Source organism: Sarcophilus harrisii, chromosome 5 (genome assembly GCF_902635505.1).
Source record: "Sarcophilus harrisii chromosome 5, mSarHar1.11, whole genome shotgun sequence".
Classification (NCBI taxonomy): domain Eukaryota; kingdom Metazoa; phylum Chordata; class Mammalia; order Dasyuromorphia; family Dasyuridae; genus Sarcophilus; species Sarcophilus harrisii.
The window spans coordinates 103,211,556-103,432,182 of record NC_045430.1 but is presented as its reverse complement, the minus strand read 5'-3'; the positions used below and the strand labels follow the sequence as shown (position 1 = coordinate 103,432,182).

Below are 220,627 nucleotides of genomic sequence, written 5' to 3'. Positions count from 1 at the left end.
CCGGGCGTGCAAAAGAAGCAACCGGAGAAGCTCGGGCTGGGAATCGTGTCGTGCACCTCGTCTGTGCGACGCGCTTGATTGCCGAGGTCCGGTCTTGCTGGAAAGCCGGTGGTGAGGCGGGGCTAGCCAAGTCCCCGGGCGGCCCCTTCCTTTTTGCCTCTGTTTGCCTTTTCCCACCTTCCACACGATCTAGCAAAAATGTCCCTCCAGGACGACGTCCGTAGAAGGCAGGATATGAATTATTCATGGGCAGGCCGAGCCAGAATAGTAAGAATGACAATGATGCCTAAAATTAATTTACCTATTCGGGGCCATGCCGATTAAAGTGCCGAAAAAACTATCTCAGAGTAAGGAAAAAATAACTAAATTCGTTCGGAATCGTAAAAGGTCAAAGATATCAAAGGAATTAATAAAAAAAATACAATTTAGGAAAGTAGCCTAGCCGGATCTCTATATTATAAAGCTGTGAACTTCAAAACTAGAAATAGAGTGGTGGATCAGTGAGAAATGATACGCAGTAGTTAACGATCATAGTAGCCTGATATTTGATATATGATTGGAGTCTGGTATATGTTATATTATATATATATATATATATATATATATATATATATAGAATATATACATTATAATATATGTAATATGTAATTATATATAGGATATATAATAATATAATATATTATATTATATATAATAATATATAATTATAAATTATATATATAATATAATTATATTTTATATATATATATAATATATATATATACCAGACTCTAACCTTTAGAATAAGACTCATACTATTTGACAAAGACTGCTGAGAAAATTGGAAAACAATAGGACACAAGATCAACTTTTCACACCTGATACCAGGATAAGGTGTGCATAATTTAGACATAAAGGGTGACGTCATAAGCAAATTAGAAGAGTAAAGAATAATAATCTGTGGGAAAGGGGAAATTCCTGACCAAAGAAGAGATAAAAATGCAAAATAAAAAATTCTGATTATACTAAATTAAAAGCTTTAGGCACAAATAAAACTAATGCAACCAAGATGAGAAGGAAAGTAGAAAGATGAGAAAGAATTGTTAACAGCATGTGTCTCTGATAAAAGCTTCATTTCTCAAATGTATAGAGAAGCAAGTCAAATTTATGTGATAGGTGGAAGGATATGATCAAGCAGTTTTCAAATGAAGAAATACAAGATATTTGTTTAGTCATTTGTGATTAGAGAAATACAAACTAAAACAACTCTGACATACCATCTCATACCTTTCAGATTGGCTAAGAAGATAGGAAAAGAAAATGATAAATGCTTAAGAGGATGTGGGGAAAATGGAACACTAATGTTCTGTTGATGGTATTGTGAACTAACCCAACCACTCTGGAGAACAATTTGGAACTATGTCGAAAGGAAAACCAAACTCTGTATAACCTTTGATTCAGCATATACCACTGCTAGGTCTGTATCCCCAAAAGATCATTATAAAAGGAAAAGGGCCTACATGTGTAAAAAAATATTTATAGCAGCCCTTTCTATGGTAAAATACTGGAAATTGAGGGGATGCCCATCAGTTGGGGAATGACTGAACAAGCTATGATACATCAATTTAATGGAATACTATTATGCAATAAGAAGTGAAAAACATGAAGATTTCAGAAAAACCTGGAAAGGCTTATACATACTGATGAAAAGTCAAATGGTCACTGTGTGATGATCAACTATGAATGACTGCTCTTCTCAGCAACTCAGTGAAGGAAAATGCTATCAATGACCAGATAAAGAATTGATGGACTTGGAATACAGATTGAAACATTTTTTCACTTAACTTTGTTCTTTCTTGTGGTTTTTTTTTTCCTTTTCCTTTTGATCTATTTCTTCTTTCACAATTGATTAATATGCAAATATAGTTTACATGATAGCAGATGTATAAACTGTATCAAATACCTACCCTCTGGTAGAGAGGAGAGGAGAAGAAAGAAAATTTTGGAATTCAAAAATGAATTAAACGTAAAAATGTATGAATGTAAAATGAATGCTTAAAATTGTCTTGTCCTGTTAACTGGAGAAAAAAGTAAAATAATTTTTTTAAGTCATCAAAAAATTGATGTCATGGGGGCAGCTAGGTGACATAGTGGATAAAGTACTAATCCTGAAGTCAGGAGGATCTGAGTTCAAATCTGGTCTCAGACACTTAATACTTCCTTAGCTGTGTGACCCTGGGCAAGTCACTTAACTCCAATTGTCTCAGCAAAAAAAAAAAGAAAGAAAGAAAAAATTGATGTCGTGTTTCACATGTTATTGGTCTGGCTGTTGAAAGGGACTGTAGTGTGCACAAAAAGATTAAATCTAACTTATCAAAGGTATAAAGTATTGCCCCTTTATTGTATGACCTGGTTGGCAAAGAAAGGGGTAGGGAGAAAAGGATTTTTGTGCACAGAAAAACATAAAAATCCATGTGTTTTAAAGATACACTTTTCCCCTTAATGTGTGTGGGGGAGAAAATGTTGTTTAGTAGTATTATATAAGGAGCTGTCCCTCAGATGAATGGATCTAAATAAGATAGTTTGAGAAAGACTGAGGCTTAGGGTTAAAGGCTTAGGGTCATTGTGGTTCATCAGCTCACATACATGTAACATTTTAGAACTTGAAAGGTTAAAATTCACAGTATTAATTCACACTCCAGATTTTGTTGTTTGGTTGTTTTCAGTTTTGTCAGATCTCTTTTGTGTTCTCTTTTAATGTTTTCTTGAAAGAGATACTGGAGTGGTTTCCCATTTCCTTCTCCAGTTCATTCTATAAATGAGGAAGTGAGGCAAACATGGTTAAATGACTTGCCCAGGGTCACAGAGCTAGTGAATTTCTGACACCAGATTTGAAGTCACAAAGCACTCTATCCATTCTGCCACTTACCTGCCTATTCAGAGTAGAAGAAAAATAAAGTTTCAAAACTGACCAAAATTTTATGAGAGAGAACCTCCGAAGGAAAAGATAAGTCAGAAATTTATATTAACTGATGCAAAATAAAATCAACAAAATAAAAAAAAGTTCATATCAACAATAATGTAAATGAAAAAGGCAATAAAAGGAAATTAAATGCTATGTAAATATTGTTGTTGTTGTTATCCTTCTATCTCAAAGAAGACCAAAATGATATCACTATGTTAGAGTCAAGTTCCAGTGTGTCTGACTGTGGTTGATTAGATCAGTATGAGCTCAGAATGCTCTGCCACAGGTGGGACAAGAATAGTCCCTTTGAACATTTGAGGGTTTCTTTAATTTTGCTTGAGTTTCTTCTGGCCTAATTCAATTCTGCTTTGCTCATAGAACAAAGCCCCTTCTCTGATGAGTGCACACCATGCTGGGCGATTCTGTGCCAGTATCTCCAATGTCATGCAAACAAATCTAAAGTTCTTAAGAGAGACCTTCAGGATGTCCTTGTATCACTTTTTCTGACCATTTTGTGAGCACTTGCCTGTGTGAGTTCTCCATAAAATATTATTTTTTAGCAAGTATACATTTGGCATTTGAATAATGTGACCAGCCCAATAAAGTAAAGGTGGAATGCTTAGCAGTCTAGTTCCAGAAAGGGTCTCAATGTCTTGTATCTTGTCCTGCCAGGTGATCTTCATAATCTTCCTAAAACAATTCAAATGGAAGCAGTTCAGTTTCCTGGTATGGCACTGGTATACTGTCCAGATTTCACAAGCATACAACAATGATCTGTAGACTTTCAGTTTGGTAATCAAATACCTCTCCTCTCCCACACTTTCCTTTAGAGCCTCTTAAACTCTGAGCTAGCTCTGGCAATGTATGTGCCAATCTCATTATCATTATGGACATCCCTAGAAAGTATGCTGTCAAGGTAAGAGAATTTATCCACAGCATTCAAAACTTCACCATTTACTGTAACTGATGGTTCCACATATGGATGGTGTAGTGCTGGCTGATGGAGGACCTGTATTTCCTTGGTATTAATTGTTAGGCCAAATTGAGCACAAACAGCAGAGTATTGATGCATACTTTGGTGCATCTCAGCTTTAGGAGCTGCATTGAGCACACAATCATGCAAAAAAAAAAAATGTGTACCAACACTCCCTCCACCTTAGTTTTGGCTTGCAGCCTTTTCAAGTTGAAGAATTTACCTTTAGTGTGGTAGCATACTTTGATTCCATGCTTGTCCTCCTTGAAGGCATTTAACAACATGACTGAAAACATGCTAAAAAGCATGAGAGCAAACACACAGCCTAGTGACCAAAACTTGGCCCTAGAATTGAGAAAACATAACTTTTCCTTTCATTTCATTGAGAGACAGGAGAAAGAAACATATGAGTGTAGAGTACTGCATTTTCTTTTGGATTTACAGTGGATAAATTGGTGCGTTTTGCTGAATTTTTCTTTTTTCAATCTTTGTTACATGAGAAGGCTGAAAGAATCATGAATCTTGAAATGCATCCATGAAGTCCAATCTTCTCATTTTTACAAAGGAAAAAACCAAAAGGCCTATAGAGATTAACTAGCTTGCCCAAATTCATATATGTAATAGATAACAAGGTTGTGATTCAAATTTAAGTCATATAACTTCAAGGAATGTTTTATTTTCTAAACTTTCCATTATACCATGCTGGTTCTATGAACAAGGTAAAGTGAAAGTGAAAAAGAATAAATTTGAGTGAATAAATTATTTTGATTATTGTAAATATTCCAATTAACTACAAAGGACCTAGAAAGGAAGATGCTATCTGCATGCAGAGAAAGGACTGATAAACAGAAGTATATATAAAATAATTATATATGTGTGTGTGTGTACATATATGTATATGTATGTATATGCACACACATATATACACAGCCCTAATTGTGTCTAATGGTAGGTATTTAAAGTTGGGGGATGGGAAGAAATAAATTTGTATGATAATTTTATTGTATATTTGAAAAGAATAACAAATTGTACATAGACTTGCAGTTTCGTGTGCAATCATCTTTTTTATTGAACTATTTTATGGAAATGTTTGTTTTATTTTATATATTAAAAATAAAATCTTAAAATAAAGAAAACATAAAATGAATATAATAGAAAAACAAAAGATACCAATTTTTAAAAAGCAATACTTAGAACTAAACACATATTCCATATATGGTCTGATCAGAGCAGAGTAAAAAGAATTGTTAACAGTTGTGTTCTGGACTCTGGCTTCTCTAAGTTTTGTTTGACTCATCAGCTTGAGGTTATGAGTTTTTTTCATATCATTAAATCACCAAAGGAAGTTCCTAGAGTACCATTTGGGAATTTGATAAGACCACATGGAGCAAGGAGAAGTTTAGTCCATCATTGATGAGGTCTTTAATGTTTGATGTGATGTGATTAGCAAAGGAATTGATTTTTTAAAAAATTAATCCCTGTGGCAAGTAGGGAAAGGAGAAAGCACTGATAGAAATCAATTTAGCTCCATAGTCCCATCCCCTGAGGAGGTAGTCCAGTCTGAAAACCAAGTTATCTCAAACTCCTGAGACCCACCCTCTGTAGAGGTCTCCTGCAGTCTCACCTTGCAGTTCCCTGTCAGAAGTCCCAGTCATGTCCCTGAGGTTAAATTTTCCCTATAAAATCTACTTATGGGCCATCTTATGGCTGCTGTTTCCTTTGGGTCAGTTCACCACAACATTCTGCCTTGGGGTATTTTCTTCTTATCTCTCCCCCAATACCACTTGGTATCTCCCCCAACTCCACTATGCTTCCCAACCCCACTTCTCCTTAGCTAACTCTTTTGGGATGCTAAGACCTTTTCAGGATTTTGCCAGCTAAGGGCTTGCCCCAACCTCATGAGGTGCTCCCTTTCTACTGGGTAATTGTGAATTCCATTATGGAACTTGCCTTTTATATATTTTCCCACTCTAGTTCATATTTCCTTGCATTTTTGTCTGTAATCTATTCCCTTAAATATATCTTTTACCAAAGAAAATGACCATTGTGAATTCCTCACATGGCAGAACCCCAACTTTTGGTACCTACCATCATCTAGTATCTATATCAACTGCATTATGTTAGTGCCACATCATCTTGATCCAGAGCAACATAGATACCATTATGATGAATATGTCTCTAAGAAATCTGACAGCTCATTAGTGTGAGGAATGAAAAGAGTCCTGGATTTAGAACCAGAGGATCCAGTTCTGCTGGGTCCTCTATATGTGACCTTGGGTAAGATGTTTCACATTTTTAAGCCTCAGTTTCCTCATCTGTAATGTAGTTTAGCTCCAGCTCACTCTTCCAGCTGTGTCTTACTGTCAGGTCAAAGCTGGCTATATCTCTTTTTCAGAATTATAGAAGCAATCCTGAAGCATTGAGGAATTGTCTAATATTATTTTGGTACATTCCCCCAAATGTCAATCACCTGGTAATATATCCAGTACCACACAAAGCATATTACATATTCTCTATGGAGCTTCTTAAACTTTTTCTACACATAACCCCTTTTACCCAAGAAATTTTTATTCAATCCCAGGTATATAGGTATATATAAAACAGGTATTCAAATAAAACATTTGCTGGTAATAAATCATAATTTCCTGAACCTACATTCAGTTATATGACCCCTTATGGGTTTGTGACCCATAATTTAAGACACTTTGCTTTAAGGCATATGTAATTCTCAATACTCTCCTTCCCCCACTAGAGTAAAGAACCTAATGTTCAGAGTCCATTATAGCTCACAATCATATGACCCACATACTTCATTTATTGATAAGGAAATTGAGACCCAAGGAGATTATAGAGATTGGTTCAGAGTCACACATGTCAAAATAGAATGATAGTGTTCTTACTTCCTGTTCTTAAGATTTTCTATTAAATTAAATTACCTTTGTCTTAATGGACTTTAAAAATATAAATGTTTCATTTTTAGGCTTTTAAGGTCTTTGAATGTCTTATAATTTAACATTGAATCATATATTGTAACATGCAACAAATTTTCATTTGTTATTTTTTAATGCCATACATTAACATTTATTTAAAGAACATTGCATGAGAATTTCAAATAACAAAGCATTACAGAGTACAGAGTTAAAAATTATTAGATTATCTTATCACCTGAAGGCAATTTGGTTGATACCAAGGGTTGGTAAATTAATACTGGTGAGCCAAATTCAACCCACTGCCTAGACCAAGAGATTTTATATTTAAAAAATTTAAATATATTTTATTTTCCCTCAATTATGTTTTAAAACAATTTTAAACTTTTTTCTAAGCTTTGAGTTCCAAATTTCTTTTGTTATTTTTAAAAAAGACAATATAGGAGGTAAAAATATAGATTCAGTGAAGTAGATTATAGTATGGGGGAGAGAAGTGGAAACAAGAAAGAAAGAGCTCAGAATTCATCTATATGTGATTTACATCTGCCAGTTATTTAATTCACATAGGATCTTCAGTCACAATCAATTATGGTATTATATTTCTATTCACATCCCTCACATATTTTTCCACAACTACCCTGTCATATACTATTAGCCAGGGCCTCCATAATTTAAAAAAAAAAAAGCAAACATAGCTAGAAAAAGATAATAAAATCAACTTGTATTCATAAAATACTTTATAATTTCTGAAGCATTTTTATACATCCCTAAATATTACTTCATGATTGATAAATACAGGATATACACTTGTTTTTTGTGAATGTATTTATACCCTATCGTATAGCCTTAATCAGTTGCAGTCTAGGCAAAGTTAAATAGGCAAAATTTTATTTGGGCACCATATTATCCCTAACTGACTTCATCTCCTTTGTTTGAGCAAGAGCCTTCCAATTTACTCTCATTCTTCAGATTCACAGAATTTTAGAGCTGCGAACTTCCTCTAGAGCAGGAACATGCTGGAGCCAGCTTGAATAGGCTTGAGAGAGCAGATTGTTAAAAATTTTAGGGTGAGCATTTATACCTCAGAAATTGGCAAATACTATAAATCAGGGTTGGGTTTATTGTTTTTATTTTCTCACCTTATGAAAGTGATGGAAGAAATATCAATATTGCAGATTAAACTTAAAGGTATGTCCTATGTAAATTTTTCCCCCCAGAGAACTAATGTTAAACAATTACCAGCCCACTTCTGCATTAGAGTTCACTCAGTCCAAATCCCTCATTTTTACAGAAGAGGACACTAAAGTACAGAAAAGTGACTTTCCCAAATTCACACAGCAATGAAATCAGCTTGCTTATATTTTTTATCCAGAATCACAGTACTGCATGAAAGAGTTTGATACAAGAGAGTTGGTCCAATATAATGGAAAGAATATTGGATCTTGGTTGTAAAGACTATTTGACACCCAGCTCTGTAATTCAATTCATATGTGGTTTTGGATGGATCACAAACACTCTTTTCTTTCTATGTAAAATGAAGAAATTGACTTAGATGATCTATCAGGTCCCTTCCACCTCTTAAGTCTATCCACCACTCTAGAAGTCTTTGAGTCTGGCAACACCCTACATATTTAAAGAAATAAAAATGTTTCCTTTCACCTTACTCTTTATTTAAAGAAACAAGAACTAAATATACAGGTTGTATCAAAAATCTAATGTATCAAGGCTTAAAACGACTGTAAAATTTTTGGGATTCATTGGATATGAATTATTGATTGGCTCAGTAATTTTCTTTTGGAATAATCATTATAAGTGCTTTTCTTGGAGGCAGCTAGTTGGGGCAGTGAATAGAGTACCAGCTCGGAAGTCAGGAGGACTTCAAATCCTGAGTTCAAAATTGGCCTCAGACACTTAATACTTTCTAGTTGTATGACCCTGGACAAGTCACTTAACCCCAACTGCTTTAGCAAAAACAAAAAAAAAAAAAAAAAACTTTCCTTACAACTATACAGTAAGAATATTTTTATTCCCATAGATGAAAAAACAGGCTCAGAGAGGTTAAATGTGTATAGCCTAACTATTAAGTGTTATAGCTGGCATCCAAACCCAGTTACTCTAACTCTTAAGTCCAAGATTTTTGTATTACATCACAATATAATGCATGATAATCAAAGCTAACATTTATATAATACTATATGCAAAACACTATGCTAAATGTTTTGCAATTATTAACTCATCTGATCCTCACAACAATCCTGAAAGGTAAATGCTAATGTTATCTTTATTTGACAAATGAGGAAACTAAGGCAAACAGAGGTTAAATGATATGCCCAGGATCACACAATTAGTAAATATTTGGGGCTGGATTTGAATTCGCATCTTCCTGATTCTAGATCAAGATCTTTATATACTGTACCCCCAATTTGCTCCATGATAAATACATGAGATATCCAAACAATTTGTTTTATTTGTTAAAAAAAAAAATTCCAATTCTGCCATGGACTCAAGAATACCTAGCCAGAGCTCCCACTATTACATTATCATTATCAATATTATGCATTGGCATAGTGATAATACATAGAGACAATTCATGAAAAAGACTATAGTTTGTAGAATATTATTGGTCAACAATACTATTTATCCTGAAGTCTCAAAATATAGCAAGTAGGAGCAAAAAAAAGGAACCAAAAGAATTTTTCAGCAGAATAAATAGTCAGTTCCAAACCTGGGACCAGTGTAGCCACAATCTATATCAGAGTAGCAACATCCACAGACTTTTAGACAGATTGCTCAGTTTTTCTCAATTGTTATCATAAATCTTTTTAATTGACTGAGTCAGAATCATTCTGGAAAAGAGATGGATTGGGAATTATTGTGGTGATGCTGTTAACATGCTACAGAAAATGTACAGTCACTCTTTCCCAACTGCTGGGATACTGACCCCTTCTTTGGTCATTATTGTTCTGAATGTGACATTTTGGCTCAATGCCATTTCCTTTATCCTTCCAAGGAGTTTAAATTTAGATTGGAGTGCAATATCTGAGTTAGCCACCAGGAGGCAAGCTGCATGAACTTTTCTTTCAGTCTAGTCACGCATGTGCCCTTAGGGTAGACATGCATTGTACCCTGACTCGAGTTCTGGGATTCTGAACAAAGCTGGTCCCTGCCCCCAACTTGTCAAACACTGTTTCCTCAGGTTTCGCTTGGGAACAGCTCTTGCTGTCCAGGTTCTAGTTTAATTAAGATGAAATAAAAAAATACTGATGAAATACTTAAATATGAAATCTATTTCTCAGAGTCCCAATCCTTAGGAATAGCCCACTTTCTCAGGGAACTTCCAATGACGCTCAAATATTAATACATTGTCATCAAATTGTTTTTAACAATAAAATAAAATGCAAAAGAAAGATGTAAGATTTCTTCTGTATTGCTGCACGCTCCCAGATCTTCAATATGAATGAGAAAGCTCCTAATTAAATTCACTCCAAACTCATGATAAACAATGGTGGATGAGAGAATGTCCACTCACCATCTCATGGTTTAAAAGCAAAGCAGAGAAGATAATGTTTCCTGAATTTATCACTGGATCTCCTCAGTTGCTTCTGGTGGATGTTGACCATAACTAGAACCTCAATGCTCATTTCAGTCCTGCTGTCTCCCTCTCTCCCTCCTTCTCTCTCCCTCCTCTCTCCGAATCATTTCCTAGGATCTAAAGAAAAGTGGTAATTAAATGAGATAAAAAGACAAAGCAAATTCTCCTGGGTTACATGCATAAATATTGTAGGTTGAAATGTTGAATGGAAGCCTTGGTTGCTTAGAGGTGAGTTGGCATGAATACCCTAGAAATGAGCCAGATCTAGATACTGCCATATTTATCTGGGAAAACATGAGCAATTTGGAGATAATGTTATTAATGTCTCTGGGATTAAACTCAGTCTATCTGTCTTCAGTCAATACAGAAGTCGCAATTATTTACTCCCAAAAGTAAATCCCAGAGAACTCCCAACTTCTTATTGGAGCTTTGCTAAACTAGCCAATGTTTAACTCATAAACATTCAGACTGTTTTGTTTTTACTCAGTAGGATATTTACAATTACTTTAGTACAGCACAGATCGCAAACCTATGCCTTACTCTTATGAGTCTCTCGTCCATGTTTTCCCATAAATCCCATATAGCAAGTCTGTCTGGTGTGCTAGAGGCCCTCCCCTTTTTTTTTCAGGGTATCAAGGATAGTAATGCATCACTCTTAACTATTCACCTTTTGTCTCTCATTTTTACTATATTGCCAGCCCTTCTCTCTTTCCAGTCATACATGTCCTTAATGCTGTCTTTTAGACAAATATTATTGGTAACATATAGCCACATATTTAGACTTGATAGCATATTTTTTTCTATTGTCTTTGGGATTTATTCTCCTGAGATTGTAGTGATATATGGTACAGAGGCATATAGCAGCTCTGGGAGAAAATTTGTGTTAAAAGATCAGTCTGCTTAAGCAGAGAAACCAATTGTCTCAATTAGTATTTTTCTGATTCTCTAAAATATTCCAAGTAAATCATTATATCATCAGCAAATGGGGAGAGAGTTTTATCTCCATTTACCTATGTTTATGTCTCTAAATACTCTCTTATCCTATTGTAATTTGCATTATTTCTGGAATTATATCAAATTATAAGAAGAAGAATGAATATCTTTGTTTTGCTCCTAGATTTATTGGGAAAGCTTCTAATGTTGGGCTTCTTAACTTAAGGTTCATAGATTTCAGGAAGATTCTGCCAACTTGAATGGGAAAATAAAATTGCATCTTTATTATTGCTAATCTCTAATTCAATTACAGTATTTCCTTCAAGTATGACTATAGGCAATAAATATTATTCTGAGAAGTCCAGAGGCTTCTACAGACTTCCAAAGAGATCCATGGCACACAAAACATTAGAATCCCTGTTCTAATATATATTTTTAAAATTTTTTTCATAATTATAACTTTTTTATTGACAGAACCCATGCCTGGGTAATTTTTTACAACATTATCCCTTACACTCCCGTTCCGACTTTTCCCCTCTCTCCCTCTACCCCCTCCCCCAGATGGCAAGCAGTCCTATACATGTTAAATATGTCACAGTATATCCCAGATACAATATATATGTGCAGAACCGAACAGTTCTCTTGTTGCACAGGAAGAATTAGATTCAGAAGGTAAAAAATAACCCGGGAAGAAAAACAAAAATGCAAACAGTTTACATTCATTTCCCAGTGTTCTTTCTTTGGGTGTAGCTGCTTCTGTCCATTATTGATCAATTGAAACTGAGTTTGATCTTCTCTTTGTCAAAAAAGTCCACTTCCATCAGAATACATCCTCATACAGTATTATATAGAGAGGTATATAATGATCTCCTGGTTCTGCTTGTTTCACTTAGCACCAGTTCATGTAGGTTTCTCCAAGCCTCTTTGTGTTCATCCTGCTGGTCATTTCTTACAGAACAATAATATTCCATAACATTCATATACCACAATTTACTTAACCATTCTCCAATTGATGGGCATCCCTAATATATTCTTATTGCATGTGATATTTTCTTTGATTTAAGATAGATTTTTTCAATCATGCAAAAAAAAATCTAGACTGTCAAGGAAAATAATGGGAGTGAAAAGGAATAAAGCAGGAATGGTATTTCCAAATTGTCAAAATTATCTTATACTATTTTAAAAATAGAAAAATAAATCAAGGTAAAAGACTAGAGAAGAGAAAATTAAAAAAAAAAAAAAGATCCCTTGATCTGTCATCAAATACTGGATAAACCCCAAAATATAAGTTACTTATGAAAGAACTCCCCATTTGATAAGAATTACATATAATAATAGTTTTGATCATGATAACTAACACTTATGTAGGCTTTACAATGGGTCAGGCATTGTACTAAACACTTTATTATTATCTTATTTGATAGGGAAAACTGGAAAGCAGTCTGGATGAAATTAAATTAGACCAACATCTTGTGCCATATTTCACAATAAATTCAAAATGGATATGTGATATGAATATTACAAATCATACTAGAAGAAAAACAGATCATATACCTTTTAGGACTATGGGTAAGATATGGATTTTTAACCAAACAAGTGATAGAGGCAATTACAAAATAAACATTTTGGATTGCCTAAAATTTAAAGGTATTATGTGAATAATATTAATGCATCTAGCAGAATAAGAAGGAAAAAAGTCAAGTGAGGGAAACAAGACCCTTTGTATCAAATATCTCTGACTAGGATTTAATAGCCAATATATCTATATAGACAACTAACAGAAATGACTAAATGCCATTTACTAGTAGATAGATGGTCAAAGGAAAGGGGAAAAAAAAGCAGTTCTCAAAATAAGAATCATAAAGAATGCTCTAAGTCACTAAAAATAAGAAAAACACAAATATTTTTAAAATCTGAAGTTTTACCCACCCAGGAAATTCACAGATGAAATAAGATGAGAATAGAGGGATCATGGGAAAATTGGCACACTATCTGCATTATTGGTAGAAATATAAAATAATACAACCATTCTGGAAAGCAAAGTGGAATTATGTAAACAGGGTGGTTAGAATGTCCATATTTTTCGACCAAGAGATTCCATTGCTAGGTAAAAATATTCTAATAAGGCCACTGTTGAAAAGAAAGACTCAGTATACACCCAAATATTTATGACAGCACTTTCTGTGGTAGCAAAGAACAGGCTAGATAATTATTGAGTAAGCTTTATGTGTGATAGAGAGCAGATAGATGGAACAGTGGATAGAATGCTGAGAATGGTGCCAACAAGACGAGTTCAAATCCTGACTCACTTACTAGTTATGTGACTCTGGGCAATTAACTTACCTCCTGTTTGCCTCAGTTTCTTCATCTGAAAAAACAAGGGTAACAATACATATTTCCCAGGGTTATTGGAAGAATCAAATGATATAATAATAATCAAATGTTTAGTACAATGCCAGACCCATAGTAAAGCTTAAATAGGTATTATTTATCAATTAATAATATTATTATATGTAAATAGAATATTGCTATGATGTAAGAAACAACAAACTTGGTAAATACAGTAAAACTTTATATTAACTGAGACAAAGTAGAGAAGGACCAGCAAGAAATACAACAAGATTATAACAATGTAAATGGAAAAGACAACAATGCCCAAACGATTGTTAACAATTATTTTAAAGTGACAAAAACAGAAGATATTCCTTCTCTTTTCTGCAAGCAGAATTATGTGGAAAGTAGAACATTTTATGTGACATTTTTAGTATATTACAATTTTTCCTGAATCTTTTTTGTCCTCTTTCTTTCTTTCTTTCTTTCTTTTTTTTTTTTTTTTTTTTGTGTGAAGAGTTACAGGTTAAAATGTTGAGATATGTAAGCAAAACACATCAATAAAATTTTAAAAATAGAAAGCAAATGAAAACAAGATGAAAACAAGATCATTTCTTGAAAGAATTTCCCAAAAGAAAAATCTCACCATGTTATAATTAAAACCCAGATCTTCCAGGTCAAAGAAAAAGTATACTGCAATTAGGCAGACAAGAGTTCAAGTATTAAGGAATCTCAATCAGAATTACATAAGATCTAGCAGCTTTAACTATAAACAAGAGGAAGTCATGGGATATAAAATTCTCAAAGGTACAAGACATAGGCCAATAAGTGAAAAATAACTTACCCTGAAAAGGTAAGAATAATCCTAAAGAGATACCAAATGATATATGATAAAGCATATTACCTACTTCCTGATACACTAGTAATAGACTCAAACTCCAAAAAGAGACATACATTTAAAAACATACCTGTTATGTGGATTTATTTTGCTTCTCAGTGCTTATTTTTGTGAGGTTTTTTTCTACTTTTAATTGGGCATGGAGAACTTGGAGAAGAAATCTAGCAATAGTAATACCAAAGAGAAAAAGAAAAAGAGAACCATTGAAACATTAAAAAAAAAAAAACAGAAAAGAACAGAAGAAATTTCAGGGGAAAACATAAATAAGTAGTGTGGTTTCAAAAACAACATGACATTACATATAATTGGAAAAAATAAATTACCACTAAAATAAAACATTTTAAAAGGAAAATGACATTAAATTTAAAAAGCAAGCTATGTGAATAGAAATTTATGATTTCATATATAATCCTCTTTATATTCTATTTTGCACATGAAAATACTTTTTTGGCGCTTTTTAAATTTAGAATTACATAAATGTGTGTGATATCTATGCATACATGTGTTTTTAAGAGAAAAAGAAAAGAAAAAAAATGGGCATGTATAGCAACAAATAGTTTGGGAACATCAGTCTCTTTCCTGAACCCTTCTCTCAGTATTCTCATTTGCTTCCAAACATTCCCTTATAATCCCTATATAGATAATACCCTAGGATACATATCTATACCTGATTTTTCACTTTTGAATTCCAATACTACTTTTCTAACTGCCTGCTTTCCATCTTCACATGGATATTTCATTATCATATAAAATTTAATATATCAAAACCAGAATTTATTATCTTTATCTCTGAACCTGTCTCTTCTCTAAATATACTTATTTCTTTTGATGATTCCACTATAATTTTTCTTTCTCACCCATATTTCATTCAGTTGTCGAGTCCTTTCAATTCTATCTGCACAACTCTTAACTTCTGTCTCCTTTCCAATCATACTGAAAAATATAAAGAAAATAAATATACATGAATATGAGTTTAGCCTCTCTCCACTCTCACCTGGATAGTCTAGCAACTTCCTCATCTCTCTTCCATTCCATACTCCACATACCTGCCAAAATAGTCTTCTTTAGGAACAGGTTTAATCAAGTCATTTCCTGCTCAAAAGTCTTTAGGAACTCTCTATTGACTAGGATAAAAACAAACTCCTCAGCCTGGATTTTTAAAGCTTTTACAAATTACTTGCATCTATCATTCCAGCCTCTTAAATATTTCTCCCTGTCTGACATTATTCATTCTGTGCAGGCCTTCAGCCCCAAGGGTCTGATTAAACTGTATGGAATTAATGATTTAAAATACAAGTATATATCTTAGTCTTAGATACCTGAAATGATGTAGATTAAATGCACTAATGCCCATTTTGGGTAGGAGTAGGGGTAAGAATTTTATATTAAAAGGTATAGAGGAGGGAGTGTAGTACTTTTGAATATGACAAAATATTTCCACAAAATTTATTGTCGTTATTGATTCAGGTTTATCTAGCTAGATGGGAAATCTGAAAAATCTGATCCTATATTGTTGATTTTGTTTTTAAAAATTTTTAAATTTCTGAATGGTATTTAATATTTCAATTACATGTAAAGATAGTTTTCAATATTCATTTTTTAATGAATTCCAAAATTTTTCTCCTTCCCTCTCCTTCCCTAAAACAGCAAGTAATCTGATAGATCCTATGTGTCTGCTAAATGTGTTTATATGTCTTTTTTGGGTGTTTATTTATGTATTTAGTTAAAGGTTATTGTGTTTTGTTTTGTTCTTTTACCTCATTGATTCAAATACCCCAGACTGGGATTTTTGCATTTGAGTTCAGTATGTACCTGTCCAGAGATACTCTCTTTCATACAAGTACATGACCTTATACTGTTAGCATGCTTTCATTAGCATGTGCTTGGTTCATATGAATTTTTAAAATATCATCGACTTGGCATATTTTAGTTTTGCCAGTAGTGCATCTTGGCAAATTTTATTCAACAACTCACTATCACAGTTCTCATTTATTAAATGCCTACTATGTGTCAGGCACTATGTGAAGGTTGGAGAAAACAAATATAAAGACTGAAATAATTTCTATTTGCAAGAAACTTACATTCTAACAGGAAAGATAAATACATATACTATTGGTTGTTGCCCTTCATTCTCAAAGAGGACCAAAATGACATCATTATATTAGAGTCAAGTTAGTGTGTCTTACTGTGGCTGATCAGACTGATATTAACTCAGAATGCTCTGCGATTGGTTAAATAGATATAGTCTCTATGAACATTTGAGGTGGATCCTCTAACTTTGTGAATCTCACATTTCTTCTGAGCTAATTCAATTCTGCTTTGCTCATAGACACAGAACCTTCTTTGAGGAGGGCACACTATGCTGGGCAGTCCTGTGCCAGTATTACCCATGTCATACAGTCGGTTCTGAAGTTGTTAAGAGAAACTTTGAGAGTGTCCTCTCTCACTTTTTCTGACCATCTTGTGAATTCGTCCTGTGAGTTCTCCATAAAATAGTCCTTTTGGACTTCAACACTGGCATCTAAACAATATGCACAGCCCAATGGAGTTGTGCTCTCTGTAGTAGAGTTTGAATGCTTGAGAGTTTAGTTCTAGAAAGAACCTCAGAGTCTGGTACCTTGTCCTGACAGGTGATCTTCAGAACTTTCCTAAGACAATTCAAATGGAAGCTATTAGGTTTCCTGGCATGGTGCTGATATACTGTCCAGGCTTCACAGACGTACAGCAATGAGGTCACAAAGGGTACAAATTCATGTATATCCTTTGACCTAACAACACCACTACTAGGCATAAATATCAAAAGAGGATTTTTTTTAAAGGAAAATGATTTATATGAACGAAAATATTCATAGCAGCTCTCTTCTCAGGGCAAAGAAAAATGGAAATTGAAGGGATGCTTATCAATTGAGGAATGGTTGAATAAACTGTGGTATGTTTATAATGGAATAGTTATTCTATGGGAAATGATGAGCAGAATGCTCTCAGGAAAAAAAAAATCACAAACAAACCCAAAGTCTTTCATGAACTCAAAGTTAAATGTACTGTTCACAAAGTAATAGCAATGTTCTGACATGACCAGTGGTAAATCACTTTGCCATTCTCAGTAGTACAACCATCCATCACTATTGAAGGACTTATGATGAAAAGTCCTATCCATACCCAGAGAAAGAATTGATTGTGTCTGAATACAGACTGAAGCATTTTTCTCTCCCTATCTCCCTCTTTTTAAAAATCATTTTTTTTTTCTTGAGGGTTTTTATTTTCACTAAGGTGGGAGATCTATGTTTTCTTTCACAACTTGATTTTTGTGGAAATGTTTTGTATAACTTCACATATGTTTTCTTATTTGTGGGTGGGGATAAGGGAGAGAACCTAGAACACAAAAAAATTTAAAACAAATATAAAAAATTATTTTGAATGCAACTAGGGGAAATAGTAAATAAATAAATCAAATAAAAATGAGGTTAGCATAATATATACAATTATTTATAGAATAAACATGAAGAAAAACATAGATACAACATAATTTGGAAAGGAGAATATTACAGTTGGGGGCATTAAGAAAGAAGTTGGTACTGAACTGCATATTGAAAAAAGAGGAACTTGGTGTACGGCGTTAAGTATGGATCAGTGCCTAGTTTCTGCCATATTAGTTTCCAATTTTCCCAGCAATTTTATCAAACAGTAAGTTCTTATCCCCAAAGCTGGATCTTTGGGTTTGTCAAAGACTAGGTTGCTATATTTGTTGACTGTTTTATCCCTTGAACCTAATCTATTCCACTGATCAACTAATCTATTCCTTAGCCAATACCAAATAGTTCACCAAGATAAGGTCAAAATGGGTTCATGACCTAGGCATAAAGAATGAAATCATTAATAAATTAGAGGAACATAGGATAGTTTACCTCTCAGACCTGTGGAAGGGGAAGGTCTTTATGACCAAAGCAGAACTAGAGATCATTACTGATCACAAAATAGAAAATTTTGATTATACCAAACTGAAAAGTTTTTGTACAAACAAAACTAATGCAGACAACATTAGAAGGGAAGCAATAAACTGGGAAAATATTTTTACAGTCAAAGGTTCTGATAAAGGCCTCATTTCCAAAATATATAGAGAATTAACTCTAATTTATAAAAATCAAGCCATTCTCCAATTGAAAATGGTCAAAGGATATGAACAGACAATTCTCAGATGAAGAAATTGAAACTATTTCTAGTCATATGAAAAGATGCTCCAAGTCATTATTAATCAGAGAAATGCAAATTAAGACAACTCTAAGATACCACTACACACCTGTCAGATTGGCTAAGATGACAGGAAAAAATAATGATGATTGTTGGAGGGGATGTGGGAAAACTGGGACATTGATTCATTGTTGGTGGAGTTGTGAACGAATCCAACCATTTTGGAGAGTAGTTTGGAACTATGCTCAAAAAGTTATCAAACTGTGCATACCCTTTGATCCAGCAGTGTTACTAATTGGATTATATCCCAAAGAGATTATAAAGAAGGGAAAGGGACCTGTATGTGCACGAATGTTTGTGGCAGCCCTTTTTGTAGTGGCTAGAAACTGGAAACTGAATGGATGTCCATCAGTTGGAGAATGGCTGAATAAATTGTGGTATATGAAAATTATGGAATATTACTGTTCTGTAAGAAATGACCAACAGGATGATTTCAGAAAGGCCTGGAGAGACTTACACGAACTGATGCTGAGTGAAATGAGCAGGACCAGGAGATCATTATATACTTCAACAACAATACTAGATGATGACCAGTTCTGATGGATCAGGCCATCCTCAGCAACAAGATCAACCAAATCATTTCTAATGGAGCAGTAATGAACTGAACTAGCTATACCCAGAAAAAGAACTCTGGGAGATGACTAAAACCATTACATTGAATTCTAATCCCTATATTTATGCACACCTGCATTTTTGATTTCCTTCACAAGCTAATTGTACAATAATTCAGAGTCTGATTCTTTTTGTACAGCAAAATAATGTTTTGGTCATGTATACTTATTGTGTATCTAAGTTATATTTTAATATATTTAACATCTACTGGTCATCCTGCCATTTAGGGAGGGTGGGGGTAAGAGGTGAAAATTGGAACAAGAGGTTTGGCAATTGTTAATGCTGTAAAGTTACCCATGTATATATCCTGTAAATAAAAGGCTATTAAATAAAAAAAATAAAAATAAAAAAAAAAAAAAGAAAAGAAAAAAGAGGAACTTACACGAACTGATGCTGAGTGAAATGAGCAGGACCAGGAGATCATCATATACTTCAACAACAATACTAGATGATGACCAGTTCTGATGGATCAGGCCATCCTCAGCAACGAGATCAACCAAATCATTTCTAATGGAGCAGTAATGAACTGAACTAGCTATGCCCAGAAAAGAACTCTGGGAGATGACTAAAACCATTACATTAAATTCTAATCCCTATATTTATGCATACATGCATTTTTTATTTCCTTCACAAGCTAATTGTACAATAATTCAGAGTCTGATTCTTTTTGTACAGCAAAATAATGTTTTGGTCATGTATACTTATTGTGTATCTAAGTTATATTTTAATATATTTAACATCTACTGGTCATCCTGCCATCTAGGGAGGGGTGGGGGGTAAGAGGTGAAAAATTGGAACAAGAGGTTTGGCAATTGTTAATGCTGTAAAGTTACCCATGTATATATCCTGTAAACAAAAGGCTATTAAATAAAAAAAAAGAGGAATTCAGAAAGATTATAAGGGAACATAAGGTCTGGAGACAGAAGATGGAGTGTTACTATCTTCATTAACAAGCATTTATTAAGTGCTTACTCTGTTAGTCATTTCCAGTTTATCCTGTTTGTACACAGCTGTTTGCATTTTATATCTCCTCTGCACCCCAGACTATGAGCTTCTTGAAATCAAGGACTTTTACTTTTTTTTTTTTTTCATATACTCAGTGCTTTCCATAGTGCTTAGCACATAAAAGATGCTTATAAAATGCTTATTGACTAATTAGAGACTGAAGATTTATTCACTAAACATTTCTCAAGCACCAACTACGTGCCAGGCATTGTGCTCAATACTGGGGACAAAAAGCATTCTACCCTCAAAGAATTCACACTCTAATAGAAGAGAAAACATTGTATTTTTCATACGATAATAAATATACAGGGTAATGGGATGTAAAATTCAGAGGAAAGGGTCCTAGCAGTGAAGGGTTTGAGCAGTCTTAAAGGCAGCTAAGGAAGGCAGGATATGAAGGGGAGGAGGAAGAGAACTCTAGGCAACCAATGAAAAGAAAGGCAGAATTGGAAGATGGAATACTGCCTATGGGGAACTAAGAAGACCAATATATTTTAGTGGGAATTAAAATGTAAGAAGCCTAGAAAGGGAAAAAGTGATTTCTAAAATAGGAGAGCTTGCTAAGCAGTGGTGGTAAAAGGAAAGTCTGGAGTTGACTGTAGGAAATAGTATTTCAACTTCTTCAGATTCAATATGTTAGGGTGTATGAGTGTTGAAGAGAGCGCCTAGGGATACAGTTAAATCGAGTATTAGTCTTACTGAGGGCTAATAGATGAAAGGAGTGTCAGACCAAGAGATCTGGGACTTTGTTTATATTGTTTATATTTTATCATATCTCCAAAACTTTTCACTGCCCCTCCACAGTCATTCTGACCAATCCTAATATTTATTTGTGTCACTCAGAATCTTAATTAGGGATTTAGGATTTTTTTTCCCCAAGCTTTTGGAGAAGTATCTCTTCTAAAAACATTTCAGGCAAATTCTCCTTGAACCCAGCGATCAAGCTTCCATCTCTGATTTTCACAGACGTGGATTTACTCTATGGTTCCACCATTCAGAATCTCTATTTTAGCTCCAGTTGCCATCTCCTGCCTGTGAAGAAGAGATGAGAAAAATGCAGGTCCTACTAGAGCAAATGTGTGTGCAACACTATATATATAGATACTGTCAGTGGTTTGATATGTCTACTGTTTTGCTAAAGTGCTTCTCTTCCCTCTTTTAGTCTTGTTACCAAGGATAGGTTGGCCGAGTAGATTTGGGTGGGGGTGGGGGGAGAAAAAGGAGGGGAGGAACAGGGAGAGGGAGAGAGAGGGAGAGATAAAGAGGGAGGAAAGGGGAAGAAGAGGAGGGAGATGGGAAGAGACAGACAGACATAGAGACAGAGAGATAGAAACAGATACAGAGAAACAGACAGAGACAGAAAAGGAAAGACAGAGATAGAAACAGAGACAGAGAGATACACACACACACACAAAGACAGAGACAGAGACACAGAAACAGAGACAAAGAGGGACAGAAACAACGACATTAAGACAGAGAGAAACAGACAAAATGAGACAGAGACAAGGAGGAAAGGAGGGAAGAAGGGAGAGGCAGACAGGGACAGAAACACAATGGCAGAGACACAGACAGAAAGAGACAAAGGCAGAGAGACACCCAGAGACAGAGAAAAATTCAGAAATGATGGAAAAACAAATTTAAGTCAATAAAAGTAAAAAATTTTAAACGAAATGATTGGGTTAAATTTCTAAAATCTCTTTCATCTCTAAATCCTATGATTCCATGATTGGGAAAAGGCATCAGAAGGGTAGAATTGTAGAATCACAATAAAAAAATTTAAAGAAAAAAATCTCTTTTCATTGATTCCAGATTGGCTGGGAATCGCTGGTACCCAAACCCTCAGCAGGATCTGTGGGGTGGAAGGGACAGAGGAGCGGCCACACTTGCGTTCGCGGAAGCCCGAGGCAGAACAAAAGGGAAATCCGGCGGTCGGCTCATTTTCAGAATCCCACCTTTCCTTTTCCCCCCGGATTTGCGGGCGGTGATTAGCGGCCCGCAGCCTCCAGCCGCGGAACGTAAGCCTCAGCCTTGACTCTAGCCCAGCATCTCCCTCAGTCTCCTGACCCCCGAGGGACTGAAGTGAGGCAAGTGTCCCAAGGTTCTCCAAGAGCCGGGTTCCAGGATGCAACCCCAAGTCCCAGGCTCGGCTTTGGCAAGATTTCGCTCGCAGCGAAGCAGCTCCGGGTTGCAGGGCTAATCTTGCAGCTTTCGCCCTTCCCCCCCCTGCAAACTTTGGGCTCTTGTGACGGAAGCAGGAACTTACTAACCGCAGAATCCTTCCCGAGCAATTGCGTAGGATACAGATCCCTCTTTTCCACCCCCACCCCCTCTGCCTCTGCAGGCAGTCTTCCGCGGGGAACGGTCTTTGGGACTTAGCCACCCTTCTCAGTGATCCTGGGTATTCCTGCAACTAAGTTCTTCCTGCTTCAGGCTGCGGGTAGCATCAGGCTTTCCCCGGAATCCTTGGGCAAAGGTAACTGCGCCTCCATTCCTGGCTTTATAAAACCACGGTGCCCTCCCATCCCCAATGATACCCACTGGGTTCTGAAAACGAAGCAACCCCCTCTCTTTCCCTTTTACCTCTTAACAGATCAGGCACCTGTCATTTCCAGACCTACCCCCATACTCCACTAATTATTTATATTCTTAAGAGTTTTCACCGGGGCCAAGGAGGATTTGCTACATTGAGTATGTGAGGGGAGGGGAGGAGGGGGATGATGGTGCAGGATATTTGTTTGGTTTACCCCCCAAGAAGGCACAATTAGGAACTAAGAGTAGAAGCTGTTAAAAGGTTAATTTCTGCTCCATATATTGAAGAACTTTTTTTTAAATTAAATTTTAATTAGATTTAATTAAATCTGTCCAAAAGAGACCTGGAAGATAGTAAGTTCCTCATCGTTGGAAGTGTGCTAGCAGAATTTGGGTGATAACTTATTGGGGATTCATAGGGAGGGCTCCTGCTCTAATGTGATTTGTACTAGAAAGTCTCTGAGGTCCCTTCCTACGAGACACTGAGGTTCTGCAAACTACTCCTGCAAGCAATAGCAAGAATAACAGAAGAATAGAAACCAGAGGATTGAAAATTATGAACTGAAAGAGACCTCTGATCCAAAATCCAGATTAGGAACTGAGGTCTAGAATGGCTGTGACCTTCATAAGGTCATGCTGGTAGCAGCCCGGTCAATGGGCACTTATTAAGCCCCTGCAAGGTGCCAGGCCCAGGGCTGAGCACTGGGTGTACAAAGAATGGTAAAAGACAGCTCCTGCTTTCAAAGAGCTCACTGTCTAATGGAGGAAGCAACAAGCAAATAACTATATTCAAATAAGACATTTACAGGACCAATTAGAAATAATCAGTGGAAGGAGGATGTGAGAATTAAGGGGGATTCTTGTAGAAGGCGGAATTTTAGGTAGGATTTCAAGGTAATGAGGAGGAAAAAAATTCCAGATGCAGGGGACAGCCAGTGAAAGTTGGATGATGTCTAGAGATGGGGTATTTTGTTTGAGGTACAGTAAGAAGGCCAGAGTCATTGGATTGACGTGTGTGTGTGTGTGTGTGTGTGTGTGTGTGTGTGTCAGGAAAGCAAAATGGTCAGGTTGTAAAGGGCTTGGAATGCAAATTTTATTTTTGATCCTGAAGAGGATAGGGAACCACTAGAATTTATTGAATGGGGAAAGGGTGACATGGTCAGACCTATGTTTTAGGAAGATTTGTTTGACAGTGCAGGAGAGAAAAATTGAAGCAGGGAGATCAACCACCAGACTATTGCAATAGTCCAAGTGTGATACATTTAACCTATATTAGATTGCTATCTCGGAGAAGGGGGAAAAATCCAGAATATGAGGTTTTGCAAAGGTAGATGTTGAAAACTATCTTTGCATGTATTTTGAAAAATTAAAATATTTTTTAAAAAGAAAAAATATATAGAGAACTGACTCTAATTTATAAGAAACCAAGCCATTCTCCAATTGATAAATGGTCAAAGGATATGAACAGACAATTTTCAGATGATGAAATTGAAATTATTACCACTCATATGAAAGAGTGTTCCAAATCATTATTAATCAGAGAAATGCAAATTAAGACAACTCTGAGATACCACCACACACCTGTCAGATTGGCTAAGATGACAGGAAAAAATAATGATTGTTGGAGGGGATGCGGGAAAACTGGGATACTGATACATTGTTGGTGGAGCTGTGAACGAATCCAACCATTCTGGAGAGCAATCTGGAATTATGCCCAAAAAGTTATCAAACTGTGAGTACCCTTTGATCCAGCAGTGTTTCTACTGGGCTTATACCCCACAGAGATACTAAAGAAGGGAAAGGAACCAGTACGTGCCAAAATGTTTGTGGCAGCCCTGTTTGTAGTGGCTAGAAGCTGGAAACTGAGTGGATGCCCATCAACTGGAGAATGGTTGGGTAAATTGTGGTATATGAATGTTATGGAATATTATTGTTCTGTAAGAAATGACCAGCAGGATGAATACAGAGAGGCTTGGAGAGAATTACATGAACTGATGCTAAGTGAAATGAGCAGAACCAAGAGATCATTATATACGTCAACAACAATACTGTATGAAGATGTAATCTGAAGGAAGTGGATTTCTTTGACAAAGAGACCTAATTCAGTTTCAATTGATCAATGATGGACAGAAGCAGCTACACCCAAAGAAAAAACACTGGGAAATGAATGTAAATTGTTTGCATTTTTGTTTTTCTTCCCGGGTTATTTTTACCTTCTGAATCCACTTCTCCCTGTGCAACAAGAAAACTGTTTGGATCTGCACACATACATTGTATCTAGGATATACTAGGACATATTCAACATATATAGGACTGCTTGCCATCTAGGGGAGGGAATGGAGGGTGGGAGGGAAAAATCGGAACAGAAGTGAGTGCAAGGGATAATGTTGTAAAAAAAAAAAAATTACCCTGGCATGGATTCTGTCAATAAAAAGTTACTGTAATAATAAAATAAATTTTAAAAAGTAGTCCAAGTGTGCGAAATGAGGGTCTGCCCCAGTCTGATGGTTGTTGTGTCAGAGGACAGAAAGGGAATATATATGGCAAAGAAAATGGATCCCACAAATATAAGAGTAAGACTTATAGTGGGGCTAAAAGAGAGATATAGTAGACATCTCTGCCTCTCCTCCCACTACTTTTTCATAGAAGACTTCCATTCTTGCCAGGATGGAAAACAGGAGATTGGGGACCAAACTCTTCAGAGAGAGGGGGATAACAGACTAGAATTATATCCATTTGCTCCATTAAATATTGTTCACCTAGGGAATATTCTCAGTTTCCATCAAACTTCTGATCACTTGTCATTTGGGGAAAAGGATACTTCAAGCTCTACATCCAAAGATTGATCCCTTTCCTACCTAATAGTATTTCTTTAATGAATGCACATGAATGAATTGCAAAGAACCCCAATTTTCCAAATTGTAGACTGGATCCACAGTATAAAAAACAGGTTATTAAATTTTTACTGTTAACTCAGACCCACATAAATTCAATTAGATTTGACCAAAGATTGTATATGGGAGGTAGAATGTAAGAGAGGACAAGGAATTCAGAATGAAACCTAGACTTAGCCAATGTTTAAATCCAGTATCTCTATATCCCATTCCAGTTTAATTTTCACTTTCTTCCTCCAAGGATTTTTCTTAAAGCTCACAATGTTGTAATTATGGTATCTGCCTTTTTCCTCAGTGAACTTTAAAAGGAGATATATTAGTGCATTGTCATTAAAAAAAAAAAAAGACTAAATGAGGGTCTGAGGTTAACAGGAAAATTTTAATAACCTTTGTTTTTTTTTTCTTATCTAGTTTTTAACCTACTCCATTTATATAGAAGCTAATAACTTATTGTCTGTGAAATGCTTATTAAAAAGATTTTTATATACCATGGGGTTTATACTGTGAGTCCCATCTTTGGGAGCTTTGTTCAGGTCAGTTTCTACTTCAGACTTAAATTTGTTAATCCACTGGCAAAAGAGAAGTGGAGACAAAATAAAAGATTCAGACCCCTACAGATCCCAACAAGTCCTATGTTGGGAGATCATGTTCTAGGAGCTCTTAGTGGAGAGGTATAGACTTTTCTCTCTGGACTTCCACCTGAACCTCTTGAAAACAACATATGTGTTCTCATTTTCTTTTCTCTAGAGTTATTCCTTCAGGTACTTTAACTGACACAAATGTGAACACACTTGAAATATAATTATCCTTTCTGTATCCCTCCAAGAAGCCAGAAAGATTGGCTCTGAGAGGTGTCTCTAGACCAGGCATCTTGGAATTCTCTTTCCCTTCCATTGTCGGTGTTTAAAATCTCTTAGTGACCATGATTGGCGCATGAGTCCAGGGATGCTCTGTCTCCCTTTTTGGGCTGGAGCTCCAGCTTAATGTAAATTGTGTATATTGTAGAGAACTTTTTGTTTGTATGTCTTTGTATCTGAAATTTGTACCTAAGTTTTTATAGTTTATTATTAAAAGTTCTACTGAACAACAACAACAAAAAAGGCAGCAATGCTTAGGCTAGCATGAGAAATTTATATGAGAAAAAAATGTCAAAATTAAATTCTTTTTTCCTCATCTCCAGAGTGCCATCATCATCATCATCATCATCATCATCTATCTAGCATTTATTATGTGCTTGCGTTGTGTTAAATGTTTGAATGAAGACCAATATTCAATTCTTCTTCCTTCCCTTCCAGCTAGTGGAAGGAGAAACCAAAAAAAGGGTTTCCAATAGAGTAAATAACATATTTTTCCAGTGCCTTTCTGCAGTATTTTTGTTTAAGTATAAATAAGTTGTAACAATATGTACTACGAGAGGCAGTATAGCAGAATAAACAGAAAGCCAGCCCTGGCAGAAAAAATGTGAGTTGAAGCTCCCCAAATATATATTAAGATACTTAACTCACTCTTTTTATTTTTGGCAGTTGGGGTTACTTGTCCAGGATCACACAGCTAGTTAGTGTTAAGTATCTGAGGCCTTTATTTGAACTTACTTTTCTGACTCCAGGGCTGGTGCTCCATTCACTGAGCCACCTCTCCTTCCCTAATACTTAACCTCTCATTGCCCCAAGGCAATACAAATATAGAAATCATACACAAATTGTCTATATACAAGGGTGAAAGAAGTTTTCCTTCTAGGAGTTCTTATAATTAAAATGTTAAAATACTCAAATATGAGATTTCATTGATTTGGACTTTTTTCTTCTAATGACATAAATTCAAACTCATTCATACTCATTTATTTCCTTTCCTTATTTTGGTAAACAATTTATTTAATATTGGAATTAATTGCTCTTGGTTATTTGATAGAAGTTTTTTTTTTTAATCCATCTAATTCTGTTTTCCCCCTCTTTGGAAATTTGATTATGGCTTGTCCAATTTCTTTTCCTGAAGTTGACTTATTTTAATCTTATTATATGATTACAAAATAGTTTCTAATGATTTCTATTGTTTTCTTTTCATCTGTTGTGATTTTTTTTATTTTTAAGCATGGTAACTTGCTTTTCTTTTTCAAAACAAATTAGCAAGCAGTTTATAAAGCTAAGTAGTTTCTTCAAAAAATTTAGCTTTTAATTTTTCACCATTTTTATTTTCTCAATTATATTTCTTTTTGGATTGGAAATTATAGTTTTGTATTTAATTGAGCTTCTTCATTTGTTGCTTTTCTAGTTTTTAAAGTCATATACTTTAAATATAATTTTTAAAAATATAATTTAAATATAAATTTTAATATATAAATATAATTTAAATATAATATAATTTAATAATATATTATATAACATATAATAATATATATAACATAATAATATAATATATAATAGAATAGAATATAATAATATAGAATAGAATAGAATAGAATTTAAATATAATTTTTTTGATGAAATTACCAATTGTTGCTATGATTTATTTTTTGACCTATCATGTAAGTTTGAACCTTTTCATGTGCTTTTTATTCATTGAACTTTTTTATTGTATTTTGCTAAGTATTCAATATGTATTCAATATTTTTGTTTTTCTTCATCTGAGGTTTTTATATCTGAACATAATTTTTATTTTAATGTGGCATGTAAAAATATCTGCATGTATATATGCACGCATGCACACACACATATACACATAATATTTTGTTTCCTATTCAGCAAGCACCCAGAGAATTATTTATCAAATCTAACTTTTCTGAAATTCTATTCAGTTCCTTAATTTCTTTCATGTTTATCTTTTTGTTAAATTTGCCTAGATTTAAAGGAGACATATTGTGATTCCAAAGTATTTTAGTCTTGCTTTCTATTTTTTAGATTTGATTATATTTTGATTATTTTTTATGTTTAAGCATTAATTTGATTACTTTTTTCCTTTAAGTACTTGAATTCTCTGCCATTCAGTGTGGATATATGCATGTGCTTATATTATTTTGTAATCCATGATGTCTTTATCATAATGTAGTTTTCCTGCTTGTCTTTTTTTATTTTTTTAAACCATGGCAGTTTTTATTGCTCCCTTGTCTTAGATCCTGATTATCACATCTGCTTTTTAAATTTTGCCTAAGGCATAATAAATTCTATCCTAGTCCCTCATTTTAACTCTGTGTGAATCTTTGCCTCAAGTGTGTGTCTTACTAATAACATCTTGGTGGAGTCTGTTTTCTAATTCATTCTGCTTCCCTCAGTTTTATGGATATATTCATCCTATTCAAGTTCACAGTTATGACTGTTAATTGTGTATTTCCTGCCATAATATTTTTTTTTACTTTGTTCTTTCTTTGTCTCCCACTCCATTTCTTACAAAGAAATATCAAAAGAAAGAGGAATGTGATCAACACTAGTAATCTTTAATTGAAGTGGTGGCTCCTACTTCTCTGACCCTCCTTTCTTCCCCTAGTCAAAACCATTATGATTAGTTCTTACACTTTTTCTCATTTTAATCCTCCTTTTGAAGTTGAAGTCTGTTTTCCTGCGACTCTTCCCTCCCCTGCGCCATACTCTTGCATGGTATGAACAGGCCCTGTCTGGTCCTGTCCCCTCAATAATCTGGCTGTCATTGTTGCTGTCTTACTAAGGTTCTGGATGAGGTGGCTGGGACCAGGTCTGGCCCGCTCTTGGAATCTTTTACTTTTTTTTCTGTCAGCTCAATGCAGATATTTGGCCTAAGCCTTTCTCTGTATCCTTCTTCTTGCATATGCAACTTGTTTTCATCTCCATTTAGATCCTTCTATTTCTATTTGGATGTTTATCTCAAGCTTTCTGTAAGGTCCTGACAGAATGCCCAGTAATTGAGCTGACATTTTCTCCTAATGCATTTCTGCCACCCTGACTCCCTGGGCAATGACCTGTAGAAGCTGGCTATGTCTCACCCTGATTCTCCATCTTGCTAGGGCTGAGATGCTGTGGATTTCAGGCCCCAAATACTAGAGCTCACACTGACTTCCTTCTCTCCTGGAGTAGCCTCAGTATCAGCATGTTTTCACTCAGAGTACCTGAAGCTCTCTTCTGTCTCTCTCAGCCAACCCCATGTCACCTTCTGGTGAAGTCCTGGATTGGATACAGAAGCTTACTTATTTTTCTCTTTAGTTTTCATGATCATCAATACTTTTTAGTGCTCTTTTACTGGAGCTCATGTGGGAGAGCTTGGCTCCTCTATGACCCTAAATATCATCAGGTTTAACAAAACTCCCCTCAATATATGTTAGATGTTGCAGCCTGTGTCATAGCCACTATTAGTCCTTCCATTGCTCTCTAAGTGATATTAATTTTCAATCCTTAGGACAGTATTGCATTCAGTATTTCATAGCTTTATAGAAAAATTGGTAGAATGTTGATATGAGCCTTAATTTCTTTCTTTTTTTACTTAATAGTATTTTTTTCCAATTACATGTAAAGATGATTTTCAGCATTCACTTTTGTAAGATATGAGTTCCAATTTTGTCTCCCTCTCTTCCATCCCTCTTTCCTCGATATGGATATGACATCATTTATCCATTCACAATCATTTTAAACATATTTCACTATTAGTCATGCTGTAAAAGAAAAGTCAGAAAAAAAGGGAAAAACTATGAGAAAAAAAGCAAATTAAAGAAAAAAGATATGAAAATAATATGCTTCATTCTGCATTCAGTCTCCATAGTTCTCTCTCTGGATGCCATTTTCTATCCCAAGGCTATTGTAATTGTTTTAGATCACCGTATTGCTGAGAAGCTTTAGTCTATTATAGTTGATCATCATACAATCTTGCTGTTACTATGTACAGTGTTTTCCTGGTTTTGCTCACTTAACTCAGTATCAGTTCATGTAAGTCTAACTGGGCTTTTCTGAAATCAGCCTGCGGTTCATTTCTTATAAACAATGGTATTCCATTACATTCATATACCCTAACTTATTCCGACCTTTTCCAACTGATGGACGTCCTCTCAATTTCCAATTCTTTGCTACCACAAAAAGAACTGCACGTGTGGTCCTTTCCCACTTTTATGATCTCTTTGGAATACAGTCCCTGTAAGTGGCACTGCTGGATTAAAGAGTATATTAAACTCCAATTTCCTGAAGGCAATCCAGCCTCTTCTTCTTTCTCTGGACCCATTTTATGTATTTGTACAACCTGTTCCAAATAGACACGAAACCAGAAAGAGAAGGGTTTTCCGCATCAATAATGTCAAACTCAAATAAAAATGGATTTCTTTCAGTCACATACTAAGACTGAATTAATTTGTGGCATTACAAGTTAACATTATCTTTATTGAATTGTATTTTTAAATTTAATCTGTTGAAATTTTCGAATTACATTTTAATCTGGTTAAGGGAAGTACTTGGGAGTTTTATAGAGACCTACAGTGTAAGCTGACAGTTTGACCCCTCTGCACTGCAGCGATAAAATCATAGACCCAAACCAAACATAGCATTATGTATTGGTGCCAAACAGCTGCTAGATTTTTATGACTAGTTTGTTTCAAATCCCTTCCTTACCATCTAATAATCAAAACAGATAAACTTGCTACTTTCTGTCAGGACCACCAATAAATAGGAAATTTTCTCAAGTCTGAATTAAATGGAATTCTTCTTAGCTACATTTGCAAAAGAAAGCCCTTTCTGATTAATTGTTTTTGACATTTGTTCCAGAGCTACAGAGTTTGAGAGAATTCCATTGTCTGAACATTGCTTCTGAGGCAATAAGAAAAACAGAGAACTCATCATTTTTGAATTCTAAAAGCTGAACCTTATTTAAAATTATAAATGTCCTTCAGAGTAAAATTGGGCCTGACTTATGCTTTTGTAATGATTTGTGCTTTGATGCCAGTACAATCGATAAGTCTAAGTTGCCCTACCGAGAGCCTAGAAGACGTCATGATTGACATCCAGTCATCTCTTGCTAATGGAATCAGAGGCATTGAGCCCATACATACAGAAACTCGAGAAGATTGCATTAATTTTGGCTGTTTGACCAAAAATATAACAGGTAAAAAAGTTTTTCTTGTTTCTTTTTTTTCCTTTGGTTTTGTTTCTACCATATATTTGACACAAGTAATTATGGGGGAATAAACAAATAACAGATGGTACACCAAAGGTTAGGCAGCTAGTTGGAACTAGAACTGGCCCTACAGTCAGGAAGACTCATTTTCCTGGGATCAAATCTGGCCTCAGATACTTATAGTAGCTATGTAACCCTGCACAAGTCACTTAATTCTTTTTGCCTTAGTTTCTTCTTCTGTAGAATGAACAAGAGAAGGAAAAGGCAAACCATTCCAATATTTTTGTCAAGAAAACCCAAATGGAGTCACAAAAAGACAGACATGATTGAAAAATTAATTCAGCAATAGCAACAAGGTTGAAAATGAAATTCCTTTACTACCTTAACTAATCATTTTAATAAACAGTTTTTCGAATACTCCATTTTGTTATAAAGAAAAAAGCCTGGTAATACAAATGACAAAATTGTGAACAGTATCCTCTACTAGAAAAAATATCTTTGAACCTTAAATAAAAATGAACTGTGCTTTAAAGAGGTATTTGTTGAAATGCAAAACAAAATCAATAACACTTTTACTATAGCTATATAAAAACAAAGTAAAGTCAAAGATTATGCAACTTCAGAGAGACCTGGAAGGACACACACACACACACACACACACACACACACACACACACAATTAAAAAAAAAAAACATTATTCTGTCCCAAACTGTATAATGTATTCATTGTAGACTAGTAATCCTGACACTTTGGGATCTAGAGAAATCCCAAGTTACTTAATTACTAAAGACAGAACAGATTTGAATAACTCTCAGTCTGTTGAAAAGTAGGAAACTAGAATATTAGTTTGGTTTTGTTTGACTGAGGAATGAAGAGATGTAGAATTATGTGGTAATGTGAGATGAGATGATAAACCTTATGGGCAGGTATTAAATGTATTTAATATCTTGTTTGTGGAGTGACTAAGAGGGAGGGTGGAGTAATTAGCAGTGACTACCTAAGTGGAAACCTGACTGCCTATAGTACCACCCCAAATATTCATTCTGTAAACATTTATTCCATTCAATATATATTTGTTAAATGTCTATTATATGGCATTATGCTAGGTAAAAAGCTAAAAAAAAATGCAACAATCCCTACTCTCAATGAGTTTATATTTTACTGGTGGGAATACAACTTTTTTTTTTTTTTTTTTTTTTTTTTTTTTTACAAATAGATACAAGGTAGTTTGAAGAGAAAGGTAAATCTGCATTAAGATTACAGTTAGTTGTTGACCTTCATTCTCAAAGAAAACCGAAATGACGTCACTACATTGGAGTAACGTATAATGTATACAGCTGTGATTGATCAGACCAATATGAACTTGGAAGGCTGGACCAGAAGTCGAGCACAAATAGTCTACATAACATAAGAGAAGGCTTGCAAAGAGGAGGTGGCCTCTGAACTGAGCCTTGAAAGAATCTAGGGATTATAAATGATAGAGAAGAGGTGAAAGAGCATTAAAGACATGGGCGGATTGCTTATACAAAGGCATGGAGAATAGAGATAGAAAATTGAGTTTGGTGTACAATTTTGGTAGATTGGTTTGGCCAATGTAAGAAGGATATAAGAAGGAAAGTAGTGTAAAGATAAAAAATCAGATTGTAGAAGGCCAGCCAGAAGAGTTTGTTTTTTATCATAGTGGCAATGGGAACCTTTGTAATAGAGAACTGACATGGTCAGGGCAAGAGCCGCTGCACAAAGTCTTGTTCTCTCCATCTGTTGCTCCATGCTTGTTGGGAGACATTACAACTCAGCCCCACAACCAGAAGAAGCTGGTTTTGGTTGATTTCACCTGTTCCTCCAGTTTTTGTGGATGGGGGCAGAGTGAGTAATATATTTAAGTCCCCAACCAGCACAGTATGCTTTATTGAATAGGAAACTGAGGAAGAGAAATGAGTTAAGAATGACTTGAAATTATAAGCTTCAGTGAGATAAGACCAGCACTGCTTTTATTTTAACTGAACTGGTTTCTCCTTAAAAGGAAAAGAAAGTTGCCTTTGGTTTTTGGTTGATACCGAAGAGTTTTAATTACTGTTTTGACTTCTTTGTCCCCTGAACTATAAAAACTTTAGCCCATGGATGATCAGATAGAATTCTCATTGATTACCATATGAGGATGCCTTCTTGAATAAGTCTTGCTATGGTGAACATGGAGGTGAAGTAGAGTAGTGTTTTAACTAAATTTAATTAGAAATCATGTCCAAATTATAATATGAATTCCTTAAGAGTAAGGATTTTCTGGTTTTCCTATTCCCCAACACTAAATATTGTGATTAACACATGGTGAATGATTAATAAATGCTTTTTTCATTCATTCAGTAATCACTCAAAGGCAACAAGAAGCATTATTTTATGAGAAAATTGGCCATTTTGCTTTTCAGTTCTCATGATAAACCTAAGTAAAAGTATTATCATGGAGTTAATTGCTGTATATCCCTCAAAAGCTGTTGCAAAGGACATGGAGGTAGAGAAATAATTGTAAATTACATTAAAGTTAGTTTCTGGGGAAAAAAAAGCACATCTATCTTACTTTAGTATTCTGGTGATTCTATATGGTTGCAAATCATGGGGTATTATAACTCTGAAATGTGTAGACATGGAAGGACATATGGTGGGTGTTAAGTATGCTTATTATTATTCTATTAAATTATTTTTATTAAATACAATATTGCCACATATCTTGCAAGGAAGAAGTGATATAATATAATTATATAATTCCATTCAAGGTATATATGATTGGAAAAAGAGTTTGACCAATTATTTAGTGATTATGGAAGCTATCAAATGTACAGTGTGAAGGTTGCAGTAAGGTACTTTTAAAGAAGGTTTCTAATACTTTTTGTGGATCTTCTGTAAAACATTTATAGGATGCCATGAACAGGACTGAAGGTTTAAATGCAATGCAAACTTTAGGAAGTGCCAATATCTATGAGATTCCAGATTTCTGCCCTGAGAAATGAAATGGGTTTTTATTGTCTGTTCTTCAGAATCATCACTGGTTTGGTTCTTAATCATTCAGTCTGGTTTCCATTTATAGACAAATTCATTTTTACATTTTTGTAGTCATTATGTATATATTTTTTTGATTCTACATATTTCAATTTGTATCAGTTCTTGCCAATCTTCTCATCTTACTGCCATATACGAGACTGTTTGTTCAGGCACATGCCACAAAACACTGTTTCTAGTTTTTTGCTACTGCAGGTGAATAAAATATATTAGCCTAATGGTATATCATAAATCAATTAAGATGGATCAGTGTGAGAAACATAAACAAATATAGGAATACCATTAAGAATTAATCCAGAGGGAAAATATGCCATAAAAACAGAGTACACATGAATTACAGCCATATAAAAGGACTAAGTGGTTGAGAGTGAATAGATAAGCAAAGCTGATCTAGACTTAGAAGAAATCACTGATGCTTTTATGGGCGATTTTGTGAGTTGAAATTAATTATTCAAATCTAAGTAGCTGCAAATTTATTTAGTTTTACTGGGACTTAGTTCTAAATTGATAATCAATAATAAATGATTATTAAAATAATTAAATAAATAAAATAGCATTTATTTTAAAAAAAAAAGGAAATGATTTAACTATTTTGGTTGTGGAAAAAAAACAATAATTTGAGAATATAAAATATATGTGCTTCTTCCTGCTCAGTCTGCCATAGTAACATATAAGAAATTGCATGTGTTTACTGACTTAAGTAAAATATTTAATTTGAAATATTTCATTGTAGGGAACAAAGAGTGTAACTTGATCATCTTTGATGGCCGAAAGACAACTAAACAACCAAATTGCTACTTGTTTTATTGCCCCAGTAAAGAAGCTTGTCCATTGAAATCATCAAAGGGAATTATGACTTATAGGATACTGAAAGGTAATATAACTTTAAACAAAATAAATAAGCTGTTCATGCCTGTTATTTATTTACTATTTATTTTTTATTTTATTTCCATATTTTGATAATGTGGTATTTCAATCCCCAACTATATGAATTTAACTATCATATTGCTTGATTCTTATGAAATGAAAATTGGTACATATTTATTGTTTATTTTTTCCATTTTCTTTTAATGGCATAGCTCAGAATATTCACATGTATTGCTATAAGCAATAATTCTCATTTGTCTTCTTATATTATCTTATTGTTCTTGATGTTTTCTGGGTATACTGAAATCTATTTTAATCTCTTATGTCTGTTTTGAATATTATAACTAGTCAATAAAATATATTAATTTATTTAATCTTTAAAGAAAATTATTCTAATTCCATGAAACTTAACCTCATTTTTAATCATACATAAGAGTTTTGGCTTTGGGATTTTCTACTTTCTCTTTCTCATTTGGGTTAAATTCTTTTTAAATATATTTCAGTATGCTTTATATTTTGTATCAATCAAAATACTTAATTGGAACCCAAATTTGAATTTGTTTATTTCTATTACAATTAGAAAAAATATTTCACTTATTATATATAACATATATATGTAATGGTACACATATAAAATATTAACTATATATTTTAAAATCTCAGAGCATTTTATTATTTTATTAGGAACTTATTTGGAACTCTTCATTTACAAATTTGAAAAATCTCTCTAAGCTGTAGATTTTTGTTGGTAAATTCTTCTAAGTCCTGTTTTTCTATAAAATATATTCTTTTATTTTCAAACATGATGCTTGCAGGCTATGTGTTTTAGGAATTAAGTTTTATTTTCTAATCTGATTTATATATTTTTGTTTGAAGAGTCATGGGTTTTTGTGAGTTTGGGAAAGTCCATTATTATCCTGATTTTTAAAATACAATTTTTTTCTTTTCTCAAGTAATTCCCCATTTTTTCCCCCATTTCTTTGTAATTCTGAAATTTAGCAATTATATATCTTAGTTAAGATTATTCCTTGGCAGGGGACACATATTCTAATTGCAGTCTTGTTTGATCTTCTCTATCTGGGAAACTTTCTCTAATTAATAATAATAGTCAGTATTTCTATAGCTCCCTATTTTCAATTACTTTTAAAATTTTCATTTCCAGATTCTCTCCTGTCCTCTTCTCCTTCTTTCACCCAATGAGAAGGCAAGAAGTACAATATTAATTGTGCATATAAAATCATGTGAAACATTTTTCTATTAGTCATGTTCAAGGAGAAGAAAAAAGAAAAAGAAAAAATGTGGTTCAATGTTTACTGAATTCATTAGTTCTCTATCTGGAAATGGATAATATCATGAGTCCTTTGGAATTATGATGGATCATTGTGTTGGTCAGAGTTACTAAGGTTTTTGCAATTGATTAACTTTACAATATGTCTTCCTTTGAAAACAGATAATTGACCAATTATCTGTTAGGGAATGTATAGCTTTTAAAAATGTGTAATGCACTTTACATACATTATCTCATTTGATCCTTACAATAACCCTGAGAAGTAGGTGCTATTATTGTTCCTATTTTATAAAAGAGGAAAATGAAGCAGACAGGTTAAGTGACTTGCCCAAGGTTACTACAGCTAGTAAATGTCTAAGACTACATTTGAACTCAGATCTTCTTGACTCTAGGTTCACTATGCTATTTACTGTGCCACCCAACTGCCCATTATTTAATTAATATAATGTCTAGTTACTTTTTCTTTGTTATTATATTTTGAGAGTCCAACTAATCTGATATTTGTATTTCCTCTATTTCCAAATCGATTACTCTATCCTCCATATCCATAATTGATTTTTCAGTATTATTTCATCTAAGCTTGTTCAATTTTTGATAACTATTACTTTTTGCTTGATTTCCTTTATTCTGTTATTTTTCACTTACATTGAGGTTTTTAGTTCTCTTTCTCTTTTAGTCACTTTACAATTCCCTTTATTGTTTTTGTAGTAAATTTCTTTTATTGAATTAGAGTCCTCTTTTTATTTATTCTATACATTTGTGAAACAATTTACTGAATCATTTAGTATTTCTTCCATCCCTCCATTGAAGGTTCAATTTGCATTACTCAAGAAACTTTATCTCTAGGATCTTTTATTTTATAGAATTTATTTGTTGTGTAAGTTTTAAAATATATTATTAAATCTTTCTGTTCATAGAGGAGAGTGGTAGAAGGGGTAGAAGAAGGGTAAAGCCCTTGTTAAATATGGTGGGGAACAGGAAATCCTTTCATCATTAATTGAGAGGAGTGATTTCTTATGCTTTACAGTAGCATGAGAAAACCAGAGCAGGAAATCTATCTTCTCCTTATTTCCAGCCAGACAGGGAATCCTTTTAGTATTAGGAAAGGAAAGGAATTCTTTTCTTTTTATGGAGTGGCAAAAGAATAGGAATAGGAATTCTTCAAACTGGAGTATAAATGAGGAGGTAGCAGAAGATAGTGAAGATAGGGACCTCAGTGTTAAGAGCTTAAAGTTAAATTTGGAAGGGAGTAGAGTCATAAATTTAGAATTAGAATTAGGGACATTATTTTAAGAGGTATTTAGGTTAAGGTTAGGGGTAGGAATTGGGGATAATGTTAGAGTTAGCTTTATTCTTTGGGGAATTAGAGCTAGGTTAGAATTCGATTTATTGAAAGACTTAAAGAAAAGTGTTAATGGAAATAAAGATTAAGGGGCTAATTCTCTCTTCAGGATCTGTGGCCGAATTTACATGACAACTTCTGGCATATTGGCTTTGCATTTGTTGAGCTAGTGTTATGGATAGAATGAGAAATATAGCTCATGATCTTTTCCAAACAGGTAGAGAGATGGGAGGCAATGAATCAGTCTGCTTTGGTTCAGGAAAAGTGGTAGCATACTTGAACTTTGCAGCACAGTATAAATCTAAGAAATTATCATCAGGAGACTAAGAGGCACAGTCTATGGGATTTGCAGTCAGAAAGACCTGAATTCAAATCCAAATCCAGTTACTTAATAACTGTGTAAACCTGGACAAGTCAATTGCTCTCTTTCTCAGTTTTCCCAAGTATAAAATGGATATAAAAATAACATCTTCTTCTCAGAATTGTTTTGACTACAAAATTTGATAACATTTTAAAGTATTTTATAAGCCTTATAAATCTTAACAGCATTATATAAATCCCAGATATTATTATATTTCTCTTTCTCTACATAATTTTTACCTTTCTCCCCATATTTTTCTCTCTCTTTCCTTCTCTATTTTTGCCTCTATTCATCCTTTCCTTTTTCTTCTCCCGACTATAGAATGGGGATGTAGTTAATTGTTTTTTCTGTTCCACTTATAGGATTTTGGTATAGCTGACTCCCTTATCTTCTTACTAGTCAAATATGTTGCAGGGATTTTTGTCAGGTTACTCTTTTTTGTGTTTCTTTAAAATATGTATTCAAGATATTAAATTATGTAAAGATTTCTACAAACAACCAGGAGGTCATTATACACAGCCACAAGACTATACGATGATCAATTCTGATGGACATGACTCTCTTCAACAATAAATTAATTCCTATAAGTTCCACTAATCTTGTGATGAAGAGAGCCATTTACATCCAGAGAGGAGACTGTGGGAACTGAGTATGGTTCACAACATAGCATTGTCACTCTTTCTGTTGTTATTTGCTTGCACTTTGTTTTCTTTCTCAGGGTTTTTTTTTTTCTTCTTGATCTGATTTTTCTTGTGCAGCAAGATAACTATAAATATATATACATATATTGGATTTAACATATATTTTAACATATTTGGCATATATTGGACTGCCATCTGGGGGAAAGAGTGGGGGGGAAGGAGGGAAAAATTTGGAGCAGGACCTTTTTCAAGAGTCAATGTTGAAAAATTACCCAAGCTTATGCTTTGTCAATAAAAAGCTTTAATAAAAAAAGAAAACAAATAGAGAAATAATAAGGAAAAAAGGATTCCCACAAAGTCCAGAAAAATGGACAACAAAAAATCCTATTAGTTTAACTCAAATAAATTAGAAATCATGGAAGAGAATTTTCTCACATAAGGTTTTTGAATGATATTTCATTTTCACTTTCCAAGAATATGTACATATACACATATGCCTCTTCCTTGATTGGAAACTCCTTAATGAAAACATTTTTGGAATTCTGTATTTTGAATAATAGAATAATTAGAATTATTTCATATCCTTCACACACATTTAGATACATTTGATGTTTAATTTAAATAAAATCAATCACAGTACTACATAGGCATACTTTGAGTTATCTAATATCAAATTAAAAAAAAAAACCCAGAAACTTCTATTTATGGTGAATATTTATTAGATAATGTCTTTCTTTTGGGGGGAGAGGGTAGGAAAAAGTCATTTGGGGTTAAGTGACTTGTCCAGGGTCATACAATGAGTGTTAAGTGTCTCAGGCCACATTTGAATTCTCTTGATTCTAGGGCCAGTACTTTATTCACTATGACATCTAGCTATCTCAATTACTGTCTTAAATAGGACATTTTTGTAGCCTGCAATTTTACCATCTCCAGATTAATCTCTGCATTTCTTCTTTTCTCCCCCCAAAAATTGGTAGAAAATTGCCCTTTTTTGCTTTTTTTTTTACACAGTAAAAGAAAATAAATGAAGTCAGGGTTGTACTATATAACTTTTGAGGTCCTTTCTAATTCTTTGATTTAACAGGAACTGTTTTGCTTTCTTTTTGCATTTCTAGTACTTAGTACAGTGCCTGGCCTATAGTAATCATATAACAAATGTTTGTTGATTGATTGACTTGGTGAAGGCAATGTGCAACCAGTTATTTGTATGTATAAGCTCTTTGCAAATCAGCTATAAAAAATTGGGGAAATCCTATCCTTGATTCAACGAAAGGGAATCATGCTATTTCACTATTCATATCTTATTTAGGATTGATTACTCCTCTTCACTTTATAGCCCATCCATAACTACCAAACAAATATTCAATGGCTTTTTGTAAACTTCATTTTGATGGAAAAAATCCCTCAAGAAGTTGAGTCAGAACTAAAGTGCCAGTGTTTGGGGCAATTGCACCTACCCAAACTGACTACTCAGGAGTCACTCCAAATGATGTACAGAAAGAATTTATTAGAATCTCAAGAAGCAGACCGTCCCGGCCTGTGGGCCCGAAAGGACAGCAAGGATACCCACAGGAGGAGAGTCATTCACTTGAAGATGCTTACAACTTTTATACATTTCAGACAAAGAACCCCCCAAATCCCACCCTCTATAGATTGTGATTGGTTACATAAACCTTTATCTCCCTATTTGGTCAGTGGAATGCAGTGAAAAAGGTGATATCCAGCTTCGGCCACTTAATTCCTTCTTTGGACAATGGAATGCAGTCCAGGTCTCATCTAAAATCACGTGACTGGGGCCTATAGGCCTGAGCTACTTTTGTTAACAGTCTCTGATCAATATGTGCTTACTCTGTAAGTTCTTCACTTTTCCACACACCAATAAACTTTAAAGATTTCTGTCATTTGTTAGTGGATTTTAATTATGCACTGTGTCAATAATTCTTCCTGCTGACATTAATGAAAAATTTCCCCCACTCTTTCTTCTAGGATCTTGACTACTCAGGTTAGCTCTATACTGGAAGGCACGACCACACTATTCCTCATTTCCATGAAATCTCATTTTCATTTCCCTTCTGTGAATACTTCTATTTCATAGATTGATATATGATAACTTGTGATATCTCTTTAGCAAAACAATTCAAAATATTCTTTTATTTTCTGTATACTTTCAGATTTTTCTCCTTTGCACAAAGCTGATTTACCACATCCAGATACAACCCCAAACAGTTATTACTTGACTGAAAAATCTTCACAAGTAGTCATGGACCCTGTACAGCTAACAGATCAATTGAACTATACTAATATTTCGTCAAAAGATACAGTTTCTCAGAAGCTCGAATTGCAAGATAACTTGTCGAAAGCAGTAAATAAGAGTGATGAACTGAATTCACAACTTTCTGTATACAAAAATAAAGACCATCTTCAAAACTCAGAGCTTTCCTCTAAACAAAAAGTAGCTAATGTATTGTCTGAAAATGTAATTGCATTTCTGCCTAAGGAAACTACATCATCTCAATCCATTGTCCCCACTACTCCAGTACCTGCTGCTTTGCAATCTACTGTCTCTCCTCCGGTGCTTTCTACAATTTCCAATTATTTAGTTGTTCCTTTAAAAGTAACCACTGAGCCTGATCCGACAGTATTCACTACTCCTAAACCTGTTTCTATTACTACTGCTACTATTCCACAGCCCTCCACTCCCACATTTTCTACAGTTATTACAACAGCTACAAACCAGCTTCCCATAATAAGAAAAATGGCTTCAACCACAATGCCCAGTATAACTACAAGCATGAAAGTCACCCTAGAAACAAAACAATTTAAAGAAATCATCAATTACTCAATTTCTAACAATGATAATGTTATGTACTCTTCAACCTTTCCATCATCAAATATTAATTCCTTTGCTGAAAATAAAATTAATTCCCATGAAAATAGGAGGCTTGAATTAAACAACCCCCGGCTTGATAATGTTCCAAGAAATAGATTCCCTCTTCAGTTTGAAAAGTGGACACTCATAGGCATATTGTTCTGTGGACTGTTGTTTTTAGTAATAGGTCTCATACTATTGGGCAAAAAACTTTCAGAATCTCTTCAGAGAAAAAAGTATTCTAGACTAGATTATTTGATCAATGGAATTTATGTTGATATTTAAGAAGAAAGGGAAGTGCCTTTGATTCTTAGTTAAGCAACTAGAAAATACAAATTATTACTTTTCTGTTAGCTTTCAGAAGATTATATTTTAGAGACTAACCCTTGCAAGTACCATTAAAAGGAAAGGGACAGATACTGGACCACTAATTGACTCCCAAAATTTGACTAAATTAATGAATATACAAAAGAACTACTAAAATATCATAGAACAATTAGTAAATTGAAAAAAACCTAAATTATAGTAGAAAAACTGTTGTGACTTTGGGATCCTAATTAAATGATATTTCTGATTTCTGATAAGATCAACTTTGTCATGAAAATTCTTTGAATATAATTATATTTTTTTGTATTAGTTTTTAAACATCATGTAAAAATTTGAACATTATACCACTTACATTTGTTTTTATTTAGGAATTGAATAAGTATGTTGACCCTGATAAGTATATCATCATAGTTTTATAATTATTCCTATTAGGCAAGTTATTGATTGATTAAAATTTGTATTATGTTTTAATTACAAATATACCTAATTGTACTTTGTGATATATTCTTAAGTGGTTAGTTTGTAGGTTAGCTCAGCTTCATTCCTTGCCCAAAGAGCTTTTGGGGCCATTTTAACTTTTGGTAGCCAATGGGCTACATAAATTACTTCTAACTTATTTAAATGTATTGTTTCATTGGGGAAATAAAAGGTTTTCCATATTTGTATATGATCTGAAATAACACTCATTCACTTTGATGTTTATGAATTTTTAATGTAAACTTCACTAGTTGTCATAAAATAATAGATTTAAATCTGAAAGTGACTTTATAAAATTAATCCAAACCCCTAAATTTATAAGTGAGAACATAGTAGGCCTAGAAAAGTTAACTGAATTGTCCAAAGTAATATATCCAATCAGTGGTAGAGTTGGAATTCAAACAGAGATCTGACTCCAACTCCATTTCTCTTTCAGCTAGACAATGGGGTCTCTCAATTTAAACTTGTGGAAAACTGTCTGTCAACAGTTAATTGTGTGACGTTGGAGATGTGACTTCATTTGTCTGGGTCTCATTTGTAGGCTAAAGCAGTTGGCCTATACTAGAGATTTCCAATCCAAGATGGGTGATCTTAAATTCACATCATTTAGCTCTGTATTCAAAGAAAATTTGATCAACAAATCCTTGCTTAGAAAAGATGGAAAGACTTAAAATCCATTATTGAAATAAACTTGAAGCAAATATGCAATTTAAATTTGAGACTGTCAGAGTAGACAAACTTTCAAATTCCTTTCTAGCTCTTCTACATTAGAAATAATATTCAGGGCTTAAAAACTGATTCTAATTTTGTTGTCTGGTTTTGATTCTTAAGGATACAATAGTGTGTATATTGTGATTTATATAAAATGCTTTATCAAGAAAATTTTGCCATGTATTTTAGCTAATTGTCTTGCTTATTTTTAAAAAATCTGTAAATACATTTTTAAACTTTCAACTATGAACACTAGAGGACAGTAGTATAATAAGTATAATTAAGAGCACAAGAAGGAAATCACTCAAATTAAATCTTTTCTTTTTTTTTTCTCTATATAAAGCTCACAGAGCCTATTAGAAGGGAAAGCTTGTTTATACAGCTAGGACCCAATTAGTGTGAATAATGAATCCCATGAAGTGGTCACATTATTTACCTTCATGCTGTATTTCAAACAAAGTTTTCAGATTATTTTTCAACTTAATGGATTGATACAAATATTTGCTGTTTTTTTGTAAACTTAAAGCAATTTCATGAAATAAAAAGTTGAATAAGAACCAAGATGTTATTGAATTTTGGTCTCTTCTGTGATTTGTTTGTGGATTTGAAAAGTTATTAAGTGCAAATAAATCCTGCTGCTGACATGAATGAAAAATTTCTTCACTGTTTCTTGAAATATCCTGGCTACCCTATCAGTTCTGTGCCATTGAAAGAAAGGGCAACTGAGTAGTTGTTATGATTTTTCTCTGCTTGGAATCATCACTGTGGAGGTGGAGGTAACAGTCCTTGCTACTACTCCTTAGGGCAGGAGTTCTATGGATAGATTCCAGAGGGTTTGTGAACTGGATGTGGGGAAAATACTTCTTTATTCAATATGATTGTTTTTCATTGTAATTCTATGTGGTTAAAGTGCAGGCTGTAGAATTGGAAAGACGAGAGTTCAAATTCTACTTCAGACATTTATTAGCTATAGTATGTTTGATCAAGTAATTTAGCCTCTATTTTCCTCAGTTTCCTCAATTGTAAAATAAAGATACGAATAGCTTCTGCTTCTTAGGGTTGTTGTAAGACCAAATGTTTATAAAGCACCTCGCTTTATTTATAGCACTTTATTTATAAAGCCTGACACAGTAAGTACTATGATATTATGATTATTAAAAATTATTTTGAGGAGTCTGTAGATTTCACCAAACTGTTTAAGGGATTTAGAATACGCTCAAAAAAATGTTAAGAGTCCCTGACTTGGACACTGGTGAAATAGGGAGTTGTTTTTTTTCTCTAAAGGCAATGTGACTATATTCCATTTGATTTTAAGTAGTATCATGGAAACAACAAAGATGAACTTGAGAAACAGTGGGGTCACAAAGGATCAAACATGACTGAATGATGACAACAACAATAAAAATTTTAGAGAATTGTAACTCTTACATAAATTAAAAAAAACTTCTTTCCAGTTCTTGTCTGTGCCAGAGAACATTTTGCAACACACACAGTGGAAAGGATATTGGCTTTGAAATCAGAAGACCTTGGGTTCAATTCCTTATTTTGTTGTTTATCAGCTATGGAGACTATTGTTCAATTGTTTCATTTTTTTGTGTTAATTTTCTTATATGTAAAATGAGAGACTTCTGGGACTTTATCTTCCTAACATTCTCTCCAAAACAGAACAGAAAAACTAAAAATAAAATACTAACAGATCTTTCTAAAACAGAAAGCCAAATAGGATTCTGTTATTGTCTCTTGGGGGAAGTTTAGGTAAGTCAAATCTAAGAGTTTTTTCCAAAATAACTCCAGGTGGGCTCAAAAAATGAGTCAGTGAGAATCAATCCTCCCTCCTCTTTATGGAGAAGGAGTAGGAGATGGGAATGTCACTCTCCTCTGGGACCAAGCCTGGCCCACTTGAGGTAAAAGCTGAATGCCTTTGGGGGAAAGATAACAAAAAGATAGAAAACCAAAAGCAGCAGCAATGTAATTTACAAATTATGGGGAGAATCAGAATATTGGAAAAGTTGGTACAAATAAAAGTATTCATGTTGTCATGAACCAACAAAGGAATGCTTCTAAATCCCGGCAACTGAAATTTAATTATAGTTGTCGGGAGTCGCTCCATCTTCCAACTCTAGGCATTTTCAATGACTGTCCCACATGTCCATTATTCTGTCCCTCTTTGTTTCTGAGTCATGGCTTTCTTCAAGTTTTAGCTTAAAAACCCTCTTTCTACAGGGAGCATTTCCTGATCCCCTTAATGTTTGTACCTTTCTTCTGTGGATTATCTCTAATTTATATTGTATACATCTCACATATACATAGCTTTTTGTATATTGTCTTCTCCATTTGACTGTGATCTCCCTGAGAAAAAAATGCTTTTTGCTTTTCTTTGTATTTCTAATTCTTAGCCCAATGTCTAGCATGTAGTATATGCTTACCAAATATTTAATAGTTAACTGGTAACTAGCTGACGTGATTGACAAATACTCTAGAGTTCCATAAAAGGAATATGAAATCTTATTTTGATTAGCAACTAGAGGAAATAAACATGTGGGGGAAGGGTAAAGGGTAATGAGAAGAACAACTTGATTGTGAAATAGAGTGTGTCTAACAAGAACTAATAAAAATGTATTTTCTTAACCAAAATAGGTATAAACTGAGAAGGGAGAGGAAAAAAACTGCCTGTGTATATCTATTGAAGCTAGATTTCACAGAGAATAGCTGTAGTGTCAGAACAATAGCAATAGAGCTGCCGCAAAATTGACAAGAGTTATATGCTAAGAAAAGAACTAGCAAAAAAAAATCCATAATTTTAGGTTTCTATGCACAGATGCACAAAATATAGGTAAAAAGAAAGATAAACTTAAAAGCTCAATGCTAAGAGGTAAATTTTGACCTCACAAGTGCTAGTAAGACTTGAAGGGGTGGGAAGGATGAGTGGAATAGGGTTTTAGAAACGAGGTATGTGGAAAAACACTGAACATTAGAAAGATCTACTTGGTAAGGAAACCCAAAAAGGGATGGGGCTGATGTGAAGCATAGTGGAAATATTTGGAAGAACAATGGAAGTCTTTTTGATAATAACTCTTATAAGCATCTCAAATAGCAGAGATAACTGAACCACATGGCTTAGAACCCAAGCTACTAAGTCATGAATTATCAAAATTCAGGTGTCATAGAATGGTTCATACTTCCGAAGAAACTTTCAGCTTCTGGAATGAAGAGCAGTATTAGTTATGTTCCAAGGAAAGGTCATGCTCCTTGGGGCACTTGGTGGGAGAAGAAAGTCTGCTCTTGGGAGGAATGATCAAACCCAAATTCCAAAAATCGGGGCTACTCTCTCACTTATACAGCCAATAGACAGTAAAATCTGGTGTTTATAGGAAATGATGAAAAAACTGAACTTGTTAAAATAAAATCTAAATTGGAGTTTCCTCTATTAGTTGTATATGGACACAAGTCTTTGAGAAGCTATTACTGACCCACTGCTCTCCACCTTTCAGTCTGTGGTAACAGTGGTCATGTATTTCTTTATTGTTTACAAATACAGGTATTATTATTTCCATTTTATAGATAAGGAAAGAGACTTAATAGTGACATGAATTTGCCTGAGGTCATATTGTACATAAGTGTTGGAGGGAAGATTTAAATTGAGATTCATGTGAAGCTTTTTTTTTTTTTCACTATACTATGCTGCTTATCACTATAGAGAATTATTTGGTTATTTTCACTCTTGTTAATAATTCCAGCCTTACAAAGGAAACCACTTCCTTTTGGGTCTTCAGTTTTGTAGGTCTCTGTAATCTCTTTCCTGACTTCAAATGATTTACTAAAGTAGTAAGGAAGGAAATATATGGGACTGGACTCCTCTACTTTAGTTGCCTAGTACCTCAATTAATTTTTATCCTTGCCTAATACAATGGTCTCTCTCCTAATTTCATTGAAGAATATGCTAGTGAACATATTTCCTTAATTAAAAGAAAAAAAATACACTTACTAAATTTCATTTATCACATTACACCCCCCCCATATAATGACTACTACAGTCAGAAGACCTGCCTATTCTCTACTTAGCTTTGCCTCTGCATGAGATGTTTTTCTTCTAGCAATTACATCATTTGATTAGTATACTCTTAAATTACTTAACTATTGTCACTTCATCACTTTGACATGTGTCTTATTAAAATAACCCTACCACTGTTATTATTTAGTAAAGGTGTTGAATTTAAATGGTTACTTAACTGGCATGTTAATATGTAAATCATAAATGGGATTTTCATTCAATCGCTGGTCTAACCCCTCAAGCAAGACAAACTCCCCTTTTCCATTCAGGATGGCACCTGGGTCCCTGATCCCAATCTCCATCACCCACCCTGAGGTTAGATTCAGCAATATCTTTTCAGATATATTTCATTTTCTTATAAAACTGAAAGTGGAAATCTACAAAGAGACAGAGAAACTTCAAGATATTTTTCATGATTGTATCTGCAAGGGCTTATAGACCATTAAAATTGAGGATCTTTGGGTTCAGACACGACCACTTCCAGACACCTGAAACTTGCTGGATTGTAGCCTATTTCTAAAAACTCTCAGCTCACCATCTCAGGTCTCCCAAGGCTCTACTTGAATGAGCATCTGAAATGTCATAAATGTGGTGTCCATAACAGTAGGGGCACTAGTGCAGTCCTGCAAGAGTTTTCTCTTTCACATTTTCAAATTGTTCTATTCTTTATCTGGCATCACCTTACACAGGTACACTTTTTAGGAAGACAGAGCAAGTTAATATAAGTCAGAGTATTATCAATAAAGATATCAAACTGCAATACCAGTACTAGGGCTGTTTCTTAAGATGACTAGAGAAAATTCCTAGAATATTTATAGCAGGTCTCTTTGCAATGGCAAAGAATTGGAAATTATAGGGGATACCCATCAATGGGGAAAATAGCTAAACAAAGTTTGGTATGTGATTATGATGGAATACTACTGTGCTTTAAGAATGATAGGCTCTGTTTTTTTAATCTAATTTCTTCCTTTTTGATCTGATTTTTCTTGTGCAGCATGATAAATATGGAGATATATTTAGAAGAATTGCATATGTTTAACCTATATTGGATTACTAGCTGTCTAAGAGAGGGGGGAAGAGGAAGAATGAGGGAGAAAAATATGGAGCACAAGGTTTTGCAAGGATAGATGTTGAAAACTATCTTTGCATGTATTTTGAAAAATAAAAAGCATTTTTCCTCCTGAAGTAATTGGGGTCAAGTGACTTGCCCGAGGTCGCACAGCCAGGAAGTGTTAAGTATCTGAGGCCACATTTGAAATCAGGTCCTCCTGACTTCAGAGCTGGTACATAAAAAACTATTTTTTAAAAAATCAATCAATAACGGACAACTAGTTGGCACAACATACAGAGCACTGCTCCTGACATCAGGAACACCTGACACTTGACACTTACTAGATGTGGCTTACTACTTTGGGAGTCACTTAGTCCCAAATGCCTCAGAAAAAATAAGGGAAAACAATCAATCAATAAACATTTATAAAAATGGTCAAAGAGTATGAACTGACACTTTTCAGATAAATTAAAAACATTACTAGTCATATGAAAAAATGCTCTAAATCACTATTGATCAGAGAAATGCAAATTGACAACTCTGAGATAACACCACACACCTCTCAGATTGGCTAAGATGATGAGAAAAGACAACGATAAATGTTGGAGGGGATGTGGGAAACCTGGGACACTGATACATTGTTGGTGGAGTTGTGAACTGATCCAACCATTCTGGAGAGCAATTTGGAACTATGCTAAGGGCTATCAATTGTGCATACCCTTTGATCCAGCAATGTTTCTACTGGGCTTATACCCCAAAGAAATCTTAAAGGAGGGAAAGGATCCCACATGTATAAAAATGTTTGTGGCAGCCCTTTTTGTAGTGGCAAGAGACTGGAAGCTGAGTGGATGCCCATAAAATGGAGAATGGTTGGGAAAATATGAATGTTATGTAATATTATTGTTCTGTAAGAAATGACCAGCAGGATGATTTCAGAGAAGCCTGGCGAGACTTACATGAACTGATGCTGAGTGAAGCAGAACCAAGAGAACATTGTACACAGTAACAAGAAGATTATGCAATGATCAATTCTGACAGACTTGGCTTTTTTCAGCAGCGAGGTGATTCAGAGCAATTCCAATGGTCTTGTGATGGAGAGAGCCATTTGCACTGAGGGAGAGGACTGTGGGAACTGAATGTGGATCACAGCATTGTATTTGCATCCTTTTTGTTGTTGTTTGCTGGCTTTTTGTTTTCTTTCTCATTTTTTTTTCTTTTTGATCTGATATTTCTTGTGTGGGGTGATACTTATGGAAATAGGTATAGAAGAATTGCCCATATTTAGCATATATTGGATTACTTGCTGCCTAGGGAAAGGGGTTGGGAGAAGGGAGGGAGAAAAAATTTGGAACACAAGGTTTTACAAGGGTGAATATTGAAAATTATCTTTGCATATATTTAAAAATAAAAAGCAATTAATAAAAAATAAACATTTATCAGATGCCAAAAAAGATAAGCTCTTTAATTTTAGAAAAACATAGACTTGCATGAAATAACGAAGAAGAAAATGAACAGAAACAAGAGAATATTACATATAGTAATATCAATATTATTTTAAGAACAACTTTGAATGACTAAGTCATTTTGACAATTATAAATAGCCAAATAAGCACAAAGAATCTATGAAAGAAGACACCATCTATATCCAGAGAAAAAACTGGTAAATAGAAGTTAGTTATAGAATGATTTTACATATATATATATGTATGTGTGTGTATGTATATATATATATATACATACACACACATATGTATGTATGTATTTGTGTCTAATGGTAGACATCCCTAGGGCTGGGCAAAGGGAGAGAATTTTTTTAAAAAGGAAAAAAAAAGTTACATAACTTTATATTAAAAAAAATAGCAAATTTTACATAATAGATTTGCAGTTTTACATACAATCATCTTTTTTTTATTCTACTCTGTTATGGAAATGTTTGTTTTATTTCATAAATTAATAAAAATAAAATAAAAGATAAATATGTAGGACTCCTACTTTCCCCCAAAGAAACAGTATGAAAGTAAAGAATAAAAAATTGACCTTGCCTCTAAGAAGATCTGTCTTCAAGTTTTGCCTCTTGCTGTGTAGTCCTGGGCAAGCCACTTGACATTTGAATGTCCCAAACAACTCTCTAACACTATCTGTTACAGAAAAAGGTACAGATCTACATTAGTAGAGGGAATTTCCTCACCAGGAATTCCCTGTACCAATTAAATCACAGAACTGGTAAAAACACACACATACATTCTTCATCATGGTGCAAACATGAGAGTAGGCTCTCAAAGATAATGCCAGCAATCAAGCTCCAACTGATTCCCACAAAACAGAAAAGATTTCTAAAAAGAGCATTTATCCTGTGGTTTTTATCCAAAGGTCAGACAAGTAGACTAGATTCACTAAAATATTTTTTTGACCATGGCAGCTCTCAAAGAAAATTAACCCAATGCCGGAGGGGCTGTGATCTGCACTAATAAGAGAAGCCCTCAAAGCAATAAAATTATAAGCCATAGAAGCTTTGAAATGCATTTCAATATAATGTTGATATAAAGAGCTAAGTGGTGCCATAGTGCACAAAATACTAGATCTAGAGTATACTAGTGTATATTAGAGTATAGTAGATATAACCTCAGCTACATGATAATTGTATAATCCTGAGCACGTCACTTTACTTGTCTGCCTCAGTTTCCTCAACTATTAAATGAGGATAATAATAACACTGACCTTATAGAATTGTTGCTGTATCAAATGAGATATTTGTAAAGCACTTGGCATAATCCTTGGCACACAACAAGCATTTAATAAATGCTTATTCCCTTCTCTTTCCCCCATATGAAAAAATAAGAAAAGAAAATATGACAATAGTTTTTTTAATAGCTTTAAAAATAGAAAAAGAAAACATGAAAGCAATATACCAGTTGATGGCAATATTATGGAGTGAAAGCTTGAAAGGTCCTTAGAGATCTACTCCAATTGTCCTTCTCTCTCTCTCTCTCTCTGTCTCTCTCTCTCTCTCTCTCCACACACACACACACACACACACACACACACATTTTACAGATAACTGAGGCCCATGGAGAGTTAAAGGACATGGTCACAAAGACAGAAAGTGGAAAAAGTGGAATTCAAACTTAAGAACTCTTATTCCAAATATTGCTCTCTATCTGCATTGTAGCAGCCATCTTATCTGCTCTTTTCTTATTCTGGATAGTCGAATCCACCAGGTCAAGTCAAGTTATCAAGCATTTGTTAGTGGTCTACTATATGTCAGGCATTTAGTAGTGAGAATGCAAGTATAAAGAAAAAGGACAGTCTTGAACTCTGGCGTCAAGTAGCTAACATTCTAATTGGGAAGAAAACACATGAAAGGAAGTTGAAAAAGGGAAAGGGGGGGAGTCCCATTTTTTAAACAATATTTTATTTTTATATATAGAGAGAAGGTACTAGAGTAACCCTGGTGGAAAAGGTCTGAACAGTCAGAAGTGGAACCTGGAGAGAATGCCAGCAGTTGCCTCAAAGTGTACAGATTGCTTTCTATTTTTATAATTAATCATTCTAATGCCTTTCCCATCTACCAATTTAATTTTAATAAATCTTTCCCTCTCTGGTATCCTGACAGACTACTGAATCTTCCCCCTTTTTCATTTGATAAACTGCCCTATGTCTGCTCTTTCATCATAGCAATCTTTTTGACTTAGATATGAGCATTATCTTCTTTCCCACATAAATTAATAACAGCCCATTAAAAGTCTATTCATTTTGCTTTTTCCCTTCTCCCAACTAGGGTGATAGTGGTCTTTGAAATATCTCTTTCTAATTTGGAATGAGTTAACACAAAATAATTCACTTATATTTTAAAATGTTCTACTTTACTCTAAGTAGGTATTAATTTTCTACATTTTCTTCCTTCTGTTCAGCATAAGAACATGTTAACATTCTTACCTTGTCATGAAAGTTTTCTCTTCAATTTAGATATTAGAAATTAATCCTGTGAACTTATTTAAAAAAGATCTGACTTTCCCCTTTACCTATCACTCTTTCTTTCTTAGTCCATATCATCTTTGCCAAAGTATTTGCAATCTAGTCCATCTTTCCCTTCCTCCCACTTTTTATATATGTTTATTACTCTATAATATTAAATGAATATTGACTATTCCTGGTGATATTTAAATTCTCTCCCACTCTTAGCTATACAGTCCTCCTATATCTTATCTACATTCTTGAAACTTCCAAAACATTTAGTCTCACTTCCTTAGTTTTTAACATTCTACCATTCTTTACAGTGAGTAGGGCACATTTCTTTCTCATTTTTTCCTTTTTGATTTGATTTTTCTTGTGCACCAAGATGCATATATTGGATTTAGCATATATTTTTACCATGTTTAACAAATATTTGCCATCTAGGAGGGGGGGTAGGAGGGAAGGGGGAAATTGGAACACAAGATTTTGCAAGGGTTAATGTTGAAAAATTATCCATGCATATCTTTTGAAAATTAAAAAAACTTTAATAAAAAAATGCGTAAAGCACTCCACAAATATTCCTTCATTTGATTCTCAAAACAATCCTAGGAATTATAGTTATTATTACCCCCATTTTACAGATGAGGAAACTAAGGTAGAGAGAGGCAGAATGACTTTCTCAGACATCACTTATTTATCCCTTAGCACTTTGTGAGAGTTAGCTGATCATGTAACCTATGCAGAATTATGTGTATAGATATTTGTTTTTGTTTTATAATTGTGTTTAACTCTTTGTGATCCCATGGGCCGTGCTGTCCATGAGGTTTCCTTGACAAAGATATTGGAATGGTTTGCTATTTTTCTTTTCCAGTGGACTTAGTGTGTAAGTCTCAGTTTGAACTCAGATTTTTCTGATTCCAGATCCAGCCCTCTATTTGTCCACCACCTAATTGTCTTATAAAGAGGAGATATCTAAGAGTACAAAATACATGACCTTTCTTCAATCCTGTTTTACCTCAGTCTCAACCCCAGTAACAATCCTATGGTCTGCTTAAGAAAAACAAGCTCCGAGGATTGGTATTATTCACTTTAAAATGTTAAAATGCATTTTTAATTGGAAAAGAAAATACCATCAAAATATTACTACATTGTAAAGTTAATGGGACCCACATGTTGTCTACTAAAACTTGCAAAACAGTCAAAACAATGCATTAGTGCCTGCCAGTCTGAAATGTGATCTACTCCTTAATATTCCCTCAGGCAATGAAAAGAAATGCTTGAAAAATGGTAACGTTTCTAAAATGCAGCTGGCTCACTGGATGAACCACAGATCCCCAACCCAGAGGGACTTAATGATCTAATCCTAACTCTGTTCAAGTCACTTAACCTCTTAGTACTTTCTCAGATTTTCTCAGCTCTATACAAAGTAGTTCTGAGAAATAACCCGAATGATTGCATCCCTTTTGTGTCCTCCCTCCCCAAAGTGGAGCATGTGGTACATCTGGGTGCACTGTGGGAGACCCGGTGTGAGGGACTTGAGGCTGGCTCCCGCCAGGTACCTCCTGTAATTACATCTGTAACACGGAATGGGCAAAAGGGTCCTCAGTGGGATGGGACTGGGTGTGGGTAATACGGGAGCCAGCTCATCCAACTCTGTCACCCCACAGACAAGGATTCAAGGCTGAAAATCCTTCCTAAAGCGAGGGTCTGCCTCAACAGCTGCAGCACTAGTTCCCCAGCCCTCTCCCTGCATGAGGCTTATTTTCTCCTCAGTAATTTGCTAGGACAGTGATTGATTGTGATTTGAATGCTGTCTTTGTTTCCTTTAAAAAAAAAAAAAGGCAGAAACTCTGACTCTAAACTCTCCTGCTCAGTTCTTGCCAAGGGCAGACAAAGGTTTCTGTTTCTTAAAGCGCAAAGAGAGCGCCTTATCCCAAATCTTACTTGGCTGCCATCATTAATCATACCAGACAAGGATTGGGTGGCCGTTTGATTTTTCCATTTGTATTAAAGGGGAATGGGTCTATAAGGAACAACAATAATGCTAAGTAACTGAACAAATCATTCGTAGGGAAACAGGGAAATAGCTATGTAAACCGCCTTGAGGAGGAATAGAATTGGCTCCTTCCCCTGAGCTCTGTCCCCCTCCAGGAGGCGAGGATAGGAATTGGATAGTTTTGACAGTTAATGGAGGACTTCTTTCCTGCCAGGAATGGAGGAGGGGAAAACGAAGTTGTCAGGGGCTGTGTCATTCTCACCAGCCCATATGGTGAGCTCTTTGCAGGGTCTTTGGCTCCCAGTTGCCACCAACCTTCAACAGCAGCCAGCGAGACCCCCAAGATGAGAACCCCAAAAGTGCAACTGAAAAATGGTTCATTTTCTCCTCTAACTGCATGGGTCTGCAAGATAGAAAAATTTCTTTCCTCCTTCCCAGAAATCTCCTCTATAACAAATTCCTTGTCACCAAACTATCGAATATATTTGAAAATGCTTAAAAATAGATTCTATTTTTATCATATTGACTTTATGGTTATTTTTTTTTTCCATTCAGGGGAAACTGTGACCTTTGCGTCAGTGAAATGTGCAAAGGGTCAGGCTTTGCCAGGAAGCAATAAAATATCTACCTACTGGTCTATGAGGTAATTCAAACTTTTTTTTTTCGTTGGGGCTCCTACTGGAGTCACAGATGGAGACAGGCATGGTAGGTGACCAAGCAGGAAGGGAGACAGGGAAAGCAATCTTTCTTGGGGTTCCTTCGGGAGTCCTGAAACTAGTTTGATCTCCAGTGTCTGGTCTGGGCTTGTCGGGATGAGAGCAGAGAATGGGGTGAATTCACAGCTGCTGATTGTACAAGGGAGAAGAGATTGGGTTAAGGTCAGCCCCTCGGTTGGGCCACCAGAAATCAGAAGCAAAAATCTGAGAATAAGGCAAAGGGAGGGTCCCAGTCTCAACTTCCACCCCCATTCAGAACTGCAGCAGGGCAGCCAAAGTATCATCCAAATAGGAGCAGAGGATAACAGGCAGGACCAGGCTGGGTCTGCAAAACACATTCAAAAGTGTGGGAGGGATTAAAGTCTGGTCCAAGCACAAATTCCAGTGCAGGAAGGAAATTTAGAAATCTGAACAAACAGATTAAAGTTCTGAATACAATGGAGAAATATTATACATATGTAAAATATGGTCTGTTAATTATTAATGTAGTAGATAACAAAATATATTATATATTAACTTATAAAATATTATCATATGTAATCCATTATACTATGTTTAGTAGACAAGTATTTATTGACACATTTTGAAGCAGTTTTAATAAAACATAAGAAAAACGTAAAGGCCTTTGCGGTAAGATAATTTTTTACCAATCCTAATGTTCAGTAAAATATCCAAAACTCAAGTGAGTTTGAGGGATTCTACACAAGTAGAACTTCAGGAAAAAAAAAAAAAGAATGGCTTGATCATTAGGATTCCAAGAGTGAATGGGAGAATTGAAACAAGAGATAAAAAGCAAAATGAGAGCTCTTGAGTAAATGATCAGAAAGAAAACAAATAGTTTAAAACAGAAGTTGGACTGCATATAACTTTAAACTTTTTGATATGCAAATTGATGTGGAAATTTTTTCTTTCTTCTTCCTTGTTTTTGCTCTTTATTATTAGTGATGTCATTAAGAAAGGGGCTCAGGGAGAAAGACAATAGGAAACAAGGATGTAAAAATAAAAGATCTCAATAATGTTTTATGTAAAAAATGAATATGATAAAATAAGAAAAAAACAATAAGTTGGAAAGCCTTACTCAAGTAGAAGATTCCCTGAAAAATAGAGGGCTGCAAACAGAACCCAATAATTCTGTGAAAGAATAAGAAATATTAGCATAAAGTCAAAAGACTGAAAAAATTTAAAATATTTGAGTTATCTTTAATCAAAAACAACTGACTTGGTAAACAAGTTGAAGACAGATCATTTAAAATACAGGAGGCCAAAATATCCAGGAACCATAGTTAAAAACAGAATAATTATGACACAACTATAAATGAAAGGAAATCTCAGTATATATATTTCAAAAGATAGACACAAAAGGCTTAAAAGTAAGAGTAACTTATCTTGCAATTCTGAGTATAATTTTAAAAAGTAGTCTTTAGTAAAATTTTGGAGGGAAGCATCAAGGAAATAAGCATATAGTGTCTCCTATGTTCTAGACACTATGCTAAGTACTTTACAAATATTTCCTCATTTGATCCTCACAGCAATCTTGTTAGGTAGGTGCTGTTATTATCCCCATTTTATAATTCAGGAAACTGAGGTAAATGGGGTAGCTTCCCCAGGGCCTTGTGAATAGTAAGTATCAGAGATCATATTTGAATTTTTGAAAGGAAAATGTAGGAGACAAGAGAAACCTAGACTAGTAAATACATTTGAGCAATTAGAAAGGGCTTGTATTTTAATAGAGAAATCTTCTGGCCAGGATAACTTAATTAATCATAGTTTGAAGGTCTTTCATAATTAAAAAAAATCTGATATTGATATTAAAGAATAAATTTTTCTTTTGAGTCTACTCACTTCACTCATCAGTTTATACAAGTCTTTCCATACTTCTAAAGCTGTTTTTTCCCTCATTTCTAACAGCATAATAGTAATTCATTACATTCATATGCTACAATTTGTCCCATCATTCCTCAAATTGCACTCTTGCAAGAAATCACTGCCCAGATCTATTAGAAATATCTGGAAAAGTAAAGATAGAAGAAATCCAGTCATCTGAAGGGCACCTCAAAAGTAAAAGTTCCAGGAATGTCAATTAAAAAACAGCCCTCCAGCATCAAATTAAAAATGCTTCAAAAATCCAGAAAAAGGCAGTTCAAGTATCAAGGAATCACAATCAGCATCACCAAAGAATTGGTAGCTTTTACTAAGAACAAGAGGAGACCTTAAAACAAAATATTCCAACAGGCAGAAGAGAAAGGTTTTATAACCAAAAGCAAAACAAAACAAAACCCAAATCTAAACCTACCTTGAATTCTGAGCATGATCCTATAAAGAGGAAGAATTGATTTTAAATGAAACAAGAGATTCTCAAAGTTTTTGATGAAAAGACCAGAGTTGTATTTAAATACAAATGAGTGTGTGCAAAAAAAGCAGAAAGTTGTATAAAGGTTAATTTATTTGAGCAACTGAAAGAAGCTGTATGATGATATATTGCTAACATTCTAAGAGGGAGAGAATAAGTATTCCTTCATGGTCTTAATGTCTTAAAAAGATGTTGAGGAGATTAAATAAGAAAAACAGAAGACAGGAATATATTGGTTCTCTTCAGAGAATTTTAAGAGGAAAGAAAGGAAAGGAAATCCTTTTATTTTTAACAACTAAAAAAAAAATCAGAATTGGCCATTGTAATTTTAGACAAAACAACAGCAAAAAAAGAAATAATTAAAGAATAAAAAGAGAAACTACATTATCCAGAAAAACCCAGAAAATGAAACATTAGTATTCAATATGTATTCACTGAATGGCATGGCATATAAATATGTAAAAGAAAAAGCTAATGGAATTTCAGAGATAAATAGACCACAAATATAGGGGCTTTGATACATCGCCTTAAGAAATACAGAATTCTAACTAAAAAAGAAAAAAGAAAAAAAGCAAGAACCTGAATAGAATTTCAAAAAAGTTAGATATTCATGCAGACAATTTCCAGATAACCAGTCCTAGTTTTTCTCCTAAGTAGAAATGAGACATTCCATCTTTGACCATCCTCCTGGTGGGTCTCCTGCCTCCTGCACTCCTCCACTTAGACCAAGACTGGGTCAGACTGTAACAGACACAGACTATGAAGGAGACAGACTGTGAGAATAAAGACTTTAGACTCTATTCTTGTCCATCCTCGTGGTGATTATCCTGCTGAAACCAAGGCTCGTTTGAAGGACCTCCAGAAAGCTAACCTGGACATTACAGAAAGGGACTTAGAATTGCCAAATCTCAAACTACACTAGAAAGCAGCAATCATCAAAACTGTTAGTGATTTAAAAATAGAAAAGTTAATAAATGAAACTAATTATGTAAGACCTAAGTAAGCAATTTAAAACTGTAGCCTAGTAGTATTCAATGTACGGAAACATGCTCTCACCTCACTCTTTTAAAGTTGAGCCTGTTATATCCCCCGGGCTCTTGGGAGACATTGAAACCTCACATCAGTTAACACAAAAGGCTCCAAATGTGGTATATATATATATATATATATATATATATATATATATATATATATATACCTCTACATCTACATATATATACATTATATACATAGATACACACATATATTATATATACACATATATGTGTGTGAACATACACATATATCCCTTTTCTGAGTTGTTTCCATAGAAGATGGCTGCCAATCTCAGATTCTAGGATACCTTGTGTACCCTATTAATCTAGGTCTCTTATTTTCTTCCTATTAACAGATATAATTAACTCTAAAGTGCATAGTTAAAATAGTAGCTTCCAAAAATGTCCACCTTTTCCCATAAGTATGGTGTATATTCTCCCACAAATATAGAGAACATCTGTGTAAAGAATAAGGGGCAAAAATTTAAAATACAAAGATAATGAGATGCATATGTAGGGAATACATATAATCAAGGCAATTCACAGAACCAGAAATTCAGGATCTTGATGTACTTTCTCTTTTTTTAGAATCTTTAAGAAGATAGTCCCTTGGGTACAGCATCTCAGCCAGGTGGGCCAGTCATCTTGAGATTCTTTTTTCGGAACATTCTCTTCCCTCTTGCACTTTCTGGTAGTACGGAATAGTCATATTATTCACTTTTCCTTTTATTTGGGTGAGGCTTCCTAAAATCAGCTTCCATGTATAGTTCCATTTTATACAGCTCTTCCATGTATAGTTCCACTTTATACAGCTAGGGACAATTTCTCCTAGAGCAGGGGGCTTTAATGTCTTATTTTGCTGTGAAAGACCACACTACTAGTTTTAAGGGTCTGCTTCACTTTGCTCATGTCTTTCTAGAGAACACTCGTTTTTGATCCTTCAGCTGTGTCTCAAATTCTTGCAGGAGGACTTGCCACCTTCTGCATGGGGTTTCTCTTTTGTGGCAAGGTGGTGGAAGTGGGAGAGAGGATGACATCAATCCTCTCTTCCCTCCTTTAGGCACAATGCTTTATGGAGTGTCCTGGGTCTGGAGTGATTCAATTTGCCTGGCTGCCAGCTGGCAGGTTTGGTTATTTAAAACTTCCTGGAGAGTGGCCAATTTTCATCTCATGCCTTCTTCTAAACAGTTTCTATTATTGTCTTGTAGATCTCACCTCAAGTCCCTTTTGTCTGTTTTACCTGCCTCTTAAAAATATCAATTCCAACAGATGGTATGGAAAACATTATCCCATGGTAGGAATTTTCCCACGTCCCTGATTGTAAAGTTCATTGTTGACCTTTGTCCTTCTCATGGTCATTTTTTCCTATTTTCCTTGAAATCTCCCTGGGTCCATGCCCTCCTACTTTTTTGGAGTGTCAGTTGCCTTCAGGCACTCTGATTGCCTTTCCCCTGAGATATGATAGCTATAATGATAACTATAAGCAATAAATTCTGGCAGATTACATCCACTTATGATCTCCATCTCACTTTATAGATTTCTCTTCTTCCATTATAGAATGTCCATCACTTAATCAGTAGTCCTTACTTCCACCACTGAACAAGATTTTCCTTTTTATTTCTTCCCTTTTCAATTATTTCCTTTGCCTTCTCATCCTTCCCCAGTAGGTTCTCTTCTTTCTAAAGGACTACAGGAGTTATTTTTCCTTCATTTTTAGTTTACTTTGATTATGGTACTTCACGTATTTCATTCATTCTTCTTCCTTTCCTTACCCTTTTATTCATCCTTCCATTCTATAATGTAATATCACAAGAAATGGCAATTTACCTGTAGGAGTCTTGTAAGGTTTAGTCCATGATGTTTCGGTCCTGTTTTTTCCACTATCACTTCTATTTGATTTCTGCCTTCACCTTTATATCCTTTAGAAAAAATCTTCTATTTGTCTTTCCTTTGTTATTTTGTTGTTGTCTTACTTGGTTGCAATATCGTTACCCTTACATTCCCATTGTTTGAGGTGTTGGAGAAGTAAATAATTTCTCTAGGTCTGGCTTTCTTTCTTAGAATGTTTCATATGCCTCTTTTTTTACCTGGACATCCTTTTTTTCATTAATGTTTAGATTCAGATACTCCAAGTAGGTTGCCTTGGCAGTATCTTGAGTTTGTTTTCTCTTTGGAACATTCTCTTCCTTTTTGCAATTTTTGGTGGGTGCAGAATAATGCTATGCATTCAAATTTCCTTTTATTTATATTAAAAGACCTTCCTCTGGTCACTTGAAGAATTTGTTGTTTGTCATTGATATCATTAAATTTAACTACCATATATCTTGGAATTTGCATCATAGGGTGTATTTTGTTCCTTAAGATGATTTGTTGATTCTTTTGATTGACACTGTTTTCTGTGCTTAAAAATTCTGGGCAGTTTTGTTGTATTATTAGGGTGTTCATGTTTTTGTTTTTGTTATTATTGTTTTTCTTCTGAGAAGTAAGGGAATAAGCATTTATATAGCACCTACTATGTGCAAGGCACTATACTAAATGTTTATTATTCTAAAACTGCCTCACAAATCCTTTATTCAAGATTAGTATGTTTAGCTTAAATGGAAATCATAGTATTTTGCTTCTCTTCTTTCAGATTGTTTTATTTCTGTGTTTTTGCATTTAAAATAATTTCCTCTTTTTTTGTATGAGATGCTATTATGGATTCAAGTTTTTCTATTCAGTCAATTATTTTGTTTTTAAATTAATTCAAGAGGGGCAACTAGGTAGCCCAGTGGATAAAGTACCAGCCCTGAAGTCAGGAGGACCTGAGTTCAAATCTCACCTCAGACACTTAACACTACCTGTGTCACCCTGGACAAGTCACTTAACCCCAATTTCCTTCAGAAAAAAGAAAAATGTTGCGAAAATTAATTCAAGAAAATCCTTCTGTGGCTCTGTTCTCTTCTGATTGTCATTTGTCAATCAATATATCTTATAAAACCTTTTTGGGTAGCAATCTTTTATCGAAAGCAATAGAATGAAGGCTTCTTATTAATATCTATATGATCATAATAAAGTCACAACACTCCTGTGCTTCAGTTTCCTTATCTATAAAATAGGGGTTTGAACTAGATGGCCTTAAAATTCTTTTCAGCTCTATGATTTAGCATTGGTGGTTTTTCTTGATCAATCTTCCCTGTTCCCATCCAAGGTTTAGCCCATCTGTATCCCCACCACTGATTATTAAATCTTCTTTAATGGGAATGTAAAGACTTTCATTACACAAGTATAAAATGTAAATAATTTTAGAAGAAGAAAAAAGAAAGTACAGAAAGGTGGCTTAGGTCCATTTACAATACTGCCTAGAACTATTCTCTTAGGAGCATGGAAAAAATATCTAGGAATTCAACTAAATTATCTATCTGGGAATTCCAAGAAATGCACTAAAATGGGAGCCAGATATTGGCTCAATGTAAGGAAAAGCTTCCTAAAAATAGATCTATCTATAATTGGAATAATTTGCCTCTGGGAACATTAAATTTTCCATCACAGGAAGCCTTCACTCAGAGGCTAAATAACCGTTTATTTGATGTGATATTATAGATGTGATTCAGAATCTGGCTATGACTAGACCATTTGACTTGTGAGATCCCTTATAATTTTAAATCTAATATTCAGTGATATGATATAGCTAACATCTATAAACAAAGCTCTAGTAAAGAATCAAGTGTTTTCCTGAGCAAACTCTTCTCACTTATGATGTTTCTAAGCTCAATAGAAAAAAAAATCAGGTTTGTTGTGATCTTCTAGTGATTATTCCTCAATAGTTTAGGTTGATCTTTTTTCTCCTCTTGAATTTATCATATTTACTTGAATCTGAATAAATAGTTTGGTTATTAAAGTGGATTTGGGAGGCTAATTACAAAGGTTGAAAAGATGTTGAGTTTCTTCCACTCATTCACCAATATTTAGTTTTTCTTTTAAATAAATCAAATTTATCCCATTGATAAAATCTTTCTCCTTTATCTCTTACCTCTATTAAAAAATAAAAGAAAATCAGAATCCCTGTAGTATGTAGTTTATCAAAACCAAAGCCATGTCTAAAATGTATGGGGGGTAGGAGGTGGGGAACAGAACCAAGGTTGTGAATTAAAGACAAGAATTTGCCCATCCTCTCCCCTAAACTGCTCCAAATTCATTTAAATAATGACTAAACAAATTTTAAAGCATCAGAATACCCGAAAAGATAGAGTAGCAAATTTATCAGCTGAAGGCAATTTAGGAGCTCATCAGAAAAAGTGAGAATCTAGCATGCAACCCAAACCCAGACCCAATCCTGTCCCTGACTGGAGCTCAGAATCAAAGAAAAATAAGAATTGGACTCAGGCCAGGGAAAAGCTCAACTGAAAATCAAGTTAAAGAAAGAAAAAATTAGGGAACGAATTGAGAGAGGTATGAAAAGAAATACAAAAAGCTAATGAGGAGAAGAATGACTTAAATAAAAAAATTGGCCAATTGGGAAAGGAAGTACAAAAGCCTACTGAGGAAAATAATTCCTTAAAAAATAGGATTGAGAGGGAAAGGGACCCACATGTGCAAAAACTGTTTTTGTAGTAGCAAGAAACTGGAAACTGAATGGATGCCCATCAGCTGGAGAATAGCTGAATAAGTTATAGCATATGAATGTTATGAAATATTATTGTTCTATAAGAAATGATCAGGAGGATGATTTTAGGGAGGCCTGGAGAGACTTACATGAATTGACGCTAAGAGAAATGAGCAGAACCAGGAGATCGCTGTACATGGCAACAGCAAGATTATACAATGATCAATTCTGATGAACATGACTCTTTATAACAATGAGATGATTGATGCCAGTTTCAATGATCTCGTGATGAAGAAAGTCATCAACACCCAGAGAGAGGGCTGTAGGAATCTGAGATTATAACATAACATTCCCACTCTTTTTGTTGTTGTTTGTTTGCATTTTGTTTTCTTATTCATTTTCTTTCCTTTTTGATCTGATCTTTTTTGTGCAGCAAGATAATTGTACAAATATGTTTACATATATTGGATTTAACATATATTTTAACATGTGTATAGCATATATTTGATTACTTGTCTTGGGAAAGGGGTGGAAGGAAGGAGTGGAAAATTTGGAACACAAGGCTATGCAATGATCACTGTTAAAAAATTATCCATGCATATGTTTTGAAAATAAAAAGCCTTATTAAAAATAGAACTGAATAAATGGAAGCTGATGACTTTATGAGAAATCAAGATAAAATAAAGCACAACAAAAAAATGAAAAAATAGGAAAAAATGTAAAATATCTCATTGAAAAAATAACTGATCTGGAAAATAGATACAGGAGAGATAATTTTAAAATTATTGATCTACATGAAAGTCATGATCAAAAAAAGAGTCTGGACATCATCTTTCAAGAAATTATTAAGAAAGACTGTCCTGATATTCTAGAACCAGAAGATAAAATAGAAATTGAAAGAATCCACCAATTACCTCCTGAAAGAGATCCCAAAATAAAAACTCCCAGGACTAAAAACGTACTTCTCATTTTATATTTTGAGTCCATCACCTCTATTAGGAATTGGGTTGTATGTTTTGTTATCTATCAGTCCTCTGAAATATAAAAAAAAAAAAACCAGTGACAAATAATGGTTTGTTATGATATGGATCAGAGTTCCTAAGTTTTTCATAGTTGTTTGTCTCTAAAATGTGTTGCTAGTGTATAAGTTGTTCTAGTTCAGCTCCCTTCCCTCTGCATCAGTTCATACAAATCTTCCCAGGTTTCTGTGGTCATTTCTTATTGCATAGTATGATTCCATTACATTCATATAACATAATTTGTTCATCCATTAATGGGCGTCCCCTTAGTTTCCAGCTCTTTGCCACTTCAAAAAGAGCTGCTACAAATATTTTTGTACATATGGGTTCTTTTCTTCTTCTTTTGATCTTTTTGGGGTCAGTACATGTATCATTGGGAAAAAAAAATATGCTAAGTTTAGTGATTTCTTGGGTAAATTACTTTCCAGAATGGATGTACCAATTCAGAATTCCACCAATAGTGCATGAATGTCTGTTTTCTCAATGTTCCTCCAACAATTATCATTTTCCTTTTTTTTTCTTTTTTGCCAATTTTGCCAAATGGTTGGGTTTGAATTAGAGCCTCAAAGTTGTTTTCACTTGCGTTTCTCTAAATATTTGTGATTTCAAGCATATTTTTGGAACCCAAGTTTCCAGTTCATTTTAGAGTGCTTTATTCACCTAATCAGCAGAGAAAATGATAATTTAATGCTAAGTACCTATATGATGATTAGAGTGAATATAAAAATTTGAAGAAGATAGATATGCTTCATTTCTGTTTTGAGAGAGGACACTTGCAATTCCAAACCATTCTAGCCTGACTTCAGAAAGGAGAGACTTTGGAAGGCAGACACATAGAAGACAGAACTTCAATATGTTTCTGATTTCAGTCAATAAATATTTACTAAGCTCCTACTATGTGCCAGGCAATATTCTAAGTATATAATAAAAAACAAAATATAGTCCCTGCTCACAAGGCACTCACAGTCTAATGATAACATGAAAGCAACTATGTATGAATAAGACAGAATAAATTGGAGATAACCTCAGAGGGAAAGTCCTAGCAAGAATCAAGAAAGGTTTTCTTCTGATTGGAAAATTGTGGTTGGGACTTGAAGGAAGCCAAGGAAGCCAGGAGGCAAAGATGTATTCTAGTAGATAGAGAGAGTATTCTAGGCATGGGAAAAAAACTTGTGAAAATGTCTTAGATGGAGTGCCTTATTTCAGGAACAGCAAGGAGGTCCTAGTGTCTCTGAATCAGAGAGTAAGTTGAGGGAAATGTAGGGAAATTTATCTTTTGTTTTGCTGCCTTTCTTGGTTGAGAGATTTCAGCTTGTTGCTTTCTACCACATTTGCTATTGTGTATTTTCTGGCATATTCTAATCTGAAAAACTCTAATATCTTCTTGCTTTTTGATTGGACAAATAGATTTATTTGATATTCATTATTTTGATGATTTTTGTAATTAGCATTTTGTGGAAAGGAGTCAAATCTGTAGGGATAAGCTTGGGTTACCCTTCTTCTTTAAGAGATAAAAGTCAGAAAGGAAACAAACTTAAAAATTGTGTTTCTAGACCAAAAGCATGTAGATATAATTGTAATCCACAACTTTTCTCTCTCAAAGGAAGCAGTCAGCTTTGTGGCCCATTATCCTGTTTTTCTCAAGTTTGGAAACTTCATCAGAGAAAAATGGACCAACTTTCAGAAACAATTTTCCATGCTTTGCTTTGAGCTGTCTATTTAGAAATCCTGGACAAATGTTTGAATAAATTTCTTATATCTCTCTAAAATAGGACTTTTCTCAGTGAAACTTGCTGCAAAGATTCCCCTCCCCCTTGGTTAACTCTATCCCTTTTAATTTTTTCTCTTTTTTTTTTTTCCCCCTGAGATAATTGACCACAGTCACACAGCTGGTGTTTAGTATCTTAGGTCAAATTTGAATTCAGGTCCTCCTGATTTCAGAAGCCAGTGTTCTATCCACATTGTCAGCTTAAGCCTTCTAATTTTAGCTAATTTAGTAATTTTAGCATTAGTCTGCAAAACCTTTTTAATTTTATATAAACAAAACTGTCCATTTTGTCTACTGGGATCCTCTCCATCTTTTTCTTGGTGATGAACTCTTTTCCTACTTATAAATCCAAAAGGAAATTTCTTTTACCTATAATTTGTTTGTGATGTGATCTTTTTATATCTATCATGTACTATTTGGAATTTATTATTATATATGCTGTAATGAGTTTGTCTAAATCTAATTTCTACCAGACTGCTTTTAAGAATTCACAACTATTTTTCTCAAATATTGAATCTTTATTCCAATACTTAGAATCTTTGAGTTTATCAAATACAAGACTATTAGATTTGCTTCATATGTTGTGTACCTAATCTATTTCACTGATAAATCTTTCTGGTTTTTAACCAGTACCACATAGTTTTAAAGAGTACTGTTTGTAGTGTGGTTTCTGTTATGGTACTATTCGTTCCCCTTCCTTCTTACTATTTTTCATTATTTTCTTTGGGATTCTTGACTTTTTATTTTTCCAATTGAATTTCATTTTTAAAATTTCTATAGTTATCCTTTGGTAGTTTGATTAATATAATACTGAATAACTGAATTAAATTGGATAGTATTGTCACTTTATCACATTGGCGTAGCCTACCTATAAATACTTATTATTCTCCAATTATTTAGATCTGTTTTTATTTCTCTAAAATAAATATTTTGCTGTTGTTTTCATTTGGTTTGTATATGTGTCGTGGTCATCCTCCCAACGTTTAGTCCTCCCTCTCTTAAATCCAATTCACCTTCCTGATACAAGGGTCCTCTTTGAGAATGAAGGAAAAACAACAGCAACAAAAATACTCTAAATGGAGAATTATGTGGAAGGTATTATTCATTGTACCAATAAAAGGTAAATGAATAACTCATATCACAATTTACATATATTACAGTAGGATTTATTGAATATTATGCTATAGCATCATGGTTTAGTCATCTGTGCTCATGGAGAGCAAAACAAAGCAGAAGACGCTGTTAAGGTTTGTAAAGACAATCATAGGCTCATAAAGATGAATAAACAGGGTTTTTGTTATGTGTGATTAGTTGCCGTTGATGCTGGAGAAAGAGAAGATAAATCATCCTTTCACAGTTCCAAGATACATGTTTAGAAAAGAGTGAGGGCAGAAATTGTCTTTCCTTTTAAAATCTACTGAATTGGGAACTCTTGTTGCTCAGTAGCCTACCTGCTTTGATGTAGCATACCATCATGGTATAGCATTCCGGCTAGGACAATGGTAGTATCTTTATGTGAGTCAAAGGGACGCAGAATAAATTGGGGCCAAAGACCACTCTACTGTTTGCTGAGAGGAAGGAGGGTACCAAGTACCAAAAATAAGATTATATATTTCTGTTCCCTTAAATATTATTAGTCTAGGAAAGGGGCGGGGAACCATATAAAGCCCACAAATCATTTGGTCTGGCCCTGCTAAGGCAGCCACAGCTGAAAGCTAGTTACAACCTCCTTCTGCTTGAGTTTTTAAGTTGATTGTTTTATATGACCCAAAAATGAGGTTATAAATATCCCAATAGTCCTGACCAGAAAAAAGATTCCCCACTCCTGGTCTAGTGAATATGATCAGATTTAAGCTAGCTTCTAATCTCTCTATCATTATCAGAGGGAAGGGGAAACTCTATATTGGATTCTTGACCCATTTCCTTTTCCACCAAACTACCAGTTCTATAATGAACAGACATAATGAAGAACTCTATTTTCCCCAAATCACATCAAAACAGAAATCAGAGAAGGCATACAAGGAATTGTACAAGACAATAGAGAGTGAAGAAGCTCTCTCATTGGGAGTGAGTTCTAGATCTTACCTTAGGGGAAAGTTCTTCGAAGTCTCTAGAACAGCAAGCCAGTGACAGGAACATGATGAAGATTTCCAGCTCCTTTCTTATCTTTCCAGAGTTTTTTCCTTCAGAAATGGAGTGGGATTGGTCTCTTCCATATTCCTTTTCATGTCAGAAGTACCAAAGTGACATAAAGCTTGAAGAATCTGGAAGAAAATTGATTTGAAGCAGGAAAAGTCTACAAGAGAACTTCTATTCACTAACTCCATTCTCCCCACCCACCCCCACTGCCCCACAGAGCAGAGCAAAGCAATCATCTCTATCAATAACAAAAAAGCCATCCTAATAGGCATTGGAACAAAGGTTATAGACTTAGTGTAAAAAAAGGCATCATTAAAACTTGAAAATAGAAACAAATTAAAAAGAATGCAGAGAAACATGAGAACACTTGTACTTACATACAAAGCAAGGAAAGTGGAATCAAAAAATCAATATATACAATGAATAAAATAATGTAAATTAAAAAACACTACATGACATCAAAATTCAGATTAAATGCAATGGCCAAACACACTATTTTGGGAGTGGTAAGGAAGTGGTAGATTATAAGTGCAGAATGGTCTCATATAACATCAGATAGTGTGATTATGGTAATTTTCTTTGTTCAACTCTTTGAGATAACTGAGGATTCTAATGTAGGGCAGTATTGAGTAGTGATGGTATGAAAAGCAATAAACATAAAATACTTTTCAAAAAGTTAATGGATTTGTATTTAATGTATACTTTAACATATTTAATATGTATTGGTCATCCTGCAATCTAGGGGAGGGGGTGGGGGAAGGAGGGGAAAAATTGGAACAAAAGGTTTGGCAATTGTTAATGCTGTAAAATTACCCGTGCATATGACTTATAAATAAAAAGCTATTAAAAATTAAAAATAAAATAAAATTCCTGTAGACAAAAAGTTAATGGAAGCATCATCTGGACCCATAGGTTTAGACATAGGAGATGATAAGATATCAGTCATAAATACTAATAAACATTTATTAAATGCCTACTATGTGTCAGACACTGTGCTAATTCTGGGGATACAAAAAAATAGGTAAAGGATAATTCCTGCCTTTGAGAAACTCACCATATAATGGAAGAGACAAGAAGCACATATGTACAAATAAGTTTTATATAGGATAATTAGGAAATAATTTTAAAACTGAAGGCACTGGAATGAGAAAGATTGGGAAAGGCTTCTTCTAAAAGATGGGATTTTGTTTGGGACTTGAAGAAAGCCAGAGAAGTCAGTTATAGGTAGAGATGAAAAGGGAGGATATTCCAGGCCTGGGAGACAGACAGAAAAAAATCCCCAGAGCCAAGAGATGAGTGTCTTGTTTGTGGAATAGCAAGATCATTGTTCCTGGATTGAAGAGTATATAATGAGAATAAGTTGTAAGAAGACTGGAAACGTAAGAGCAAGGAGTGCCAGATTATGAAGGGCTTTGAATGCCAAGGAGAGAATTTTGTGTTGACCCTGAAGGTAAGAAAGAACCACAGGAATTTACTGAGTAGAGGGGTGACATGGTCAGACTTGTCTTTGGGAAAATTACTTTGTCAGCTGAATGGAAGATGGACTGGAATGGGGAAAAACTTGAGGCAGGCAGGCCCACTACCAAGCTATTACAATAGTTCAAGTGTGAGGCAATGAGAACTTGTACCAAGGTGGTGGGAGTATCCTATAGAGACGTTGCAAAAGTTAAATTGATAGACATTGGCAATAGATTAGATAGAGTGTGTGTGAGAGAGTGAAGAGCTGAAGATGATTCCCTAGTCAAGGAAGTCATCTATGGTGTTGCCCTCCACAGTAAGAGTGAATTAGAATTCAATGGGGGTGGGAAGGGAGAAGATTTTAGAGGGAAAGATAATAAGTTCAATTTGGAACATATTGAATTTAGTTGCGCTCTTCAATTCAAGATATTTTAAAAGTAGTTGGAGATGTGAGATTGGAGATCAGTAGAGAGATTAGGGCTGAAGAGGTACACATGAGAGTCTTCAATATTATGCTCATTAAATCTATGAGAGCTGATGAGATAATCAAATATTATGTTGTCCTCTCCTCTAACTCTGTTTGTTTCCCTGTTGAATTTCACATATTTCTGAACAAAACTCTGTATTGTATATGTTCAGTCCTTCCTTATGCATGCCAGGTAAGTATGAGAAAACAAGGGAAGTGTTGTTTCCAAAATCTGGAGAGAAAAGAGAATGCCAAAAAAAAAAAAAAAAAAAAGAGAGAATGATGAAGCATTAAAAACTATAAAGAAGTCAAGAAGAATGAGTATTGAGAAAAGGCTATTGACCACCCCAGATCTACATTTTTACTAAGCCAAGATGGGGGATAAAGTTACATCTACTTTCCAGAAAGGATGAAAAAGTCAGCTATTCTATGGCTACCAAACTCACTTTTCCTTCTTTTTCAGAATTCCAGATAACAGACTATCCATTGTTCATTTCCTGGATTACAATTTGCCATTGCTCTTTCTGGCTCAAGTCTTGCCCCATTTTAATCTATTATCCACATAGAGCTAAAGAAGTTTAGTCCTAGCAATTGTCATGAGTCTGAGAGAAACCTTGGGAAGTATGACAGAAATGCCCTCTTATACATAAGCAGTAAAAACCAAAAAATAAAAAATAAAAATAAACAACAAAAACAAAACAAAGCACACAATAAAAACAAACAAACAATACCACTATACTTGGTGTGGTGTGGTGCTCCTGAATGGGATCAAGCTTTATCCACAATAACTCCCTTCCTCATCCATCCTTTATAAATGTTTGTTGAATTTAATTTCTGTCTCTTCCCAAGATAAGATTCAGCTCTAGTGCCTCTTTTTTTGTCTGTCCTTGCTTTTTCAAGAAAGCATTCTTAAGCTCTTAGAATTACCTATTAAATACTATCTATGATCTATCGCAGCTCAAAGTACTTTTTCTACTAATATTTTCATTATAGCCATCTTTGTAATAACTTCTTTTAAGCATATACAATACTCAATTGTGCATATCTTTATTTGAGATCCCCATCTCCTTATATTGCCTGAAGAAGTCCCCAGTGACTCCCATACACATTAATGATACTTATACCTATTGACAAAGCAATTTCAGATGTTAATTTGTGTCCAATCTTTCATTTAAGATAAAATATTCTTTATGTGTCATGATCAAGATTCAGGAAGAAACAGTCCAAAAAACATGTCACCTCAAGATCAGCCTGAGGCACAAGCACACGGAGAAGGTGTTGGGGAATTTTTCTTTTTTTTTTTTTTTTTAATTTAATAGCCTTTAATTTACAGGATATATACATGGGTAACTTTACAGCATTAACAATTGCCAAACCTCTTGTTCCAATTTTTCACCTCTTACCCCCCCCCACCCCCTCCCCTAAATGGCAGGATGACCAGTAGATGTTAAATATATTAAAATATAACTTAGATACACAATAAGTATACATGACCAAAACATTATTTTGCTGTACAAAAAGAATCAGACTCTGAATTATTGTACAATTAGCTTGTGAAGGAAATCAAAGATGCAGGTGTGCATAAATATAGGGATTGGGAATTCAATGTAATGGTTTTTTGTCATCTCCCAGAGTTCTTTTTCTGGGTATAGCTAGTTCAGTTCATTACTGCTCCATTAGAAATGATTTGGTTGATCTCGTTGCTGAGGATGGCCTGATCCATCAGAACTGGTCATCATCTAGTATTGTTGTTGAAGTATATAATGATCTCCTGGTCCTGCTCATTTCACTCAGCATCAGTTCGTGTAAGTCTCTCCAGGCCTTTCTGAAATCATCCTGTTGGTCATTTCTTACAGAACAGTAATATTCCCATAATTTTCATATACCACAATTTATTCAGCCATTCTCCAACTGATGGACATCCATTCAGTTTCCAGTTTCTAGCCACTACAAAAAGGGCTGCCACAAACATTCGTGCACATACAGGTCCCTTTCCCTTCTTTATAATCTCTTTGGGATATAATCCCAGTAGTAACACTGCTGGATCAAAGGGTATGCACAGTTTGATAACTTTTTGAGCATAGTTCCAAACTACTCTCCAAAATGGTTGGATTCGTTCACAACTCCACCAACAATGAATCAATGTCCCAGTTTTCCCACATCCCCTCCTGTTGGGGAATTTTTCAATCCAGGGGTTGAGGAATTATTCTCACAAAGAGTAATTCTTCCACAAAAGGAATAATTCCCACTTTGATCTGTTTGACTGGAATTCAATATAACAGGAGGCAAAGCTAGAAGATAATAGAGGATTTTAATAACCTCCAGCTGGTAGGCTGTTTCCAGATGAATAGCAATGGTCTTAACAGAGAAAGAATAGTTTTCACATATATGTGGGGGCATGTATGTGTGTATATATACATGCATGCATACACACACGCATACATATCTACTTTATAGCCGAGGTACAGATGGAGATATATGTGACAAAAGTGATAAAGAGGGGAAAGTTCAAACTAATCTATCGGGTGACTTAAGTTCTGGTATTTTCCTTAGTTGAAAGATATCATGTGATTTTTGGAGGGGAACTATCTTATCCTCGGGACAACTTATTTACCCTATAATCTCATGACTAAAAGGTCTAGGAGTTTCATTACAACCCTATATCAAGCTTTTTTTTTCCTGGTAGAAATGGTCTTTTTGTGTTAATCATATCTTACTATTTTAGTGGGACAAAAACTACGGTAGGTAGGGCTAGCTGTCGAGATAATAGAGGCTATTCTTTGAGATAGAATCAGCACACCTCTGTGGGTTCTATATCTTTGACTTACAAGGTTATTGTTAAATATTAAAAGGGCAGAGAAGATGATTTCCACAAACTCAGGTTCTATTTTTTTCAACAAGTACTATAAAAGCAAAATCAAAACTAAAGTCCAAGTCTGGAATATCAATTCAAGATGGAGTATGGCAGGTGCCCTTTGGTCGTTCAAAGTGCAATAGTTGTTGGGTATCAATAGAAGGAAATTGATGTTAGAGAAATTGGACAGCCTATGAATAAATGCCAAATACAGTGAGCCAGTGTTCAAAGGCAGAACTTCAGTCACTGGGAAATTTGTTATGGGTAATCACCAAAGTTATAACAATCAGTAATACAACTGACTCATTCCTGAGGCAAAGAATAAAACCAAATAAAAACTACCTCTAGCCCCTGCCTAAGATTAGGATTGATTCAAATATGGAGTAGGTCTTGAGTTTGCAGGTGTCGAGAAGAAAGGAAAACAGGAGTAGGGAGCAAAGCAGTGCATAGTTAGTTGTGACTGTATGTGGGGAGTAGGATATGGCTGAGAATGTCTGTGAGGTGAAAAAAAGATAAAAGAGAAGAGATGTAATTCTTGCTGATAACAGTATAAGATTAAGAAAAGTGGGAGAGAATTTGTAGTAACTGAGGCATTCCAATGCTATATATATATATATATATATAAAACCAATGCCTATTTATTAGTTCCATTAAAGGGATGCCAATTTGGATTAATGCTGTTTTTCTGAATTCTGAAAATTTTTATTAAAATTAAAAGACCTGATCAAGTTCTCCCATCTATTTTAATTTTTTCACTTGACAGAAAATACCTTTCGATATTATTAATACTGTGGTAAAACTGTGTCCACATCATTTATAAACTATATGTATCTGAATGAAATTTTTTGACATATATGCTATATAGACAGTGGAGACCTTAAGAGAGCAGGAGTGGGTATGTGTATAAATGTGGGGGAGGTGATGCTGTAAATTTCCAAGTCTTTTGTCATATACAGAATGATGAATAGGATCATGGGATGGCTGCCCAGGACCCTAATCAATCTTTGGAATATGTGAGGCTTTGACCAGAGCAATACACACTTTAAGGAAAGGATCAGGCCCTGTGAAACTGTTAGAATTTCAAGGCAGGAATCCCTAAGCCATGGAACAGATAGAATTCACAAGGGAACTAGGTAATACTGGTAAAGAATAGGCCTTGCCCACAGGCAGGTAGGGAACAAATGTTTCTTTGTCTTAAGCATAGCTTTGTATTGGTTACATAGCACCTGGTAGTTTCACAGACATTTTAAAGTACCCATCTTGATGGAGGTGGGGAACTCTTAACCTCCTCAAAATTGATGGTTTCCTGAGTTCACAAGGGCTGCAATAATCATTGGTAAGGGTTAGTCTCCACAGGAAATTAAGAGAAAATGGGAAATTGTTAATCACCAAGGTTATCAGCATATATCCTAGATCTATATGTAACAATTTTATTATTGCAAAATAAGTGAATTTACTTTTATACTCTTTGCCATATTAGTTCAGTCATTTATTTCCACTTTTGATATGTACAGTTAGGATGTTTGGCAATGACTTCTCATGACATTTTCATCACAACAAATACCTTCATGAAAATGACCTCCTAATTTAAGCAAGGAATAAAAAAAGGTAAGGACTTGACTTTCAGAGATGCCCTGATACTAGCCTATGGCTTCTGCTGGCACAGGAGCTGTGGAAAGTTTTGTAGGTGCTATTATTATCCCCATCTTCTAGATGGAAACTGAAGTAGACTTAGAATGACTGAGTTGCACAGGATCAGAAGAGATGAGAAACAGAAGAGTTATTTTTTTCCATCCACAGAAATATATGACAACACAAGTGAAAAATAATTTATGATTATGACTCAAGATAAGTCAAGTAGCATCTTTGTGGATGTGGATTACCAAATTATGATGGTATAGTTAACTTAGAGATTTTGTGGAATTGATCAAAAAGGTCCTCAGATGCATAAGAATATATAAACATGAAGGAAGAAGTGGAAAGCGCTGCTTTCAGATGAATCTCATACTTACCTGGCATGCATAAGGAAGGACTGAACATATACAATACAGAGTTTTGTTCAGAAATATGTGAAATTCAACAGGGAAACAAACAGAGTTAGAGGAGAGGACAACATAAGAAAAGGGATAGTTACACACAAAACAAAATTTCCAATCTTGAATTGGGAAAAAAGAAAAAAAAAATCCCAAAACTAGAAATAGAGCTTAACTAGGTACTCATCAATTGGGGAATGGTTTAATAATTTGTGGTACATGAATGTTATGGGATATGTTTCATAATAACAAAAATATGAGAGATAATTTTAGAGTTTGCTACATAGTATAAATTGGTAGAGATGAAACAAAACAGAACAATTTACAAAGGACAATAACATCTATATGGATGACATGAAAAGATGCTCCAAATCATTATTGATCAGAGAAATGCAAATTAAGACAACTTTGAGATACACTATACACTTCTCAGATTGACTAAAATGACTAAAATGATGAATGTTGGAAGGCATATGGGAAAACTGGGACACTGATACGTAGTTGGTGGAACTGTGAATGAATCCAACCATTCTGGAGAGCAATTTGGAACTATGGCCAAAGGGGTGTCAAACTGTGTATACCTTTTGACCCAGCAGTGTTTCTATTCAGCTTGTATCCCAAAGGGATCTTAAAGAAGGGAAAGGGACCCACATGTGCAAAAGTATTTGTGGCAGCCCTGTTTGTAGTGGCAAGAAACTGGATGCCCATCAGTTGGAGAATGGCTGAATAAATTGTGGTATATGAATGTTATGGAATATTATTGTTCAGTAAGAAATGACCAGCAGGATGATTTCAGAAAGGCCTGGAGAGACTTACATGAACTGATGAAAAGTTCAGAACCAGGAGATCATTGTACATGGCAACAACAATACTATATAATGACCAATTCTGATGGACATGGCCCTCTTCAACAATGAGATGAAACAAATCAGTTCCAGTTGTTCAGTAATGAAGAGAATCAGCTACACCCAGAGAGAGAACTATGGGAAATGAGTATGGATCACAATATAGCATTTTCACTCTTTCTGCATTTTTTTCCTTCTCAGGTTTTTTTTTTTCTTTCTAGATCTGATTTTTCTTGTGCAGCAAGATAACTGTATAAATATGTATACATATATTGTATTTAACATATATTTTAACATATTTAATGTATTGGACTACCTACCATCTAGGGGAGGGATTGGGGTAAGGAGGGGAAAAGTTGGAACAGAAGGTTTTACAAGGGTCAATGTTGAAAAATTACCCATGCATATGTTTTGTAAATTAAAAAATTAATAAATAAAAAGATGACTTTGAAATTCTTAAGAATTCTGATTAATGCAATGATCAACAATGCCTCCAAAGGATCCATGATAAAGTATTTTTATCATCTCTCAACAGAAATGTGATGTATAAAAGGTCCAGAAGAAAATGGGTATCACTGATTCTTTTGGGATATTTTGGAAATGGACATTTTGTGGATTCATTTTGTGTGGCTCTGCCTATTTATGTTAGAAGTGTTTTTCTTTTATTTCTCTCAATTTTTTAATAGGTAAAACCAAGGAAAGAGAAGTCAATAATAGTAAAGGACAAAAGGAGAGACTAAAGTTTAGAAAGAAGTATAGATAAACACGAAAGGTTTAAAGGTAATATGTAGAATTTATTACATACTTTAACAAAAATAAAGTGTAAAATGGAAATACAATTTCATGCAGAACTATTTTTCTATTCAGCTATATGTATCAAAATGTTCTTTTAAAATATTTATTCCGGGGAAAGGAAGGCACACAGACTTTTCTCTTTACTACCAAGAATGATGAGTATTGTATTGTGTTCAGAATGTGGGATATTATTGAGTGTCTTCTTTAAGCCTGAGGCAGATCCCCAATACCCTCCCTGTAATAACTCCCTCAATCCCAGACCTCTACTATTCTAATGCTCATAAATATTGTCATCTGTATACCCCATTATTTTAGAGTTAACATGATTTTGTATAGAAGAAAAAAGACCTTGAGCATCTGTGAAAAGAGTTTTTAAGAACATAAAACTTTATCAGTGAAAAGTAAATATTGAGATCTTTGGGGAACAAGAAAAACCTTTGTGAATTTTAAACTGAGAAACTTAAGCCCATAGTAATTAAGATGTTAGCTTTTGAATTTTTAAAGGTTCAATCAGGTTGATATGTCATGTTGTGAAAGACTAGACTATTACTCTAATTCCCCCACCTTCAACCATCTTAAAAAGCAACAAAATCAAACCAAGCCACATTTAGACTCCTATTTATCTGTTAAACTCCCTCTGTGACCCTCAAAGCCATTAAGATTTTTAGGTAATATTGGTCTCTTCTCCCTTTATTAGAATGTAATCATTTCATCGTTATTTAATCCCTTCTAATTATTCAGATGTGTTTACTTTGCTAGGTTTCTTTTGAGTCATGTTTCATTTAAAAATTTCTTAGCTCTGGTTTTTCATCCAAAATGCTTGGAGTCCTCTATTCCTTTAAAAATATTTTTTCCATTGTAAAATTTTTTTAGGGTGTTATTTTTAGTTTTAAATCTTTGCCTTTTTCTTCTTGTAATAGTGTGTTTCAAGATTTTTCTCTTCTTAGTAAGTGCTATCAAGTCTTGAACATAATTTTTTTTTTTTTTTTTTTGAGGCCAGGAGAGTGAGGTGTGCTGCTTACAGAATTTTTCCTTTGCTTTGAAAATTTGGCATTTTTGGATTTGTTATTCCTAGGTGTTTTAAATTTGGGATTTCTTTCAATAGATCACCAGTAGATTTTTTTTCTGTTTTTATTTTGCTCTGTAATGTTAATAGATTTTGTACAATTTAATTTTATAATTTCTTAAAACATGGCATCCATTTTTTGGGGGAGGGGGGGATTGGAGAGTTGTTGTTTTTTTGGCCTAGTTTCCAGAAAGCCTGATGATTCTTAAGTTATTTTTCCTCAACCTTTTTCAAAGCTGGCTATTTTTGATAGTTGTAGACATATTACATTTTCTTATATTTTTATTTTATTTTATTTTATTTTTATTTTTTATTTTTTAATTTAATAGCCTTTTATTTACAGGATATATACATGGGTAACTTTACAGCATTAACAATTGCCAAACCTCTTGTTCCAATTTTTCACCTCTTACCCCCCCACCCCCTCCCCTAGATGGCAGGATGACCAGTAGATGTTAAATATATTAAAATATAACTTAGATACACAATATTTTTCTTATATTTTTAAAAAATATTTTTATTTTGTTATATTTCTTGACTATTGGAGTTCTTGAATTGTTTGTTCCACTTTATTTTTCAAGGAACCCTTAATTTGGGTAAGGTTTTTTTACTTTTGGTTCAAGGCTATTTGTCATCTTTTTAATTTTTTTCTACCAAACCTATTTCATATATCATTTTGTTCTTTATTTATTGCTTTATTTCTTCCATATACATAGTATGTCTTCACTATGTTCAGTAATTTCTCCTATTTATTCATATTTTTTAGCCTCAGGAACTCTTGGATGGGTTGGGTAGAACTGGTTTGATCTTCTATAGACTGGATGTAGCTTCTTTTGCCAGCCAAATGGAATGGCTTATATGAGGCCCCAAATCTACCTCAATCTCTGGTTTCTGTTTGCCTCTGTCTTCTTTTCTTTGAAAGCTCCCCATCTGGGAGTTGGTTTCATACTCTGTTGTGCCCCGACAGGTTCCAGCATGATGGAAGAGATCATGATGTTCTGAGATCTCCTCCACCGTTTTCTTAGAGCCAGGACCTACAAACTTGGTTGACTCTAATTCTGTGGTTCCCAATGCAATGAGGAGTATACTGCTAAGTCCTAATTCCTTGTATATTGTCTTAACATGATTTTCTTCCCTATTTGTGTTTTGACAAGGCAGAGCTAGCATCTGGTTTGAGATATTCCATTATTGAAGCTTGTGCTACTTTGGAATTCTAGAGGATTGTTCTGAGAAATGGTTAGCTTTAGGTGCTTTTATGGAAGTTCATATGCCTTCCCTTCCTCTCCTTACCTCCAAAAGTTATTAGCCAGTTGCCAGAGTTTGAGTTAATTTTCCAGGAGAGACTCCTCTATTAGCTTTGACTTGCTTCTGGCCATCCAGTTCTGATTGAATGGAAGAGATTACTTCTATTTCTGATTCTTTTCTCTAGGGCAAAATTAAACAAGTATAATCTCTCCTGCATATGATAGACCTTCAGATACTTAAACACAACTATTATGTCTCTCCTGAGTCCTCTCATCCTCAAGAAAAAAAAAGTTGCCCAGTTCATTAAAATAATCATCATATAACATGGACATTAATGATGTCATGAAGATGAATAAGCCCTCAGTTTAGACTATAATGGTTGCAGAGAAGTCTCATCAGATCTGTTCTGATAATCTTATTGATGCTTCCATTGTGTTTAAAATTTTTTTTTTTTGCTTCTTTCTATTCTAGAGAGGTTCTTTCAGGGCTCTCAGGATCTAGGTTAAGGAAGAAAGTATAACCTCAAATGAATCTTTCTGTTCTGTTCAAAGAACAGTAAAATTCACAGTAATCTTTGGCCATTTCCAGTCACCAGGCTCAATGATGTCATTCGGAAACAAACCCAGAAGAACAATCTTAGAAGCTAGAGTAGATATGACATCATTTTTATCTGCATGTATCTCAGCATAATTTAAGGTTAAACTTGAGTGATAACAAAGATGGGGGCACCATGTGGACACCAAAGGTGGCTATTGGTGTTAGATGAAGCTGAATTTGGGATGACCAAAGGAAGTGCACATTTACCATCCATGATTTGGAAGCTTTTCTTGAATTTTCAAACAGAGAAAACTTACTCTTTGCATCCCTATCTGAATTATTATAAATTAGTGCCATAGCCTTTTCAAACATCCAAGAAAATGTGCATTTTGGTAGTAAAGAAATTAATCCCTGTGTGCTTTTTATGAGCCCCTATAGGGAGAAAACTGCTATTAAAACATGAAAATATTCAGGTAAAATAATATTTGAGAAAAATTGTTATTAGTAGTTATGATGCCCAACTAAGCAGATTAATGGAGCAAGTTCAGTACTACCTCTTCTCCACCTACTCCTGTTCCAAAAGGGGAACTTCCTCTTTTGGCTTTGAAGTGCCTGTTAACATTTGCATCATATCAAGGGAAATTGGCAAAAAATAAAAAAATAAAAATAAGTAAAATATTGCTATTTTTGGAACACTGACTTGATTGTTAGATTTGGAGTCACAGAGGTATGAGTTCAATTCTCATTCCAGACACTTATTAGCTGTGTGACACTAAGCTAATTGTTTCCTTATCTATAAAGTGGGTTATCTCACATAGTTGTTGTGGAGATGGATAATTAATATATGTAAAGTACTTTGCAAACTTAAAGTGCTATATAAATGCTAGCTATTTTGATTCTTTTTCACTACACCAAAAGACTGGGTATAAGTTAAGTAGAGAGAATCTAGGAAGCCCTCCAAAATGTAAAAAAAAGAAAGAAAGAAAGAAAGAAAGAAAGAAAGAAAGAAAGAAAGAAAGAAAGAAAGAAAGAAAGAAAGAAAGAAAGGAAAAGAAAAGAAAAGAAAAGAAACTTTTTCAAAATAGTTTTACATGTCCAAGGTAAATGAAATTTGGTATTGAGTCTAAAAATAAATCATTAAGCTCTTTATTTCCTTTTAAAGATTTTGAGACATTTTCAACAATTAGACTTCCATAGAAATGTTTGCAAGTGCCATAGTTAAAGCATTTGCAAATGGATATTTGGAAGAGAATGAAAATGCTTGTGGTTAAGTTTTTCTGAGAATAAATTGTCAAGGCTAACTAAAATTTGTTGTTCAGGTAGGGATGATTTGAAGCTTGAAGATTCATTCAGCAAGTATATATTCAGTGACAACTATCTCCATATATGGGAGAAATGGTGTTTGTTTTATATAAGCTAGGGTGGTTTCCCTTTAAGGAGGCAAGGAGGCAATTCTCTCTACTTGGTTAATTCAGAGAGCTAAGGATATAAAAAGCTCAGTCTATGTGGAATTGGCACTCCAAATATGAATTGTGTAACATCTTTCTGACCCAATTTGCTGTCCTGGAGGTGGTGAACACAGAATGGAACAGTGTGTGTTTTTAGAAAAAACTGTCCTTAAAAAAAAAAAAAAAGACTTGCACATTCTTTATTTAAAATATCTTTTTATTTTTCAATATTTACTTTTATAAGATTTTGACTTCCATTTTTTCCTCCCTTTCTCCTTCCCTTTCCTCCTCCCCAAGAAAACAAGCAATCTGATATAGGTTCTACATGTACAATCATATTAACCATATTTCTGAATTTTTTTTTGTGGAAAAAGAATTAGAACAAAAGGGAAAAAACCACAAGAAAAAACAACAACAAAAAAGTAACAATATCATGCTTTGATCTGTTTACAAACTCCATGCTTCTTTCTCTGGATATATATAGTATTTTCTATCATGAATCTTTTGGAATTGTCTTTGATCATTGTATTGCTAAGAAGAATTAAGTTTATTGAAATTCCTGTGTACAATGTTCTCCTGTTTCTGTTCACTTCACTCAACATCAGTTCATGTAAGTCTTTCCAGGTTTTTCTGAAATCTGTCTACTCATCATTTCTTATTGAACAACAGTGTTCCATTACATTAACATACTATAATTTGTTCAGCCATTTCCCAATTGATGGGCATCCCCTTAATTTCCAGTTCTTTGCCCATTGTGACCTTTTTATTGTAAATAAAATTATTTTCCATTGCATTTTATGTTACATAAGTGTTTCATTGAGTAAAAAATAATAGCTAACAATTATATACCATTTACTATGTGCCAAACACTGGACTAAGTGTTTTACAAATATTACATTATTTGATCCTCATAATTGTAGGGATTATAATAGCTCAGTATTCAAGAAAATAAAACAAAATTCTGGAGGTAGAGCTCTGAGCCAATGGTACTTTATGAAAGGTCTATAGTCCCTTCTAATTAAGTGGATCTCACATCTTCCTCATGATCTGAGATGCCTCCTTCTTTCAGGGTCAGATTTCATACTTTTACACTCTAGAGGGGCTACACAAAATGTAGAATCACAGTAGTTGATAGACCTTGCTTCAAGGGCCAAAAAATGATGCATCAGCTAGAAATGGTATGTCAGTGGGGGTCTCAGTTGATTGAAGCATGGGGCATCTCCACTAACTAAACAATCATGAGATGGCCACTTGCTTGTGTTGGTCGAGAGAAACTGGTCCAGAGGTACAAAAATAAGAAGTTGGAGGATTTTTCATGTAATTGAGTCACCTGCACCATGCTAGGCTTGGTCACCATAGCAAGGAAAAATGAGGCTAGAGGCCTCTAGTTAGCTTATGATTTAGCAAGTTAATTTATAATCTGAACTTCATAGCTCTGAAATCTAATATATAGAACCGATAATCACCTCTCCTATGAATCATATCAAATGGATTAATACTAATACGGAAATAGAGGCCCAAATGTCACACAACAAACATGGGGAGTAGATGCAATTATAATCCACATTTTACCAATTGAAAATTGAGGCAACTAGAGGTCAAGTGACCTGCCTAAAATATCTGAGGCTGGATTTGAACTTAGGTTTTTCTGACTCTAGACTAGGCATGCTATCCATTGTAATCAGTTGCCCCTTGAGTACTAGTCCCAAGCTGGAATTGTTGGGATAGACAGTCAGGCCTGGCCTAGAATATTTAGTATTAATCAGCAGATTCAAATTGCAATCATTTCCTGAATTTGAAGGCTAAAATGGGGAAAGAATATAGTATTGTGGAGTAAGAACATGTTGTATTAGGATTGATTAAAGACATTTTACTTATTGAAAAAGTGGAGAGGAAGGACATGATAGCTGACTTCAAGTATCTAAGGGGTTATGTAATGGAGGAGGGATCATATTTGATTACTTTGGCTTCAGGAACAAGTGGAGGAGGGTGCAGGGGAACTCAGGAGAGATGGATTCTACTTATTCATTATGGATTTGGGGCATGCAAACAATAGTGTATGTTTAAATTTTGGTCTTCCTCATAAAAACTTTCCAAAGGCTCTCATAAATCCTTTTATTGATTACGTAAGAAAAAGCTTTCCAGTACTAAAGACTTCATTTCCTTTATTAAGTCTCCTGTAAGATGAAAAGGAGTACTTAGTATTTATAATTATGTCTGCACAGTCTTGGCCAATTTTTGTATACCTGTGGAGCCACTGACTATTTGCCAAATAGCAGGAAGGAGAAGATAATAGGCATACCAAATTCCACATGGAGGAGAAAGAATTCCAGTGTGTACTAACTTATATTTGGTCTGTTTGGAGTGTGATTAAAGTTGTTCAAGTCCACAGCATGGAAAATACAGATTTGCTCTAATAGTATGTTCCCATCCAAAGACATTTTTTGAAAGATCTGAGATTTTAATTTTCCTACCTTCTATCTTGTAGGGGGGCGGAGGGGATCATTGTATTTGGGTTCGAGTCAATATATACTATTTTTATAGTAAAGGTCTCCAGAAAGCACTGGAAAGATAGAGGAAGTTTGGATGTCAAAGTTAAGTGAACAGTCAGGAAGAGATGTCAAGCAGTGGGTTGAAGGGCGATGAGTGGAGAAGCCAAATTGAAGACAGATTAAGCCAGTAGTCAGAAAAATTAAGAGTCAATCAGAAGTACACAAAGTTCAGGGAATGATCATAAAGATTCACAGATCTAAAGTTCGAAGGCATTTCAGAAGCTCTAATCTAGTCACAAATACAAACTCTTAATTGGAAGTATCTGAGGACCAATCAGTAGCCATGTTTTTGTATCCTATCATGAAACTAAGAGTAAGCCATTATACCCTAAATATATTATCCCAAAAATTTGACTCCAGGTACAGATCTTTCCAGGCTCAAAAAATAAGCTTTTCAGACCCAGAACAAAGAAAAGAAGACTATATTCTTCCATCAAAAAAAAAGAAAAGAAAAGAAACAAAGAAATAGGAATATGAATATTAAATGTACAGTAGATTATTTGATCCAAAGTCAGAGGAAGACACAGGTTTAAAATTTGGCTCTGCCATTTTCTGTATTTATGACTTTGATCAAGTACTTTAATTCATTTTCCTCATTTTTAAAATATTTGTGATTGGATTAAAGAGCTTCTGAAATGCCTTCAAATTTTAGATCTGTGAACCTTCATGAACAAACAAACCAAAAAAGGTGAAAATGGTATATTTTGATTCACATGTTCTCTCTCTCTGGATGTGGATGTTACTTTCCATCCCAACTCTATTGCAATTGTCTTGAATTACTACATTGCAGAAAGGAACCAGTTCCATCACAGTTGATCATCCCATGATCTTGTTGTGTACTGTGGTTTTGCCACCACAGTGTTTGGCCAACTTTTGTATACCTATGGAGCCACTGTGTTCTTTATACAATGTTCTCTTGGTTCTGCTCACGTCACTCAGCATCAATTCATATAAATCTTTCCAGGCTTTTCTGAAATCATCTTGTTCATTATTTATTATAGAACAATAGTATTCTTTTACATTCACATTCTATTACCCAGTTATTTACCCAATGGATGTATATCCCCTCAATCTCCAAGTTCTTGCCATCACAAAAAGAGCTGCTACACTTTTGCATGTGTGGGCCCCGTCCCCTTTTTAATGATTTCTTTGGGTAACAGACCCAGTAGTGGCACTGCTGGAACAAAGAATACGTATACTTTGATAGTCCTTTGGGCAGAGTTCCAAATTGTTCTCCAGAATGGTGGGATCAGTTTACAAATCTACCAACAATGCATTAGTGTCCCAGTTTTCCCACATCTCCTCCAACAATTATCTTTTCCTGTCATTTTAACCAATCTAATAAGTATGAAGTGGTACCTCAGAGTTGTTTTAATTTACATTTCTCTAATCAATAGTGATTTAGAGCTTTTTTTTTTAATGTGACTATAGATAGCTTTAATTTCTTTATCTGAAAATTGCCCATTCATATCCTTTTTGACCATTTAGCAATTATGAAATGACTTGTATTCTTATAAATTTGACTCTATATATAATTTTCTATTTGGTCTTTATCAGAAACAGACTGTATTTTATAATGTGCTTTATTTCTTGTTTGGTCATAAATTCCTCTCTTTTCCATACACCTGAAAGTAAAAGATCCCTAATCAGCTTATAGTATTACCCATTAATGTTTAAATTATGAGTATCACACTTTATGTCTTGATATAGGGTGTGAGGTATTGGTCTATGCATAATTTCTTCTATATTATTTTTCAATTTTTTATCAAATAGTAAATTATCTAAGAAGCTGGAGTCTTTAGGTTTATCATATATGGACTCTGAAATTTCTAATAGAGTCTCCATATTTTTATCTAACTATAGCTTTTCCACCATTTAAATTGGAAGAGAGACAAGACATTATCTCTTGTTTCTTATCTTAAAACCTTGTTTTAGGATATTTGTGCATTACAATTGATTGAAGGAACAAAGGAGAGAAATGAGAGAGAGAGGTTGGAAATTTAATTCACAGTCATTAGTATAGGAAATTTAATATTTAGCATATAGAGATGGGAGCCTGTTTTCATGATTTTGGCATGAGATTTGTGAGATATTTTTAGCTATATATTCCTTCAGGCAAAGGTAATATATAAGGAAAAAAAAAGAAAAGTCAATAATTTTGTTCATGGCCTGAATTCTTAACTCTGCTAAGATAGTTTCCAATTTTTAAAGCATGTTTTATTGGTGCAGTAAATAGGTTAATGTTTTCTCAGAGTCTTCATATTCTAGGATGTCTAGCGTCTATTAAATTGAAAAGCAGGGAAATATAAAGTACTAGAAAACTCTTCCATTCCATTTGCTTAAAGAGAATTGGGGTTTAGGATTTGGGGACTGCACAAAGCCTAGCTTTTTTGGTATACAAGAATCTCTATCTGATCAGGGTGGAATATATATTGAGGAAATGAGAGATGTTGAGAGGTAGCAGGTTGTCCCTTTGTCCCTTTTTTCTTGAATCCTTTCATATTCTATCTTTTGAATAAACAACCATCGCACCATACCAAGTCTTCTCCAGGCTAAACATGTCCAGTTCTTTCAAACCATCTTCACAAAACATGGTCTTGAAGATTTTCATTATGGTAGTTACTTTGGATGTTTTCTAGCTTAACAATGTCCTTACACAGTAATGCTCATAACTGAACATGATATTTCAGATGAGAACATAGCGTATTGGGTTTATGACCTCCTTTTTCTTGGAGGCTTTGTCCAAGATTATTCTGCCTTTTTTTGGCTACCACACTCCTGCCTCAAATTAAACTTGCTGTCCAATAAAACCCTCAGATCTTTTCCAGAACAATGGCTGTATTACGATACTTCCTCCATTTTATACTTATAAAGGTACACTTATTTTTACTACCCATCTATTGCAACTGAATTTCATTTTATTAGATTCAGCTGGATGTTTTGCCTTGTCAAGATCATTCCTGTTCCTAATACTGTCTTACAGTATTATTATTCCCCACATGCTTTTTGCCATTAGCAATTTCCACGAACAGGCAATCTATAGCTTTATCAGTCATAAGAATGTAGAAACAAGTATAGTTTCAATTGCCTTCAGCCATTGGCAAATGCTCTATAATCCTATCCGGTTGATTGAGGAGCTTCTTCAATTTGATACATGACTAGCAATAGTTCATACTCCATTACCTTATCAGGTAATTTAGAAAAACTTTCCAGTTTGTTCAGGATCTCTCTCTCTATATTTACACTTTAATTCTATAGGGAATTTCTCACCAGATAAACTCTGATCATCTAAATAGTTGCCTCTCTCTTGGCCATTGAGGACCTTCAGGATAGTAAAATATAAATTGAAGAATATGAGGGAAGTAATATCTGAAATTCAACAAGGGATTTATTCTTTAAGCCTAAAATTGGTATTTATCATATTCCAAACATTAATCAAAGTATTGAAAATTCTAAGGTAAACTTGAATTTTAGCTGAGATCCATGAACTTTCTCCCCCTAAAATATTTTAAATAGCTATTTTAATAGCATGTGTTTTCTTTTATAACACTATGTATTTTATGTATTTAAAGACTTAGACTTCACTAGATTAAAGTCTTAGGAACTCTCCTTCCCCAAAATGTCCATGATCATATTTTATAAAATTATAACTTTGAAGAGTGTAAATTCCAATAGGAATATGTATACATATGTATACATATTTGTATACATATATATGTATACATATGTATATATGTATACAAATATATATTCCAATAGGACTATGTATACATATGCATACATATTTGTATACATATATATGTATATATGTATACAAATGTATACATATATGCATATATATTCCTATTGGAATTTACACTCTATTACCTTATCAAAACATACATTATATATATAATTATATATACATGTAAAATATACATGTATTATATATATGTAATATACATGTATATAATGTATATGTAAATATACATTATATATACATGTAATGTATGTTAATATACATTATATATGTGTTTTATATATACATGCAATATATATGTATATATAATATATATAATGTATATATGAATATACATTATATATGTGTATATGTCTCTCCTTCCTTAGGCGCGCGTGTGAAAAGACAGCCCGGTGAAAACCGCCAGTGCCTTGTGTGAGGTACAACAGTGGAAGGAAGAGTAGGCGGGAGGTAGAGTGTAAGATTTAAAAAGAATCGTAAATAGGCGGCCAAATTATGAGCTGACTCTGAATGCCAAGTCGAAGATAAAGCAAACGAGGGTCCCCGACACACAAAAAGGTCAAGGACCCCTAAGTTACAGGAACTGGAAAGAAATCTTGCTCTGCAGTTTACGCTCCGTATGGCCTCTGGCCAGTCATTTGTCGTGTTAGCACCTAAATATCCTTCTCTGCAAATCGAGAACCAGATGGCTTTCCAAGTCCCCTTCCATTTTCGGGTCCAAGATCCTTTTCCACGCCTTAGGAGCTTTCATCTTGAGAACCTTCTCAGGCAGTTCTTGCTTGTGTGTTCACGTGAGTTTCTGGGAGCCGGGGACAACACAATCCAGCGGAATTTGCAGGCACGACTGGAAAGCACCTCGGACGCGGCCAGCCTTTCCCAGTCCTGCTCTCTCAGAAAATGCCGAATCCGGTTTCCAGCTGGCCAGCCCTCGGGAGGGGCTGGGAAAGCTTTTTCCCGCGAGTGGTGCTAAGACCCAGATTGGGGGAATCGGTGGAAGGGGCTGACCATAAATATCTGTTAAGCGCCTACTATGTGCCGGGCGCAGTGTGAACGGGGGCGAACGCCGGCTCCTGCTCGCCAGGAGCGCGCAGTCTAACGCGGTAAGGGGGCAGAGCGTGCAACCCAATTATGTACCTACAAGGAGCGGGGTGGATAACGAGTACGTAATCCCAGAAGGCAGGCATTAGCTCGCGTCACCCGCGGAGCTCCGTTCCCCCGCCGCGTCCAGGCTCCGCGCCCCCGGCTGGCGCCCCGGCCCCTGGGATCGGGAGCCTTCACCTGCAAGGAGCGGCGGCAGCAGCACAAAGGATCGCCGAGCTCACCCTCCGCCGGGCTCGGAGCCCGAAGAAAGTAGTCCCGACCACGCCAGCGCCAAGGTTGTTCCGAGGGTCGCTTCACAGCCTCTTCCCCAAGAGCGCCGAGCCCGAGAGGGAGCAAGAAAAAGAATCCCATCGGAATGCGACAATGGCTTCTCCTCGTTCTTCCCCCTTCCCACCCGCGCCTTCCCCTCACCTCTCAGGCAGCGGAATTAAAAAGCAGCCGCCGCAACAAACATCTCTTCTCTTTTTTCCAACAAGGTGGGCTTTCTGCCTGGCTGGAGGCTCCAAGGAATCTCTAGTGGTCCCGAACCTCGCCAGCTGATCCCTCCCGCCCCCTCGTTTGCATAGCAGAATGGGAATCGATGTCAGCCGAGGGGAGGCTCCCTGGGAGCGCGGGGGAGGGGGAGGCGGAGGAGGCGGACTGGGAGCGCGGGGGGAGGGGGAGGGGGAGGAGGCGGACTGGGAGCGCGGGGGGAGGGGGAGGAGGCGGACTGGGAGCGCGGAGAAAGGAGGAGGAGAGAAGCAGAGTGGGCTGACTGGAGCGCTGGGAAGTGGAGAGGAGGGAGGAGAGCGGAGGGGGCGGGGCGGGGGGAGAAAGAGCGAGGCCGAGGAGGGGGAGCGAAGGGGGAGGGGCTGGGAGCTCGAGGAGCGCAGGAGAGAGCGCGGCCGGACCGGGCGCGAGGCTCCTTCTGCCTCTGTATCCTTGCGCCGCCGCCGCCGCCGCCGCCGCGCTGGGAGGAGGCGGAGGCTGAATGAGGAGCTGCGTGGAGCCCGCGGAGGAGCCGCCGCTGCCGCCGCAGGGGGAGCGGGCTGGAGAATGGAAGGAGACGCTGGTCGCCGCCGTGGCCGCCGGGGCAGCCCGGAGGGAAAAGTAGCGCTGTAGAGGGGACGGCAAAGGCGGCGCCGTGGGCTCGGAGTGGGAGACAGAGACTGAGAGAGCGAGGGAGGGCTGGCGATTCTTTCTTCTCTTTCTGCGAAGCTCGGGCAGCATGACCGTGCGGGGCGGCCGCGGCGGCCCCGGCTCCTCTCCGCCGCCTCCCCCTCCCCGGACCGCCTCGAGCCGGTGAGAGGAGAGAGAGAGAGAGAAGAGGAGGAGGGGAAGATGGGGGCCGTCCTGAGGAGCCTCTTGGCCTGCAGCTTTTGCGTCCTCCTGAGAGGTGAGCAAACAGTGCTGGGAGAGCAGACCAGGGTTTGGGGGAGGGGGGCCGGATCGAGACGCCCAAGTAATGAGATTGATCGTTTTTTGTTTGTGTGTCTCTGGTGGGCTGGGGGCTGGAGGGGGGAGGGGAAAGGGAGGCGAGAAAGGGGGAGAGGAGGCGAGAGGCCGGGCCTGGCTGCGGGAGAAGGAGAGACGGAGAAAGGGGCCCAGGAGAAGGGGCTGCTGCGTTTGGTGCAGGAGTGACACAATGCAGGCCGGCCCTTTGGGGGCATTCTCCACCTGGCCTCCTCGGGTCGGGGTTCCTGTTTGGGGGAATCCCTGAAATCCTTGTCACCCCTTCCCAGTTCCGACCTTTTATTGCAGTGTGTCCATCCGTGTTTGTGAGCGTGCGTGCGTGTGTGTTGGGGCAGGGAGGTTGAAGAGGGAAATAATCATAGAGAAAAGATTCCTTTGTGCTCCTTTTTACTTTCTGAAAGTTTACATTGAAGGTGTAAAAGCTTCCCCCTCTCGCCACCACACTCCTGTTTGAATGAAGTTGTACAGTCCTCCTAACTATTTTATTTTATTGCCACCTTTCTTATAGTCGATGATTGATTCTTGTTTGGAATATAGCTGGATGAGGACACACTTGGAAAGTGGTCGTGGCTTTCAGGCCCAGGAAGTTTTCTAATCTTTGGTTAGGAATCCATTGGATAGGTTTCCTATTTAGCTCTTGCATGCAAGTATACTAGTTGACATAAAGTGGGAAAGTCATTTTTATGAACAGGGACTTGAGCTAACATTTCGTAGGCTCATTTGTTGAGCACCCACTGAGTGCTTGACTTATTGTTGGATGTCAGGAGCTGTCTTAAGTTCTTTGCCCTTTACATAACTAATATTCCATGATTCTTGGGTATTTTTAACTGCTCTGTGAAGCTGACACATGCTGTATGGTTTTTATCAGCTCCTAGACATCTTTTGCATAATATTCACTATCTTTTTTTAAACAGCAATGAAATAGTGATGACATTTCTGATGTCAAGTGAAGAACTTAAGTTTTGATAATTTATATCTTCAGTTTTTATTACTATTTTTGTTTGCACATGACCCAATTTTTTTCAGACTTGAGACTTCTAGTCCAATGCAAATTTGTATTGCATAAAGTCTAAATATAATTAAAATATATTTACACCAAACTTAGTGAAGTTTCATGGAACATAAAGATAGATGATGTGTTATGAATTTAACTGGGAATTTCCACTTGTAAAAATTTATTTTGGGGTAATAGTGAAAATATCTTGGATAGATAAGCATCCTTTGTCATTGTTTAACTTAATAATTATGGCTGAGACACATTTGCCTCTTCAAATAAAAGTTGTAGGAGGATGGGCATAGAACTCGATGATGCACTGAGTATGAGTTGTTTACTTAGATTGATGTTACATTTTTTGGTTGTTGCTTATTGAAAGAGAAGAATTTTGTTGCACCCAGGAGTACCTTTTTTTTTTTTTTTTAAACTTAAATTTCTATTGTTTGAACAGAGGTTTATAGTTAATTTGAAGTTCCATTTTTTTTTTAAATTTCATTGGGTTTAGGAAACTTTGAGCTCACCTGAAACCTTTGTAATTTACAAGTATTGCTCTAGTGTAAGTAACTTGTCCATGGTCACCAGCTGTTATGTGTCAGTACTTTTGTGAAGACCATCACAACTTCCTGACCCTCTGTCCACTAGGCCTGGATATATCTTTTATGGGGTCACTTTAGGCTTAGTTTCGCAAGTGTATTATAAAACTGATTTTTAAAAATGTACCAATTTTGTATTTTGATATATCTATATCTAACCATCCATATTCTAGTGTTCATTCCAAGATACCTTGATCTCAGTCACTTAGACTCCAACCTTGGACTCAAATTAAAAAAAAAAGTATGATTAATCTCTGTTTACCAATTTATAATTAAGGAACTATCATCCTGATGATCCTGATTCCCAACCAGGTTTTATTTGTATCCCTATTTGGGGAGAGAGAAATGATTAGAAAATGATCTTTGTTGTCCCATAGCCATGATAGTTTATATCTTCAGTTTTTATTACTATTTTTGTTTACACATGACCCATTTTTTTCAGGCTTGAGACCTCTAGTCCAATGCAAATTTATATTGCAGTAATATGACAACCTCTGTGTTGGGGTATCTTTTGATGTGACAGCATTTTTGATTTTTTGCATTAATGCCTTTCCTTCATGTATGGGAAGAATTAGAGATGGAAGATATTATTTTTTTCTTGTAGCATCAGTTTGCAAGTTAGGAGACAGTCTAGAGAGATTTGGTGACTCTTAAAAACCAATAGCTAGAAACTGGAGTCTTAAATAATACATCATCCCCCCTCCCAAAGCATAGACTATAGTTGGAAAATTTCTTTTAGTTCTGTATTGGTGTATATTTGTTTTATTTCATGAAGAGTAAATGTGACCTTAATGCAGAAACAATTCTGGTCAGAGTATTGAAATACTATCTATTTTGGTTAATGTATAAATGGCAGCTAACTAAAACAATTTTTTTTTAACTCATGCTGAATGGATAGTCTATGCTTAAATTAAAAAAAAAAAAGATTTGTAGATAGAAGGGGAGTGATGGCCAAACTGTTCATTTTAAAAGAAGAGACTGTTAGGTTGGTTCATGAATTACAGAAGTGACTTTCTGTAACACATTTGTTCCTTAAAATTTAAGTATTAATTTGAATTGAAAATAAAATTACTGGCCAAGTTTTTCCTTTCATATTAATATCCAGATGAGGGCTTGTAAAATTTTATGTTTCTGAACTTTGTTTTGTTTTTTGGAGGGCAGAGGGAAAGAAAAAAAGTTTATTCATGCCTTTTTTTTTTTTTTTTTTTTTTTTAAATCAAGGCTGAATAGTTTTGTTCTTCAGATTCCCCTCTTCCTTTTATCCTCAATTGAGTCCTCTCTTGTAACCAAGAAAAAACAGTTAAGCAAAAACTAGGGGATGGGGCGGGGTGTGTTTCATTTGTTCTTTGGAACCAAGCTTACTTATTAAAATTATTCTAGTTATCTTGTTAGCAAGAATATAACTACAGACTTCTAATGGGCAAATTTTCAAAGTTATTTTTTTTTTCATAGTTTAGACTAAAGAACTATGCTTTATTGCTTAATTTTTTAAATTAACAAGCATTTATTTTGTTTGATATCCCCTTCCAGTTAAAGAACAAGACAATCTCTTCTTGTGATAAATAGGCATAGTCAAACAAAACCAATTCCCACAAATTTTCATTAGTGTTTGTATAAATTTGTTTTTGTAGGGGCCTGACCTGTTTTGCAAATTGTAGACTATGGGTTTCATGGGTAAATGCAATAAGAATATCAGTTATTTTCATTGCTATAACCTATCTATCTCATCAGCAATGAAAGTTTTAAAGAAGCAGATTTTGGAATAAACCTCCCTGAAGGCAAGACCAAGAGAGTAAAATGAAAAGGCTTTTAAATTGGAAATTACTTTAGAAGATCATTATTGGAATTGATAAGCAAATAAGTAGATGAAAAAGGTGATATAAGTAGGTCCTTGAGTTTGAACAGTGATTTTAAATTTTTTTCTTAGTTTTATTATATACATACCAACCCAACTTCTATATGTAGAAAAGTGTTGAACTGACAGAATTACTCTTGCCTAATGGTTGGTTTCTCTCTCTCTCTCTCTCTCTCTCTCTCTCTCTCTCTCTCTTTCTTTCTCACACACACACACACTGTTAATATGCTTCTATTTGTCTCTGTTTTTTCATTAATGTAGGGAGCTTCCAATGGGGAAACTTTCTTTACTTTAGGGATATAATTATTCAGTAATTTATAATCTTAGTGAGTTAGCTGGGGCATTGAAAAATTAAGTTTGAATACATCAGACATGGGACTGGTACCCTTACTAATATCCTGAAATTATTTCTACTCTTTCACCTTGGCTCTTATGTTCTAGATCTATCTATATGTATGTCACTGTTTTTTATCCTATGTAAATAGGATAGCGTAAATAGTAAAATAGTGTAAATAGAACAAAGATATATAAATAACTTTGAAAAACTGTTATATCGGCTTTGAAAGCATAAGGTATTTTCTTCTTTGCAAAATTAATACACTTAGAAAATCATCTACTTCATATGTTCTTTTGGAAGTACTTCCAAAATTAAAACTTGTCATTCTTTTGTTTTTTGCTCAATTTTCTTTTGGGGGGAGGGGGAACCTTCTTAAACATCACACACACACACATACCCCTCTTGTAATCTATATTTCCCTGGTACTTCAGTGTTTTCATGCCAATAAAAGGCATCAGGAACCAGCAATAAGAATAGCATGTGTTATTTTTGGTCAACAGTAATGGTACTAGTTAATATGATTCAACTAGCTATTATGTGATATACTTTTTGAGAAGGATTAGCATATCTTGTTGATAAGGGTCATGACTGGTCATAGGATCATGGGTCTATCAATCAGTGGCTGGAAAGAACATGTTGTCTTTTTATAGATGAGAAGACTGAATCCCAGAGAAAGGAAATGCTTTATCCAGTTAGTAAGTTTGTACAGCTAGGATTTGAATTGTAATCACAAGCTTAATACTATTTGGAACTGGAAGTGAAATAGATTGAGTGGGGAAACTGAGAATCAAAAGTTAGATAAGTTATCCTATAAATTGAAGTTCAGGACATGTCAACAGGAAATAGACAGCTTTGGGTTTTTTTCATTCTACCAATTACTGGTAATATTTGAATATTATGAATTTGTAAATGTTGAACATTTTCTTTATACCACAAATTAAGTTAAAAAATAGACATTTCAATGGATCTTTGATCCAGTTGATATATTCTTTCTCCCACCCACCCCTTTTTTGTGTATAAGGCAATTGGGGTTAAGTGACTTGCCCAGGATCATACATCTTTTTTTTTTTTTTTTTTAATTTAATAGCCTTTTATTTACAGGTTATATGCATGGGTAACTTTACAGCATTAACAATTGCCAAACCTCTTGTTCCAATTTTTCACCTCTTACTCCCCACCCCCTCCCCTAGATGGCAGGATGACCAGTAGATGTTAAATACATTAAAATAGATACACAATAAGTATACATGACCAAAACGTTATTTTGCTGTACAAAAAGAATCAGACTCTGAAATATTGTACAATTAGCTTGTGAAGGAAATCAAAAATGCAGGTGGGCATAAATCTAGGGATTGGGAATTCAATGTAATGGTTTTAGTCATCTCCCAGAGTTCTTTCTCTGGGCGTAGCTGGATCAGTTCATTACTGCTCTGTTGGAAATGATTTGGTTGATCTCATTGCTGAGGATGGCCAGGTCCATCAGAACTGGTCATCATATAGTATTGTTGTTGAAGTATATAATGATCTCCTGGTCCTGCTCATTTCCTCAGCATCAGTTCGTGTAAGTCTCTCCAGGCCTTTCTGAAATCATCCTGTTGGTCATTTCTTACAGAACAGTAATATTCCATAATATTCATATACCACAATTTATTCAGCCATTCTCCAACTGATGGACATCCATTCAGTTTCCAGTTTGTAGCCACTACAAAAAGGGCTGCAGGGTCATACATCTAGTAAGTGTTAAGTGTCTAGGGTTGGATTTGAACTCCTGAGTCCAAAGCTGGTGCTCTACCCACTATGCCATTTAGCTCCCTCGACATAGGTATTCTTTCAAATTATATATAGTATCCTTTCTTGTGCCATTTATATCCATGAATTCCCATAAATCCTTCACAGGGGATCCATCTAATGTTCTAGGAACTTATGCTAGGCTCTTGACATTGGGTGGATACTAGGGGGAGCATTTAGGCATTTTCTGGGCTTCCTATGTGACTTTTCTCTGGGCATGTATCTTTTTTTGGTGATACCTTTTATATTGCTGCTTCTGTGCAGTTTTTCCTCAGTGATACATTGTTACTTACTCATATTTCCCATTCCTTTGCCCTTTGGGTTATTTGTCACTTTAATTCTTGCAAGATTAGTATTCCATGACCAACAGAATGTTGATGTTAAAAAGATGAGCCTTTGTTTCAGGGAAAATCTTAGATTTTAAAGCACTGTATGGTTTCCAAAATAACTATAGCGACTGTTCTTTTAGAGCCTGTTCATTTCCTTCTATTTAATTCTGGATGCACTTCATTAACCATCTGCAATGTCTAGCCAAGATATATATATATATATATATATATATATATATATATATATATATATATGCATGCACTGGTAGATTAACTTTATGGACTATCTGATTCACTGTCTCTGGACAATAGACATTCTTCATCCAATTAATATTTTCTTTACAGATGGACAAAACTCCCATATGTAAATATTAGACATCATTTAGGAAGAGTTAGTCTTCCTCAGGTTGAGGCATTCTAATTCACAAACAGCAGTATTTGGAGAATCTTACTATATAGAGAGAATAATTCTTTAATTTGGATTTTGTGCTTGATGTTCTTCAGAACCAAGACAAACACTTTCAGTAATACTGTTTTATTATCAGTTGATAGTAATAATAGAAGATTGAAAACCAAAGTACATTTTGTCATCATTTAAGGACTCTTAAATCATAGATTAACATATTCATAGGAAGAGAGCCTTTAATGTGATATATTGCTTTACTGAATCAAATGTTTTTTCATAATCAACAAATGATACATATAGTGGAAACTTGTATTCTTTGCACCATTTAATCATTTATGATTGCAAAGATCTGGTTTGTTACAGAATATCATTTTTTAAAGTATGCTTTTTTGTATCTTATTCAATGAGTTGATAAGTATTTATTAAACTCTTACCATGTACCAGACACTATGCTAATTGCTGGATGTAAGATACTTTGATGCAAGTATATATTATTCTCCGAAACATTTTATTTTTTGTGTCTCTGGCACTTCATTTAGTGCCTGGCACATTAATACATGCATAGTTTATTGTTAAGAAAATAGGCATATAGGCCAATAGTTATATTTCTTATCAGTTGACTTTTTCCCCTTTTTTTGGTAATGAGATCTGATTTTTTTTTCCCTCAGCATCTTCATCTTCCCTTTTTTCAAGATTTTATTTTTACATTTTTATTTTAATTTAATCTCTCCATAGCATAGATAGCAGAGCCCAAAAGATGATTCTATATTAAGCTGTCAATCTCTTTTTTCATACCACTTGCTTTTTTAAAAAGCGTATAATAAATTCCGCATATTACTTTTTTGGATGTATTTATTTTAAAACCTCTCAGCTTCTCTACATGTTTCTGAACTTTTGTTTTTGTTTGTATTTTAGGGTTGTTGTTCTTTTGCATTGTTGCTTTTCTCTCCATCTTCTCCTTCCCCTCTCTCCCAAAAGAGAAAGAAAGAAAATTCTTTTTAACAAGCATAGTCAGGCAAAACAAACAAACCAAACAAATCAACCAAAAACAACCCCCAGATTCCAAATACGCATTCACGTAGTAGCCATGTATGTTTTTGTATATAGGTTTGTTTTTTTTTTCCTGAGATGTGGTTATTCATTGCATTGAGCATAGTTTTTCACAGTTTTTAAGTCTTCAGAGATTTTTCCTTTTTTGTTGTCATTGCCCTTGTGTAAATTATTCTGGTTCTTCTTAATTTGTTCTTCATCAGTTCTAGTTTCTTTCAGATGATCTTTTGTCATTTTTTTTATAATGAAATAAGAAAACATTTACATACAGTTTGTTTAGCCATACCCCAATTTGTCTAAGAAGAAATCTAAGACACTCTTTTAGATTTTTTTTCCCTTTCTCCATTCCTTCCTTTTTTTTTTTTTTTAATAACTTTTTCAGTGAACAAAGATTTATTTTCTTTTCTTCCTTGTTTTACCTTGTAAGGTGGGGGAACAAAGCCTTCATAAGAAATATGAATACACAAAAATTATGTCTTTGTGTCTGAAAAATGTGTCTCAGTGTGAACCCTACCCGTTACCTCTCTTTTAGAAGGTGGGTGGGGAGTATGCTTCATTAACCAGAATTACAGTTGGTTATTGCAATTGTCAAAATTCTTAAGCTTTTATAATAATGTGAATAATACATAATGTTTATATGTCACTTTAAGTTTTGCAAAGAGCTTTATAAGTTTTGCAAAGGGCTTTACATATGTTATCTAATTTTATTAACATATTAAATTACCCAGGTAGGTGCTCTTATTACTTTATTTTTACATATGGGAAACAAGGCCAAAAGCCCAGAATCATATAGCTACTAAATGTAAGTGTGGAATAAACTTAAGTATTCTTGACTCTTCAAATCCTCTGCTTTAGGCACAGTATCATCTAGTTGTTTCGTAGTTTGTCTTTGCAGTGTTGTTATTTAATAAACTATTCTCCTGATTCTTCCTATAGCTCTGTGTCAGTTCATAAAATCTTTCTAGGTTTATCTGGAACAGTCCCTTATTAAATTTCTTATGGCATAATAGTATTTCATTGAATTATATACTATAATTTGTTGAGCCATCTCCAATTTTTGGTACCCTATTAGGTTCTAATTCTTTGCCTTCCTCTCCCTGCCTCCCTCCTCCCCTCCCACACAATGTGAATATTTTGTATAGGATTTCTTCTTTCTCTAATCTAGGTACCCCTCTCTTCCCAATCCCTGCTGAGGAAATTAGATTTGCTTTTGATTTTTTTCTTCCTATTGTTATTATCCTCCTTAATATCCCCACCCACTCATCTCCCAACCTGTTTGTTGAGTTTGATATATTTCTGTATACTAAATTCTGTGTGTATAACCTTTCTTCGTCCATTTCAGTTAATAATAGGGTTCATCTGATCCCTGCTCTCCCTATTGTTTTCTCCATCTTTGTATACTTCTCTTTTAAAATACTTATTATGCGAAATAACATGTTCACTCTCTTCTCCCTGCTAAATCTATTCCTTTTTATTAGTCCTTCTCTTTCCTCTTTGAAAACCCTCACAACAGAAACAATATACCACTAATTCACCAACTTTTCTTATTTAATTTCTTTAGTACCTTTTGAAGACATTAAGAGTTTGAAGGGATACATGTTTCTTTTCTCCTATTAGAATGTTAGCACATCATCATAGAGCCTCTTCCAACTGCTCAAATCATTTTACCTTTCAGAGTCCCTTTTTACTTTTTTGTTTCCATTTCAAATAAAGCTCAGCTCAGCTCTAGTCTTTTCATCAGAGGTATTTGAAAGACTTCTATACTATTAAAGGTCTTTTTTCCCCCCTGTAGGATCATGAATGCTAAACTTTACAAGGGTAAGTTCTTAGTTGTATTCCATATCTCCTCTCATTTTTAATAGAGGAGCTTGTGATGCTGACTATGGTTCCATGGAGTTTGAACTGTTACTTTCTAGATGCTTGAAGAATTTTTTTCTTTGAACCAGTAAGTCTGGATTTTGATTATGACATTCCTATGATTTTCCTTTTGAGGTTCCTTTCAGAAAGTGGTCATTATATTTTTTCTAGCTTTATTTTTACCTCTGTTTCTAATAGATCTGAACAGTTTTCATTTGTGATTTCTTGAAACATAAAGTCCAGTTTTTTAAAAAAAACCTTGGTTTTTAAGGAGGCTGGTAATTCTTAAATTATTTCTTTTTAACCTGTTTTCCAGGTTATTTTAAAAAAAATATGTTTTGTATTTCCTTTCCTTTTTTTCTTCCTTGATTTTTATTCTAGGGTATCTTTATGTTTCATAGAGTTATTCATTTCTGTTTGGTTTATTCTGTTTTTCACAGTCAGTTACTTGGGTAAATTGGCCACTTTTTTAAAGCTACATATTCCTTTTTCCCCAATTCTTTCCTGTAGTTTTTACTGAAATTTTAAATTTCTTGCTCCTTGTAGGTATTCAAATAATTATTGTGGAAAATCTGTTTTCCTTGAGTCACTGCTTAGAATCAGTTGTTATGGAGTTGCTCTTTTCTTTTCTTGGGGAGAGCTTTAGATTTGCAATATTATTAGATATTGGTTAATGTTGTCAAGCCCTGGGTAATACTGGGCCCTTATCCTGCTCTGACTGGCAGTTTCTAAGTGCTCCTGGTCCCAAGCAGAGACAATCACAAGGACATTTCTTCAGTCTCTTTTTGTAAATCCTCAGCACCATCATTCTCTTCCTGTATTGTGGTTGTTCTTATGACTGAATAGTGCCTGTAAAAATCCCCTTCAACTCTTTCTCCCCTGCATTTCTGTCTGAATAAGAAAGCATATTATTCTGAATTGCAGTTCTGTGATTGTGAATAAATGTTTCATTTTATTTACTGATTACTTAGTTGATCTGAGTTTTTCCAGGTTGACTAGTGTTGACTTATTCCTCAGCCATTAGTTACTAAATTGTTTTTTGTTTGTTTGTTTTGCCAGGGCCAGGCCTCTATACTCTTTATTTTTTTTAAATAGCTTTTTATATACAAAACACATGAATGGGTAATTTTTCAACATTGACCCTTGCAAAAACTTTTGTTTCACCTTTTCCCCTCCTTCTCTCTATCCCCTCCCCTAGATGGCAGGTAGTCCCATACATGTTAAATATGCTAAAGTATATGTTAAATATAATTTATGAATATATATGTATACAGTTATCTTGCTGCACCAGGCCTCCATACTCTTGCTGAATTTTAGGTAGGCCCTCCTAATCTTGCTTTGGGTTCCTTAGATTCTTGTACCAACTTCCTCCTGGAGTTAAGATTCCCTTGGATCTTTGAGGTTCAGAGTGAGGTTATCTTCAGGATCTTCTGTGGCATCTAAGAATGGAGTGTTAGAGACCTCAGAGCCCCTGTGCCTGGAATGTCCCTATTTGAACATTGAACTGGTCATTTTACTAGGGCTTCTACTCTCCCTATTGCTTTCTCATTCCCTTAGTCTTTCTCTAAGGAGTCCTCTGCTTTTGCTGATTCTAAATACAGACTAGTGGTCTTTCTGTGGGATGGCTACTCTGTGGTTGCTTTGCTTGAAGGTCCTTTTCATTTTGTATTCTCATTTCTGGCTGACCTGTGCAGTTAGGGATCTGTGAATTCACTTTAGTTTCCCATTGCATTTTTTGATCATTATTCAGTTTGAGAAATTCAGGTTTTTGTTAGAGTAGGTATATGGGATCTGGGCAGTCTGACGATTCTTCCAAAAGTGCCCTCAAAATTATATTGTCTACTTTTATACTTTCTTCCTGTGTACTAGGTCAGCTGCAATAAAATTCCCTATGGAGCCTAGCAAGGCTTTGGTGCTGGAGTTCATCAGTAGAGAAAATATTTTACAGTAGAGATCCTGATGGGTCTTTTCCATTTTCCCTTCCTATTATTGGGCTTTGTTGGTTAATCTTTAAATACCTTAAATGAGATGTTTTGACCTAATTAAGTTTCTTTCTAATAAGCTTTTTGTCAACTTGTTTTTTTCCCTTTGCTGCTTCTTGTTTTTATGAGATAATATAGTGCTTATTATCTTTGGAACATTTTACAGATATGTTTATATTCTAAACTGATATTTCCTTTGCAGTATTTCTCTACTTGCAAAAAGATTGAATATTTGTTACTTGTGGTGGTTTTTGAGGATTTTTTACTCTTTTTCAATAATTGATTTAACTTCATTAAATTTGCTTAAGGAAATGGTGATACTGTTTTAGTCTGTTTTGTACCTTCTTTTAGCATCTTATTTAAATAGTTAATCACTTTTATTTTTTTAATTTGATATTTTGATACTTTTTCTTAACAAATTGAGAGTTGGATTATACATAATTTAGAAATGGCTTCCCACATCTTAAAATAAAAATGAATTTTGTTTTCAGTGGTGATAATTGCTACTTTTTAGTGTCTCCTGACTCTTTCTGAAAGGAAATATTCATAATGAGGCATCAATTTTGAACCTTTGAACTCTTTTATTTCTTGCTTCTGTCAATTCTGCCTCTACTATGTCTTATTATGTTTGTTCTAGTCTCTATTTCTGTTATCCTCACAATAGTGTTAGGCCTCAGTAGTGTCTTCTTGAACAATTTTGAGAGCCGCCTCCTTAACAGATCTTTTTCAGTTCAACTTAACTTTCTTCCCAGCCATCTTTCACATTTTATCAGCCATAGAGTGGGCATGTCATACCTCCAGTTAAAAGTTTATAATTCTTTCCTATTGCCTCCTGAGTAAACTTAAGGTTCTTTTCATCATAGAATAATAAATGGACCTAGTACTGAAAAGGATGTTAGGTGCCATCTAGTCTAGCCCCCTTATTTTATGGATGAAGAAACTGAGGCCTAGGAAGGCTTTAGTAACTTCCTATTTGTTCAGGTTAAGTATCCAATTTCAGAGTCCTTGCTTTCTCCACTTTACTACCATACTGCTTTTCTTTTAGATTTGCTTGACATTATTCCACAGTCTAATATTATGTTCTTTCCAACCTTATCTCATACTTTCCAGCCTTTCAAATACCCTTTTCTTTAGCAAACTTGACCACTCAGTATCTTCCCTTATTGTACTCTGTGCTTTCCCTCCTTATGTTTGAAATCTCCTCCCTAAGTTTAAAGAAATCCTTTAAAGGTGGAATTCTTTTCCACCTTTGAATCCCCCCTTTCCTCTAACTTGTTTTCTGTAATCTTCCTGCTTGGTAATGGGCTTTTCCTCTTCATATCTCATTCAGCACTTTCCTTCTTGTCTTTTATGCATTTCACATGTATTGTTCTGCATCATAATTGTATGCATGTGGCATTTATAGATTCTGCAAGCTCTGTGAGTGTAGAGAATATGTAGCTAAGTCTGTGTCCTTACTAGTATTAACATAGAGCTTTGTCTTCAAAAGGATCTTCTTGTTTTGAACTTAATGTGGAGTGAGAAGTTAGCCAATTAGTAACATTATTTCTAATCTTTACCAGTCAATAGTTTAATATTTAATTTAGAAGAATAGTTTTATTAATTTTCAATTGATTGTGAGAAATAAAACACAGCAATTTGTTCTGTTATATTTGATAGTATTTTAGAATTGAATCATCAACACATTTTTTTGACTACAATTTAGTTGCAGGGTATCATACTAGGTATTGCAGATACAAAACAGGATAACACATGTTCTGGTTTTTAAGTGGCTTAGTTAGGGAGAGAAGATATATAAATTAAAAAGATAATGTGAAGTCTCAGGGAATAATAGATATATAATAATTGTTTTAAGAATTTAGAGGAGTAAGAGATCACTGAGAGATGGGGCATGGCTCTAACATTTGGAAAAAGCTCTAACATGAGCTGGACTTGGAAGGAACATTAAAAGAAGTATAAGACTTGAATAAACAAATATATTCTAGGAAGGATTATTTATTTGGAGAAAGGGTTCTCATCACTTATTTTAATATTATTTTACAGTTTACAAGGCATTTTGTATAAACAACCCTATGAAGTGAGTGGTGCAAATATTATGTTTGTTATATTTATAATATATCATATTTGTAATAAAGTAATTTATACAATATTTAATTTACAGAAAAGAAATTCACATTCAGGTAGTTTTGAGTGATTTGCCCTTATAGCTAATTCTTGGCAGAGCCCAAACTTGAGTCTATTTCTTTTTCTTTTTTTTTTTTTTTTTTTACCGGGGCCATACTAGACTGGAAAATGTAAATTAAGACTTGATTATAGAGCTATATAATACATTATATATGTGTTATTCCTAACTCTTGTCCTCTGAATCTAAGCAGAGCAATTATAATTCCTTTTCTACATAACAGCTCTTGAAATATTTGAAGGCATTACAAGTTCTTTCTAAATCTTTTCATTTTAGGATGAGCATCCTTAGTTGCTTCAGTTGACTCATATAGAATGATCTTTGATGGATTTTATTGTCATACTTTCCTTTCATCTTAAAATATAGCCACTAAAACTGAATATAATCCTCTAGATGTCTTCTGAAGAGTATTGTATAGGTACTGTCATAACCCTCCTGGATGCTTTACTTCTCTTGATGAGTGTAGTCTGTTACAGAATTGTTCTTGCATTTAGGAAGTTCTAGATTCAAGTTCCACTTCTGAAACATACTGGCTTATAACTCTAGGTAAACAATTTTCTAAAAATATAAGTTGCAGAGGAGTTGCTAGACTCCATTGGTAGAACAAGTTTCATCTTGAAGTTCCCTGTATTAGTATAACCACAGCTTTTGTTTCTGTCTCATAACTGTATAGAAAAATAATCTAAGAATACTTTTGAAAATGTGAGCAATAGGAGGGACTAATTTTACATTATAAGAGATTATAAGGCCTGAAAAAGTTCAATAGCTCTTTGTTTTGAATCTTTTCAAATACCAATGTTTATTTATTTTTTCTTTTTTGTTATGAACTTAACATCAACAACCCTAAACATTTCATTATTCAAAGGTTGAAAAAAGGATTGTATATGAAACTGTGAACTTTAATTATATATAGTTTGGATTTTTTAAATGTATATTAAATTTAGCACGAGAGTAACAAAACTATCTTGCCATTTCTTGGCTTCTTGAAAACTTCTTTCTGCTCTCATCTTAGCATTTAATGTTTTATAATTCGTTTCTTTCTTATGGATAATCAATCATATTCATATACTATATAGTTTTTAATCACTCCAGCTGTTGAGAAGCCTCTTTGTTTTCACTTATTTTCCATAATAATGTTGCTAAAACTATTTTTGTTCTTATGAGTTTCTTTATTCTTTCTTTAAAGTCTTTGGAGAGGAAAGATTTTGTTAGGTCCAAGGGCACAGTTTCTTTTTATTGCTTTTGTTTTCCAGAATGATTAGATCAGTTTGATAACTCTTCTCTAATAATCCTTCCAGCAATTCCCATTTCCCTTTTTGTCATCTGGTCTGATTGCTGTGAAGTGTAACTAGAGTTGTTTTAATTTGCATTTCCTAATAGCTATTTAATGCATTTTTAATATAGATATTGATAGCTTGAATTTCTTCCTGTGAGAATTTACTGTTCACATCCTTTGATCATTTATTTATTGGAAAATGTTCTTGTTTTTGTTTATTTATAACAATCCCCTATGTAACTTGGATATCAGATTTTTATTAGAGAAATTTGGGGGCAGAGACGTTTCCCCCCAATTCCCTTGTAATTCTTACTGCTTTATTTTGCTTGTACAAATGCATTTTTCATTATTAAACAGTTGTGCCATTTAATTTCTAATTTATTTTTTTGTTTGGTTAAGTATTTTCCCTATCCATATTTGTAAGGTCTTTTATTTCTCCCTCAGATTTGTTAGATATTTAATTTGAAGAATTAGATTTGGTCTGTGGTTCACCTTTGCTAGTAATAGGACAAGGGGAATAGCTGCAGAAATGAATTTTTTTAACCCTTCTGGCTATTAATATCAAGTGAAGTCTAAAGTAGAGATGTATGCTAACCAAGTTAAAATTGAAGAGGGATTTCCTGTAGAAGGTGAGGCTAGAATGATTGTGGGACAGAATTTTTGAAGATTTTGTCAAGTTCCAGAACCTCTTTAAATGAGATTCATAATTATTCAAGAGAGTTTTTCCTAACCAAAAGTAAAAACAAGCTAGAGAAAAAAAATGTCTATTTTTTTAGTTGTTTGGATCAATCAATACACATCTTGGAGATATACTAGAAATGGAGAATTGTCTGGGTTTCAAATTGTAAAACAAGAGGAAAGAAGATAGGATTGCTTTTAGTTCTTTTACTATCCCAATTTTCTCTTTAAAACTTTAGCTCATATTATTATACTTAAGGTGATTTTATATGGTTCTGAACCATAGAATGTTAATCTGAAAGGAATTTGAAGGTCATCCAAAGGGCAATGAAGAGGTGCATAATGGATGTGAGCAGGCTACAACATGCTATAAAGAAGAAATAATGTAGGAAAATGGTATAAAAGATGTCATCATATAAATAAATGGTCATGTAATTGAGAATGAGAGAACTGATGGACGGCCTTTTGCTCCTTCAATATCCATACACTGTCATGAAAATGAGAGGAGTGCAAGATGCATGCACATGGACAGATTGTTATTGGCATTAATTTGTAGTTTTAAGAAAAGGAAAAAGAAGGGAATAAGTATTTATTAAATGTTTTTGATGTGCCTGGACACTGTACTAAATGATTTTCTTAACAACGCCATGAGGTAGGTAGTATTATTATCCTCATTTTATATTTGAAGAAACTGAGGCAGACAAAGGTTGTTATTTCAGGTCACACAACTAATGTCTGAGAATCCACGTGCACAGATAATTACTACTAGGCTTCAAACATAAAGGCTGTTGTTGAAAAATAAGGTTGTATGACACTGTAGTCAGCTGAAGAACTAGTGTAGTTTTTATTAAAATATACATGTATTTGAATTTCTGAGCATCCTTCGTCTTTGGTGAAGTCAAGATAATAAACTAGTTTCTACTTTAGTGGTTGGTCACAATATTTAATACTGGTTTGGGTTAATATAAGACTTTTGTTTTAATCTTGAAGGAGTTGGGTCTCCCTTTCGAAGATAAAAGTTTGTGGTTTGGCTTTGTTTCTTATTATTTAAATCTTTTCAGTAGTAGGGATGAGAGTTTAAGATTATTACAGCATAGTTTTGGTCTTATCTATGGTGTTGATTCCCCATAATTATAGACTCTACTCTAACCTTTAGGTCCTTCCTAACCACACTTTAAGATGGGTAAATGTCAGTGGTCTGGTAAGTAAGTGTTTTAAAAAAACAATGGCCCAAAGAATTATTTAATGTATGTGACTTCAGTCCAGTAAAGCATTTAAGAGCATTTAACAACTTAATATTTCCCTGAAATATTTTTATTTGTTTTTATTTTGTTTCCTTTTAGTAGACCCTATTTAAGGACTAATAATAATATACAATGAAGTATATAGAAATAGAAAAAAAAAAAAGGTACCTTGTAGAATAAATTTAACAGCATAAGAGAGTCCAGATGTATTCTCCTTCACTTTTCTGTCTTTCCCCTTTTTCCACAAATCCCCTCACATACATTAGAACTGCCCCAAAATCAGTGGACTTTCTTGATAGTGAGTTTTCTATGACTGAAGGTTTTATATAAATAACCATTTTTTAGTAGTTTAGTTGTAGCAGACGGGAATTGTTACAGACATGATTCTCTACAGTAAACTTTTATATTGGCGTTTCAGTTTTTATCAGTGGGTTTTTATTAATATTAAATTGTTATGGTTAATAAAACATAAAATTGTTTGAACTCTACATTAATATCTTTCTAATTTGTATATATTTTTTTCTTTTATAGGGGCTCCCTTGTTGCTTTATGCAAATAGACGGGATTTACGACTGGTGGATGCTACCAATGGTAAAGAGAATGCTACAATTGTGGTTGGAGGTTTGGAGGATGCAGCTGCAGTGGACTTCGTTTTTGACCATGGCTTGATATACTGGAGTGATGTAAGTGAAGAAGCCATTAAACGAACAGAATTTAACAAAACCGAGAGTGTACAAAATGTGGTTGTTTCCGGATTATTATCCCCCGATGGGCTGGCCTGTGATTGGTTGGGAGAAAAATTATACTGGACAGATTCTGAAACTAATCGGATTGAAGTTTCCAATTTAGATGGAACTTTAAGAAAAGTTTTGTTTTGGCAAGAGTTGGATCAGCCAAGAGCTATTGCATTAGATCCTGCAAATGGGTAAGTTATTCTTTTATTTACAAACTCATTTTATCCCTTTAAAAATATTAATTTTAATAATTTAGGATTATTCTAATAACTTAATAGTTGGAGTGTTATCTTAGTGTTGCATAATGGACTTTATGATTAGGATTGTTTGGGTTTTGCTAGTTCTTTGTATATGTATATATTACATAAAGTACTTTATGTACCTTGATGTGCTACATGGTATTGTTCAGTTGTGTTCAACTCTTTGTGACCCCCACTTGGGATTTTCTTGGCAGTGATACTGCCATTTCCTTCTCCTAATCATTTTACAGATGAAACTAAGGCAAACAGAGTTAAGTGACTTGCTCAGGGTTACACAGTTAGTAAGTGCTTGAGTAAGTGCTACATTTGAACTCAGGTCTTCCTACCTCAGGTCTAGTGTTTTATTTACTGTGCCACTTACCTGATCTGATGTGTTACATAAGTGTAATTTATTATAATTGTTTTATTTTTCTACCTTTCTATTTTTTGAGAAAGCAATTGATGGAGAAGAGGAAAGAATTAATAATAGGGAATAATATTTGATTATTGGAGGGCAGAGAATGTTAAAATACTCTTTGTATACTAATGCTTCTATTACAGAACACAGTCAGTCTTTGTAGGACTTGTATTTCTCTGTATAAGAAGCCATTAATGGCTCTTTGATTATGATAGGGTTAATACAATAAACCAAAGGAATAAAAGCCATAATTTTTTTTCAGTTAGTTGCTAATAAACTTAGAAATAAATTGCCATTTTGAAGTTTATATCCAGTGCATCTAGGATGTAGGATGCCATTAGTAATTTACTTGTTTTTTTTCCCTTTTGAGGTCTAATTGTCACAAATGAAGGAATTTTATGTAGCCTTGGCTATAATGCATCATGAAATTTGAAAGACATTTTCTTATGTAGGAATCTTTCTTAAGGTACCTCAGCCAGGCCCTCAAATTACCTCCTGGTAAAGTTTTTTAAATTGAGCTATATAGTTGCCAGTCATGCTGAATCTTCTGAGGATAGAAAAAGGGAAACAAGATTGGCTATTCCTGGGTTTAAATCTAGAGGTGATTATCTGAATTCTGATTATTTATTTTATTTATTGGTTTTAATGTACTGGAGAATTTTATGGTAGTCAAGGTTTACAAATATATAGACAAGAAAAAGCCAAACTTAAGATTTGTGAAGTTGGCTAAATTTCCTCATTTATATTATTGAGTTGGAGCAGTAGACCATCTTCAGAGTCATTTTCAGATAAATTGAATATCTATTAGCATATTTAAATAATAATGAGGGGGGAAATGGGGTAAATCATAATGTATGCATTTTTTTCTGTTGCATTGGGAATTTTTTTTGGGGGGGAAATGTTTTAAGAGGCCAAGAACAATTGATGAACAGTGCTGTTGGTTTGGTTGATAATATTGAAGTTGGAAGAAGTTTTATAGTGAAGTTTGGAACTACTGAAGGATTATGAAAAATTATTTTCAGCCAATTAGTGAATTAATAATTACTTATAAAACATCTACTTTGTGCAAGGGACTGTGCTAGAACATGTCAGTTACAAAGTTAAACTGGAAACAATAAAGGAACTTAGTCTATCCATGGAGAAAACATGAACATATACAAGTATGTACAAAGAAGTCCCAATTAATATGGATAATGAATTCTTTTAAGTGGCAATTTGAATTTGTACTATTTGAGATTATAAAATATTTAAGGTTTGATAATTATTTCCTGCCCAATGGAAAATCTGCAGTAGTATGATACAGCCACTTCAGGGAGTTCATTATTTTCACTGATTGGAACCTAGCTATACATATAGTATTATTTTGAGAGAGAGATAATGGAGAGTATTAGTATGAAAGGAGCTGGTGCTTCAGTAGCGTTGTGTGATGAATATAACATTGTCATTAATTTGATTAGACTGTTGATTGCATGCAGGGGAGTAATATGGTTGATAAGAATGGAGACTAGTTGTAAAGAGCTTTACATGTCAAATAGAGGAGGAGTTTATTCATCCCTAGTTTCTCTTCTAATGTGTAGTCTTACATTGCCAACTGCCTTTTGGACATCTTGAACTGGGCATAGACATCTCAAGTTCATTATGTCTAAAACAAGACTACATTGTCTTTTAAACCAAACCTTCCCTTAAATTTTAGCCTCTTACTATTAAGGATACAATTCTTTCAACCACCCAAGCTTTCCTTCCCCATCCAGTACGTTGCCAAATCCTGTCATTTTCACCTTGCCAACATCTCTAATATACACTCCCTTCTCTACTGAGCCATTCTGGTTCCCGGACCTCATCATCTCACATTTGGACTAATGAAGCATCCTTCTGGTTAGTCTTCCTTCCTCAATTTTTTCCTCACTCCTTCCCATCCTCCACTCAGTTGCCAAAGGGATTTTTTCCTTAATAAATTGTGTATACTGATAGAAGTTTGCCATTTTCTTGCTTTCTTCCTGCTCATTTTACAGATGAAGAAATTAAAGTAAATGGTTAAGTGACTGCCCAAGGTTACACAGCTAGCAAGTGCTTGAGTACTTACAAGATCAACCTGAAACTCTTTCTACCTTTCAAGTCTTCTTCAGTGCAAGCCAAGGTCTTACTGAGAGAAGTCTCTGTTTGATCTACTCACTTGGGAGTAGGCAGGGAACAGAATTGAGAATCAAAGGAGCTTTTCTTGAATTGTAGTGCAATGATAGCTCACCTTAGCATGAAAGAGAGGAGAGGGATGGCAAAAATACCTTTTTTTTTTTTTTTTTTTTTTTTTTTTTTTTTTTTTTTTTTTTTTTTCTTATTGTTGTATGATAGGCTGTACCTCATTCTGAAATGCTCTGCCTTTTGGCTTCCTTTAAGACTGGTATCAAATTCTACCTTTGGCAGAACCCCTTTCTCCTCAGGCTAGATAGAGTGTGTCATTAGTTTGAGACAAGGAGCTAGGTCTCTGTCTTTTTAATTTTTAAGGCTCCTCCTCTCTCTCTCTCTGCTGTGATACAACTTCTGTGGTTAGAGTTTGTTTAGTTTATAATTAATACCTCCCTCAACTTACTCTTCCTCTTAACCTTACTTCCTTGTTTTCTTCTTTTTCTCTGGTAAGTGAAATTTATTTCTATACCCAACTCTGTTGTTTTACTCAATTCTGTTGTTTTTATGTATTCTACCTCCTATCTTGCCTCTGACCATTTCATTATGAAAGTGAAGTTTAAATATTTTCCCCATTACTACTTCCCTGTTTGTGGACTCCAATTATATGATATAATTCTTTACCTTCCCCCCCAAAAAAATAATTCCCCACACTCCCATTTCTTTTAAGATGAATGGGGAATGAACCTTATTTGGCCCTTTTTCTGCCTCTGAAATTATTTACTAGGACAACTAAGGCTACCCCAGACCATGATAAGCTGAAATCTAGGTACAGTAACCTCCCACTGCTTGAGCTCTATAAGTTACTAATTTTATATGGCCCAGAATGATGTTATAAATATCAAAATGACCCTTGGAAGAAAAAAGGTTCCCTACTCTTTCTCTAAGAAAATAAAAACATTGTAGAAACTCTCTTAAGTGCCCTGCCTTATTTAATTCCACTTGTGACCCCTGATATTAGTATTCTAAGGGTTTGTATCCTCTCTCTTGTTTAGTTTCTTCTGATTGCTTGCCTCTATTTATATTTCTATGTTTCTCTTGACTCCTGTATTTAAATTAGGAAATTAAATTAGGAAAGTTTGGAAGTGCTTCATTTCATTAAATATCCATTTCCCCCACTCCTCCCTACTCCTAAGATTATTCCTAGGTAAGTTATTCTTGGTTGTAAGCCTTTATCTTTTTGCATGTGCAATTCTTCTAACATTTTCATATTCATCAACTTTGCATGATTTCTTGAAATATGATAGTTTTTTTTAGCATGAATTTCAAGCAATCTAATGATTCTTATGCTCCTCTCCTTCCTCTGTTTTCAAGATCATGTTTGATATGAAATACCTTTTATCTTTTTCTTGTTTTTCAGTCTTTTGTTTTCCTATTGCTTGTTTCAGCTTGAGCTGTGATGGGCTCAAGTGATAGAAACACCTGAAGCCAAGAGAATAGCTGTATTTAATAATGGTACTTCTAGTGGATTAAGGGGGTAGATTCCTACAGGGGGTCAGCAGCCTCCTAATTCTAAGGCTGGAGATAGGCTTGAATGGTAGAAAGCTCAGAAAAAGCCTAAAGTCATTAACTTGTGCTTGGTCCATTTTGATTTTCAAAGAGTCTGTTGCTAGGTTAAGATTTTGTACCTTCTGCTAAGTTCTTATTTCTCCTTCTTAGGCTTTCTTCCACAGCTCTCCTTTCTTTTCCAATTTTTTAATCCCATTTCATTTGGAATTCAATTCCAATCCTTTAATACTTTTATTAATAAAATAATTAAAAAAACCCAAACTCTTGCTTCATTTCTTGCAGAAATTCTTGGTTATAACTTCTGATTGTTATATATATATATATATATATTTTTTTTTTTTTTTGAAGTTTTCCTTGTTAATGTTTTGGAGCTCTTTTCTTATGAGTTTGTGTCTTGAGTATCCTTTGAACAATAATATCTCTTTTATTGTAAGAGATTCCTCCTCCTCCCCCCCTTTCCATTTAACCTTGCTTTTCAACCTAGTAGTTTGTATTAAGGATAGGATCTGCACTTTTGGAGGGAATGTCTGGTCTTTGATTGGTTCTGTTTTGTTTTGTTTTCCTTAGGTCCTGCTGCTTTTTTCTGGATATTGAATGCATTATGACTTAAGGATTACATGAACTATTCAGACTGGGTATTGATAACTTTTAGTGTGCCCAAAATAGTCTGATCCAGAAAGAAGTCCGATTGCTTCCTTCTTGGTCTGAATGTTGCAAGTACCTGATCCCAGTTAAGGGATTTAAGAGCAAATCCTATGCCCTTGCCTCTGTTTTAACTCTAGTATAATGCTACTAGCTCCATCTACCTGAAGAAAGTTCTTCAGGTTCAGAGTGACAGAATCGTAGGTCTTCTTTGTTAATTAGCTGCAGACTAAGCTATGCTTTGAATATAATAATCTGCTTCAGGGTCAAAGCCACTTGGCTACTACTTATTCTGTTTGGAATTGTCTTGCAGTTAGAGCTTTGAGCTCTGCTGTTGCCTTAATGAACCCCAACTGAATATCAGAGATCACAGTCTTTAGACCTTTTGGAGAGCTCTGGCACATCTTGGTCTGGTCCCTATATTCTCAATTTCCTGGTATGGACCCTGAATATTAAAGATCTTGCTGATTTTTAAGTCCTGGATGACCCTCCTGTGGGCTGCATTTGTACTCTGTCATCACTGGTTGGGTTCATGGCTGGGAGCTAACTTTGTTAGCTGTGACTCAGAGAGGATATCGGTGATTGCACTGGTGTCAGCTCTTATGGATACACAGATTGCTTTGCTACCTTCCCTTCTCCTCTTCCCTCCTTTGCCCCCCACTCTTTTCTTTTATAGTCCTAAAACTATGAAGGAGTTTTCTGATGTTTTTCTTTAGTTTTAGTGATCATTGATTCATCTGGTATCCTTCTTCTTTTGGGGGGAATTTCTTAATCTTTCATGTTTCTTTCCTTATTGGAAGTCCAGAAACTTCTCTTCCTATAACAATTTTTCTCTCAATGTCAAACTCCAGTCTTAATAGAATTGAGCAACCCTCAGTGTACTAATTATGTAACTTAATAACAGCAGACAATGCAAATGTATATTATATGTGTGTATATTTATGGATATGTATATATATAATGAATGTACATGTATATTAACAGTGAGCAAGCAGTTGTATTGAAAAAAGTAATGAACAATTTGGAGGAACAAAAGGTTCTCAAAAGGAAAATGATGAAAAAGGAAAATAGGAATGAAGAGGGAAACAACATTATTTCAATTCATATTCTTAAACTTCAGTCTCAAAAGTTCTTCTCACAAAGACTTCAAATACTTTTATCATAATTTCATGAGAGGGAATTGAATTCTAAAGGACAATGAATTGTCATGACTGAGAAAGTATGAAGGACTGAGAAAGAAATAAAAATTTTTTTCCTAAGGAGATGTGCATAGCTAATCACCTTTGAAGAACTAGTTTGTAAGAGACTATCAGCATTAGGTATTGCCTTTGTGAGAATCTGGAGAAATATTTAAGAGATTTTGCTCTTATTTTGTGAAAAAAGGAGCCTGAGAAATGAGTTTAACTGGTAGAACTGTTGCTAGGCTATGCTTTCCATCTTTTGTAAAAGTAAGCAAAACAATTACTTACACATATAAACACACACACCTCTATTCAATACAACCATCATTTTGTCAAAAAATTTGTTTAGTTTTTAGTCTTCAAAAATCTGTACCATGGACTTAAATGATAGCTAGTTATGTCTTATTATGATTTAATGGGAACATATTGTATATAGATTTTGACCTTGGTGAAATTCTCATTTAAAACAAAGGCAGATCAGTATACCGAAAGACAATTTACAATATTGCCAGTGTAACATCGCAATATACAAAAGGCAATATATTTGGGATTTTAGTCTTTATCACTGAATGTTAGTATAACAAGTCACTTCATACATTTAGTCTCTGATTTTTTTCATCTGTAGAATCAGTGGATTGAATTAAGTTATTTAGGTTCTTTTCAGTTCTTAAAATAAATTTCTATTTTTGACAAAAACGTTCTCCCACACATTTTAACAATCAATATTCTTTAATATCCTTTTTCATTCTTTTTTTTTAATCTACTCTGGCAGAAGTGAATGAAGCTTTATTTTGTAAACTAAAAATCTCTGCTGCTCCTCACCAATTTTTTTTAAAAACCTTTTTATTTTCAAAACACATACCTGGATAATTTTGACAACATTGACCCTTGTATAGCCTTGTGTTTCAGATTTTCTCCTCCTTCCCTCCACCCCCCCTCCCCTAGATGGCAATCCAATATATGTTAAACATGTTAAAATATGTTAAATCCAATATGTATAAACATATTTATACAATTCTCTTCCTGCACAAGAAAAATCATATCAAAATAAGAAAGTAAATGAGTAAGAAAACAAAATGGAAGTGAACAACAAAAAGAGTGAGAATGTTATCTTGTGATTCACATTCAGTTCCTACAGTCCTCTCTCTGGATGTAGATGGCTCTCTTTGTCACAAGGTCATTGGAACTGGCATCAGTCATCTCATTGTTGGAAAGAGGCATGTCCATCAGAATTGATGGTTGTATAATATTGTTGCCATGTACAATGATCTCCTGTTTCTGCTCATTTCACTTAGCATCAATTCATGTAAGCCTTTCTAGGCCTCTCTGAAATCATCCTGCTGATCATTTCTTATAGAACAATAATATTCTATAACATTCATGTACCTTAACTTATTCAGCCATTCTCCATCTGATGGGCATCCACTCAGTTTCCAGTTTCTTGCCATTATATAAAGGGTTGCCACAAACATTTTTGCACATAAAGGTTCCTTTTCTTCCATTAAGATCTCTTTGGGATATAGGTCCAATAGAAACACTGCTAGATTAAAGGATATGCAGAGTTTGATAACTCTTTGGGCATAGTTCCAAATCGCTCTCTGGAATGGATCCATTCACAATTCCACCAACAATGTATTAGTGTCCCAGTTTTCCTACATCTCCTCTAATATTCCTCATTATCTTTTTCTATCATCTTAATCAATCTGCGATTCACCATTTTTTTAAAACAAATACTATTATTACAAGTATTTCCAAATTACAAGATCATAGAATCATAGATTTAGAATGGAAGAGGATATAAACCCTAGTCTCTAACTGCCTTATTTTACTGATAAGAAAACTGAGGTTGACAGAGGTTAAGAGATTTGCTGGATGTCAGACATCTTTTTAATCATACAGGAAGATGAGAGCCCAGACCTTCCTAATTCCAAGCTACAACCCTCTATCCCCTGTTCCAACTAGCTCTGCCAGTTAATAGCTCACAAATTTCAAATAACTTTTAATATACATAGGTTGCTGGACAGCAAAAATAATTCAGCCATTTTTTTTTTTTTAAATTTGTGTTATCCTGTGTTATACAACCTTGACTCCCTTCTTTCCTAATCCTCTTTCATTGGTACATCTAGTTTACTTTTTAGTATGTTACTGAAAAGTCACGTTGTCACTTGAAGTTCAGATAGGGTTTAATTGTTTCTGTGTTCAATAGAATTTTAAGATAACTTTTAGTATTATATATAGGAAGAAAAATTTAACTTATAGAATTTACCTTGTCCTTTATTCCACATGGTTTTCTTTCTTCTTTTCTTTTTTCTTTTTTCTTTTCTTCTTTCTTTCTTTTCTTCTTTCTTTCTTTCTTTCTTTCTTTCTTTCTTTCTTTCTTTCTTTCTTTCTTTCTTTCTTTCTTTCTTTCTCTCTCTCTCTCTCTCTCTCTTTCTCTCTCTCTCTCTCTCTCTCTCTCTCTCTCTCTCTCTCTCTCTCTCTCTCTCTCTCTCTCTCTCTCTCTCTCTCTCTCTCTCTCCCCCTCCTCCCCCAAAGAATTAAGTGACTTCCCTAGAGTTACATGGTTACTAAATGTTCTGTCAGATTGGGTTTGAACTCAGGGCCAGTACTCTTCCATGTGCCATCAAACTGTCCCAGTAATACTAATTTTGAAGTTGACACTCAATGTATATACTTTTGCTAAGGTTATAGAGTTTATTTTGAAACTTTTCCTTGGCTGTCATTCTTATAGAATTATACTATTTAGAGCTAGAAAATACCTTCATGCTCATCTAGTATAACCAGCCCCCCCTTTGTTTTACATTAGGAAATTAAGGATATGGGAATTTGTGTTCCAAAGTAGGGAACAGTTTGTTGCTAGTTTGGAGGGTAAATTGAACCAACAGAGTTAACAAGAGTGGAGCAGAAAAGTAGTGGGCAGCTTTCAGAGACATAGTATACAGTACTGCATTTGCTCATCTGGGTCAGAACACTTGCAGACATCAAGATTGGTTTCATAAAAATGATGGAAAAATTCAGAAGCTGCCAAATGAAAAATGAGAACTCCACAAGGTTTATACTAGCAGGATAGTTTATCCATCTCTAAAAAGGTAGCATTCAATTCCATCAAAAGTAAAGTACATTTGAGACTTTGAGAGATGCAAGATTCCTGACTCCCTAAGAAGATGAAACTCAGTTTTATGCTGATAGTAACAATCCAAAGCACTTTTATGATGAACTGAAGGTTATTTATGGGCAAAGACTTATGGTGCATCTCAATTACTAAGTTCTGATGAAGCCACATTGCTCAGTGATAAGGACATGATTATAAAGTGATGAACTAAACAGACTATCATCAATCAGTGCATTGACTGTTTACCTCATGTTGAAATTAATCACTCTGTAGCTGAAATCCCAACTGAAAAAAGAAGTTTTGAATGCCATTAGACTGTTATCATGTAACAAAGCACCTGGTACTGGTTCTATTCCAGCTGAGATTTACGAGTTGTGGGGTCCATATAAAAGCTGATTGAAATTTTCCAAATTATAAGGCAAGAGGAAATTATGCCCCAGGAGTTCAAAGATGCTTCCATTATCCATCTTTATAAAGATAAAGGAAATAGATTGTCCTGTGTGTGACAATTACAAGGGATGCTCTCAGTCCCTGCTGGCAAGATTCATGCTAGCAACTTTCTTAATAGGTTGATCTTACACCTGAAAGATCATCATCTACTTGAGAGCCAATGTAGCTTCAGAAGGGGCTGAGGAACAGTCAATGTGTTGTTTGCTACCCAACAACTCCAGGAGAAATGCCAGGAGCAGAACAGAGGTCTGTATACAACATTTTTAGATCTGATCAATGCTTTTGATACTGTCAGTCATGAGGGCTTGTGGAAAATTATGTCAAAATTTGATTGCCCTGAAAAGTTCAATTTAGTAAGCCAATTTCATGATGGCATGCTTGCTTGGGTTTTGGAAAGTTGAATAATGCTCTTGAGATTTCCCAGTCACCATGGAGCGAAAGAAGGCTGTGTGCTTTTTTCCATGCTTAATGATTTCAGCAATGTTGTCAAAAGTCTTCAATGAGGATAAACAAGGCATCAAAATCAGCTAGCACACTGATAGTAAATTCTTCAACTTGAAAAGGCTACAGAACAAATTAAAATGGAGGGAATGTTGGTACATGATTTTTTTTTGTTTGCAAATGATTGAGTGTTCAATGCAACCTCTCAAATTGAGATGCAACAAAATATAGGTCAGTTCTCTGCTGCTTTTGCTAATTTTGGTATTACACAGGTCCTCCATCAACTAGCACCACATCATCCATATGTGGAACCTCACTTACAGTAAATGAAGAAGTTTTGAATACTGTAGCTAAGTTTTCTTATTTTGGCAGCATATTTTCTACATTGACAATGAGATAGACACACGCATTGCCAAAGCAGCTCAGTGTTTGGGAGGCTTTGAAGGAAAGTGTGGGAGAGGAGAGGTATTAGATTGATTACCAAACTGAAGGACTATAGAACCATTGTGCTGACCTTATTGTCATATGCCTGTGAAACAGTATATCAGCTCCATTCTAAGAAATTGAATTATTTCCATTTGAATTGTCTTAGGAAGATTCTGAAAAAATCACCTGGCAGGAATAGATACCACACACTGAAAACCATTCTCAAATTAAACTGCCAGGCATTCAAACTCAATTGCAGAGACTGCAACTCCATTTGGGTTGCCATATTATTCGAATGCCAAATGTAAGCTTGCCAAAAAAAAGCTATTTTATGGAAAACAGGGCAAGCACTCATAAAGTGATTAGAAAAAGTAATAGATACAAGGACACTTTCAAGATCCCTCTTAAGAACTTTAGAATTGATTATATGACGTGGGTAACATTGGCATGGGACTGTCCAGGTTGGCGTGGAGGATGCAGAGCAAAGTAGAATTGAATTAGCCCAGAAGAAATGCAAGATGTGTGAAGTTAGAAAAGCCATCCCAAATGTTCTTAGGGATTATTTAAGCTCAATCTGAGGCAGAGCATTCTCAACTCGGATTGATCTGATTGCCCACAGTTGGATACATTAATTGACTTTAACATAGTGATGTCATTTTGGCCTTCTTTGAGAATGAAGGACAGCAGCCAACTAGAATAAAAAATATTTTCTGGGATTCAAATTTAGATACTTTGCTTCCAAGACCTTTTTCCTTTCTATTATACATATTGTTCCTTTTTAACTAGTTGACTATTTCTCTGTCTTCCTAAATATACTATCCAAAGGTTTTTTCCTTGTCTCTTTGTTTTTCTCCCTATATATTTTCCTTCTCATAAATCTTATTTTGAAATCTGAAACTTTGGAGAAAAACATTAAATGTGATGCATAAAATTCGTTTTCTTCCCTTTGCTCCCTCGGTTCATAGTATTTAGAGCTGAAAGAGATTGTAGACATCATCTAAGTCTGCTTCCTCTTTTTAGAGATGGGGAAACCAAACCAAAGAGGAGGAAGTGAAATCCAAGATGAAAAAGATAATGATGAGTCAATAGAAATAACTAGGTGCTCTAGTGGAAAAGATGTTTCATATAGAATTAGGAAGGAAGACCTGAATTCCAGTCTGATTTCAGAGGCTAGCTGTGTGACGCAGGGTAAATCACCCACTGCCTGCCCCACTTTTCTCATTTTAAAAAATTGGGATAATAGTAGCATCTATTTCCCAGAATTGCTGTAACAATCAAATGAAGTAATGTTTTTAAAGTGCTTTAAAAACCTTAAGAGTGATATATAAATGCTAGCTTTTATTTGACTTCAAGTTTTAGAGGTCTAAATTCATTCTTTCCAGTAGCCGGCTCTATTATCCAAGCCCATGATCAGAGTAATCTAGGTATAGATAGATTGATATATATATGTAATTTTATTTTTAAATTTTATGGTACTTTTTATTTATTTTTAATGCATTTTTCTATAATATTTTATTTTCTCAGTTACAAATCAAGAAAATTTTGTGTATTTGTTTTTTTTTTTTTTAAATAATAGCTTTATATTTTCAAAATACATGCAAAAACAGTTTTTTTCTTTTTTTTTTTCCTGGAAGCTATAGGTGAATGTACATCTCCTTTTTATTATTTTATATCATGATTATATATGTTATATCATGATATATCATGACAAAAATATTTCCTGAAGAAGGAGAGATCTCTCCTTCTGGACACAGGGAGTAATCAAAGCAGCAGTGACTTTCTCTTCCAAAGGTGTTAACTCTAGGATTACAACTGTTACTGCATATTCCAGAAGGAACCTAAAACAATTTAGGCAATTTAGACCGGCTAAGACAATAAGAGTGCAATATACCTCTTCAGCCAGTTAACCTCAGAGCTACTGAGGTTTTAGGGAGAAAAAGGAGGATTTTTTTCTATGAAATCCCTGCTTCACAGTATTCTCACTACAAGTCATATAGTAGATAGCATTCTTAGCTTTGAGTCAGGAAGACCAGATTTCAAATCCAGAGTTATCTGTTTTCTGTTTGGTCCTTGGCAAATCACCTAATTTTCATCTGATTCCATTTAAAATAAACTTTAAAATGGGAATAATAGTAGGTCTTATCTGAAAAAGTTGTTAGGATGGTAAAATGAGATATTTATAAGCTACCTGGCATACATTATTTGCTTAATGCATTCCTCTTCCCTTGTGTTTTCCTTTTACGTATTTTTAAGAAGTAGATTTCTGTTAAAAATGACAATTTTACCTTTATCATCATGCCTTTTTCAAAAGTAGTTTTCAACATTTACTCTTTTAAAAGATTTTTTTTTTATTATAGCTTTTTATTTACAAGTTATATGCATGGGTAATTTTACAACATTGACAATTGCCAAAACTTTTGTTCCAATTTTTTCCCTCCTTCCTCCTATCTATTTTACTCTGCCCCCCCCCCCCCCCCCCCCCCCCCCCCCCCCCCCCCCCCCCCATGGCAGGTTGACCAATACATGTTAAGTACAACATTCACTCTTGAAAAACCTTGTGTTGCAGATTTTTCTTTCTCCCTCCCTTCTTGCCCCCTCCCCTTAACACTAAGTAATCCAATATAGGTTAAACAAGTTTATGGATTCATTTTTTACAAGATTTTGAGTTACAAATTTTTATTGCTTCTTCCCTCCCCTTCCTTCTTCCATAAATGATAGGTAGTTTTTTGTAATTTATACATGTGCTAATATGTAAAACATTTCATATTTCACAGTTGTGAAAGAAAAAAAAAACCCACAAGAAAAAAATAAAGTAAGTTAAAAAAAAATGTTCTTCAGTATATATATTTAGAGTCTATCAGTTTTTTATCTCTATATAGATAGTATTTTGTAATGGGCTGAGGCTTGAGTTGATGCACTGAGGTCCCAAGCACGTGAGGCTAAATAGTAATTGGACTATACTCTATTAATATACATGCTTGGATAAAGAATGGCCCCCACCCACTCTCTGTGCAAGTCCTGATGTGTTGTATAGGAAATGACGATTTTGGCGGGTGGAGGCAGAGAGACAGGAAGAGAGGCTTGGAGATTGCTGCCTGGGTTCTATGCTAGTGGCTGCTGGTCTCGCAGCTTCTGGCCTGGCTAGCTTCTTGCCTCAGCTGCACACATAACTATTGCCGATCCTCTTCCACCTCCGATCTTTCTTCACTGAGAAAAAAGATTGACGATTTTCCCCTAACCTGAATTACTGACTCTGGCTGATTTTAAAATACTCGGTCATCACAGTATTTTCCTTTGTGAGTGTTGTTCAGAAGAGTAGAATCATTTATAGATAACTGTATACAATGTTTTCCTGGTTCTGCTTATTTTACTTTGTATCAGTTTGTACAAGTCTTTCCAGGTTTTTCTGAAATTTGCCTATTCATCATTTCTTATTATACAATAATATTCCATTTCATTCATATACCTAAGTTTGTTTAACCATTCTTGAATTGATGGACATCCCTCAGTTTCTAATATTTTGTCACTATGAAAAGAGCTACTATAAATATTTTTGCATATGTAGGTCTTTTCCCCTTTATTATGATCTCTTTGGAATACAGACCTAATAGTAATATTAGTAAATCAAAGGGTATATACAGTTTGGTTTCCCTTTAGGGATAGTTCCAAATTGTTCTCCAGCATGGTTGGATTAGTTCACAATACCACCAACAAGGAATCTTGTTCCATTTTCCCCAGAAAAATCCTCTTTGGCATTTATCATTTTCTTTTTCTGTCAGCTTAGCTAGGCTTACAGGTGTGAGGTGATGTGTTGGAGTTATTTTGATTTTCAAAGTAAAAATTTACAGCACTTATTTATATGCATATATATGTGTGTGTATGTATATATGTTTTGATTTTTTCATTTGAAAATCGACCGTACATATATTTTGGCCATTTATCAATTGTAAAATGGCTTGTATAGCTTTATAATTTTGATTCAGTTATTTATATTTGAGAATTAAGGCCTTTATCAGAAACAATTGCTTAAGATTGTTTCCCAGCTTTTTGCTTTCCTTCTAATATTGGTTGCATTGGTTTTGTTTGTACAAAACCTTTTAATTTAATAGAAATAAAGTTATCTGTTTTTTTGCATTTCAGAATCCCCTTGAGTTTTCTTCGATGGACTATTCCTTACTCTTCTAATTTGCAAATTCACAGTTATGATTGTTACTTGTGCATTTCCTTTCATTCTATTCTTCCTCCTGTTTGTTCTCTCTTTCCTTTTACTCCTTACCAGTGTTTTGCTTTTGTCTACCTCCACCCCTGATCTGGCTTCCTTCTGTCTGTCCTCTCCTGCCACTTTTTATCCCCTACTCTCCTTTATTTAATCTCCTCCCTTCTTATTTCCCTGTTAGATAAGATAGATTTCTATATTCAACTGATTGTCTATGTATATTATTTAGTCTTTAAGCCAATACTGATACTAAGTTCAAATGATTCTCATTGCCCAATCTCCCATCTTCCCATTCTGCAGTAATAGGTCTTTCACACTTCATGTGAAATCATTTACAACACTTTCTTTCTTGCTTCCTTTTGCACTCAGTGTACTCTTCTTTCTCATCCCTTGATTTTTTAAAAACCTTCCCTAAAATTCACCCTATATCTGTACCCTCTGTCTATATATATTGCTTCTAGCTGTATTATTAGTGATATACTTTTTGAAAATTACAATTATCATCTCCCTGTGTAGGGATGTAAATAGTTTAGCTCTATTGAATCCCTTATGTTTTCTTTCCCCCTTTTATCCTTCTCTTCAGTCTTTATATTAGAGGTCAGATTTTTTGTTTTGTTATAGCCTTCTTATGAAAGTTTGAATTTTTTTTATTTTATTCAATAACATCACTTGATATGTGAAGCTTAATGTTGCTTTAATTTTAAGTGATTTTTGGTTATAGTTCTAGCTCCTTTGCCTTCTGGATATTCCTTTAATGTTGTAGATGTCAAGTTCTTATAATCCTGATCATGACTCCATGAGATTTGAGTTTTTTCTTTCTGGTTACTTGTAGTATTTTTTTCCTTAACCTGATAATTCTGAAATTTAGTATAATGTTCTTTGAAGCTTTTTTTGATTTCTTTTTCCCGAGGTAATCGTTGGATTCTTTTAATGTCTATTTTGCTCTCTGGTTCCAGGACAATCAGGGCAGTTTTCCTTGATAATTTCTTGAAAGATGCTGTCTGGTACTCTTTTTGATTATGTCTTTTAGGTAGTCCAGTGGGTCTCATACTGTCTTTCCTAGGCATATTTTCTAGGTTATTTGTTTTTCCCATGAGATATTTTACATTTGTTCTGTTTTTTCAATCTTTTGAATTAGTATGGTTTATTTTTGATGTGTCATAGAGTCTTTAGCTTCCACCTGCCCAAGTCTAACTTTTAAGGTGTTGTTTTCCTCAATTAGCTTTTGCACTTTCTTTTTCCTTTGGACAATTATACTCTTTAAGGAGTTTTTTTTAGTGGATTTTTTAAAAAGCAGTTTGTTTTTCCTCAAGTTGTTGACTCTTTTTTAATAATTCTCTTGCAGCTCATTTCTTTTTTTTTCTCAGTATTTTATTTTTCTAACTACAAGTAAAGTTAGTTTTCAACATTTATTTTTGTAAGATTTTTAGTTCCAAACTTTTTTTTCTCCTTCCTTCCCTTACCTCCTTTTTCCTCTAGACATCAAGCAGTCTGCTATAGGTTAAACACATAAAGTCATTTTAAACATAATTCCATTTTCATTATGTTTTGAAAGAAAAACCAAAAAAACCGAAAAAGGGGGAAAAAAACCATGAAAAAGAAAAAAAACAAAAAGAGGTGAAGACGACTTACTTTTATCCTCATTCAGTCTTCATAATTCTCTCTCTGGATGTAGATAACATTTTCCTTCCTACGTCTATTGGAATTATCTTGGATTACTGTATTGCTGAGAGTCTCATAGTCACATCACATAATCTTGCTTTACTGTGCAAATATTCTCCTGGTTCTGCTCACTTCATTCAGCATTAGTTCATGTTAGTTCAAGATTTTCTGATATCAGCCTGCTCATTTTTTGATAGAAGCCATATTCCATTACATTCACAACTTGTTTAGTTATTCTTCAACTAATGGGCATCCACTCAATTTCAGTTCCTTGTCACTACAAAAAGAGCTTCTACTAACATTTTTACTCATGTGGGTCCTTTTCCCTCTTTTATGATGTTTTTGGGATACAAACTCAGTAGTGACACTGCTGGATCAACGTTTATAGCCCTAGGCATAGTCTAAAATTGTTCAATGGCTGAATCACTTCATAACAACACATTAGCATTCCTGTTTTTTCACATCATCTCCAACATTTTGTTTCCTGTCATCTTAGCCAATCTGATAAGTGAGAGGTAGTACTGCAGAGTTGCTTTAATTTGTATTTTTCTAATCAATAATCACTTTTTTTTCTTTTCCTAATTTTTCTTCTACCTTTCTTATTTGATATTTAAGCTCCTTTTTTATCTTTTCCATGAGTTCTCTCTGGCCTTGAGATCAGTTCATATTTTCTATGGTCACATGCTTCTTCTTCCCTCTCCCCCCCCCCCCCCCCCCAGATTCTTTGTTGTTGTTGTTGCTGCTTTTTGCTCATTGTTTTTTTTTTTCCCCCTTTCTTTTAAATTTGAGTTCTTCTAGGGTTAGAATTAGTGTCTCAGACTTCTCTTACCAATTGTTGGAGGGAGGTCCTGTCTATTTATCTGGTGTTGCACTGATGTGTCCTGCCTGAGTCCTACAAGGGACCTTTGTGTCTAATGCTTCACTAAAGAGGTGTGAAGCACAGGATGAGTGGGGTAGTGACTAATATTGAAGTACTCTTACCTGGTATGTAGCTTAGGGTCCTAGTGGTATTGTCTGTCTTAGACTGATGGCAGGTGGGGCATTTCCTTAAGAGCTGTGCTAAAGCATGTGGTAGTCTGCCCTCTAGAGGCTACCTGTTTGTGTGGGGTAACACTGAAGCCTTTGGGGTTCTTATTGGCTGTTGCCTGTTTGCTTAGGCACCTGTAGGTTTGATGTCTATTTGCCTAGAATTGTGCTGAAGGACATGGAGGTCTTGCCTTTGGAGGGTACCTGTTTGCCCAGAACTGAAGCAAATAGAGGTCTGGCTGCTGGAGGATGACTGTTTGTTGAGGCTATACTAAAGCATGGAATGTTTCCCAGAGTTGAAGGTTTCTGGCTGTCCTGCATATGCTAAGATACGTAACAGATTTGGGTATTGGTTTTAGCCATCTTTACCACACTGGGGCTCAGGATCTTTTGCTGATTTGCTGAGGTGGAGCTTGCTCCTGACTTGATGGGACGCTTCTTGTCCTGGATTGTCTTTTTCCCTTCCCCCCCTTAACTAAATGAGATGGATACGTCCTGCTGATCTTCTAAGTTTTCTGAGCGAAAAGATTTCACCCCGTCTCCTTACTGGTTTTGCTATTCTAGGACCTATATTAGGGTATTATTTTATGGTTATTTGGAGGTGAACTTGGGAGAGTTACAGTGATTCACTATTTACTCCACCATTTTGGCTCCCAGAAGTAGGATCATTTTACTGATGATAAGCCAGGCAATGTGCTTTACTTGCTGAGGGAAGGAAGGGGGGGGGGGGGAAGCAAGCACGGAAGGAAAACTAATAGGGGAAGGCAAAATATAAAGGGGAGAAGGAAATCCAGGGGAAAGGGAGGATGAAAGAATTCAGGGCAGCTGGGTTGGAGAAGGTGGTTCTGACTAGAGAGGAGCTAGAGGCTCTCTATGGATACAGCAATCTTGTGCACAGCAATTACCAATCATTGAGCAAAACTCTGGGAAGAGTGCAAATCCTATCAATTTTTCTCTTTTCACTTCTTGCCAAGATATACTTTTGTTTTCATTGCTATTGCTACCATCCTAGTCAATATCACTTCATGCTTGGGCTTCTTTAGTTGAAGTCTAACTAATCTCATTGTCTTCAGTCTTTTTTGCCTTTGTCTAAGATATCTTGCATAAAATAAGTCATTTTAACTTTACTAAAGCATTGCTTTCACTATCACTATCTTGTTTAAAAAGTTTAAAGTAGTTAGAGGATAAAATCCAAAGTATCATTTTCACGGCCTCAACTAATTTTATACTTGTTTCTCATCAGTCCTCTACCTGAACATTCCTATAAGTGAAATTGTTGACTCTTTCCTGAGTGTATATTCCTGTTTTCTTGAATTTATTTATATTTCTTCTTTGCAATTCTCTTTACATATTTTTATTGGAGAGAGGCAGCGTGTTCTACAGCAAATTTTTTGTGTAAAAAGCCAAATAGTAAATATTTTAGTATTTTTGGGCCAAGAGAAAAATCAAGGATAAATATAGGTATTTATATAACGAGAGAAAATTTCCACATTTTTTTAATTGACAAGATTCAAAATATAATAATACTAATTGAGTACAGTTTTACTAATGAAAATAATTTTTGTGGTGATGACATTTTAATTTAATTATTGTTCATAATTAATGTTCCCTGTAATCAGAATTAATTATAGACATTCATTTGTTTGCTGACACTCCAATGAAATTTTGCATATTTCATTTTTGAAAATATTGTTTCTCATAAGTACTACCAAATCCTAATATCAGTTATTAGTTGTAAGGATGTTTAAATATCTTATATTATTGATTGTTGTGCTATGCTCATTTGGCTTTTATTTTTTTGTAACTATATTCTGTTCTCTTAATTACTTTAGTGTTATGTGAGTTCCTCTTTAAATTAGTCCCTAATTTTGGTCATTCTTATTATGGCTTATGTTGTGTTTGATTAATGGTCCAACTTTGTTATTGGGGCTATCCCAAATAGTATTTACAGTACTGTTATACCTAGTGTGCCTATTTGTCATCAGTGTACCTAATGTTTGCATTTGTGTGGGATGGGGTGCTAAACACCCCCTCTTACCCAAATTGACTACGCAGAGGCTTTTCCAGATACAAACAGAAAGTCTTTTATCTGGTTCTTGTAAGAAATGGGCCAGCACATTCCCTCAGCAGTCTAATAGGATATGGCCTGAAGCTGGGCTATGTAGCTGAAAAGCTGCAGGTTCCCCCTTATCTGTGGATTTTGAAATTCATTGGTTGGACTGAATTCTTCAGGAACACGCGAGGGACTATTAACCAATGTACAGCAATATGTCCTGATATGATGGAGCAGATTCTAATAGTGTGATCACGTACCTTCTAGGAACCTGAAACTTAGGGCCTGATTTGCCCTACAGTCTCTGAAAAATCTTTACTTGTCTCAATCTCTCCTCTTAATTCCATACATTTGAAGATTTCTCATACCAATCCTGATGCATTTCTTCTACTAGGACATTCTCGTTATCTTGAACTACTCTAGTGATTAAAAGCATCATGCAAGGCAAGCAAGTGGGTAATAGGCTAATGCCGCTTAAACCAATGAGCGGGAACCAGAGATCCTGCTTCCACCAACTCCCACCAAATCAGGACCACCAAGATGTATTAAAGGGGTAGGACCAAATCTGTGCAGGGACTTGAGCTAATTTCCTAATATTTTTGGTGTTTTCTTCCACTGCTGTCCCATTATTATCTATTTTTAGACAACAATTGGACAGATTCAGTTTTCCACAGACCCCACTTTCCTTGACTGGGAGATTATCTAGCGCTAGTCTGTGCCATAATACAGCTTCCCTAGTTTGAGTGGTTTGGTCTACTAGTATTTGCAAGGCTTTGGCAGTTTGGTTAGTGATAATCCCAACTCCAGTTTATTAGCCAGTTCAGAATATATATATATTTCAGAGTTCTATACCCCCAACTTCCATCTTGGGCTCAAGAAGCCGACCCATATGTCTGGATTATCCGTTTATGGAGGCCAAGTGTCTTCCCATCCTTTTGCATCTCCCATAATGGTGAGAGATATATCTATATTTCTTTTATTTCTTTTTAAGTCATCATATAATTGGATACCTAGAGGGCCTCCTTCTTGTCCTAATAAAAAGAAAAACTTGGGCTGAATTAATCTTTTGTAACAAGACAAGAACAGGTCACCAAATGTTGAGGTTCAGAGGCAGATTCCAAAAGATTGAGGGTCATAGACTGGCATTGCAAGATTTCTTAAAAGAGTTTGCAGCCTTAAACCTATCTCTGAGTCATGGGGCAAAGCTCATCACAATTGTAATGCCAATTGAATTGGGCCAAGCTCCAAAAGGATTCAGAAAAATAAAAACTAAAAATAGGAATAAGAAGACAAATTCATAGGAAAAGGATTGAGAGAGCTGGTGCTTTTTGTCACCAATATGCCAATTTTATTGTGCTCTCAATATTGAATTTAATGGTCTAGAGGAAGAATACCCCACCATTTGTCTCAAGAATGCCGCTATCACAGACCAACAGATTGATATCTAACAGCCAGCATTATCTGTGAAACTACAGCATTGTCAAGGCCCAGTGGCTTGAGGGCCACTGCCACATTTCCTCTAGAAGCTGTATCCCATCATTCCCACCTCACTTAAGACCCAGATTCATTGAGGAAAAAGGGATGAATGTCTCTTCTTCTGAAGCTACTTCAGGCTGATAAGGTGTATAAAGTTGTCCCTGCTTAGTGAGGCCCAGATTGAGGAGGGGAGATGTGACTTGAAGGTGGTGGCAGCAGCATTTAGGAGGTGCCTCTTTTACTATTAGGCCAGTTCTGTTTTTTAAGGTTTATTTTCTTCAGTTTTTTACCTCTTTGTGCCTCATTTATCAAGCTGTTCATTTTCTTTCTCATAATTTTTTTGCATCACTCTCATTTCTGTTCCCATTTGTTTTTTTCTGCTTCCCACATCTCTTCCTTTAACTCTTCTAGAAATTCTTGCCAGACTTGGCTCCAATTAACATTTTTCTTTGAGGCTTTGTTTGTAGCCATTTTCACATTGTTGTCTTTTCTGAATTTATAGTTTGCTCTTCCCTGCCACCATAGTAGCTTTTTATTATCTGTTTATTGTTGTTGTTGTTGGGTTTTTTGCTCATTTTTGGAACCTATTTTATTGACTTTAAATTTTATGTTAAAGTTGGGCTTTGTGATTTCAAAAAAGCCTAGAAGACTTGTATGAATTATTGCTGAGTGAAGTGGGCAGAGTCAGGAGGACATTATACACAGTAATGACAAGATTATATGATGATCAACTATGATAAACTTAGCTCTTCTCAACAATTCAGTGAAATAAGACAATTCCAAAGATTTGGGATGAAAATGCCATCTGCATTCAGAGAAAATTATGGACACAGAATGCAGATTGAATCATACTATTTTCACCTTTTGGGGGAGGGAATGGTGGTGGTTTGTTTTTTCTTTATTTAGCTTTCCCTTTTTGTTCTCATGTTTCTTTTACAGTGTGAGTGAAATGGAAATATGTTTAAAATGATTATACATGTATAACGTATATCAGATTGCTTGCTGTCTTGGGGAGGGTAAGGGAGTAGAAGGAAAAAAATTTGGAACTCACATTTTCTGTACTTTTTAGATGTTTACCAGCTCCGCTTTCATATTTTCTTTAAGAATAACTTTTTTTCCTATTTTTCATATTAGACATATCATATTCTTTCAATTTTGCTGTCTTCAATATTTCTTGAATTATTGAATGCTTATTCACCCTTGTTTTTTTAATTTCTTCACTTTTTTGCTAAGGTTTTCCAGCATCTGTTCCAAGTCATCAATTTTTTCTTTCGGTGTTTTGAAATTAATTCCTTTTTCCAATTTCCAGTTCCAATTTTGTCCCTTTTTTCCTTCATTTATTAGATGTTCTAACCACTTAAGAGTTCCTTTGGTCATTTTTCTCTCTTTACTGGGGTCCTTGTTGAAGGTATTACAAAATTAACTTCATCTGGACTTCTATTTAGGTTTCTCTTAACCCTTATGATATTGAACTCAATTTTTATTTGCTCATTTTCTCTCATTTTCTTTGATTTTTTTTTTTTCTATGATGGCTTAACTCATGAATTCTACCTGTTTAGGGGCAGAGATATTTAGTTGAATGGAGTTTAGAAACAGGGAAGAAATTATTTTTGGGTGGCTGGTGCAAGCCCTGACTGGGAACTCTGCCCCTCCTGTTAATAATCCTTTCCCTATGTCCAGATTCACTGTGCCATGAAGCCTGTAACATAGAGAATTGACCCTTGTAGGAAATGCTCTTCTTTCTCCTCTTTTTGGTCTTATTTTTACTTTATTCAGTGCATTTATTACTATTATTTTATTATTATCACTATTCTGAAATCTCCTTACATCCCATTTCCTATGGAACTTGCCCCTTCTGTCGGTCTTTTTCTCATTTTCTTTCTTTTTTTTTGTTTAATCTTAATAACTTTTTATTTTCAAAATACATACAAAAATAATTTTCAGCATTCACCCTTGCAAAACTCCGTATTCCAAATTTTTCTTTTGATCATTTCTTATAGAACAATAATATTCCATAACATACATATACCATAATTTATTCATTCTCCAATTGATGGACATCCACTCAATTTTTAGTTTTTTTGCCACTATAAAAAAGGGCTGTTACAAACATTTTTCCATATGTGGGTCCTTTCCTCCTTTTAATGATCTCTTTGGGATATAGACTTAGTAGAGACACTGCTAGATGAAAGGGTATGCATAGTTTGATAGCCCTTGGGGCATAGTTCTAAATTGCTGTCCAAAATGGTTGGATCAGTTTACACCACCACCAACAATGTATCCCAGTTTTCCCACCCCCTCCAACATTTATCATTATCTTTTCCTATCATCTTAGCCAATCTGAGAGGTGTATAGTGTTACCTCAGAGTTGTCTTAATTTGCACTTCTCTAATCAATGAGTTTCTCATTTTCAATCTTTTTTTTGCTCTCTCTTTCTCTCTCTCTCTCTAAATATATATATATATACACACACATATATATGTATATAAAGTCACATATTGTTATTACATAATAATATATAATTATATTCATTTGTTTACTTTTTTACTTAATAGCACTTTATTTTTTCCTAATTACATGAAAAGATAGTTTTTAACATTAATTTTTGTAAGATTTTGAGTTCCAAATTTTTCCCTCTCCCCAAGACAACATGCAATTTGATATAGATTATACATGTATAATCATATTAAACATATTTTGTTATTAGTCATGTTGTAAAAGAAAAATCTCTGTTCTTTTAAATATTGTCCATATTTTTCCCATTTTGCATAAATGTGCCTCAGATGATGAATTTTCTTTTCCCTCTACACATTCTCTGGGTGATTTTTTTGTTTTTCTATTTTGCTTTTTAAAATTTTGCTCTTCTGTGCAGACAGCTTTCAGAGCTACATATCTAGTCTTCATCTCTCTTCTTGAGCTCTTGTCTTGCATCACCAATTACTGTATTTCTCCATCTTTACATCCTGTGAGCAGATCTTTAACTTATTTAAAATAGAATTTTTCCTCCTTACTTCCCCTCTTTCTAATTTACATATTTCTTTAAAAAATGGCAAATTTTGGCCCAGCAAGATGATGCTGTGGATAGAACACTAGTCCTGGAGTCAGATGGACCTGAGTCCAAATTCAGCTTCAGACATTTAACACTTACAAGCTGTTTCACCCTGGCCAAGTTATTTAACCCCTATTGCCTCTCAAAAACAAATAAATGAACAAAAGTATCACCATTTTTCTGGACTTGGAGATGGAGAACCATTTTCTGGACTGTGGTTCAAATCTCATCTCAGACACTTACAAGTTTTGTGAGTCTGTCCGTCACTTAACTACTACCAACCTTAGTTTATTTATCTGTAAAATAGGGATAATAATAGCACCTCTCTTACAGAGTTGTCATGAAGATCAGATGAGATAATATATGTAAAGCATTATGCAATGCTTACTAAAGCAATATTACTATTGTTTTTATTACTCCAGGTTCACAACATTGATGTCATTCTTGTCTCTGTTCAGTTTTCACCCTCCCCAGTATAATTAGTTCCCAGTTCTTTCTGTTTCTACCTTCTCAACATTTCAGATCCATCCCCTCCTCTCTGCTCATAAAACTACCACTTCAAGTCAGGTCTTAATCCTTGTCTATAAAATTCTTGAGGATAAGGATTGTGTCATTCTTTTTATCCACAATGCTTTGCTTGACAAATCTAGGTACCTAATAAATGTTTGTTGGTTGATTGATATCCTTCTGATTGATTTTTCTGCATGATAGTTTCTTCCTTTCCATTTCATCCTTCATATAACTGCAAAAATTGATATTCTTAGAGTGAAAGTCTTTATTATTCTCTTGTTTAAGAAGCTTCAGTGACTTTGTATTTCCTCAAGTATAAAATTTGAATTCTTCTCTTTGACATTTGTACTGCCCGCTTATATTTTTAAACTTATTTTATATTAATCATTAATCAGTTCAATTCAGTTATTTAAAATGTTACTTTCTATAATATAAGGCGTTATGCTTGGACTGGGAATGGAAAGACAACAATAAAGCAATCCCTGCCCTCAGTGAGCTTGTATCCTCTAAGGAATTGGGGGTTTGGGAAGAACATGTATATAAATATAAACTTAATTTTTAGTGTAGAGAATGCTAATGCTAATCCATAAAGGTCACTTATAGGTGAAAGTAGTTGATTTAAGCCTTAAAGAGAACTGAGAGGAAAACATTCTAGATATAGTCAGGAAATGTGGGGGCAGGGGGGAGGCGGAAACAGGTTGGGTCAGTTCAGATCTTAGCATATCTGAGTGTGTTGAACCAGGAAAAAGATTGAAGTTGGATGATGAAGGAGCTAGACTGTAAATGTTAAATTACACACATACACACTCCACCTTAAAGACAAAAGGAAGTCACTGAAGCTTCTCAAAAGGGAAGGGCAGAAGTGTGTTTTAGAAATAGGTTTGCTAACTGTGTAGGATGGATTGAGTGGCATTTGTAGCCCAGAATTCGGGACCTAAATCAGTTGAAATATTTTAATACTTCAGGTGAGAGGTAATGAAGGATTGACTCCTGTGGTGGTGATTATAGAAGAAGGAGTTGGATATGAGAGATGTTGTAAAGGTATAATCTATAAGATCATTTTATGGAAGAGGAAACTGTGACCAGCAAAGGTTAAGTATTATGACAAATGACAAATTCTTGGCTATGGAAAGTGAGAATGGTAAGGAAAGGTTGTCTCCTAGGTTCTGAACCTGACTGACTAACTAGGAAAATGGCAATATACTTAACAGAATTATAGATGAAGTTAGAGGAGTGACATTTGTAATGATAAATCAGCTTGTTCCCTCTTATGCATGTTAAATTCCTACTAGAATGTCTTATCATCTCCCTATAAGTTATACAAGCATTTCATCCACTTTCTTGCTTTTCTGTTTTGTTCTTTATGCCTGTAATGTTTATCCTCTCTTCTTGGAATTTCTAGTCCTGTTTAAGGACGAGAGCTTATGTACCAAATCGCCATTATGCAGTGCTTCCCTGATTTTTTTTCTTTTTTGATTTATTATGTATTTACTATTCTGTACGTTATTTTCCCCTAGATGAATGTAAGCTCCGTGTGAGGTGAAACTTTTTGTCTTTTTATCTAGAATGCTTGGCACATAGAAAGCACTTAATGCTTGCTAAATTGACTTGAATCTCTTTGGTTAGATAGAGGGCATGATCTGGATGAGAATCAGCAAAAGAGACTGAGGAGAGGTCAGATAGGTAGGAGGAAAATCAAGAGAGTGGTGTTTTGATAACAGAGAGAAAACAGTATCAAGGGGAAGCCATTGATCAGTAGTATCAGATTCTGTAGAATGATCAAGTAACATGAAAACTGAGAAAAAGCCATTGGAGCAACTTTGGAGAGAACCATTTTGGTGGAATGATATGATTGGAAGCCAGATTTATAGGGGTTAAGAAGAGAGCTGAGGGGAGAGAAAGTGGAGGCACCTATTGTAGTAGGGATGGGATAGTCAATTGAAGATTTTTTCAGGGAAGGCAAGACATGGGGATGTTTGTGAGCAGAATGAAAGATTGAAAATAAGTGAAAGAGTAGGGATGACAGAAGCGAGGAGTCTATTCAAAGAGTCTATATGGAATGAAACCATTTGAACCTTGGTAAGGTTACTTCATATGAAGGAAGAGAGTGAAAGAAGGCACCTGAATGGTAGAAGAAGAGGAACTTTACAGAGAACAGCCTTTTTTTTTTTTTTTTTTTTTTCTTCTTGTAAACTATGAGGCAAGAATGTCAGCTGGGAGGGTAGGGGTAAGGGCAACGAAGTGGCAAGATGAAAAAGGTTTGGAAGTGTTATTGTGAAGAAAGGGATAGCGAATTGGTATTTTTTAAAATGTAGAATATTGTGTACCAAAGTAAGGAGGTGAGAACAAAAAGGCCATTTTGGCAAGAAGGTGGATTATGTGAACAGAAATAATGTTTAGTAAATCTGGAAAAGTGATCTAGAATTAGATTGTGAAGGGATTATTTTTCATTGGTCTTTTAAACAGGAACAATTTAATTATTTGATTTTGACATCCAACATCTATAAGAAACCTCTACAAATTTGTAAGAGCAACCATTATCCAGAACTGTAAAAGTGAAAACATTTTATTAAAAAGGAAATAACAGTTTTTAAATGTGAAATATTCTTACTGAGTTGAATATCATCAAATATCCATTTGGGATCTCTTCCCACAGTCCCTCCTTCCTTTGGTTTTTTCCTCCCTTTGCCAAATCTTTAAGATTTTTCTTAAATAGAAAAAGTGGTGTCTGTTTCATAGTAAAGATGACACTTTTCAGACGCATCAGGGGAGCCATAAACCAGACATTACTAATTAATGAAAAAGCATTTATTGAACTCCTATTCCTACTAAGTTCCAAGTGCTGTGCATAGCACTGGGATAACAACTAGAGAAGCACAATCTATGGTCAAGTTCACACTTGGGGGGAAACCAGCATATTAGAGAGTTCAACTCCTGGGCAATGAAAAGACTTTTAAAAGTCCTAAGCCTAAAAGTTATAAAAATGCACCAGAGGGGCCAATTGCACCCAGACACGAATCTTTAGATTGTCAGTTAAGTCAGATGATAGTAGAAAACTGTAGGGCATACTAACAGGGCAGGTGTAAAGCCAGGGAGTCATTAGAAAGCAATGTCAGGGCATATGGCAAGGTTTATTCCACAGTTCCTAGTACTTGAAGGAAAAATTGGTGATTACTATTAACCAAAGGGTTATGGGCAGTCAAGAAGTCTGGATTGGTTTTTAGGTAATCCTGGGCAAGAGTTGAATAAGTCAGAGTTTAGTTGGATCTAAGAGGAGGATATATCTGCCTTTTCTTTATTAGTAATACATATGAATGATTTCTGCAGTTGCTTTTAATATATATTTCTTTTTTATTTGTATTATTAAAAAATAAAAATTGTACTTGTTAAAACTGGGGAGGAGAGAGGGAAGTATATGAAGAAAATAGCCAAAGATAGCCATGGAATAACAGCTACCTCCGAGACAAAGAGGAAAAAAGGTAAAGATAAAATGATTTGGAAATTATATTGCAGAGTCAGAGTGACATCTTAAATTCCAATATTTGCAAATATTAATTGGGTCTTCTCACCTTTTTCTAGTTGCTTCTCTTTCTTATCTTTGAGTTTCAACATTGCCTTCAACTTTTGAACAAGCAGCAATGTACTTCCTTCCACTCAACATTCATGTTTTGAGTCATATTATCCAGCATTAGTGAGTTGATTTCTGAGAACATCATCTTTATTTTGACTTGTTTTTTAGCCATTTTCTTTCCAGTTGTTAATCCAGTCATTCATACCTTTGGTGACAGGTTGGCTATTTATGCACACAATGAATTTTTTAAATTTTGGGGACTTTACTTGCTCAATCTCTTTGGCAGCTGCTTCCAATAATGCTCTTTGATTTGTCTGTCCTCCGGATTTATGTACCAGTTATGTTTAGATCTTGGTGTGGTCCCTAGCAATCACCAATACTTCCTTTTGCCCCTTTTCCTATTATTTTTGCAGGCATCCTTAATATACAATGTTAGGTTTTAATCTCTGGGGTTGCTTCTACTGACTTCCAGAGACTCTAGTTTGCCAACCATAGTTATAGCTTCTGTGCCCTGAGGACTGTGTTTCCAGATCATTTCCAGTTGTAGATCATCAGTGCCAGGTTGGGGGCATAGTTAGTAAGTGCCACTGTATATCTCTAGATGGGGTAATCTCTGAGGGTGTAGTGGAGAAAGTGGAACTTTGGAGTTGTTTTTGGGAGAAACGTCTGTTAAAAGGAAAATTCTTCATTGGGGCTTTCATCCTGACATAACTCAGAACAAAGAGAATCAAAAGGATTTTATTATAAGTATATCAAGGTAGCAACACATTGATGGGTTTTAAATACCAGAGGAGTTTATATTTTATTCTAGAGAAAATAGGAAGCCACAAAAGATTTTTGAATCGGGTCATGACATGTCTTTTATATGCTTCTTTTCTTTCATTTGATTGAGCTATCATTGATCCACCAAGGTTATTTTCTTAAAAGACAGGAATATCATATTGGCAGCTGTGTGAAGGATAAAATGGAGAGGGAAGACACTTGAGGTAGTAAGTATAATTAGGAAATTATTGCAGTTATCTGTCCAAGAGGCCAGTCCAAAGGCCAGTCTTAAGGCTGTGAGTATAGGGAAGGGAAGGGAATGGATGTGAGGGATGCTATGGAAGTGACATAGAAATGTATGTTTAATGGTCTTTATTTTGAGTTCAAAAGCACCAAGCCTGGAATCCGGAGTACCTGAGTTCAAATTTGATCTCAGATATTTACTAGCTAGCTATGTGACCCTGTTTACCTTGGTTTCCTCATCTGTAAAATGAGCTGGAGAAGAAAATGTAAAATCACTCTAGTATCTTTGCCAAAAAAACCTCAAATGGGGTTATGAAGACTTAGATGAACTGCAACAAATAAAAAACACATGATTTCTTCCCTCTCTTAACTAAGCAATGTAGATGACACAAGTAGAAGGAAATGATAATAGGGTGAATGACAGGGTCACCGATCCAAAAGAATAAAACCCACTAGGATATGGGACCAAATGTGGAGCCAAATGGAATTTAATAGGAATAAATGTAAATGGAATTATATATTATATAACTTGAAAGTATTTATAAAAGCAAACAGAAAAGGCTATCCCTCTAGGATTTTCATATTTGCATTATTGTGAAAACATCAAGTTTTCGTGTATTGATATTATACTTTAATAAATTAGATAAGCAAATAAGAATATGTAAAGTCCTCTTTTTCTTTGAAATATTGTAGGATGAAAGAAGAATCACCAAAACAGAATACTCACTAACTATATAAAATGAAAAGTAAATGAGATTAGATAATGAGGCTTAGTGGAAGTGACAGGAAAGTTACCACATTTTTTTGTGTTGAATTTCCTTTATTCAGTTGTAAGTGATGACAAAAAAATTTTAATTTGCTATATTGATGGTTAGTAAATCATTTGTAAATATAGAATTCATGCTTTTTTAAAATTAAAGCTTTTTATTTTTAAAACATATGCATGGATACTTTTTCAACATTGATCCTTGCATAACCTTGTGTTCCAGATTTTCCTCTCCTTTTCCCCACTCCCTCCCTTAGATGGCAAATAATCAAATATATGTTAATACATGTTAAAATATATGTTAAACCCAATATATGTAAACATATTTGTACACTTATCTTTATGCTTATTTTTCAAGAGGAAAAAAAATGTATTAGAGATCTTGTTGTTTGTTCAGCTAAATTCCTGAGTTATGTTCGTTGAGATTGCTCTCTTGATCAGAGAGGCCTAGAATATATGATGAGGGCCAGAATATATTGTTCTTAGACTGATTACTTGATAGTTTTCAATAGAGAACACTTTAATAAGGACCAATATTGGAGAAATGATTATGTGTATATAGTGTCTGAATATTTACAATACTTCATTTCTTCCAGTTTTTGATTGTGGAGAAACATTATATTGTGCTGAATGAAGATTAACTCAACCCTTTAAAATAATATTTTAACATTCAAACTTGCCCCAGGCATCACATTTCTTTCTAATTCTAAATACATTTCTGTGTTTTCTGGAGGGAAGTTTTGATAATGAAAGTTCTAGAAGCTCATGTTTTAAATTTTTTTGTGAAATATGTTCTTAGAGTCTGATTCTTTTTGTATAGCAAAATAATGGTTTGGTCATGTATACTTATTGTGTATCTAATTTATATTTAAATATATTTAACATCTACTGGTCATCCTGCCATCTGGGGGAGGGGGTGGGGGGTAAGAGGTGAAAAATTGGAACAAGAGGTTTGGCAATTGTTAATGCTGTAAAGTTACCCATACATATAACCTGTAAATAAAAGGCTATTAAATAAAATAAAAATAAATAAAAATAAAAAAAACAACAACTCTTGAATCCTAAAAAAAAAAAAAAAGAAAGAAAGAAAAGAAATATGTTCTTAGAGAATGTAATTCTAGGTAGAGTAGGAGTTGGGGAAATTTATTTGTAGGACATTGAAGTTGCTATTTGTCATCTCTGTCATGTCTGTCTTATTCTCTTTATAATTTTAGGTTCATGTATTGGACTGACTGGGGAGAAGTTCCAAAGATAGAACGTGCTGGAATGGATGGATCAAATCGTTTCATTATAATAAACACAGATATTTACTGGCCAAATGGATTAACCTTGGATTATGAGGAAGAAAAACTTTATTGGGCAGATGCAAAACTTAATTTTATCCACAAATCAAATCTGGATGGAACTAATCGGTAAGAATTTTTAATACTTTTTTTTTCTATATTTGTTTTTAACTTTAAAATCAGTCATAGAAGCAAGGATAGAAAAATTTGGGAGAGGAGAAAGATAGGCTTTTTGAAACTTTAAGGAAAGGAAGAATTTTTGACTTTTAATTTTTTTCTTTGTTAAGAGATAAATGGCCAGGGATTGGGGGTATACCTAAAACTACAGAGGTGAACAAGAATTGGGACCACCAGTCTTTAGCTTTTGCCATAGATGAATTTCTTTTGTATCCTATCCTTTGTCCATCTTTTTTTGTTGCCTTACTTTCCTTTTGTCTTACATATACATTGGTGTTGATAATCATTACATTTAAATAGTGCCTGAAGTTTGTATTGCTTTACACACACTTTATTTTTAATCACAAAAGCCTTATGAGATAGGTACTACAGCAATTACTATCTCCATTTTAAAGATGAGAAAAGCAAAGCTATGAGAAGTTCAGTTACAGCCTTTAGGTGTTAGAAGTATTGGAGGTAGTATAGGCTCACTGTAGACCTGTAGGTCTCTAGAGATGGTTGTGAGTATAAGCCAAGGGCTAAAAGTATAATGAATGTACAAGTCATAAGGCCAAAAGAAATAATAAAATGAAAAGATTGGGGGTGGGGGGAATTTAAGCTATATATGTCACTGAATAACAAGAAAGAATTTGCATTTTTTTCCTAATTTCCTTTTACAATTCTAATTTTAATATTACAACTATTCTTGATGTAACTGATTTCTGATTTTAAGGAAGGGGAGTGATTTTTTTCTTCCAGATCCATTTCTGCTGAACTGAAGTCATTGGAAACAACTTTTATTATTGAATTAAAATTTTTTTATCATTAAATTTTGTTTTAACTTTAAATGTTTTGGATTGTATGTGTTCAAATAATTATATGAACAGGACTTTATATATTTATGAAAATGAAATTCAAGAATAAATTCCCAAACTAAAATTTTAAAGACTCTAAAAAACCCCCCAAAAACAAACAAAAAAACCCAACCCTCTAAAATGGTTGAGCAAAACAATAGCAAAAAGTGCTTTTTAAATAAAAGCAGTAGGTTTTTACTTTAATACATTTGTATTCACATCATACATTGCATTTAGCATGAGTTTTCTTGCTGTTTATTTTTGCCTTTGTTTACATGGTTGTAGTCATTGTACATGTTCTTTTGTTGTATTCATTTTAATTTTTTATTCCTTTCAGTGCAAGATAATAACTTATTTTCTAAAATACCTTCTAACTTCTTTCCAGATTTTTTTTTTTTTTGCCTATTTTGTAATAGTAGGCCTTCTCCTCCCCTCCCCCCCCCATTCATTAATCTTTTTATGGTATAAATTTATAATAGGATTACCTAGGTTAAAGAATGTGGATTTTTAATACTCTTTCAATAGAATTGATTTTTTTGGTAATCCTGTGTATTTTATTTTATGCATTTTAAATTATTCCAAGGAGTCCATAGACTATCAATGGTGTTTGTGACACAAAATCCTTAACCCTTGTCTTAGAAGCTTCAGTGGGACCTACACCCTTTAGTGGGACCTACATCGATTAGTCATTCAGTAGGCATTTATTAATCACATCAGGCACTTTCCTAGATATCTTTAATATAAATACAAAGAATAATAAAATCCTTACTCTCAAAGAGCTAACTTTGTAATGGCTAATCAGTGATCTCTTTTCATCTTCTGAATGAATTTGCTTCCAAAGAATGGATAGTAGTATGAGAACTCTCTTTTATACTGACTCCTGAATTAATATTGTACTCAGTGATTCCCTGGACTTCCTGGATCCTTGAAATTGGTGAATCTGGTGCCTTTTGCTTCATTCTCTGGTTCTAGAATTTTGTGGTTTCTAGAACCCTTATGGAGTAGGACCAGACCTATTTTCTAGCTCCTTGATGAAATTCTATTTAAACCTCTTCATTTTCTGTTATAATATGAAATATTGTTTTGAATATTTTTTCATGAAAACAATCTTTTTTTAAACCATATATAGTAGATGTATTAAAGATACTTTTTTTTTGGTTTTATGTCAGATTTCTGTTACTGTTGCCATAGGCGCTTAGGAGGTAATTTTGGCGAATGATTATATTGTAGTAATCAAATTATAGTAAAGTAAGATTAAACTATTGTTATTTTTAAAAATTATATCTAATAGACAGGCAGTGGTTAGAGGTTCTCTTCCACATCCCTTTGCCTTGACGTTGTTTGAAGATACACTGTACTGGACTGACTGGAACACACATTCCATCTTGGCCTGCAATAAGTACACTGGGGAGGGGTTGCGTGAAGTCCATTCTGATATCTTCTCTCCCATGGATATACATGCCTTTAACCAGCAGAGGCAGCCAAATGGTAAGTGAGCCATATTTTAAAACTAAATTGGAACTGATACAATGTCTGTTTTTTTGTGAGAACTAGTAAAAAGTAGTTAAATATGTCTTAATATTAGTGATATCAAACTGAAATAGAAATGAGCCACTATGTTGAGCTGCATATTGACTTAGAAAATCAAATCTTAACATTATATTCTATTGGATTTTTTTTTATTATTTTGTGAAATTATATTTTAATGATTTCTACAGCACTTGGGATTTGTAGCCTAATGTCTGATATGTCTTCCTTATATTGTTTAGCATAATATATTTACTTCTTGGTACTCCTGCTAGTTACTTCCATATAGATTCCATGTCCCATTTTTCCCCCTTACCCCCCCCCCCTTTTTTTTTTTTAAGAGAAAAAAAAAGAGGAGGAATGAGAATTGAGATGGCCATATGCCAAGTTTTTTGGCAGTGATTTTCTTACACTATTTCTGTTTCTCCTCAGTATTGAGACTTAAGAAAAATTTTAAGCCAATTTTGTTAATGGGAATTTAGGCAGTGGATGTCAGTTGAGTAAGTTCATTGAATTACATACAGCTTTAACTCTTCCATGACGTAAGAAACTGAAAAACAAAAAGTTTCCCTCTTATTCAGTTCACCTTCAATTGTGTTCAGTGACTTGCTTTCTCTTAATCACCCTTTACAATCAGCCAGATCTTTGATTGCTGACAGCAGCACTGAGACATTTGGAGTTTGGGACCAAATCTAAAAGAAAGGCAAGAATATGTATATGCTAGGCATGTGCATCTGGTTATATTCTAATACCTAATAGGAGGAAGTTTTGCATTTTATATATTGCTTTGTATTAATGGCACTTCTCTCTTTTTCTCCTTTGAGTAGATTTGTTGACTATATTTTGTTTTGAATAGTACTTTTGGTAAAAGGTTGGGTGATGGTAAAACCCAGAATCCATTGTTTGCAATTAAGGAATTATATGTGGCTATCAACATGAAATTTTAAATTAAATACTATCATTTTACTTCCATGATATATTCTACCCTCTTTTCTAAGAGAAACAGCCAACAGGAATAACAAACTACTCTTTTTTTATTCCTGGCCTTCTTGTCTCTTAATGACATCACCATTATTTTTTTCCTGCTTTGAAAATTTTGGAGTTTCTTTTTAATCATCTTCTAACTCCTATGTTATTCTGCAACCAAATCCTTTTGATTTTTAGAATTTAAATTTTCCATATTTTCACCATCACTACATTAATCTAGCTTCTCATCACTTCATACCTGAATTTTGCCAACATCATAGTTGGTTTCCCTAACTCCAATCTTGCTCCCATTTTCATTTCATATAGCCCCATTGATCTTTCTAGAACATGGTATTATCATGTTATTCTGTTGAAAAAGCACTAATGATTCCCTCTTATCTTTCTTATCAGTTGAAATTCCTGTCCTTCATCATCCTTTGATTTTTCTCTCCTTTACCAATGCAACCTCATTTTTATTATTCGTCAGTATATGTCAGCTTCAATCAGGTTAATTTTCTTGCTAAACCACCCAAACTGCTATCTTCATACTTTTTAACTGCTCTCTTTCTTACTTCAAATGTTTCTCTCCTTCCCATCACTTCCCCTTTAACTGTTAATATTCTACTTGTCTTTCAAGACTTAGTTCATCGCTTCAGTGATGCTCTCCTAATTATTTCCTCCATGTTATTGCAATTCTAATTAGTATTTGATATTTATTTTTTGTGTTGTTCCTTAGATTGTTAATTTTTTGAAATCAAATACCATGTCTTCTGTTTTTTTGTATCACATTGTCAAGCACAATCAGTGCTGAAGAAACACTTGGTTAATTCTTTTCCTTATAGATGCCTCAATAAGTGGTCACTTAAGTGACATTTGACAATTATTTTTATTTATTTGGTGCTTTTTTGCAATTATTCATGTAATGGTGTTACTTTTGTTTATTTGCTAACAAAGGATTATTCTTGATCATTGGTGTTAATCCCTGTGGTTTATATCTGACAGCTACAAACCCATGTGGAATTGATAATGGTGGTTGCTCCCACTTGTGTCTGATGTCTCCAATCAAGCCTTTTTATCAATGTGCCTGCCCAACTGGAGTGAAACTCCTTGAGAATGGGAAAACCTGCAAAGATGGTAAGGAATGGTTTTTTAGAAGGAGAACTTTTGAGTTAGCAATTGGGATTACCCATGCCATTTTTTTCCTCTCCTAAATTCAGTGCTATACCTTGCAGTGTCTTTTATGGTGTTGAGTCACTTTAATCTTCATATAATCATATTGTCTTTTTGTAGTGGACCTGTTTTTATTATTTTGTGACTGCATTTAAAAATACTTAGGAACTTTGTGAGATGAATTATTTGTTATTGTTGTTTTCCAACTCTAATTAGCAGTAGAAATTACTTTTGCTTTCCAGGAAAAATACTTAAAATAGGCATTCATGAATTCCTTAAGAGTCTGTTTTCATGAAAAAAAAAAGTTTCTTTTTTAAGTAAAGAATGTTATAGAACTGATATAATTTTCAGTAAATTCTTCTTGAAGGTTTTAACTAAATTTCCATGCCAATTGGCTTTGTTTGCATGAATGCTTTTACAGTATATAAGAACTTGAAGACAAAACTTTAAATTTGACCAGGATGCTGTTTTTTAGTTAATTTTAACTTGTAATCTTCCTAGAATTTTTATTGATGTCTTTGGTTTTTATATCACCCTCATCCCAATATAGCTTTCCTATCTCCTCTCACTCAGAACTATTCTTATAACGAAGAATAAGAAGGGAAATATGCTTAAAATCTTTATTCTTACTTTTTAGGCCATATATTTTCCTACATTCTTCACAATACTAGTTTAAATTTACACAGGGCTAGCAGTTGCTATCCCTTGATTAAATGAATTAATTTCCTCTGTGATGTCACTGTAGTAAAAGAAAAATAGAAGACCTAGGAGAGAGTTCTTAGGCAGGTCCACAGTTTTTCAGTAAGAAGAGTAGAAGGGCAAAGAAGATATTTTTAGACAAATAAAAATTGAGAATATGAAAAGAAAAAAAAATTAAGTTTAATATACTAAAGCAGCCATAATTATCACTTATTTAATTTGCTCTTCTACCCCCATACTTTGACAGTTCCAAAGAAAGAATAATTTCTTTTGCAAAGAGAAATTTATGGGTATTTTATTTGAAGATTCTGGATATCTGACTGAAATGAGATGAAACTGGTACTATCTTGCTTATTATCTTCCTTTTCCTCGATCCTTCTCAGTATTTATTGTTTTTTTTTTTTGTTTTTTTATTATTTTTTTTTATTGTTTTTTTTTTATTTTTTTTTTAGTATTTATTGTTCTTAATCCCTCACACTCACGAAAATCTATTTTGGCACTTCTTGATCTGGTTTGAAATATATGAGGGTCCTCTTGATAGGTTATGTGAGGTTTTTTCCCTCTCTTAACTTTAAAAAGCTCAGACCTTTATTGAGGAGTGCATTAGTGGGAATTTGCTGGCAAGGGGGTCCTGGGATGGGAGGGATGGGATTATATTTATTTACAACATTTTTGTAATGATTTGGCATTGATGAGGGATTCATCAAGCCAAAGGTGAAATTGGCTGAGCCTGGTCAAATAGTTTCCATGGTGAACAATATTTTTCATTTCAATTTATAACAAAATGTTTTTTAAATGTTGCTTTTTTGTTTTTTGTTTTTTTTAAACATAGTACATCTTTAAAAAGAGTTTATCTTAACATTTGTAGTTTGTAGATTTACATACTGTAATTTCTTATTGTATTTCATATATGGACTTTGCATGCCTTACAGTTATTTAAGTGTTCAGTTTTTAATCACCTTTTTAAAATCAACAATTCTTCCCTCCCTCATTTCTCTTCCTTTGCCTGCGAAAGTTTGAACTTGGTTTATTTTGAAGTTGAGCAGAGTCTTGAGCTAAAAATGGGGCAGTGAAGAATATGAAGTCTTTTCTTCTCTACTGTAGTCTTCTGGTGCTTGATATTTTTTGTAATTACTTGGGTTTAATTTTGTTTTGTCCAATTAAAACTAATGACACTAAAACAAAACAGATATGGCTAATCTTAATAAACTTTATTCCTTTTCTCAGTAAAGGTGACTAATTCAGGTCCTAATGTAGGCATTTTGTTGTTGTTATTATTATTATTATTATTATTATTATTATTATTATTATACCAGATCCTTAAAATAAATTCTCAGGGTAAAGCTCTTATCTGTAAGAAAGCTTTTCTATTTTTTATCTGTTTCCACAACCAGAGGACAAACTTGTTTTTATTTACTTGTTTCATTAAAACAAAATAAAACCATACCATCTACTTGCTCTGCTTCTACTTACATATTTATAGACCAGTGATAGAGAAAATCATTTACCCATGCGAAATGATAGCACTAGATATTTGTGTTACATTATCTTACTTGGAACCTAAATCCCTTTATATTTCCTAAAATGACCCTCTATGACATGTTTCACTTTTGCTGTCCTAAACCTTTTTTGTAAAGTCTACCTGACTATTCTTTGCCCTATCCTTCTGGGAAAATACATTCCCTCATATTTTACTGGGAAAATTCAGATTATTTGCTTTTAGCTCTCTCTTCTCCCTTACTCTTTATCTCAGAGCCCCTTGTTATCATCCCCATATTCTACTCCCTTACTTCAGTCTATGATTAAGAGGTAGCCCTTTTTGCCAGTACCAACCCCTCCCATTCCATTAAATCTATACCTCCTCCCAACTTGCAACTTTTCTCTTTTATTTTAATTCTCTCCCTATCTACTTATTCCTTTTTTGTTACCTACAAATATGCCCAAGTCTTTCCTATCTTTTAAGAAAATGAAGCAAAATTACTTGATTGATTCAGTGATCCACTTAATCTATTTACTCTCTGTGTTTCCTAGCAGTCCTAGAAAAAGCTTTCTAGATTTGTTGCCTGCACTTCATCTCCTTTACTTCCCAAACCATTGTAATCTGACTTCTACCTCATTAGTCAGCTAAAACTGTCTTGCCAAAATTGCCAGTATTCATAATTTCAATATTCAATTGCTAGTTCTCAGTTTATTACCTTTTGAGCTCCTACTTTTGGATTTTTTTAACTACTTTCTTCCTGAATAATTTGTCTCTGGTTTTCATCAAACTAGTTTCTCAGTTCTATTGCCTATCTGACTACTGTTAAGTGTCCTTTGCTACATTATATTCTGTATATTATCCATTGATTGTGATTGCATCCTAAGGCTCTGTCTGGTACCCTGTCTTTCACTATAACCTTTTTTTTTGAGGGGGATGGAGGGGAATGTATTAGCATTAATGGATTCAACTATCATTTTTGGGCATATTAGTCCCACTGAACCTTCACCTTCACCTGCTGTCTGTTAGACAATGCTTGCTAGATATCCCCAAAATACTAATCATCATCAAATACATGGCTATCTTTATTCACATAGTCACCACCTCTTTCTTGTCACTTTTTTGACCATATTGTAACAGCCTCCTTCTTTATTGCTCTCCTACTTCTCCTCCCATTCTTAAGGCATAAGTCTAACCATCTTGTTTTTCTGCTCTTAAACCTCTATTGTCTATTTCCTCAAGAATAAAGCAGAAAAGTTTCTTTTACATTTAAAGTGTTTTACAAGTTGGAATTACTATGACAATTTAAAGTCTTTTACAGTTTCCAAGTTTATTATATTTTACTCACCTTCCAATCAAATTGGTCTACTTATTGTTATTCCGACACAAGGTTCCAGCTCAATATTTTTATACAAGTTGTCTGGCATATTTGAAATATACTTCTTCAGCTTTCCTTCTTAGAATTCCAAGTTTGTTTCAGAGTCCAGCTCCAGTGCTACTTTCCATCTGAGGCCTTTCCTGATCCCCTTAGCTTTTAATTTTACCCCCATTCCATCTGAAATTACTTTGTCTTTACTTATCTATTCACCTATTGTTGATACTGGTAAAATGCAAATACTTTTTTCCTTTCTTATTTAAATAATAGTTTTTTATTTTCACAATATATGCAAATATTTTCAATATTCACCCTTGCGAAATCTTGTGTTCCATTTTTTTCTGTCTTTTTTCCCCTCACTCTTTCCCTTAGACAGTAAGTAATCCAATATATGTTAAATATGTGCAATTCTTCTACACATATTTCCACAATTACCATGCTGCATAAGAAAAATTAGATCAAGAAAGAAAAAAAATGAGAAAGAAAACAAAAAGCAAGCAAAACATCAAAAAAAAAAAAAAAAAGGCAAAAATATTATGTTGTGATCCACATTTGGTCCCCACAGATGGGGGATGCAGTTGACTCTCTCCATCACAAGTTGTTGGAATTGACCGAAATCACCTCATTGTTGAAGAGCCAAGTCCATCAGAGTTGATCATCCCATAACCTTATTGTTGCTGTGTACAGTGTTTTCTTGGGTCTACTCACTTCACTTAGCATCAATTCATGCAAGTCTCTCCAGACCAATCGTTTTTTATAGAATAATAATTTTCCATAATATTTATATACCGTAATTTATTTAGCCATTCTTCAATTAATGGACATCCACTCAGTTTCTGTTTTCTTACCACTACAAAAAGGGCTGCTGCAAACATTTTTGCATATATGGGTCTTTTTCCCTTTTTTTATGATCTCTTTGGGATACAGGCCCAGTAGAGACACTACTGGATCAAAGGGTATGCACAGTTTGATAGCCCTTTGGGCACAGTTCCAAATAAATGCAAATACTTTTGAGGGAAAGATCTGATCTATTTTTATTTACTCAGTCTACATCTATGACTTAGGTACCTAATAAATTTTGATTATTTGACTTGAGCTTTCCTTTTTCTTTTAACTCTTAATAAATCCTCATCTAGATCAAGAATGTTTCATGGATTTGTTTTATTTAAAATATTGTAACCATTTGAACGTTGAAGTATTCAGCTTTCATACTCATCATTTTCCTTTTTAGGATCACCAACTTTTCTTTCTCCACAGAGACTTATATCTCTAAATATCTAGACTATTCTCATAGAAGAAGCCATTTCTTGATTTAACTCTTTCCAGTATTGTTCCATTTTGTTTTTATTGCTGTATTTTTTTGAGTGGTCTTTGTTTTACCACTGATTCTTTTCTTAATATTCTACCAACTGACTTCTATCTTTATTAATACATTTACCTTCTAAAGAATAAGAGTTGCTAAGAGTTCACTGGATATGATTTCTCTGTGACCTTTAGTTATTAACCCCTTTTTGAAAACCTGTTACAGGGCAGAGTTAAAATGGTGAGGTAAAAAGTCATAACTACCAAACCTCTCCTCAAACCATCAAGCAGAATTTTCAATGAGAAACTGAAAAAGTCAAAATGAGTCATTTTGCCAAACTAGGGCAGCTCAGGAGGGGGGACTCTGGATACTAGGTAAGGGCTGGCTGGAAGCAACCAACAGTAGGTTGTGGGGTAGTAGCAGTGTTCAGAGATGGTAAGGGACTGACCTGGTCATAAAGAGATCCAGTGCTAGCAGTAAGAACAAGATCAGGTATCATTTGGCATCTTTTTCTGTTGCCTATTAACTTAGTTCTGGCTTGAAGTTCCAGGGCTAGGTCACAAGGGAGCAGGGCTTTCTTTACCTGGGTAAGTAGCACAGATTTGGGAGGTAGTGACCAGATCTTTACTGGATCATACCAGTTTGAAAACATCAAAATACCAGAGGTTCTCAGATTGAATTATGAAAGCAGAAGCACATAAAGGTAGAAACTCAGGACAGTTAATCCTTCCAGAGGCAAGCAAAATCCAACTTCAACATAACCTCTGAAGTCAAGAAAGAAGTTGGAAAAGTGAGCAAACAATAATAATAATAACAAAAGAACCTGCCAATGAAATGCTACCATGGTGACAGGGAAGCTCAAGATACAAATTCAGATGAAGACAATGACTTGAAAAATCTACAAGCAAAGAGAGAAAAATATTGAATGGATAGAAGCCCAACAGAAATCCTTAGAAGACCTAAAGAAAGAGAGTTTTTTTTTTTTTTTTAAGGAAAAAAAATAATTAAGAAAAATAAAATAAAAGCAATAGAGAGAAAAAATGAAAATCATGCAAGAAAATTATGAAGAGAGTATTAACAGCTTGGTATAAAAAAAAGGCACAAAAATACTGAAGAAAATAATTCTTTAAAACTTAGAATTGGTCAGATGGTAAAAGAGATACAAAACCACACTAAAGAAAACCACTTCTTAAAAATTAGAACCTGAAAGGTGGAAGCTAACGCCCAGAGAAAAAACTCTGGGAGATGACTAAAAACCATTACATTGAATTCCCAATCCCTGTATCTATGCCCACCTGCATTTTTTATTTCCTTCACAAGCTAATTGTACAATATTTCAAAGTCTGATTCTTTTTGTACAGCAAAATAACATTTTGGTCATGTATACTTATTGTGTATCTAATTTATATTTTAATGTATTTAACATCTACTGGTCATCCTGCCATCTAGGGGAGGGGGGTGGGGGTAAGAGGTGAAAAATTGGAACAAGAGGTTTGGCAATTGTTAATGCTGTAAAGTTACCCATGCATATAACCTGTAAATAAAAGGTTATTAAATTAAAAAAAAGAAAGAAAGAAAGAAAGGTGGAAGCTAATGAATACATGAAACATCAAGAAAGAGTAAAACAAAATCAAAAGGATGAACAAATAGGAAATGGGAATATCTCATCTGAAAAATAACTGACCTGATCTGGAAAATAGATTCAGGAGAGATAATTTAAGAATTATTAAACTATGATCAAAAAAAGAACCTAGAAATCATGTTTCAAGAAATCAAGGAAAACTATTCAGATATTGTAGAACCAGAGAGCAAAGTAGAAATTGAAAGAACTCACTGATTTCTTTCCTAAAGAAATTCCAAAATGAAAACTTCCAGGGATAATATAATCAATCTAGAGTTCCTAAGTCAAGGAGAAAATATTGCAAGTAGCTAGAAAGGGAGAATTAAAATATCAGAGCCACAGTCAAGATCACACAAGATTTAATAGCTCCTACTTCAAAGAAGCAGAGGGCTTGGACCATCATTTTTCTGGAGGCAGAGGAGCTAAGATTACAAGTAAGAATAACCTCAGCTAAACTGAGTATAATCCTTCAGAGGAGCAAATTAATATTTAATGAAATAGAGACATTCAAACATTCCCGATGACAAGACCACAGCTGACTAGAAAGCTTGACATTTAAACACAAAACTCAAAAGAAACATTAAAAGATAAAAATGAAAAAGAAATCATAAGGGATTTACCAAGGTTGAACTGTTTATATAACTACATGTGAAGATAATACAAGTAAGCAATAACAACATTATTATCATTAGGGGAATTAGAACATCTCTACTTAGAGAAAAGTTAGGAATGAATTTGTTATGTTATGATGTTAAAAAAAAAAAAAAGAAATGGAAAGTTGAGAATGGAGCATTGGGAGGAGGGGGAAATGAGAGGAGGGACACACACACACACACATACACAATTGGGTATAGAAGTGGTGAGAGGAGGGACACACACACACACACACACAATTGGGTATAGAAGTTACTTTTACCCAGCAGGAATGTGGAAGAGCCTTTTTGCAGTCTAGGAAATATTATATAATGGGATCATTAGTTTTTCTTGGAATGAAACAAATGAGCAGAGATTTAAAATGGATGTTTAAAAATTAATAGTACTGTTTTTATAGTGTATGAGAAATGTGACCTTTTCCTAATGTTATTGTTATTGTTAATGTTATTGCATTAATGAAGACTAAGATACCAGTCTTTTCTAAGGTCTAAATATCTTTCTATTGAGTGATGTTAAGATAGATCTAGCTAGAAATTGTGGTCACTAGCAACATTTTTCTTACACATTAATAAATCTTACTCATTGATATTCCAGGTTATTCAACATGAATTGACTAATTTGACACAGGTTTATTTTCTTTAAGGAAGCATATAAAATACCAACTAGAGTAGTATCTGAGTATACTACTATGCACTAAGGGTATACTCAGTGGATTAGTTATTTCTGATTTTCCCCTCTCTATTTTAGTATGTTTAGTGGATTACCTTATTAGTATCCATAGATAGATAACAAGAATGAGGACAAAAAGAATATGAAAAAGGTTGAGAAGGCATTAAGTATGAATTGTAGTTTCTGAATTATAGAATTCTTCTAATTTATCCAATTTCTCTTTTCACCCAAATGGGAGATCCTTGGTAGTTTCAAGTGAATAAGAAGAAAATGGTTAGAAGACTTTGCTACAATATTTCCAAATCCAGTTTCTCTTATCCTAAAATCCAGTTTAGTCTTTTCAGCACTGAAAGCTGCTAACAGCAAATGACTATTTCCAAATTTAATGACACCTGTTGATATTTTCATTGCATGCATTCTCTGTTTTTCTAAGTAGCAGCTCTCACTAGAACAGGGGTCCTCAAACTACGGCCTGTGGGTCAGATACAGCAGCTGAGGACATTTATCCCCCTCACCCAGGGCTGTGAAGTTTCTTTATTTAAAGGTCCACAAAACAAAGTTTTTATTTTTCCTATTGTCCGGCCCTCCAACAGTCTGAGGGACAGTGAACTGGCCTCCTATTTAAAAAATTTGAGGACCCCTGCTAGAACATGCTGTTCCCCTTCGAATCCCTTTCTTAAATTATCCTGACTACACTTTAACCCCAGCTTTTTGTTTTCTTCTGTTTCTGAAAAAATTGTGATTCTAATAAGATAATTTAAAATTTTCTCTTCAGTGTTAGAGGACCCGGGATCAAATTGTTTTTGTGATTTTCTTTTCTAGGAGCAACTGAATTATTGCTTTTAGCCCGAAGGACAGACTTGAGGCGAATTTCCTTAGATACGCCAGACTTTACAGATATTGTTTTACAGCTAGAAGACATCCGCCATGCAATTGCCATAGACTATGATCCTTTGGAAGGATATATCTACTGGACTGATGATGAAGTGAGGGCTATACGTCGCTCTTTCATAGATGGATCTGGCAGTCAGTTTGTGGTGACAGCTCAAATTGCACATCCTGATGGGATTGCAGTGGATTGGGTTGCAAGGAATCTTTATTGGACTGACACAGGCACTGACCGCATAGAGGTGACGAGGCTCAATGGAACCATGAGAAAGATTTTGATTTCAGAGGATTTGGAGGAACCCCGAGCTATAGTACTAGATCCAATGGTTGGGTAAGAAGCTATTGTTACTCAATTTTTCTATCTTAATGTTACTTATTTTCATTTATCTCAAAAAATATTTTTGGGACAAAAAGGGATGGATTGGTAGCAAATATGCAATTGTGTTTTAATAAATTCTTTATTGGTCATCCATTCTCCATGCTGTACTGATTAGAGCAGAATTCATGGGTTAAAGAGTTTAATTTCCCAGAATATATTGCATACCTTTCCTTCTTAAATTAGTTCATGTTTGCTAGTTTTTAATGTTAGTTTCAAATTTTCCCGAGTTTGTACTATGACCATAAAAAAATGGGGAATGAAATTATTTTTTTCCTCATAGATTTAATTTTCATAGCTTTCTCAGAATACTCAAAGCCATGTTTGAGATATGTTCTATACCTTATTTTTATTATTTAGTGAATCAATTATTTTTCCTTGGTTAATAATTGCAATTTATTTAATGTTGGAAGATGAGATAGTTTCAGATAAACAATATATACCAATATAGTGTGCTTATTGTTTTTATCTGGAAAGCAATTTCAAAAAATTTGCCTGCTCATAAAATTTTTTCCCCATTTGCTATACTTACTGGTAATTATTTGTCTAATCAACATGTTTGTTGAATGTAAGGTCTATGCAAGATAATACTTGTACATATAGACACATCCTATAAGTTTTATATTACAATATAATATGATTCATTCTTACATTTACTCTCAAGAAAGAAACAATGATACATTGTAACATTGGTATTAGATATAAACATCTAAGAAATTAAAACTCCAGGTAGTTAGAAGAGAAAAATAGGACTGTAGGAAATTCTTATTTTGAAAATTGTTTGTTATCAGAATTCTATGACTGGAATGTTGATTTTGGTAATGCTTATAGAATGTGTACCGGGGAAATTTAGAAAAATACATATTAAACTGTAAGAAACACAAAAATATCTTGACAGTGTGATCCAAGTAAATAATAGAATTTTAGAATTGGAAGGGACTAAAGAAATCAGCTATTAACGAATGCTATTTGAATTTAAATTCTTTTACTAATTATAGTGAGGTATATGTTCCTTTAAGAATTTAGTCTGTTTTATAAACTTCTGGTGGTTTTTTTCTTGCTAGATGTTTTATCTTTGTACTAATGATGTTTTGGAAGAAGATATAAGGACTGAAAGAGTGATTAATTTTGAATCCATGTTCTCTGTATTTCTATAGGTATATGTATTGGACTGATTGGGGAGAAATCCCTAAAATAGAGCGTGCAGCTTTGGATGGGTCTGACCGAGTAGTTTTGGTGAATACATCTCTTGGTTGGCCAAATGGTTTAGCTCTGGATTATGATGAAGAAAAAATATACTGGGGAGATGCCAAAACAGACAAGATTGAGGTTTGTTTTCAAATTTTTCCACATAAAACCAGTATTTAAAGTAGATAAATACTTAATAATTTAGTGAGTCTTCTCCTGATTTTCTAGAGTTTTCTGAAGTAATTGTCATGAAGATATTTTTGAAGAGGCAGAATTCTCAAGATAACAGACATTTATAGTTATCTTGGGTTCAAAATTTCAACTTCACAAATGCAGAATAGAAAATGTATTGCTAGAAAAACTTTCCTATAAAAAATATTCAGAGGTTTCAGTAGACTGCATGCATAATATGAACCACTAGACTTAAACAGATCCTGAGTTCCAAAAAAGCTAATGTTTGTCAAGGCTATATTAAATCTTAGAGGGTTCCAGAAGGCCTAAAATAATAGAAATAAGCATTCTTTTCTGTCCTCTGCTTTGGTTTAGACCACATCTGGTGTACTTTGTAGAATTTTGTTTACCATATTTTATTTATTTATTTATTTAATAGCCTTTTATTTACAGGATATATACATGGGTAACTTTACAGCATTAACAATTGCCAAACCTCTTGTTCCAATTTTTCACCTCTTACCCCCCAACCCTCCCTAAATGGCAGGATGACTAGTAGATGTTAAATATATTAAAATATAACTTAGATACACAATAAGTATACATGACAAAACATTATTTTGCTGTACAAAAGAATCAGACTCTGAATTATTGTACAATTAGCTTGTGAAGGAAATCAAAGATGCAGGTGTGCATAAATATAGGGATTGGGAATTCAATTGTTTACCATATTTTAACAAAAACAAGTGAGAGTATGTCCAAAGAGTATCATCTATATAGTAAGAGGGCCATGGGACATAAAAGAGTGGAATTGAAGATATTCAGGAGAAGCAAAAAGTTGAAAAAGATCAAGAGAGTAAGGGGTGACAGAAAAGTTGTTTTCAAATACTCCAGAGGTTGTCTTTTATTTTTTTTTTTTAGCTCTTTTTTTTTTTTTTTTTTTTTTTTATTTAATAGCCTTTTATTTACAGGATATATGCATGGGTAACTTTACAGCATTAACAATTGCCAAACCTCTTGTTCCAATTTTCACCCTTACTCCCCACCCCTCCCTAGATGGCAGGATGACCAGTAGATGTTAAATATATTAAAATATAAATTAGATACACAATAAGTATACATGACCAAAGCTTATTTTGCTGTACAAAAGAATCAGACTCTGAAATATTGTACAATTAGCTTGTGAAGGAAATCAAAAATGCAGGTGTGCATAAATATAGGGATTGGGAATTCAATGTAATGGTTTTAGTCATCTCCCAGAGTTCTTTCTCTGGGTGTAGCTGGTTCAGTTCATTACTGCTCCATTGGAAATGATTTGGTTGCTCTCGTTGCTGAGGATGGCCTGGTCCATCAGAACTGGTCATCATATAGTATTGTTGTTGAAGTATATAATGATCTCCTGGTCCTGCTCATTTCACTCAGCATCAGTTCGTGTAAGTCTCTCCAGGCCTTTCTGAAATTATCTTGTTGGTCATTTCTTACAGAACAGTAATATTCCATAATATTCATATACCACAATTTATTCAGCCATTCTCCAACTGATGGACATCCATTCAGTTTCCAGTTTTAGCCACTACAAAAGGGCTGCCACAAACATTCGTGCACATACAGGTCCCTTTCCCTTCTTTATAATCTCTTTGGGATATAAGCCCAGTAGTAGCACTGCTGGATCAAAGGGTATGCACAGTTTGATAACTTTTTGAGCATAGTTCCAAACTACTCTCCAAAATGGTTGGATTCGTTCACAACTCCACCAACAATGCATCAATGTCCCAGTTTTCCCGCATCCCCTCCAACAATCATCATTATTTTTTCCTGTCATCTTAACCAATCTGTGTAGTGGTATCTTAGAGTTGTCTTAATTTGCATTTCTCAAAGGTTGTCTTTTAAAAGAGCAACTAGACTTACCATAATTGGACTCAAAGTGTGCAGCTAGGAGAAAGAAGTAGGCAGATTTTTGCTTGATAAAAGGAAGGGAGAGGGGAACCTTACTAACAGAGCCTTTTAAAAATGGAATGGGTCTTTGGAGGAAGTGAATCTCCTGTACTGGAGTACTTTAAGCAGAAGCAGGATGATAGGTTGTTAAGGATGTTAAGGATGTTATAAAGAGAATTCTCATTCAGATATGACATGGCATATATGGCTTCTGAAATCTCTTCTTGTTCTTAGATATTATAATTCTTCCTTAGCATGTTATTCTTTCTTTTTCCTTTAATGTTGAGATATTTTTTCATTTACAAACTCCGGGTTGTCCAGTGTCAATTTCAGTAAAAACTATCAACTAGAAGTGTATCAAGCACATTTTAGTCAAGCAGTTGATCTTACATTGACTTAAATTTTTGAAATAAGTAAGACCTATATTGGAAGAGTTAGCAGTGTCTTTTAAAGAGACCAAAACTAGTATAAATATATATTTAAAGAATTTTTTGTAACTTAAAATGAATTCATTAAATCAACTCAGAAGGTAATATTGAAAAACAAATCTGGAAACAAATAGAATAGTCTCAAGCATTTTTTTCCACCATTTTCTTTCTTTATAAGCATTTTGGGTCTAGTTGTCTTTATTATTTAATCAGCCCCCTTCTCTTTAAGGAAAACATTGTCCATATATTGATTGTTCTGAGTCTAAATACAACTAATAAAATACTTCTTGGCAACAGATAGAAGCGACTTGGTTTCAAGAAGTTTTGAAAAGAATATTACTGGGTATGATGAATATTAAAAGTTTGGCATCTAGTAAATATTGTATTTCATATTGAAATTCTGAAATTGTAGAGTGACATTTTCTGATGATCATAGCGTTCTCTGATCTATTAGTCCACAACAAGGAGATTTGTTTCCTGAGGATTGTTTTTAAAAAAATAATTATTATTTAAGATTCTTAGTCTATATATTGTAAAGGTCTATTATACATATAAGTACCTTTAAAGTTTTCCTAAGTTCAGTATATTCATAGATTTATCTACTTCCAAAATTTGTGAGAAAGTTTTTGTTTCCATAACAAACAAAATTACTGTCATGTAAATTGGTGCCAGATTATCTCTTAATATAATTTTAAGTTTTTGTAACTTTTGACAAGCTACTGATGTTAGTGAACTTTGATGTATCTGAATCTTTACTTTGTGCTATCTACTCTGTGATATACACCAAAAAAACAAATCTTAGCATATATCTTGTAGAGTCAGTAAGTTTTATTATTAAGTTGATGAAGTGTCACAATATTTGTTTGATTGTTAAATATTAATGTAGTTCTGCCACACTTTTTATAGAATTATTCTTTTTTTTAAATATAATTACTCCAAATATACCTTAATGTTAATTGAATTTATCCACTCATATTTGAAAGCTATCTGTTGATATGGAGTCTTAGCAATATTATTTTGCTTATTTTGACTATATCATAAAACTTGAGAGCTGAAACTAGTAACCATACTGTACAATTCATACTAGTAATTCCCACTATAATATTCCTGATAATGTCATCCATCCTTTCCAGTGAGTGGGAAGTCTCCAAGTTTTGAGATGAATTATTCCATTTTGGTCCACTCTAATGATAGAAAATTTTTTCCTGACACCTAACCAAAGTTGTTTCTTTGACACTTCTATCAGTTACTACTGTTTCTTCCTATTGAGGCCAAAGAGAATAAGAACAAAAATATTTGAAGAAAACTTCCCAGCTTGTGTCATCAGCATTTCATATGAGCATGTCTTCCTTTACCTTTAACTAAATTACAGATTAAAATGTCAAACAGTACAGGTCATATATAGATCCCCAAGAACTCTTCATTGCAGACTTGATATTTCAGGGTGATATTGAATTGTTAATTAATTCTCTGTGGATCTCATCATTCAATCAGTTTTCAGACTGTCTTATTATTATAATCCAGTCCTCATAATAATAGGTGAGGTCAATAAAACATAGCTAATTTACATTCATAGTATTTCCTTGTTTTAGTAGCTTAGTGGCCCTTTCATAAGAGGCTCATCTGGCCTGACTTGTTCTTTTTGAAGCCACATTGACTCTCTGTAATTACCCATTTCCTTTTCCAGATGTTCATTAACTCTTTAGTGATCTGTTTTTAGCATTTTAACAGAATTGAAGTTAAGCTCCCTGACCTGGTTTTTCAGATGATTGTCTTTGGAAATCAGAACATTTGCCCTTTTCTTATCCTTTCACATCTCTACTATTTTCTGAGGGTTTTCAGCTATTTCTACCTCTCCAATTTAATAGTTTACCTCTCCAATTCTTTCATTACTTTAGGAATAGGTAGTTCATCTGGGCCAGGTGACTTGCATTTGTCAAAGGTAACTAGACACTTTCTTATTAATCTTGGATATTAACTCCCTGTTAACTACTTTCATTTTGTTATCTCTAATGCAAAGATTATTCTCTTTAAAACAGAAAATAGAATTAAAATAAGACTTTATCTCTATTATCTTTGATCTGTCCATCCCAAGTGATGCTGATCCTCCTCTTTTTCCTAGGGTGGCTCAAAAACAAAACCTTTTTGTTTTTTTCTTAATTTCCCACCCTAACTTTGATTTATTCTGAAATTTATTACTTAGTGCTTCTTTTCATAGTATTGTGCCAGACTCATATACTCATTTTTTATCATTTGTCCTTCCGTCTCTTAAAAATCTAAATCAGTTGATAACTTCCCTCTTAATCCCAATTGCATTTTTGAATTGTAACTTCTTTTCTTGTTCTGTGGAATTATTTGTGTCTTTAGAATTTAAATCTTGTGAGTTCATGTCCTTCCTAGGCTGCCTACCCTAATAGAATTGTGGGTCCATATCATTTCTCTGAAATGTCATACTTACCTTGGCTTTCTTCTCTTGTTCTATCACAAACTTTAGGAGATTGTGGTTACTTTTTCTCACAATGTTTTCATTATTTCTACCCCAACATCTAATTCTTTATTAATGAAAATCATAATCAGTATAAAAAATTCCCTGTTTTCTTGACCTTTTGAAGGTGAAATTGTTATTAATTCAATTCAAAAAGTGATTAACTACTTCCCAGCATATGTCAAGGTAATTGAAATTTTCTAATACTACTTTTTGGGGGTTTGTGCCAGGATTGGATCTGTTTCTCAGATTCCTATTACTTCTTTCTTTATGGGTATTTTGTAGCATATTTTAATTTAAAAATTGTTTCTCTTTTGTGTTTTTTATTTTTTTTATTTTTACTAAATGCCTTCCATTATGTTTCCTTTACCTTTGTTTACTGGATTTCCTTACAACTATATCTTAATATACAATCTGATGTCCTTTTCCCTCTCCTTCCCATTTTTTGCCTGTCCTATTTCTTTTAAATAGGAGTTACCCATCCAAAGACATAATCCAGTTATATGTTTCATCTCATCAAGCCTCAATGATACTTATGAGGGTTAGGGCATTTTAGTCATATTCTTAGCATGATTACAAATCCACCAACACATCGTGGTATTCAGTTTTCACAACCCTACCAGTATTGCCCATTTCCATCTTTTGTCGTCTTTGCCAATTTGTTGAATATGAGATAAAACTTCAGAATTTTTTAATTTTTATTTTAGATCATTCTTTCATAAGATTGTTAATGGCTTGTGTTTCTTTTGCATATCTTTTGACTACATGTATTGGGGAATGGCTTTTAATTTTATATAGTTGTGAAAGTTCCTTATGTATCTTGAATATCAAGCCTTTATGGGAGATATTTTCATCCCTTCACAATGAAATTCCTTTTATTTCCCTTTATTAATTTAATTGTATTAATTTTCTTCTAGTTCTTTCATGTTATCTAAATCTTGCATTTGTATGTAAACATTTTGAGTCTATTAGTTTACTTACTGACTGCTTTCTTTAAATCTGTATTTCTATGAATATTGGATATTTCAACTGCATTCATCTAAGCTGTTTTCTATGCTGGCTAGCTTGGTGATTCTACATAGGCAGTTTTCTCCCTTCTTCTATCCTTTATTAGTTTAAAACACTTTTGGTTAGATTTGCAAGATATTCTGCAAAGGCTAGTAGATTTTTTCCAGTTTTTATTAGAAGGGCCCCAGGTCCTTAAAGGACCTTTTATTAAAGGGCCCCAGGAGTGGTCTCTCACTCCTATACTTTAAGGTACAGATATTGATATCCAATTCTTAGATAACCTCTTCATTACCAGCTGTGAACTTTTCAACTTAGTTTTTCTCCCTTCCCCTTTTCCTTTTTTGAAGTGTCTTGCTCAATCTCCATCTTTGGTCTTAATATTCTTGCCCAAATGTTTGGCAATGATTTTTAGATTCCCTCTGGTAATATCATTTGTGTCCCCATAAATCACCAGGAGTCGGTAATTCATTTTAATAAGCTATTATATGTTGGATACATACCCTTCCTTAAGCTGCAAAATTCTATTGTTTTCAGGCTGATAGATATTTGAACAAGGAATCACCAACCACCACTACTTTTTATTCTTTCCTCCAAACTTGTTGACTAATGCCTTACCTGATAGCTTCTTTAACTCTAATATATCATTCCTTAGAGGATAAGCACCTGCTTTCTTCTTAGAGCATTCAGTTCCCTTCTTTTTAGTGAGAACGTATAATTTATTATTTAGCTCCAGATGTCCCTTTCCTTCCTTTATGTTACTATCCAGCTCAAGGGTCAAGTTTCAACTGCCATTTGAGGTGATTTCCCTTCCTCTTCCCTCTCCTCAATTGAAAACTTAGTTCATTATTTTTTAAGGAACATTTTCATTGTCTCTGAGCCATTGAGTGTGAAAAGAAGTGCCTTAAATCTATTCAATTTATCTTCTAAGAGGATACACAATTTTATTCTTAGAACACAGACTGCAGGTCATTTGGTTCTAGAAGAAATATAAATTATCCTCAGTAAAAGTCACTTCTAAAATTTATTCTTCTTTAAGTACTGATAAAGGTTTCTCTGCTTTAAAAAAAAAATTGTGGTTTTATAAATATGCATGTAAGACATAAGCCTTATCTTCAAGCACTTCATTAAAACCATTATCTCCTCTGATCACCTCTTGATAACTTAACAAAAGAACTATTTATAATTTGACAACCATACTCAACTTTCTTTTCTTAGGCTCAACAACCCTCTAGTCACAACCCATTCTTCTTTCTCTCCTTTTACCAAATTACCTTTTTTTTTTTTTTTTTTTTAAACCGAGCTGTTCTATCTACCAATGCACTCTTTATTCAAAATTTTGTTCTTTTAACTCTTGCTAATCTTGCTAGCTACCCTTTTCCTAGATCCTTCTGTAGGTCCTTAATCTTCCTCAATTTCACAGAAGCAAGAAAAAGAATCTCAAATCAGTAGTAGTCAAAAGTAGTTTATCATTTAGGTGCTCATTCTTTTGGTTCATTAATAAGTATACTTGATTTAAAACTAAAAATTACAATAAAATATATAATGAGAAAAGTTTGCTTGGTGATAGGTGTAGTAACTACAATCTAAAGGCCACAACATATCCTGCAGCCTCACCAATAAAGGGTACCCTTTGCCTATAAGTTTATAATACTACCTACATGATTTAGAATAATCTGTTAAGTACTATTGAGCTTTTAAGTCTAAATTTGGTAGTTGGATTGCCTCTGCAAATTTTTTTTTTTTGGGGGGGTAAGCCTTGTCTTCCCATTTTTTAATAGTATAAATAAGCCTAATCAGTTTTATCACGTGATCTTTATAGATCACAATCTGACACTTCTTGAAAGGAGACTTGTATTTCTCTAGTTTTGCAGTCTGGGAACAATTAGAAGTGCTGGCGTTGATTATTCTTCTATATTGAGAAGAGTAATCCTCTCCATTTTTCATTGATTCTCAGTTATTACTTGTAATTCTTAGATTTATGGAACATTTTATAATACTTGCCTGATAATCTAGCAATAAGAAATAGCCTCTTTTACTTGCATTCCGGTAGAATATATGCTCCTTGAGAGCAGGACTTATTTTTAGCTCTGTGTCCTCATAGTGTCTGGCACATAGTTAGTGAATCATCAGTAGAAATCTTCAAATAGATGAGCCTGTAAGGTTTGTTCAGGCTTGAAATTTTTTAAAAATTATTTTTCTATAATATCAAATGACTTGGAATGGAAATTTTTTTTTCAGATGATTGTAAGAATAATTATCATGTGAAGTGAATACTGAAAGAATGTTTTGAGGGAATCTTCTTTAGGTTTATTTCACAAGTCAATCTTTGTCTTATCTCTAAAACTGGTATTATTGAGTAAGTTTTGGCTGCTTACAAAAAAATACTTTTTAGTGTGACTGTGGTATTTCCAACCTCTTTTCATTATAAAAAGAGCCTTTACAGTTAATTAGATTAGGTTTTAGATAAATTTTTAAATTTTTGTTTTTATTGTTTTTATTAACAAATGCTCATCTCTTTTTCCTTTTATGTTCAAAGCAGAAAATTTCTCTAATTTGTTTTATAGAAGTTCTGTATATGGAATGTAATTTTTCAATATATATGTACTTCAGCAAAGCTATTACAATAATAAAATGATTAGGTGTATTTAAATAAATAAAAAAAAAACCACATGCAGTCTACAAATATTGGTTAGATTAAATTCAGTTAAATATTATTTGTTTGGTTTTCAGATCTGACTTATATTGATAGATATGAGAATGTCCCCCTTTATAAATAGTTTAAAGTTATATTTCATTTCTATTTTTTTGAATGAATAAAATATTTATTAGTGCTTACTATTTGCAAAGCATGGTGCTTAATGCTAGGGGGTACAAGTGGAAAAGTAAGATAGCCCCTGCTTTCAATGAGTTCACGTTCTAATGGGGAGAAGTTTTGGTTGCTAGGCATTTGAAGGCCTCATAGTCCTTAGGGTATAACAGCAAAGTAGAAGATACTGTCTCTTCTTCAATGACATTTCTACTCATAAATTCATTATTTTCTGATGTTCAATTATTTTACAATGCCAGTGACTTGTATAGCAAGAACTTTATTTTCTGGGTCTTCAGTAGCTGTGACTGCAGTACATGAAGAAGCAGTGGCCAGGCTGCATCTTTATCAAGTTACTCACTAGTTTAGAAGAATTGCTGTTTCTAAGGCTCTTATGTTCTAATCTAACCTCATCAGGTCCCAAAAAAGAGGCTGGTCCAGATGGTAGGGGTGATGTGACTTACTTGGCACATGTTCCCTCTTCTCCCTGAAGTGCCTACTGCTCTAGCTTGATGGGCTCGCTTGCCTTGTGTATGGGAGTTGTCAGCATTGATAACCCTGCCTGGCTTCTACTTCATAGGAATTGTTTCTCTGCATGATTTTATGTGAGAACTAGAGTAAAAGCAGGAATTGGTGACCTGGGCCTGCTGCTACTCCAAAGGCTTCTGTAGCCTGTTGCTGGTAGTTAATGTTTATGATATTTTATTTCTTTTTATAATTCTTTTGCTGATCTGAATATCAATCTGCTTAGTTTAGTTTATATCACTTGCTTGTTTGTCAAACTTTCAGCTATTTCTTGCACATTGTTCAAATGGAATTGTAAATCTTAGTTTGGTTCTGGTAAACAATGCCTTCTAGAACCTCATGGACAATTCAGTTTTATCGTGTAATCAGAAATTCAAGTAATCAGATGTGATATCTTTAAGAGGTTTGCTGTGGCTATTACCACAACATATATATATAGATGTTCACTGGTTTGTTTATCTACATGTTTCCTTTTATAGCTACATGTTAAGTTACATGTTTCCTTTTATAGACTATTCTCACTATGACTTTCAGACTTTGGGAATGTTTTTGATTACAGCTAACTAAAATACTCTGAAGTAATATAAGAATTAATAATATATCGGCCTAGCATTTAAAATGTGAAATTAGTGTCTTAGATTACCTTTAATTTTATAATATTGAAAACCCTAGAAGAAGACAATCCTCTTTTCTGTACCTCCTTCTACATATCAGCATGGGGAATATACCAAAGAGAACTTATGATAGGACCTGGGCAAAGATTGGTTGCAATCTGTGCTTTGGCAGAAACATAGATTCATTGGATTATCTAGATTCAGTGTGGCCTAGGCAGCTGTCTGTTTAGATCACCAAGCCCAGGTAAAAACTGTACAGAAACAAATGACTTTTAACATTTCTATTTAAACAAATCTTGATGAAATCTCAAAGCTTATTTAAGTATTATATTAAAAGTTGGGGGTTGGAATAGTCTGTGGCCAAGTATCATTTAGTTCGTTAAACCCATTTTACAAAGGAGAAAGTAAGAGTAACTAAAATTACATGACTTACCCATAGCCTCACAGTCTGTGGGAGTATTAGGAATTCAGGAATTTGTCTTGTGATTTAGTATTCTTTCTAGTTTACTACTATAAGTCTGGATTAGAATGAAAAGGAATTCTCTTGTTTCAGAGTAGGGCTGGGGTCTTAGATGTGTTAAACTAAAGCAAATGAACTTAAAAACAATACTGGAGCCTGGTTTGTTTTGGTGAGTCATAGTATTCCCTACCACTTGGGAAGCTGATACTAGTAGGTCTTTTGGGCTCTGAAGTTCTGATCTTGCAGTGGGCTAAACTGATAATGTAACTGCAATAAGTACAGCAAAGTCTTGTAAGCCCCTTGGAGTTAGAAGGGGTGTTATGAAGAGGTGAACATACTCAGGTGAGAAATTAAGCTGGCACTGATAGAGCCCTTGAGGCTTAAAACAAAACAAAACAATGTTGCTTTCTTTCATGATGCACATGGGTTCAACTTTCCACTCCATAACTTTCTGGGGATAAGATAGTATTTTACAAAGAGCAAGGAGTATCTCAAAACTCATATATACATGTATACCCATGTACATCTGCCATAACTATCATACTTGCCTTTTTTTTTTTTTTAAGCTAATGTGGATAAGAGTCTCTCCTACCTATTTTCTTTGTTTCTTCCTTGAGACCATGTCCATACAGATACAACATCGGCAAGAAATATGAGTCCTTTCCTGATCTTTCCCAGTTAATGTACCTCTGCCCAGATTATTTTATTTTTACATTTTAAAAAATATTTACCTTTCTACGTGAATGATACTTCCCTACAGTAGAAAGTAAGCCTTATGAGGTCAGGGACTACTGTACTTTTTCTTTTTTTTATCCCAAATAATACACAGACATATAGTAAATAATAAATGATTTCAAGATAAGTTTAAGTCTTATTTTTGCTCAATAGATTTTAGATTTTAGGAACTCATCTGTCTTAGAATTTTTTTGCATTAATAGAATGATGATTTTTGTGGACCAGATCTGATTCAAGGCGATCTTTTGCTATTAAAATATGAGATTCCTAATAGAATATCTAACATTTAACAAAATGTCTACTTAGCAATGGAAAGAATACTCGGTGAAGATGGAACATTCAGTCAAGCCAGGGAAGCATTTACCAAACCAGTTTAAAATGTAATTAGGAAATATTTAACAATAATAAAAATAAATAGAACATAGATACTGTTATTAATGTGGTTTTTTTTTTTTTCTGCCCTCAGGAATACTCATCTACCTGTTTCTGTTTGATTTTAATGCCATTTTTTAAAGCAAATTTTTAAGAAGTTAAGAGACAGTTACCTACTTGCATATTGTCTTTTCCAATGCTGTTGGATCTCTCTTGTCTTCCCACTCTCCTTTAATTTAGGACATGAACTGATCACTGGCCTCCTGAACTTGCCGACTTCAAACTCTAAGTCTAAGCCACATAGCTTCTTCCTTGCCCCTGTGTGAAGTTCCAGTAGCCTGTTGCATTCACCAGCCATATCCACTATCTGGAAGACTTTAGGTTCAAAACATAACACGACCCTCTTATATCTTTTCTGTTTGGTACTGAATCTGAGATCCTTCTCTGGGATCACACTGAATCCTTGATCCTGGCCCATACCTGTTCCATGGTTCTTGTCCTGTTCATTTGCCTATGAGCCGAATTTGTGATCTTGGGATAGAAAAAGATCCACTGACTTTCTCTTTAGATTTCCCAATTATTCAGTCTGGTCCTCTTAGATTTTCATTGGTGTTATAGTGCATGTGTGGAATCGAGGATCTGGATTGTCTGCTTCCTTCTCCTTTACTTTCTTTGCTGGTCTCTTCCTTTATTTTCATTTGAAGAAATTGAACTAGTTCTCTTATAACAGTGAGTTATCTAGGATCACAGAGGTAACAAATAGCAGAGCTGGGATTCAACCCCAGCTTCTTTAACCCCAGATCTGATGCTTTTGTCATTAAACTACATTATCTCCTGTAGCCTAGGCACTGCAACATTCTTCATCTTCAACTTTTAATTCCTTACCACCAAATTTGTCCAAGATTACATGAAAGGTGAATGTCAGAGGCAGATTTTAATTTAGGCCCTCTTTTTAAAAATTTAATTTAATTTCTTTTATTTAATTAAAATAAGAGTCAAGATTTTTCAAAAAGAAGCCATTTACAAAGAGGTGATGGAGAAATCCTGAAGAGTAGGCTATAGACAAGGCCTCACATAGTTATTTGGGAGAAGTAACAGCAGGGGCTTTCAACATGATGGAAGGCGTCACTTGGATCCCACATTGGCAGCATCTTCATCAGTGCTCCAGCACTGGGGGGCTAGGGATGGTGATTGTGGAAGATAAATGAATAGGACAACAAAGATAGAGTGGGACCATCCCTCCTCTTCTCTCCCTCCCCCCACACAGCATTCACATTCATGTTCCAGCAGTAGCAGAGTGGGCAACAGTACAGGCTACATGTAATAGGATAATGATCTCTTAGCTCTCTTAATGAAAAATTGTTCCTCAGATTTAACCAGTATGACAACATGGCCTACACACAGAGTTAGGGACACTGATTAAGTGATTAACTGATGCTCTGTCCTTGTAGTATCCTTTCCATGCTGTGGTCAACAGTTTTCTTATCTATAAAATGAAAGGATTGTATTAAATGATCTCTTTAAGGTCTCTTAAAGCTCTCTATGATCCTGTGAAGAATATTTGGTTATTATCTCTGTTAAGTTTGATTTTTTTTTTCCCAGTTAAAAAAGAAAAAGCAGGGCCAATACATGCTTTTTCCTGAGCAAATTGGAAATGTTTTGCTTTAAAAAAAAAAAAAAAAGTTCAAATGAGATTTTACAACAGTATTGTTGTCATTATCAGTAATAAGAATTTATCATTGAAACCAGCCTTCCTTTTAGCAATGTTCTGTGATAGTTTACAAAGTTGAAAGCATATGAAATAAAATAATTCAGAATAAAAACAAATAAGAAAAAAACAGGTTGAAAGGAAAATAGTTATAGTTCAGCCTGGCATTCTCAGGTAGGTGGGGTTTTTAAGTTATTGTAAGATCTCAATTTAGCTCTGGGTTTTCTAGAAGGTGAAATTATTTATTAAAAAAAAAAAAAAAAAAAAGGACAAAATTAGCTTTTATAACTTCCATTTTGTTTTTAAAAAGAGGCACACTATACCCTTTGATCCAGCAGTGTTACTACTGGGATTATATCCCAAAGAGATTATAAAGAAGGGAAAGGGACCTGTATGTGCACGAATGTTTGTGGCAGCCCTTTTTGTAGTGGCTAAAAATTTGGAAACTGAATGGATGTCCATCAGTTGGAGAATGGTTGAATAAATTGTGGTATATGAAAATTATGGAATATTACTGTTCTGTAAGAAATGACCAACAGGATAATTTCAGAAAGGCCCGGAGAGACTTACATGAACTGATGCTGAGTGAAATGAGCAGGACCAGGAGATCATTATATACTTCAACAACAATACTATATGATGACCAGTTCTGATGGATCAGGCCCTCCTCAGCACCGAGATCAACCAAATCATTTCTAATGGAGCAGTAATGAACTGAACTAGCTATGCCCAGAAAAAGAACTCTGGGAGATGACTAAAAACCATTACATTGAATTCCCAATCCCTTATATTTATGCACACCTGCATTTTTGATTTCCTTCACAAGCTAATTGTACAATATTTCAGAGTCTGATTCTTTTTCTACAGCAAAATAATGTTTTGGTCAGGTATACTTATTGTGTATCTAATTTATATTTTAATATATTTAACATCTACTAGTCATCCTGCCATCTAGGGGAGGGGGTGGGGGGGGGGTAAGGTGAAAAATTGGAACAAGAGGTTTGGCAATTGTTAATGCTGTAAAGTTACCCATGTATATATCCTGTAAATAAAAGGCTATTAAATAAAAAAAAAAAATTAAAAAGAGGCACACTGATATGTGTAGGTGAAGATTTTTCTGGCATTGAATTTTAGGAGGAATTTCTTAATTTCAAATATCTTGCTAATGATACTAAATGTTTAAATTGGAGGTTCTTTACCTAAGACTATCTGGTTTAAGTGGGCTTTTCATTATCACTGCTCTGAAAGACTAAGCATATAATATGAAATCCCAATTTATTGTAATTATTTTTGTGGAAAACTAGGATAATAATGTTGGAATTTTACTAGCATCCTACTCCGTGCAGATTATTAGATTGATGGGAATTATTATATTCTTTTGCATTATGAATAATATGAGGAGAGATGTACTTATGTCATTACTCCACTCGAGGTCCTGACACATATTACTCTGATCTTTGCTTCTTTTCATGTAGCATAATCCCTGTACACATGATAGATACCCAAAAAATGTTCATGGGGCTATATGTCTGTAATGACAAAAAAGTTCCTTTCCATTGTCTACAAAATAAAATTCACATTCCTTTAATAAAATCATCTCTGGTCCAAGCCTGCTATTGATTGTTATAAATTTGGCCAACTCACCTTTACTTAGCTGGGCCTAATTTTTAAATCTACAAAATAAGATTATATAGATAATTTCTTATGACCTTTTCAGTAATGAACTATTGTGGTCATATATTTTTTTTTAAAGTGCCTTATCAGTCTTCTGTGTAAACCCTGTTTCAACAAGACCCACTTTTTAATCTTTCTGCATGAATTCATTTCTGATGATTAAAACTCAAAATCCTTATTGTACTCAGATTCTGTATTTTCATTCTTTCCTGCAGATGAAGCTAGAAATATCTATTGCTTCTGAGTTTATTCTGTAGCACATAGCACAAAGTGCCATATATTGTTGAGTTTCATATGTGTTGGTGTAATTGTCTTAACATTCTACCTAAAGTTTATTTGAAAGCAAAGTTCTTGACCTATTGAATTTCTTTCTGAGGTCCTACAGCATTTTGAGTATAGTAGCTGAATTCACTTGAAATACCTACCTCACAATTAACCCCTTCTCTTAGAAATCACGCTCTCAGATCTAGCTGAAAATGATCTTTCCTTCCTTGATCTTGTATTTATTGTTTTTATTTCTCTTACAAATTTATGATTTCTCTTCTATTTTGGATTACTAATTTATTATATGTTACCCCCTTCATGTTGAATTGTTCTGATTATATCTTAGCACTTAGCATAGTGCTTTGCTTATAGGAGGTATTTATTAAATGTACTGACTTGATTATTGAATTAGATTTATTGATTGAAGAGCAAAATTAAAAACAATTTACATTTTTAACTTAATTGTTTTCTTTTATTCAGTATAGAAACAGTATTTCAAGCTTGGCATAGAAAGGATAATGGTACACATATCTGCCATTTTCTGTTATTACATTGTAGATAAACTATTTAGAAAACACCTTATTGTAGAATTTTAGAGCTAAAAATGATTACATAAAAATCATCTAGCCCAAATTCCTTATTTTTACAGATAAGAGAACTGTAAGCCAGGTAGGTCAAGTTGCATGTTTGAAATCACAAGTACTGGTTAGTAGTATTTCTGAGAATAAAACCTCAAATCTCTTGAATTCCATTCAAGAGGACTCTTTACTATGCACACTGAGATGCCCAGATAGGTCATCTAGCTAAAATAGAAGTGATTCTGGCCTTTTATTTCCATACTTTTATCTAACTACATTTTATAGTTTTTCATATTTTGCCATGTAATGAATATTTTATTTATCAAATATCATGAAATTAAATCTGTTTTAAATAAGTAAAAATAATTAGTTATCAATATTGGGCATTTCAGTAAAATGATGTTATGACCTTTTTTCCTATCTGGGGCAGGAGGCCACTTTCACTTCTGATGAAGTTTTAATTATTGCTTTTCAAGAAGCAGGCAGTATTGTTTAATGGAATTGTAAGCATAGGACAGTGGCAACAAGGTTATGTTTGTCTAATTCTGTTACTGAAGCCTATTGATCAGTTGAGCTCAATAGACTAAAATTTTTCCTATATTTGAACTAATCCTGACACCAATATGGTGAGCCCTGGGGTGGGGTGATCATTCTGTCAAAAGAGTGGGTAAAGCAGAATTGTCTCAAAGCTCTGTGTTGATCAGTAGTGAGATCAGGCCAGTAAGTGACTGCTGTATTTCTCTCCCCTTGTCCCCCTTCCAAAAGGAAAAATTAAGACTATATTTCCCCAAAACAGCTCTGTAAAGTTCTAAAAATGGATTAGAAAAAGAAAAATAAACTGAATCACCTATACATTTCTGAATGCTACATTAAAAAACTGTCAGAATTCTATGGAAACTGACAATGAAGATAAACCAGAGTAGGTAGAAGTTGTGCAGAGTAGCTTCAGAGTATACAAGAAAGGCCTGAGTGGATCCCCATGGCAAGAAAAAGGAGAAAGGTTCCCAGGCCAACTGTAGCTAGGGGCTGGTGTGGAATCCTCTAGCTCTAGGAGCATAGAGGAGAAGAATAACGGTAAAGCCACAGGCCTAAGCCACTGTTACCAAGCAGTAACCACAAGGATTATTGCCTGGTGTCTAAGGCCAGATTAGAATGCAAAATTTTCCTGATTCCAAGTCCTGCACTCTATCTACCTTGCCCCCAGCTGTGCAAGACATTGGGAAGCTGTTTGTGGAGAGCTTTAGATGCTAGTGAGGGTTTTGTAATTCATTCTAGAGATAATAGGGTGCCACCAAGAATGTTTTAGTAAGGGAATGATATAGTCAAATCTATTCATTTGAAGAATGTCAATTTGGAGGTTTTTGGAGGATAAATTGGCAAGGAATTGAATTTTGAATATTTATTACTACTATATGCTAGGCACTGTGCTAAGTGCTGAGGATACAAATAAGGAAAAGACAGTCTTCTTCCAAAGAGCTTACATCTAATGGTTGAAGACAGCACACAAAAAGAAGCTAAAGGTGTGTGGGGGGACACAAAAGGATATTCCGTGGTACCAAAATAAAGCAGTGCTGCTGATGGAAAATGGAGGAGTATGCCCTAGAAGCAGAGAGACCAGTTAAGAAGCTATTGTAATAAATGTTTTAGCATAGCATATTAGAGGGCTAGATTACAAAGACCTGGTTTCAAGTCTTTCTATAGGCACTTACTAGTTAGCAGATCTGCTATCCTGGCAGATCACCTAACCTCCTTGAGCTTCAGTTTTTACATCTGTAAAAAAGGATAATACTATCACCTACTTTGTAGGATTTTCCTGAGGATCTCTTTAATGGATGAATGGGTTCTAAGAGCTGAGGATTATTATTATTATTATTATATAGGAACTTCCAGGTGATGAAGCAGCTTTTATCAATAGTGATAGGCAAAAACAAACAAACAAACAAAAATAGTGATAGGCAGGTGTTCTTTGAGTAAATAGTTAATTACCTGGGGCAGTGGAAATTAAGTGACTTTGCTGGATTAAATAAAATAATTTATTGTGCTCAGCATTATATAAAGATCAATTGTTACTCTCTTGCTGAGAGGTGATAAGGATCTCTTCACCAATAAAGGTTAACCTTTTGATTAAAGAGAAAGGGACAAGTAGTTATTTTGGAGAGGTGGAATTAACAAAGCTAATTGGAAGTGAAAGTGAGTAAGAGAAGTTTCTGAAGTACTGAATCTGGAGAACTTGAATGTGGTGGTACCCTCTTTTATTGATACAGATGAATTATTGTAATATTTTGTATTTAGAAATATAGAGCAGTATAATATATAGTAGTATATGATGAAAGCTCTAAGATAGGATGCAGATAGAATCCTTTGTGGGATCTAAGGAGGAAAACATTGACTGAAGGCTTTTTAAAGTAGGTGGTTTATACTAGGCTTAAAAGGATTGATAGGATTTCAGTAGGAGAAAGATGAAAAGCTAAGGTGTTTCAAGCATGAGCAAAGCATAAGGCAGGAAAATATAAAATGACTCTAATTTTGTTGGAGTATAGCATTTATAGAGGGAGTAGTTTAAGACATAGTTGAAAAAATGAGATTATTACATTTGGTAGGAGGATCTTGAATGCTAAGGAATTTAATGTTTACCTCTGGGCACTAGCAAACCATTGAAAAGTTTTGGACACAGAATGTGAGAGAGGGAATATTTTATGCACACACAAAATATTAATTTCTCAACAGTGTGAAGAAGAATTATAAGGTTTATAAAGAGGTTACTGTAGTAATCTAAGTTTATAGTAATTATTGGGCTTGGGAATCAAATTTTGAATTGGAATTTGATACTCCTTACAAATTTAGCAAGTATTTGGATATGGAGAGTCAAGGGAAGAGGCAAAGATAACACCAAAGTTTTGAACATGGAAAAGGTATCCTGTGGGTGATGAAATGGTGATTCCTCTTCTAGAAACAGTGAGGTTAGGAAGGTGATAACTTGGTTTTTGACATATTTAATTTGAGATTCCAACAAAACATTACTTATTGGGTTTCCAGTCTGTTTTTGGATCCAAGGCAGACTGTTTGGTCACCTGTTCTAGGTAAGCTTTGATGGGAAGATGGAAAGTCCATTATCCTTATTCAGAGCTTACACGGTGTTTCTGTGACCATGCAACAGTGGAGGGGGTTGGGGTGAGGGAGCAGAAAGATAAGGTTCTAGGTGATAGAGTGGTTAAGGTGCTGTACCAATAGACAGGAAGACCTGAGCTTCAGACATTTAGCAGTTGTGTGACCCTGGACAAGTCACTTACCTGCTGTGTGTCTCAATTTCTTTAATTTTAAAAGTGGTAATAATAACAGTACCTATATTCCATGGTTGTGAGGATGAAATAAGACAATATTTGTAAAGCATAATACCTAGCATGTAGGTGGGTGGTTATATATATATATATAGAGAGAGAGATATATATAGACATCTATCTACAAAAATAGATAATCTAAATATCTCTTCATAGATAGATAGATAGATAGATAGGGATATGCTTATTCTCTTTCCTTTCCCCATCCTCAAGCAGTGGTTTTATCTAGAATTCTCTAACTGCCACTGAAATCTCTTATTCCAACCAAATCCCTGCTAATTTATAGAGGCCTCAGAAGGTATGATCAGATTTCTTAACCAGTATGAAGAAACATTTTGTTCCACCTAGGGAACAAATTTAGACCTTTATACCGATCGATCAATCTGCTAGTATTTATTACTTATTCTGTGCCAGATATTATGCTTGTCCCTGAGGATAAAAATTATAAGAATAAAACAGTCCTCACTCCCATGGAGCTTACGTTCTAATGAGGGGGACATCAAGTACCTGCATATACAGCAGGACAGTTAGATAGCAGAGTGGATAGAGCACCAGCCCTGAAGTCAGGAGAACATGAGTTCAAATTCAGCCTCAGACATGTAATACGTACTAGCTATGTGACCCTAGGCAAGTCACTTATCCCCAATTGTTTCTGTCACGCACATATACAGCATAAATATAAAGTAAGTGAATACTACATGCATATACAAAGTAAATATTAGGTAGTGTGGGGGAAGGGAAGGGAGTGTAACAGTTATTAGGAAAGGATTTATTAGAAGATGATACTTAAGCTGCATTATAAAAGCAGAGAGGGACATTATGAGGAAGAAGTGCGGGAATTATTTCTAGCCATGTGTAACGGGCAGTACAGACTCACAGTTGGGAGATGGAGTATGATGTGTGTGGAACAAAGAAAGGGCCAGTTTGGTGAGATTTCAGACTCTAGAGTGGAGAGTAATAACCAGTGAGACTGAATAAACTGGGGCCAGGTTTTGTAGAACTCTGGAAGCTAAACCAAGAAGTTTATATTTTATGTCAGTAGCTATAAGAAGCCACTAGACTTGGTTAAGTTTAGATGAGCCCTTTGTTTAGATCTTTATTTGAGGAAAATGGCCATGGAATAGTGAATAAGAGGGTCTAGATTGGTGATAGACTTGTGGCAGGGAAAGCAATTAGTAATTTCAGTAATCTAGTTTACTTACTTTAGGTGTTGTGGATGATTTGATTTACTCCAGTAATTCCCATTCTTACATTTGGATGAAAGAAAAGAAAAAGAAATGGGCAAAGAACCTGAGGATTTGAGGGTTTGAATTGAGCCCTCTTCAGATGCCTCCCAGTTTAATGAAATAGTTGGTTAGGGAGGAAATGGAGTTAGGGTTGTGAGGAAGGAAATGACCTATAATAGCCTGCTCGGGGAATTAAAAAAGGGGCATCAGGTATAGATTAAAAATAAAATCTGAACTAAGTTATTTTACTTATATTGTATTCATCATGTAATAGGTAAAATTATAACTTTCTCCTTCCCACTGCCATTCCAAAGGTTATGAATGCAGATGGTACTGGAAGAAGAGTATTGGTAGAAGACAAGATTCCTCACATTTTTGGATTTACCTTGCTTGGAGACTATGTCTATTGGACTGACTGGCAAAGACGTAGCATTGAACGGGTGCATAAACGAAGTGCTGAAAGGGAAATCATCATAGATCAGTTACCTGATCTTATGGGCCTAAAAGCCACAAATGTTCATCGAATCATTGGTGAGTAGATTAGAACTTAACCTAATGTTTGGAAATAGAGAAAGAAGAGAAGAGAGATGAGTAATAGGCAGAAATTTACAGAGCAACTTTTTTCAATAGTTGAAATAGATGATTAGTGAGTTCTGGCACTTTCAAATTTTCCCTAGCGGCAGAATAGGGGGAAAAAACATAAGGAATTTGGTTGACCCTTTTAAATGGGACTTAATGCTCTGGCAACAAAATTTTAATTTTGGTGGTTGTTTTAGAGGAATGCCTCCCTACTAAAAACGTTCAGTATCATGCAAAAAATTTCACTTACTTGGGACTTAACCATGGGGGAGAAGAAAAGAATTTTTATAATGAATTTTTATTTCTTTACTGGTCTATGAATATTTCTTGTCTGAGTATGGAAGAGAGTACACATATGGCTTTATTCACCAAATATTTAGTAATCTTAAAATGATTGGCACCAAAAACTGTGTTGCTTCATGTCTGTTTTTTCCTCTTTCATAATTTATTTTTAGGTTCCAACCCATGTGCTAATGAAAATGGGGGATGTAGTCATCTTTGCCTCTATAGACCTCAAGGACTCCGCTGTGCCTGCCCCATTGGCTTTGAGCTTATCAGTGACATGAAGACTTGCATTGTTCCAGAAGCTTTCCTCTTGTTTTCTCGGAGAGCGGACATAAGGCGCATTTCTTTGGAAACAAACAACAACAATGTGGCAATCCCACTTACTGGTGTGAAAGAAGCTTCTGCTTTAGATTTCGATGTAACAGACAATCGTATTTACTGGACTGATATTTCTCTGAAGGTAAAGGGGGTTAGGGGGACTAAAGCATGGAAATTATAAAAAATGAGAAAAGTATTTTTATGTTTAATTTTAGTTAGAAAATATAGACAATTTGGTTCAACACTTAAGTTTTACAGTTTTCTATCATCTCTACAACATATTGTCCTTTTTTTTTCCCTGAGGCAATTGGGATTAAGTGACTTGCCCAGGGTCACACAAGATGTGTTAAGTGTCTCAAGCCAGATTTGAAATCAGGTCCTCCTGACTTCAGGGCTGTGTTCTACTATTTTTGACCAAACAATTTGATTTATTACTAGTCTCTTTCACATTTGAGGAAGCTTCTTAGAAGTTGAATGAAGACAATACCTGCTTCTTAGAATGGTGAAGACATGGATAGAAGAAAGATTTTGGGGAAGAAATGAAATTTTTTGGCAGGGGATCCTTTAAGGTCTTTATTGGTTTAGGAACATATAGAGATAGGTTGTAAAACTAGTTCTATTGGCAAAATTTCAGTTGTTTAATTACAGCTGTGAAAACGAAAGAAAAGAGGAAAAAATGACATGTTTTTTTCCACAAATTTTTGGGGAACATCTTTTCTCCTTCAGATTTTTACTCCAGTATTATTGCTCCTGGTCCTTCACACCTCTTTCCCCTTGTATCCTGATATCTTTTGTTTCAGTGATTCCAATGCATCAGCCTTGGTTAATACTGTTGGTGGAGTTCTGAGATTCTTTAGCATAATAGATGTTGTTCTGTCACATGTCTTAGAATAAGAGTAAAGAATGAACACGTTATCCTTCTTCATATATATATTTTTTCCATCTTATCTTTTAACTATTTCCTTTTTTCCTTCTCCTTTATTTATCATGCTGGCCTGCCAATAGTGCCCAGGGACATTAGGCCATGTGGTATAATGGAAAAAATTGGCCAGATGGGGAGTCAGAAATTGTAGATTCAAATTCTAGCTGAGTCACTTAACTATCTAGAACTGTGAGTCTAAACCTCTTTGGTCCCGAATATCCTCATTTGTAAAAAGATGGCCATTAAGGGCCTTTTGAGCTTTGAGTCTGTGATCCATAATATAACCTTTTACTGTTATACTTAGGGCCAGAGCGATACCTATGGATAAAGATCACCACTGGGTCATAAGAATGAGATGATCCATGCAGTAGTGTGAGATGTAATTATGGCATTGTAGAAAGAACCACTGAAATGGGGTTTGAGATCCAATTCTTGTACTTAATACATGGATAACTCACTTAACTCCTTTGGGTTTCACTGTACTTTTCTATAAAATGAGAAGTTAAATAATTTTTAAGGTGACTTTCAGCTTTTAAATCCTCTGATTCTAGGTGGGTTTTTTGTTTCTAAAAGTTGAAGTAAATATTACTTTGAGCCTTTTGATCTAGAGTACCCCCAGTACTCCTATGGTTGCTGTATAATTTACCAGCTTTTTCCTTTTTTCTAACTGATATGAATATTCTGTAGTAAGATTCATATTTTTAGTTTTGCTAATTGTATTTCATGTATGTGACTTTGCTCTTTTCTAAGTAAACAGTCCAGCATCTTCATAGATATTCTACCCTAAGCAAAAGTTTAAGGGCTTAGAGAAAATTCTTTTTTGTTCATAGTTGATATAGTTGATAAGAAATAATGTAATAAACAGATGGGCTAGTAAATTATTTCATACATTTTTAAAACCCCTAACCAATTGAAATTATTGGTTTTGCAACACGGAATAGAAGGATTTAAACTAATTTGATAAAGTCATCATTTTACCTTCATTCTCATATGGGAAGGGGGAAAAAATAGGTAGCATCATACAACAGGAGAAGAAAATATGTCAGAAATTTGGAGAAACTTTGCTTCTTTGTGCCAGATGTTTTTGTCTTGTTTCTTGGGGGTTGTGTAAATTATATTGTATTCTAAGTAGCTTATTACTGTTTTTATTATGTGATGATAGCTTTCATCATGGAAGGAATTTAAAGCATCTGTCTATAGGTTGCACCCAAATCAGTTTCAGGTTAAGTGACTTATTAGAGTATCTATGTAACTATTATAATGCAACTATTTAACTGACAGAATTTGAAGCTGCATTTGAAATAGAAGTCTGGGCATAATAGACAAGGTAGTCTAAGGAAGGTTACTTTGTTTAAAAATATCAAGGTCCTGTCAGTCTTCTTGATAACATTTCCAAATGTGTTCAGAGAGCTGAGTTTACATTGTAGCTAACCACAAATTGTAGTCATGTTTCTCTATTCGGTGACCAAACAATATTTTAAAAATAAACATTATTTACATCATATGTGTTAATATGCATTTTGATTCTTGAAGATGCCAAAGGTTTCTTCTTTGATGTGACAGTAAATTCTAAAGGTCACTGTTGTATTTTTAGTGTTTATTGGATCTAAATAAGAGTTACCTAATATTTCATAATACAGTAGAGATTATAAAATAATATGAAATATTTTCACTATTTATGAACTGGGTTTAGGATTTGGTTTTGCTTAAAAAATATCATCCTAATTAAAAAATAAATCCTAATTATTTTTCAGGATTGTGTTTTGTTTGTAAATCTTAGTGTTATTATTTGTATATCTTATCTATCTCTGTTTCCATAGACTATCAGCAGAGCATTTATGAATGGTAGTTCACTGGAGCATGTGGTGGAATTTGGCTTGGATTATCCAGAAGGCATGGCTGTAGACTGGCTAGGAAAGAATTTATACTGGGCAGACACTGGAACAAATCGTATTGAAGTATCAAAGTTGGATGGGCAGCATCGACAAGTTCTGGTATGGAAGGACCTGGATAGCCCCAGAGCTCTTGCATTAGACCCTGCTGAAGGGTAAGCTTAATTTTACCTTTATAGTTTACACAGGATTGTTTTCTCATGGGCACAAGAGGATGGCATTGATAAGCTTTGAATACATTATTTGGGAGGGGATAGTCAGATAATTAAGGACAGATTCTTGCTATTCTGAGTAATATTTTTTAAAAAACTTTTTTAGTATAGCTTTTTATATACAAAGCATATGCATGGATAATTTTTCAACACTGACCTTTGCAAAAACTTCTGTTTCAACTTTTCCCCTCCTTCCCTCCATCCCCTCCCCTAGATGGCAGCTATCCCATACATGTTAAATATATTAAAGATATACAATATATGTATACATATTTCTCTTGTTGCACAAGAAAGATCACATTTAGAAAGAGGATAAAAATAACCTGAGAAGAAAAAACAAAAATGCAAGCAAACAATAACAGCAAGAGTGGAAATGTTATGTTGTGGTCCATACTTATTTCCCAGTGTTCTTTCTCTGGGTGTAGCCGGTTCTGTTCATTACAAATCAGTTGGAACTGATTTGGATCCTCTCATTGTTGAAGAGAGCCACGTCTGTCAGAATTGGTCATCATATAGTATTGTTGTTGAAGTGTATAATGATCTGAGTAATATTTGTTAAGGATGTCATAGCTAATGAAAATCCTTGTGAAAGGCTTTATTTTAAAATCATTTATTTATTTGCCTATGATTTAGAATGGATGATAATGAGCTAAATATACCTTCACATTATGTTAGAAAGGGAAAAGAGGCTATTTAAACAAATTAATAGGGTTAAAAAGTTCAACAGAATGATTATATGCCTAAAATGAGTTATTTTAAATAGTTTGAAGTCTATGTGTAAAAATTTTAAAAGTTGTAAACATTTCATATCTTATCAGAAAATTAAGACCTTAGATGCCACTTGTACTTCAAAGGAATAGAATTGCATAGAAAAAAACAAAACATATACTCAATTTTTAGACTTTTGAGTGATTCAGACTGCATATATTTTGATTCATATCAGTGAGATTTTACTGTTTCCACAGAAATGAAGAAACATACATTGTGGTAAATTCCATTAACAAAGTAGCCTTTGGTTCTATAGACTATAGTAGCAGTTCTCAAAGTAGGGTTCGAGAATCTGTGGGGTCCATGAGATCAAAATTGTTTTCATGATACTGAAAGGTTTAAAATTCTAAAGTGGTAAATATTAAGAGATATAACCCAGATTAAAAAAAAAAAAAAGTCCTTAGAAGAGAAAAAAATTTAGGAGTATGAAAGAGTCTCAGACCAAAAAGTATGAGAACTGTTGGATTACAGGTATTGTCCTAGGAATGATTTACTAGAATATAGTTTTCTTTAAGAAAAAAAAAAAAAAATTCATCAGTTGGGGAAACTCAGAATTAGGAATGGAAATCAATTTAATAAAATTCACATATTTAAATAATAGATAAGTACCATATTTGAGATTAAAGTGGACAATTTCATATTATTTAGCCTCCTCCCTGATTAACTGTCTAACCAGGCCATATTCAGAGTCAGCATTCTTGATGATATCACGTAGCATTAAGGTGAAGTTGATATTGCCTTCTAACATTAACTGTCAGACAAATTTAGGATTTATGACCAAGGACATTGGCATGGGTCATTACTAGCAGATATCAGGTTTGTCTCACACACATTTTGAATCCCAAAGGGTGTGCATACAACCATGACTTGAGAAATGCTACCCATGTACAGCCTAAAAACACTATGTGGGAGGGTCATGTTTTTAGAAATGGAAAGAATCCTAGTGACCATCTAGTCCAGTACTCCCTAATTTTATAGAGGAAGAAACTGAGGTCAAGGAGGTTAAAGTGATTTGCCCAAGGTCTTATGGGTAATAGTAAGCATTAGTTGTAGGATCTGAATCTACAACCTATAATTCCAGGAGAATTCTAGCCTAGGGCCAATTTGTAGAGTGTTTCTAATTAGTATTGTATTGATTTAAAAGAACATTTTATTAGAGATTAGAATACTTGTATTCTAATTCTAATTATCTATATGACATTCAAATCACTCAGTCTCTATTCCTCAGTTTCCTCATCTATGAAATATCTTACCTACTTGCCTCACAGGATTATTGTGAGAGTAAAGAAAAATAATGGGGAAAGTTTTTTGGAGAAAAAATACTTTAAAAAAAGTTATTCTATAATTAAAAGTATAATTAAAATAGTAAGGCTGCCTACTTCTAACCAGTTGACATAAGGGGACAGGCATCTGATCTATTCATATATAAGTAGCAGATATCCTTAGAATCTAACAGAAATTGACTGTAAAACGATGGAACAAGTTTTCGGAGTCATAAAATATCATACTTGGAGAGAACCTCAAGAACTCATATAGTATTAAAATGTACACAAACAAGAATCCCTTCCTACAATAAACTTGATCATTAATCATTCAGGCTTTTACTTGATCTCTGGTGAGGGAAAAATCTACTTTTCCCATTGTACTTTTGCATAGCTCTAATTTTTACAGGTTTTAGTTACAGTAAGCATAGATCTGCCTTTTTTTTTTAACTTCATTTCCTTCAACTTTTTCTTTTAGATATTTGAAGAGAGCTGTCATCTCCTCCTTTTGTGTTTTCTCTAGGGTAAAAGTCTCCATTTCCTTCAGCTGAGCTTCACAGAACTCGATTTCTATGACCTTTGCTTCACTATTCTATTCTTGTTTCTCAGCATTACTCTAAGAGGGCAGTGCCAAGATTAAGAAATAAAATAATTTTTCTATCTTTGGCTCTGCTTTTAAAAAGTACTAGTTTCTTGCATGCTTTTGGGCAAGATATCTAGAGTAATATTTGTTAATGTAAATTTGGTGACAGGGACACTTGATAAACAGAAACCAGACTAAGATGAATTTTCTGATACTAAGATAGTTTTCTTTTACTACTTTTGTAATCTAGAAGTTGAATAATTTATCCAGAATGGGAAAAAAAGATAACATATTTCATTGATGTACCAATGCTGCTCTTAAAACAACTAATCATTAAATTTTCATTCCATCTTTTTTTTAATAACAAAAGTATCAGAATCAGTTCAATTAATAATTTTCTCCTGTTAATTCTTTGAGGGGAGTAGAGGGGAAAAAATAGACTTTAGACAGTGAGATCTTATTGCACACTTTTTTATTAGAAAGGCAAGAAAAATAACATTTAGAAATGTAAGAAAGATCTGTAGAATATAAAGAAACTAATAAAATGTTTTAATTTTTAAAAATTCTTTAATGACCTTGCTGATTTTCTGATGAATATAGCTAGATTTTAACCACTGCTGCTTTTGTTTTCATTAGTTTTGCAAATAGAGATTTATTATATACCAAGTGCTATAGTAGGAAATGTTTGGTAGGGGTCCAGTTCTGAGGCTTTGGATGCAACAATTACTATTGGAAATGTTATAGGAAGAGCTGGCTTCTATTCAAGCATTTAAGAAAATAATATTTAGTTGAAAATGCTATAAAAATGAAGCATTTATTTATAGCCCTAATTTGTTTTCCTTTTGTTGTACAATTCAAATCATTAAAGTTTGCATAATTACTTATAAGGTATTTATTTTTATTTACATAATCAAAAATGAAAAATACACATTGATGGGTATTTTATTTTTAGGTTTATGTATTGGACCGAATGGGGTGGGAAACCCAAGATAGATAGAGCTGCAATGGATGGAAGTGAACGTACTACATTAGTTCCAAATGTAGGACGGGCAAATGGATTAACTATTGATTATGCTAAAAGAAGACTCTATTGGACAGACTTGGATACCAACTTAATTGAATCTTCAAATATGCTAGGTAAGGTGTAGTTCTGTTCATTCAAATTGAGGCTTTCAAGTGGTGGATTATTATTAATGTTTTGAATCTAAAGTTAGATTGAGGTGGTTTAAATTTTATTTTTAATTCATGAATATCATATGTATGTGATGTATGTAGATTTACTGATACATTTTGAACAACCAAGCTTTGTAGCTATATTCTGATCTCCTTAAACTGGGGTAGGGGTAGGGTATATGCTATCAGTTTCTTGTTCTAGGTGTTTTCTTTGAATTTTTTTCTTGGTCCCATTTACAGTGTTTTTTTAAATCTCTGTTAGAGTACTTTTTAAAAAAAAATAGGCATGGGGAGAGTAAATAGGAGAAACCTGGGTATAAAAAGATATACTGTTCCAGAATTATCCTTTGATGATGATAATCATCATGCTAATAATGATAGCAGTGCTTAAATAATTCTTAATTCAGAATTGCAGTGGACTTTATAAATATCTCATTTTGAAGGCAGTATAATGAAACATTGTTTGACTATAGGAAAGCTGAATACATAAATTTTCTTTTCTCTTTCTGTATAAACTGTTTTGAAGTTAACATTTCAAGTTGTGGTCTCTTACATAAAGCCCAATGATAGTCAATTACAGGTAAAATGCAACTAACAAAAATCCAATAGGAATGACTGCATTTTTTTCATTATAAAAATTTTTTTATTGTTCTTAAGATTATTTGAAAAGAGTGAATAAAGGACTGGCACTGGTAAATATTTCTCCTGAGAACCTTTTTGTGACTAATTTATCTTAATAGAAATTGATCTATATTTATTGTATTAGTTGGCATAAAGTAAAAATATTAATCTGAGATGAATACAGAGGAGTTGACTATAGAGATTACACTGTTTCAAGATTGCTTCTGAAATAATTATACTTTTCTTAACTACCTACAAATATAATTTTTCCACATATTACAAAATGTTTTGTACTGCCAGCAAGACATTTCTATTCCCATATTTCATCCCTCTTTTTACTTCTCTACTGCTTTTCTGAAAACAGGTCTGAACCGTGAAGTTATAGCAGATGACTTGCCTCATCCTTTTGGCTTGACTCAGTATCAAGATTACATTTACTGGACAGATTGGAGCCGACGTAGCATTGAACGTGCCAACAAAACCAGTGGTCAAAACCGAACCATCATACAGGGTCATTTGGATTATGTGATGGACATCCTAGTCTTTCACTCCTCTCGGCAGGCAGGATGGAATGAATGTGCTTCTAGCAATGGGCACTGTTCCCATCTCTGTTTGGCTGTGCCAGTTGGTGGTTTTGTTTGTGGATGTCCAGCCCACTACTCATTGAATACTGACAACAGGACTTGTAGTGGTAAGCTGTAATTCTCTATGAACAAGTTAGAATTTGAGGAAAAAGCAGTTTGGGAATCTTATGCCATTCTTTCTGGAGTCAAAAATGTAATAGACCAAAGATGATTTTACTGGAAAAAGAGAGGGTTAGTAAAAAAAAAAAAAAAAAAAATCAAAAAACAGCCAATTTTTTCTTACTGTTTTCTTGGTGATTGTAATATATGATGATGTGGCAAAATATTAACTCTTTTCAATTTTCATTAATTTTTCTAATTGACATAAATTTTTTCAATATAGTATTTAAATAATTAAAAACTAGTTTTCATTTTTTTCTTAATAGAAATGAAGGGATATGGATAGTACAAAATCAATAGTCAAATGACAAATTTTTCTGTTGAAATCACTTAGATATAGAATATCTATATCACATAGAATCATCACTTTTATACATTCTCATGCATAGTAGTAACAAGGGGGAATAGTGATCAGATATAGAATGTAGGAAAGAAGCAGATATTGAATGGGAAAGAGTTAGTAGATTTACCAAAGAGAATGGAATCCCAGAAGTATTAGATAAAATTAGTTCTTTGGAAATATTCAATGACAATTGTTTTTTAACCATAAAAAAGTAGACATTTCCCCTCTTACTATGGGATATAAAACAGAAAATCCAAAGGAAGAATGCATTTTTTGTTTTCTTTGTGTAGCATTAATTTGACTACTAAGGTAATATCATATTATAGGAATTACCTATGTATTCTGTAGGTGGATGAAGACTTATCATAGGATTCATGGAATCACAGAAACTCAAGAGTAGGAATAGATTTCAGAGGCCATGTTGTCTAAATCAAACATAAATCAGAATCCTCTCTATAATGTTCCCAAATAAGGAACTCAGATGAGGGAGAACCTGTTGTCTCTTGAAGCAACTGATGCCATTTGGATGTCTTAAATCCAAATCTTTGCCTTAGCAAGCACTTATGCATGCTTTTAAATTCATTTACTTGTCTAGCATTTAATTGTCTGTACTGTTTACCCATTTTGATAATTTTGCCCGTTGTGGCCATAGCCAATAAACCCTAAGTTTCATCCACTCACTCTCTCTTGTAAGCTTTTCTTTCCCCTCTTTAAGTTAAAATAATTATGGCTCTTTTAATTGATTTTCCTATTAGCAGAATCTTGAGACTCCTTAGTGTTTTAGATCCTATATTCCTATATTCATGGAATTCATGAATGTATTCATGTATTCATGTGCATCTCTTAATATAGCCATAAGCATTTATGTAGTACATACCATGTGCCAAGCATTGTGCTAATTACTTTATATTTGATCTTCAAACAACTCAATGTTATAGATGCTGGTATTGTTCCCATTTTACATTGGGGGCAACTGGGATAAACAGGTTAAGTAACTTGCCCACAAAAAAAATAACTATCTGAGAACAGAGTTGAACTCAGGCCTTCCTGACTCCAAGAGTATCCTCTGCAGCACCAGCTACTACATTAGGTATTTTGGCTGCTATAGAACACTGCTGGTTTATATTCAGCTTGCAGCCCACTAAAACCTGCAGATGTTTTTAGACAAACTTGTCTAATCATACTTGCTAAAAAGAATAATGGAATTGGAGTCAGAGGATCTCGAGCATGACTCTTATGTAAGCTTGCATCTTATGTGAAGTTGGGGCAAATTTCCCACTTTTCATCAAAAATCAGCTCATGTTCCATTTTCTTTCATTGTCTCTCCAGCTATTTTCTCTTTTCAGATGAGCCTCCACTTAATCTGCATATATTGCATATGTGCTTAGTTACTTACATATTTTCTCCCCAATGGAATTAAGGCTATTTGGAGACTGTTTTTTGCTTTTCTTTGTATCCCCCAGTATTTAAAACAGTTCCTAGTACAAAACATACTATTATTGCCTATATAGAGCAGTTGTTAAAAAGTCCAAGAGACAGTGAGAGATATGTAGCATAGCTCAAGAGAGAGACGAGGATTAGATATATAGAAATGAGAATCATCAGTATAGATAAAATAAATAATGGAAGTCAGTTACATCAAGTTAAAGAAAAGAGGGCTTAAGGAAAAGCTTGGAAATGAGAGAAGTATCCCTACTTAATGGGGGGTATTCCCTTAATGGGTTTCACATGATATAAAGCCTGGAGACTGGGTTAGGAGTGGTCAAGCAGGAATCTGAAGAGAACACTCCCTGCTAAGAGATCAAGAAGAATGGTAGTTGAGAAAAGATTATTGGAGTTGGCAATTGAGTGATCTTTGGTAACTTTGTAATTTCAGTTAAATGTTGAAATTGGAAGCTACATTGATGTGGGGGCTGAGGGGAAGGTAAAGAGTGAGAACGTGAGAGCTTTAGAAGGAACATAGATAATTTTCTCTAGTTTAACCACAAACGGAATAAAGGTACAGGACAAAAGCTTGTAAATATGGTTATATCAGGTGAAAACTTTCTGAAAACACTGGAAACATGAGTATGTTTGTAGACAGCAGGGAAGAAACTAGTAGGGGAAAAAAATGAAGACAAAGAGGGAAGGACAGTGGAGGCAATTTGTTAGAGAAATTGAGAAGGGTGTATGAGATCAAGGGTGAATGAGCAGAACTTGGGAAGAAGATCCATTTCTTTGAAGTGAGTGAAGGTGGAGACATTAGATAAATGAGAGATGAGGAAGGAAGGGCGCTTTTTGGTGAATGATTTCAGTTTTTTCAGTTAAGGATAAGGTGATGTTTTCAGCTTAGTGAGTGGAAGAAAAGGGTACAATAGGAGATTTGAGGGTTTGAAATAACTGCTGTGGAAAGTGGGGTAACATCAATTATAGAAGCATAATATTTGCCTTGTTGCAGTGTGGTCCTAGTTGAAAGCATTCCAGTTGTTGCCCCTAGAGACTAGGATGCTTCTCCTAAGGTTCACAAAATATTTAATGGTTTTATCTGTCACTATCTCTTGAGTGTTTCTTCATTTAAAGACTTTCATTTCAGAATACTTAAAATTATACAGTCTCAGGGCTATGTGGACCTTTGATTTCACTGAGGCTTCTTTACCTTGACTTCCTAAGAAAGTAATACTGTTGGTAGAAACATTTCACATTTTTCAAGATCTTCTAAAAAGGAAATGAGGAAATTTGTCATTTGCTACAATCTAGTAATTGATATTACCTGCATAGTATATGATTTTTTATAATCTCCAAAAGAAATTAAGTCTGTAGTAAAAATCAAGTAAAGGAAAAGCTGACTTCATTAGCTAAAGAATTCTAAGAATATTCGGATAAACTAAAGATGTGTAGAAACTAAGGGAAAAAGCAGTGCAGTTAAATCAATATAAACAATTAATTCTATGTTCTTAAGAGAACTTTGCTTTGTTCTAGCTTTGTATCTAGAGCTCAGGTAAAATTTCTATGGTTGTTTCAATATAATTCAAAGAAATATTTTTTAAAGTACCGCTTTGTACTTGTACTGGGGCTACAGAGATGAAAAGCAGCTTCTTCTCAAAGAACAATCTAATAGAGGGGAAAAGACTGCACAAGTAAAAATTATATGAATCTGAATATGATAAGAGAAAACTGGTTTCAGTGTCAGATACATTTGACTGCCCTGTGGGAAGCCAGAGAAAGACAAAGAAAGAAAAGTTAGGAAAAAAAAAAAAGATGATACCATGAAGAAGGATTTCATGCCGTTTCACCATAGCCTAGATTTTTCTGAGAGGGATAGAGTGAAAGATACCCGTGTTCTTCCAAGGTATAAACACTCAAAATAATTAAGCATGGTGTCAGACGTTGAGTATTTTGAGGGAAAGGAATGAGAAGGAAGGAAAAATATTAGACCTTTTTAGAGAAGAGTACAGTTATTCAATTTTCATGGTTTTGTTGTTGTTAGGATTTTTTTTTTTTTTTTTTTTTTTTTTTTTTTTGAGAACATGGAGTAAATGACTTGTCTAAGTTTGTGGCAGAACTAGGAGTAGAACTTAAGCCTCATGGCTCTGTTTGATCATCTTAACACTTTTTATTATATATGGACATACCCCTATACACTTAAAATGATTCTGGATCTCATAAAGAAGTTAAAAACTTTGTAACTTTTTTTTCTGAGGTTTTTGTGGGCCTGCTTAAGTCTTCATTACACTACACATTTTTGAACAAGTTCATACTTTGTCCTGTGCCTAAACTTCTGCTTCCCTTCCTAGTACACACATAGTGTAAGAAAACCCAGATTCACTGTATCACTTCCTTATCCCTCTTTCCCCTTCCACATCCTGGAATTGACCAAAATTTACATGATGTAACATTCCTAATAGTACTCACATTGGCCTGATTCTTCCAGTGGAATATTTTAGAGTTCTTTTTTCTTTTTTTTTTTCTTTAAGCTCCTACCACTTTCCTGCTCTTCAGTCAGAAGAATGCCATCAACCGCATGGTAATAGATGAACAACAGAGTCCTGATATTATCCTCCCTATACACAGCCTACGGAATGTTCGAGCCATTGACTATGACCCTTTGGACAAACAACTTTATTGGATCGACTCACGTCAAAATATGATTCGAAAGGCACAAGAAGATGGTAGCCAGGTAATTGAAGAACTTGGCTCAAATTTTGAAGACTTCTAGAAGAGTTTCCCCCTTTAACTAGACCCAATTACCATCCTTGCCATTTTGTGCACTAAAATGACCCCTTTTATTTTCTTTTCTTGCTACCTTTTCCTACTCTCATATGTGTGCACAGATAGACATACATATGTATTCATTTCTTTTAAGTTTTTATTTCTTTACTTGATCCAGAGGGCAAGAAAGCTCTCCAGTTAAAACTATTAAAAGTAGAAGTATTTAATAGATAGTCCTGCAATCTTTTAAGCTCTTAGTAAATGTTTGTGATTATAGTAATACGGGTAAGATGTGATAAAAAGGCATGGCATGCTTATGCAAACTGTTGCATTATCTATAGAGCTAAACCTGTGTGTAGTTCACTGACCATTAATACTAACTGACTTTGTGGAGCTTAGTTGCCTATATTTATTATCTGTTAACTCAGTCATAACTCTGACTTAGAGCAGTGTTCTGATGGAGTTTGGCAAAGTCCTTTAAAAAAATCAGAAAGTGGACTGTTTAGGGATGAATAAATTAGGGCTGAGATCATTGAAGCATTTTTTTTTTTTCAAAACCTTAGTTCTTTTGGGAAAGGACTAATAGAGTGATAACTAGTTATCAAAAACTGTAGCAGTGTTATATCCTCTCCCATGGTTGTATTTCTATAGATACATATTTATAGAAATCAGTCCTGTGAAATAGCATTTTTAGCCCCCTGGCATAGACTGAAGTAAGATTCATCTACTCACCAAACTCTGTATTGCTCAGTTTTATAAATACTGCTGTTTTGTGACACTGAATTTTATATAAATGAATTTGATATCCTGGGCTAAGGCTAACTGACAAATGACAGCCCAGCATTTAGAGAATAGTTCTTCCCAAGCTATGAGGTTAAGGGCAAATACCATTATTAATATATTCTCAACTCTCTTTTGAACCTTACAGGGAATGTCTTGGATTCCTTAAATTGGGCAACTTAGTATTACATATTGATCATTGAGAGAATTAGTTCATTCTTGGGGTCAGCCATTCCTATAGGTTAATAGTTAATCAGATGAACCTGCCCCAGGATTGTCTAATTTTGCCCTTCTTTTCTAAAGGGTCTTACTGTGGTTGTGAGCTCAGTTCCAAATCAGAATGTGGACATGCAGCCCTATGACCTCAGCATTGACATTTATAGCCGTTACATCTATTGGACTTGTGAGGCCACTAATGTTATTAATGTAACAAGGCTGGATGGGAGACCTGTTGGAGTGGTTCTCAAAGGAGAGCAAGACCGACCTCGAGCCATCATGGTAAACCCAGAGAAAGGGTACGTTGTGTAAATAGCATATTAGAAATTCAGTGGGAATATTTTCATTATGGATAGAGTGAAGAGAGTATGAGAGTTTTGAAGTAAGAAAATTGTAAAAGGATATATACTTAATTACAGGTACTAATTGAAGCAAAAAGTAATCCTTCTAGCTACCACCCTTTTGTGCGTGCGTGTGTGTATGTGTGTGTCTGCGTCTGTGTCTGTGTGTATGGGGGTTATATGATCACAAAAGTTAATTATGTGTATTTAAAATTTGATCTTAATACTATAGGACAATCATTCAGAACCTCTTCAGAATTTGTAATGTTCAGATAGAAACTAGATGAAAGTTAACTTTGATTTATGAAAACTAAGTTTGCCAAGCAAGGGAATCTTGCAAGCACAAAAAGAATGCTTCAAACTACTTATTAAAAAGAATATATATATATATATATATATATATATATATATATATATATATATATATATATTATTTTTTTTTAAATTCTGAACCTAATTTTGTTTCTGTAAAAAGATCTTGTTTGTGCCTTTTCTTGAACCTTCCTTCTGCTTTTTGACAAATAAGTGTAGTTAAAGGAAAAAAATCTACATAATATGTCCAAAATTGTATACCTCTGTAGCTTGTGTTCATTCCCTCTCTGTCAGTAGGCAGGTAATGCACATCATCAGAAGTGCTTTGGAAATGTGGTTGATCATTCCATTGATCAAAAGACTTAAAAGTTTTTCATTTCTTTATAATCTCCTATCCTTAAATAAATTGTTTTTCTGATTCTCACTTCATTCTTCATCAATTCACTGATTAGGATTCTCTGAAAACCTGCATCATTTCTTAGAGAACAATAATATTCCAATACATTATATAGCACAGTTTGTTCAGTGATTCTTCAGTTGTTTTTGTGGCATCTCTTAGATTCTCAAGATCAAGATATTTATTTTGTTTGTAAATGTTTCCTTCTTTATCCTCCCTCTAACTACTCCCTCATTCTCATGTATTTTCCTGTTGAGTATGAAGTATTTCTATGCCAAATTGAATGTTTATGTGGATGTTCACTTTTCCATTTCAGATAGGAATGCAGTTCTTCTTCTTCCTAATTTGTATATTCTCTTTGTTACACTTTGCTATTCTGAGAAATAGCAAGCTTCACCTCATTCTTCCTCCTTTCCATGCAGGTGAATTCTTTTCATTCTTCCTTTTTTTTTTCTCTCTTTAAATTCTCAGATCAGAACCAATCTACCACCCTCATTACCTCTATTTTTTAAAAGTTAACTTGCTCTTGCTCTTTGAAGTTGTTAAGGTCCTGAAGGGACACTTTTCCCTTTTCCTTATATTAGAATATTGTCACTACATCATCATATTGTTCTTTCCAAATACTCAAATAATGTACCTTTTTAGGTTTCTTTTTATTCTAGTATTTCTATTTTAGAGTTCTACTCACTTTTGGTCTTTTCATCAGAAATGCTTGCAAGCCTTCTTTTTCATTAAGGTACTTCTCCCCTACTCTCAAACAGTATTATATTCATCTTTGAAGGATAACGTATTGTTGATTTTAAGCCTACTTCTTTTGCCACCAGGAATATTTTATTTAAAGATCCCTTGTTGTTTAGCCAGGTCTCCTGTAATTTTGCTTGGAAACCATTGATACCTAAACTGCTTATAGTATTGTTTTTCTTTGATGTGGAAAGTCTGAATTTTGGCTGTAACATTCCTGAGAGTTTGGGATTTTTTTGTTTCTTTCAGGAGGTGATTAGTGAATTATTTTCTGTCTTAGTGCCCTCTAATTAATAGATCTGGGCAATTTCCGTTCACAATTTTTAAAAATATCTTGCCTAGGTTGTTTGAAAAATTATGATTTTAAGAGATTTTAGTGATCTGTAAGTTATCTATCTTTCTTTGATCTCATTTCCATATCAGTTATTTTTGATATAAGATTTCTTTTTTTATTTTTTATTTTAGTCTTTTGACTTGATTTTAATATTTCTTGCTGTCTTAAAAAATCTTTAATTTTAGTTTGATTTAGTTTTCAGGGGTTTTATTTTAAAAAATAGAGAGGGCTACTTATTTTCATTGTTTTTTTGTTTGTTTGTTTGTTTTCTTCTATGGCTTTTATTTCTTTCACATACTCATAATTTTGAAGAATCAGGTTTTCCTTTGAAGCTCTTCTTATAGTTATTATGGAGTTTACCAGATGCTTTGGACAGTTGTTTATATACCTAAAACATTTAGCAAGTTAATTATAAATCTTATCTATTTACTAAAGCAGAGTTCTTAAGGCCATCTACTAGTCTATAGTTTTGTTATCCTAATTTGTTGAATCTGGAAAAATAGTAAAAATTCATTTATTTCTATCTTTTTTTTTTTTAATATTATCTCACATTAGTGGGGTTTTGGTTATACTTGTATCACTATAATTATTGTTATTTTTATAACTTTTTTCTACTTTTTCCCTTTAGGTATATGTACTTTACCAATCTTCAAGAAAGATCTCCCAAAATTGAGAGGGCTGCTTTGGATGGAACAGAAAGAGAGGTCCTCTTTTTCAGTGGCTTAAGTAAACCTATAGCTTTAGCTCTTGACAGCCGCTTGGGCAAACTGTTTTGGGCTGATTCAGACCTCCGGCGAATTGAAAGTAGTGATCTCTCAGGTACCCAAGAATAGTATTTCTGAATGATTTAATCTGGGGAATCTCACTTTCTTCACACCCCCTTTCTTTTTTTTTTTTTCTTTCTTAATTCTGATTTGAAATATTAGAGACTTTTAAAGCAAGCTTTGCCCAGCTTAATTAAATAACACGCAAATAAATAATAAATTAAACATAATCCTTTGCACATAGTAAGTGCTTGATAAATCTTTTATTCATTCAGAATAATTATGTACAATTTTCTTTTTATTGGTCTCTTCTAGCATGCTTCCAGTGATATCAGAATTAATCAATAACAACCACATAGTATTTTGTACATGTAGAATTCATTGTTATTGCTATTGTCACGATGTTTTTCAGTTTTGGCCAACATTGTATAATATTTGTTGCTAGGATGAATCAATTTAGTTTTACTTTGATCATTTTTTAGGATCTCTTTTTAGCTTAGTGTGGATTTGTTGCTTTTTGCCTAGAGAATGGAATTCATTGATTCCAGTAACTTTTTCTTCTTTGTGGCCATCACCTTATGGCCTAGAATATGGGAAAGAAAGCCCTTAACCAGAGATCTGCCAGCAAAAAAAGCATGGAATTTAGAAACAAGTGATGTGATGGTATACTTAAGAGAACCCTAGATAATCAACTAAAAACTAATCAAAACAGTTAACAACTTTAAAGTTGTAGTATTTAAATCAAACTCACAAATGACCAATATTTCTTTATATTACCAACAAAAACCAGCAGCAAGAGCTAGAGAAATTCCATTAAAAATAACAGCAGACAATATAAAATAATTAGGACCTATCAAAACATACCTAGGAATTGTATAATCACAATTACAAAAACATTTCTCATACAAATTAAAAATATATATACTTATTTCCTACCATCCCAGTCAGACTATCAAAGAATTATTTTATAGAGCTAGAAAAAAATAATAACAAAGTTTATCTGGAGGAACAATCTATTAAGAATATCTGTGAAAAATATGTGAAAGAGTACCAATTATCAAACTATACTACAAAGCAGTAATCAGTACATTGTGGTGTTGAATAAGAATAGAATGATCAGTAGAATAGATGAGTAATGTAATATATGGATAAAAGAGCACAGTAAACTATTGTTTGATAAACTCAATGTTCCAAACTTTTGGGACAAGAACTTGTTATTTGACAAAAGCTTCTGGGAAAACTGGGAAGTAGTTTGGCAGAAACTAGGCATAGACCATGATTCCTACCTTATTACCAAGATAAACTCAAAATTAGGTACATGACTTAGATATATCACATTGTGATAAAAGTAAATTAAAGAAGCATGGGAAAATTTTATGTCAGATCTGTGGATAAAGGAAAAGTTCATAACCAAACAAGAGGTAGGCTCTTGGGAAGCAAACTAGATACTTTTGATTGCATGGAATTTAAAAATTCTTACACAAATAAAGCCAATGCTGGCAAGATTAGAAATAAAGGAGAAAACTTGAGGGGATGAGGGGGTTTATTGCAAAGAGGGTTTACTGAGAAAGGTCTCATTTCTTATGTCTAGGGAACTGAGTTAAACTTATAAAAAATAACAGCCATTTCCCAACTGATGAATATTCAAAGAATGTTAACAGTAAATTTTCAAAAGAAGAAATTAAAGCTATGAATACTATGAAAAAATGCTCTAAATCACTAGTAGAGAACTTCAAATAAAAGCTACTCTGAAGTACTACCTCATATCTATCAGATTGGCTAACATGACAAAAAAAGAAAAATGACAAATACTGGAGGGGATGTAGAATCATCACTGTTGACGAAATTGTGACCTATTTCAGTGATTTTTGGGAATTATGCTCAAAATTATCCTATAAAACTGTACATAATCTATTAACCCAACAATGCCACTATTAGGTCTTTACCCTAAAGAGATGAAAGAAAAAGGAAATGGTCCTATTTGTACAGAAATATTTATAGCAACTCTTTTTGTGATGGGAAAGAACTGGAAATGAAGGGGCTGCTCATCAGTTAGAGAAATGGCTGAACAAATCATGATATAGGATTGTTATGGAATTCTAATATGCTATAAGAAATGATAGATAGGATGATTTCAGAAAAACCAGAGAAGACTTAAATGAAATGATGCAGAGTGAAGTGAGTAGAACCAGGAGAACATTGTACAGAGTTGCAGACAGCACTATTGTAATGATAACAACTGTGAAAGGTTTAACTACTATTATCAATACAATTTTCCATGAAGGTTCTAAAAAACATAGGATGAAAAATGCTATCCACTTTTAAAGTGAGAACTGAGGAACTCTAAATAAAGACTGAATTATATTTTCTTTCACTTTCTATATTTTTCTTGCCTTCATTTTTCCTTTTGCAATGTACTTGATGTGAAAATATGTTTTATATGACTTCATATGTATAATGGGTATCATTTCTTGACTTCTCAGTGAGTGGGAGAAGGGCAGGAGGAAAGTAATTCACAACTAAAACCAACATTTTTTATAAAAATAATTTTAAACTTAAAAAATAAAGTAGAGAAAGAGGCTCTTTCAATGAAGCACTCTTCAAAGAATTTACCCAGAAATGGAAACCTTAAAGAGACTGTTCATCAGGGTACTTTGTTTTGGTTTATATTATCTGTACATTGTTTTCTTTATGTTAAAAAAAAAAATTACAAAATTGATTGGGAAAAATCTAACTACAGTGAAGATTATGGACAAGTAGTTCAATATATATAAGTTCAATATAAAGAAGAATCTTGCAGATTTTTGCTTTTTTGGTTTGTTTTTTTGTTTTGTTTTTAGCAGTGGAATGGACTGCCTCATTAACTATTGAATTCTCTATCATTTTAGAAGTATTTAAGCTTAATGACCATTTTTCTGAGATGATGTAAAAGATATTTCTTCATTTGGATAGAGATAGATAATCTCTTAGGTCGTTTTCCACTCCGATTTGAAGAAAATAAGATATTAAGAAGTTTGTATCATTGATTTGATATTTCATGTAATTACTAGCATTTTTAAAATTTTATTATGCACATCATCTTTTCAACTAGATTTTTAAATTCCCATAGTACTTGGTTTAGTGCTACACATATAATAATAGAATTTCAGTGCATGTTTTTAAATGAATTTTACTTAAATTGTTTCTGTGTGGTTTGTTTTACCAAGGTGCCAATCGTATAGTTTTAGAAGATTCCAATATCTTGCAGCCTGTGGGACTGACTGTTTTTGAAAATTGGCTGTATTGGATTGATAGGCAGCAGCAAATGATTGAAAAAATTGACATGACTGGTCGTGAGGGGAGGACCAAAGTCCAGGCTCGAATTGCCCAACTCAGTGACATTCATGCTGTAAAGGAACTAAATCTTCTGGAATATAGTAAGTAGTTAGTGTGGTTGCTGACCTTGTACTTTTGAAGATTATATTAAAATAGTATCTAGACCCTTGGTAGCATCCTGTTAGCATAATTAGTAAGGAAACTATTTGCTCATTCTATATTGGCAAATGTTATAGTGGGTCATGCATGGAAACCCTTTGTTGGGTTTCTTGCCTCATCTAGTCCAATACAGAAAACCACAAATCTTCCTGATTCTGATACTACTTCTCTTCCACTATCAAAATCATATTCTCTTATTCTACTATCTCATCTTCATAAAAGAGAAAATTTGTATTTTGTGAACATTTTTGTAAGATTAAGAGCAATTTTTTCAAACAATTCTCAACTGCAAGTGATCATTAAGATACAAAATGTGAATGCTAAAGTCTTAGAAAATTATGTCTTATTAAATATATAAAAACATCTCACATTTATATAATACTTTCTGAAAGGTGCTTTATTCATAACATTGTGAATAGTGTTGTAGTGCAGTTATTATTATCCTCATTTTACAAATGAGGAAACTGAAGCTCTGAGGGTTTTAAATGACTTAACCATGGTTATAGAGCAACTAAATATGTTGGGACAGTATTCAAACCCACATCTCTTGACTTGTAAGGCCAACATTCTTTCCAGTATTCCACATCGCTTCTCAGTAAAAAATTACATTATAGCTTAAGTAAAACAAGAACATAAAAGGTATTTGTTCTCTTCCTACAATTCTATACTTTCTCCTCAAAATTGTTCTAAGAAAAGCATGCAAAGAAGATCTAAAACTATAATAATTCTCTTTACCTTTGGCTCCAAATGTATTTACTTTTCTGGTACTACTGAGTTATATACTTTGACTTAAATTTAGTGAGAAGACATACCTGCTGAAGAGAAATCACACTAGAATGATGAATGATCTTCAGATGTTTTCAACTTCAAGAAATCTCTGACTGCTTTTGTAATTGGAGAACAGAAAAAATATGAAGTATTTTGCTATTTGGTCTTACTTTTGAACCAACCAATTTCTAAATTTTTGTTTCTTATTTAGTAATAGATTATCATGATCATCATCATCATAATCTAATTACCAATAATAGGAAGAAGGCTGGAGAAAAATAAATATGCATATGTTGGGCAGTAAGATATCACAAGACACCTTGTGTATTAGAAGTGCAGGAAAACCAACACTTAGAAGTGTAGAGAAAATGTGGAGAATAAAAGAAATGAATAGAATGCCTAAATTTCTTAAAATCGCTTAGTAACCTTATTAATTTTACAAATGGAGATTAATTATATAGTAAACCAAGATCTATAGTAATTAAATACTTGGTATATTTGAGTATAATTCTGGATATGGATGTAACAAATATGGGAAAATTTAAAAAATTGATTCACTTCCTTTCTGAGATTATTGATAATATTAAAATATTTGAACAATTTTTAGACAGAATTGTTCTCTCTCCTTTCTTCTTTGCTAGTCAAGCTTTTCTAGTCTTCTTTGCTAAATGTCCAAATGTGGACATTTATGACTTTTATCACTTAATCTTTTGTAGTCTCAGGTGGCTTTCTAAAACTTTTAAGTTATAGCAAAAGCGCTGATCACCAACAATGATCATAACTAGCATTTATGTGGCTCTTTATTATTTGCAAAGTTGTATGCATATATCATCTTATTTGTTTCTCACAACAACCCTGTGAGGTAGGTGCTAATATGATCCCTGTTTTGCAAATGAGAAAACTGAGACTGGGAAAGGTTAAATGACTTGCCTGGGGATCATATAGATAATTAGTACCAGAAGCAAAATTTGAATTCAAGTCTTCCTGACTCAAAAGTTGTCATTTGACTGACCTTGGTCAGTTACTTAGCATCTTCTGGGGTTACTGATAACCTACCTATAAGGACCCCTCCCATTTCAAATTTTTGGACAAAATTGACAATTCTTTCAATTGAGACAGCCAGGTAGCTTGGTAGATAAAGTACTAGGCCTGACGTCAAGAAAACTTGAGTTATTATCTGGCACTTAGTAGTTGTGTGACCCCTGCTTAATCTCTATTTGCCTTAGTCTCTGGGAGAGTGCTTTAACCACTCCAATATCTTGCCAAGAAAATTCTGTGAAAGTATTGGTAGAGTCATATATGACTGAATGACTGAACGAGAGCATCAGAGTCTTGTCAGTTGGGTATTTAAACATACTTAATTCTAATAGCTTACATTTTGAAGTATGTACAACTTACTACTCATCTTCAAAAATCTGATTTATGACAGATTGAGCAACCAAATAATTACTCTGAAAAAGAACTGATAATATAGTTTGAAATAACATTATTAATTACTAAAAGTGCAATACCTCTCATTAATCAAATTCTGAATCCCCACTGGAGTTTTTTTGTTTTGTTTTGTTTTTGTTGTTTATTTTTCCTGAGGCAATTGGGGTTAAGTGACTTGCCCAGGTCGCACAACTAGGAAGCCTTAAATGTCTGAGTCTAGATGTGAACTCAAGTAGATCTTCCTGACTTCAGGCTAGTGCTGTATCCACTATACCATGTAGCTGACCCCCACCCCCACTGGAGTTTTTAAAATAATGGATGTATCTTTTCTTCTGTAAATAAACTTTTGTTTCTCATAGCTCATATAAACATAAAAGTGACTGGTTATACTATGTGTTAACAATGTAATTAGTGATCAACAAAAGACTGAGATGACTTTATGTTATCTGGGAGAAACATCACAGCCAAAGTTATCTTGTCACTACAATTGCTGATTTTGCATACATTAATCAGTCTCATCATTCATTTCTCTCATGGCACAAGTTAAATTTTTCCTCCCAGATATTCTTTTTGCTTTTTTTTCCCTCTTAATTTCTTTTTTTTTTAATTATAGCTTTTTATTTACAAGATATATGCATGGGTAATTTTTCAGCATTGACAATTGCAAAACCTTTTGTTCCAATTTTTCTCCTCCTTCCTCCCACCCCCTCCCCCATATGGCAGGTTGACCAATATATGTTAAATATGTTAAAGTATATGTTAAATAAAACATATGTATACATGCCTATATAGTTATATTGCTATACAAAAAGAACTTTGGAATCGTGTACAATTAACCTGTGAAGGAAATCAAAAATGCAGGTGGACAAAAATAGAGGGATTGGGAATTCTATGTAATGGTTCATACTCATTTCCCAGAGGTATAAAGTCATTTCTCTCAGAAAATAAGTTTGTTTTTTTTTTTTAGCCCACTCTATCTTCTCTTCTACTATTGCAATTCATATCCTCACCAGAACAATACTTAAACTCAGTTTCCTCAAAGAACAACATGCAAGCTTTAGATATCTAACATTCTAGTGCTTCTTACACATACTGCTGCAGAATGTTTTGTTTTTTGGGGGGGGGGGCTTTTGAAATTCATTTGAAGTTACATTTATGTGCATGTTGTTTCCATAAGTAGAGTGTAAGTTCCTTGAAGTCAGAGGTTGTTTTATTTTGACCTTTGTATCCATAGAATTTGGTATGTTTTAAGACAAATGGCTGCTTTAGTAACTACTACACTGATGTGTACCAAGCATTTTTTATGTTGACAGTAAATAGCCTGTAGTTTATATAATGTAAGTCAAGAGAGAGAGAGAGAATACACTAGTTTAGATAGAAATCTTTGCCATTTAAAAAATCATGATAGGTATTTGATTTTTTAGTAGTTAAGGAAAAAGTAAACATTTCTTAGAAAGAGATAACTAAGTTTCTTATATCTACTTGTGTTGATAGCTTTGGACTTTTCTTTTTAATTTATAGGACAGCATCCATGTTCTCAGGATAATGGAGGTTGTTCACATATTTGTCTTGTGAAAGGAGATGGGACAACAAGGTGTTCTTGTCCAATGCATCTGGTACTACTTCAGGATGAACTGTCTTGTGGAGGTAGGTCTTTGGATTACCATAATTACCCCCAAAGAAAAGTAGTAAATGCTCACTGTATCCCCTAGCTCATTTTGAACATTGTCTCTGATTTATTTATTGTATGCTCAACGTAATTGTCCTAGGGTTAAGATATGTATTGGCCTTGTGATTTCATTGGTATAAAGAACTCTAATATTAGGTAATTTCCTTACACTAAATGCTAGTCATCACTGTCTCTTACTTATAGTGTTAGAGAGTTGTCTAGAGAACTAAGAGGTCAAATGATTTGCTCAAATTCATATATAACCAATATGTATTAGAAGCAAGACTTAAATTTAGGGCATCTTGTTAGCGAGAGCAGCTCTCTTTCCACTATAGCGGGACTTCTTAAACTTTTTTTCATTCATAATCCCTTTTTTCCCCATGAAATGTTTTTGTGACTCCAGGTATGGAGTATATAAAATAGGTATACAAACCAAACATTTACTGATAATAAAACATAATTTTGTGACCCCTACATTCAGTTATGAGACTTCATATGCAGTTGCTAATCACATTTAAGAAGTTGGACACTCTACCATGCTACCTCTTTTGTGTACCAAGTACATTGATGTTCCAAGGCTAGAATTATCAACATAAAAGAGTCCTAAGCTTCAAAACTTTTAGAATAGAAAATAAATTCTTGGGATTAAGGTAGCATCAAACTCTGAATATAAATTTAAAAAAAAAGTAAGTAACAATGAATTATTCCACTCCAACAGTCTCAGCCCACTGTTATGTAGAATTACTTTTGTATTTAGGAAAATATCCAAAAGAACAAAAACTGTTCCAGTTAAATCTGAAGATTATTCAAGCATACTCCTCATAGACCATAGAATCAGATGTGAGTTTTTGAAAACATTTCCTGTTTTGGCTTTGTGTTGCTTGAACAGGTTTGGGGACTGGTAACAGCATTATCTTTTAAAAATACCTATTAAACAGCAGTTTCTCTCTGCCTCCCCCCTTAACTTTATAGATAGTTATAGATAAAGGCTTCAAGTACAGAGAAGGTCTGAAACATTATTTCTTGTTTCTGAGGCCATTTTCAAAAAACTAGAAAAAATTAACCACCAGACAAAAATCCTTTTTTAGCCATCTCTGTAAGCATAAGAATGAAATTATATCCATAAATAAATATGAGGAAAACGGTGTGTTCAGGATTATTTTTTCTAAAACCAATGTAATGAGTGTTATTCAACCTGGGGCAGGAGAAGAGAATGAAAGAGAATCCCTTTTTTTGTATCATATTTCCCTACTTATCTCAGGCAACTCCAGAAAATCTTTTATTTATAGAAAGCCTGTGCCATCTTTTCCATCACTATTGGAGCTGCCTCTGTAGACAGCCATTCCCCCTCAAAGCTGACTTAAATCCTTTTTATAATATATTTGCCTTCAAGTGTGGAAAAAACCTGAAACAAATTTATCAAGTAGGGTTAAATGTAGTCTCTGCAGTGTCTCTTCTTTATCCTTTTTTTGGATGACCCTGTTTTTACCTGATCACTGAGACCTCAGAATAGAGAAGTAATTAACTATCTTTATCCTGAGGCAGTTACATCCTTTTGAGTTCCACTGAGAAATGTTCCTTCTTTGGTCAGACATCACCGGATGTTTTTATTCTGAATGGAAAGAAGTGGAGAGACCATTCTTTGGCAACATTTCTTTCCAAAGTGACAAGTAGCTAAAGGAGCCAGTTTCCAATATTTAAAATGTGTGTGTTATGTGGAGGCAGGACAAGGATTATGGAGTAGTAAATACAAATCTGTTATTTTGAAATTCTTTTAAGACAGTTATTAGGAAAGACCTAGATAGTTCTTTGGGGCACTAAAAACTTTTTTATTTTCTTAGCTTTTTTATGCCAGCTAATATAGGTAATTATTTCTTTTAGTCTCTATGTCCCAAATGAAAAAAAACAAACAAAAAACAACAGAGGAGAAAATAAAATCTATGGTCTTGTTGATCTCTAACAGGAATTAGTCATAAGTAATAGAAGGTCCACTAGATAATGCTGTGACATCAGTGGTAATCCTCATATGCCTCATCAAAGCTGCAGTTTAAAATTTTTCACTTTGAATTCTGAAAGAAATAAGCTATAATAAAGGATACTTAGTTGCTGGGTAGGTTACATCGAACAACTTTGGTTTAAGGGAAAATAGAATTTTTCTTAAGAAATTATATACAGTGCCTTAGGATAGACATTAGAAAGAGTCACCACAAAAAAAGAGCATGTAAGTGAATATAAGATTTTGGTTCCAGGATTGACACAGAAGGGAAAAAACCAAAATTTGGGGGCTCCTGAACAATCTTCAGTGTGGTTAACTTTCTGTAACAGGACAATTCACTTAACCTCAACTAGGCAACTCTCTTAAGACAGTAAATCTTAGAAACAATACATAAGAGATAAATGAATAAATTTTAAGATAATAAATCAGAGATGCTATCCTGCATTAATTCCCATTAATGCATATGTTTTCATATTGAGAGTTGTCTGCAATGATAAAATTACAGATGTGGACTAAAAAAAAAAATCTGCTCCATTATCTAATATAGTACTATGTTCCACATATTGGGCACTTAATAAATGTTAGCCAAAACTCTCAAATTCATCCTCTCATGCCTTTTCATAGTACCCTACTGCATGCAGGAACTCATTACTTAATATATGTCTTACTTGAAAAATTTCCTTGCTGGCCTCTCTGATTTAGTCTTGCCCTCTCCAAAGAGATTTTCCTTAAGTGCTTTTTTCATGTTAATGTCATGTTCAAAAGTATTAATTTGCTCCCTTATCCTCTTCCCTTTTCCTTTTTCTGAACTTCCCTAGTACTTTTGAAGGTGCTACTATTCTTGTAATCCACCATAGTTTGCAAATTTAGTATCATCCTCAACTCTTTAGTTTTACTCACCTATGCAGCTAGTTGCCAAGTCATAATCTCTCCTCACTGCTCACACTATTACTACATAATTTAGACTTTTATCATCTCTCACCAGTAACTTCTAATCCATCTCCCTGTGCATCCTCCATAGGGATGCCAAAGTGATTTTCCTCAAGTTCAAGTCTGACAATATCATCCATCTGCTTGGTAAACTCACATCCCAGACCTTTCTACCCTTTTATTCCTTTCACATACTCTACATCCAGCTTTGCTGTCCTGCTCTCTGTTCTATGTATAGAGCACTGTATCTATCTTCATTTTTTGCCTTGGCTCTTCCCTGTGCCTGTAATACTCTCCTTTCTGACCTCTGCTGCTGAAATGCCACATTCCAGTTGAAGCCTTTGTAGATCCCCCAGCTGCTGGTGTGCTCCCTTGCAAAGTTCCCTTCTGTTCATTCTGCATATATTATACATATATTTTAATTAGTCAACCAATAACCATTTGTTTAACATTGACTATGTGTCAGATACTGTGCTAAGTGCTGGGGATACAGATACAGAAAATAAAACAGTTCCTATTCTCAGTGAATTTACATTCCATTGGGGAAGACAATGTACATACATGAGCATATACATTGGCAAATACCTGGAACTTAAGTGGATATCCATCAGTTGGGTACTGGCTGAATAAGTTTTGATATATGAATGTAATGGAATATTATGATTGTTCTATAAGAAATGATCAGGATGATTTCAGAAAAGCGTGGGAAGACTTACATGAACTGATGCTAAATGAAATGAACAGAACCAAGAGAAATTATACACAGTAACAAGATTATGAGATGATCAACTGTGATGGACTTGGCTCTTTTCAACAATGAAGTGATTCAAGGCAGTTCCAATAGACTTGTGATAGAAAAGAGCCATCTGTTTCCAGAGAGAGAACTGTGGAGACTAAATGTGGATCAAAACATAGTATTTTCACTTTTTTGTTGTTGTTGTTGGTTTGCTTGTATTTTTTTGTTCTTGTGTTTTTTCCCTTTTGATGTGATTTTTCTTGTGCGGCATGATAAATATATAAATATAATTTAACTTATATCATATTGCTTGCTGTCTTGGGGAGGCAGAGAGGGAGAAATGCAAAGGTGATTGTTGAGAACTCTTTGCATGAATTTGGAAAAATAAAATAATATTAGCAAGTTACAAAGCATATACACAATATAAAATCAATACAAGTAGTGAAATGTAAGGGAGATAGAGAGAGGGTACTTATAGTTTGGATCAGAAAAGACTTTGTGTAGAAGGTGGTATTTAAGCTTGAAGAGAGATGAAAGTGAAAAGTACTTTCTAGGCATGGGAAACATCTAGTACAAAGGTAGGACATTGTAGGTGGAGTATCTTGTATGAAAAAGAGATGTTGTGTGTGTAGTGGGGAGAAATGGTGGTTTCTCTATTAGAATGTAAGTTACATGAAATGAGGAAACATTTTTTTTTTTTGTCTTTGTTAGACTGAGCTTTTATAAGTGCCTAGTAAAAAGTGAATTTTGAATAAAGGCTTTTTAAAATAAAGTGATTCAATCAAAATTGATCCATAATCTGATCCTTTCCTCTTTATCAAATATTCTTATTTCAGATTACTCTGTAACAATTACTCATTGTTTTAATCTGTCTGGTGTCCTCACTATCCTATTAGTATGTCATGTTTATTGCTGCTTCTACTCATATTCCTTTTTTTTTTTTAATTTAAAAAAGTGGTGTATGTGAAAGCCTTACTTTTTATAAATTTTTTATTTTTTAATTGTAATTTTTAGCTGTGAAAATTTTTTTTCTTAAAAGTATTTTGTTTTTTCAATTACATGTAAAGATAGTATTCAATATTCATTTTTATAAGATTTTGAGTTTCAGTTTTTTCTTCTTTCTTCCCTTTATCCCTTTCCCAAGACAACAAGCAATCTCATATAGGTTGTACATGTACAATCATATTAAACATTTTGACATTAGTCCTATTGTAAAATAAGAATCAGAACAAAAAGGAAAAACCATGAGAGGGAAAAAAAAATGAAAATAGTATGCTTTGGTCTGCATTCAGACTCCATAGTCTTTCTCTGGATATGGATAGTATTTTCCATCACAGATCTTTTGGAATTGTCTTGTGTCATTGTATTGCTGGAAAGAGCTAAATCAACAGTGTTGCTGTTACTGTGCACAGTATTGTTCCAGTTCTGCTCATTTTATTTTGCAATGGTTCATTTAAGTCTTCCCATGTTTTTCTAAAATCATCCTACTTGTCATTTCTTATGGCACATTAGTATTCCATCACAATCCTATACCACAACTCGTTCAGCCATTCCCTAATTGATAGGCATCCCCTCTATTTTCAGTTCTTTACCACTATAAAAAAATTTTGCTATAAATAATTTTGTACATATATATCTATTTCTTTCTTTTTAATAAAATCTCTTTGGGATAAAGAACTAGTATTACTGAATCAAAAGGTATGTACAAGTTCATAACCCTCTGAGCATGGTTCCAAATTGGTCTCCAATATCATTCGAGTAGTTTGCAACCTATAAATAGTGTATTTGTGTCCATAGGATTCCACATTTCTTCCAGCATTTTATTGTCATTTTCCTTTTCTGTCATGTTAACCAATCTGATAGCCAATGAGGTAGTACTTCAGAATAGTTTTAGTGTGCCTAGGTATTCATTGCTTTGATTTCTTTTTTTTGAAAATTGCCTGTTCATATTTTTTGACTATTTATCAGTTGAGCATTGGCTGTAATTTTTTTGGGGGGTGGAGGGGGAGGGACACTGAGGCAATTGGGGTTAAGTGACTTACCCAGAATCACATAGGTAGCAAGTTTTAGGTTTCTGAGGCCAGATTTGAATTCAGGTCTTCCTGACTTAAGGGCTGGTGCTCTATTTAGCTGCCCCATTGGCTGTTATTTTTATAAATTTAGTATATACGTTGAAGAAATGAGGCCTTTAACAGAGAGACTTGTCATTGAAAAAATTCCCTCTTTCTCCTAGTTTCCTGTTTTCCTTCTAATTTTGGTAACAGTAGTTTTGTTTGTGCAAAAGTCTTTAAAGTTCAAGTATTATAATCATTCATTTTACTTCCCATGATCCTCTCTGTCTCACTTTTGCGCTCACTCTCACTCTCTTGTTTGAGAGAAATTCTTCCCTTATCTATTGATATGACAGGTAAAATTTTCTAGGTTCCCTAATTTGCTTTATCATATCATTCTTAATGTCTACATCATGTGTCTATTTTGATCTTATTTTATGTACAGTGTCATATATTGGCTGTACCTAGTTTCTGACAATCTAATTTTCAATTTTCCCAGCAAGTTTTTTTTTTTTTTTTTTTTTTTTTCCAAATAGTGAGTTCTTCCTCCAAAAGCATGAATCTTTTGGTTTATCAAACACTAGATTGCTGTGGTCATTTACTACTATATATTGTGTACCTAGTAGTAAGTTTTTTTTTTTTTTTTTCTCTACTTCATTCTGTTCATTTGAAGAGCCTCCAACGTGCTCCCCTCAGCAGTTCACATGTTTCACGGGAGAGATTGACTGCATCCCTGTGGCTTGGCGATGTGATGGATTCACTGAATGTGAAGACCACAGTGATGAGTTAAATTGTCCTGTCTGCTCAGAATCCCAGTTTCAGTGTGCTAGTGGGCAGTGCATTGATGGCGTCCTTCGATGCAATGGAGATGCCAATTGCCAAGACAAGTCAGATGAGAAGAACTGTGAAGGTAAAATATTTTTCAGTGCATGTCAAAAGCATGTTTTTGAAATTGTTGGAATCCTTTTCCTTTGAGTTAATTAATTTGGTTAGGTTTTTAGTGCCTTGTACTAAATTATTTCTGAGCAAAAGGTATTTTCATTCATTTCTCAAGCAAAGACAAATTGTTCTGTATAATTATTATCAGAAATTTAAAATGGGTCTAGGGTATGAAAGGAGGGATGTTTAGAGTCTACAGTTGAAAAGGAACTTAATTTTTGGCCAAGATACTGAATTTGTGGTGTTCAATCCTTGAGAAAATTAAACATTCCACTTACTTTTCTCATTCCCTCTCTCCCTTTAATATAACTAAAAACTTGCTCTCTTTAGTAGACATTGAAAATAGAAGTTGACTAAGAACAAAATGGGAAATTATTGATGGATTTATTTTCATTCTGTTCATTCCTATATATTCTCATTCCACCTATGAAAATACTATGGAGTTTTTCTCAGGTCACTTCTAATAATATAATTGCTTTTTCTTTGCATTTCCTGAATACATGTTTCAGAATTTTTGCCAGATTCTGTTTTAAATAATTGTGACAATTTTTTTGCGTTTTGTCTAGTGCTTTGTTTAATTGATCAGTTCCGTTGTACCAATGGACAATGCATTGGAAAGCACAAGAAATGTGATAATAATGTGGACTGCAGTGACAAGTCAGATGAGCTAGATTGTTGTAAGTGGGGTTACAATCCTTGAAATCACCATTAAAAGGGGAGGGAGAAAGAAAAGGGGAATTATGTAATGGTTTTTAAAAATATACTTTTTGTTTTTCCTCTTCTTACCATGATATTCTATTCCAATAACATATTAATGATAAGATAAACTCCTTCCAGTGATTATTGTTTATGCTGTGAGTGTTCAAAGCCATAAAGACTCTCTATTTTACCTTTTTCAAAATGCTGAGCAGTTTTGCTTCCTAGCATTTTGTTTCATTTCTCCTTTACTTATGGCTAATCTTGGGTGTTTGTTAGATTAAGAAAACATACTTTCTTTGAATCTGTATGCTTATGTGCATATACATGTGTATTTGTTCCATATGCTTAGAAAAAGGAAAAAAAATCTTCTGGTCAGGGTCATTTCCATTGAGGTTTATAATTCAGCCTTTTATTAAAACACTGTAGTTCATTTAGTCCATTCTTTTCGCTTTATGTTAATTTTTTTTTTAAATTAACAAGCTTTTTTTTCTTCTCATTCAAATCAAAAATTAGCCTCCCTATTGGGAAAAAGAGGAAAACAAATCCAAGATCTTTTAAAAATATATGCATGGTCAAAGCAGATTGCCATATTGGCCATGTTGAAAAATACATATCTCAATCTGCATTGTGAATTTATCACCTCTTTGTTAGGAAATGGGTAGCATATATCAAGATTGGTCTCCTAAAACATGATTTTGTCATTGTGTTAGAGTTAAGTCTTTCAGAGTCATTTGTCTTTATAATGTTGTTGGTATTTGAATTTTGCTTTTAATTCTGCTCACTTTGTTTTGCATCAGTTCATAAAGGTCTTCAAAGATTTTTCTAAGGCAGTTCTTTTCAGCATTTCTTGTGAACTACAAGAGTGCGTTATTATCCATATGCCAAAATTTATTCAGTTAATAAGCCTTAGTTACCAGTTATTAATCATCATAAAAAGAGCTATTTTACATATTTTTATACACAGGAGTCCTTTTCCTCTTTCTTTGATTCCTTTGGGGTGTAAGCATAGCAGTGGTATTGCTGGGTCAAGAGTAGGCCCAATTTAACAGTTTGGGGGGCATCGTTCCAAATTCAGGAATTTAGGATGGCTGGATCATTTCACAGCTCCACCAACAGTCTTTAGTGTTTCTGTTTTTTCCAGTTTCTCTTAGTTCCTCCAACATTTGTCATTTTCTTGATCCCCTACTGAATCAATTCAACTCTCAACTCTCCCTGAGACAATCTTGCCTTGCCAAGCTTAAGTTTTGATTCATTTCCACCATCTGCAATTTGCTCCTACTCATGTGCTATTGAAGGAACAAGAGAAAAATCACAAAACTCTGCTGGCATCATTGTGATTAGGGCAAGATAGTCCTTTTACAACTCCCTCCAGTTCACTTTCTCGCCATCTAGTTCTCTATAATAGCTCTTTTCAATAATTTTTATCCCTCCTCAAACCTCCTATGGCTTTTCTTTGTCCCAATTTTCTCAGCTGAGAAACTTGTCTCATATTTCATAAAATTGAGGCCATTTGCCAAGTGCTCCTTCTTTATCCTTTCTTCTTTATCTGACCTCACTCAAAGACTTTTCCTTCATTCACATTCATGAAAAGATGGGTCTTCTTTTTGCCAAGATAAACCCCTTTCCCTTACTACCTGCTTTATCATTCCTTTTTAGCCTCCTTTGCGGATTCTTCAGTGTCCCCCCTGGGCTCAATCCTGGGTCCTCTTTTTTTCTCCCTTTATATTGTTTCACTTGATGATTACATCAACTCTCTTACTTAGAGTTACCCTAACTGGAGGCCTCACCTGGCTTCAGTCTTGAATTTTCAGCTCTGCATTTTATATCTTGAATTAGATGTAAACTTTAAACTCAACATGTTTAAAACTGAATTCATTATCTTTCCCCCTAAATCTTTCCCTCTTCCTAATTTTCCTGTTTACTTCCTATTACACTATCCTCCCACTCACTCAGGATCATAACCTAGGATCATCTTTCACTTCTCTCTCACCCCTTGTATCCAGTAAGTATATCCTATTAATAATGTCACTTGTATATGTCTCCTTCTCTCCTCTGACAATGCTAACACCTTGATCCCAGGACTTTATCAATGATGCTTACACTACTGAGTAGTCTTCTGGTTCTCCTTGCTCTTTCCAATCAGTACTCTACTCAGTTGTCAAGTAGATCTTCCTATAGTACAGGACTGACCATATCCTCTTCTGTTGAATAAACTCCAATGAATCCATATTATTTCCAGAATCAAATATAAAATCTTCTCTGACTTTTAAAGCCCATGGTCCTCCTCCCTTTTACCTTTCCTACTCTTGTTGTCCTACCCTTCATACATTTTTCAATCTAGTGATACTAGCTTCCGTGCTGTTCCTTACACATATAATAACTCCATCTCCTAATTCCATGTATTTTCAAGGCTGTCCCCTATGCCTGCAATTTTCTCTGTCTTCTTAACCTATATCTCCTTCAGATCTCAGCTAAAATCCTACTTCTGCAAGAAGTCTTTCCCATACTTCTCTAATTTTAATACTATTCCTCTAAGATTATTTCCACTTTGTTTTTATTAGGTTGATTGTACATAAGTGTTTGCATGTCGTCTCCTCCCACTCCTGTCTCAATATACCTAATAGATAGGGATTGGACTGCAAAGTCCTTGGGAGTATGTTTTTGTTTGGTGGCCTTTTTGTTTTCCTAGCATTTAGTACGGTGTCTGGCTGAAAGTAGGCACTTAATAAATGCTTGCTAACTTGATTGGATAGTATGTTGCTCTTTTTTAGAAAATCCTTGTCTTCTCCATTTCAGATCCAACTGAGGAGCCAACCCCACAGGCCACCAATACAGTTGGCTCAGTGATTGGAGTGATCCTCACTATTTTTTTGTTTGGAGCCATGTACTTCATCTGTCAGAGGGTGTTCTGTCCACGAATGAAGGGAGATGGAGAGACAATGACAAACGACTATGTAGTTCATGGACCAGCATCTGTGCCCCTTGGTTATGTGCCTCACCCTAGTTCTCTTTCAGGTTCTCTGCCAGGTGAGTTAATGATGGAGGATTATTGAGATAAAAATCAAATTCCATTATAATATTGTTCCTTCTTAATGTACACTGACTTTTTTTTTTTACAAAATTGTTGTTGCTTCCCCTTTTCTGTTCTATTTAAAGGCTATACTTTGTGAAAGTTACTACAAGGTATATAATAAAATGGCAAATAAAAAATTAAGAATTATTTTATTTGCAACCTGTGGATTGTTCCCTTTGCTTAAAATAAGGGCAGCATATCCATGCATTGGGAGAAGGGGAAGAAATAACATTACAACAGGCTAACTTTTAGAGGGAATCGCAGGGGTCCTGATGCTAGAGAAGGAACAGGAAGTAAGAAAATAAGCAATTAAGAAGTCTTTCTGTCAATAATAGTAGCAACTGGCCCTATGACAGCACTGGGATGAGGGTTCCTCTCTTGTGGAACAACCAGAAATACCAGAGAGGCTGACCAGGATATAAAGGAAAATATTTAAATATAGAATTAAAATTTCCCTTCTCCAAATAAGTCCTCAATTTTCTTTTAAAGATAGAAATAAATGCCTCCCAGAGGCTTTGTGAGGGTGATTTTGTAAGCAAATTTTTCTAAGTTTCATTATTTAAAATATATATCTAAATAATTTGGGATAGTGCCAGAAATATGCATAGATTTTTATATTTATCCCCTATTACATGTCTATTTCTACTACCCCGCATAAACGTTTTCTTTCTGCCCTGTCTTTTGTAATACATGTATAATCATGCAAAACGTATTTTTCATATTGCAAAGCCATAGTCTAATGGCAGCTATCAAACTAAAACAACATACAGTTAAATAAATTGTAGTATTATGTCTACTCTTTCCATTCAGAAACATCAAAGTAAAAGTGGGAAGAAAGAGTTTAGATTGCTATTTTTGTGTGTGTGTTATCTTTATTGGGTTTATAAGATTGAATAATGTTTTCAAGTTTAAATGCAGATTAATTAATACCTTGTTTTCTGTCTTTTATTTTAGGAATGTCTCGTGGCAAATCAATGATTAGTTCCCTCAGTATCATGGGTGGAAGCAGTGGACCACCTTATGACAGAGCTCATGTCACTGGAGCATCATCTAGTAGTTCTTCAAGTACAAAAGGCACCTATTTCCCCGGGGTAAATGTTTTCTTTTAGTACTTCCTGTTTTTCTTTCTTTGCTTCTGCAATAGTGCTCCTCTCAAAAAAATGTGCTGCAACTTTAAATAATATATCTTCAAATGAGGGAGGGAATAAGCTTATTGGATAATTTTTTTAAATTAAGAAAATCGACTTTCAAACTTTTTTTTTACATTTCTATTCAAATTTAAATATTTTATTCCTTTTTGTAACTTGATATCTTAATCACTTTTAATGATGCATCACAGCAGGGTCTTTGTGGTTTTATTGATTCCTAAAATGAATATTATTGGTTTTAAAATTAAGTAGATAAGACTATAAGTTAGAAGTTTCCTATCCAATAAGTCTAACCTCTAAACTTACCTATAAAATGAACAAATCTGTAAGAACTAGGCAGGGTATCTATGGGTTGATGGATAAAATTATTATTGCAAATTTCAATTTCTTCAAATTTCTTCAAAAAGAAAAGTACTCTCAGTTAAATATCCTAGATGACTTCTAAGAGACTTGAAGGTGTTCGTTCCACGAAACTGATCAAATAAGAAAGAGTGCTGTCAAAATTTCTTCTCTTAGAATACCCATTCTAGTATCAATAATTCTGCCCTGTGTAATTATATTTTCTCTTAGAAACATTTAGACAAGAATTTTTAAAACTGTGTTTTTGTCCCATCTGTATTAACATTCTGTTATATTAAATGAAATTTATATGTGGACCACAGAATTCACATTTTGTTATCCTTTTTTTTTTTTAAGGATATATTTTATAGAATGGAGTATATATTTAGGGGACAGAGAAATTGGGGCAAAAAACTCAGTTATCCTTTTTTGGGGGTAAAGTAATTTCTCCTTAATTACTTATCTCATGTTTTCTTTTAGATTTTGAACCCTCCTCCATCCCCAGCTACAGAGCGTTCACATTATACTATGGAATTTGGTTATTCTTCAAACAGCCCTTCTACTCATAGATCCTACAGGTATTAAAGGTCTTTTTTTCCCTCTCACTTAGCCTCTTTACCTTCCTCCATCATTGGTTCTTAGCACAAATCAAAGTGTTTTTTTTTTTTTAAAGTGGAAAATGCATCCTAGTTTGGGACCAGAAGTAACAAGAAGTAGGTAATGGCCACATGACCAAGAGCAGGGAGCCATGCAACGCCAGCATTACAGATTCATATTCTTTTAACATACTGTTATTTCCCCTCCTAGAATTTCTAAAATGCTGGCACCAGAGAGAACTATGATGGAGCAGCAGCATTAATAGTGAAGAATTTTGAGATCTTGCCAAGGGGGAGGGGGGTGTGTGTGTGTGTGTGACGTACTGGCTTCCTTCTTCTGCAATTTCTTGTGAGGCAAGGAAACTGAATGGTTGGGATCCTTGGACATTACTATGTGAAGGACAGACTGACCGAAATAACTCAAGAATGTCACTTACTTTATTTTGTTCATATACCTCCCCTTGTTTCAATTCCCCCCCTCCCCCCATTATACCTGCCCTTTCATTCCACAGAAATTGTAGATTATTAACATACCTTTATTGGAACTGTTATGAAAAAAGATAATTAGGGTTTGTTCAGGAAAATAAGAGCAAGATAAAGAAAGAAATAGCTGTTGAACCAGCTTAGTCTTCGTTTCCACTAGTGAGCTCGCTTTCTTCTTAGTATTTTGGACTTCAGTTGGCTCTGAGTGTTGGAGTCAGGAAATGTGATTCATGGTCCCAGCTCTATCACTAACTAGCTATATGCCCTTGATCAAGGTATTGGTCTTCTCTGACCCTCAGTACCTTTATCTGTAAAATGAGCTAAATAGTTTTTAAGTTCTAGTTTTCATTTTTCATGAAGTATAAAGTGAATAATTGTTAAAATTTGGATGACAAAGAAGACAAAACAAAGGCCCAACATGATAATGAATGAGTCTTTTAAAGTCCTCCAATAGGGATAATCAAATTTTTCTTGTAATATACTTGAAGGAATTTCTGTGTTTAAAAAAAAACAAACAAAAAACAAACCAGCGATGTATTCTCCTTCACAGTAGCAAGAACTAGCATTTATACAGCACTTTAAGGTTGGCAAAGTACTCTATACATATTATCTCTTTTTATCTTCATGGAAACACTGTGGGAAGTAGTCCCTGTTATGGTCTCCAGTTTAAAAATGAAGAAACTGTGAGGCAGGAAAGGGTTAAGTGACTCGTCAAGGATCACACAGCTAGCATGTCTCTGAGGCAGGATTTGAACTTGGCTCTTATCCCAAGTGTAGGACTCTTGTGGCACAGCGCAGCTGCCTCACCAGCAGGCTAGCCATTGGCCAGCGTGTTTCCAGAGATTTCTTTTTTCCTTTATAAGCAATCTACGGTACTGCCCTGTTGAGGACAAGATATGGTATGATCTCAGCACTGTCACCTTATATGTTTCCAGCTCTTTCCTCCTCAAAATGAAAAGATTTAAAATAATGTTTTCATTTAAATTTGTAAAGTTGTAAATATCCTTTTTTAGTGTGTAAACATACCCATGTGCACACTATCTTCCTTTTTCTCTCTACTTTTGCCATCTTTATCTCTTCCCAAAGAGAAATTTTTTTTAACAAGCCTGAGCTGATGTGTGTGGCTGGGCTGATGCTCTAAAAGCATTTCTCCATGTGGGTTTTTCCTCCTCAACGAACTCCTGGTAATACTGTTTGTGATGAAGACCATCACTTCTTATGCAATGAAACTGCCCTCTGCTCTTTCTCCTCCTAGCTACAGACCCTACAGTTACCGCCACTTTGCGCCACCCACCACTCCATGCAGCACTGATGTCTGTGACAGCGACTACGCCCCGAGCCGGAGGATCACCACAGTGGCAGCAGCCAAGGGCTACACCAGTGACTTAAACTATGACTCTGAGCCTGTGCCCCCACCTCCCACTCCGCGAAGCCAGTATCTGTCAGCCGAAGAAAACTATGAAAGCTGCCCCCCTTCCCCCTACACAGAGAGGAGCTACTCTCACCACCTCTATCCACCTCCACCATCCCCCTGTACAGACTCCTCCTGAGGAGGGCCCCCCCCTCCTCTGACTGCCTCCAATATAAAAGTGTAAATACAAATTGGTTGAGATCTGGAGGGGGGGAGGGAGCTATCAGAGAAAGGTGAGGCAGACCATGTACAGATAAGAGTTTTAAATGGGGTGGGGAATACTGGAGATATTTGTACAGAAGAAAAGAATATTTATATATTTTCTTAACAGCAAAGTTGCTGCTTGTGCCATAAAAAAAAATTTGTATAAAATAAATTTGTACTAAAAATTTTTATTTTTACAAACTGAATACACAAATCATGCCTTAAACCCAGGGAAGTGACTGTGAATATACATAGGAAACAGAAAGACAAAGGTGAATCACTGTCTAGTAAGATGTGGGCTTTGTTGATACCAAAAAAAGAAAAAAGGTCCATGACCATCACCTCAGAGCAGCAAACCATAGGTACTTTGAAGTTGCTAATTATCCTTCATGTTAACAATGGAGGGTTAACAGCTGAAGTTTAAATATGGGGTAGGAGAAAGAAAAGTTACTAACAAAGGGCTTTGTTTTCTATAGGAATACAGTGATTTTAGCAATGAAAATATATATATACTTTTAAAATAGTCCATTTTATGATGGTTTCTTTTGGGAAGAGTACATCAATTGTCCAGTATCATATCACAAAATTGTGTGTGTGTGTGCGTGTTTATTTGTCACAAACACACACAAACACATACTCATCTCTACCCTGGAACCTCCATCTCTGTTTGAAACTAATATTCTCCCTAGGCCATCTGTCTTACCTCCTTTCCCTGACAGTCCTATGGATGCTTTAGTCAAGACACCATGATTTATTTTTTTAAAAATTATTTTACAACTAATAATAGAGGAGTTTTCTAATTGGAATATGTTTTATAATCATTTCCATTTCCCAGTAGGCTCAGTTCTCCAACTTGACTCTTTCTTCTGCATAATGTTCACAAGTTAAACATATTATTATCTATTTCCCTTCCTAAGATATCTTTCCTTCAATGCTCACAGATATGTCAATATTTTCTATGACATGCTATAGACAGTGTTTATGAATTATAGTCTATTGTAAATTAATCATATATCCTTGCAGTACTTTCAGTGTATATCACAGTATAAATCATTTTATATAAATATATATATATATACACACATATATATATTTTCTGAGTACAAAGCATTTAAACCTATTGGAGACAATCTATTAAAAAAATGAACTCATTGGAAGTTTTCCAATCTATATATTAACTCTGTTCTTTCATGTTCAGTAAGCCAGTTTTCTCAGCATGACTTTTACATACCTCTTCTTGTGTGGCATGAGTTTAATACTTAGTGTTTTCCACTGTGAATATAAGTAATGTTGTTGTTGTTGTTGTTGTTGTTGTTGTTTCAAATTATTCTTAACCAAATTATGCTTAATTCACTTCATGTTTATTTTTAAAATATGTTCTCTCTCCAAATTTATTTTGATCGAAATTATTGCTATTTAATCATTTAGACAAGAAATCTGTTTGAACTGAATGGGAAGGTGAATTATTTGTTGATTCTTTAGTTGCCAAAACTGAGGTGGAAGGGGAAAAGAAAAATCTTTTGTACTCTTATCTGCCTAAGTATTAAGGCTGCTGCATCCTTAGTCATCAGGGACAAGATATGGTATGATCTCAGCACTATCACCTTATATGTTTCCAGCTCTTTCCTCCTTAAAATGAAAAGACTTAAAATAATGTTTTCATTTAAATTTGTAAAGTTGTAAGAAGTTATCTAATTTTGCCCTTGTGAAAGTGTAGCTTAAATCTCTCTAATTCCAATGCCAAAACAGTGTAAGCTGTTGAATATTTTTAGCAGAAGTAACTTTTTTAAGTAATTGAAAATACTTAGGTAATTAGGTAATTTAAAAGGTTATTTCTAAATTATCCTCAGATTATTTGAAAACAAAGAATAGGTTATAGTACTACATTTTCCATAAACGATATTCCAATTAGTGGTCTTATTCATTCAGGCAGATAATGACCTTTCTTAGCGATGAAAAACACAATTATGGTCTTAAGGCAGGATGGACATTGAAGGTGTAATTTGTAATACACAAGGGGAACATGATCCTTATGAAAAGAATAAGGTGATCAATAGCTGGGTGTCAATCAGAATTTGAGAAATCTACTTGTTTACATTTTTTTTAATATGCAGCTTTACCATGAGGGGTGCATGTGTGGGAATTTGCACTATATGAACTAAGAAGAATATTGCCTTGTTATATCTCAGTTCAGGTACTTGTACTGCGATGGCAATGGTCTCTTCTTGCAAAATACTAATTTGTGTGCCAATTTTTATTTGAAAATCATTTGAAGGTAATTCAGCTTAGTTTCAGTATCCTCTTTTTTTCTTTAAAAGTTTCTGGAAGTATTTTTTGGTTAGGACAGAATAGATAAATTTGTGTAAGTGTTGTTAGCTTTTGGCCTTGCTGGACAGTTAAGCCTAAGTGAACTGCACATGAATTATTGAACATTTGTTTGACCAGGAATGAAAGTGAGTAGAGAGTTTGTTGGAAAGAACAAAATGAATATAAAAGAAGTCGAATTTGCTAAATCTGAGAAGAGTTTATTTCCTTTTGAATTAAACTCTCCATTTTGAAATAAGATTTCTAATTAGAACATGGATAAAATTCATTTTATTTTGCATTAACAGTAGTATTAAAACATTTTGTGATGATATTTTTTCCCCAAACCCTTCATATCATAAAGAATGCCTCCCCTACATGTTGGACTCTGCAGTATAATGTTTTGGAAATAGCATTGGACTGGGAACCAGTAGACCAGGGATCTTGTTTTAGTGACTTCTAAGGTGCCTTTGAAAGTCTATGATTCTTTGATTATATGGTTTATATAAAGCAGCTTGTGTGCAAAACGGCAGCTGAGATGTAATAGATGGAAATCTGGACTCAGAACTGGAGAGACCTGCTCCTCTGACACATAGTGGCTGTGTCAGACTGTGCAGGTCACTTAATCTGTCAATACTGGAGACAGCTCTCTGAAGCTGTAACTTGCAGAAAAGGTTGCTGATCTGCATTGATGAGGGGTGTTTCCTACATCAGTGAAATCATAAGTCTGGTCTCTATCAGTACCTTGTCTGAACAGAAAGCCCTGGCTGTGCCCTGGATATGCAGAGTTCTCTGCACAGGGAAATGACATTTAGAGTATTTATTCACTTAGAACAGACCAGTTTGTAAAGACTGGGGAATGATTGGGAGGAAATTTCTTAAGATGGTTTAAGTTTGACTTTTCACTATTTTACAAAATCTGAGGTTGGAGAATTAAGTTGTAACTAAATCCAGTCATAGTGCCTAAAACATAATATGCCTGTTATCAGTGTTAGATTCCAGATTCTCACATGTGTGTAGTACTTTATGGTTAGCAAAGCGTTTTTCTCACATGGCTGTCCCTTTGAAGTAGGCATTTTATAAATGGATAAATGAACATAGAGGCTTTAAGTGACTTGCCAAAGGAGACATAAGTAAATTAAAAGCCAGGTCTTCTGGCTCAAAATCCAGTGCATTGTGTGACTTTTGTGGCATTTTTCTGTTTCATTTTCATTGCTATAAAAAAAATTGAAATTAGTGTCAATTTTTAGTATTTATTCTGCTGGCTAATGAAACTTCCATGACTGTGTGGGATTCATGGCATTGGAGACTTTGCTCTAAATGGTCCTGCTTCTCCCAGATGCCACTGACTTATTGAAGATGATTACATTCATCAGTTATCAAAGCACAGATGTGATGTTTTTAGTAAAGAATTTAAGATTTTTATATATTTAAGACATTTCTAATTTCCCAAATTAGAAGGCCATTCAAATGGCCATATTGTAATGTAGTGGCCATTCAAATGGCCATAATGTAATTACTAGGGCCTTTAGTCCTTATGGCCTTGTAAGTAAACAAGGACGATACACTTGAATGAAACACAGAGCTAATAAAACCAGACAATAATTGTATTAATTTTCAAAAAGTGCCTGTATTAGGCATTTGAGGTATAGATATCCTCAGGGAATTTAGAGTCAAGGATTATAAAACACTTGTAAAACTTATTCATGGGAAGAAGTCTATATTTCTTTCCAAATCTCTAACCCTGAAATGACCCTAGTCTTCCTTATGTTCACTAATACGTTATTCATTGTTCCTGCAAGGATTAGCATAAATAATGTTTCTCATTAATGACATCTGTGATAGTATTTTTAAAAGAATATCAAAATTTGTCATTTTTCATTTGAAATAAGCACAAAATGATAGTTTTGTAAATTGGTGTTTGACTAAAAGCTTAATGAATTGCCCTTAGTGGTTATTAATAGGGAACTACATTTAGCTAAATAACATTCTAAAGACTTTAGCCTTGAATCATAATTAAACTAGCTTTAGAACTGAAGGGAAACTGAGGAATTGCTGTGTTAAGCCAAGTAACTTGAAAGCAAATGATTGCTCTCAATGCCCTCAACAAAATAGATAGTTCAAACATTTCTTAGTCCATCATTCATTTGTCACGAGAGGAAATGATCAAATAAATACAAATTTAGGGCCAATCTTCTATTAAATAATTAATAATTTCCTTTTGCATCAAAGGCAGCATAGAAAAAAAAATGTTTTGTTAGGTGCCCAGAGTTAATGCTAAGTAGATTATATTCTTGATTTTTTTCAAAGCATAATTGTTTTTATGATGACACCAAAGAATTAGATAGTACACATTTGCTTAACTGTCCATGCTTCATTTTAGTCCAAAGGTTGGTTGTGAATTTAAAAATAAAAACTTTAATTCTGGTATCCTAATAAGAAGTGCATGTTGAAAACAAAACAAAATGAAAGTTGATTCTTAAATCCATTGTGACTTGGTTAAATTGTTTAGGTTATTAGGAAAAATAGAAATGTATTTTATAAAGAGGATACCAAGAAACTTAAGCTGGACTAGCCTTGTTTGCAAATGAAGGATTTGGTGCTGCTTTCAGATGTTTATTCTTTGTGTTTTTGTTTTGTTTTTGTTTTGTTTTTCATTTTTCTTGAGCTTTAATCTTTGTCATTGTCTTAAAGTCAGCTGGTGTTTCTTGTTCATCGACTTTGGTACAATGGTGCTTTGCAAGGATGTATTTATAATATAATGACCAACATTTGGTCAGCCCCTGTCCACTTTTTCATTGTAACTCACACACACACACACACACACACACACACCCCTTACCCTTCCCTTTTTTTGTAAAATAAATGCTTTACTTGTAAACTGTATAAAAACAGACACCTTGTATAAATCCCCTTTTTGATTATTACCAATAAGTTGAGTTGTAACAAATGAAATGTTGATTTTTATAATAAAACAGAGTGGAAAAATATTTGCTTGAAGTAAGAAAATAAAACTATTGTCAGTTGTGCTTTGCTAATGACCAAAATAAGACTGAATGTTGGGTTTTGCAAACAAATATTGCCTTAATTATTTACTACAATTATTTACTACTCCTGCCACAAGAGACAAGTTTGGGAAAACTGGTTGCTTAAATATGATCTTTAAGTAGAGGGAGACCATCAGAACTCGTCCAATCCAACTTTTCTTTCCTCCCCTTTCCCTTCTATTTAAAACCAGCACCCTCTTACTTTAATTACAGTCCGATTTTACTTTGTTTTCAGTTAACTCCAGATACAACTGGATATCTTCAACATTGGGCCCTACTTTAGAACTTTCCATTCAGTTTCTGGTGGAATAAAGTTGGTGGTGAAAGATTAGATCTGATTTTATTGTTATGAGAAAATACCTTCTAAACATTTCTCTGCAACTTAAAGACTGAAAAGGATTCCCTAGAGCAGTAGTGTCAAACTCCAATAGAAATGAGGTTCTTACAGTGACATAAGAAACCTTGTGGGCAGCATATTAACTTAGTTTTAAAATGGAATATTGCCCATGTTTTATTGTATTTTTATTCTGTAACATATTCCTTAATTGCATTTTAATCTGGTCTATGCTTCACTGAGAAGGCATGTTAGCACCACTTATTCTAGAATAGCAAAAGGTTGAGTGAGTTGGCCAAAGACAGAACTTGTACCCAGATTTATCAAAAAATCATAGATTTAGAACGGAAGACTCTCTTCCCCCACCCCCATTTTATAGACAAGAAAAATGAGACACAAAGAGGTAATTTTGCTGAATAACTAATAAGCCAAAGTCTTTCAGACTCCAAAGCTAACTGGCTATCCACAGTGCCTTGCTTCTTTATAATGTAACACTATAATACAAATCGCCAGACTAATGTCATAATATGTAAGAGAATAGTAGGAAAGTGGACAAGATGCCCAAAAGTTTCTCTTGAGACCCGAGCCTTGTTATGATTTGAGAGAGAGCTTTGTGATCTCAGCCACTTGGCAAAAAGATAGAAAACCACTGGTTTCCACTGGGTATAGCCAAAATCTTGTGCTTGATATAGTTTGGCGGCTACTCATCATCAGCAAATTATTAGACAAGGTAGCTTGAAACCAACATGTTATAAAGAGGTGCTTTTCAAAAATGAGTAACTACACTGATTAGTTTCCATTGCTGTCTCCTCCCATTCTATCATATAACTCTACCTTCTGAATCAAAATAAACCAAAGAACAAGTTATACAAGTTTAACAGAGCCTTTGAAAGGAAAGGCAGAGACAGATTCCAATAGGAAAAATGACTTAATGTTGGGGGTTCTTAACCTAAGAACTGTGGATTGACTTGGGAATCTGGATTTGGATGGGGAAAAACATTATGCCTTTATTTCAATAGAATTGGTTTCCTTTGTAATACTGTTTCTTATATTCTCAGCATTTAAGAAAAAAATTATTCTGAGAATTCCCATAGGCATTTACCAGATTGCCAGAGGGATCTATGTCATGAAAAGGTTTAATACCACTGCTCCAAAGATTTTTTTAAAATTCCATCATAATTTATGGAAAATGGAGAATTTTAGTGGAAATGGAAAGTTTTAATGATGAAGATAAAGATTTTGAAAGACAAAATAGGTCATCTTGATTACATGAAATGTAAATATCTTGCATAAATAAAATTAACCAAGATAAGAAAAA

At 34.3% G+C, this 220,627-nt stretch overlaps 2 protein-coding genes across 2 annotated transcripts; both read left to right on the top strand.

Annotated features, from left to right (window-relative positions):
* The first annotated feature begins 22,332 nt into the window (after positions 1-22,332).
* On the top strand, positions 22,333-44,447 carry MANSC1 (MANSC domain containing 1). The gene is made up of 4 exons (XM_012550758.3): positions 22,333-22,936; positions 31,595-31,931; positions 35,729-35,869; positions 41,666-44,447. The coding sequence occupies exons 2-4, from the start codon at positions 31,709-31,711 to the stop codon at positions 42,646-42,648; spliced, it is 1,347 nt and encodes a 448-aa protein (XP_012406212.1). The 5' UTR covers positions 22,333-22,936; positions 31,595-31,708; the 3' UTR covers positions 42,649-44,447.
* A 45,099-nt stretch (positions 44,448-89,546) lies between these two features.
* On the top strand, positions 89,547-218,918 carry LRP6 (LDL receptor related protein 6). Its single transcript, XM_023504584.2, has 23 exons — positions 89,547-90,055; positions 107,235-107,628; positions 138,585-138,782; positions 140,955-141,151; positions 143,159-143,290; positions 151,947-152,343; positions 153,546-153,717; positions 174,218-174,434; positions 174,938-175,227; positions 177,828-178,054; positions 181,677-181,861; positions 182,883-183,209; positions 187,558-187,760; positions 188,876-189,087; positions 191,542-191,732; positions 194,884-195,093; positions 198,872-198,997; positions 205,406-205,642; positions 206,238-206,348; positions 209,167-209,397; positions 210,398-210,534; positions 211,411-211,508; positions 213,265-218,918. The coding sequence occupies exons 1-23, from the start codon at positions 90,001-90,003 to the stop codon at positions 213,557-213,559; spliced, it is 4,842 nt and encodes a 1,613-aa protein (XP_023360352.1). The 5' UTR covers positions 89,547-90,000; the 3' UTR covers positions 213,560-218,918.
* The last annotated feature ends 1,709 nt before the right edge of the window (positions 218,919-220,627 follow it).

Bases quoted from the DNA above. Each gene is read 5' to 3' on its own strand.
- MANSC1 (XM_012550758.3), top strand. From the start codon at position 31,709: ATGTCCTTCAGAGTAAAATTGGGCCTGACTTATGCTTTTGTAATGATT. The intron at 31,932-35,728 runs GTAAAAAAGTTT...ATTTCATTGTAG, and splicing joins TTTGACCAAAAATATAACAG to GGAACAAAGAGTGTAACTTG. The intron at 35,870-41,665 runs GTAATATAACTT...GTATACTTTCAG, and splicing joins GACTTATAGGATACTGAAAG to ATTTTTCTCCTTTGCACAAA.
- LRP6 (XM_023504584.2), top strand. From the start codon at position 90,001: ATGGGGGCCGTCCTGAGGAGCCTCTTGGCCTGCAGCTTTTGCGTCCTC. The intron at 175,228-177,827 runs GTAAAGGGGGTT...CTGTTTCCATAG, and splicing joins GGACTGATATTTCTCTGAAG to ACTATCAGCAGAGCATTTAT. The intron at 211,509-213,264 runs GTATTAAAGGTC...TTCTCCTCCTAG, and splicing joins TCTACTCATAGATCCTACAG to CTACAGACCCTACAGTTACC.